At 46.6% G+C, this 288,358-nt stretch overlaps 2 protein-coding genes across 2 annotated transcripts in view; both read right to left on the minus strand.

The window, feature by feature from the left end:
- Window positions 1-31,463: 31,463 nt before the first annotated feature.
- On the minus strand, window positions 31,464-197,556 carry sned1 (sushi, nidogen and EGF-like domains 1). Its single transcript, XM_070883295.1, has 29 exons — window positions 197,347-197,556; window positions 115,621-115,908; window positions 111,964-112,104; window positions 105,626-105,788; window positions 103,523-103,648; window positions 102,529-102,642; window positions 99,240-99,353; window positions 97,743-97,856; window positions 91,811-91,924; window positions 89,800-89,925; window positions 87,510-87,620; window positions 84,142-84,258; window positions 79,891-80,007; window positions 79,017-79,133; window positions 75,578-75,751; window positions 73,498-73,611; window positions 72,485-72,598; window positions 67,999-68,292; window positions 63,588-63,771; window positions 60,968-61,080; window positions 52,549-52,827; window positions 47,948-48,116; window positions 45,068-45,150; window positions 44,303-44,401; window positions 43,166-43,282; window positions 42,196-42,283; window positions 40,754-40,830; window positions 38,721-38,756; window positions 31,464-37,450 (listed from the first exon to the last, which is right to left on the minus strand). Exons 1-28 carry the CDS (start codon window positions 197,554-197,556, stop codon window positions 38,731-38,733), a joined length of 3,903 nt encoding a protein of 1,300 aa, XP_070739396.1. The 3' UTR covers window positions 31,464-37,450; window positions 38,721-38,730.
- Window positions 197,557-238,226: 40,670 nt separating this feature from the next.
- The window catches only part of crocc2 (ciliary rootlet coiled-coil, rootletin family member 2), a 367,498-nt gene continuing 317,366 nt past the window's right edge, over window positions 238,227-288,358 (minus strand). The window contains exons 35-37 of the mRNA XM_070882196.1: window positions 248,620-248,751; window positions 239,857-240,036; window positions 238,227-238,652 (exon numbers count right to left, since the gene is read on the minus strand). Of these exons, the coding sequence (XP_070738297.1) occupies window positions 238,569-238,652; window positions 239,857-240,036; window positions 248,620-248,751 (396 nt within the window). The 3' untranslated portion in view covers window positions 238,227-238,568. The remainder of the gene's footprint in view (window positions 238,653-239,856; window positions 240,037-248,619; window positions 248,752-288,358) is intronic.

Below are 288,358 nucleotides of genomic sequence, written 5' to 3' on the forward strand. Positions count from 1 at the left end.
CTTCAAAGTGCTTTGGGGTGTTTATCTACGTTAAGGAACTTATAAATGCAAGCTACAACAGCAAAATACTGCGGATGCTGGAATCTGCAATAAAAACAGAAAGTGCTGGAAATCTCAGCGGGTCAGGCAGCATCTGTGGAGAGAGAAATAGAGTTAACGTTTCAGGTCGATGACCCTTCGTCAGAACTGGCAATAGTTCGAAATGTAACAGATTGCTAAGGAAGTGCTGGGGCGCTGAAACGGGGGGGGGGGAGGGGGCGGGCAGTGGGGGTCGTGGGTGGTAGTGGTAAGAACAAAAAGGAAGGTCTGTGATGGGGTGGAAGGCAGAAGAGATTTGAGATACAAAGGGGATGATGGGCCGAATTGAAATGGTAATAGCACAGGTTAGGAAACAAAAGATGAGTCTCGATAGGGTGTGAATAGTAGAATAATTACCGTCTGCCGGTAAATGCAAGCTGTTGTACATTATTACAAATGATATCTGCTGTCATCTATCCATTTAAAAGAACTATGTCAACCGTGTCTATGTAAATATTAATTGTGCCCACATCTGGTATCCTGTGTCCTGTCATATTTTAATGTGAAAGCCTATGACGCTGTTGTTCCTTCTATGGCCACCGTGTGGTGTTATGAAACATGTTTCTCAACATTCATCAGAATATCTTGATCCATCACGTTACTAACATTTTTATTTTCAAAACTTTGAACAAAATTTCAAAAACCAAATATGTTACATATTTCACAATAACATGATTTAATTGAACCACTGAATTGTCTTTTGGGTCTTTCAATACCTTCGTTATGTTTTCTTTAACTTGGTCTTCAGTTGGTCTCAAATCCCTGGACTTCAAGGAGATATTTTTAGCTAGCGGCAGTTAATGAGACCTTTCAATGACATTGACGTGTTGTGAGCATGTGCAGTATTTGCAGCAAGCGATCTGTGCATTAGTAGGAGTGGGACAGTAGAAGGGTGAGTCCCCTCATCCTGTGACCACTTGAAAGTCTCCTCACTTCTTCCAGAAAGAAACTGGAGAATGAAGTTGTTAATGCAGAAACATGATGAATTTAGATATATGTATATTGCAATTGCGCTTTCTTATAAATGATGAACTCCCCACAAAGAAACAGAAGCAAGACCTGAACAACTGCAGCTGTTACCGTGTGAAAGACAGCAGTGGGAATGATAACAAGTGACGGTGGAATTCTGTGCAAGGCTTGAGATTGTTTATAGGGGATGGAATTTTTAGTCAATCCTCTTTGTACATAGTCAGCATTTTATGAACTAAATTTTGTTGTTTATGCTTATTAACGACTACCTCGCCATCTCATGCCTAATGTCTTGATAATGAGGAAGTGCCATCTCTGACCACATCCTTGAATCCCTCACTGCCCACATCCCCTTACCCCTTTGCAACACCACTTCCTTCTGTTAAACATTTTATTCAGTTAAACATTGTGTTATGTATACTTTATGCATTAACTATGTAAACAGGCATGGTGTACCACCAGAAGGCGCTACTGTTGGAGGCCCCAGGGGTCACCTGCCCAGGTGTGCAGGGCCGTATAAAAGGGTGCCCACCAGGCTGCGGCCTCACTCTGGAGTTGAAATAAATGAGCTAAGGCCACACCAGTTTAAGCAAGTAAAGAGCCTTGTGGAGTCTTTATATACGTATTAACGACATAACAATTGGCGACGAGCAACAGATCTAGAACTTTCATGCAATCATGGTTGCTGTTGGTACATAGAAACATAGAAACATAGAAAATAGGTGCAGGAGTAGGCCATTCGGCCCTTCTAGCCTGCACAGCCATTCAATGAGTTCATGGCTGAACATTCAACTTCAGTACCCCATTCCTGCTTTCTCGCCATACCCCTTGATCCCCCTAGTAGTAAGGACTTCATCTAACTCCTTTTTGAATATATTTAGTGAATTGGCCTCAACAACTTGCTGTGGTAGAGAATTCCACAGGTTCACCACTCTCTGGGTGAAGAAGCTCCTCCGCATCTCGGTCCTAAATGGCTTACCCCTTATCCTTAGACTGTGACCTCTGGTTCTGGACTTCCCCAACATTGGGAACATTCTTCCTGCATCTAACCTGTCTAACCCCGTCAGAATTTTAAATGTTTCTATGAGGTCCCCTCTCATTCTTCTGAACTCCAGTGAATACAAGCCCAGTTGATCCAGTCTTTCTTGATAGGTCAGTCCCGCCATCCCGGGAATCAGTCTGGTGAACCTTCACTGCACTCCCTCAATAGCAAGAATGTCCTTCCTCAGGTTAGGAGACCAAAACTGTACACAATACTCCAGGTGTGGCCTCACCAATGCCCTGTACAACTGTAGCAACACCTCCCTGCCCCTGTACTCAAATCCCCTTGCTATGAAGGCCAACATGCCATTTGCTTTCTTAACCGCCTGCTGCACCTGCATGCCAACCTTCAATGACTGATGTACCACGACACCCAGGTCTCTTTGCACCTCCCCTTTTCCTAATCTGTCACCATTCAGATAATAGTCTGTCTCTCTGTTTTTACCACCAAAGTGGATAACCTCACATTTATCCACATTATATTTCATCTGCCATGCATTTGCCCACTCACCTAACCTATCCAAGCCGCTCTGCAGCCTCACAGCATCCTCCTCGCAGCTCACACTGTCACCCAACTTAGTGTCATCCGCAAATTTGGAGATACTACATTTGATCCCCTCATCTAAATCATTAATGTACAATGTAAACAGCTGGGGCCCCAGCACAGAACCTTGCGGTACCCCACTAGTCACTGCCTGCCATTCTGAAAAGTACCCATTTACTCCTACTCTTTGCTTCCTGTCTGACAACCAGTTCTCAATCCATGTCAGCACACTACCCCCAATCCCATGTGCTCTAACTTTGCACATCAATCTCTTGTGTGGGACCTTGTCGAACGCCTTCTGAAAGTCCAAATATACCACATCAACTGGTTCTCCCTTGTCCACTCTACTGGAAACATCCTCAAAAAATTCCAGAAGATTTGTCAAGCATGATTTCCCTTTCACAAATCCATGCTGACTTGGACCTATCATGTCACCTCTTTCCAAATGCACTGCTATGACATCCTTAATAGTTGATTCCATCATTTTATCCACTACCGATGTCAGGCTGACCGGTCTATAATTCCCTGTTTTCTCTCTCCCTCCTTTTTTAAAAAGTGGGGTTACATTGGCTACCTTCCACTCTATAGGAACTGATCCAGAATCAATGGAATTTTGGAAAATGACTGTCAATGCATCCACTATTTCCAAGGCCACCTCCTTAAGTACTCTGGGATGCAGTCCATCAGGCCCTGGGGATTTATCGGCCTTCAATCCCATCAATTTCCCCAACACAATTTCCCGGCTAATAAGGATTTCCCTCAGTTCCTCCTCCTTACTAGACCCCCCGACCCCTTTTGTAACCGGAAGGTTATTTGTGTCCTCCTTCGTGAATACCGAACCAAAGTACTTGTTCAATGGTCCACCATTTCTTTGTTCCCCGTTATGACTTCCCCTGATTCTGACTGCAGGGGACCTACGTTTGTCTTTACTAACCTTTTTCTCTTTACATATCCATAGAAACTTTTGCAATCCGTCTTAATGTTCCCTGCAAGCTTCTTCTCATACTCCATTTTCCCTGCCCTAATCAAACCCTTTGTCCTCCTCTGCTGAGTTCTAAATTTCTCCCAGTCCCCAGGTTCGCTGCTATTTCTGGCCAATTTGTATGCCACTTCCTTGGCTTTAATACTATCCCTGATTTCCCTTGATAGCCACGGTTGAGCCACCTTCCCTTTTTTATTTTTATGCCAGACAGGAATGTACAATTGTTGTACTTCATCCATGCGGTCTCTAAATGTCTGCCATTGCCCATCCACAGTCAACCCCTTAAGTATCATTCGCCAATCCATCCCAGCCAATTCACGCCTCATACCTTCAAAGTTAGCCTTCTTTAAGTTCTGGACCATGGTCTCTGAATTAACTGTTTCATTCTCCATCCTAATGCAGAATTCCACCATATTATGGTCACTCTTCCCCAAGGGGCCTCGCACAACGAGATTGCTAATTAATCCTCTCTCATTACATAACATCCAGTCTAAGATGGCCTCCCCCCTAGTTGGTTCCTCGACATATTGGTCTAGAAAACCTTATGCACTCCAGGAAATCCTCCTCCACCGTATTGCTTCCAGTTTGGCTAGCCCAATCTATGTGCATATTAAAGTCACCCATTATAACAGCTGCACCTTTATTGCATGCACCCCTAATTTCCTGTTTGATGCCCTCCTGAACATCACTACTACTGTTTGGAGGCCTGTACACAACTCCCACTAACGTTTTTTGCCCTTTGGTGTTCTGTAGCTCTACCCATATAGATTCCACATCATCCAAGCTAATGTCCTTCCTAACTATTGCCTTAATCTCCTCCTTAACCAGCAATGCTACCCCACCTCCTTTTCCTTTTATTCTATCCTTCCTGAATGTTGAATACCCCTGGATGTTGAGTTCCCAGCCCTGATCATCCTGGAGCCACGTCTCCGTAATCCCAATCACATCATATTTGTTAACATCTATTTGCACAGTTAATTCATCCACCTTATTGCGGATACTCCTTGCATTAAGACACAAAGCCTTTAGGCTTGTTTTTTTAACACCCTCTGTCCTTTTAGAATTTTGCTGTACAATGGTCCTTTTTGTTCTTTGCCTTGGGTTCCTCATCTCCTTTCTGTCTTTTGCTTTTGCCTCCTTTTTGTTTCCCTCTATCTCCCTGCATTGGTTCCCATCCTCCTGCCATATTAGTTTAACTCCTCCCCAACAGCACTAGCAAACACTCCCCTGAGGACATTGGTTCCGATTCTGCCCAGGTGCAGACCGTCCGGATTGTACTGGTCCCACCTCCCCCAGAACCGGTTCCAATGCCCCAGGAATTTGAATCCCTCCCTGCTGCACCATTGCTCAAGCCACGTATTCATCTGAGCTATCCTGCGATTCCTACTCTGACTAGCACGTGGCACTGGTAGCAATCCCGAGATTACTACTTTTGAGGTCCTACTTTTTAATTTAGCTCCTAGCTCCTTAAATTCATTTCGTAGGACCTCATCCCTTTTTTTACCTATGTCGTTGGTACCAACATGCACCACGACAACTGGCTGTTCTCCCTCCCTTTTTAGAATGTCCTGCACCCGCTCCGAGACATCCTTGACCCTTGCACCAGGGAGGCAACATACCATCCTGGAGTCTCGGTTATGGCCGCAGAAACGCCTATCTATTCCCCTTACAATTGAATCCCCTATCACTATCGCTCCCCCACTCTTTTTCCTGCCCTCCTGTGCAACAGAGCCAGCCATGGTGCCATGAACTTGGCTGCTGCTGCCCTCTCCTGATGAGTCATCCCCCTCAACAGTACTCAAACCTTAGAGGAGTTTGCAGAGGGTGAAGATTGGGAAGCCTTTATCGAGTGGCTAGACCAGTACTTTATGGCCAACGGTCTGGACGATGAGAAGCTGGAGGGAAAGAGCAGGGCGAATCTCTTGACCAGCTGCGAGTCCACAGTCTATGGCCTCATCAGGGATCTGCTTGCAGCAGTGAAACCAACGGAGAAGTCATACGCAGTGCTGCACACGCTGATTCGGGAACACCTCAAACCAAAGGAGAGCATCCTAACGGTCAGGTATATACACCGCTGCCCGGGGGGCCAGGATGTAGCGAAGTACGTCGCCGACCTAAGACGACTTGCAGGACCGTGCAAATTTGCCGAGTTCCTGAACAACGCTTTGCAGAGCGTTTTTGTGATTGGTATGGGCCACGAGGCTACCCTTCGCAAGCTACTGGTTACCGAAACCATTGTTGACCTGAAGAGGGACATCACCATAGGCCAGGCGTTCATGTCCTCAAGTTGCGATGCCAAACAGATGATCGATTCCCGGAACCAAAGCTTACCGGAAAGTACCGTGCATAAAATAACGCCGTTTGTAGGCAGAACTGTTGAACAAACAAGGACTGTACATGGCAGAACTTACATACCAAGAGGTATAAATGCGAATCCATTAACACAATGCTGGTGTTGCGGAGGTAATCATAGGGGCCATCAATATCGATTTAAATGCTGTGAGTACAAAAGCTGCAGAACAATGGGCCACCTCCAGCGAATGTGCAAATGCACTGCGACTCACCACGTGGCAGAGGAGTCAGCAGAAGAGTTTCAGTCTGGTGAGGACTACGGAGAATTAGCGAGAGAGGCAACTCAGCCCGAGGAAGCAGTGTATAGAATACACATCTTCACTACAGAAAGTCCTCCCAGGTTGATGAAAGTCGAGTTAAACAGCATTTCAGTCTCCATGGAGTTGGACATGGGGGCGAGTCAGTCAATTATGAGCCAGAAGGCATTCAAGAGGCTGTGTGGTGACAGAGCACAATGACCCAAGCTGATCCCAATTCAGGCAAAGCTGCGCACCTATACCAAGGAACTGATACCAGTTATTAGTAGTGCAGACATAAGAGTATCCCATGAGGGAGTGGTGCACGATTTACCACTGTGGTTTGTTTCAGGTGATGGGCCAACACTGCTTGGTTGAAGGTGGATGGGGAAGATTCGATGGAACTGGGAAGACCTCTGTGTACCTTCTCTGGTGAACGATGTCTCCCGTGCTCAAAGGCTGAGCAAGCCCCCACCTTCAGCTGAACCAGGCATCGAAGTGCAGATCCATTTGCCTGAGGCACAGGCCGTTCATCACGACCACGAGGAGGTAAAGGTCAACTGAGCAGCGGTACAGGCGCGGTACCCACCACCTGAAGCTGACGACCTCTTCGCGATGATGGAAGAGGCTCCAGATTGACCAAGCAGAGTAGGACTCCAGCCGAAACGATCCAAATGCGTCTTCCCGATGCCAGAGGCAGAATCCCTGGAGAGGAAGATCGCAGCAGTCGGCATCACGGACACGGACGAGAGTGCGTCCAGACCACGGAATGAAAGTGCATCCAGACCACGGGACGAAAGTGCATCAGATCACGGGATGTCGCTGCAACAAAACAGAGGCATGTGTTGCCCAGCAAGGAAGACCACTGGGCTTGGGGCAAAGGTAAAGGGGCGGCCGCTGAGAAGGCCAGGAACCCACTATGTTCCAATAAGTTATTTGCACTGTGTAACCCATGTGAGTGCCCTTGCGCAGCAAATGACGTATTATCATATAGGGTCGGGGACACCTTACAACAAGTCAAAGTAGCGGGCGAAAACCAACTGGTTGTATACGTATCTAACAAAGTACTTGTAGCAAGTGATGTGTTATCACACAGGGTTGGCCATGTTGTACAGCAAGCCAAAATAGCGGGCGAAACCCAACCGGTTGTACATATATCCAATAAGTTACCCAAAGCAGCAGCCTGCGTTCACGGGTCAAAAGAGACATACCAAAGTGTGTCCCAATATTTGCTTGAGTCACACAAGCTGCCAATCTCACAGTTTTTGGAGAGCAGAGGCACCAATATCAATGCTTTATTTCGAATATGTCTAACACTGTCTGTGCACTGTAACATGATCCGCCATGGGCCAGGCACTGAGAACAGTGCTGATGCCCTCAGTTGGCTACCGTTGCCCATCACCGGGGTGGAAACGGCGCAGCCTGCAGACCTGCTCATTGTTATGGAAGTGCTAGACAGTCAGGGGTCAACTGTAACGGCTCACCAGTTTAGGACCTGGACCAGCCAGGATCCCATGTTACTGCCTGCTAACGGTGAACCGCTAGACGGGGTGTTGCAGCTTATCCGTCGCAAAGACGAAATGCTCATCCAATCAGATTGCCCCATATCGCAACATTGCAACGAAAGGCAGGGAGGCTACACACAGTCGATGGTCCTGGGCCTCCATACCATGGCCCAGGATCCACGGAGACCATGCGGCCTCCTGCCACTACTGAAAGTCTCAAGTCCATATCGGCCATCCTTGGCATGCCAGATCTTAGGGTCAGTGACAATAGTCTGGAGCGGGCAGCCCAAATGATAAAGCCAAGCACCACACGTGTCACGGTAGACTCCCCACAGACCTGGGTGTAAAGTCCTTACTCTACAGAATGAAACCACACGAGGCACATTCTGGGAACAAGGTCACGCTGTGACCTTAACTCTTTCTTCACAGGACTCCAAGTGATGACCCTGCATGGGACCTTCCTTTTTATACCTGTGTGATCAGGTAAGGAGTGTCTCCCACAAGTTCACCCCTTGTGGTCAAGGTGTGCATCTAGGTTGAGTGTACACAGTAATACAGTGATGTTACATTGAGGTTACATACATGACATCACCTTCCCCCCCAAAGTCTTATTGGGATCATAGGTTTAGTCTTTCAGGTGGTCTATGCTCCCTCGTGGAGCGCCGCAGTTGGGGCTCTATTTGTAGGACACTGGCATGAGTGTCTGTCACCTGTGGTGATTCTGGCCTGTCCAGGCTGACCGCAGGGACTGTGCATTCTTCTGAATGCTCTTGTTGCTCTTTCACTGGTGGTGTTGTGAGCTCCATCTCATGGTCTTCTTCAGGTGCCTCAGTGTCGATGCTGAACCTTTTTTTTACTTCATCCAGATGCTTACGGCATATCTGAACATTGTTGAGTTTTACCACGATGACCCTATTCCTCTCTTTGTCAATTCGAGTACCAACGAGCCATTTGGGCCCCATGGCGTGATTGAGGACGAATACAGGATCATTTATTTCTATACATCTCCCCCTCGCATTACGGTCATGGTACTCGTTTTGTGACTTGCGCTTGCCATCAACTATGTCGGTCAGGTGAATGGGTGAATGAGAGAAAACCGAGTTTTGAGTGTCCGTTTCATTAGTAGCTCTGCGAGCGGGGCCCTCCTGAGCGAGTGCAGTTGGGATCTATAGGCCAGCAGGAGGCGCGATAGGCAGCATTGTAGGGAGGGTCCTTGAATCCTGAGCATATCTTGCTTAATGATTTGGACCGCACGTTCCACCTGGCCATTGGAGGCTGGCTTGAACGGCGCAGTCCTGACGTGGTTGATGCCATTGCCCGACATAAACTCTCGGAATTTGTAGCTTGTGAAACATGGACTATTATCACTAACCAGGATGTCCGGCAAGCCATGGAGGCTTTCCACGGTGGTGGATGACGTGCATGAATTTAGAATGATGCACTTGATCCATTTCGAGTACGCATCTACCACAATAAGGAACATCTTACCCATGAATGGGCCCACGTAGTCAACATGAATGCGGGACCATGGCCTGGTGGGCCAGGGCCAAGGGCTGAGCGGGACCTCCCTGGGGGCATTGCTCAGCTGGGCACACGTCGTGCACCTGCGAACACAGTGTTCCAGATCTGAATCAATTCCAGGCCACCAAACGTGTGACCGGGCAATGGCCTTCACCAGCACAATGCCTGGGTGCTCGCTGCTCTCTACCTGATCATGCAGGTTGGGGTGAAACAGTGAGGGTCTGGTTTTAAGTGTCCTTTTCATGAGTAGCTCAGCCGGGGGCACCCCTGTGAGTGAGTGAGGTCTCGTGTAGTAGCTGAGCAGTACTTGGGACAGGCGGGTTTGGAGTGAGCCTTCTGTGACTCGTTTAAGGCTCTGTTTGATTGTTTGGACTGCCCGCTCTGCCTGCCCATTGGAGGCTGGTTTGAACGGGGCAGAGGTGACATGTTTGATCCCATTGTGGGTCATGAATTCTTTAAATTCTGCACTGATGAAACATGGCCCGCTGTCACTGACCAGTATGTCAGGCAGACCGTGGGTGGCAAACATGGCCCTTGGACTTTCAATGGTGGCGATGGCAGTGCTTCCCGACATTATTTCACCTTCAATTCATTTTGAAAAAGCATCCACCACCACCAGGAACATTTTACCGAGAAACAGGCCCGCATAGTCGACATGGATCCTTGACCATGATCTGGAGGTCCAGGACTACAAACTTAGTGGTGACTCTCTGGGCGCATTGCGCAACTGAGCACATACGCTGCATTGCCGTACACAGGACTCTAAGGCAGAGTCGATACTGGGCCACCACATGTGGGATCTGGCTATCGCTTTCATCATTACTATACCTGGGTGTGTGCTGTGGAGATCCGAGATGAACGTCTCCCTGCCCTTTTTTGGTAGCACTACGCGGTTACCCCACAACAGGCAGTCTGCCTGAATGGACATCTCATCCTTTCGCCACTGGAACGGCTTGATTAGCTCTTGCATTTCAATGGGGATGCTGGCCCAGCTCCTATGCAGTACACAGTTTTTTACTAGGGACAGCAGAGGATCTTGGCTGGTCCAAGTCCGAATCTGGCGGAACGTGACAGGTGATTTATCATTTTCAAATGCTTCCATGACCATCAACAAGTCTGCGGGCTGCGCCACCATCAACAAGTTTGCAGGCTGCGGCATTTCCACCCCCGTGGTGGGCAATGGTAGCTGACTGAGAGCATCCGCATAGTTCTCGATGACTGGCCTGTGGCAGATGGTATAGTTATAAGCTGATAGCGCGAGTGCCCACTTTTGTATGCGGGCTGAGGCATTAGTATTTATCCCCTTGTTTTCAGCGAACAGGGATATGAGGGGCTTGTGATCGGTTTCCAGCTCAAATTTGAAGCCAAACAGGTACTGATTCATTTTCTTTACCCCGAACACACACGCTAATGCCTCTTTCTCAATCATGCTGTCGGCCCTCTCGGCCTTAGACAAGCTCCTGGAGGCATAGGCGACAGATTGCAACTTCCCCGCAACGTTAGCTTGTTGTAATACACACCCGACTCCGTACGGCGACACATCACATGTTAGCACACGTCTTTTACACGAGTTATACAATACAAGCAGCTTGTTGGAGCATAAAATGTTTCTGGCTTTCCCAAAAGCAATTACTTGGCTTTTTTCCCATACCCAGTTCTCACCTTTACGCAATAACACATGTAGGGGCTCTAAGAGGTCACTTAACCCTGGTAGGAAGTTACCAAAATAGTTGAGGAGTCCCAGGAACGACCACAGCTCCGTGACGTTCTGTGGCTTGGGCGCGTTCCTGCTAGCCTCTGTCTTGGCGTCTGTGGGCCGAATGCCGTCCGCCGCGATCTTTCTCTCCAAAAACTCCACTTCTGTTGCCATGAAGACGCATTTGGACCTCTTCAGCCGCAGCCCTACACGATCCAGTCGCTGGAGGACTTCCTCCAGGTTTTATAGATGCTCGATGGTGTCCTGACCCGTGACCAATACGTCCTCCTGAAAAACCACCTTGTGTGGTACTGACTTGAATAGGCTCTCCATGTTTCTCTGGAAGATCGCTGCAGCTGACCGAATTCCAAACAGGCATCCATTGTAGATGAACAGTCCCTTGTGCGTGTTGATGCAGGTGAGGCCCTTCGAAGACTCCTCCAGCTCCTGCGTCATGTAGTCCGAAGTCAGGTCGAGCTTGGTGAATGGCTTGCCTCCTGCCAGCATTGCAAATAGGTTGTCTGCCTTAGGTAGTGGGTATTTGTCCTGTAGCGAGAAATGATTAATAGTTACTTTATAGTCGCCGCAAATCCTGACCGTGCCATCACTTTTGAGGACTGGAACAATCGGGCTGGCCCACTTGCTGAATTCCACTGGGGAGATGATGCCCTCGCATTGCAGCCTGCCCAGCTCGATTTCCACTCTCTCCCTCATCTTGTGAGGTACCGCTCGCACCTTGTGGTGAATGGGTCGTGCCTCTGAGACCAAGTGGATCCGCACCTTTGCCCCGGAAATGTTTCCAATGCCAGGCTTAAAAAGGGAAGAAAATTTATTAAGAACCTGGATACATGAGGCCTCATCGACATGTGATAGCGCTCGGATGTCATCCTAGTTCCAGCGTATTTTGCCCAGCCAGCTCCTTCCAAGCAGTGTGGGGCCATCGCCCGGGACAATCCAGAGTAGCAGTTGGTGCACCGTGCCCTCGTAGTTGACCTTGACCATAGTGCTGCCCAGGACAGTGATAAGCTCTTTGGTGTACGTTCTCAGTTTCGTGTAGATGGGGCTCAGGGCTGGTCTGAGTGCCTTGTTGCACCACAGTCTCTCAAACATCTTTTTACTCTTGATGGATTGGCTAGCGCCAGTGTCCAGTTCCATGGCTACAGGTAAGCCATTCAATTTTATATTTAGCATTATAGGTGGACATTTCGGCGAAAATGTGTGCACCCCGTGTACTTCAGCATCTGCCTCCTCTCTCTGAGGCTTGAAATTGCTTTGATCCACCATGGACTGATCTTCCTCTGCCACGTGGTGGTTAGCAGGTTTTGCAGAGCTTGCAGCTCGTCTGCAAGCTTGTTGGAGGTGCCCCATTGTTCCGCAGCTCTTGTAAACATACCCTTTGAAGTGGCATGAATGGGCTGAATGGAAGCCTCCACAACGCCAACAAGGTGTGAATTGCCTTGCATTCATCCTTTGTTGCGGACTCTGAGTCATCTGGGTCACCTGAGGCCTGCTGACAGTTGCAGACTCGTGCTTTCTGCCCTGTACATTTCTACTAGCAAACACAGTTCCAGTTAATTTATGAACATTGCTTGCACTTGTGTGCTGAGAGATTTGTTTGGTGTTATCACTGGTGGACATAAACGCCTGTACTTTCGCAATGGCCTTACTGAGGGTCAGTGTCTCTACAGTCTAAAGTTTTCGTAGGATGGTCTCGTGGCCAATGCCCAGTACAAAAAAGTCTCTGAGCATTTGCTCCAGGTAGCCATCAAACTCACATTGTCCTGCAAGTCGCCTTAGCTCAGCGACGTAGCTCACCACTTACTGAACTTCAGATCGCTGGCACGTGTAGAACTGATACCTCGCCATCAGCACGCTCTCCCTCGGGTTAAGATGCTCCCGAACCAGTGTACACAGCTCCTCATACGACTTATCTGTGGGTGTCACCGGAGCCAGAAGGTTCTTCATGAAGCTGTAGGTTGGTGCCCGGCAGACCGTGAGGAGGACCGCTCTCCTTTTTGCAGTGCTTCTTTCTCCGTCCAGCTCGTTGGCTACAAAGTACTGGTCTAGCGGTTCGACATAGGCTTCCCAGTCCTCACCCTCCGAGAACTTCTCCAGGATGCCCACAGTTTTCTGCATCTTTGCGTTGGATTCGTATACTCGTCGCCAGTTATTGTGTTCCTAACACAGATGAGACTGCATACAAGGAGGTTAAAGTAACAGTGACCTCAGTCTTTATTAAGACACTCCAGAGTGAGGAACAGGCCTTAGGGGCCAGTTTATATACAGTGCTCCCAAGGGATGCTGAGATCTCTTGGGACTTCAGGTGATGCACTCCCTGGTGGGGGAACATGGGAGTGCATGCTTTACAGATGCACAACACTTATGATTTCAGACCAATGTTGGTATAACATTTTTGTTATTGAACATAACCATGTTGCGCATTGTCTCAGATAGCTGCATCATTACACACTGGCGATTCCTTAACATGAAAATGTTAAATACAACTTAACATCAATCAACGTAAACTTTAACTAGCACCAAGGTGATGGGCACCATTGATGTCTGAGCTGCACACACACAGCAGTGTGTCAGCGTTGTCATTCACATCAACACTCTTTCAGGCAAATTGTTCAGATCTCAGCTCCTCACGTAAGAGTCTTGCAGCTATGTAGCCACCACGGGCCCTTTCCTGCGATCTTGAGAGGGTCGTGAGTATGGTTGCATACCCAACCTGATTGTCTGGCCCTAGGTTAGCGTCCAGTCCCTCATCGTCCTCTTCCTCTCTCTCCTGAGGTGGAGCATCAGTGCCTTCTGGCAATTCGTGTCCCCTCATGATAGCCAGGTTGTGCAGCATGGAGCACACGACCATGAATTTACCTAGTTGCTCAGGGTTGTATTGTAGCTCCCCTCCTGAGTGGTCAAGACATCTGAAACGCTAAGCACAGTTATTGTTTGGTGGCCCGATTGCATTGAAAGTATAATAGCGATTGATCAGAAGCAATAATTTCCTCACTAAAATACACCTAGAGTAAAGCCCCAATAGTCCAGAGTCTGAAAATATGTCTGTTGAGATGTTCACTTCACCTGAGAAGAACTCCAGAGTCAATGCAAACTCCCTCGAAGTTGAAGCAGCCTTTTGAATGATGCGACCTGCGATTTAAAAAATGCCAGCACACCGCTGGCGTTTGTTCAGAACAGTTGCACTTTTTGTGGGTGGTTTTTTGGGCGAGCGATATTGTGGGCGATATGTGAGCGAGGTGGGGAAAGTGACGGTGGGCGATCTCCTGGGCGTTAGTTTTGCCAAATGTGCACTTTATGACAAAAAAAGTGGACGGGCGGTATTATTGAATCTCAGCGTTAATTCTGTGCGGAAAGTAACGCTGGCCGATATTATGGGCGTGGATTTCGCTCATTCTGAAGATTCCGCCCAAAAAAAGTGGGCGGGTGGTAATATTTTTTCCGGCATTAAGCACATGGCGAAAGTAACGCTTGCCGATCAGTTTCCTAAAAATGCCTGTCAATTTACATTTTGTGCCAAAATGGGCAATATATGGGCATTATACGTCATTTCAGCGGTAAAATGGGCGTTAAGTGGGCGTTAAGCATGCAAAAAAAGTGGAGGTTCTAGCCCCATATCTTGATCACTGGACATGGTGAAACACTTAAAGAGGCCAATCACGATCATGACCCAAACTTACACAAATTCATGCAGAGATGCAGAAAGCGAAACATCAAACTAAACTTCGATAGCTGACCAAGGGCCGTGCGGCTCTTTGTCGGCCAGCATGGACACAATGGGCCGGAATGGCCTCCTCCTGGACTGTTAATTTCTATGTTTCTATGTTTCTATAAGTTCGAATACAAGAGCTCCCAAGTGAAATACATGGGACACATACTGTCTAGTGATGGACTCAAAGTCGACCCAAGCAAAGTGGTCGCAATCAACGAAATGCAGAAACCGCAGGATATCACAGGTGTACAACGGTTTGCCGGCATGACAAAGTACCTCGCAAAATTCTTGCCAGATCTTTCAGCAAGCCTCTGTGGCGGCTTACTTATAAAGACACGATCTGGAAATGGACTGAAGAACAAGACAAAGCGTTTGAAGCTATCAAACAACGCGTGACAGATTCTCCGGTGCTTAGGCACTTTGACCACAAATTTGCGACCGAAGGTCAAGGAGTTGCTTTGAGCAAGGGTCTTGGGTTCGTCCTTCTGCAACAGGGACAACCAATCACATATGTGAGCCGATCGCTCACTCCAGCAGAAATGCGATACTCTCAAATCGAAAAGGAACTGCTCGCTCATATCTTCGGAATGGAACAAAACCATCAATATGTATACAGTCGCAAGATCACGCTATGGACAGACCATAAGCCTTTGGTTGCTATACAACGCAAGCCGTTATCTGTCATCATCATAGGCAGTCCCTCGAATCGAGGATGACTTACTTCCACGTCAAAACGTTCACAGGTGTTTCAATGATGGACCTAAAATTCCAGGTCCCAACTAAATCGTGAAGGGTGGAAGATGCCTGTGCTTGGATTTTTTTTAACATGTGGTGACCGTTGCACACCAGCCACCACATGGGCTTGACAGAGCTAGGTCTTGGTCCAGTAGTAAGGATTAACCAAGACGACTGGAGACCAGCTCTGCTGCATGGACCTAGCGCGCTCACATATCGCAGTGTGGGCTGGCCCGTGCTACCCCTGGGCCCGTGCTGCCCCTGGGCCTTCACCTCTTCTGGGCCCCGAACTCACGGCTCTCCTGGGCTCTGGTCACGTCCCTCTATAGTCTCTCGCCGCTCCTTTGCCACGATCTCGCCGCTCCTGATGTACCTGCCCATGTTCCAATCACCGACCTGCACCTTGGTGATGTCCCTTTTCACTGCCGTTGCTCTCCTGCTCCAGCACGTGCTGCTCCCTGGAGTGGTACGCTGCCACACTGCTCCTTCCGCTCCCCGGCCTGCTTCGTTGGTGCTCGCAGGCCGGGGGGCGCTATCTGTAGCACCGAAGTGACTACAACTTCTGCTCATTCGGCTCAACCAATATGATGTCGAAATAAAGTATCAACCAGGAAAATAAATTTACCTAGCAGACAACATTTTGTACACATTCCTTGAAAATGTGGAGAGATCACCAACTGAAATTGCAGTGGAATGCATCCACATGTTGGATTAACTCCCGCTCTCTTAACAAGGACTGACTAACATACAACGCACAACTGCAAGTGACTCCACACTACAACTGGTCATACAACAAATCACAACTGGATGGCTGGAAACAACACATAAGTGCCCACCTGTTCAAAGTTCGTGACATGCAACACTTAGATAAAGAAACAATACGACAGTTTTTGTTGTTGTTTGTTAAACTTTTATAAGTTAATTACCAGTTTATATTGAAGCTCACTTTAATTCAATTTGTTTTTTATGAAAGGAAAGGTGTAACGATATAATATATTGCACCCTCTTGATAGGAGGTATCGCTATAATGTAGAGTGCCCTCTAGCTAGGAGTTATAGCACCCTGGATCTGTATTAAGAAGCTGTTTGTATTTGGATTGCCATTTTCACTGCACATTGCTGACTGATCTCCACAATAAATAGAGTTAAATTGAACTGAAGAGTGTTCAAGAGACTATAAAATACAGCCATGGTCATGTACAGTAGTATAAATGGGCCTGTTTGGGTGTTACATCAGTCTTGTAGCAGTATAAAATGTTACTCAATCTTCAGCAGTGTGCGCCCAGCATTCCCTTTTTGCTTTGTCAAATCTTCCATTCCCTACACTACAATAAACCTCCTGTTGATCTCCCTCCAACTGTCTTCATGATGTGTGTGTATAAGCTGCCCCTTTTCAATGACTTACCAGGGTCTGTTACTCTGAAATCTTTACTGTCCAAAGTTATAGAAAATGTTGCTAACTCTCAAATTAGATCTCATCTTGAAAGTTTTGGCCAAATCCATGATAACAAGTGATTTTTTTAACAGAGTGACTATTTGCACTAGTTTTTTGTATGTCTTTCTGCACATGCGCGCATTGGACTCTGCCCCCTTTTTGAGCATGGGCCCTTGATTCGGTCACGCATGCGCAGTGCGACGTATGAGGAAGCCGGAAGTAGAGCCAAACCACGAGTCGTGTGGAGCTGGAGCTGCTTCTATCTTTTGGATTATTTGAAACATTTTCGCGGCCTTCTGTGGGAGAGAAAACATTGGAGGTGGGAGAGAGAGAGAGAGACTGGAGAGCGAGAGAGAGAGAGAGACTGGGGAGGGAGAGAGAGAGAGAGAGAGATTGACTGGGGAGCGAGAGAGAGAGCGAGGTTGGGGAGAGAGAGAGAGACTGGGGAGGGAGAGAGAGAGAGGCTGGGGAGAGAGAGAGAGAGAGACTGGGGAGGGAGAGAAAGAGGGGCAGATTGGGGAGGGAGAGAGAGAGACTGGGGAGGGAGAGAGAGAGACTGGGGAGGTTGAGAGAGAGAGACTGGGGTGGTAGAAAGAGAAACTGGGGAGGGAGAGAGAGACTGGGGAAGGAGAGAGAGAGGGGGCTGGGGAGAAAGAGACACAGGGGGCGGGGGGAGAGAGAGATGGGGGGGTGGGTGGGAAAGAGATGGATGGGAGAGAGCGAGCTGAGGTAAGAGAGAGACAAGGGGGGTGGGGGGGGAGAGAAAGGATGAGGGGGGCGGGGAAGGAGAGAGAGAGAGAGAGAGAGAGACGGGGGGGGTGGAAGACAGAGACTCAGGAAGGAGAGAAAGAGAAATACTGGGGAGGGAGAGAAATAGAGAGAGACTGGGGAAGGGGAGAGAGAGAGAAACTGGGGAAGGGGAGAGAAAGAGACTGGGGAAGGGGAGAGAGAGACGGGGAGGCAGAGAGAGAGACTGTGTGGGAGGAGGAATGAGAGAGACTGAAGAGAGAGAGAGAGAGACTGGGGAGAGAGAGAGAGCGACTAGGGAGAGAGAGGGAGAAACTGGAGGGGGGGGCGCGAAAGAGAGAGACTGGGGGAGAGAGACAGAGACTGGGGAGAGAAAGGAGAAGCAGGAGAGGGGATCGTAGTGGAGAGAGGGATCACGTTCTTCCAATCCCCTTTACACCCACACCCGATTGTGACAAAGGACATCATTGGTATGGATGAAATGTGGAAATCATGACACTGTCACTATTCACTTCATACCCAATAAACCTGTTAACAATCCGTAACCAACACACAATGTCCCATCTATTGCGGGGCAGGGGAAGTAAGGTCAGGAACTTGGGCTGGGATGATGTCAGGAACTTGTGCTGGGTGAATGGGTGAATGGGTGGATGGGTGGATGGGTGGGTGGGTAAGGAACTTCGAATGGGGGGGCCAGGAACTTGTGCTGGGATGGGGGAGCTCTATCCTGTCTGGGGTCTGAAGTCCAAATGGCTCAAATTATACTTTGCAAAGTCATTCAGAACTTGGGCTGGGCGGTTCCAATTGCTCATTTCAGAGAAACTTCTGGGCGTGGCTTATCCTCCAAGGGGACCAATCAGCAATCGGGTCAGGTGATCATGTGAGCCTATCAGTGACAATCAGAGCTTTTTGCTCGTGCAAATAGCTGCATTCTTTTTTTAATAAGGTCATTTCACTCACAATCTCCTTCCCTGTGATGTGTACCTCGGGAACTCTGCTCTTCAATATCTTGGTGCTTCATAACAGAAACAAAAGACTTGCATTTGTCTTTCATGACCACCAGACGTTTCAAAGTGTGTTACAGCCAATTAAATACTTTTTGAAGCGTAGTCACTGTTGTAATGTGAAAAAATACATAGGATAATACAGCACAGAAAGAGGACGCTCGTCCGAGCTGGGGAGAGTTTGTTGGGATAGTGTAGAAGGAGCTTTACCACGTGTCTAACCAATATTGTACCTGCCCTGGAAGTGTTTGAAGGGAAACTGCGGGAGCTTTACTCTGTATCTAACCCGTGCTGCACCTGCCCTGGGAGTGTTTGATGGGACAGTGTAGAGGGAGCTTTACTCTGTATCTAACCCGTGCTGTACCTGCCCTGGGAATGTTTTGATGGAACAGTGTAGAGGGAGCTTTACTCTGTATCTAACCCGTGCTATACCTGCCCTGAGAGTATTTGATGGGACAGTGTAGAGGGAGCTTTACTCTGTATCTAACCTGTGCTGTACCTGCCCTGGGAGTGTTTGATGGGACAGTGTAGAGGAAGCTTTACTCTGTATCTAACCCGTGCTATACCTGCCTTGGGAGTGTTTGATGGAGCAGTGAGGGAGCTTTACTCTGTATCTAACCCGTGCTGTACCTGCCCTGGGAGTGTTTGATGGAACAGTGAGGGAGCTTTACTCTGTATCTAACCCGTGCTGTACCTGCCCTGGGAGTGTTTGATGGGACAGTGTAGAGGGAGCTTTACTCTGTATCTAACCTGTGCTGTACCTGCCCCGGGAGTATTTGATGGAACAGTGTATCTAACCAATATTGGGCCGAAAGTTCCGGACTCACCGGGTGCGTACGAAGTGCCCACTGACCTGCCAAAACTTCACAAAAGCCGGTTTTCAGGGCACGATGCGCCAAAAAATGGCGTTTCCGATTTTTCAAGATTTCTCTAGGCAGATCCTCCACATCCCTGGGAGACGGGCATTCATTCGGGAGACATTGGGCTATTTGCCCAACTCATGCCCAGCGAATGTCCTTCAAACTTTTATGCCTAGTAAAAGCAGGCGCATAGCTTACTTTTACCAGCATAAGAGCTATAAAACTTATAAAAATGTAATTTAAGCACTCATTTTTATATTAAAAATCCCATCCATTAAGGTAACTATTAAAACACATTTAAAAAATTCCCCCAATTTTTTTTTCTAAAACATTTAATCACATTTAATTTCAATTAATTTTAAATATGTGAGGTGTTTTATTTATTTACTATGCTGTGTTTCAGTGTTTTAGGATCTTTTCGCATTGATATTAATGGGAACTCGTGCAAACGGAGTTCCTATTTTTATCAATGAGCATACTGCATCGTGATTGATGGCCCAGGCACACATGACTACAGCATGTACGTACGTACCTGAAAGGCATCTTCCCTTACGCTGCGCACTGAATCTCGGCCTCCGACCGGGATTCTACATTCCTACGGGACCACCAGGTACTTTCGTAGATTTTTTTCGGTTCAGAGGCGTTCGTATGAAGGAAGCTCCGACCACAATTTTCCCACTATTATGTTAGATAGGACAGTGTGGAGGGAGCTTTAATTTACTTTGTATCTCACCCGTGCTGTACCTGCCCTGAGAATGTTTGATGGGACAATATAGAGGGAGCTGTACTCTGTATCTAACCCCGTGCTGTACCTGTCCTGGAAGTGTTTGATGGGACAGTGTAGAAGGAGCTTTACTCTGTATCTAACTCAAGCTATACCTGTCCTGGGAGTGTTTGATGAGACAATGTAGAGGGAGCTTTACTCTGTATCTAACCAGTGCTGTACCTGTCCTGGGACTGTTTGATGGGACAGTATAGAGGGAGCTCTACTCTGTATCTAACCCGTGCTGCAACTGCCCTGGGAATGTTTTGATGGAACAGTGGAGAGGGAACTTTACTCTGTATCTAACCCATGCTGTACCTGCCCTGGGAATGTTTTGATGGAGCAGTGTAGAGGTAGCTTTACTCTGTATCTAACCCGTGCTGTACCTGCCCTGGGAGTATTTGATGGGTCAGTGTAGAGGGAGATTTACTCTGTATCTAACCCATGCTGTACCTGCCTTGGGAGTATTTGATGGAACAGTGTAGAGGGAGCTTTACTCTGTATCTAACCCGTGCTGTACCTGTCCTGGGAGTGTTTGATGGAACAGTGAGGGCGCTTTACTCTGTATCTAACCCGTGCTGTACCTGCCCTGGGAGTGTTTGATGGAATAGTGTAGAGGGAGCTTTACTCTGTATTGAACCCGTGCTGTACCTGCCCTGGGAGTGTTTGATGGAGCAGTGTCGAGGGAGCTTTACTCTGTATCTAACCTGTGCTGTACCTGCCCTGGGAGTGTTTGATGGAGCAGTGTCGAGGGAGTTTTACTCTGTATCTAACCCATGCTGTACCTGCCCTGGGAGTGTTTGATGGAGCAGTGTCGAGGGAGTTTTACTCTGTATCTAACCCGTGCTGTACCTGCCCTGGGAGTGTTTGATGGAGCAGTGTCGAGGGAGCTTTACTCTGTATCTAACCTGTGCTGTACCTGCCCCGGGAGTGTTTGATGGAACAGTGTCGAGGGAGCTTTACTCTGTATCTAACCTGTGCTGTACCTGCCCTGGGAGTGTTTGATGGGACAGTGTAGAGGGAGTTTTACTCTGTATCTAACCTGTGCTGTACCTGCCCCGGGAGTGTTTGATGGAACAGTGTAGAGGGAGTTTTACTCTGTATCTAACCTGTGCTGTACCTGCCCTGGGAGTGTTTGATGGGACAGTGTAGAGGGAGTTTTACTCTGTATCTAACCTGTGCTGTACCTGCCCTGGGAGTGTTTGATGGGACAGTGTAGAGGGAGTTTTACTCTGTATCTAACCTGTGCTGTACCTGCCCCGGGAGTGTTTGATGGAACAGTGTAGAGGGAGCTTTACTCTGTATCTAACCTGTGCTGTACCTGCCCCGGGAGTGTTTGATGGAACAGTGTAGAGGGAGCTTTACTCTGTATCTAACCTGTGCTGTACCTGCCCTGGGAGTGTTTGATGGAACAGTGTATCTAACCAATATTGGGCCGAAAGTTCCGGACTCACCGGGTGCGTCCGAAGTGCCCACTGACCCGCCAAAACTTCACAAAAGCCGGTTTTCAGGGCACGATACGCCAAAAATGGCATTTCCGATTTTTCAAGATTTCTCTAGGCAGATCCTCCGCATCCCTGGGAGACGGGCATTCATTCGGGAGACATTGGGCTATTTGCCCAACTCATGCCCAGCGAATGTCCTTCAAACTTTTACGCCTGGTAAAAGCAGGCGCATAGCTTACTTTTACCAGCATAAGAACTTTAAACATATAAAAATGTAATTTAAGCACTATTTTTTTATATTAAAAATCCCATCCATTAAGGTAAGTTTATATTAACACTATTAAAACACATTAAAAAAATTCCCCCAATTTTTTTTCTAAAACATTTAATTACTTTTAATTTCAATTAATTTTAAATATGTGAGGTGTTTTATTTATTTACTATGCTGTGTTTCAGTGTTTTAAGATCTTTTCTCATTGCTATTAATGGGAACTCGTGCAAACGGAGTTCCCATTTTTATCAATGAGCATACTGCATCGTGATTGATGGCCCAGGCACACGTGGCTCCAGCATGTACGTACCTACGTACCTGAAAGGCATCTTCCCTTACGCTGCACAGTGAATCTCGGCCTCCGACCGGGATCCTACATTCCTACGGGACCACCAGGTACTTTCGTAGATTTTCTTTCGGTTCAGAGGCGTTCATATGAAGAAAGCTCCGACCGCAATTTTCCCCCTATTATATTTGATGGGACAGTGTGGAGGGAGCTTTAATTTACTCTGTATCTAACCCGTGCTGTACCTGACCTGAGAATGTTTGATGGGACAGTATAGAGGGAGCTGTTCTCTGTATCTAACCCGTGCTGTACCTGTCCTGGGAGTGTTTGATGGGACAGTATAGAAGGAGCTTTACTCTGTATCTAACCCGTGCTGTACCTGTCCTGGGACTGTTTGATGGGACAGCTTAGAGGGAGCTCTACTCTGTATCTAACCCGTGCTGCACCTGTCCTGGGAGTGTTTGATGGGACAGTGTAGAGGGAGCTTTACTCTGTATCTAACCAGTACTGTATTCGCCCTGGGAATGTTTGAATGGACAGTGTAGAGGGAGCTTTACTCTGTATCTAACCCGTGCTGTATCTACCCTGGGGGTGTGTGATGGGACAGTGTAGAGGGAGCTTTATTCTGTATCTAACCCGTGCTGTATCTACCCTGGGGGTGTGTGATGGGACAGTGTAGAGGGAGCTTTATTCTGTATCTAACCCGTGCTGTACCTGCCCTGGGACTGTTTGATGGGACAGTGTAGAGGGAGCTCTACTAATTACAATGTTGCCGACTCAGTAAGCTGACACTTAAGCAGGTTAAGTACTTGGGAAAGTTGCTGGATGGCTGATTGTGTCCCAGGTCAGGGGGGGAGCAGAGAAAAGGGAAGAAATTGGCAAAGATTAAAGCAGTGCCAACTTTCCATTCGAAATAATGGATGCAGTTAATTACAAGTGTCCGCCGTGGCTCAATGGTATCACTGTCGTCATTGACTCTGAATGTCATGGGTTCACGTCCCATTCCAGAGATATAAACAAAAGATCTAGGCTGACACTCTATTGTAGTAATGAGGAAGTGTTGCACTGTCGGACACGTTGTCTTTTGGATGCGATGTTAAATCAAGTCTGCTCTCTCAGGTGGATGTAAAAGATCCTATGACACTATTTCGAAGAAAAGCAGTGGAGTTCTGCTTAGTCTCCTGGCCAATATTTATACCTCAATCAACTTCACTAAGACAGACTATCACATTGCTGTTTGTGGGACCTTGCTGTGTGCAAATTGGTTGCCACGATTCCTACGTTACAACTGTGACTACGCTCCAAAAGTACTTCATTTGCTGTAAAGCACTTTGGGACGTCCTGAGATTGTGAAAGTTGCTATACAAATGCAAGTTCTTTCTTTTATTAATTCTTTTTCTTTGCTTTACTCATATGTTCCCGAAGAGGGCACCATGTGACCACACTGATCCAGTGTGTTATGTGTGGTACTCGATATTCTGGGACTCATTTTCCTGACTGATGGATGTAAGAACATTGTTGATGTTAATGGGACTTTAACCAGCACCTCAGGAATGCGACTTCTAATGCTTCTCACAAGCAGTAAGTAACACAATCCAACAGGAAGTCTGTTGGAATCATTCAGCTACCCTGTACGCCCTCAGCACTGAGCCGCCTGCCCGATGCATATGTGCCTGGCCTATCATACGCTTCTCAAAAATTATCCCTAAATGCGAGTTCCGACACGCACCAGGTTATATTTTGTGCAAGAGGTAGGAATAATTAAAATGTGCATTTTTGTCACCCATGTAAAGTGTCTGAACAGAATTCCTGGAATTTTGCCGTCAACGAAATCAACAAAGCTTCAAAATCATTGCATGATGCCGATGATCGCAGGCAGAGAATAAATGATCTGATTAATATGGTTGTATTAAAATTAGCATCACATTAAAAAGTGCACCCTGGGAAGGCGGTAGGAGTGTTGCATTTGGTCTCAGTGCCATGGGCCAGGGAGAGTAAAAAATATCAGCCTGGGTGAGAAAAGGTTTCTGGGCTTCGATGTGATGCCCTCTGTAGTCAAATAGTATGCTGGTTCTCACCGCTATTTTGGCAAAGTATTTGTGCATTCCAGGTGCAGATGGAACTATTCTACAGCTAAGCCAGCACCATTCCATCTCCCTCCGCCTCCCACTGTCTCTGCACCACCACCCAACCCCCTCCACCCCCACCCTCCACTCCACCTTTTAAAAAAGGCCTGATATGGGTTGAAGAAAAGAATTGCAATGATGTGCAGTGTGCATGGCCAGGGAACTAACATCACTGCTGACATTTTATCCAGGCTCGTGGAGGTAACCTCAAGCTGAGCACAATCCATTGTCAACTCCATTGATGCCAGCAATAATCCCACCAACACATCGACGGCAAGCTGATTTAAGCAGGCAGCAATGCTAACAGCATGGGTGAGCGGAAAATGGTGCCCCTGAATAAAAAATCAAGAAAACCCACATTTTCTGAAGAAGAGGTAGACCTGCTGGGGTAAAAGGTCATGGTCATGAGCGCTACCAAATTTATCACCCCAGTTAAAATCCTTCCATCCCACCCCCACATCAAGGCCAAGGAAGGAAGTCTACAAGGTCACACTGACCGGTGGCTCTCACTCTCCCTCGGTTAGATATGTGCACACTGACTGCTGTCTCTCAGCCTCTCTCCCTCTGTTAGATATGAGTACACTGACTGGTGGCTCTCAGTTTTAGGAGCCCAGTCAGTGTGCCAGCAGCTTAGAACATAAGAACATAAGAAATAGGAGCAGGAGTAGGCCATACGGCTCCGCCATTTAATACGATCATGGCTGATCTGATCATGGACTCAGGTCCACTTCCCTGCCCACTCCCCATAACCCCTTATTCCCTTATCGGTTAAGAAACTGTCTATCTCTGTCAAATTTATTCAATGTCCCAGCTTCCACAGCTCTCTGAGGCAGCAAATTCCACAGATTTACAACCCTCTGAGAGAAGAAATTCCTCCTCATCTCGGTTTTAAATGGGTGGCCCCTTATTCTAAGATTATGCCCCCTAGTTCTAGTCTCCCCTATCAATGGAAATATCCTCTCTGCATCCACCTTGTCAAGCCCCCTCATAATCTTATATGTTTCGATAAGATCACCTCTCATTCTTCTGAACTACAATGAGTAGAGGCCCAACCTACTCAACCTTTCCTCATAAGTCAACCCCCTCATCTCCGGAATCAACCTAGTGAACCTTCTTTGAACTGCCTCCAAAGCAAGTACCATGAAAAACTGTAGCAAGACTTTCCTGCTTTTATACTCCATTCCCTTTGCAATAAAGGCCAAGATTCCATTGGCCTTCCTGATCACTTGCTATACCTGCATACTATCCCTTTGTGTTTCATGCACCAGGACCCCCAGGTCCCGCTGTACTGCAGCACTTTGCAATTTTTCTCCATTTAAATAATAACTTGCTCTTTGATTTTTTTCTGCCAAAGTGCATAACCTCACACTTTCCAACATTATATTCCATCTGCCAAATTTTTGCCCACTCACTTAGCCTGTCTATGTCCTTTTGCAGATTTTTTGTGTCCTCCTCACACATTGCTTTTCCTCCCATCTTTGTATTATCAGCAAACTCGGCTACGTTACACTGAGTCCCTTCATCCAAGTCGTTAATATAGATTGTAAATAGTTGGGGTCCCAGCACTGATCCCTGCGGCACCCTACTAGTTACTGATTGCCAACCCTGGAATGAACCATTTATCCTGACTCTCTGTTTTCTGTTTGTTAGCCAATCCTCTATCCATGCTTAGTGGCATCTTGGCTTTGTGGTAGCAATCTCCACATTGTGGCATGAATCAAGAACTCTCTTGCCCCAAAAGGCTGTGGATGCCGGTTGAAATGAAGTTTTTTAAGACTGAGATGAGTAGAGGGACAGCCAAACTATTGTAGTGGGTCTCATGGCAGAAATGGGCTAATAGAGGGCAGGGCCAGATTGAGGGAAATTGCAGGGATGGATGATGGGATGTGAGGTTAGTTGGCAAGTGAGAGAAGATAGAGGTAGAGGCATAGGCAGCTATATAGTTTTAGAGATGATCTCCTTATACTTAGTATTGGAGGTGAGGGTGAAAGGGACAGGGGAAAAGGACTTGGGGAAATGGGTCACGAAGGAAATAAGGAGCGCTAGGTTGTCTTAGCTTTCCAGGATGATCCTGAAGGAGACTTTTTGTGTCTACGGAGAGTGAAGCACGGTGGTGCTTGGCCTAGCTCACTAGGTCTGGCAATGAATGACTAAAGCATTAAGCGTCAGGTGCACTTGCGTTTGCTGCCCTCGGACTTGAGGAGGCAACGAAGGGGAACGGGCAGGGGTGGGATTTAGTGGGAACGAGAGCATCGAAGACAGTGAGGGGGCAGTTGAGAAGATCAACAGCAACAACAATACTGGGATAAGTAAAAGGAGGAGAGGGTTGACCCTGAACAGCTGACAGACCAGAGAGTGTACCCAACAGCAACAGAGTGGATGGCGTTAACAGATGGCAGATTATACAATACACAACCGATGTCTCAAGGCACAAAACATACAACCCTAAACAATCAAACCATCAGAGTCAGAGAGAGAATGCAAGACCCTAACAATCAAACCATCAGGCAATAAAGAACACATAAATCTAAACAGTAGGACACAAAATCACTCAATTTGCTCCCTCATGGCGATAACTACACTGACTATGCGTTCCAGCCATTCCTTCAGGCAGAATTGTGTCACACTGACTGGTGGTTCTCAGTCTCTCTCCTTCGTTTAGATATGTGTACATTGACTGCTCTCTCTCTGTCTCTCTCCCTTGGTTAGTTATGTGTACACTGACTGCTGTCTCTCAATCTCTCTCCCTCGGTTAGTTATGTGTACACTGACTGCTGTCTCTCGGTCTCCCTCCCTCGGTTAGTTATGCGTACACTGATTGCTGTCTCTCAGTCTCTCAGTTAGATATGTGTACACTGACTGCTGTCTCTCAGTCTCTCTCCCTCAGTTAGATATGTGTACACTGACTGCTGTCTCTCGGTCTCCCTCCCTCGGTTAGTTATGCGTACACTGATTGATGTCTCTCTGTCTCTCTCCCTTGGTTAGTTATGTGTACACTGACTGCTGTCTCTCAGTCTCTCTCCCTCAGTTAGATATGTGTACACTGACTGCTGTCTCTCGGTCTCCCTCCCTCGGTTAGTTATGCGTACACTGATTGCTGTCTCTCAGTCTCTCAGTTAGATATGTGTACACTGACTGGTGGCTCTCAGTTAGGAGCCCAGTCAGTGTTCCAGCAGCTTAGTTTCATCTTGGCATTGTGGTAACATCTGAGGCAGAAGATTGTGGATTCAAGTTCCACTGCAGGACCTGAGAAAATAATCCAGGCTGACTCTTCAGTGCAGGACAGATGGAGTGCTGCACTGTCAGAAGTCCTGTAATTCAGATGAGACGTTAAACCAAGGTCCCATCTGCCTATTCAGGTGGATGATAAAGATCCCATGGCACTATTCAAAGAAGAGTAATGGAGTTCTCATGGTGTCTTTTCCAACATTTATCCTTCACCAACACCACCAAAACAGATTAACTGGTCATTTATCTCATTTGCTGTTTGTAGGGCCTTGCTCTGTATAAAATAGTTATTGATCCATATATGGCACGAAAGTAACTCATTGGCTGTGAAACACTTGAAAGGTGTGAAAGGAGCTGTATAAATGCAAGTTCTTTCTTTGCAGACGGTGTCAGCTGTTTTGAAGCTGTTGGTCAGCTTTTGATTCTAGGTTGGCTTTTATGATTCCTCAGGGAGATGCTTACACACTGATTGGTCCTCAGTCCCTCACCCTCAGGAAGCTATCTGTATACTGACTGGTGCCTCTCAGTCCTTCCCATTGTCCTGTGCTTTATGTAAATTTCCTCCCTTTGCTGGCTATAAGGGTCCTGCATAAACTGAGATTGAGCAGGTTCAATCCAATTCCTGATGGGCAATGACCCTTAACCCAAAACTATTCTGAATCTGCATTAATTCAAAGCATCATTCAGAGAGGCTGCAGGTAGTGGGAAAATGTCACTTTTCAAGAATGGGGCAAAGGCATATTGCCAAACCATTGCAGGGACAGCTTTACTCTGTATCTGATGTGTGCTGTACCTGACTTAGGAGTGCCTGATACGACCGTTTCGAGAGGAGTTTTACTTTGTATATAGTTTGTGCTATAAAAGATATGCTCAATAGGCAGTGTAGAGGGAGCTTTACTCTGTATTTAACCCGTGCTGTACCTGTCCTGGGAGTGTTTGATGGGGCAGTGTAGAGGGAGCTTTACTCTGTATCTAACCCGTGCTATACCTGCCCTGGGAGTGTTTGATGGGACAGTGCAGAGGGAGCTTTACTCTGTATCTAACCCGTGCTGTACCTGCCCAGCGAGTGTTTGATGGGACAGTGTAGAGGGAGCTTTACTCTGTATCTAACCCGTGCTGTACCTGCCCTGGGAGTGTTTGATGCTAAAACAGGGCACCCAACATGACAAGTGTTCTATTCACTAGTGTTCACACCCATCAGCTCGATAAGCATAAATTTTACAGAACAACATTATCAATGAAAACAAAGACCATGTTCCTGGTTGGATATTCACACATAGGTTTTATTTCCATTAAAACTAGTCGATACAGCTGGACTACAATGCAACACTCACAACATGTAATATAGAACAGGGAAAGGATAGTCACAGATAGAAGAGAATGTGCAGCAACAGGAAATAATAATCCACACTGTCCACATACCGACAACGGACACTGTCCACATACCGACAACAGGGTGAGGAGCGAGTGTCAGAACAGATCTCCGAAGGGAAAGGCGAACTTTAACAAGAGCATGAAATAAGATGGATTAAAATTGTAAACACAAACTAGTAGCAAATCACAAGTAGCAGAGGGCCAGTACAGTGCGTCTCCAACCCACAGCCCAAATCAGTCAAGCTGAGATGTATTTGGTCTTCTGGGAGGACGTCAGTGCATGGGAAGTGTACACATTATTTCAAAGAGGAACTACATGATTGAGCTTGGGTTCCAGTGAAAGGTGGCGAAGTACGGGGAACCCAAGGACGATAGGTTACAGGCTCTCTGCATGCTTACCATCCAGGACCTACTTGGCTACCTGCTTTCTGTCACGTAATAACTAAACCATTTCCGGGTCTGACCATTCACGGGTCTGACCATTCACAGGTCCGGCCATTCATGGGTCCGGCCATTCATGGGTCTGACCATTCACGGGTCTAACCATTCACAGGTCTGACCATTCATGGGTCTAATCATTCACGGCACTGGCCATTCACGGGTTTGACTATTCATGGGTCTGGCCATTCATGGGTCTGGTCATTCACATGTCTGGTCATTCATGTGTCCGGCCATTCATGTGTCCGGCCATTTATGGGCCTGACCATTCACGGGCCTGACCATTCACAGGTCTGGCCATTCACGGGTCTGACCATTCACGGGTCTGACCATTCACGGGCCTGACCATTCATGGGTCTGGCCATTCACGGGTCTGGCCATTCGCGGGTCTGACCATTCATGTGTCTGGCCATTCACGTGTCTGATCATTCATGGTTCTGACCATTCACGGGTCTGACCATTCATGTGTCTGACTATTCAGGGGTCTGGTTATTCATGGGTCTGACCATTCACAGGTCTGACCATTCACGAGTCTGACCATTCACGGGTCTGACCATTCACAGGTCTGGCCATTCATGGATCTGGCCATTCACAGGTCTGGCCATTCATGGGTCTGATCATTCAAGGTTCTGGCCATTCACGGGTCTGACCATTCACGGTTCTGGCCATTCACGGGTCTGACCATTCACGGGTCTGACCATTCACAGGTCTGACCATTCACATGCTCAGGAAGAGGCAAAGGTTGAAGCCAACCTTATCTAAACAGGTTTAGAGTTTGTAGATGTGGGTATTGGATCACACTGCTCTGTTGGTATATAGAGTAACAAAATAAGCTGGAAGAGCGTAAATCAAACGATGTTTTCAATCAGAAACGATTATGCTGTAACCTCAAATATGCTCCCTCGTATTTCTAGAGAGCTCTTCTATGTAGTGACAGGAAGACTCGTATGGAGATCAAATGAACTCAGTTTTCCGACACCGATTCAACTTACAGACATACTTGCAGCACAGCACAAAGCCTCACGCTCACGCACTCACACCTCTCAGACCCTGCTTGATTGAGGAAACATCAGATATGTCAATGATGACGCATACCAAAAACTAGACACACATGGTCCTAGAATTGGGGCGAGGGGAGTGGAGAAAATCTGCCCAATCGCCAGCCAGTGATTCATTGTGAAAAATGTTCGTGCAAATGCTTAATGAGGACAGGATTCGGCTCAGCTGCATTGCTCCTGATAGATGAATAGCTCAACAACATAACCTAGATGTACACAAAAATGGCCATTTCGGCAAGGTAGCAGAGGGCTGGAACTGTACCCCAGGAAGCGTAATTCACCAGCAAACGAGCAGGGAAGCAAATGACAGAACATAAACAAACTCCTATGTCAGGCATGGCAGATTATCAGTAAACATGAGCTGGACTGGGGTCTCCAAGCAGTCAAGCACAAGATCAGAGATTGAGCCAGTCCACAGTCACCTGGAACAGCACCACCAGCACTGGAATAATAAAGTGCTTGCAAGCAATTTGAGTAATTTGAGACATGACATGTGGTGAGTGTAGCGTGCTTGGGAAGAACAGGTGACTTTGGACCTAAGAGGGCGGATTTTCAGCTCCTCTGCGCTCCGTTTTCCACCCCGAAGCAGTGGCAATGGCGGTGGTGAGGTGTTCTGGGCGGGCAGTCAGCCTCCATCGCCCCGCAGCGATCCTTGGGTACGGTTTTGCGACGGTGCGGAGCAGCACTGCCCGGAAGAGCTGCACCGGTGTGCAATGCCCCTGGTTGCGACACCGGTGTGAATTCTGACTCATGCCCGACCCGTCCGCCCCGAAGCGCGCCCCACAATGACCACCTGGGAAATCGGGCGGTCCAACGATACCAACTGCGGAGAGGTAAGTAATGGACTCCTAAGGTAAGTGTCATTGATTTTACTTGTAATTTTTTTTTGCGATTTGTATTGTGGTGGCGTGGTCAATGTTTTGGGAATGTTTTTGTAGCTTTTTCTTTTAGATAGACCCCCCCCTCCCCCCAGGCATCTCTCAGAGTGCTCCCGGCCCAGCTCTTTAACTCGGGAGTTTCCCATCCTAACCCCCTAAGAGAGGTGTGCAACGTCTCCCTTAGTGCTGCACCCCCTGACTCAGGGACCAGCTGCTCAATGTTACTTACTGAGGCGCAAACTGTTCCCGGGTGCAAACTTTAGCGCCCCACTGTCATTACCGCCTCAAAAACATCAAAGCCAAAAATCCAGCCCCATGGTTTTCAAAGCTCTCCATCACTGGGTTTTCCTCACCTCATGTCTGGATCTGTTGTAGACTAATAGACAGTGATTGTTTGCTATGATTGGTCAACAACTCCATTAGCATCATATCACGCGACTACTAGGATGATAGAAGGCAAACTAGAAGGAACTTGCTCAAATTCCATTTGAAATTCCTATGTTCAATTTACCAATCAAGACAAGCTGTGATGTTTTGCCATTTCTCCGTGCTGCACCATAGATTGTCAAGGCAAAGGAACACCGGTAATTCCTCAGAGACCAAACCAAAACGCGTTAACAGAGAAAGGCGTTACCTTCTCGACCGAGGAGTTTTGGGGAGGGAGTTTACTGGAGCAACCACACTCATGCAATAAGTGGACTCTCACATTGATTATTCTCCATTTACACTCTCACTCCTTACAATGATCATGGTCTTGTGGATCTTCAGTCAGTGCGAGGAAGGCAAAGAAGAAAAGTGAGAATATGTCAAAGGCTGTCATGTCCTGTAGCATGTGATCATTTTCATAAAAGTCAAACAAAAGAATTGAGCCTACAAATGTTGCCAGATTTGCGCCAGTGTCTTTTACAAGGGAAGAGATGGGCTGCTAAGTCATTGAGGGACATATTGGTCTCCTTTGCACCTCCCTTAGCGCTTCCACGACACGATAACGGAGCGCTAACGGCGTACCGAAAGTACCGACGCCCGCGAACTTGCATGGCGGGTTAGTGCTGGTGGTACACCTTGCCGTCCGATCTCCTGCACCCCGGAGATCATGACGTCATTTGGTGCACAGCGCCCCGTTATCGCCCCGGATCATAAATTCGCTCCCGCCCCCTGCAGCATCTCCGGGCATCAACAACGGCAGCTGCAGGAGGCCTTGTCACATCGGCTGACTTCTTGGGGAGTGCTAATTAAAGGCATTGGTGGTCAGCTAGGCCAAAAAAAAATGTCACCCCACTGTGCCGCTTTTTGAATTTTCCCAGTGCCGCGATGGATCTGCTGTGCACTCTCTTAGAGCGCTTGGGGTTGATCTTCGCGGTTTGCAGGTGCCATTGCAGACCAGTCAAAGCCTTACCTTGAAACGCCCTCAGCAACGGCCCTTCCCTTTAAGGGAGGGCAAGGAGCCTGTGAATACGGCAGCGCTGCACAGGACATTGTACAGTGCTCTGCCACTACCCTCCCCCTCCTCCCTTGCTCCGTTTAGTGCTCCAAAAAAAGTGATAGTGCTGGATTTAGCTCTCACTTCCCTCCCAGAGTGCTAAGCCGGAAGTTCGCATCCACTGAAACTGTGTTGTGCCCAGCAGGTACTCTGCGCTCCCGTAAAAGTTATCACCCCAAACAGTGTGCAACGCAATTTCTAGCCCATTGATATTAAATACTTGGGCCCAGAAATTCCATGTCCTTTTAACCATGATTTCAGTGTATAAGCGGGGCTAGTACCAAAATTTGCCATTCATCCAAAATCAATCCCCCTGAATTCCTTCACACTTGTTGGCCCTCTCTCCCTCAAAAAGTGGTTGTGACTAAGTCAATTGAAAAATTCAAAACCGAGAGATAGGTTAGGAAAGGGTATCTAGAGATAATGAGCAAAGGCAAGGTTGAGCTACAGACCAGCCATGGTCTAATTGAATTGGGTTAGAGGGGCTGAATGGCCGACTCCAGTTCCTACGTTCTGGCAGTCCGCAGAGTGACAACTGAACTCTTTTACATACATTATAACGAGGGCCAGCAGCACTGCAAGCTCAGAGGTTCCTGCTTTTACACTTGCAACCCGCTCCGGGTAAGTTAGGCTGAGAATTTACATGGTGCCGTTATTGCCAGGATTAACTGAGACAGGCAGAAGTGAGGAGTTTAAGAGGCTGAAGTGTATGGAGACTTTCGGTAGCGATTTCTGCAACTGGCAACGATGTTTTGCGGTAATTTATTCGGCATTAGCCTAGGCAGACCTGGACTTGCCTCTCGCAGTTTCTGACAGTGTGAGACCACCTGGAGATTTACAATTCCACTCCATCAGCCCTATTTTCCCCTAAATGACTGCGCCAATCAGCATCACCAGATTGAACAGGTCAGCAGCAAATAAGCGTACCTTTTCTTCTGTGACTCCAACTGTCAAGAATAGCAAAGCATGACATAAGTGCATGCTCCAGTTTATTCCAACTAAAGTCTAAAATGAACACAAGCCAACCTATTCCTTCCGATCATCGTGCCTTTCCTTCGCCTGTTCTGAGATCCAAGTCAGGATCATGGGAGACGGTTGGTTGCTCATGTTCTACAAAAGGGTCACGGAACTGAGGTGGCTCTCCTCCCAGAATAGCAGGCCCCTGGCAGCGAACTATTGCTGGCTGCGTCTCTGGAGCTTGTTCCTGGCAGCCTGACGTCGCCTCCTACATTCCACTGGTGTGATACTCCTAGGGGAAAGGCTTGATCTTGACACCTGCTGCTGTCCCGAGAGGTGGAGAAACCACTGGTCCCTCGCTGCTTCTTTAGGTGGGGGGGCTGCTGCAGGGGCCAATGAAACAACTGGACATTCCAATGATATCTTCAATGAAGGAACAGCTTCCTTGATGTTGCTATAAATGATGGCTGTAGACTCAAGAGACACAGTTGTCGAGAGTGCATTGTGAATGGTTAGCTGTTACTTTTAGAGGGTGAAGAGTGTGCTGGTGCCCAAGGAAGGGGAGACCAACAGGTGTGTTACCTTGCCTTCCCTGGTCATGGCGTTGAAATTGTGCATTACTGATCCGCGATCCTGGGAGTGAGAGCACTGGCACTCGGTGCCAATGCCATCTCCCTCCATATGGCATGAGTGATCCTTTTGATAAGTGTCCTGCCAAGGACATCGAGCACTGTCCTCTGCTCTATTTCATGCAGGTGGTTTTACAGGTTGGACTCTGTGAAATTGTGGCATCTTCTTCTTGGTTGCTGTGCCATCCATTGGTCCCCGTGCCACCCCTCGATCCCCGTGCCATCCCTCGGTCCCCGTGCCATCCCTCGCTCCCTGCATTGACTGCATCTGGCAGGTTCGCCTGTGTTGCCAAGTGGCGCAAAAACAAGTCATGAGACATCCAATCAAGGCAGCTGAGTGAGCTCAGTATCAACCCTGCCGCTTCCCCAGCCACATGCTGCAATCTTCAGCCAATCATCAACTGGCTTGTTTAAAGGCTGCACTCTAATTTCCATGTACACCAGCAGATTACTCCCATTTTCCATGGGTTTTACACCAATCACTGCTCCAATGGATATGCAACTAGACTGACCCATGAAATTCTGGTGGAAATACCACTCCAGACTAGTGGAGGCCCAATACAGTTTTCATTAGTGTAAAATCGGTGCCACTCACCATATGGAATGTTTGAAACCCCTGTTGGAAGAATCAGTCATAAAAAATGAAAGATTCCAGGGAATATTAACAAATGCTTGAACAGAGGTAAGATTCATCACTGGTCCCACTGAGAAGCTTGTGAATAGCATGGATGTGTGAAGTGCAGGGCGAGTGAAGATAAATGTCAAGCCATAAGATGCCGGGATGGTGATTCAATGCACTGCATCACATGACAACACAAGCCTAATTTAAATTGTTCAAGGGAGCCAATCTCTCCCCAGTACAACATGAAGGATATTCGGCCATTAATCCAGACCAATTCTGGCTCATTTTGCAATGGAATGCTGGACACAGGTCTTCTGCATATTGGGCGGGGGTCCACTGTGGGCGAAGGGAGTTGAAAAAGGATGGTCCCTCCCAAAGCAGCAGCCACATCATCGCATTAAGGGACTCCAGACCCTGACACAGAAATCAATTTGTTATCTTTACATTAAATGGGGAAGGAAGATTTGTAACTGTGGTACAGCGGCAATGCTTAAGTAATAATGGTATGGAATTTGAGAGCTTATAATATGCCACTCCAGATTGGCGAGAAGGGAGAGGGAGAGAAAAGCACCAGTGCCAATAGATTACCATGCCAACACATGTCAAAATACAGCAAAAGATAGTCCCTTGAAATCAATGGGAATGAAAAATGGGTGGGTTCTATAATGGGCGACCCATCTGCAATGCTAGTTTTACACCCGGGCTGCAAGTCGAAAATCTATCACCTTGTTTCCACAAACTGTGCTATTTACACCGGATCACACAGGCTATGCAGACTCAGGAACTGTAGTCGGGTGTCAAGAGTTTTCCAGTTGAATTGTGACAACCGAATCATCATAAAATTCCACTGCAATTAAACGGAATCCTAGGGGATTATACAATCTGCATCCAGCCACACAATTACCAACAATCAATGCACTGCACAGCGTCAGTCACTCATCTCTGCAACCTAATGACAAGTGATGTAAGAAACTACAGTTGTAATAAAGTGTTGCTACGTCAACGATTGAGCAGGCTGGCCGAGGAGGGGACTGACATCACAAAAAAACCCATCTTCAATAGTGCAGCCCAGGGATCAAGAAGGCCTCCCCTCTTTAATAGGGGCCTGGACAAATTAGAAACGGCCCTTTCAACTGTGGACTGTGTCCAAATCCAGCTCATATGGGTAGGACCTGAGACTATTGGCACTGGAGCTGGAAAGGCTAAGAGGAGATTTAATTGAGGTTTTTACAATAATGAAAGGTTTTGACAGTGAATAGTGAAACAGTTTTCTCTGTGTCAAGGGGTCATCAATTTAAAATTGTCACTAGGTGAGTGGGGAGAGAGATTAGGAGAAACTTCTATATGCAGAGAGTTGTTAAGAGTATGGAATGTATTGCCACAGGGAAAGACCATTGCATCTTCTAAAGGAAGTGGAGATAAACAGTTGAAGCAGAGGAAGATACAGGGTTATGTGAAGAGAGGTGGGCGGTGGAAGTAGTTTTAGATTGCTGTAGCAAAGAGCCGGCATCGGTACAATGGACTAAATGGCCACCTTCTGTGCCGTAAACCTCTATGGTTCAACGGTAAGGCCTTTCTCTAACGGAGACTGGGAAGTGTATTTGGTTAGGTACTGTACTGTTAACTCTGGACTTATGGAACCAATCCAGCTAACACTGATGGGATGCAGATCTTCCCTCTCTGATGAGGACTGGGTGGTTAGCATCATCTATCTAAGGGAGAGGGGTCTAAAGGTTCCTTTTCCCCCTACCAGATTCCATAGACCTTAAATGAAGTCAGTTGGGCAATCTCAACCTAGGTCCCGGCGAATAAGTGATGAGTGCATGTCGCAGAACTGTTGTAATATTTTAATTTCTAACTAGCACAAGCTTAACATGAATGGAAATACCGCATTGGTACAGCAAGGGAGGTAGGGATTTTAAGCACGCTGTCAGGCAGTCTAGGGGGCTCTGTACTATACACAATATATTGGAGCCACACTTATCTGATTGAAGTCTTCACAATGCTATCACTACGACAACGCAATTCAAATTCCCAGCAGTCTCGTCTCTCAGCTTGAAGAATTTAGACAAAGCAGACACACAGAAATGAATACACAGGTACATACGCACTCGAGTGCACCCATGCACTACAAGCATTCACTCACTCACTCACTCGCTCACCTCTCTCTGCTTGAACACAAAGACAAGTAAGAGTGCGTGCACCTGCTCTCCCCTCCCTTTCTTCCACACACGCATTCTTCTTCAGTTAGTTATGTGTTGATCAGATTTCAACTGTCCTGGTTTTTTGGACTTTGACATCCCCAAATTGAACACAGCAACACTGAGGTGTCGTGGCTGACTCTTCAATGGGTAGCCTCGTCTTTACAATGCGTTAACTTGTGGTGGATTTGATTAACTAGCACCCATTCTTCTGATGTCTTCGGATTTGTGATCTCCTTGTTCACATCGGCTAGAAGGCCCTAAAACATAAAAACATCTCATGTGAATGAGATTCTGGGTGGTACAGGGCAGTAGGGGGGATTCTGAGCAGAAAATGGAATCCTGGAGGAAGCTACTCTGAGGCTGGAGTGGGGTCTAGGGAGGGGGGAATGCACAAAAAAAAATGTTCACAAAATAAAAAGCAAAAAAATCACAAAACCTTCAGAGGACCCTTTAACATAAAATCGACACAAAAGAAGCAAAAAAAAAATCTCACTTCCCTTTTCTTGCTGGTCTTCATATCGACTGTCCAGGTAAGACCGGCTCCCAAGTGCCGGTCTTTGCTCCTGCAGGGGCGGAGGACCGCTCAGGTGAATCTCGGGCGGGAGGACTTTTTTCGGCGTTGCATGCCGGCGCACACCGGCGGACGCTCCCCAGCGGTCCTTCCAAACCGCCGGTGTGAGGGCCTCACCAATCTCCCACGGCGAGGAGAGCCGAAAAAACGGGGAAAGCGCTGAGAAAACTCGGCGGAAGCTGGCGGTAGGACCATGAATTTCGGCCCCATAGATACAAACAACTGGCAGGTGACAAGTACCTTATTGTGTCTTGTCCAAAAGTTGGAGGAGTCTCCCCATGCTCAGATAAGTTGTATCAAGTTCAGAGCGAAATAACAATGCTTTGGCAGAAAAGAGAGCTTCTTGCAGGCAGGGATCACAATGCAGACATGTGGGCATGCCACTTAAGATCAGAAAAGATAATGAGACCAAGAGATTTAAAAGATGAAGGAGGAATAAGAGAGAGTTGGCTAGAGTTGGGAGCCTTTGGCCTGACTTGTTAGGGACATTAAGAACCCGTTTCTGTGAATAAATTGAAGGGAAGGAAGGGAGGGAGCGGGAGGGGAGGGGAGGGGAGGGGAAGGGAAGGGAAGAAGGAAGGAAGGAAGGAAGGAAGGAAGGAAGGAAGGAAGGAAGGAAGGAAGGAAGGAAGGAACTGTTTCAACTGACTGTTTTTGCTGGGTTTTGATAAGGCTAGGGATCAGATTACCATTTGATAGAGTCCCCACATAAAAACACAAGAAATAGGAGCAGGAGTAAGCCATACGGCCCCTCGAGCCTGCTCCGCCATTTAATAAGATCATGGCTGATCCGATTATGGACTCAGGTCCATTTCCCCGTCCACTCTCCATAACCTCTTATTCCCTTATAGTTTAAGAAACTGTCTATTTCTGTCTTAAATTTATTCAATGTCTGAGGCAGCGAATTCCACAGATCCACAACCCTTTGAGAGAAGAAATTCATGAAACAAACTTACCAGTAATTAGTTAATGTCTGAACAACCTTCTGTTTCCTGGAGAAGAGAAAAATTTTATTTTAATAAGAATTTGAATGATAATGAACTCCCTGCTACTCTTAGACAGCTCTCAAACCTCATCAGGGCTGAATATCTATCCAGTGTCTCTCAAACTATAACACGTTTGACCTCTGAATCCCCAGGACCTGGCCGTGATCATATCCGACAGCTTATTTTGTTGTGACAATGGAACAGCAGGTGAGTGTGGAGGTGTGTGCACTGGGCACCGTTGCCTGGCTTTCCGTTGCCTGGCATTCCATCTCCATGTCACTGAGTTGACAGGCCTGGTTTGAAATGAGTAGCGAGAAAGCCATGAGCTTGCTGCCGTGCAGCAGCCACGGCACAGGTTGTGGGAGAGGTCATCTGCCTATTCCCATGCCCTGAGCAAGTTGGGGGCAAACGTGAGAGGGGGTGAAATTCGACATGGGTGGGGGGCGCAAAACAGGCGGTATTGCATCGATCGCTTGACATATGCTCCGCCCGATATTTACTTCCATTGACGTCAATGGAACTGCATCTCGTGCGTGTCCGACAACGGACAGCGAATGTGATTCCATTTAATTTGCACCCCACCCATGTCCAATTGCACCCCGCCAAGAGTTCTGACGCATGTTGTGGATTATAATGGGCACAGGTCCTGGACGTTCATGCAGCTTATGGATGTTACAAAAGGATGCAAGTTTTTTACTGGTGTGTATGAATGTTGCAGGAGCGTGTGAGGGCTGGAATGGGTGGTGTCTGGATGTTAAACAACAACTTGCATTTATAGTGTCTCAATTCAGAAAAAACATCCCCAAACTCTTCAGAAAGGCATAATCAAAAAATTGAATGTTGAGCCAAACAAGGAGAGTGAGCAAAAGCTTTGTCAAAGAGGTGCATTTTAGGGAGGATCTTAAAGAAAGAGAGTGAGGTTTTGGTTCTGACTTGTTACCCTTTTTGAACATTGCCACCACATGGGCCTACCTCCAGTCTATAGGAACAATCCTAGATGCTACCAAATATATGAGCAAGGGGCTCGCTGAGCACAGCTCCCATTTCTTTGAACACACTCGGCCGGCAAAAGCCCAATCTGACTTGAGACCCATTATTTAATCCAGAGCTATCTCCGCATCCACTTTGACGCTTACAACTTTCGTGCAGTACTAGTAACTGAGCATCATCTATTGGAGTGAAGGCTGATGCAAAGTGGTCATTTAAAACCTCCGACATATCGTGGGAGCCCACCTGAACCTGTCCAGAGGAAGTGGCCAGCAGCCCTATGCAGTCCTTAACGGCCCTCTGTCTCCTAACGTGGATGGAATAGTTTTATTATTGTTACCACAGTTATCCACTATCTACTTCTCATGTATTTTTGGCTGCTCTGATGTCAACTTTTTTTGTCTTTAGCCAAGCTCGATACCTACCCTGTACTCCTGAGAACTATTTTCTTCTAGTCTGTAAAACTATTTTGGTTTAAGTCCAATCTGGCCTTGTTCATGACCACTTAGCCACTTTGGCTCTGTTTTACCAGCTGCCCTTCTTTTGAGCCTAGAGACCATACCTGGGTTTGTTTTGCATTAAGATGGTTTTACTATGTGCTCATACTATCCCTGCCTAATCAACTTGATTCAAGTCTACTGCCCTCTTTGCAAGTCTAACCCACCAGAAATCCGGATCTAGCATTAAGTTTTCAGCAACTTTGGTTTGGCTGATCAAGTTAAATCTCATATTACGTGGTCAGTTTTACCCAGCTGTTCCCTCACACAGAAGCTTGATACTGCATCAAAACCACACCCTGCACCTGATTATCTTTAGTTTCCTCACTGACATGTTGTGTAAGAAAACAATTGTTTATAATATCTACAATTCTTTCAGCCGTCCTTCCCGCTTTACCAGATGGCTCCCCAATACCAGATGGCTCACCATTGGACTGAATGCCTGGGTAATTAAAATCCTCCCATTGCTGCAGACTTTACCGGGTGTGGGGGTGGGTTACTCTGGGTGTGAATACTCACTGGGTGTTCTGTGTACAACAGGCTCACAAACTTCTTTGTAGCAGGTATCCTGGTGAACTTTATAAATTCTTTTATACCTTAAAAATAAAAGTGAAATATAAGAACATTGGTACCCCCACTAAGAAGTTACACAGTGAAAGCCAAATCTCTGACCCACTCCTCCGAGCTCTCTGTATTCCCGCAATCTCCTGCTTTCTTCCTCATTCTTTCCCGTTCCTCTAATTTACTTTCAATACCATCCACCTTGTGTCCATATCCAAAATCATTTATTGGCATGAAAGTCAAGGATCCCAGTATGTAGCGTTAGGCCATGCCATTCCCTTTCTCCCTCTGGCCACAGGAACTCTTTACGAACACATAAGAACATAAGATATAGGAGCAGGAATAGGCCATATGGACCCTTGAGCCTGCTCCGCCATTTAATAAGATCATAGTTGATCCGATCATGGATTCAGCTCCACTTCCCTGCCCTCTTCCCATAACCCTTTACTCCCTTATCATTCAAAAATCTGTCTATCTCCACCTTAAATATAATCAATGACCCAGCCTCTGCAGCTTTCTGTGGCAGAGAATTCCACAGATTTATGACTCTCTGAGAGAAGAAATTGCTCCTCATCTCAGTTCTAAATATGCGACCCATTATTCTGAAACTATGCCCCCTAGTTCTAGATTCCCCCACGAGTGGAAACATCCTCTCTGCATCTACCTTGTCGAGCCCCCTCTGTATCTTATATATTTCAATAAGATCACCTCTCATTCTTCTAAACTCCAACGAGTATAGGCCCAACCTGCTCAACCTTTCTTCATAAGTCAACCCCTTTATCTCAGGAATCAGTCTCTGAACTGCATCCAATGCAAGTATACGGAGACCAAAACTGTATGCAGTGCTCCAAGTGTGGTCTCAGTTGGAGCAGGAATTCTCTGCTTTTATACTCCATCCCCCTTGCAATAAAGGCCAACATTCCATTTGCCTTCCTGATTACTTGCTGTACCTGCATACTAAATCTTTGTGTTTCATGCACAAGGACCCCCAGGTCTCTCTGTATTGCAACATTTTGTAATCTCTCTCCATTTAAATGATAATTTGCTTTATTATTTTTCCTGCCAAAGTGGATAACCTCACATTTTCCCACATTATACCCCATCTGCCAAATGTTTGCCCACTCACTTAGATTGTCTATATCCCTTTGCAGATTATTTGTGTCCTCCTCACAACTTGCTTTCCCACCCATCTTTGTATCATCAGAAAATTTGGCTGTATTACACTCGGTCCCTTCATCCAAGTCATTAATATAGATTGTTAGCAGTTAGAAGTAAGCACTTCATTTTCTCAAATTGACCTTGAGATGATGCTAATGTTCTTCTACAACTTTTAGGTTTTGATGGTTGAACAAACTGACTCCCAGAATGATGTCTGGATGAAGCGAGAGCAGGGAACTTACTTAAACTGGAAGATGCTGTCCTCCCACACTGGAATGGACTTAGTTTCAGAGTACAGGCGTGTGCAGGGGTGAGGCAGCTTCTTACAAACTGAAGGCAAGATAAAAGAAGCTTTAATAATACAACCCAGTGTCAAACACATCATTCTATTTAGCTTATATTAACCCCAGACTAAAAAGCTCTGTGTTATACCCCACCCTCACTACGTTAAACACTCCATCCATTACACCCCACCCTCACTGCAAGTTATAACACTCCATCCATTACACCCCACCCTCACTGCAAGTTATAACACTCCATCCATTACACCCCACCCTCACTGCAAGTTATAACACTCCATCCATTACACCCCACCCTCACTGCAAGTTATAACACTCCATCCATTACATCCCACCCTCACTGCAAGTTATAACCCTCTCTTTGTTACACCCCACCCTCACTGCAAGTTATAACACTCCATCCATTACACCCCACCCTCACTACGTTATAACCCTCTCTCTACAAACCCCCACCCTCACTCTATTATAACACTCCCTCTATTACATCCCACCCTCACTACAAGTTATAATGCTCCCTCTATTACACCCACCTTCACTACAAGTTTTAACACTCCCTCTGTTAAAACCCACCCTCACTACAAGGTTTAACACTCCTTCCGTTACACCATATCCCCAAAGTAGGTTATTACACTCACAATGTCATACTCTACCTTCATTGTGAGTTATAATATTGTCATACTTGGTCATACTCACCCTTATTGTAAATTGTAATTGTGTCATAGCCCATCCTCATTGGGAGTTACAATATGCTCTGTGTTACACATCACCCTAATTGTAAGGCTCTCAGTTATTAGACTCTTGTTGTACACCAGACTCTTGTAAGTTAGAACACTCTCAGTTGTACTTTACTCTCACTATAAAACTCTCAACTATGACACACATTCTCTCTTATTAGATGGTAATCTTTTCTTACATAATTCACAGTTTTTTCCCTTGAATCCCGTTTCACAGTCACACATGTACGAGTCCATCCCCTTCACACAGGTGCCTCCGTTTTTACAGGGGTTTGAGGAACATTCCGACTGATCATCTGCAAATAAAGAAACAGCAATTGGAGATGGAAATACAAACAGAGAGCTCGCAAACAATAAGGCAAACAACCAATTACACAATGCACACCACATACTACAGTCAGAAAATCACACACATTGCAGTTGGCTACTAGTCGATCAAACATAGGCCTATCGCACTCTCAGATACCAACTCCTTCCTCACCCACATATAGCCTGTTGCACTCTCAGATACCAGCTTCCTCATCACACACACACAGCCTATCCCATTCCCAGATACCAGTTCCTCCATCACCCACACACGGCTTATCCCATTCCCAGATACCAGTTCCTCCATCACCCACACACAGCCTATCCCATTCCCAGATACCAGCTCTTCCATCACACACACAGCCTGTTCCACTCTCAGATACCAGCTCCTCCATCACCCACACACAGCCCATCCCATTCCCAGATACCAGCTCCTCCATCACCCATATGCAACCCATTTTTCTAAGTTCTCTTCCTGTACTTTTCACATCCCAAACCCTCAGGCTGGAGTGAATGCACAGACAGAATTCTCCCAGGTGCTCCATTATTATATTCACTTATCCAAAGGAACAGTGTTAGCATTCTTGACATGCCTGAAAATACTCAAGACCTTTTAAAATTATTCTTTGGAGTTGAGGTCCCAGCAGCCTTGGTTAAGGTAATGCCCCCAGCACACAGATCTGTAACTCTCTGAATGAAAATCCACAGTTGCAAGTCTACAGAAACCCTGGCTAGCTGTTTCTCTTCCTCACCCAGGGGCATTTGAAGCCATTTGCGGCCCCTATCACTGCAAGGCTGAGTTCAGCTAACTTAGAGACCACAAATCGAACCTGGGACTTTCCTGGTTTGTGTGGCTCAGTTGTACATTGGCCAGCAGTAACTCATAAGATTACTCTCTGACTATTTTAACACTTAGTTATGTTATCCTTTATATTAAAATAGCCCTCACTGCTACCCCTCTCTGCACACCAAGCTAAGAGATGTCTACAGACACAGCACCGGGATCCTACCTGGCTTAGTGTTGGTCTCAGACTCTTGCATCTCCAAGGCCAGACTGATACGATTGGTAGATTCCTCCAAGTTTTCCAGTTTGATTGGAGGCTCTGGGCCTGGTTAGGAAAACAAAAATACGCACAAGCATCCCTTAGTTTAAGATGAAGGATAAAACTCTGCAGCATTGTGTTAATGTAACGGCATCCTGTTGTAGGGGAATATGGTTTGCCACAGGCAGTTTTCACGCTCCAGTAGGTAAGTGACTGAAGGACAGTTTGATGCATCAAGGAGCCACTCAGTTCATGATCAGTTGAGTGAGCAGTTAGCTTTAATTTTTTAACGATGAAACATTGAGCCACAAGTTAAAAGATGGAACAGCATGTTGCCTCCTCAGTCAGAGTGGATGTGTCAACACCCAAAATGACTGATTTGAAGTCCTTCTAACTCACAGCAGGTGCATTCTCTCTTTCAGGCTTTGATGCTGACGTTAAACCAACTCCATTCTTCAATAAAATTGGGATTACCAAGACATGCAGTGAAGGTGAACTGGAATGAATACTAAAAAACCCAAGCTTTTGGTCACTCCTTCCTAACATATCCCCTTGATTGGCTTGGCATCTATTTTTTTGATTACCCCTCTGTGACAGACCTTGACATGGTTTTCCGTGCTAAAGGCGCTATATAAATGAAAATTGCTGCTGCTATTGCACCTTTAAGGATCAAGACTTCTGTAATTTTAAAATGAACCACACATTGCAAGCCTATTGCGTTCTGGTACCTACGTGCTCGGTGAGTTATGGGTTTGGGCTGTAGACTGGCAAATGTGGCACTGATTCTCCCTCTCCCATCCAGCATCTCGGAGTATCTGAAAAGCAAGTTAAAACAGATGTACTTTTTTCATTTTTACTGATTTTCAAATTCTAACAGAAGCATCAGAACTGAAAGCAGCACTGACAGTATTAGACAAATGTCCCACCAAACAGGCCCAGAGTGGGTACAGCACAGGTTAGATGCAGAGTACAGCTCCCTCTACACTGCCCCATCAAACACTCTAAGGACAGGTATAGCATAGGTTAGATACAGAGTAAAGCTCCCTCTACACTGTGCCATCAAACACTCCCAGGGCAGGTATAGCACGGGTTAGATACAGAGTAAAGCTCCCTCTACGCTGCTCCATCAAACACCCCTAGGGCAGGTACAGCACGGGTTAGATACAGAGTGAAGCTCCCTCTACACTGTCTCATCAAACACTCCCAGGGCAGGTACAGCACGGGTTAGATACAGAGTAAAGCTCCCTCTACGCTGCTCCATCAAACACCCCTAGGGCAGGTACAGCACGGGTTAGATACAGAGTGAAGCTCCCTCTACACTGTCTCATCAAACACTCCCAGGGCAGGTACAGCACGGGTTAGATACAGAGTAAAGCTCCCTCTACGCTGCTCCATCAAACACTCCCAGGGCAGGTACAGCACGGGTTAGTTACAGAGTGAAGCTCCCTCTACACTGTCTCATCAAACACTCCCAGGGCAGGTACAGCACGGGTTAGATACAGAGTAAAGCTCCCTCTACGCTGCTCCATCAAACACTCCCAGGGCAGGTACAGCACGGGTTAGTTACAGAGTGAAGCTCCCTCTACACTGTCTCATCAAACACTCCCAGGGCAGGTACAGCACGGGTTAGATACAGAGTAAAGCTCCCTCTACACTGCTCCATCAAACACTCCCAGGGCAGGTACAGCATGGGTTCAATACAGTGTCAGCTTAGGCTTAGTGGGTAGCACTCTTGCCTACCAATCAGAAGGTTGTGGGTTCAAGACCTACTCCAGGGACTTAAGCACAAAAAAATCTAGGCTGATACTCCAGTGCAGTATTGAGGGAGTGCTGCACTGTCAGAGGTGCCGTCTTTTGGATGACATGTTAAACCGAGGCCCTGTCTGCTTTCTCAGCTGGATGTAAAAGACCCCATGGCGCTATTTTGAAGAAGAGCAAGGGAGTTATCTCCGGTATCCTTGACAATATTTATCCCTCAATCAACTTAACAAAAACAGATTATCTGCACATTGTCTCATTGGTGTTTGTTGGAGCTTGTTTGTGCACAAATTGACTGCCGCGTTTCCTACATTACAATAGTGACTACACTTCAAAAGTACTTCATTGGCTTCAGGTACAGCATTGTTAGATACAGAGTAAAGCTCCCTCTACACTGTCCCATCAAACACTCCCAGGGCAGGTACAGTTCAGTTCAAAGCAGAATAAATACCTCTCTACACTACTCCATCAAGTACTCCCAGGTTGGATCAGAATAAAGCTCCATCTACATTTGTACAATTCTAATTCACATTGTGATAGGTCAAAGATCACCAAGTAACTCTATGTATTAGTTATTGTTTATCAGGATTTCTAACCTACAAGTATTATCTCAATTTTGAAGTTATTTTCTGAGATTGTTTTCTAGGACACATGTTGATGCTGAAGTATGGTTGGGGCTCAGTTTGGCTTTTGTTTATACCTGTGAACAGTATCTCATCAGGTCCTGTTTCTTTGGCTTGTACTATAATATATGTCATTCTGCTTCTCCACAGCGGGAAATGGCGGACAATTGTTTTGCGGACCGTTGTGCCTTTGTCACAGCCTAGTTGCCCTGTTGCTACAACCTTGGCTCTACTCTGTTCAGTCTGCAACCACTTGTCAACGAGGGGCCATAACTCGCCCAGCCGTGGATAGCTATATACCTGGAACTGTCACTGGGTATCTGTGAACTCCATGTGACCTCACATACACTAATGACCCATATTCATCTCACCGTCTCCTAATCTAACGCAGTCTTTTCCTTGGTGTCAAAACTGCAGTACTCCTCACCTCCCTCAGTTTTCCCTGCCTCCACCAAATGACTTGCCATGTCTTTTCTCCTGCTCTTCTTGACCTTGGTGGTGTCCTGCACTTCAGGAGTCATTTTCAGACTTTGCACCACTGGGAAGCCTGGGATTGGAAGTGTCAGAGGAGGCAAGGGCTGGATTTTCCGGTCTTCTGCGCTCCGGGTTTCGCCCCGGAGCGGCGGCAATGGCAGCGGTGAGGGCCTCTGGGCGGGCGCTCACCCTCCAGTGCCCCGCAGCGATCCTTGGGTACGGTTTTGCAGCGGTGCGCCGATGTGCAATGCCCCTGGTTGTGACACTGGCACGAATTTGAGTTCCTGTCCGACCCGTCCGCCTGGAAGCGCGCCCCGCACTGACCGCGTGGGAAGTCAGGGCAGTCCAACCATCCCGTTAGTGAAGAGGCGAGTAATGGATTCCGAAGGTAAGTGTGATTGCTTTTTCTTTTAATTTTTTTTGCGATTTGTGTTGTGGTGGCATGGCCAATGTTTTTGTGTTTTTTAGGTCCCCCCCCCCACCCCGCTCCCCCAGGCCTCTCTTGGACACTCCCGGCCCTGTTCTTTAGCTCGGGAGTTTCCCATCCTAGCGTCACGAGAGATAGTTGTACAACGCCCCCTTTCGCGCTGCGCCCCTGACGCAGGGCCCAGATGCCTAAACTTAACTACTAAAGCGCAAACTATTCCCGGCCGCTAACTTTCCTGCCCCGCCACCATTATCGCCCCAAAAACATAAAAACCTAAAATCCAGAGATTTAAAGAAGTTCCATTTTAAAACAGTTAAGCGTTCCACCCACTTTATGATTTGGGAATTGTCCTCATAGCTTCCGTTGCTGATTTCCACCTCATCATCAGGCTGCAGTGCGATATGCAGTTGGTTGTTGTACACGCCCAGATCCACAGGCTCCGGCTTGGCCTTTGAATTGCCTTGTGTTTCCCCTCGTCTTGTGCTACTCTGGATTTCCACTAACAAAAGGCACAAAGTAATTGGTGTCATTATCTTTCATTGATCCTTATGGTCCATCACTGTCCAACAGGAGCTGTGACATCCTATCCACTGATGAAACTCACTGCAGCTAAGATGTCTTCAAGATGCAACATGCAATTGAATCATAGAATCATTACAGCACAGAAGGAGCCATTTGGCCCACCAACCCTGTGCTGGCTCTCTGCAAGAGCACCTCAGCTAGTGCCACTCGCTCACTCTTTCCCTGTAACCCTGCAAAAAATTTCTCTCGGGTACTTATCCGACTCCCTTTTGAAAGATATTGAGTCTGCCTCCAACACCTTTTCAGGCAGTGCATTCCAGATCCTAACCACCCGCTGTGTAAAACAGTTTTTCCTCATGTCGCCTTTGGTTCTTTTGCCAATCACCTTAAATCTGTGTCCTCTGGTTCTTGACCCTTCTGCCAATGCAAACAGTTTCTCTCTATCTACTCTGTCCAGACCCCTCATGATTTTGAACACCTCTAACAAATCTTCTTTCAAACTTCTATGCACTACGCAGAACAACCCCAGTTTCTCCAGTCTATCCACGTAATTGAAGTCTCTCATTTCTGGAACCATTCTTGTAAATCTTTTCTGCACCCTTTCTAAAGCGCAGTGCCCGGAATTGTACACAATACTCCAGTTGAGGCTGAACCAGTATTTTATACAGGTTCATCATAAATTCCACGCTTTTGTACTCTATCCCTCTATTCATGAAGCCCAGGATCCCGTAAGTTTTTAATCACGTTCTCAACCTGCCCTGCCACCTTCAACGATTTGTGCACATATACCCCTAGGTCTCTCTGTTCATGCACCCCCTTTAGGAGTGTACCCTTTAGGTTATATTTCTTGCTACACTCATATCTTCCAAGGGCCTAATGTCTTAGGTCAGTGGTTCTCAAATCGTTTTGATTGAAGGTCCCCTTTTCAAATAGATTAGCAATCATGGACCTCCCTCATCTAAATGTTAATACTATATAATGCTCATAATGTGAAAGTGCAGCATATAAAGAGTGTTTTAATAATGCTTTTAAGCAAACGGGTATTTACTTATAGATATCGGTGAGATGGGTATGCCTGTTTCTCACTGCAGGGTCTGTCTATCCTCGACCTATCATTGATCAATTTTTTGGCACGCACCACTAGCCTTGGTAACTGCGGTAACCTGGCGATCTTCGTGCTGCTCTCTGTGCTCCTCCATACACTCCCCGCCTCGGTGAGACAGCCAGCTGCACATGTGGCAGCTGGAGGCAGGCTTGGTGCGAGCTGGAAGGCGGGAGTGGAATGAGGCCACCTCATGTCCCAGAAGGCTGGCCCTGCTTGGCGCTCCCATTGATTCACAGATCCCCTGGAAAGTCTCTGCAGACCCCAGGTTGAGAACTGTTACCTAAGGTCCCTGTGAAAAAATCCCCAGCTGAACTGACCTATTTCCCTTAGCAGAGGGTCAACAACCAGGGGGCATAGATTTAAAGTAATTGGTAGAAGGTTTAGAGAGGATTTGAGGGGAAATTTCTTGATGGGGGTCTGGAACTCACTGCCTGAAAGGGTGCTGGAGGCAGAAACCCTCACCACATTTAAAAAGTGCTTGGATGTGCATTTGAAGTATTGTAGCCTACAGGACTATGGACCAAGAGCTGGAAAGTGGGATTAAGCTGGATAGCTCTTTGTTGGCTGGCCCGGACACAATGGGCCGAAATGGCCTCCTTCCGTGCTGTAAATTCCCATGATTCTATGATTCTATGAAAGATTACAGTCATTAAACTTATATCCGGTTTACTGGTTGTGCACAGGTCCGTCATTGTGTTGGTGCTCCTTCAACTGCGTGCAATGACTTTGACATAGTAAAACATCCCAAAGTGTTTCACAGGAGCATTATCAGAAAAAATTGACACCAAGCCAATGATGGAGATATCAGAATAGATGACCAAACACTTGGTCAAAGAGGTAGATTTTAAGCAGCAACATAAGGAGAGAAAGGTGCAGAGATCATGAGGCTTGGGGAGAGAATTCCAGAGCTTAGGGCCTAGGCAGCTAAAGGTTCGGCCGCCAATGGTGGGGCAAAGAAAGTGAGGGAGGCATAAGAATTGGAGGAATGCAGAGTTCCCGGAGGGTTGGCGGGCTGAAGGAAGTTACAAGGATCGGGAAGGGGCGCGGCCGTGGAGGGATTTGAACACGAGGATAAGAATTTAAAAAGATGTCACTTCAAGGATACCATCCTAACCTGCAATGGCCTCTATCGACAGGCATAAACAGCAAAGCCAGATCTCCCTGACATGCCCAAATACCTCTAACAACGTCTGTGGAGAGACATACTGGGTTAATGAGGATATGCCTCGCCAGACATCCTTCTGAAATTCCTCTACAAATCCTCCTTGTCCTTCAGCCTCGACCCCCTCCCCACCCTGCACTGGATCTTCTCTTTATCCCCTCCTCTTCCCAGGTCTATATCCACTCTCTATCCCCCGCCCTCCCAGGTCTATATCCGCTCTCTATCCCCCGCCCTCCCAGGTCCATATCCGCTTTCTATCCCCCACACTCCCAGGTCCATATCCACTCTCTATCCCCCGCCCTCCCAGGTCTATATCTGCTCCCTATCCCACGCCCTCCCAGGTCGATATCCACTCTCTATTACCCGCCCTCCCAGGTCCATATCCGTTCTCTATCCCCCACACTCCCAGGTCCATATCCACTCTCTATCCCTCGCTGTCCCAGGTCTATATCCGCTCTCTATCTCCCATCCTCCAAGGTCTATATCCACTCTCTATCCCCCGCCCTCCCAGATCTATATCCGCTCTCTATCCCCCGCTGTCCCAGGTCCATATCCACTCTCTATCCCCCGCACTCCCAGGTCTATATCCGCTCCCTATCCCACGCCCTCCCAGGTCGATATCCACTCTCTATTACCCGCCCTCCCAGGTCCATATCCGTTCTCTATCCCCCACACTCCCAGGTCCATATCCACTCTCTATCCCCCGCTGTCCCAGGTCCATATCCACTCTCTATCCCTCGCTGTCCCAGGTCCATATCCGCTCTCTATCTCCCATCCTCCCAGGTCTATATCCGCTCTCTATCCCCCGCCCTCCCAGGTCTATATCCGCTCTCTATCCCCCGCCCTCCCAGGTCTATATCCGTTCTCTATCTCCCATCCTCCCAGGTCTATATCCGCTCTCTATCCCCCGCTGTCCCAGGTCCATATCCGCTCTCTATCCCCCGCTGTCCCAAGTCCATATCCGCTCTCTATCCCCCGCCCTCCCAGGTCTATATCCGTTCTCTATCCCCCGCTGTCCCAGGTCCATATCCGCTCTCTATCCCCCGCTGTCCCAAGTCCATATCCGCTCTCTATCCCCCGCTGTCCCAGGTCCATATCCGCTCTCTATCCCCCGCCCTCCCAGGTCCATATCTGCTCTCTATCCCCCGCCCTCCCAGATCTATATCCGCTCTCTATCCCCCGCCCTCCCAGATCTATATCCGCTCTCTATCCCCCGCCCTCCCAGGTCCATATCTGCTCTCTATCCCCCGCCCTCCCAAGTCTATATCCGTTCTCTATCCCCCGCCCTCCCAAGTCTATATCCGCTCTCTATCCCCCGCCCTCCCAGGTCTATATCCGTTCTCTATCCCCCGCCCTCCCAGGTCTATATCCGCTCTCTATCCCCTGCCCTCCCAGGTCTATATCCGCTCTCTATCCCCTGCCCTCCCAGGTCTATATCCACTCTCTATCCCCTGCCCTCCCAGGTCTATATCCGCTCTCTATCCCCCGCCCTCCCAGGTCTATATCCACTCTCTATCCCCTGCCCTCCCAGGTCTATATCCGCTCTCTATCCCCCGCCCTCCCAGGTCTATATCCGCTCTCTATCCCCTGCCCTCCCAGGTCTATATCCACTCTCTATCCCCTGCCCTCCCAGGTCTATATCCGCTCTCTATCCCCCGCCCTCCCAGGTCTATATCCGCTCTCTATCCCCCGCCTTCCCAGGTCTATATCCACTCTCTATCCCCTCCTTTCCCCAGTCTACATCCATTTGTTCCCCCGCCCTCATTTCTCCAGTCCATATTCACTAATTTCCCTTTCCTCCTTTCCCTACTGCATATCCTCTCTCTATCTACCTCCCTCCCTGATCTATACCCTCCCTCTGTCCCTTGCCCAGTGTGTACCCGCTCTCAATCCCCACTGTAATACAGAGCTCCCACTGGTGTTCCACTAGTGGACTACTGTGGTAATGCAACTAATGATGTATATAATAAAAGGATCATGTGACAAGGTCACATGACAAGTTCCTGTAGCGCCATTTTGTGTATATGTGTGTTTGTGATATTGTAAAGAAGATATCACACCTGCCTCCCGTACCAGTATCCTTATATGTACATGCTCAGTTTAATTACTGAATGCTCCCGTATTCTGGGTCCTTGTACTTACATGTGCTGATGGTCAGATGGGCGGGATCACTAACCAGCTTTCCTCTCTCCGTGTCCTGCACCGCCATTAGCGCCAACTTGTATCTGCGTCCCGCATCCAGGTCACGGAGTGTGTACACGGTTAACTTTCCATTGGGAATGTAACGGCTTTTCATGTCCCGGCTGGTTGTGATATTGATGATGTAACCATCACCGAAGCCAGTCAGGGTTTTGTTCCAGCGAATCCTTGCTGTAGTTGTTGTGACACCAGCCAGCAGAAGGTTCTGAGGAGGCAGTGGTCCTGTGGCAGAAACACGTAGTGAGCTTTCATTAGTCACTTAATTTCCAGTGCTGTCCCTTCTACACCACAGCAGTCACAGCCAGGCATGGGAAGCTGTGTTGCTGCCACCGACAACCAGAAGTTGCGACTCCATTGCTAATCATAACAGGGCTATCTTCAGACACCTGACTTTACACCTTTACAAGCTTGGGGGAGGAATCGATGGGGCCCAGGACTCAAACACTTCTCTGGGGGCATCTCAGAGGGAACAAGGAGGACTGAATGAGAGTGAGGGAGCAAGAGTGAGAGAGAAAGACAGAGAGAGAGAAATGCACAGAGAGAGACAGAGGGAAAAACAAATGAACAGAGATAGAATGAGAAGTAGAGAAAGAACGAAAAAGGAAAACGAGGGTGGCAAGGAAGAGAAGAAAGGAATAAAATGAAGAAAAGAAAGACAGAAGACGCATTATGAAATAAGCAAAAGAACGATTTCCATTTATACATTGCCTGATTGGGTCAAACAAATTTACAACATTTATAAGTTTAATTAATTGCTGTTATGGCAAATGCTGCATCCATTTTGCACCACAATAAGAAGCAAGATGAATGCCCAATTAAGGTGTTTTTGGTGCGTTTGGTTGAGAAAGGTTGGCCAGAATGCCCTGCACTTCTTCACGTCATGGCATGGGATCTTCAGCATCCACTTGAACAAGTGGACGGGGGCTTGGTTTAAAATCTCACCCAAAGGCAATTCAGCACTCTCTCAATAATACACTGATGAGTCAGCTTAAATTAGGTGCTCAAGTCTTGAAGTGGGGCTTGAACCTTCAACCTTCTGTGATCCAACTGTAACTATTGCTTTAAACTTCAGGACACAATATACAATATGGAATTAACCCCTACACATCGGAGACAGCCAACAATACGGCTAGTTATCATGCTATGCCTGCATGTCACCATCTGCATATAAGCTTTCTATTGGGTGGGTGCTGTGCTCTGGAACGTTAATATCTGGAGCATAAGGTTGGTCATACAGCACAGAAAGAGGCCATTCATCCGAAAGTGCCTGTGTTGGCTATCCAATTAGTCCCATTCCCTTGCTCTTTCCCAGTAGCCCTACAAATTTTTCCTGTTCAAATATATATCCAATTCCCTTTAAAATATACTATTGAATCTGCTTTCACCATCCTTTCACACAGTCCATTCCAGATCATAACCACATACTGCATGCATCTTTTTAATCTTCATCTCCCCCACTGGTTCTTTTGCTCATTATCATAACTCTGTGTCCTCTGGGTACTGATCCTCCTGCCAGTGAAAATAGTCCTTAAATACTCGATCAAAACCCTTCAAAATTTTGAACACCGATTAAATTTTCCCTTAACTTTCCCTGCTCTAGTAGAGAACAGTCCCAGCTTCTCCAGTTTTTCCACATAACTAAAGTCCCTCATCCTGGTATAATTCCAGTAAACCTCATCTGCACCCTCTCCAAGGGCCTTCCCATCCTTCCTGATGTGTGGTATCTGTCATGTATGTAACCTTCATGTAACTGTAACCTTCATGTAACAACACTGCATACTGTATACACCAAAGAAATGCACACCTTGACCACAGGGGGTGAACTTGTGGGAGACACTCCTCACCTGGTCATCCAGATATATAAGGGGAGGTCCCACGCAGGGTCATCACTTCTTGGTCCTGTGAATAAAGGTTCAGGCCACAGAGTGACCTTGTCTGCAGAATGTGCCTCGTGTCAATTTAGCGACGAGAAACGGGAATCAATGACTCACGAGAATGGCCACCGGTAGCATAGAGGAACGGTACTGTGTTGGTGAGGACTGGGACGATTTCGTTGAGAGGCTCCAGCAGAGCTTTGTCACGAAGGACTGGCTGGGAGATGCAGCGGCTGACAAGCGAAGGGCGCATCTACTGACCAGCTGTGGGCCTAAGACGTACGCGCTGATGAAAGACCTGCTCGCACCCGAGAAGCCGGCAGACAAAACCTTTGAAGAGCTCAGCAAACTGATCTGTGAGCACCTCAAACCGGTGAGCAGTATATACATGGCCTGACACCGATTCTATACACATCGACGTCGGGAAGGGCAGAGCATACCGGACTTCTTTGCGGACCTTCGGCGCTTGGCCAGCCTCTAAGTTCACAGATGCCTGCAGGGGGAGATGTTAAGGGATTTCTTTATTGAGGGCTTTGGTCATGCCGGAATTTTCAGAAAGCTAATTGAGACCAAGGACTTGACCTTGGAAGCGGTGGCGGTTGATGGCTCAGACCTTCATGGCGGGGAAGGAGGAAACCAAGACAATACATGCGCGCAACTCTGCTTCCAACGTGGCGATGGATTAGGGAGTTAACATTGTAAACACGACTCAGAACCCCACAGGCAGGCAAGGGCAATTCGACATCACTCAGGCAGCAACAGACTCTAGAGTGGGTCCTCAACAGAGAATATGGCAGGTTGAACGGACATTTACGCCATCATGGTGGACAATGCATCCCGGGATGAGGCCATTAACAGAGTGCTCAAGAGTAATCAAAGAGACAATCAGTGAGGAATGCCTGGTAACAGCCCTTTTGTTCACAACAATCTCAGCTCATGCTGGAGGTGCGGGGGCAGACATGCTGCAAAAACCTGTAAGTTTCAACAATTTATCTGAAGAAATTGTAACTTCAGCCGACATTTAGCCGGAATGTGCAGGAAGCCCGCAGCGAGGCTAATTTACGAGGCAGATGAACGAGAAGATGGTTCTGCAAGGCAGGTTGATGCTTGGGACAAAGCAATGGACGCTGAAGTTCAGCGGGTTCATGTGGCAAACATCCACAGCTCATATACCAAAACGCCACCTATGATGATGAAAGTCCAATTAAACGGCATCCCGGTACGCATGGAGCTGGACACAAAGGCCAGTCAGTCACTTATGAGTGTCCAACAATTCAAGAAACTATGGCCACTCAGAGCTAGCAGACCCAAACTAGAATGCATTGACACGTAATTACGAACGTACACCAAAGAGATCATCCCAGTGCTAGGCAGTGCAACATTGGTGGTCACACAAAATGGATCAGAGAACCGGCTGCCACTCTGGATTGTCCCGGGAAATGGTCCCGTGCTTTTGGGGAGAAGCTGGCTAGCCGAGATGAACTGGAAATGGGGGGATGTGCATGCCATTTCATTTGTGGAGCGAAGTTCATGCTCACAGGTCCTACAGAAATTTGAGTCACGTTTTCAACCTGGGACTTTCAAGGGCACCAAAGTAGTGATACGCATCACCCCAGATGCCAGACCAGTGCACCACAAAGCCAGAGCTGTGCCATATGTGAGGCGGAAGAAAATTGAGAGTGAGTTGGACAGGTTGCTAAGAGGGGACATAATTTTGCCCGTTGAATTCAGCGACTGGGCAAGCCCCATCGTCTCTGTTCTAAAAACGGATGGCTCGGTCAGGATCTGTGGCGACTACAAGGCCACTATCAACCGAGTGTCACTACAAGACCAATACCCACTTCCGAGAGCGGAGGATCTTTTTGCCATGCTGGCAGGCGGCAAGCTGTTCACCAAGTTGGACCTCACTTCAGCCTACATGACCCAAGAACTGGCCGAAGAATCCAAGCTACTGACCACCATCACCACGCACAAAGGTCTGTTTGTCTGCAACAGGTGTCCATTTGGCATTCGATCAGCGGCTGCTATCTTTCAAAGGAACATGGAAAGCCTGCTCAAATCCATCCCTGGAACAATCGTATTCCAGGACGACATCCTTATCACGGGTCGAGACACCGAGGAACACCGCCACAACCTGGAGGAGGTGCTACGCCGACTGGACCGGGTAGGCCTGCGACTAAAGAAGTCCAAGTGTGTGTTTTTGGCCCCAGAGGTCGAGATTTTGGGCAGGAGGGTTGCCGCAGACGGGATCCGGCCTACCGAATCCAAAACGGAGTCGATTCGTCGTGCGCCCAGGCCCGGCAACACGTCGGAGTTGCGTTCATTCCTGGGACTCTTGAACTATTTCGGGAACTTTCTGCCAAACTTAAGCACATTGTTAGAGCCGCTACACGTGCTCCTACGTAAAGGTTGCGATTGGTGTTGGAGGGACTGTCAGGAACGGGGTTTCAATCAGGCGTGGAACCTGCTTTGTTCTAATAAGCTGTTGACCCTATACAACCCCTGTAAGAAATTGGTTTTGATATGTGATGCATCATCCTATGGGGTTGGGTGCGTGTTGCAGCAGAGTAATGATGAGGGCCAACTCCAACCTGTGGCTTATGCCTTCAGGTCGCTCTCCCAAGCAGAACGGGGATATGGGATGGTTGAAAAGGAAGCACTCACATGTGTCTACGGGGTGAAAAAGATGCACCAGTACCTTTTTAGCAGAAGGTTCGAGTTAGAAACGGACCACAAGCCGTTAACAGACAGCAAAGCTGTCAATGCCAATGCGTCAGTTCGCATACAGCGATGGGCTCTCACGCTGGCTGTGTATGACTACACCATACGGCACCGGCCAGGCACTGAAAATTGCGCTGATGCGCTCAGCAGGCTTCCACTGGCCACCACTGAGGGGGCAGCGGAGCAAAGCGCTGAGATGGTCATGGCCATTGATGCCTTTGACAGCGCAGGCTCCCCCATCACAGCCCGCCAGATCAACAGAGATCCCCTTCTATCCTTGATTAAGAAATGTGTCCTGACTGGGGATTGGGCGCCCGCACACTGAGCATGCCTCGAGGAGGTCAGACCGTTTCACAGACGGATGGATGAGCTCTCCATCCAAGCCGACTGCCTACTATGGGGCAGCCGGGTAGTCATGCCCCAGAGGGGTAGGGAAGCATTCATCAAGGAACTCCACAGCGAGCACCCAGGCATCGTGCTAATGAAGGCCATTGTCCGGTCACATGTATGGTGGCTGGGAATTGACTCAGACCTGGAACACTGTGTTCGCAGGTGTACGACCTGTGCCCAGCTGCGTAATGCCCCCAGAGAGGCCCCACTCAGCCTGTGGCCCTGGCCCACCAGGCCATGGTCACGTATTCACGTAGACTGCGCGGGCCCGTTCATGGGAAAAATTTTCCTCATTGTTGTTGATGCATACTTGAAATGTATTGAGTGCATCATATTGAATTGATGCACGACATCCACCACTGTGGAGAGTCTGCGTGCGGTCTTTGTGACCCACGGCTTGCCGGACATCCTGGTTAGCGACAATGGCTCGTGCTTCACTAGCTATGAATTCCAGGAATTCATGTCGGGTAATGGCATCAAACATGACAGGATGGCACCGTTCAAGCCGGCTTCCAATGGCCAGGCAGAACATGCGGTCCAAATCATGCTCCGGATTCAAGGACCCTCCCTTCAATGCCACCTATCGCGCCTCCTGCGGGCCTATAGGTCCCGACCGCATTCGCTCACGGGAGTCCCGCCCGCGGAACTACTCATGAAACATACACTTAAAACTCGGCTGTCCCTCATTCATCCAGGCCTGTGAGACATTGTTGAGGGCAAGCGCCAGTCCCAAAATGAGTGCCATGACCGTAACTCAAAGGGGAGATGTATAGAAATCGATGACCCTGTATTTGTTCTTTATCATGCTTTGGGGCCCAAGTGGCTTGGGGGTACTGTAATTGGCAAAGAGGGGAATAGGGTCATAGTGATCAGACTTAACAATGGACAGATATGCCGCAAGCATCTGGACCAAGTAAAAAAAAGGTTCAGCATGGACACTGAGGAACCTGGGGAAGATCATGAGATGTTGCCCACAGCACCACCAGTGAACGAGCAACAAAAACATTCAGCAGCATGCACAGTCCCTGCGGCCAGCCCGGACGAGCCGGAATCACCACAGGTGACAGACACATGCCAAGGCTCAACAATCAGAGCCCAACTGCGGCGCTCCACGAGAGAGCGTTGACCGCCTGAAAGACTTAATCTTTGACCTCATAAGAAGTTGGGGGTGGGGGCGGAGGTGATGTCATGTATGTAACCTTCATGTAACTGTAACCTTCATGTAACAACACTGCATTTTTGCAGATGACACAAAGATTAGTGGGAAAGCGGGTTGTGTAGAGGACACAGAGAGGCTGCAAAGAGATTTAGATAGGTTAAGCGAATGGGCTAAGGTTTGGCAGATGGAATACAATGTCGGAAAATGTGAGGTCATCCACCTTGGAAAAAAAACAGTAAAAGGGAATATTATTTGAATGGGGAGAAATTACAACATGCTGCGGTGCAGAGGGACCTGGGGGTCCTTGTGCATGAATCCCAAAAAGTTAGTTTGCAGGTGCAGCAGGTAATCAGGAAGGCGTATGGAATGTTGGCCTTCATTGCGAGAGTGATGGAGTACAAAAGCATGGAGGTCCTGCTGCAACTGTACATGGTATTGGTGAGGCCGCACCTGGAGTACTGCGTGCAGTTTTGGTCACCTTACTTAAGGAAGGATATACTAACTTTGGAAGGGGTACAGAGACGATTCACTAGGCTGATTCCAGAGATGAGGGGGTTACCTTATGATGATAGATTGAGTAGACTGGGTCTTTACTCGTTGGAGTTCAGAAGGATGAGTGGTGATCTTATGGAAACATTTAAAATAATGAAAGGGATAGACAAGATAAAGGCAGAGAGGTTGTTTCCACTGGTCGGGGAGACTAGAACTAGGGGGCACAGCCTCAAAATACAGGGGAGCCAATTTAAAACCGAGTTGAGAAGGAATTTCTTCTCCCAGAGGGTTGTGAATCTGGAATTCTCTGCCCAAGGAAGCAGTTGAGGCTAGCTCATTGAATGTATTCAAATCACAGATAGATAGATTTTTAACCAATAAGGGAATTAAGGGTTACAGGGAGCAGGCGGGTAAGTGGAGCTGAGTCCACGGCCATATCAGCCATGATCTTGTTGAATGGTGGAGCAGGCTCGAGGGGCTAGGTGGCCTACTCCTGTTCCTAATTCTTATGTTCTTATGTATACTGTATACACCTAAGAAATGCACACCTTGACCACAGCGGGTGAACTTGTGAGAGACACTCCTCACCTGGTCATCCAGGTATATAAGGGAAGGTCCCACGCAGGGTCATCACTTCTTGGTCCTGTGAATAAAGGTTCAGGTCACAGAGTGACCTTGTCTGCAGAATGTGCCCCGTGTGAATTGATAGTAGTGTGTAAGGACATTACAGTATAGAACAAGGGAGTCTCACTCATGAACCTAAGTTGTTATGATCTGTAATGCACTGCCTGATATGATGATAAGTACTGCAGGGAATAGAATACGGCCAGGGTGATCTCCTGGACTAGTTTTGATCGCCTGGATGGGTCGGAGAGGAATTTTCCCAGATTTTTTTTTTTCTCAATTTGTCTGGGTTTTTATCTGTTTTTTGCCTCTCCCAGGAGATCACATGGCTCCGGTTGGGGTGGAGTGTAGAATGTTTCACTGTAAGGGGTGTCGCAGTTGTGTGGAACGGACTGGTTGGGCTGGGTGCTCTTTACCTTTCCGCCACTGTTCAATGTTCGTAGGTTTATATGTAACCTTCAGGGCTGCTGACCGAGGGCCATGTGGCTATTTGTTGGCCGGCACGGACACGAAATGGCCTCCTTCTGCCCTGTAAATTTCTATGTTTCTATGTTTTTATGAAAGGATGGTGGAAGCAGATTCAATAGTATATTTTAAAAGGAATTGGATATATACGCAATCCCTGATCTCAGCTACATGCCAGTGGGAGCTGCTAGCAGAGGGCATAGAGAAAGAAGGCAGCCAGGTGTAGAATCAGCACTGGATGCTCTCAAGCCTCTCAGCATGGGGAACTGATGGTCCTCTTGGCCAAAAGGTTTCCTGATGCAGAAAGACAAAGAAAATCTTACCAGTTTTCCCTTACATGGGCACACACCATCATAGGCAGTACCAATCCCTAAGCCTGAAGGGTCAACCCTTGAACCATAGAAGCTCAGCCATAATCTTATTAATTGGCGGAGCAGGTTCGAGGGGCCATATGGCCTACTCCTGCTCCTATTTTCTATGTTCTTAAATAGGGGGGGCGCCATGAAGGCTCCAGCTACCTGACGTATGATTTCCCGCTTATCCTGCTCTCAACCATAACCGTCGTGACCTTTAGATCCTTTCAGCTGTCATGAAATATGAACCCACACAAAATGTTTCAGAGGTGATCAAAACCTACGTGTCCACACGACCAGGGACCGAGTTCCGAGACTCTCCAAAGAGTCCTCCTGAGCTTCGAGACCAATCTGTGGCACGATTTCCACTGTATAAAGCTCTGCTGGAGAAAGGTCACTGCAGATGGACAAGAAGGAAAAACAAATAGCCCATTACTTTAAAATACTTTAGTTTGTTCACCACTCCCAGCCCCACCTCAGCCCTCTCTATAAGAGTGCTAACTAATGTTGGGATACTGTCGCATGGGCACAGCAGTCATTGGATACCATACTCAAATGGCCTCTTTGCAGACTTGGCCCCAGGCAGTGCTACTCATTCGTGGTCGCATCACTGTTGAAATCCAATCATGTCCTCACATGATGTCCCCATGTACACATCCCAGCAAAGGTTGCTGGATAATAATCAGCGATTAGAACTTGGCTGATTCTACCTCCCCCTCCCATCCACCATTGCTCTGGGGTCAACAGCAGAATCCAAATGCTGCCCTAGCTGAGATTGACTAGGAAAGGTGAGTCCCCATTGGTCAGTAAGTTTGGCCAATGCCTCGCCACCATCATCCAGCTGGATGGGACTGCACTCGCCTGGTTTCATTCCTATCTGTCCGGCCATTACCATAGAATCACCTGCAATGGCTAATCTTCCCGATCCCACACTGTCACTTCTGGTGTCCCCCAAGGATCTATCCTTGGCTCCCTCCTATTTCTCATCTACGTGCTGCCCCTTGGTGACATCATCCGGCAACACAAGGTGAGTTTTCACATGTACGCTGATGGTACCCAGCTCTACCCCTCCTCCACCTCTCTCGAACCGTACACCGTCTCCATACAATCAGACTGCCTGTTCCAACATTCAGCACTGGATGAGTAGAAATTTCCTCCTATGAAATATCAGGAAGACCGAAGCCATTGTCTTTGGTTCACGCCACAACCTCCGTTCCCATTCCAGTGATTCGATCTCTCTCCCCGGCAACCGTCTAAAACTGACCAAGTCTGTTCGCAACCATGATGTCATATTTGATCATGGATTGAGCTTCCTACCTCATATCCATCCTATCACTAAGACCATCTTCGGAATATTGCCTCTCTCCGCCCTTACCTCAACGTATCTGCTGCTGAAACACTGATCCATGCCTTTATCACCTGTAGACTTGACTATTCCACTGCAATCCTGGCCGGCCTCCCTAGTTCTACCCTCCATAAACTTGTTATCCAAAACTCTGCCGCTCATGTGCTCACTCACACCAAGTCCCGCTCATCCATCTCCCCTGTGCTTGATGACCTATGTTGGCTCCCAATTAAGCAACGCCTTGATTTTAAAATTCTCATCCTTGTTTTCAAATCACTCCATGACCTCGACCCTCCCTATCTGTAATCTCCTCCAGATCTATAAGCCCCCAGATCTCTGCACTCTGCCTATTCTTGCCTTTTGAACATCCAAATTTTAAATGCTCCATCATTGGCGGCTGTGTCTTCAGCTGCCTAAGTCCTGCTCTGGAACTCCTCCATCTAAACCTCTCTGCCTCTCCACTTCTCTCTCCTCCTTTAAGATGCTTCTTAAAACCTACCTCTTTGACCAAGCTTTTGGTCATCTGCCCTAACATCTCCTTATATGGCTCAGTGAAAATATTTGTGTTTTTTTGATAACACTCCTGTTATCAATAATAATGTTTTATTACATTAACGGCGCTGTCTAAATATAAGTTGTTGTTGCCTGTTAATTAGTGAAAATATATCTTACTGTAAACTCAAACTGGGGGAATATTTTACCAGTGAATACTCCCCTCAGCCTGATTGAGGTGGTGGGGGGAGGAGCAGGGGGTTTATGGGATGGGGTGGGGGGTTGATGGGATGGGGAGGGGGGTTGATGGGATGGGGAGGGGGTGGGGTTGATGGGATGGGGAGGGGGTGGGGTTGATGGAATGGAGAGGGGTTGATGGGATGGGGAGGGGGGGTTGATGGGATGGGGAGGGGGGCTGTTGATGGGGAGGGAGGAGGGTTGATGGGATGGGGATGGGGAGGGGGTGGGGTTGATGGGACGGGGAGGGGGTGGGGGACGGGGAGGGGCGGGGTTGATGGGATGGGGAGGGGGAGGCGTTGATGGAAGGGGGGGATGGGGTTGGGACGGGGAAGGGGGTGGGGTTGATGGGATGGGAGGGGGGGGTGGGGTTGATGGGATGGGTTGGGGAGGGGAGGTGGGGTTGATGGGGGGGGGGGGGAGTTGTTGGAATGGGGAGGGGGGAGTTGATGGGATGGGGGGTGGGGTTGATGGGATGGGGAGGGAGAGGGTTGATGGGCTGGGGGGGTGTTGATGGGATGTGGAGGGGGTGGGTTGATGGGGGGGGTTGTTGATGGGATGGGGAGGGGGGGGTTGATGGGATGGGGGGGTTGATGGGATGGGGAGGGGGGTGATGGGATGGGGAGGGGGCGGTTGATGGGATGGGATGGGGAGGGAGAGGGTTGATGGGATGGGGGAGGGTTGATGGGGTGGGGAGGGAGAGGGTTAATGGGATGGGGAGGGAGGGTTTGATGGGACGGGGACGGTGGGTGATGGGATGGGGAGGGGGGTGGTTGATGGGATGGGATGGGGAGGGCGTGGTGGTGATGGGACAGGGTGTCATTACTTACCCAAAGGTGTAGTGCGAGAGATTAGATCCCAGCAGAACAGTTGTGTCTTTAGCCGAGTAGGAAGACTTCAGGGAGAGCTGGATAGTGCTAATGGCCGCCTGCTTCGGGCTCTGCAGCGACCAGGTGATGGAGATGCTGGAGGCAGTGACATTTGATGCTGAGAAGTTGCCAATGGGCCCAGGTTCTAGAGGGGAGAAGAGAAACCTCCATCACTTGGAGCCTTACAGTACAAGCAGCTCCCAATCCCAGTTTGGGCTACCTGCTGAGATCGAACAAGTCTTCTTCTTGTGGGTGGGGTGGAGGTCGGAGTGAATCGCAGTGAAATAAAAACAGATAAAAACAGAAATGTCCAGCAAGGTCAGTCAGCACCTGAAAGAGAAAGACTGGTTATCGCTTCAGGTGGGCACCGTTCATCAGAATTGGTCTCAGAGGAAGAATCCCAAATCACGAGGAAAAAGGGGAGCAACAGCCGGAGGGAGTTTAAAGTTTTGGTTTGGCCTTTTTCCTCAAGACTGGCGACCCACATTATTGTGACCCAGCACAGGTGGGATGCCCACCACTTTCTCCCATCAATTTTGACGGTGTAAAATAGCCAGACACAATGCATACAGGTTAAAACCTTTGGTCAGATTTATCTGTAGGTGAATATAAGTAGCAAAAAGGCACAGACTGAGGGAGTGCTGCACTGTTGGAGGTGCAGTCTTTCGGATGAGCCGTTAAACCGAGGCCCCGTCTGCTCTCTCAGGTGGACATAAAAGATCCCACGGCACTATTTCGAAGAGGAGCAAGGGAGTTATCCCCTGTGTCCTGGCCAATATTTATCCCTCAATCAACATCACAAAAACAGATTATCTGATCATTATCACATTGTTGTTTGTGGGAGCTTGCTGTGAGCAAATTGGCGACCATGTTTCTCACATCACAACAGTGACTACACTCCAAAAAAGAACTTAATTGGCTGTAAAGTGCTTTTGAGACGTCCGGTGGTCGTGACAGTTGCAAGTCTTTTTTTCATTATCTTTTGAGCGAGCCATTTAAAGTAAAGGTCAGTTCTCACAGGGCACCTATTAATATCCTTCAGTTTACAGGCTCACAAACGTAGACAGCCAAGGACTCCCAAGAAGATATCTTGACTTTAAATGAGCATTTCCTTTGGCGTAAAAACAGACCCTTCGAAGATTACCCGTAGCAAACACACACACCTCGCAAAGCGCAAGTTAACGACCCAGCGAAAAAGTACCGTCCCAGTGACAGTCACTGGTTCTCAGTATCACAATCCTCAACACCCAATAAAAGACATCATTACATTTGGAGGAATTTACATAGAATACCAACACAGAGGAGCACCATGTTTCACTCCGCATTAAGACAGGAGTGAAAATTAATTTCAGACAGATATTTGCCACTAAATATGAGGCTTAATTAGTTTGGACAGCGCTCTAAGGACTGATTTGAACTTCCTTTCAATTGACACAGTGCTACAATTACACACATGCATTAGTGAATCTCACACGGTGCTGCTCACGATTAGTTGGATCATATGCCTGTTAATAAGAACAGTTTATATTATGTAATGCACAATATATTATTCTGTTAAGGTGAAGTTGCATCTATTAAAGGCCATAAAAAACCCTTGTTGTTAAGTAAACAGAGTTTAATTCTTTGGTAAGGGTATTGTTTGGTCAGGATATTGGAAAATACTTGTATAAGTTCAGGCTTCAGGTCAGAACTTTGTAGCATTAAATGACTGGCTTTCTTTGTCTTTTAAAACTGATTTGCAATCTTTAATAAAGTGTGCCCTCTGGAATGTGATGAACCAAACATGTGGAAGATGTATTGTTTCAGTACATATACTGGGCAGATCACCCATGCCATGCTATGTCAAATAGCACATTGTTTTATAAGAACAGGAGTGCGAGATCATGTACTAAACAAAGGGGGCAAAATTGCCCCTTGCCCCAATTGGCGGCGGTAATCTTCCAGGCCCTGGACTTCCCGCGACCAGCACTGAAGTTCTGCCCCCGACGCGGAATTGGGCCGTGCGCCCCTCAAAGGAAGCGGATTGCTGTCTCCGGCGCTACGCTTCCTTTGAGGAGCAATCCTGGGGCGGTAGCGCGGCGCTGAGTCCAGTGCTATGCGGAGCAGGCCAGCATTACGTGGATGTTCCGGGTAGCGTACAATGCCCCTGCGCTGCGCCATCTGCAAGGCCCTTTGGCGACCCGGCATTTGAAACGGCGTGCCGGGCTGCACGATGGCGGCTCGGTTGATGCAAGGGCTGCCATTGTAAGATTGACCTGAGAATCGGGCAACCAATAAAAATAGCGGCCCAGGGCGCTAAAGGCCTCCCCTTTAAATAACACGCCAGCAGAGGATGTCCGCCAGCTTCGCGTACCGCGAATCTGGTGTTGGCTTCCGCCCACCCCAGTCTCATAGCCCATGGCGCAATTTCCCCCACCAGATGGAAAGGGGTCAGCGGGTGCACTAACGGGACTATAAAAAGGGACAGTTTCGCCCCCAATGTATCTTTAAGGCCAGAAGGTCGAATTGTTAGGTTCAGGTCAGTATCAAAGTTGCTTGGTTCGGGAACTTTACGGATTGAACCTTGCTTGTCGCGGCTCTGTGGGTAGCACGCTTGCCTGAGTCAGATGGTCATGGGTTCAAGTTCCACTCCAGAGACTTGAGCACTTAATCCAAGCTGAGAACCAAAGGAGTGCTGCACTGTCGGAGGTGCTGTATTTTCGATGAGACATTAAAGCAATGCCCAGTCTTCACTCACATGTGGTTGAAAAAGATCCCATGCAATTATTTGAAAGAAGAGCAGGGGAGTTCTCCCCGGTGTCCTGAGCAATATTTATCCCTCGTCCAACATCACTAAAACAGATTACCTGGTCATTATCACGTAGCAGTTTGTGGGACCTTGCTGTGCGTCACTTGCCTGCTACAGTTCCCTACGTTAGAACAGTGATTACAATTCAAAAGTACTGACACATCCTGAGGTCATGAAAGGCACTGTATAAATGCAAGTTCTTTCTTTAATGAAAGATACCAATTCCAGTCAGTACCTGAAGCCTATGAAAGAGGCTGGTGTGCATTACAAGATGGTGCCACACACAAACAGAGTTTGTACGCAGCAAAGCATCCCACTGGGGCTTCTGCCTGTTTGCTTTAGGACAGAGCTAGTTACACTAGAAAATGCTCTGACTGGCTCTCCACGATCACATGACCTGATTGTTGATTGGTCCCCTTGGAGGATAAGCCACAATCAGATGCTTCCCTGGAATTGTGAAATTGGAACCGCCCAATTTCTGAGTGACTTTGCGAAGTGTAATTTGAGCCATTCTGACTTCAGACGCCAGACAGGATAGACCTCCCCCATCCCAGCACAAGTTCCTGATCCCCCCCCAGCCCAAGTTAATGCCCCCCATCCCAAGTTCCTTAACCCCTCCAGCCCAAGTTCATGCCCCCCATCCCAAGTTCCTTAACGCCCCCAGCCCAAGTTTATGATACCCCAGCTCAAGTTCATGCACCCCAAGCCCAAGTTCATGCACTCCAAGCCCAAGTTCCATATCCCCCTCTCAGCCCAAGTTCCTGACCTCATCCCAGCCCAAGTTCCTGACCTTACGCTGCACTCGCCCCCCCGCCCCACCATAGATGGGACATTGTTTGTGGGTCACGGACTGTTAACAGATTTATTGGGTATGAAGTGAATAGTGATAGTGTCGTGACTTCCGGATTTAACCCTCTCCAATGATGTCCCTTGTAATACACACACCGAGCTGTCCGAGAAATCGGGTGTGGTTGCAAAGGGGGTTGGAAGAACATGATCTGTCTTCCCTACGTTCCTTCTCTCTCCTCTAATCCCCACTCCTGCTTGTCCCTCTCTCCCCCAGTCTCTCTCTCTCTCCTTCCCCCCAATCTCTCTCTCTCTCTCTCCTCCCCCCAGTCTCTGTCTCCCCCTGCCGTCTCTCTCTCTCTCTCTCTCTCTCTCTCCATACCTCATACCCCACACCCCTATCTCTCTCTCTCTCTCTCCCACTACCTCCAATGTTATCTCTCCCACAGAAGACCACGAAAATGTTCCAAATAATGCAAAAGCATCCAGCGGTAGCGGACTCCATGTGACTTGTGGCCCCACTTCCGACTTCCTCGTACGTCGCACTGCGTATGCACGATCGAATCGAGGGCCTTACTCAAAAGGGGGCGGAGTCCAACGCGTGCAAGCGCAGAAGGACACACAAAAAACTAGTGCAAATAATAATTCTGTTTTCTTTAAGTGACAGGCCCAAGGGAAGACAAACTTGGAGTTTGTCTGAATCTGTCTGAAGTTTCCGAATGGGCGCAAATGGTACTGTTCGGATCTGGACGGGAGAGGGAGGAATGTGTACACGCATCATGGAATCAACGTACTTACTTGTCCACACAAGGAGCACAGCAGGCTTGCTGATGTCATTCTGATTAACGTTGCGCTTGACTGAGAAAATGGAGATGTTGTAAAGTCTTCCTGGGGACAGCGACCTCAGCCGGTGTCGCGATCTGCTTTTGTCGACAAAATCGGTCTTGCGCACTTCCCCGTCGTAGGATGTGTACGTTACCGCAAAGCCATCGATCAGCTCGCGGGCGCCGTCAGCCCCTGGGGCGTGCCATGAGATCTCGATCTCCGTACCCTCTGCTTTCTCAACCTTCAGTGCCGCTGGTGGATCGAGTTCTGGGAAAGGATATGGAACAGGAATGAGCAGAACACCAGTGCTTGCTGAGCACCGAGCCAACAGCAGGCCCTCATTGACAGTTTCTCTCCATCCTGCCTGTGGCCTCCACCCTATTGCCACTTCCATCAAGAGGGGAGCAAGATACTGAATGAGTAAAGGTGATTTGGTGTATCAGGCCCACTCAATCCACAACCCATATACACTCTACCCTATCACAGACTTTAACCACCCATTTAATCTCCTTCCATAGCCCATGTACACTCTACCCTATCATAGAAAAAACACCACCTATTTAATCTTCCACAGCTCATGTACAATCTACTTTACCATGGACTCTACTCACCCATTTAATCTCTTGGTATAACATTCATAGAATCATAATGCACAGAAGAGGATCATTCAGCTCAGCATGCCTGTGCTCTTGAAAGGGCTAGCCAATTAGTCCTACACCCCCGCTCTTTCCCCATAACCCTGAAATGTTTTTATTTTCAAGTATATATCCAATTCGCTTTTGGAAGTTACAATTGAATCTGCTCCCACCACTCTTTTGGGACGTGCATTCTATATCATAACTGCTGCATTAAAAAATTCTCCTCATCTCCCCTCTGATTCTTGATGATCTTAAATCTGTGTCCTCTGGTTACCGACCCTCCTGCCAGTGGAGACTGTTTATCCCTATTTACTTTAACAAAACCCTTCATAATTTTGAACACCTATTAAATCTCCTCTTAAGCTTCTCTGCTCTAGGCTTCCCGAGTGTCTCCACATAACTAAAGTCCCTCATTCCTGGCATCAATCTGGTAAATGGAATCTGGAATGCAAAATAACCCCCGGCTTCTTTTCTCTACTGCAAAGTGTCTTCTTAAAGCCCTCTCCCCTGTCTCCTTCACACTCACCTCCAACAACAAGTGTGAGCAGCTCATGGACTGCTTTATCTCTAATACTGAGACCATCCAATTAGTTGCCTCTGCCAGTTCCCACTGGGACAAACTTTCTCCAAGGATTCCACCCCTGCCCTAGCCCTGAACTTGCATTTTTCTCCGGTTTCTCTCCGATCTCCCCTTATGACCTCTCTGTGCTCATCTTGTCCATGAGACCCACTTCCTGCTCCCTTGAACCGATTCCCACCAAACTGCTGACCACCCAACTTCCTTTTCTGGCTCCCATGTTACCTGACATTGCTAACGGTTCTCTCTCCTCAGTTACTGTCCCCCTCTCCTTCAAATCTGCGGTCATCACCCCCTCCGTCTTTGCAAACTACCACACCATCTCCAATCTTGCTTTCCTCTCCAAAGTCCTTGAATGTGATATCACCTCCTAAATCCATGCCCATCTTTCCCAGAACTCCATGTTTGAATCCCTCCAATCAGGTTTCCACCCCTGTCACAGTATCGAAACGGCTCTCATCAAAGTCACCCTCCCTAAAACTCTCCACCACTCTCTCCTCCTTTAAGACCGTAAAATCTACTTCTTTGACCAAGCTTTTGGTCACCTGCCCTAATTTCTCCTTCTGTGGCTCGGTATCAAATTTTGTTTTATGACACTCCTGTGAAGCATCTTGGGACCTTGTCCTGCGTTAAAGGAACTATATAAATACAAGTTGTTGTTGTAATCTCCTCTGCACTCTCTCCAAGGCCTTGAAATCCTTCCTAAAGGGTGGTGTCCAGAGTTGGATACAGTACTCCAGCTGAAGCCTAACCAGTGGTTTATATCCGCTCATCATAACTTGTTTGTTTTGTATTCCATGCCTCTATTTATAAAGCCAAGGAACCCACATTTTATTTATCAGCTTTATCAACTCGACCTGACACCTTCAAAGATTTTTATATATGTGAACCCCAGGTCTCTCTGTTCCTGCACCCCCTTTAAAATTGTGCCATTTCGTTAACATTGCCTCTCCTTGTTCTTACTTCCAAAATTCTTCACTTTGCACATGTCCTGTATAAATTCTCCCTGGTTCCCAAAGTATTTAAGCAAAACTCTTAGGGGGAGGAATTTGATTGGATAGCAGCTCTCGCGAGGGGCGCTACAGGAGTGCAAAAGGATTTGCAGCCGTGAGTGCAGGCATTAGCGCCGCTTGGCAAATTTGGTATGCCCCTGGTAATTTGGTTTGCGCTGCACCTGTAGTGACACCGCGCAGAGCTGTCCTGGGTCACTAAGGGAAGGAATGACTGCATGAGGTAAGTTTGATTGATATATATTTTTTTTGCGATTTACCTTTATTTGGGGTGAGTAGTGTAAAGGGAATGTTTTTGGTGTTTTTTGTTCCGATTATTTTTTTTGAAGGGAGGCCTCTGTTAAGACACTACGAACCCGGCTCTTGAGCACGGGATATTCGATTGCTCACCCGGCTTAGTGCCCTAAGAGAAGTGGGGTACGCTTCCCTTAGCGTAGAAAATGCATCACATACACTCCACAATACAAGTACTTTACTTGACATGTGGATATTTGCTTAACAAACATCTACCACAATTCAGTAGCAAAGCAAGCAATGCAATCACAATGATTAAAAAACACTCCCACATTTTGCATTTTGCCACACCAATTTATCAACAGATGCACAGAAAGGTTAAAGTTCACATACATACACCATGTGAATATGAGTCGCAACCATTGAATTTTGTGGCTCCCACCGCTAACCATTTTCCAGTGCTAAATTTAGCGACCGCCTGAAATTAATGCCTCAAAAAACCTCCAACCGAATTTCCAGCCCTTAATATTCATCCATCCTCATATCTCTACTATTCAACTCTGGTTTGTTGCAGTTCCCTCTCTCCTCACTCTTACCTCCAACCACAAGGCAGTCTATCCCAGTGTTGTCCAATATGTTAGCCACGGGCCACATGTGCTTAATTGTGCTTTTGATTCATGAAAACATTAAGTAATAGTCACCGTTGCTGGGCATGTGATCTCAATCCTCATTTCAGGATCAAATACATGTACTTGTATTGTGTGAGTGTAGGTGATGCATTTTCTACAAAAATTGGTGCACGTGGCTAAAATGGTGTCACCGTAGCCTCACCTGTGGCTCATCAGCAATTTCTACTGAACAACACTAGTCTACTCCTGTAACCTGCAATCCTGTCCCAACCAGAATTATATCCAGCTCCTTTTTGAAAGAGTTAGTAGAGACGATTTCCCTAGCTCTGCGGACAGGCGTACTGGATCATCCAAGTGCAGCAACTTTCAGGAGAAAGTCGGGCAGGCCTTTTACAGGCTCAAGGTTCAGCCTGCTTGACTTTCCAATGTTCCCTTCCCAAGGCAGTCTAGTGTACCTGGGAGCAGACCCAGGAAATTTACCCTAATGCCTATGCGCTTTTGCTGCAAGTCTGATCCACGTTCCCTGCTCTGTGAGGAGGAAAAAAAACACTTCTAACCCATTTCTTAAAGTCTTTCCTGAGGCTTGTTCATTCAATTACTTGCCATCCACAAGGATTAGTGTGTGACGTTGGAGAATGGAGGTACGGAGCGTCCATTCATTGCGAGCATGGAAATATTTAATTTTAGAACATCAATCTTGCTCCTACATCATTTCCAGCTGCTCCCACTTCACTTACAACCACTCCCACATCGTTCCCAGCCCCGCCTTTTCTCCTTCTTCCAGTGGTGCTGATGTTCCATCACACCGTGCTCCACTCACACCTGACCTGATGGTCTATCACACCCACTTCGCTTGCACCTGTTTAAACACAAGAACATAAGGAATAGGAGCAGGACTAGGCCATTTGGCCCATCGATCATGGCTGATCTGATCTTAGCCTCAACTCCGTTTCCCTGCCCGCTCCCCATAACCCTTCACTCCCTTATTGTTCAAAAATCTGTCTCAGTCCACCTTAAATATATTCAATGACTCAGCCTCCACAGCTCTCTGAGGTACAGAATTCCAAAGATTCACGACCCACTGAGAGAAGAAATTCCTCCTCATTTCCATTTTAAATGGGCGACCCCTTATTCTGAAACTATGCCCCCTAGCTCTAGATTCCCCCACGAGGGGAAACATCCTCTGTGCATCTACCCTGTCCAGCCCCATCAGAATCTTATACGTTTCAATAAGATCACCTCTCATTCTTCTGAAACTCCAATGAGTATAGGCCCAACCTGCTCAACATTTCTTCATAAGGCAACCCCTTCATGTCAGGAATGAATGGAGTGAACCAGTTCTGTGGTGAGTGAGTGCCGCCGCCTCCTTACCTGTGTCACAGTGTTTGCCCGAGTAGCCAACTTTACAGGTGCAGATGTACGACTCGTTCACACTGCGGCAGAAACCACGCACACCACAGGGGCTGAGACGGCAGGGATTCACAACTGGCAGAGCAACACAAAGCAACGTCACATTACTGAACGGTGACCAGGACCGACACACTGGGGAAATGGGTAAAGTGCAAATACTAACCACAGAGGGGGAGGCAGACTGCAAACCCAATAATACAAATGAAGCTGTGCTTTTTTAAAATTATGACATTAATCAATAGGTTACATTTTAGGATGTAATTGGGTCAGATAAGGTCACTTAATCGGTGTAACTGACTGGGAAAATGAGCATAGATCAGTTATGCCAGATTTCTACTCATTCAGATCCCCACCTGATTTTCCAGTTGGGATTGAACTGGCATCAAAGGTTCCTCCCAATTTGCAGTATATTAGAGTAAAACTAACCTCCCATGGCTGCCCCGCAATTGCCTAATATTTACACCAGCTTAAAGCTCAGTCACACACCAACTGGGACTGCTAGAGATTGCTGTTTATGAAAGTGTGGAGGGAGCTTTACTCTGTATATAAGCTGTGCTGTACCTGCCCTGGGAGTGTTTGATGGGACTGAGTAGAGGGAGCTTCACTCTGTATCTAACCCGTGCTGTACCTGTCCTGGGAGTGTTTGATGGGACTGAGTAGAGGGAGCTTCACTCTGTATCTAACCCGTGCTGTACTTGACCTGGGAGCGTTTGATGGGACAGTGTAGACGGAGCTTTACTCTGTATCTAACCCCTGCTGTACCTGCCCTGGGAGTGTTTGATGGGACAGTGATTCACCCAGGAATGTTTGATGAAGCAATGTAGAGGTGGCTTTACTCTGTACCTCATTTACGTCATCATTATACAGTGTCATAAAATATTACAAATGGTTAGAAAAATATTATAATAGATGCATTTTGTTTACCTATAAGATGACGGATTTCTTGGTTCTGGGATTGCAGCTTTACCTCTTACCTGACTCACATGTTGATCCAGTGTACATTTTCTGACACTCGCACACAAAGGTGTCGACCCCATCCTCACACGTCCCACCATTCAAACAGGGCTGTGAGGAACATTCATCGATATCTGAGGAAAGAGACTTTAACATGTTAACAGCATTTATGGTTTCCAATCTTCTCCCTTCTTTGGTAAACCCTGACTACTTGCTGACATTCCATTCCACGATGCTGGCTGCCCTTCAGCACCTCACCCAAGTGTCCTAAACATTGAGTGCCGACTGGCTATTGGACTGCTTGGGGCAGCACTGCTGTGTCCAATCTTTTCCTCGCACAATGTGCACCTCACACAACCCAATAAACGAATTGGCCCTCCCCCCCACCACACAAAGCAATAAACTTGTACATACACCACACAACCCAATAAACTCGTGTGAGCCCTGCAGAATCCAATAAACCCATGGACACCACACTCAACCCCAAAAATTAATTTTTTTGTAATAGGAGCAGGAGTAGGCCATTTGACCTCTCGAGCCTGCTTCACCATTCAATAAGATTATGGCTGATCTGATCTTGGCCTCAACTCCATTTCCCTGCCCGCTCCCCATAACCCTTCACTCCATCATTCAAAAATCTATCTATCTCCACCTTAAATATATTCAATGACCCAGCCTCCACAGCTCTCTGGGGTAGAGAATTCCACAGATTCACGACCCTCTGAGAGAAGAAATTCCTCCTCATCTCCATTTTAAATGGGCGATCCCTTATTCTGAAACTATGCCCCCTAGTTCTAGATTCCCCCACGAGGGGAATCATCCTCTCTGCATCTAGCCCCCTCAGAATCTTATACGTTTCAATAAGCTCACCTCTCATTCTTCTAAAACCCCAATGAGTATAGGCCCAACCTGCTCAACTTTCTTCATATGACAACCTCTAATGAGCAACCCAGACAACCCAATAAACCCATGGACACCCCAGACAACCCAGTGAACCCATGGACATCCCAGACAACCCAATGAACCCATGGACATCCTAGACAACCCAATGAGCTCATGGACATCCCACACAACCCAATAAACCCATGGACATCCCACACAACCCAATAAACCCATGGAAAAGTCACACAACTCAATAAACCCATGGACATCCCACACAACCCAATAACACCATGGACATCCCACACAACCCAATAAACCCATGGAAAAGTCACACAACTCAATAACCCCATGGACACCCAGACAACCCAATAAACTCATGGACACCCCAGACAACCCAATAAACCCATGGACACCCCAGACAACCCAATAATCTCTTGGATGCCCTGCAGTACCCAATCAACCCATGGGAGCCCACGAGTATTAGAAAAAGTAATAGGACATTAGAAAGGGTAACAGGGGAAGTAAAAGATTAAATCTAAACAGTATCAAGAGGTCTTGATAATTAATTCATCATCAGTGTAAATTGTACGCAAAATCAGATGGCTGCTTTCATAGATGAATAGGCAAAATATATAATGTCAGAGTTTATGGATGAATTCTTCACATCTGCTCCAGGAATTAAAGTTACTGACAAATGCCGGTCCACTAAGTTTAGGAATTGATTACTTGGAGGTGGGGAAATCAGGTGTTCAGAAAAATAATGACTTTAATGTGTCCTGGTCAATATTTAGCCCTCAATCAACATCACAAAAACAGGTTATCTGGTCATTATCACATTGCTGTTTGTGGGAGCTTGCTGTGCGTAAATTGGCGGCTGTGTTTCCCATATTACAACAGTGACCACACTCCAAAAGTACTTCATTGGCTGTAAAGTGCTTTGAGATGTCTGGTGGATGTGAAAGGTGCTATATAAATGCAAGTCTTTCTTTCGCAGAGAGCTTAACATTCCCAAGGAATCAGGATGGAGAGAGCAAAACCCCTTAATTAGACTCACTCCCAGGTATCCATTATTCTGTATATAAACCACTTGAACCTCTCTGTTAGATTCCAGCCTGTAACTCACTTCCGGGCATCCGTTACTCTGTCTACTTTTCCGACATGTGAATGTATTTTCAGTGAGGATACCCATGGTGGCTGTGGTGTGACTGCGTCACTCACCCTCGCAGGTTGGTGCTTCGCTCCACCTTCCATCCAATCGACAAGTACTCTCTCCTGTACTCGGCTGCACCGTGTATCCAGCCTCACAAATGTATTGAGCGACTGAGCCATACTTAGTGGAAGAGATGAGGAGCTCAGCGTGCTTCACCTCGCTGGGGATTCTACAGTCCACCTCTGCAGAAACAAGGTGCATCGGTCTTGAAGCAGAAAGGTTGGCGAAATGGGCATGGCCTTCAAACACTGCGCTTCTGATAAAAGCAGCTTCATGCAAATACAAATACTTGTTCAGTTTAGGATAGCAGCTGCAAGCAGGGTACAAAGTGAGAGAGGGCCATGGATGAATTTGAACACAAGATGAGAATTTACAATTTGAGCTGTTATGAGAGCAAGAGTCAATATCAGGAGCAAGAGCCAATATAGGACAGTGCGGTGAGGGGTGAGAGGTGAGTGGGACTTGGTATGATTTGGGCAGCAGAGTTTTGGATGAGATGAAGTTGATGGAGGGTGGAAGATTGGGGCCACCCTGTAGGGGACAAGGGCACGGATGAGGGTTTCAGTTGCAAATGGGCTGAGATAGGGATGGAGGCAGGAGATGCTATGGGAGTGGAAGTAGGCAGTTTTTGTGATGGAGAGGGTATGGGGTCAGAAACTCAGTTCCGGGTCAAATAGGTCACTAAGGTCACAACCTGAGACATTGGCCAAGGAAGGTAATAGAATTGTTGACAATTATATAGAGTTTATGTCGGACGGAAGAAGATGGCTTTGACCTTCCCAATGTTTAGCTGGAGGAAATTGTGGCTCATTAAAGGCTGGGGTTGGGGAAATTATAATTTAACCCTGCCCCCCCCCCATGACCCTGACGGAGGGAACCCATTTTACACTCCGCCTGATCCTATCCTATCAGTTTCCCGTCGGGTGGGTTTGGTTAAAATGATCTCTTTGGATGAGCACTCTGAGAGCACAAAGGCACTGGAGGAGTCAGGAGAGGGGTTGGAGAAGTGAACATGTTGTCAGTGTACATGTGGAGACTGGCCCCATATCTGAGCATGTTGTCACCAAGGGCAGCATGTAGTTCAGAGTGAGGGCGCCAAAGATCGATAGTTGAGGGACTCCAGAGGTAACAGTGTGAGCACCGGAAGAGAAGCCATATCACAGAATCGTAGAATGGTTACAGCACAGAAGGAGGCCAGTCGGCCCGTCGAGCCCGTGCCAGCTCTCTGCAAGAGCATTTCAGCTAGTCCCACTCCCATCCCCTTTTCCCGTAGCCCTGCAACTTTTTTTTTCTTCAGGTACTTATCCAATTTCCTTTTGAAAGCCACGATTGAATCTGCCTCCACCACCATTTCAGGCAGTGCATTCCAGATCCTAACCACTCGTGTCACCTTTGGTTCTTCTGCCAATCATCTTAAATTTGTTTCCTCCGGTTCTCGACCGTTCCGCCAATGGGAACAGTTTCTCTCTATCTACTCTGTCCAGACCCCTCATGATTTTGAACACCTCTATCAAATCTCCTCTCAACCTTCTCTGCTCTAACCCCAGCTTCTCCAGTCTATTCACATAACTGAAGTCCCTCATCCCTGGAACCATTCTTGTAAATCTTTTCTGTACCCTCGCCAAGGCCTTCACATCCTCCCTATAGTGCAGAATTGGACACAATAATCCAGTTGGGGCCGAACCTGTGTTTCATACAGGTTCATCATAACTTCCTTGTTTTTGTACTCTATGCCTCTATTTATGAAGCCTAGGATTCCGTATGCGTTTTTAATCACTTTCTCAACCTGCCCCGCCATCTTCAACGATTGGTGCACATATACCCCCAGGTCTCTCTGTTCATGCACCTCCTTTGGAATTGTACATTTAGTCTACATTGCCTCTCCTTGTTCTTCCTACCAAAATGTATCACTTCACATTTTTCTGTGTTTAATTCCATGTGTCATGTGTCCATCCAATCCACCAGCCTGTCTATGTCTTCTTGAAGTCTATCACTACCCTCCTCACTATTCACTATATTTCTAAGTTTTGTGTCATCTGTAAACTTTGAAATTGTGCCCTGAACACCCAAGTGTAGTCATTAATATATATCAAGATAGGCAGTGATCCCAGAGCCGACCCCTGGGGAACACCACTGTGTACCTTCCTCCAGTCTGAAAAACAACCGTTCACCACTACTCTCTGTTTCCTGTCACTCAGCCAATTTCGGATCCATGTTGCCACTATCCCTTGTACTCCATGGGCTTCAACTTTGCTGCCAAGCCTATTACATGGCACGTTATCAAATGCCTTTTGGAAGTCCATGAACACCACATCAACCGCATTGCGCTCATCAACCCTCTCTGTTGCCTCATTAAAAAACTCAATCAAGTTATGTATCTCGAGATGTTCCAACTACAGTCAAATAGGTAAGAATGGAACCAAGCGAGGACAGCCCCACTGAGCTGGACAATGGAGAAGAGACATTTGAGGAGGACAGTGCGTATGGCTGTGTCAAAAACAGCAGAGAAGTTGAGGAGGACAGGGATAGATAAGACACCATCACCGCAGTGATAGACAAAGTTTTGTGTGACTGATTTAAGGCTGTTTTGATGCAATGGGAGGTTTGGAAACCTGATTGGAGAGATGGACATGGATTTGGAAGGTGACAATAATGTTCAAGAACTGAAAGATGAGGGTGCTTGGTGATGGGATGGTATTATGTAAGGACATAGAGTTCATTTTTTGAGAAGGGAGTTGATTATGGCGGTTTTGAAAGGGAGGGACAGTGCCTGAGAAGAGGGAACCATTTATAATACCAGGTAGCATGGGGATCAGGAAAGGAGGCTGGGTGGAGGCAGTTTCATGGGAATGGGGTCAAGTTGGATCTCATAGACAAGATGAGCACGAAAGATTGGGAAAATGGGAGCGAAACTAGAGAGAGAGCGAAAGATATGGGTGCTCACGGGTAGGGCATGGGAGCCTTTGGTTTATTGGCAAGTGGAAGGAAGGAATAGCCTCAAGTGTCACTTTAACCAAATTCATGTTTCAGCACTATATTCCTGACAGACTCCTAAAAGAATGGAAAGGCACTGGGATTCAACACAATGGGAGTAAGTGGGAAAGGTTCTACTCCATTGGGATTCTATAGAATGGGAGTGAGTGGGAAGGGTTTGGTCCATTGAGACTCCATAAAATTGGAGGGAATAAAAAGTGGTTGGTCCATTGGGATTCTATAGAATGGGAGTGAGTGGGAAGGGCTTGGTCCAGTGAGACACTGTACAATGGGAGTGAATAAAAAGTGGTTGGTCCATTGGGATTCTATACAAAAATAATCAATGGGAAGGGATTTGGTCTCGTGGAATTCTATCAACCAAGAATCAATGGGAAGAAGTTTGGCCTGTTGGGATTCTGTACAATGGGAAATGTTAAATCACAGGACATCTTGTTGCTGTCATTTTGCACTGACCTATCTCGCAATGCCGTCCGGTGAATCCTCTCGGGCATTCACACTTGTATTTACCAATGTAATGGAAGCAGGTGCCACCGTTCTGGCAAGGGCTGGATGAACAAGGGTCCGGCTTACCTACACAGAGAGGAACAGGATAAAGCTCTGTTACAAATGAACAGATGAGAGGGAGGCAGAGTCAGGGTCAGACAGAAATAAACACACTGTAACCATCAAGGAGTAAGACCCTCTTTGTACCATTGTTGTTACTGATGAAATGATTTCAGATGGAGAAACCCCGGCATATTTAAGTGGTACTGCTGTAATTATCTTGGTCGAGAGACCCCCTTTAAACTTGTATCATTGGTTGCCATTCCTGTGTTAAGATGTTACTCCATACCATTGACCAGTGGGATCCCCTATCAGAGAATCATTGAATTACAGACATTTATGGCACAGAAGGAGGCCATTCAGCCTATCGAGTCTGTGCCGACCGTATCCAGCCTAATCCCACGTTCCATAGCCCATAACCCTGTAGGTTGCAGCTCTTCAAGTGCATATCCAAGTACTTTTTAAATGCGATGAGGATTTCTGCCTCTATCACCCTTTTATGCAGTGAGTTCCAGACCCTCACCAGCCTCTGGGTGGAAACATTTCTCTTCACCTCCCCTTTAATCCTTCTACCAATTACTTTAAATCTATACCCACTGGTTATTGACCCCTCTGCTAAGGGAAATAGGTCCTTCCTATCCACTCTAACTAAGCCTCTCATAATTTTATACACTATATACCCATGTCACTGCATACCCATTTCCCAGTGGGACCCCCTTTATGCCCATGTCACTGCATACCCATCTGATGCCGCGGCCCTCTTTACATTGCCTTCCGGACGTACCAGTCTCGCAGTTCTTGCCAGTGAAACGGTATAGACAGACACATTGGTAACTTCCATGGGCTTCCTTACAGGTTCCACCATTCCGACATGGATTGGACGCACAGGCGCGAAGTCTTTCTGAGGGAATGGAGAAAAGATTATTTGATTTGAAGATGACTGTGTTCTCATTTCGAACATGTCACTGTGTGGGTGGGTCAGCCCCGGTTTCTCCACGTGTCGAGGGAACGTACCGACTTTTTCTGTAGCAGGACTGTTTCTTTTCGTTCATGTTTTGGGAGAGATACCGTGCCTGTCAAGTGAGTTATTATTGTGGATCCCCTCATACTGCAACCAGTGTCAGCCCCAAACACTCCCAGAGCAAGTACAGCATGGGTTAGATACACAGTAAAGTTCCCTCTACACTGTCCCATCAAACACTCCCAGGGCAGGTACAGCACAGGTTAGATACAGAGTAAAGCTCCCTCTACACTGTCCCATCAAACACTCCCAGGACAGGTACAGCATTGATTAGATACAGAGTAAAGCTTTCTCTACACTGTCCCATCAAACACTCCCAGGGCAGGTACAGCATGGGTTAGATACAGAGTAAAGCTCCCTCTACACTATCCCATCAAACACTCCCAGGGCAGGTATAGCACAGGTTAGATACAGAGTAAAGCTTCCTCTACACTGTCCCATCAAACACTCCCAGTAAAGGTGCAGCACAGGTTAGATACAGAGTAAAGCTCCCTCTACACTGTCCCATAAAAACACTCCCAGGGCAGGTATAGCATGGGTTAAATACAGAGAAACGCTCCATCTACACTATCCCATCACACACTCCCAGCGCAAGTACAGCATGGGTTAGATACAGAATAAAGCTCCCTCTACACTGTCCCATCAAATACTCCCAGGTCTGGTACAGCACGGGTTAGGTACATAGTAAAGCTTTCTACATTGTCCCATCAAACACTCTCAGGGCAGGTACAGCATGAATTAGATGCAGAGTAAAGCTTCATCTACATTGTCCCATCAAACACTCCCAGGTCAGATATAGTATCCATAAGAACATAAGAAATTGGAGCAGGAGTAGGCCATTTTGCCCCTTGAGCCTGCTCCGCCATTCAATATCATGGCTGATCTGATCCTGGCCTCAAATCCACTTCCCTGCCTGCTCCCCATAACCCTTCACACCCTTATCATTCAAAAACCTGTCTATCTCCACCTTAAATATATTCAGTGACCCAGCCTCAACTGCTCTCTGGGATAGAGACTTCCAAAGATTCACGACTCTCTGAGAGAAGAAATTCCTCCTCATTTCTGACTCAAATAGGTGATGCATTATTCTGAAACTAGGCCCCCTAGTTCTAGATTTCCCCCACGAGGGGAAACATCCTCTCAGCATCTACCCTGTCACGTATCCTCATAATCTTATATGTTTCAATAAGATCATTTCTCAGTCTTCTAAACTGCAATGAGTATAGGCCCAACCTGCTCAACCTTTCTTCATAAGACAACCCCGTCATCTCAGGAATGAACAGAGTGATCCTTCTCTGAACTGCCTCCAATGCAAGTACAGATTGTACCTCTCCAGTCCGTGACTCCTTAGCCCGGAAACATCCCTGGTCTGGCATCAGTCCCGGCGTGGGTAGTATTCATTGAAAAACAAAAATTGTGGCTCCACGTGATAAACGTACGTGTGATTTATTTGGATGACAAATCTTGACAGCCTTGCCTTGGCCAGTTGGAGGTTTTACACACTGGCTGGTGCTGTGGTTTGACACGTGCTCCTTGCTGCCGAGGCCGCCTCTCCTTGTCTGATTGGCGATGGGCGCGCATGCTCTGAAGGCTGCAGCTGCAGTGCCGGGCTGAGCCGACATATTCCCTTCCCCCCAGTCTCAGGGTAGGAGAGGGTTGTTGTGTGTGTGTGTATCTCGGTGCGAGGAGGCTGCCGTATCAACCAGTCAGGCTCTGCTCGCGGCTTACACTGGTGCCGGGAGTAGGATCGTGGGTAAGGGTCGGCATCTCTCCCTGATTTTATCCTCCACTTTATCTCCGAACTTTAGTTTGTTTTGTGTGTACATATGTGTTTATTTGAGGTGTTGGTGTTGTTGTTCATTGAGGTAAGCGGGCCGGGCATGGAAAGGGAAGGGAAGGGCAGGGGCTGACTGAGGCGCCAAAGCTGGGCCTGAGGATTAAAAAAAACCAGAGTGATTCTGGATGACTAAATGCTGCGCAGTAGGTGCCTGCATAGCGCATGCACAGAATACGTCCGGGTCGTTGTCAGCAGCGTTGTCATCAGTTAACCTCCCGTGGTTCGGGAAATTCTCTGGTCCGGCACTGGTCAGGTCCCAAGGGTGCCAACTGTATATCCTTCCTTAAATACGGAGACCAAAACTGTACGCAGTAATCCAAGTGTGGCCTTACCAATACCCTATGCAGTTGTAGCAGGACTACCCTACTTTTATACTCTATCCCCCTTGCAATAAAGGCCAAAATTCCATTTGCCTTCCTAATTACTTGCTGTACCTGCATACTCACTTATTGTGTTTCATGTACGAAGACCCCCAGGTCCTTCTGTACCGCAGCATTTTGTAATCTCTCCCCATTTATATAATAATGTGCTTTTTTATTTTTCCTACCAAAGTGGATAACCTCACATTTTCTCACATTATACACCATTTTCCAATGTTGCCTTTATGCTGCCCCATCAAGCATTCCCAGGTCATGTACTGCATGGGTTAAATATAGAGTAACATTCCTCTGCACTATCCCATAAAACCTCTCCTAATTTAGGTGCAGAATGAATTAGATACAGGGTAAAAATCTCTCAAGAGCTCTCATGGCAAACTAAGCACAGTCCCCTTTGTGTTGACCCATCTGCTAAAGGAAATAGGTCGTTCCTATCCACTCTATCTAGGCCCCTCATAATTTTATACACCTCAATAAGATCTCCCCTCAGCCTCCTCTGTTCCAAAGAAAACAACCCTAGCTTAGCCAATCTTTCCTCATAGCTAACATTCTCCACTCCTGGCAACATCCTCGTAAATCTCCTCTGTACTCTCTCTAGTGCAATCACATCTTTCCTGTAATGTGGTAAACAGAACTGCACGCAGTATTCTAGCTGTGATCTAACTAGTGTTTTATACAGTTCAAGCATAATCTCCCTGCTCCTGTATTCTAGGCCTCGGCTAATAAAGGCAAGTATTCCGTATGCCTTCTTAACCTTATCTACCTGTCTTGCTATATTCAGGGATCTGTGGACATGCACTCTAAGGTCCATCTCTTCCTCTAAACTTCACAGTGTCGTACTATTATTTGTGTATTCCCTTGCCTCGTTAGCCCTCCCCAAATGCATTACCTCACATTCTCTGGATTAAATTCCATTTGCCACTGTTCTGCCCACCTGACCAGTTCATTGATATCTTCCTGTAGTCTACAGCTTTCTTCTTCATTATCAACCACATGGCCAAGATTTGTATTATCTGCAAACTTCTTAATCATACCACCTACATTCAAGTCTAAGTCATTGATATACAGCAGTAGGAGCCCTGCGGAACCCCACTGGAAACAGCCTTCCAGTCACAAAAACACCCATTGACCATTACTCTTTGCTTCCTGCCTCTGAGCCAATTTTGGATCCAACTTGCCACTTTGCCTTGGATCCCATGGGCTGGGATCTTATCAAAAACCCTGCTAAAATCCATATACACTACATCAAACGCACTACCCTCATCGACCCTCGTTACCTTCTCAAAAAATTCAATCACATTAGTCAGACATGACCTTCCCTTAATAAATCCATGCAGATCGTCCTTGATTAATCCATGTCTTTCTAAATGATGATTTATCCTATCTCAACATTTTTTCCAATAATTTTCCCACCACTGAGGTTATGCTGACTGGCCTATAATTACTTAGTCTAGCCCTTTCTCCCTTTTTAAACAACAGTGCAACATTAGCAGTCCTCCGGCACCACACCTGTAGCCAGAGATGATTGGAAAATGATGGTCAAAACCTCTGCTATTTCCTCTCTTGCTTCTCTTAACTGCTTGGGATACACTTCATCCGGGCCTAGGGATTTATCCAATTTCAGAGATGGTAAACCCCTTAACACTTCCTCTCTCACTATGTTTATTTCATCTAATATCCACTCCTCCCTGTGGACCACAGTCTGTACAGGGCTGAGTGTGACTGACTGGCTGGTCGATACAGGTCCGCGGTTTGCTCTGTAGCTCCTGGAAGAGAATGAAGAGGTGGGTAAAAACAGACCTTTTTCACAGTGCTGCCCGCTGAATCCCGGTGGGCACTGGCAGGTATAGGCGCCATCCTGCTCATTGCAAGTCCCTCCTCTCTGGCAGGGGTCCGAGTCACAGGGCGATGGGATCACTGTAAGCAAGAAAGAGACCCTTAGTGACTCTGCTGTGCACCGAACGCCGAGATCAAGATTAAGATTTATTTTGCGCATGTCCCGGTTCGAATGGGATGTGACAGTGGTTTCCTTGGTGAGCATGTGCTACTGCCACAAAGAGGTTCAAACGTCACATCTCAGTCCCACAATAATAGGCACACACACATTACAATACACAACATAAGAACATAAGAAATAGGAACAGGAGAAGGCCATTTGGCCCCTTGAGCCTGCTCCGCCATTTAATAAGACTATGGCTGATCTGATCTTGGCCTCAGTTCCACTTGCCCGCCCGCTCCCCATAACCCTTGACTCCCTTATCTTTCAAATCTGTCTATCTCCACCTTAAATATATTCAATGACTCAGCCTCCAAGCTCTTTGGGGTAGAGAATTCCATAGATTTACAACCTCTGAGAGAAGAAATTCCTCCTCATCTCCGTTTTAAATGTGCGACCCTGTATTCTGAAACTATGCCACCTATTTCTAGATTCCCCCACGAGGGGAAACATCCTCTCAGCATCTCCCCTGTCGAGCCCCCTCATAATCTTATATGTTTCAATAAGATCATCTCTCAAGAAAAACACTTGTCAGCCGTGGCTCAGTCGCACTCTCACCTCCAGGTTAGAAGGTTGTGGGTTCAAGTCCCACTACAGGCACTGGAGTACAGAATCCAGGCTGACACTTCAGTGCTATACTGTCAGAGGTGCTGTCTTTTCGAGGAAATGTTAAACCAAGGCCCCCATCTGCCCACTCGAGTGGATTTCAGCCGATTCAACCTACTCAGTCTCTGCAAGACGTTGGAACTTACAAGTATTTTCAGTATTTAGGCTATGTTAAAATCAACTTAATGTTCCTAATTAACACTTCAAAATCAGAGCAATAATTTCTCTGTGGGGGTTTCCCAAATTCCCACTGTAACTTTGGGGGTCTTTTCCTGAGTTTCCACTGATGTAATGGTGGAAGATCGAGGGATTTCCAGGTGAATGCTTCTCTCGATATATAAAACATGCATAAATAACCCAACCTATGGGTGTTAATTCAAAGAAAAGCAAGGGGAATTCTCCCCGGTGTCCTGGCTAATATTTACCCCTCCCTAAAACAGATGATCTGATCATTATTACATTGCTGTCAGTGAGAGCTTGCTGTGCACAAATTGGCCACCTCGTTTCCTACATTAGAACAGTGACAACCGTCAAAAGTACTTAATTGGCTGTAAAACTACTTTGGGATGTCCAGAGATCATGAATGGCATTATACAAATGCAAGGCTTTCTTACAAATCAAGAAGTTACATGGTACAAAATGCAATTGTTTTCATTCAGGGAAGCAGAACCATTAGTTACCAGTTGGCCACACTACTGACGGCAATAATTTCTGAAGCTCGGCATCGCCATCAGGACGATATTAGTAGTAGTGCAGCTTTGTGGATTCCTTTTATTGAATTTTCAGGAGTCTCCAAACACATCATCTATTATAATAATTAAAATTGTTGAGACTTTCTGCTGTCACGACTATTTTCTGTTGGCATGCTTTTGTAACATTAGTGAGGTTTGACTCAATCACATGCAATGTTTTTTTAATGGTGAGAATGCTTAATACGGTGATGGGTAATGCCTGCAATACACACTTTCTTCCTAGGTGGCACTGACACATCACTCCTACTGTCTTAACGACAACCCCTCAACCTATTCAGTCTCTGCACAATGTTGAAACTTACAAGTATTTTCATTACTAAGTCAACTTAATGTTCTTAATTAACACTTCAAAATCAGAGCGATAGATTTTCCGTGGGGGTTTCCCAAATTCCCACTGTAACTTTTCCGGGGTTTCTGCCGAGTTTCCACTGAAGTAATGGCAGGAGATCAGGAGGTTTCTAGGTGAATGCTTCCCTCGACGTGTAAAACATGCATAAATAACCCAGCCTATGGGTGGGTACCTGTGATGCTCAAATAAATAAATAAATCAATAAAAGTCCACATTGCTTCTGCTCCAGTTGCAGCTTGGACAGAAAAGTGCTGCATGTATAAGAGAGATTAAAGACAGATTACTGATTACATGCCTGTAGTTTTTATTCTGTGTTCTATAAATGTTAGAAAGTGCTTCAAGCTGAGAGTGATGGTGTCTTTCCTCGTTGCAACTGAGTTTATTTTCAAAAAAATTACCATTTTAAGCAAACAACCTCTAGCTATCATTCTAAAGATATCTGGAATACTGCGTACAGTTTTGGTTTCCATATTTAAGAAAGGATATACTTGCTTTGGAGGCAGTTCAGAGAAGGTTCACTAGGTTGATTCCGGGGATGAGGGGGTTGACTTATGAAGAAAGGTTGAGTGGGTTGGGCCTCTATTCATTGGGATTCAGAAGAATGAGATCTTATCAAAACATATAAGATTATGAGGGGGCTTGACAAGTTGGATGCAGAGAGAATGTTTCTACTGATGGGGGAGACTAGAACTAGGGAGCATAATCTTAGTATAAGAGGCTGCCCATTTAAAACTGAGATGAGAAGGAATTTCTTCTCTCAGAGGTTGTAAATCTGTGGAATTCGATGCCTCAGAGAGCTGTGGTGGCTGGGACATTGAATAAATTTAAGAGAGAAATAGACAGTTTCTTAACTGATAAGGGAATAAGGGTTTATGGGGAGCGGGTGGGGAAGTGGAGCTGAGTCCATGATCGGATCAGCCATGATCGTATTAAATGGCGGAGCAGGTTCGAGGGGCCGTATGGCCTACTCCTGTTCCTATTTCTTATGTTCTTATGTAAGGAAAGGTCATCGACCTGAAATATTAATTGTTTCTCTTTCCACAGATGCTGCCTGACCTGCTGAGTATTTCCAGCACATTTTATTTGTATTTCAGATTTCCAGCATCCGCAGTACCTTGCCTTTGCCGTAACTATCTTATTTGATTATCACTCGTGTTGTGCTCGGAGTTACAGGATGTGAGTATTCTAATTGCTAACTGCTGCCAGACACAGAGAAATAGAGAGAGAATGAGACATACAGTCTTTCCTCATTTAATGTCTTTTCAAATTAAAAAATGAGTTTAATTTTAAAACATAATTAAATGGTACTTTATTTTTGATAGTATTGAGACAGAGAGAGTGAGAAAGATGTATGTCTAAGAACCAATCATGAAACACCAATACAGATTAACAGTGCAAATCCTCACTGATATTCGTGTGCATTTCCCTATTCTCTCGGGTGTGTAGTAGGTCATTCACGACTCACAATCTTTCCCGGTGGGTCCCTGCGGGCAGATGCAGCGATACGTCCCTCCGTATTCAGTGCAGGAGGCCCCGTGTGGGCACTGATGGTGAGCGTTACAGGGCTGGAGCACCTCTGTCGGCAAAGAAATACAAAACATTTGAATCACCTTCAGAGACCGGGATAAACAGGAGTGGGATCTACACAGGGAGCAGAGTGTGCAGTGGGACATATAGGGAACGGAGTGTGCAGTGGGATATATAGGAGATAGAGTGTGAAGTGGGATATATAGGGAATGGAGTGTGGAGTGGGATATATAGGGAATGGAGTGTGCAGTGGGATATATAGGGAATGGAGTGTGCAGTGGGATATATAGGGAAGAGTGTGGATTGGGATATATTGGGAATGGAGTGTGCAGTGGGATATATAGGGAATGGAGTAAGGAGTGGGATATATAGGGAACAGAGTGTGCAGTGGGATATATAGGGAACAGAGTGTGGATTGGAATATATAGGGAATGGAGTGTGGATTGGAATATATAGGGAATGGAGTGTGCAGTGGGATATATAGGGAATGGAGTATGGAATGGGATATATAGGGAATGGAGTGCGGAGTGGGATATATAGGGAATGGAGTGTGGAGTGGGATATACAGGAGTGGGATATACAGGAGTGGGATATGTAGGGAACAGAGGAAGGAGGGGAATACACACTGGGAAGAGAAAAGTAGTGGGACGCACATCAAAAATATCGGGATAAACACTTGGAACAGAGGTAGTTATGCAATGGGAACAAAGGGATATGCACCGGAAACAGAAGGAGGAATGGATTCACACTAGCAATAGTGGACATGGACCTAAACCAGAGGTGTGTGCATTGGGAAGAGAAAGAGGAATGGGCTATGTACTGGAATAGAGGGATGTGTATCAGGAATACAGGGGTATGTGCTGGGGACAAAAGGATAGGAACCGGGATTAGAGGAATGCACACTGGGAACAGAAAAAAGACACACATCGGGAACAATATTAATATTTGGGAAGAGAGGGAGGTGTGGAAGGCACATCCGGAATAGAGGGGAATTGGGATCGGCACTTGAACTGAGGGATACACACATGAACTGAAGGATACAGACCAGGAGCGGGAGGAGTGGGATAGGGAAAAGGAACAGGGATACAATGGGAACAAAAGTGCAATAAGCACTGAGAACAGAGGGATGAGTGGGAAATGCACTGGGAACTGAGGATTTGAGCTTGAAACAAAGGGATCTACACAGGGGACAGAGTGATATGGACAAAGACCAATGGAAGGAATGGGATATTCAGCAGGAAAGAGGGATACACATCAGAAATATAGAGATACACACATGGAATACACAAAGGAGTGGTATATTCACAGGAAACAGTTTTGGTCTACTGTGCACAGTTTTGGTCTCCTTACCTAAGGAATGATATACTTGCCATAGAGGGAGTGCAACGAAGGTTCAACAGACTGATTCCTGGGATGGGGGGATTATCCTATGAAGAGAGATTGAGTAGACTTGGCCTATATTCTCTCGGGTTTAGAAGAATGAGAGGTGATCTCATTGAAACATGTGAAATTAGTAAGGGGCTTGACACGGTAGATGCAGGGAGGAAGTTTCCCCTGGTTGTGGAGTCTAGAACTAAGAGGAATAGTCTCAAGATAAGGGGTCGGCCATTTAGGACTGAGATAAGGAGAAATTTATTTGAAAGAATCTTTGGAATTCTCTACCCCGGAGGGCTGTGGAGATTCAGTCACTGAGTATATTCAAGACAGAGAGCGATAGATTTTTGAATATTAAGGGAATCAAGGGATATGGGAACATTGCGGGAACGTGAAGATGAGGGCGAAGATCAGCCGTGATCTCATTGAATGGTGGAGCAGGCTCGAGGGGCCGAATGGCCTGCTTCTGCTCCTAATTCATATGAAAAGTGGATATGCAGCATGGACAGAGGGATGCACAGTGGGGCAAGTGGTATACACACTGGAAGAGAGGGATGCCGAGCAGGAACAGAAAGGGAAATGAGAAACAATATGGGAGCAGAGGGATATGGAGCAAAGCACATTGAGAACAAATGGGAACAAAGGAAGGCAGAGACTCACACCAGGAACAGCAGATGCACACCGGGAATTGCAGTAACATTGGGAATAAGGGGATACTCAATGTGAATCCATTGGGAACAGCTGAAATTTCAAGATGTACACCATGAACAGTATAAACAGCTAGACATACAATCCCATTGAAGCCCACCCCAGACTGCTCACACCACATGTGTGTATAGCAAAGGTTCACGCACCATTCTCACAGTCACGGCCTGTAAATCCTTCAGGACAGTCACAGAGGTAACCATCGTCAGTCTCCTTGCACTTTCCCCCATTCTGACATGGACCTGGCTGACAGGCGCTCGGGATTGTGGGGCCACCTTTGGAGAGAGCATGAAACAACGTCACGGAACAGGATCCTCCAATTAGAACCAAATCCGACTCTATTATTCCACGTGGTTTTGATAAGTAGACATGGAAAGAGACTGCGAAACCAGGCCCGAGAATCAGGCCATAAACCAACTTCATTGGTACCACAACAGAAGGGACAGCCTTAAAGGCACAGTAACACATTCTACATCTGTCACACTCATAGGGGCTGCAATTTTGCATCATACACACAGGAGCTGCTACTGTTGGCAATGTGTACACAAACTGCTATTCTCTATAATATACACCGGGCTGTTATTCTTTATAATATACATAGTGGCAGTTATTCTCCATATTATACACAGGGGCTGTTATTCTCCATAATATACACATGGGCTGTTATTCTCTATAATATACACAAGGCTGTTATTCTTTATAATGTACATAGTGGCTGTTATTCTCCATAATATACACAGGGGCTGTTATTCTCCATAATATACACAGGGGCTGTTATTCTCTATAATATACACAAGGCTGTTATTCTTTATAATATACACAGGGGCTGTTATTCTCCAGAATATACACATGGGCTGTTATTCTCTATAATATACATAGAGGCTGTTATTCTCCATAATATACACAAGGCTGTTATTCTTTATAATATACATAGTGGCTGTTATTCTCTAGAATATACATAGAGGCTGTTATTCTCTATAATATACATAGAGGCTGTTATTCTCCATAATATACACAGGGGGCTGTTATTCTCTATACAGATGCAGCGTTGAGAATCCAGAACCCTCGGGACTGAGGCCGTTCCGGATTCCGGGCTTTTCCGGACATTCAATCGTCTTTCTGACATCACGAATCCGGAAACACCCAAGCCCAGTTTCGGGTATTTCCGGATTTCGGAATGTCAGAAGGGTGGGGGGGTCCCGCCAAGAAGCTGTTCGGGCAGGGCCCCATTGCAGAGGAGGTGTTTGGGCGGGCCAGTGAGGAGGCCCCGAGGTAAGGGCAGCGGTGGCGGGCGAGGCGAGCGGTGGTGAGGCGAGACCCAAGGTCGGGCAGTGGCGGTACCCTGAGGTCGGCATGGTCGGCGGGTCCAGATTCCGGAACATTTTACGGATTACGGACGACCCTGCCACTGATCGGTCCGGAGTCCGGATTCCGGAACATTCCGTATTCCGAAACTCCGGATTTTCGACGCTGCACCTGTATTGCATTAGTTAGAACTTCCTTTATGGTAATCATTATTGAATTCACTTGTACTTTCACAATCAGACAAGTTATGATGGTCCTCCATTTCCATTCAAGAAAGTGTCGAGAATCAACATGTCACAAGGAAATGCAAACATCGATCATCCTGCTCCCTCACCCACCCCCAAAGCATTCCTGCATTCAAGCAACGACAAACCCTTTCGACAATCCTCCATTGGTCCCCATCAATTCATCCTCACATTCATCATCAAACAACTTCGAAGGCCACTTACTACCCAGCACCCAAGAATGGGCTGGTGACACCCAAGGGGTATGACGAGAAAGCGGGAATGGGGTACTGAAGTTGCATGTTCAGCCATGAACTCATTGAATGGCGGTGCAGGCTCGAAGGGCCGAATGGCCTACTCCTGCACCTATTTTCTATGTTTCTATGACGGCACAATCTATTCTACCGACTATCCAATCACTAAACTGTGGAAATAAAACCATCTTAAAAGAGGCAGTGATTGGGGACTGCACTTGGCTGCAGCGTAGTCTGCTTCTGATCACCCTAAAGGACCACGTACTTATAGATATTGGATTGGGCTCAGCCTTTGACATCCTTCCACAGTTGACTACCCTAACACACCTCACTGCCTCGGCTCACCGATGTTGAATGGAGATGAGGCTTTCTCTTACCTGTCTCACAGTATTCTCCTGTGAACGACTGGGGGCACAGACATGTGTAATTATTGACCAGGTTGATACACTCTCCTCCATTCAGGCATGGGCTGGAGTCACACTCGTTAGTTTCTAGTGGAGAGGAAACAGCAACGTAACGACCTAAATGTCAACAGTGGGATCACTGTGCGCTAAAACCACTTTACGAGTCTCATCAACAATACATGTTTGCCACAACCGTCTCTGTGCTGTGCACCAGCAGGATTCACTTTCCAGATGATATTAAACTGTCTAGTTGAAAGAGAAAGTTCAGACTGCCCCACGGGATAACTGGAATTAACTTTTAGAGTTTCACTGGTCTATCGCACGGTCAGTGAAACTTCTTGTCCCAAGGACGAGGGAGGGATGGCAGTCCCAGGAAGGAGTAGGCTTCCATAAAGCAGTACTTCCCCATCAATCATCCCAGGGCAGTACAGCACAGGGTTAGATACAGAGTAAAGTTCCATCAAAACAAATTTTGAAAGCAGTGCAAATCGGTCCAAGTCAGCATGGATTTATGAAAGGGAAATCAGGCTTGACAAATCTTCGAGAATTTTTTGAGGATGTAACTGGTAGAGTGGACAAGGGACAACCAGTGGATGAGGTGTATTTGGACTGTCAAAAGGCTTTTGACAAGGCCCCACACAAGAGATTGGTTTGCAAAATTAAAGCACATGGTATTGGGGGTAATGTACTGACGTGGATAGAGAACTGGTTGGCAGATAGGAAGCAGAGAGTCGGTATAAATGGGTCCTTTTCAGAATGGCACGCAGTGACTAGTGGGGTGCCGCAGGGCTCAGTGCTGGGACCCCAGCTATTTACAGTATACATTAATGATTTAGATGAAGGAATTGAGTGTAACATCTCCAAGTTTGCAGATGACACTGAGCTGGGTGGCGGTGTGAGCTGTGAGGAGGACGCTAAGAGGCTGCAGGGTGACTTGGACAGGTTAGGTCAGTGGGCAAACGCATGGCAGATGCAGTATAATGTGGATAAATGTGAGATTATTCACTTTGGTGGAAAAAGCACAAAGGCAGAATATTATCTGAATGGCGGCAGGTTAGGAAAAGGGGAGGTGCAACAAGACCTGGGTGTCATGGTGCATCAGTCATTGAAATTTGGCATGCAGGTACAGCAGGCAGTGAAGAAGGCAAATGGTATGTTGGCCTTCATAGCTAGGGGATTTGAGTATAGGAGCACAGAGGTCTTACTGCAGTTGTAAAAGGCCTTAGTGAGGCCTCACCTGGAATATTGTGTTCAGTTTTGGTCTCCTAACCTGAGGAAGGACGTTCTTGCTATTGAGGGAGTGCAGCGAAGGTTCACCAGACTGATTCCCAGGATGGCAGGACTGATATATGAGGAGAGACTGGTTCGACTGGGCCTGTATTCACTGGAGTTTAGAAGGATGAGAGGGGATCTCATAGAAACATATAAAATTTTGATGGGAATGGACAGGTTAGATGCAGGAAGAATGTTCCCAATGTGGGGGAAGTCCAGAACCAGGGGACATTGTCTAAGGATAAGGGATAAGCCATTTAGGACTGAGATGAGGAGAAACCTCTTCACTCAGAGAGTTGTTAACCTGTGGAATTCCCTACTGCAGAGAGTTGTTGATGCCAGTTCATTGGATATGTTCAAGAGGGAGTTAGATATGGCCCTTACAGCTAAAGGGATCAAGGGGTATGGAGAGAAAGCCGGAAAGGAGTACTGAGGTGAATGATCAGCCATGATCTTATTGAATGGTGGTGCAGGCTCGAAGGGCCGAATGGCCTACTCCTGCACCTATTTTCTATGTTTCTATGTTTCTACACTGTCCCATCACACACTCCCAGGGCAGGTACAGCACGGGGTTAGATACAGAGTAAAGCTCCATCTACACTGTCCCATCAAACACTTTCAGGTCAGGTACAGCATGGGTTAGATACAGAATAAAGCTCCGTCTGCACTATCCCATCAAACACTCCCAGGTCAAGTACAGCACGGGTTAGATACAAAGTAAAGCTACCTCTAAACTGCCCCCTCAATCATCCCAGGGCAGGTACAGCACGGGTTAAATGCAGAGTAAAGCTCCCTCTACACTGTCCCATCAAACACTACCAGGGCAGGTACAGCATGGGTTAGATACAGAGTAAAGCTCCCTCTACACTGTCCCATCAAACACTTTCAGGGCAGGTACAGCATGGTTTAGATACAGAGTAACGCTCCCTCTACTTGCAGGAAGAATGTTCCCGATGTTGGGGAAGTCCAGAACCAGCGGACATAGTCTTAGGATAAGGGGTGAGCCATTTAGGACTGAGATGAGGAGGAACTTCTTCACTCAGAGAGTTGTTAACCTGTGGAATTCCCCACCGCAGCGAGATGTTGATGCCAGTTCATTGAATGTATTCAAGAGGGAGTTAGATATGGCCCTTGCAGCTAAAGAGATCAAGGTGTATGGAGAGAAAGCAGGAACGGGGTACTGAAGGAATGATCAGCCATGATCTTATTGAATGGTGGTGCAGGCTCGAAGAGCCAGGTGGCCTACTCCTGCACCTATTTTCTATGTTTCTATGTTTCTACACTGTCCCATCAAACACTCTCAGGGCAGGTACAGCACGGGTTACATACAGAGTAAAGCTCCCTCTACATTGTCCCATCAAACACACGCAGGGTAGGTACAACACAGGTTAGATACAGAGTAAAGCTCCCTCTACACTGCCCCATCAAACACTCCTAGAGCAGGTACAGCACAGGTTAGATGCAGAGTAAAGCTCCCTCTACACTGTCCCATCAAACACTCGCAGGGCAGGTACAGCATGGGTTAGATACAGAGTAAAGTCCCATTTACACTATACTCTCAGTTCTCTCCCAAGGTTAAATTCAGACCTTGATTTGGCAGAAAATAGAACTGACTGATTTACATCCTGTTGATTTCAATGGAAGGAAAGTGTGGCAGGTTCCACAACGAGTAGGAGATCTGTTCCTCCAGGTTATCGCCCGGGCAGTGAAGTTGAGAATTACTCCCAATTTGAAAGAAGAAAGACATAGATTTATATAGCTCCTTTCATGACCACTGGACGTCTCAAAGCACTTTAGAGCCAATGAAAGACTTTTGAAGTGTAGTCACTGTTGTAATGTGGGAAACGTGGCAGCTAACTTGTGCACAGAAAGCGCCCACAAACAGCAATGTAATAAAACATATAATCTGTATTTTTGATTGGGGGATAGATATTGACCAGGGCACCAGGAATAACTCTCCTGCTCTTCTTTGAAATAGTGCCATATGATATTTTATGTCCACCTTTGAGGGCAGACAGTGCCTTGATTTAATGTCTCATCTGAAAGATGGCACCTCCAACAGCATAGCACTCCCTCAGCACTGCACTGGAATATCAGCCTAGATTTTTGTGTTCAAGTCTCTGGAGTGGGGCTTGAACCCACAACCTTATGACTCAGAAGCGAGAGAGTGCTACCCACTGAGCCACAGCTGGCACTTATGACAAAGAAGCACAGAGACACACAAATGCACACAGAGCAAAAAAAAAGTGAAAGGTAGAAATGTAGAGCATGAGACACAGAGATACAATGAGTGAGAGATAAAGACAGTGCCAGAAAGAAAAGGAGAGGGAGATCAAACAGTAAAGTGCCAGCCCTGGCTCAGTGGTAGCATTCTCGCCTCTGAGTCAGAAGGTTATGGGGTCAAGTCCCACTCCAGAGACTCCTGTGCAGTACCGAGGGAGTACTGCCATTTATCAGATGAGAGGTTAACGCAAGACCACATCTGCCCTCTCAGCTGAACGTAAAAAATCCCAACGGTATTTGAAGAAGAGCAGGGAAATTCTCCCCGATGACCTGGCCAACATTTATCAATCATACAATGTGATCTGTCATTATCACATTGCTGTTTATGGGAGCTTGCTGTGCGCAAATTGGCTGCTACGTTTCCCACATTAAACAGTGGCTACATGGCAAAAGTACTTCATCAGTCAGAATCAGGGGAAGTCATAATGGGGAACAAAGAAATGGCGGACCAATTGAACAAGTACTTTGGTTCGGTATTCACTAAGGAGGACACAAACAACATTCCGGATATAAGAAGGGTCAGAGGGTCTAGTAAGGAGGAGGGACTGAGGGAAATCCTTATTAGTCGGGAAATTGTGTTGGGGAAATTGATGGGATTGAAGGCCGATAAATCTCCAGGGCCTGATGGACTGTATCCCAGAGTACTTAAGGAGGTGGCCTTGGAAATAGCAGATGCATTGACAGTCATTTTCCAACATTCCATTGACTCTGGATCAGTTCCTATCGAGTGGAGGGTGGCCAATGTAACCCCACTTTTTAAAAAAGGAGGGAGAGAGAAAACAGGGAATTATAGACCGGTCAGCCTGACATCGGTAGTGGGTAAGATGATGGAATCAATTATTAAGGATGTCATAGCAGCGCATTTGGAAAGAGGTGACATGATAGGTCCAAGTCAGCATGGATTTGTGAAAGGGAAATCATGCTTGACAAATCTTCTGGAATTTTTTGAGGATGTTTCCAGTAGAGTGGACAAGGGAGAACCATTTGATGTGGTATATTTGGACTTTCAGAAGGCTTTCGACAAGGTTCCACACAAGAGATTAATGTGAAAAGTTAAAGCACATGGGATTGGGGGTAGTGTGCTGACATGGATTGAGAAATGGTTGTCAGACAGGAAGCAAAGAGTAGGAGTAAATGGGTACTTTTCAGAATGGCAGGCGGTGACTAGTGGGGTACCGCAAGGTTCTGTGCTGGGGCCCCAGCTGTTTACACTGTATATTCATGATTTAGACGAGGGGATTAAATGTAGTATCTCCAAATTTGCGGATGACACTAAGTTAGGTGGCAGTGTGAGCTGCGAGGAGGATGCTATGAGGCAGCAGAGCGACTTGGAGAGGTTAGGTGAGTGGGCAAATGCATGGCAGATGAAGTATAATGTGGATAAATGTGAGGTTGTCCACTTTGGTGGTAAAAAGAGAGACAGACTATTATCTGAATGGTGACAGATTAGGAAAAGGGGAGGTGCAACGAGACCTGGGTATCATGGTACATCAGTCATTGAAGGTTGGCATGCAGGTACAGCAGGCGGTTAAGAAAGCAAATGGCATGTTGGCCTTCATAGCGAGGGGATTTGAGTACAGGGACAGGGAGGTGTTATTACAGTTGTACAGGGCCTTGGTGAGGCCACACCTGGAGTATTGTGTACAGTTTTGGTCTCCTAACCTGAGGAAGGACATCCTTGTTATTGAGGGAGTGCAGCGAAGGTTCATCAGACTGATTCCCGGGATGGCGGGACTGACCTATCAAGAAAGACTGAATCAACTGGGCTTGTATTCACTGGAGTTCAGAAGAATGAGAGGGGAACTCATAGAAACGTTTAAAATTCTGATGGGTTTAGACAGGTTAGATGCAGGAAGAATGTTCACAATGTTGGGGAAGTCCAGAACCAGGGGTCACAGTCTAAGGATAAGGGGTAAGCCATTTAGGACCGAGATGAGGAGAAACTTCTTCACCCAGATAGTGGTGAACCTGTGGAATTCTCTACCACAGAAAGTTGTTGAGGCCAATTCTCTAAATATATTCAAAAAGGAGTTAGATGTAGTCCTTACTACTAAGGGGATCAAGGGGTATGGCAAGAAAGCAGGAATGGGGTACTGAAGTTGCATGTTCAGCCATGAACTCATTGAATGGCGATGCAGGCTAGAAGGGCCGAATGGCCTACTCCTGCACTTATTTTCTATGTTTCTATCAGCAGTATAGCGTGTTGGGATGTCCTGAGATTGTGAAAGGCACGGTATGTGTAAGCTCTTCGTTTCTTTCTAAATCTAGAGTGACTGCAAGAGAAACCAAAACGGTAACAGAAAAACGGCAACGGAGAAAGGAGGCCGACAGAGGCGAAGAGAGAGCTCACCATTTTCACAGTTGTCCCCAGTGTAGCCCTTCAGACAGATACACACTGCAGTTCCATTGTCGGTGTCACAAACACCACCGTTTTGACATTCTACGGTTTTACACAATGAGTCAGCTGTAATTGCAAGCCACAACAGCAGTTAAATTAATAGCCTCTCACTGACATAAAGCCACTCGTACAGCCTCAGTTTTACTGTCATACACTTCCGCATCTCAGTGTTAACTGTAACACTCTGATCCATTTCAGTGTTGCTGTTTCACACTCTGACCCATCTCAATATTACTCTGTGATCAAACTCAGCATTACTCTTATCAATTGGATCCATCTGAGCATTACTCGATGATACTGTGATCCATCTAAATGTTATTCTGATCCCTGTTTGACTTCCACAACATTAATCTATAATATTCTTAGCCCCTGCTTAGCGTTATTCTGTAACACTCTGCACCCCCAGCTCTGACCGTGCCCCCAGCTCAGGTTTACTTTGTAATACTCTGATCACTGTTACTCTGTGACCACCACGCTAACTGTAACTCTGACTCCCCCATGCTTATTGTTACTCTTTGACCTCCATGCTCACTGTTATTCTGTGATCCCCACGCTCACTGTAACTCTGTGACCCCCACGCTCATTGGTACTCTGTGACTCACCCAAGCTTATTGTTACTCTGTGACCTCCACGCTCACTGTTACTCTGTGATCCCCACGCTCACTGTAACTCTGTGACCCCCACTCTCACTGTTATTCTGTGACCCCCCATGCTCATTGTTACTCTGTGACCCCCATTCTCACTGTTACTCTGTGACACCATGACTCATTGTTACTCTGTGACCCCCACGCTCACTGTTACTCTGTGACCCCATGACTAACTGTTACTCTGTGACCCCCATGCTTATTGTTACTCTGTGACCCCACGACTCACTGTTACTCTTTGACCCCCATTCTTACTGTTACTCTGTGATCCCCCGCTCATTGGTACTCTGTGACCCAAACTCTCTGTTACTCTGTGACCTCCACGCTCACTGTTACTCTGTGACCCACATTCTCTGTTACTCTGTGACCTCATGCTCACTTTTATTCTGTGACCCCCCATGTTCACTGTTACTCTGTGACCCCTATTCTCACTGTTACTCTGTGACCCCCACGCTCACTGTTGCTCTCTGACCCCCATTCTCACTGTTAATCTGTGACCACCTTCTCACTGTTACTCTGTGACCCCACACACTGTTACTCTCTGACCCCCCATTCTCACTGTTACTCTGTGATCCCCATGCTCACTGTTACTCTGTGACTCCCCATGCTCACTGTTACTCTGTGACCTCCATTCTCACTGTTACTCTGTGACCCCCACACTCACTGTTACTCTGTGACCCCCATTCTCACTGTTACTCTGTGACCCCCATGCTCACTGTTACTCTGTGACCCCCATTCTCACTGTTACTCTGTGACCCCCCACACTCACTGTTACTCTGTGACCACCATGCTCACTGTTACTCACCAATCTCGCAGTGCATCCCAATAAATCCAAGTTTGCACTGACAACTGTACACGTTAATCCCATCGATACAAGTGCCTCCATTCTGACAATCACTCGACGCACAGTCATCAATATCTGAACAAGAGAGGAAACAGGTGAAAACAAAAATGTGAGATGGACAGTTTTGGTCTCCTTATTTCAGGAGGGATATACTTGCATTGGAGGCAGTTCTGAGAAGGTTCACTAGGTTGATTCCTGAAATGAAGGGGTTGTCTTATGAAGAAAAGTTGAGCAGGTTGGGCCTAGACTCATTGGAGTTTAGAAGAATGAGAGGTGATCTTATTGAAACATTCTGAGGGGGCTTGACAGGGTAGATGCAGAGAGGATGTTTCCCTGCGTGGGGGAATCTAGAACTAGGGGACATAGTTTCAGAGTGATGGGTCTCCCAATTAAACGGAGATGAGGAGGAATTTCTTCTCTCAGAGGGTCGTGAATCTTTGGAATTCTCTGTCCCAGAGAGATGTGGAGGCTGGGTCATTGAATATATTTAAGGTGGAGATAGACAGATTTTTGAACAATAAAGGAGTCAAGGGTTATGGGGAGCGGGCGGGGAAGTGGAGTTGAGACCAGGATCAGATTGACCATGATCTTATTGAATGGCGGAGCAGGCTCGAGGGGCCAAATGTCCTATTGCTGCTCCTATTTCTTATGTTCTTATGGACACGAGGCCTTTGAACACTATTCCCTCTGGGGGGCTCAAACTTTTGTTTTTCTACTGCACAATTAAAATAAAACAATGAATTTATTTGTGGCAAATGGGATGCCTAGTGCTGTAAGTCCACTCCACAACCATCCAGAGGCCGAGTTCCAAGTCACAGCCCTGTCACCAGCATTTGTGGCAGAGGGAAGGAGGACATTGGAGGCAACATCTCCGTTGGCAACCTTTATAAACAACCTCGCAGCACGTTCATTAAAGCATTATGCATAAACGTGATGGCGGAGGGGAAGGACACGAGAAAGACTGGAGAAAATTCACAAGAGAATAAGCAACAACTTGAACATGTCCTCTACTTTCTCTCGGTTTCCCTTTCTTCCACAGCCTCCGGTGAGCTGGAGGGCAGAAAAACAAGCTTCAGCATTGTTGTGACCACCACTAGCAACTTGCATTTATATAGCGCCTTTAACATGGAAAAATGTCCCAAGGCCCTTCCCAAAGGCACTATCGACAGATTGACACCGAGCCAAAGAAAGAGATATAAATGATGGATGACCAAAATCTTGTTCAAAGAGGTAGGTTTGAAGGTAGGTTTTAAAGGAGAGGGAGGAGGAGAGGCAGCTCCAGAGTGAGGGGCCAAGACGGCTGAAGGCACGACCATCAATGATGGCGTGAAGGGGGGAGAGACGCACAAGTAGTCTGAGTCGAGCATCAGAGAGTGCGGGGTGGGGGGGGAGCAATGGTTGGAGGAGGTTACAGAGATAGGGAGGGGCGAAGCCATGAAAGGATTTAAACACGAGGATGAGAATTTTGAGTTTGATGCGCAGGGGGACTGCGAGCCAATGTAGGACAGTGAACACAAGGGTGATGGGTGAGCGTGATTGGTGCAGGATATGATACGGTCAGCAGAGCTGTGTTTTACAGAAGATGAGGCCAGGGGACCATTGGAATAGTTGAGTCTTGGAGGTGACAAATGCATGGATGAGGGTTTCAGTCACAGATGGGCTGATGGGGTTGGAAGCAGGCGATGGTACAGAGGCGGATGCAGGCGATCTTTGTGATGTAGAAGATATTGGGAGAGAAATTGGGGTAGTTTGCACCTGCCTTTAGTGCCCCCGGCTTTTCGCCCCTAATGACTCCCGTTAAATTCCGCGTGAGTTTAGCGGTGGCGGTAACCAGTAGCGCCCGGCTCCGCTGCACTGGCGATGACATCACCGCGCACAGCGACCCGTTTTCGCCCAGGAGCAAAAATTTAGTATTGCCCCCGAAGCTGCACTGACAGCGATAGCTTCAGGGAACGCGTACATGCCGACCGGCCGCTAGCGGGGTGATAGTTAAAGGGGAGGTGACGTGCGTCTAAATAAAAAATTGCCCGACAACCTGTCGTGTCCCATTGTTTCCTTGAATGCGGGGTCTGTGCCGTGATCTGGCAGCCCGGCACACCGCTCGAGTGCCAGGCTGATGGCACGGCACCCCGCTTACCGGTGGTCCAGGTAGGGCCCCTCAGATGCTGCAGCTTGGCCCTCCCCTTTAATGAAGGGGAGGGCTCCTTCTACCCGGCAGTGCTAACCAGCCCAGTGCCAATCGCTGCGCCCTGCTCGCTCTGCTTCCGCCCCCTTGATGCTCCAAAGACAAAGTGGAGCGCGTTTTATTGTGCTCCACTTCCTCTCAGAGGCCGGTAACTCCTGCCTCGCAGATATTAACGCTCCAAATGGGGCGCTACGGAATTTCCCGGCCATAGGATTGGAAGCCCAGGGTTGAACAGGTTGCTGAGGTTGCGAACAGTCTAGTTCAGCCTGAGACAGAGGCTTGGGAGTGGGATGGAGTCATTGGCAAGGGTACTGGGTTTGTGGAGGGGACAAAGAAGATGGCTTTGGCCTTTCCAATATTTAGTTGGAGAAAAGTGCAGCTCATCAAATTTGGGATATTGGACAAGCAGTCTGACAAAATAGAGGCAGTGGAGTGGTCGAGAGAGGTAAGTCTGGTTTGCTTCCTGCAGCTTTGTTGAGATGGAGTGATTGGAGGGTGGAGTGATGAACATTTTACCATGTCGGGGATTGAGGACATTGCCTCACATCCTATCACTACGTGGTGCTGTGACACCTGAGGCTCGACACCAAGGGCTATCCTTCCCACCCCTTTCAGCTGGGACAAGGCAATCCCTGGACACAGCTCAATAATTTAATGGTTTTTGGATATTTGCTGCATGCACGCCTGGCACCGGCTGAAAAGTAGGCACTCTCCCAGTGCCAGTGTCGAGGGCCTGACTCTGGAATCTCGCACCTCTTAGGACCACCAGCTCCTTTGTAGCCATTAAAACAGCAAAATCTATCCTTTCAAAGTGGGTGCCAACGAAAGAGAGACACTATTGCTGCAAGGGGTGCCCCAATCACTCTTACACCTTGGGATGTTAATCAACTGATACTCAATGGGATGATGGCCTCTTTAAGTGTGAGCTCAGCATATAGGTCTCACTGTAACCGTGCCGCAGAACCCCCGCACTTTTAAACAGGGCCGTGTGCGACCTTTACTCCGACACCAGGCACAGCGCAGCCGGGCTTCGGCAGACTGCAGGAAGGTAAAGCCAGTCCGAACCTGTTTCGCAGAGCACTCCTGTAAACCCAGCAGGGCACTGGCAGGTGAAGACATTTTGCCCTTCAATGCATGTTCCTCCGTTGCGACAAGGGTACGAGGTGCACTCGTCAACATCTGGAAAACAAGACGAGAGGTTAGAGAACCTCTGACGGCTGAGCTGCCCATTCACCTGCATCCGATAGGTGCTTCTCAGTAAGTGGCCGCTGGCTCGGAGCATCAATACTGCTGTCAAGGGGAGTGCTAGCCCAGGGTTTGCTGCAGGTCAGGTAGCTTCCCAGGAACCACAATCAGCACAGCTTCCCTCCATAAAAAGATGCTAAACTCAGTGCCTAACCTGCCCCCATCTCATTCCCTCATCTACCCCCATCTCACTCTCTCACCTGGCCCCATCTCATTCCCTCACCTGCCCCCATCTCATTCCCTCACCTGTCCCCATCTCATTCTCTCACCTGTCCCCATTTCATTCCCTCACCTGCCCCCATCTCATTCCCTCACCTGGCCCCAACTCATTCCCTCACCTGCCCCCATCTCATTCCCTCACCTGGCCTCATCCCGTTCTCTCACCTGGCCCGATCTCATTCCCTCACCTACCCCTATCTCATTCCCTCACCTGCCCCCATCCCGTTCTCTCACCTGCCCCCATCTCATTCTTTCATCTGCCCCCATCTCATTCTCTCGCCTACCCCCATCCCGTTCGCTCACCTGCCCCCATCTCATTCTCTCACCTGCCCCTATTTTGCTACATCACCTGCCCCATCATCTGACCCCCATACATCCCAGCCCCATCTCCGTCCACCGGCCACCCCATCTTGTCCCATTCTCCCGCCTCACCTCATTATCTTAACGTTCCATTCATGGTCTCCTCTTTATCCCCCACGACATACATTCCATTTTCTCTGCCCCGCATCACGCTTCTTGGCCCACACTCCCACATGCCCTGTCCCAAGTCCCTTCCTAAAGAGGGAATCCTATTCACTCCAACAAAATATATTACCTATCTGACACCTCCGGCCTGTGAATCCTGCCCGACATGAACACGTATAAGACGGGTTTCCAGTGATGCAATCATCAATGCACCTTCCATCATTCAGACATGGCCGCAAGTTCAAGCACACCGAGGCTGTGGAAAGCAAAGGTTTGAGGTGAAATGACAGCGGCCATTTTTAACAACTCGGATCATTCCTCTGATAAACTCATGTTATAATTCTGGCTCTCTCCTAACTCTCCTTATTCAAATTCCATAAGTGGACCCGTGCTCCCAGTGATCCATAACTTACAAACTTAGGCATGCTGTAAATGGGGCAAGTGCCACAGGACTAACGGTTATTCTTTAACCAAAATATTTGATGCTGGTAGTTGCACAGGTTACCCAGCATAAAATTGTGTCATTTCATTACACTGTGTCTGTTCAGGCTAAAACTACAAGTGAATTTATTGTAAGAATTAGAATCACACAGAAGTAAATGAAAACAGTAAGGGGGAGAAATTGACCCACTTTGCGCCTCCCATTACCACCTCCAGGGGGCGGACGGGGGGCGATAACGGGGCGCTAAGGGCTTACCAACCAGACACGGTGAAATCACTGATGCCCGTGAACTTCCATGGCGGGTTAGCACTGGCACTAAAACTTACCGCCTGATCTCTTGCGTCCCGGAGATCGTGACGTCATCCAGTGCGCAGCGCCCCGTTAGCACCCCGTTGGCGACCCGGATGTAAAATTGGCTTCTGCCCCCTGCAGCACCTCCAGGCATCAAGAACAGCAGCTACAGATAGTGTTATCACCTTGGCTGGCTGCTTGGGGAGCGCTAATCAAAGGCAGTGGTGGTCAGGAAGGGCAAAATTTAATAATGTCCCCAGTATGCTGTATTATGATTTTTTTCTCACCCTGTGCTCTCTCAGAGCGCTTGGGGCGCGTATCGCAGGTGCCATCGATGACCATACACAGCCTTAGGCTTCAATGACCGCAGCATTGATCCTTCTCTTTAAGAGAGGGAAGGAGCGTGTAAAACCGCACAGAACATTCTTATTCCCTTTAGCGCTCTAAAGGAAGTGGTAGCGCTTGATTTAGTGCCCCACTACCTTCTTGGAGCGCTAAACGGGAGGTTCTCATCAGAATCAATTGTGTAGCGCCCGGCAATACTTTTGTGCTCCTGCCAAAGTTATCGCCCCACCTGGGGCACTATGCAATTTCTAGCCCTAAGAACCTAACAGTGCAGATACTTCGAAAATAATGAAGATTTGCAACCAGGCCGCAAGATCTTGAAGTTATCCAACTGCAACATCCAATGAATTGCAGAACTTCCTGATACAATACTTGTATGTGGGATCAGCATTCCTGTCTTCATCAAGGAGCTCAACAGAACTTTAACAGCCTGCAAAATCCCATGTGGAAGGGAGTTGAGATAGAGTATCAGCCAGGGTTCACTATCCAGTGACGTCTCTTGCGTGTGAGACTCAGGTGAAAGCACTGTGAGGCTCAGCTCATATATCCTCCAAAGTCTTTAAGTCTGATGACACCCAAGATCCACACACGAAGAATGGCCATGCAAGTGAGGACAGTCAGCGCCCATGGAACTGTACTCTAGCATGAGTCAGTACTTTCAGGAGGCTGGAAGAGAGAAAACTGGGGCGCACAGTGGGAAAAACAGTAAAAAACAGACTTGCATTTATATAGCATCTTTCACCACTTCAGGATGTCCCAAAGCACTTTACAACCAACGAAGTACTTTTGAAGTGTTGTAATGTAGGAAACGCTATGGCCAATTTGCGCACATCAAGCTCTTACAAACTGCAATGAGATAAATGGCCAGATAATCTGTTTTCACTGATGTTGGTTGTGGGGTAAATATTGACCAGGACACCGGTGAGAACTCCCCTGCTCTTCTTTGAAATAGTGCTCCGACAGTGCAACATGCCCTCTGTACCACACTGCAATGTCAGCTTAGATTCTATGCTCAAGTAACAGGGGTGGGACTTCAACCCACAACCTTCTGATTCAGAGGTAACAGTGCTACCCACTGAGCCATGATTGGAGATTATTGTCCCATTGCTGCCTTCACAGGTACAGTGATGCTGGGTCTGATTGCCGCGGCCCTACCTGTGTCATTGCAGCCGCCAACCTCAACTTGTGCATCATGGATTCGGAATACCCAGCGTCCAGGAAACCCAACATTGGTCATCATCTCGACATCCACGATGTCGTCTGTGCGTGATCCAGGAATATTGAAGTAACGTTTACCATCTCCAGCATTGAAACCTGCCTGAGGGCATGGGACGCACACAAGGGGGTATTCAGTGCAAGGAACCACATGTGACGCACACAGGGGAATTCAGAGGAAGGAACCATATGTGACACACACAGGGGTATTCAGAGGAAGGAACCACATGTGACACACACAGGGATATTCAGAGGATGGAACCATATGTGACACACACAGGGGTATTCAGAGGAAGGAACCATATTGACATACACAAGACTGGGACCAATATCCTTGCAGTGCAGGGAGGCTTGCTAGTGCTGTTGGGGAGGGTTTAAACTAGCTTGGTAGGGGGATGGGAACCTGAGAGTCGATTCAGAAGGGAGAGAAGCAAAACTGGAAATGGAAACAGAACATTATTCAGCAAGTTTGGAAGGCAGAGGAAACAAAGGCTAGAAAATAGACAACAAGAGCGTTTGGCAATGCTAAATGGTATATTCTGCAATGCAAGGACTCTAGGGAACAAGACAGATGAGCTGAGATATGTGGGATTATGATATTATAGCCATTACTGAGACATGGCTAAAAGAAGGGCAGGAATGGCAGCTCAACATTCCTGGTTACAGGGTTTTCAGGCAGGATAAAGAGGTGGGTAAAAAAAGAGTGGGTGGGGGAAATCGCAGTATTGATTAAAGAAACAATTAAAACTGTGAGGAGAGATGATATGTTAGAAGGATTATCAAATGAGGCCATATAGGTTGAACTGAAGAACAAAAAAGGGGCAATCACACTGCTGGGAGTGTACTATAGACCCCCAAACAGTCAGAGGTAGATGGAAGAGCAAATATGTAGAAATATTTCTGAGAAGTGCAAAAATAATAGGGCAGTAATAGTAGGGGATTTCAACCATCCTAACATTAACTGGGATAGAATTAGTGTGAAAGGCGCAGAGGGAGCAGAATTCTTAAAACGCACTCAGGAGAACTTCTTTAGCCAGTACGTAACAAGCCCAACAAGGGAGGGGGCAGTTCTGGACTTAGTTTTAAGAAAGAAGCTGGGCAGGTGGAAGGGGTATCAATGGAAGAGCATTTTGGTGGTAGTGATCATAATTCAGTTAGATTTAGGGTAGCTATAGAAAAGCACAAAGATAGACCAGGAATAAAAGTTCTCAATTGGGGGAAAAGCCAATTTTGTTAAGCTGAGATGTGATATAGCCAAAGTGGAATGGAAACAGCTACTTGATGGTAAATCAGTGTCAGAGCAGTGGGAGGCATTCAAGGAGGAGATAGTGAGGGGTCAGAGCAAGTACGTTCTCTTAAAAAAAAAGGGTGGGACTAATAAATCTAGAGTCCTCTAGATGTTTAGGGGCATACAAGGTAGGATAAAGAAGAAAAGGGAAGCTAACGACAGATATCGAGGGCTCAATACTGCAGAAAGAGGAGTATAGAAAGTGCAGGGGTGAAATTAAAAAGGAAATTAGGAAAGCAAAGAGAGGGCATGAAAAAATATTGGCAAGTAACATCAAGGAAAACCCAAAGATGTTTTATAGAATCATAGAAGTTTATAGCACGGAAGGAGGCCATTTCGGCCCATCGTGTCTATGCCGGCCAACAAGAGACTATCCAGCCTAATCCCACTCTCCAGCTCTTGGTCCGTAACTCTGAGGTTACGGCACTTCAGGTGCACATCCAAGCACTTTTAAATGTGGTGAGGGTTTCTGCCTCTACCACCCTTTCAGGCAGTGAGTTCCAGACCCCCAACACACTCTGGGTGAAGCAATTTCCCCTCAAATCCCTCTAAACCTTCTACCAATTACTTTAAATTTATGCCCCCTGGTTGTTGACCCCTCCGCTAAGGGAAATAGGCCCTTTCTATCCACTATATCTAGGCCCCTCATAATTTTATACAGCTCAATGAAGTCTCCTCTCAGCCTCCTGTGGTCCAAGGAAAACAAATCCAGCCTATCCAATCTTTCCTCATAGCTAAGATTCTCCACTCCCGGCAACATCCTCGTAAATCTACTCTGTACCCTCTCCACTGGAATCACGTCCAATCACGTCCTTCTTGCAATGCGGTGACCAGAACTGCATGCAGTACTCCAGCTGTGGCCTAACCAGTTTTATACAGTTCGAGCATAACCCCCCTGCTCTTGTATTCTAAGCCTCGGTTAATAAAGGCAAGCATTCCGTATGCCTTCTTAACCACCTTATCTACCTGGTCTGCTACTTTCGGGGATCTGTGGATATGCACTCCAAGGTCCCTTTGTTCCTCTACACATCTCAGTATCCTACCATTTAATGTGTATTCCCTTTCCTTGTTAGCCCTCCCCAAATGCATTACCTCACACTTCTCTGGATTGAATTGCATTTGCCACTGTTCTGTCCACCTGACCAGTACATTGATATCTTCCTACAGAATGCAGCTTTCTTCTTCATTATCAACTACACGGCCAATCTTAGTGACATCTGCAAACTTCTTAATCAAGTCTAGATCATTGATGTATATCACAAAAAGCAAAGGACCCAGTACTGAGTCCTGCGGAACCCCACTGGACACATCCTTCCAGTCACAAAAACACCCATCAACCATTACCCTTTGCTTTCTGACTCTGAGCAAATTTTGGATCCAACTTGTCACTTTGCCCTGGATCCCATGGGCTTTTACTTTTGTGACAAGTCTGTCATGTGGGACCTTATCAAAAGCTTTGCTAAGATCGATATACACTACATTATATGCTTTGCCCTTATTGACCCTCCTGATTACTTCCTTGAAAATTCAATCAAGTTAGTCAGACACGACCTTCCCTTAACAAATCCGTGCTGACTATCCTTAATTAATCGGTGTCTTTCTAAGTGAAGATTTATCCTGTCCTTCAGGATTTTTCCAATAATTTTCCCACAACTGAGGTTAGGCTGATTGGCCTGTAATTACTTGGTCTGTTCCTTTCTCCCTTCTTAAACAAAGGTACCACATTAACAGTCTTCCAGTCCTCTGGCACCACACCTGAAGCCAGAGAGGATTGGAAGATGATGGTCAAAGCCTCTGCTGTTTCCTCTTTTGTTTCGCTTAACAGCCTGGGATACATTTCATCCGGGCCTGGGGAATTATCCACTTTCAAAGCTGCTAAACCCCTTAATACCTCCACTCTCACCATGTTTATTTTATCTAATGTTTCACACACCTCCTCCTCGATAGTAGTGTCTGCATCGCCCCTCTCTTTTGTGAAAATAGACACAAAGTATTCATTAAGAACCATGCCCACATTTTCCACTTCCATGCACATTACACTCATGGTCTCTAATAGGCCCTACCATTTCTTTATTTATCCTCTTGCTCTTAATATATTTACAAAACATCTTTGGGTTGTCATTGATTTTACTTGCAAGAATTTGGCATGCTCTCTCTTTGCTTTCCTAATATTCCTTTTTGATTTCATCCCTGGACTTTCTATACTCCTCTAGAGATTCTGCAGTATTTAGCCCTCAGTATCTGTCATAAGCCTCCCTTTTTTTCTTTATCCTACCCTGTATGTCCCTCAAAATCCAATGGGTCTGGATTTGTTGGTCCCACCCTTTTTCTTCAAGGGCACAAGGGCATATACATACATTAAGAGCAAGAGGATAACTGAAGATAGAATGGGGCCTATTAGAGACCATAAAGGCAACCTCCGTGTGGAGGCGGAAGATTCTTAATGAATACTTTGCAGCTGTTTCCACAAAATAGAGGGGCGATGCAGACATTGCAATCAGGGAGGAAGAGTGTGAAATATTAGATGAAATAAACAAAGAGAGAGATGAAGTATTAAGGGTTTAGCATCTTTAAAGTGGATAAATCCCCAGGCCCAGATGAAATATATCCCACGCTGTTAATAGAAGCAAGAGAGGAAATAGCAGGGGCTCTCGTCATCATTTTCCAGTCCTCTCTGGCTACAAGTGTGGTGCCAGAGGACTGGAGGACTGCTAATATTGTACCTTTGTTTAAGAAGGGAGAAAGGGACAGACTGAATAATTACAGGCCAGTCAGCCTAACCTCGGTGGTGGGAAAATTATTGGTAAAAATTCTGGGAGACAGGATAAATCTTTATTTAGAAAGACACAGTTTAATCAGGGACAGTCATGGATTTGTTCAGGGAAGGTAGTATCTGACAAATTTGATAGAATTTTTGGAGCAGGTAACAAGAAAGGTCGATGAGGGTAGTGTGTTGGATGTAGTGTATATGGATTTTAGCAAGGCTTTTGATAAGGTTCCACATGGCAGACTGGTCACGAAAGTAAAAGCCCATGGGATCCAAGGCAAAGTGGCAAGTTGGATCCAAAATTGGTTCAGAGGCAGGAAGAAAAGGGTAATGGTTGATGAGTGCTTTTGCGACTGGAAGGATATTTCCAGTGGGGTTCTGCATGGCTCAGTACTAGATCCCTTGCTTTTTGTGATATACATCAATGATCTAAACTTAAATATAGGGGGTATGATTAAGAAGTTTGCAGATGATACAAAAATTGGCTGTGTGGTTGATAATGAAGAAGAAAGCTGCAGACTGCAGGAAGATATCAATGGACTGGTCAGGTGGGCAGAACAGTGACAAATGGAATTCAATCCGGAGAAGTGTGAGATAATGCATTTGTGGAGGGCTAACAAGGCAAGGGAATACATAATAAATAGTAATACATTGAGAAGTGTAGAGGAACAGAGGGACCTTGGACTGCATGTCCACCGATCCCTGAAGGTAGCAGGACAGATGGATAACGTGGTTAAGAAGGCATACGGAATACTTGCCTTTATTAGCCGAGGCATGGAATACAAGAGCAGGGAGGTTATGCTTGAACTGTATAAAACACTAGTTAGACCACAGTTAGAGTACTGCAGCAGTTCTGGTCACCACATTGCAGGAAAGATGTGATTGTACAAGAGAGGTTAGAGAGAAGATTTACGAGGATGTTGCCTGGACTGGAGAATTTTAGCTATAAGGAAAGATTGGACAGACTGGGGTTGTTTTCTTTGGAACAGAGGAGGCTGAGGGGAGACCTAATTCAGGTGTATAAAATTATGAGCCTAGATAGAGTGGACAGGAAGAACCTATGTCCTTTAGCAGAGGAGTCAATAACCAGGGGGTGTAGATTTAAAGTAATTGGTAGCAGGTTTAGAGGGCATTTGAGGAGAAATTCTTTCACCCAGAAGGTGGTAAGGGGTCTGGAACTCGCTGTCGGAAAAGGTTGTAGAGGCAGAAACCCCCATAGCATTTTAAAAGTACTTATATATGCACTTGACATGCCGTAACCAACAAGGCTACTGACCAAGAGCTGGAAAGTGGGATTATCTGAATAGCTCTTTGTCAGCCGGCATGGACACAATGGGCCAAAATGGCCTCCTTCCATGCTGTAAATTTCTATGAAACTATGATTCTTTATACAATGGGAGGAACTAAATGGGACACACACAGGGGCATTCAGTGGGAGGAACCACTTGGGACAGACACAGGGGTGTTCAGTGGAAGGAACCACATGAGACATAGAGGTAATCAAAGGAGGGTCAGCAGACTACTTGACTGTTCAAGGCACCATAGTTGAGCTCAATCCTGTTTACATGCAGCCTTCACAGGCATGCTGCAGGGAAAAGTTAGCAGATAGGAGCTGCCTTTCCTTCCCTAGGTTGAGGTGCACTGAAGCCATTTGTAGCCCCGCACCAGTTCCCTGGATGAGACCAGCTAACTCAGCACAAACCTGGGATTAAACCTGGGATCATCTTCTTCCCCATGGCTCAGTGACACATCACTTGCTTCATTTACTCAGTCGGCCACTCAGGAAGCTACAAGTGTGGCCTTCTCCTTGGTTTTCTTATGATGGTTGTCCATTATTGGACTCAGGCCTTTAATTGTACAATGTTTGTGGGATTAGGCTGGATAGCTCTTTGTCGGCCAGCACGGACACGATGGGCCGAATGGCATTCTGTGCTGTAAATTTCTATGATTCTTTATTCAGTGGGAGGAACCACCTGGGACACACACAGGGGTATTCAGTGGGAGGAACCACCTGGGACACACACAAGGGTATTCAGTGGGAGGAACCACTTGGGACACACACAGGGGTATCCAGTGGGAGGAACCACCTGAGACACACACAAGGGTATTCAGTGGGAGGAACCACCTGGGACACACAGTTGAGGGCAAGGACCCTCTTCTCACACTCACCGCAAACCTTTGACAATTAACTAACGGCACATGTGCGCGCTCAGATTGTTCTACCTGTGCTGCGATGCCACCCAGGCCGGCAAAATCCCCTCCACTGCTGGCGTGCATACCAGTGGTCCAGGTGATATTTTCGTAGTTGAAGATGGTGAAGGAGGACTCTCCATCCGTGACCAGGACAATCTGGAAGGTGTTGACCTGGAAAGTAGCAGACACCCCACGGACGTCAAAACAGCCAACTGTGGCATGGTGCACCCCACCCCCCCCCCCACCCCCTCCGCCCCTCCACCAACGGTGCCCCTCCCAAGGTCAGTGGCACTGCTCATTGTGGGAGGGGCAAAGTCCATCCATCAACAGGATGTACCCTGCATCCATACATAGGCATTGTGGGATGAATACGACGCACTCCCCAGCCTTCCACCTGTAGCGATGTAGCCCAGTGCTGCAATTGTATCACACATAGGAACACAGGAGCAGGAGTAGGCCATTCAGCCCCTCGAGCCTGTTCTGCCATTCAATCAGATCATGGCTGATCTGTATCTTAATGTCATTTATCCACCTTTGCACTATATCCCGATACCCATTATCTACCGATCTCAGTCCTGTAAGCTCCAATTGTCCCCCGGAATCCACAGTCTCTTGTGGGTGAGGGTTCCGGATTTCGACTACCCTTTGTGTGAAGAAGAGCTTCCTAATTACACCCCCTTATTTTTGATTCCCCCACCAGAGGAAATAATTTAAATGTATGTACCCTAGCCAATCCTTTTAACATTTTAAACATCTCAATCAGGTCACACCTCAATCTTCAATCTTCTATACTCAAGGGAAGACAAGCCAATCTTAGGCATTCTGACCTCATAATTTAACCCTCCAAGCCCCTGGTATCATTCCGCAAAGCCCCGATATCATATTACACAGCCTGCGATTCACCCCATGTCCCACGCAGTCCAATCTCTCCACCCCATGAAACTGATCTGCAATGATTAATTGCACTGATATAAAGAGTGATCAATGGCAGATCAATCCCGTGCCAGGGTCCAGGTCTACTGAGGTGCCTGAACTGTTTATACACTCAGAGCTCTGCCGTCCTGCACTGCTGGCGTGTCACATAAGCAGCATAGCGACTGGTAGCAGTTACATCGAGAGAACAAAGTGGGACAAAATGTTCAAATGGACAATTTATGGAAATTTGAGCATTCACAATTTGTAGGGAGGTGGAGGGTGGGAAGTGGATGAGAGGTTACTGGTTGCCTAACAGTCACACAAAGTTCCAAAGCAGGCAGATTTTTTCCATTTGGCCTAAGTACTCAGGGAGCTACACCAGAAGCCTGCAGTACACAGGGACCCACTACACACAGCACTGGACATACTGATATACCACAGGGACCCACACTGAACACTGATATCCCACAGGGACCCACTCCACACACTGATATCCCACAGGGACCCACGCTACACACTGATATCTCACAGTGTCCCACACTGAATGCTGATATCCCACAGGGACCCACACTGAATGCTGATATCCCACAGAGACCCACTCCACAAACTGATATCCCACAGGGACCCACTCCACACACTGATATCCCACAGGGACCTAAACCACACACTGATATCCCACAGGGTCCCACACTGAATGCTGATATCCCACAGGGACCCACACTGAACACTGATATCCCACAGGGAACCACACTGAATGCTGATATCCCACAGGGACCCACTCCACACACTGATATCCCACAGGGACCCACACTGAATGCTGATATCCCACAGGGACCCACACTGAACGATGATATCCCACAGGGACCCACACTGAATGATGATATCCCACAGGGACCCACACTGAATGCTGATATCCCACAGGGACCCACTCCACACATTGATATCCCACAGGAACCCACACTGAATACTGATACCCCCCAGGGTCCCACAATGAACGATGATATCCCACAGGAAACCACACTGAATGATGATATCCCACAGGGACCCACCCATCATCATAGACAGTCTCTCGGAATTGAGGAAGACTTGCTTCCACTCTTAGCATGAGTTCTTAGATGGCTGTACAGTCCAATACAAGAACCACAGTTTCTGTCACAGGTGAGACAGATAGTCGTTGAGGGAAAGGGTGGGCAGGGAACCTGGTTTGCCGCACGCTCCTTCCGCTGCCTGCGCTTGATTTCTGCATGCTCTCGGCAACGATACTCGAGGAGCTCAGCGACTTCCAGAATGCACTTCCTCCACTTAGGCCGCCACTATGGCCAGGGACTCCCAGGTGTCAATGGGGATGTCGCACTTTATCAGGGAGGTTTTGAGGGTGTCCTTGTAATTCCTCTGCCCGCCTTTGGCTCATTTGCCGTGGACGAGTTCCGAGTAGAGCTTTGGCAATCTCGTGTCTGGTATGTGAACTATGTGGCCTGCCCAGCAGAGCTGATCAAGTGTGGTCAGTGCTTCAATGCTGGGGATGTTGGCCTGGACGAGGACGTTAATGTTTGTGCGTCTGTCCTCCCAGGGGATTTGCAGGATCTTGCGGAGACATTGCTGGTGGTATTTCTCCAGCGACTTGAGATGTCTACTGTACATGGTCCACGTCTCTGAACCATACAGGAGGGCGGGAATTACTACAGCCCTGTAGACCATGAGCATGGTGACAGTCAACCACTGGGAAAGTCGTCGCTAGAGACATCCCCAACCATCTTCTCCCCATGGCCGAGGAGCTCCTCCCGGAGTCGCAATGCGGATTTCGTCCCCTCCGGAGCACAATGGACATGATTTTTGCAGCACAACAGCTGCAGGAAAAATGCAGGAAACAGCGCCAGCCCTTATACATGGCCTTCTTCGACCTTACAAAGGCCTTTGACACTGTCAACTGCGAGGGTCTATGGAGCGTCCTTCTCCGTTTCGGATGCCCCTTAAAGTACGTCACCATCCTCCGCCTGCTCCATAACGACATGCAAGCCGTGATCCTTACCAACGGATCCATCACAGACCCAATTGACGTCTGGACCGGGGTCAAGCAGGGCTGCGTCATCGCCCCAACCCTCTTCTCAGGGACCCATACCACACACTGATATTCCACAGGGACCCACTCCACACACTGATATCCCACAGGGTTCCACTCCACACACTGATATCCCACAGGGACCCACACTGAACGATGATATCCCACAGGGACCCACTCCACACACTGATATCCCACAGGGTTCTATTCCACACACTGATATCCCACAGGGACCCACACTGAACGATGATATCCCACAGGGACCCACTCCACACACTGATATCTCACAGGGTTCTATTCCACACACTGATATCCCACAGGGACCCACACTGAATGATGATATCCCACAGGGACCCACTCCACACACTGATATTCCACAGGGACCCACTCCACACATGGATATCCCACAGGTTTCCACATTGCTAAAAAGTGCTTGGTTGTGAATGCCAGGCGCTCCCACACATAGACAGAGTGCTGGCACTTGGTGATGCATGGTGCCTCAGATAAGGTTAGCCAGGATCTGTAGAACCTGTACCCGAGCACGAGTCAGTGTGCTCAGGAGAAGGTGGGAGGTAAGTGAACAAGATGTTGAGACAGGTAACCCAACCAAGCTGTTGGTCTGACGCAGACTGCTTGGCCGACCTGACACCACAGCTAATGAACGGAAAAATCAAAGCGTGCATGCTATCAAAGGATCGACAGATCAGCCCTACCGGTGAAAACGAGCTCCCTCCAAAGAACGTCACTCTGTACCAAGTGGCCACGAGTGCCCACTGGGTGGAGAATTCCTCAAATTCCGGGAAGTACCTCCTGATGTCGTCGGTAGCACTCTGGAGAATGGCAGGGTCCTTGGTCTCTCTGTAGAAGACGTCGCCAGCCCGTCGGTTGTCTACATCCGCCCAGAACGCCGCCACCACTCGCCGGTCATTAGAGATCGGAAATGCTACTGGGGTGAACTGGGAAACTTCCTTCAGGAATGATATGATCCCGTTATTATTCACCTGGTGGGAAGAAAAATCATAATTTAGCTTCTTGGACAAAGGGAGATGTAATGTATGCACCTGTGAGGATGCTCACAGGTTGGCTGAGCTGTTGAGTTGGGAGCGGCTTAGCCAGTCATGTGATGTTCACAAGACTCAATAAAACCCCAGCCAGTTGGGTTCGGGGGATCCACAGTGAGGCAGATGGTTGTGAGCCTGGTGGAAGAACTGGTAATGTGTAGTGCGATTGTTAAACCTTTTGCTATTAAACTAACTAGTTCTTAATAGCAATGTGTTGCTATGAATTCTTTAGCAAAGAACCCAAGAAGCAAATACATTACAGGGGAGGTCAGCAGTAAACCGCAGCGTATCTTCACAGGCTGTTAATTATCAACTTTATTGATAACATCCTCCAAGGTGGAGGCCCATCATTGCATAAACTCTAATTGCTTCTTCTTAAGCTGTCTCACTGCAAGTACCCCTTCGAAATACTCCTTGGTACAAATTATTACTGCAGCAAATTCACCGCAAAATATCCTCACTGGATTCCTTCAGCGCCCAAGGCAAATGTCGCTTGGCCCAGGGGATTTCATAAGTGATCAAGCCCCTCATCCTTACTGATGTCAAATTCCTCCAGGATATTTCTTGAATTAAATAACTGGATAGTGACCAGAAGAATCGCACTGCTCTCCCTCTTGGTCTTGCAAATTGACGGAGAAGTTAATAAACTGGGAGGATCCGCCAGTGTCTAAAGCAATAATGACAATGGCGAGCTGCTACCTGTCAAATGTGACAAAGGTCATCGGAGGCTGCCTGGAAAGATCCAGTGGCAAAGAAAAGTCAAGGCACTGATCTCTTTCATTGCAACAGAAGAGGACAACAGGACTTCAGCCAACAGCTGGCATAACCTCCCATCAGTCACCAGGAGGAACCACAGCCTTCTTAGACACTGATCGGCAGAAATACCTACACTAAGGCCTTAGAGATTTCTAAAACTTGTGGACAGAGTATTCATAGAGTGAAAACAGATGTCTTTAATGATGCCTTACTACAAGAGCCTCCAATCTCGATTCCAATATATCTTCATCCTCCTCCCCTTCTTAGCACAGTCCCCTCCGTTTATAACGGTGTTGGTGTTGACGCGATTTGCCCGCTGGACAGTAAAACCAAAAAGTGAAGTACCCAACATATTAAAAAAAAAAGGAAATCAACGGGGGCGAAATTTCCCTGCTCCCCAATTGGGGGCGGTAACCTCCTTCAATTAAAGGGGAGAGCCTCTGATGGTCTATCCTGGGCCACCAGGGCAGTGTGTGACCGGGCCTGCAGCCCGGCGCCCAAGACAGAGTGCAGGGCTGCAAAATGGCAGCCCGGACCACGCAGGGGCCGCAATTGTAGAGCCGCCCTGAGAGTCGACAGGCAAAAAAGATGGTGGTCCGGGGCGCTGTCGCCCTCCCAATAAGGAGCGTCCCGAGGGTGGATGTGGGCCAGCTTCATGACCCACAAAGCTGCCGTTGACATCCACTCGCACCAGCCTCGTGGTCCATGGGGCAATTTCCCCCACGGGGCGTTAAGGGGTCGGTGTGGTACGGTGCAGGATTTCCGCACACGGCGATGATGTAATCGGTGGTCCGGGGAGCTAACTGCTATGGTAGCACCTCCGCACACTCCCGGTCAACTTTCCGGAGGCGCTAACGGTGATATAAAAAGGGGGAATTTCATCCCCAACATTTCGTAACCACCTCTCCCAATTGTTAGCAGTTGCACCCAGGATCTCATCACTAAGAAAAGCACCATGAGACATTTTACTACTTTAAAGGCGCAATATAAATGCAAGTTGTTGTTTTAATAATCATACTTTAACCAGGTGTGAACAGTTAATTCAATCTGCTTGAAGACCCAACTTGGTCTGAAATCAGCAGAGCTTTTTCAATGGGTAGAGTACTGTCCGAAACAGGTGCATTTGCAATTGACTCCTCTGGTGATGGTGAGGGTCGAAGTAGCTCAGTTGGGAGAGCGTTCGACTGAAGATATAAAGTTCCCTGGATCAATCCCATGTTTCGGCAATGTCTAATGAATGGCGCGGCGCCTAAATTCGGCCGACGTCCGCCGCGCGACCGATGCCATCGAGTCGCTAAAAACAGCTTTGGGCCCTGACTCCGTTAGGTGTGTCGAGGAGGCTCAAGCACGTGGGGAGATCCCGTCCGAACTGACCCCCGTCCGGATGGAATTCCTCATCGGCGCCAAACCCCGGAACCTCCCTCGGGAGCCGGCGCCTCACAACTTGAGCCGCCTCGAGGAAATCCCCTCCGTGCCTTTCAGTTCCGCGCGGAGGGGTTTCCTGTACGGGCTGCTCCTGCACACTCTCAACTTTGCCATCCTCACCATCTTGCCGTCCGGAGGAGGTGGGGGTCCCTGATGGAGGGCACTCTACGCGGGAGTCCTCCCACTATTTATAGGGGACTTGGCCTGGAGGGTGGTGCAATAAATTTTTAAGCCGGTTCACGGGCTCCCAGTACGCATGCAATTTCTGCGGTCTGGAAGAGTCCGCGTTCCATGTTTTTATCGAATGCATGAGGTTGCAGCCCCTGATTTATTATTTAAAGGGGCTGCTCCTGAAATTCTGGCTGCACTTCAGTCCCACACTCCTGATCTTTGGGCACCCTGTGCAGAGGGGAGCGGGTAGGTCCGAGGGCCTCCTCGTAGGACTGCTTCTGGGCACGGCCAAGGGTGCCATCAGCCGGTCCAGGCAGCGGACGGTCGAGGGGGTCGTTCAACCTGACTGCCTGCCTCTCTTCCGCGCGTACATCCGCGCCAGGGTGTCCTTGAAGATGGAGCACGCGGTGTCCACCGGTACACTCGCGGCCTTCCGCGAGAGGTGGGTACTGGAGGGACTGGAGTGCATCATCACGCCCGGCAACCAAATTTTAATTTGATTTTATGTTTTAAAGTTTAATTTGTTTTAATTGCTGGTGTTTTTAGTGTCCCCCTCCTCTTTTATAGGGGGCACTTGGAGAAAAAAAAATATGATTTTAGTGCCCAAAAAAACTTAAAAAAAAACAAAAACACAAAATAAAAACAAAAAAAACACAAAAAAGGGCCTTGTAAATGTTTGGTGTGCCCCCCCCCCAGATCGGGGGGACACGATTTAAGGATTAATGTTTTAGTTTCCTCCCAAAAGAGTTCTGGTGATGGTGAATGGTTAGCACCATTTATCCGATATAGGCAGCTGCCTGTGTTAAGCGGAAATGGTTCAAGTGGTCGGAACTGTACAGCAGTAGAGGCATTGCCATTTCAAAATCCACTGCCCCAGTTTACAAATGTGCTCTCTCAATAGCTCACAAAACTTGTCAGGAAAAGTCGTCATAGATGTTCCTGACCAACTAATGATTACTGTATGGGCCAAATATTGTGAAACTGCAGTCAGGAAACCAAGATGGCCTCCTCACTGCGGTATCTGCCCCAGGAAAGTCGCTGAGCCGCTCATACCGCCACTTATTTGGAGTGGGGTTTGGGGCGGTAATTGGAAACACAGAAGGGAGCCATTGGCCAAGCCCACCGACCCACGTTAACATGTGAAAGGGCAGGTCCAGGTGGGCAGTACAGCAGATTGGCAGGTTCTCAGAAGGAGAATCTTCATACCACTTTTTGTGGCAGTTTCGCGATGGTAAGCCATACAGCACCATTTTACTGGTTTCAGCATCCCAAATCTTAACCAAACACAGGCAATAAGAAGTAACACCAGTCCTGTATCTCAATGTGAGTGTTGAAGGAGACAGTACATCTCGGGGTTAGAGTTTTCTTTTATTTGTTCCTGGGATGTGGGCGTCGCTGGCAAGGCCAGCATTTATTGCCCATCCCCAATCGCTAGTGTCAGCCGTGGCTCAGTGGGTAGCACACTCGTCTCTGAGTCAGAAGGTTGCGGGTTCAAATCTCACTCCAGGGACTTGAGCACATAAATCTAGGTTGACATTGTAGTGCTGAGGGAGTGCTGCACTGTTGGAGGTAGTGTTTTTCGGATCAGATGTTAAACCGAGGCCCAGTCTTCCCTCTCAGGTGGATGCAAAAGATTCCATAGCACTATTTCGAAGAAGAGCAGGGGAGTTTTGCCTGGTGTCCTGGCCAATATTTATCCCTCAATCAACATAACAAAAACAGATTATCTGGTCATTGTCACGTTGCTGTTTGTGGGAGCTGGCTGTGCACAAATTGGTTGCTGCACTTCCTACATTACAACAGTGACTACACTTCATACTTCATTGCCCGTAAAGTGCTTTGAGACGTTCGGTGGTCGTGAAAGACGCTATATAAATGCAAGTCTTTCTTTCTAATTGCCCTTGAGAAGATGGTGGTGAGCCGCCTTCTTGAACCGCTGCAGACCGCGCGATGAAGGTTCTCCCACAGTGCCGTTAGAGAGGGAGTTCCAGGATTTTGACCCAGCGACGATGAAGGAACATCAATATATTTCCAAGTCAGGATGGTGTGTGACTCGGAGAGAACTTGCAGTTGGTGGTGCTCCCACGCGCCTGCCTTTCTTCTTCTACGTGGTGTGATGTTAAAGGAGATAGTGGCCTGGATATTAGAGGGGCGGAGTGCGGGTTGTTTTGGATGGGAAACCTGGAAATCCAGGTATCCTGCATGCTGTGGAGTTTTAACCAGAAGTTAGACTGACAGGCTTGCAGTCAGGCAGGGAGGCCTCTGGAGCAGGACTCAAGACCAAGTAGGGCCAATCCCCGAATCTTTTTATGCATGGTGGGGGAGAGGTGGGGAAGGTTGAGTGGCCTGATGCGGGGGGGGGCGGGGGGAGGTGGAGATTGGGGAGGGACGAGAGGAAGAATCTTAAGGATCTTTTTGAAGCAAATAGGTTTCTGAGGGGGCTTGACAGGGTAGATGCTGAGAGGAAGTTTCCCCTCATGGGGGAATCTAGAAAAAGGGGGCATAGTTTCAGAATAAGGGGTCGCCACTTAAAACGGAAATGAGGATGAATTTCTTCTCTGAGAGGGTCGTGAATCTGTAGAATTCTCTACCCCAGAGAGCTAAGGAGGCTGGGTCTTTGAATATATTTAAGGTGGAGATCGACAGATTTTTGAACGATGGGGGAAGTCAAGGGTTATGGGGAGTGGGCGGGAAGTGGAGCTGAGTGCATGACCGGATCAGCCATGATCTTATTGAATGGCGGAGCAGGTTCGAGGGGCCGTATGGCCGACTCCTGCTCCTATTTCTTATGTTCTTACAAAGCACTGCTGCTCCTCCTGGCCCACAAGCAGTGCTGTTAAGGTGCTTTCCTTCTCTCTGGGACTGTCCTCGCCTCCCTTCAGCTGCTGGGTTTTCCAAGGCCTGGCTGTTAAATCTGCAAAGCAGGTTATATCAGAGGGTGCAAGCCTCATTAAAATATTGAAATTGCCAACCCACTTTCTAGGAGTGGGTTGGCTACCTGCCACTTGTCCTGCTTCTGTTAAACCCGGAAGTAGGTGGGTTGGGGTGGGGGTTTGAGATTTAAAACATTTTAACGTCTGACCCACCCGTTTTGGGGGTTAAAATTCACCCCAGCAACTCTAGAGGGGTCAGTGTGTAATGTTAAAGGAGACAGTAACTCTGGGGATCAGTCCAAACCAGAATTAAATTGTTCAATAAAATTTAATTTCAGAAAGTTTGGGGAGAATTGCATCTTCATTTAATGTGTGAGCCTTTCAGTCCTTCCCACCAATAACACGGTCTCATCGACGTGACTGAACAGAAACTGCCCGGGCCCCAAAGCTGAGCTTCCATTCTGACAGAACGATTTCCTATGTGGGTGGTCTCTGTGGTGTTTTTTTTTTAAGTGTTCTGGAATAAAGCCAATGCAAGAGGTACAGAGGTCAGACTTCTCCTCAATAGCGACGAGGGAGGGAGGGGGTAAAGAAATTCAGAAAAACATCTGCAATCTGTCACATTCGCTTATCAACAGTCGTTTCTTTAGTTACAGCCTCTTCAGTTCACCACGGGCGGCTGGCTCGGAGCAGCTCACGTGGTAAGCAATAGTCAAGCTAAAGTGAAGTTCCTGGTGAGAGGTGACTCATGTACCTGGGGTGTATCTATGGTGATGGTTACCATGTGATGTTAGGAAAGACACCGCTTCTGAGATCTGTTTTGATGCTCTTGGAAGGAAAGTATGGGACTGTCTTCCTTGTCGGAGTTTAGCCTGCGTGGTGAGGTCAGGAGGCTCATGTGGGGAAGGGTGGCTTCCACTCATAGAGATACTGCGGCCTCTAAATTGTTCTGGTGTAGATTCCTTCATTAATTTAGCAGATCCGTCAGTGTGAATGGGCGCAGCACTGAAGCTTATTACAGCTGTGTCACTGTACACATATCACTGGTCACAAAGATCTCGTTTGGGAAGGTCGTCTTTCACTGATCTGGATTTGCGACTATTCTGTACGGGAGGGGAGAGCTTGATGAGTTCTTGAGGGGAGAAATTGGCCTGGTTTGTGCCTCCCATTAACGCCTACTTGGGGCAGTATGCTAAGGAGTTACCGATGGGTGGGTGGAATCACCGATGGCCACAAACCTCCCTGGTGGTTTTGCACTGGCGCCAACACTTACCGCCTTGACCTCTTGCGCCCAGGAAATCGTGACGTCATCCGGTGTGCAGCGCCCCGTTACTGCCCCGGATGTAATATTCGCTTCCGGCCTCTACAGCATCGCCGGGCGTCAACAACGGCAGCTGCAGGAGGTGTCATCACCTTGGCTGGCTACTTGGGGAGCGATATTTAAAGACAATGGTGGCCAGGTAGGGCAAAATGTATTTATTTCCCTAGTCTGGTGCCTCCTGATTTCTTTTGTCCCCGTGATTGCTCAGCCCTGCACTCTCTTAGAGTGCTTGGGGCTGCTATGCACGAATCGCAGGTGCCATTACCCAACAGACACAGCATGAAGATTCATTCAACGCGGCATTGGCCCTTCCTTTTAAGAGAGGGAAGGAGACTGTAAAGACACTGTGCAGCAATCTGCAGAAACAATCCCTCTCACTCCACTTAGCGCTCTAAGGGAAGTGGTTAGCGCTTGATTTAGTACTCCACTTCCCTCTTGGAACGTTAAAGCGGAAGTTCGCTGCAGAATCAAATCTTTACCATCCCTGAAAAGTTCTCAACGCAAACGGGACGCCACGCAATCTCTAGCCCTTGGTCTCTGGTCTGTCTGCATCTGGTCATCACAGCATAAACAATCATTCAGATGAAAGACTTGTATTTATATAATGCCTTACACGACATCAGGACGTCCCAAAACGCTTTGCAGCCAATTAAATACCTTTGAAATGTAGACACTGCTGTAATGTAGTGAAGGCAGCAGCCAATTTGCACACAGCAAGCTTCCACAAACAGCAATGTAATCCTGACAATGTCCTTTCTTTCTGATACTGGGAATTCATCTCCCACCACAAGATGGCACTGCAACACCAGGGCTGCCTATTGTACATCACGTCACCAATCTGGAGTTGGTGTGGCGTCAAACTGGCCAAACCAGCAACTGGTACCAAATACGGAGGGACAGTCGACTCAGAAGAGACAGCTCAGAAACTCCAAATAAGTTGGCAAAATATTTAAGTGAACAAACTGCATGAATGATGTTGAAACTCTAAGAGTGAAACTGAAATAGATTGAAGGGTTTTAGTAGATTCGACAGGTCCAATTGAAGTTGTACAGCAATCAACAATGCCGAAAACCGGGAGAACAGAACATACAGGAGGTCAGGACCACATTGCCCAGTGCGGTGGCCAGACAGTACCTTGAGGACTGCACCCAGTGCTGGTCACTGAGATATAAAGGGAGACCTTCAAGGGCTGGGGGCGGTGCAGAGAAGAGGCATGAGGCTGATCCCACAGCGTCCAGGGTCTGAGTTAAAGGGGAAAAGTGGGAGAAACTCGGGGCTTTCAACCTGGAAAGGAGGTGTCGGGAAAAGGAGTTTTCAGAGATCGTGAAAGGTAAATCCAGAACGACTTCAAATTAAACTGTGGCATTAGGGCAAGAGGACAGAGGGTTAAACTAATACAGGGGCACACAGGGTTAAACTAATACAGGGGCACACAGGGTTAAACTAATACAGGGGTGGGGGGACACAAGGGTTAAACTAATACGGGGGGACACAAGGGTTAAACTAATACGGGGGCACAGGGTTAAACTAATACAGGGGCACACAGGGTTAAACTAATACAGGGGACACAGGGTTAAACTAATATGGGGGGGGACACAGGGTTAAACTAATACAGGGAGACACAGGGTTAAACTAATACAGGGGGACACAGGGTTAAACTAATACAGGGGGACACAGGGTTAAACTAATACGGTTGGGGGGGGACGGGGGACACAGGGTTAAACTAATACAGGGAGACACAGGGTTAAACTAATACAGGGGGACACAGGGTTAAACTAATACGGGGGGGGGGACACAGGGTTAAACTAATACAGGGGGACACAGGGTTAAACTAATATAAAGGAACATTTTGTTTGGACTTCCGGATAGGAAAGTGCGATTATTTTGGGAACAGCTGGATGCCATGATGATGGTGGTGAGGGAGGTCAATGGGGGCTGTGGAGGATTCTGGATACAGGATCTAAAATTGGCCAAGTCTATCCTGTGATCTGACAAAAGTCACCAGAATATTTGTGGTTACTTTTGTTTTGGAATCAAAATCAAAAGAAAGAAAGATTTCTAACTACGAAGTTCCTCATGTTAAAGGGACACCGTCTGACCAGGATCATGGTTAGATTTCTGTATCCTGAGATCGCCACTTCTCTCCTGAAGGCGCAAACTGTCATTGGACTATGGTCATCAGGGGCAATCAGCCTTCCCGTGCATTGTCAAAGTGATCATTTCATCATGTGTGAGCTGGTCGATCATGGTATCACATCAACTTTGTATTCATTAGATCTACACACGCACTCTGTCGCACAGGTGCACACACGTTCTCAGCAGCGGTCAGTGGATAGTGATCAGGACTGAGAAGCCTGGCTGATTCTCCCCACACTGCCCACCCCCCACGACCAAGAGTACTGGGGTAAACTGCCATGTCATTGCTGCTTGGATCATGGAAGCGCTTTTCAATAAATTATCAAAATGTCTGGAAGAAAAGAGATGCAGCACAGGATGTAAAAAGAGTGAAAGATGCTACTGTCCAGTTAGCAACAACCAGTTGTATTTATACAGCAATGTTAACATTGTAAAACATCCCAATGCACTTCATAGCAGCATTATAAAACAACATTTTTCACTGAGCCACATATGGAGCTATGAGGTTAGATGAGGTCAAAGAGGGAGGTTGTAATGACCATCTTAAAGGAGGAAAGAGAGGTAGAGAGGCACAGACGTTTTGTAAAGGAATTCCAGAGTTTAGGGCCCAGGCAACAGAAGGCCTGGCCACCAATGGTTATGATGATTATAATCAGAGATGCTCAAGTGACCAGAATTAGAGTGCAGATATCTCGGAGGGTTGTGGGACTGGAGTAGACTACAGAGATAGGGAAGGGTGAGGCCATGGAGGTATTTGAAAACAAGGATGAGAACTTTAAGATCGAGGCATTCCTTAACTGGGAGCCAATGTAGGTCAGCGAGCACAGGGGTGATGGGTGAATGGGACTTGGTGCGAGTTAGGACACGGGTCAACGCGCACAGAAGTGATGGGTGAACAGGACTTGGTGTGAGTTAGGACACGGGCAGCTGGATGACCTCAAGTTTACGGGGTGTAGAACGTGGGAGGCCGGCCAGGAGTGCATTGGAATAGTCAAATCTACAGATAACAAAGGCATTGATGAGGGTTTCAGCAGCGGATGAACTGAGGCAGTGGCAGAGTCGGGCGAGGTTCCGGAGGTGGAAATAGGAGGTAGCAATGGTGCAGATATGTGGTCGGAAGTTTATTTTGAGGTCAAATATGACGCCAAGGAGGCAAACAGTCTGGATCAGCCTCAAACAGTTGCTAGGGAGAGGGATGAAATCGGTGGCTAGAGAACGGAGTTTGTGGCAGGGACCAAAGACAATGGCTTCAGTCTTCCCAATATTTAGTTGGAGGAAATTTCTGCTCATCCAGTACTTCTGTCCAGTACCGTGAATTGAGCCTTGATAAAGGCATGGAAGCAGAGGCTGGATATATTTGGAAGACAATGTTGAAGGTGATTGGTGGGCATTAGATGGGAGGATATTGCAACACACAATGAAATAATGTGAAGCAATACCACAGTGAGAAGACTGTGTCTGCCACCTGGCTGGAGATCCAGGAGGAGGAGGAGAAATGGAGCCCAGATGCGGAACGAGCACCTGGAAGGCTAAAGCTGAGATGGTGCAACTGTTTATGAGAAGAATGACAACAGCTGACTCAGCTGGCAACGGGAAGAATGAGCTTGACTGTGATGGCTTCTGGTTAACCTGCGTGTAACAGCTGACTGAAGTGCGCAGAGGTGTGACTGGGATTGCAACCAGAACACAAATCATGTCCAACGCTAATATTTTGTTACCACTATGAGATTGTGCTCAATAGAGATATTATTCACATCCCCTAGGAATTAAACACAGCCCAATTCACCATTAGCCTGTGCCAACAGCACTTAGAAGAAGCCCTGAGGGTAGCAAGAGAACAGAATGTACTCTGGGTGGGGGACTTCCAATGTCCATCACCAAGAGTGGCTTGGTAGCACCACCACTGACCGAGCTGGCCGAGTCCTGAAGGATATAGTTACCAGACTGGGCCTGTGGCAGCTGGTGAGAAAACCAATATGAGGGAATAACTTTCTTCACCCCGTCCTCACCAATCTGTCGCAGATGCATCTGATCATGACAACATTGGTAGCAGTGACCACTGTACAATCCTTTTCACACTAAAGACACATTGGGGTTGAAATTGCAGTCGGAGGCTTCCTGCGGGCAATTGCCTCCGACCTGAAACATTTCTACGAAAGTACCTGGTGCTCCGGGAGGAGCCTGCGATTCCGTTGGGGAGGCCTTCTCTTCCCGCACTGTGCAGCATGCTCCCGTCCTCCAGGTTCCCATGCAGAAGGTGCAGTCATGTGTGACTGCTCAGCCAATCAGGTACAGTATTCCACAGCTTTCTCATTAATAGCAATGGGAACTCCGTATCTATGAGTTCTCATTGCTATTAATGAGGGGAAAAAAAACCAAAACACTAAACACATATAATAAAAAATAAAAAATACACCTCACATAATTAAAATTAAAGTTAATAAATAGCTTAGGGAAAAAAAATTCTGAGTTTTTTAAAATTTTTTAAATTATGGTTAAAAATAAATGTACGCAGTAGGCAGGGTTTTAAAATATAATATGTTTTTTTAATTTAATTTAATTATACTTTTGTATGTTTTTAAACTCTTATGCCTGTAAAAGTAGGCTCAACGCCTGCTTTTATCAGGCACAAGAATTTTGAGGACATTTGCTGGGCAAGATATGGGTAAATACCACAATCTTGCCCTTGCAAATGTCCTCGCTCCCAATAAACGGATGATCTGTCAAGCTCCAGAACTCGGGAGCTTACTGTCAACATCATCATCATGGGCAGTCCCTCGGAATCGAGGAAGACTTGCTTCCATTCCTGAAGTGAGTTCTTTGGTGGCTGAACAGTCCAATACGAGAGCCACAGTCACAGGTGGGACAGATAGTCGTTGAGGGAAGGGGTGGGTGAGACTGGTTTGCCGCACGCCCTTTCTACTGTCTGCGCTTGATTTCTGCATGCTCTCGGCGTTGAGACTTGAGGTGCTCAGCGCCCTCCCGGATGCACTTCCTCCACTTAGGGTGGTCTTGAGCCAGGGACTCCCAGGTGTCAGTGGGGATGCCGTACTTTATCAGGGAGACTTGAGGGTGTCCTTGCAGCATTTCCGCTGCCCACCTTTGGTTCGTTTGCTGTGAAGAAGCTCCGAGTGGAGCACTTGCTTTGGGAGTCTCATGTCTGGCATGCAAACTACGTGGCCTGCCCAGCAGAGCTGATCGAGTGTGGTCAGTGCTTCAATGCTGGGGATGCTAGCCTGGACAAGGATGCTAATGTTGATGCGCCTGTCCTCCCAGGGGATTTGTAGGATCTTGCTGAAACATCGTTAGTGATATTTCTCCAGCATCGTGAGGTTTCTGCTGTACATGGTCCATGCCTCTGAGCCATACAGGAGGGCAGGTATTAATTACTACAGCCCTGTAGACCATGAGCTTGGTGACAGTTTTGAGGGCCTGGTCTTCAAACATTCTTTTCCTCAGGCGGCCGAAGGCTGCACTGCCGCACTGGAGACGGTGTTGGATCTCGTCGTCGATGCCTGCTCTTGTTGAATGGAGGCTCCTGATATGGGAAGTGGTCCACGGTGTCCAGGGTCATGCCGTGGATCTTGATGGCTGGGGGGCAGTGCTGTGCGGTGAGGACAGGCTGGTGGAGGACCTTTGTCTTACGGAGGTTTAGCATAAGGCCCATGCTTTCGTATGCCTCAATAAATACGTCGACTATGTCAACAAGGTAAGACGTCGATGATGAAGTCTAACACCGCCTTCAGTGTGCCAGTGCTGCCTTTGGTCGCCAGAGGGAGAAGGTGTTTGAAAACCAGGACCTCAAACCCGGCACCAAGCTCATGGTCTACAGAGGAGTAGTGATACCCGCCTGCCTATATGCTTCGGAGACATGGACTATGAACAGCAGGCACCTCAAAGCACTGGAGAAGTACCACCAATGCTGCCTCCACAAAATCCTGCAAATTCATTGGCAGGATAGACGCACCAACGTCAGTGTTCTCGTTCAAGCCAACATCCCCAACATCGGAGCAATGACCAGGCTCGATCAGCTCCGATGGGCAGGCCACATTGTCCGCATGCCCGATGGTAGACTCCCAAAATAAGCGCTCTACTCAGAGCTTCGACATGGCCAGCGAGCCCCAGGTGGGGAGAGGAAATGCTTCAAGGACACCCTCAAAGTCTCCTTGAAAAAGTGCAACATCCTTACCGACACCTGGGAATCCCTGGCCCACTGAAAGCGGAGGAAGGTGCCAAACACCTCGAGTCTCTTTGCTGGGAGCACGCGGAAGCCAAGCGCTAACAGCGGAAAGAGCACACGACAACCCACCCACCTGTCTGCCCAATCTGTGACAGAGACTGTAGGTCCCACATTGAACTCAGCAGTCATCTGAGAACTCATATTAGTGTGGAAGCAAGTCATCCTAGACTCCGAGGGACTGCGTAAGAAGAAGAGTCTACTCTCAACGATCAACAAAGTGATGGAAGGTGTCGTCAACAGTGCTATCAAGCGGCACTTACTCACCAATAACATGCTCACCGATGCTCAGTTTGGGTTCCAAAATAGAAAAAATTCAAAGCAAACGGCACTCTATTTGAATGCGTGAGGCATTCGCAACAAAATAGATGAATTAATCGTGCAAATAGAAATTAATAGGTTTGATCTAATAATCATTATGGAGACGTGATTGCAAAGTAACCAAGGTTAGGAACAAAATATTCCAGGATACTTAACTTTTAGGAATGAAAAAGGTGGACGGGTAGCCCTGATAATAAAGGATGTGATAAAGACAGTGGGGAAAAAGGATCTTAGCTCCAAAAATCAAGAAGTAGAATCAGTTTGGGTGGAGCTAAGGAACAGCAAGGGGCAGAACACATTGGTGGGAGTTGTTTGTAGGCCCCCAAACAGTAGTCGTGAAGTAGGGCAGAGTATAAATCAGGAAATTAGAGACACATGTAACAAGGGTAATACGGTAATCATAGGGGAGTTTAATCTACATATAGACTGGGCAAACCAAATTTGCAGTAACAGTGTGGAGGATGAGTTCATGGAATGTATACAAGATGGTTTTCTAGATCAGTATGTTGAAGAACCAACTAGGGAACAGGCTATTTTAGATCTAGTATTGTGCAATGAGAAAGGGTTAATAAATAACCTTGTTGTAAAGGGACCCTTAGGGAAGAGTGACCATAATATGATAGAATTTCATATTGGCCCTGAAATTCCAATGTCCAGGGTCCGTACGAAGTTTCTACGGACCTGGGAAGGCATCGGAAAAGCCGGGTTTCAGTGCGCAGTGCGCATGCGCTGAAAACCGGCTTTCCCGATCTGTCAGGTTTCTGGCTTGGCAGATCTCGTGCATATCGGGAGCGAGGATACTTGCAGGGCGAGATTTACGATATTTATGAATATCTCGCCCTGCAAATGTCCTTTAAAATCTTGTGCCTGAAAAAGCAGGAATATCGCTACTTTTACAGGCGCAAGTGTTTAAAAATACATAAAAATATTAAAATTAAATTAAATAAACACATATGAAAACATATTTTATTGTTAAAAACCTTCCTCACTCCGGTAACTTTATTTTAAGGCATCTTTTAAAAAAGTCGGGAAAATATTATTTTTTATAAGAACTTTAATTTAAATGATTCGTAAATATGTTGTGTATTTTTCTATTTTTTATTGATTTTTTTGTGTGTTTGAGGGGGGTTTCTCATTCATAATAATGGGAACTCCAACTTACAGAGTTCCCATTATTATGAATGAGAAAATACTGTACCCTGATTGGCTGCCCAGAGCCATGTAACTATAGCTCCAGCCCTGCGCACATCCCAACATGTATGCGCTCCGATGCGTAGGAGTGAAGGCCTCAGGCTCGGAAGTTCGAGCGGGCGTAGCAGCAACACTTGGTGATCAGTTTTTTACCTTTTTTCTTTAGTTTGCCCATGGGAAGACCGCTAGCGGAATTTCAGGCCCATTGGGTTTGAAAGCGATTTAGTAAAGTACGAAACTAGGGTCTTACACCAAAGCTAAGCAGCATTTAAAGAATACATAATTTACAACAAATATACAGTTCTTTAAGGCACAAAAATCCCAATGGGAAAAGTGGTCTAACTGTGGCGTACAAGTAATTTAAAGACAATATTAGATCAAAGGAAGAGGATTAAAATGTTGCCAAAACCAACAGTAAGCCTGAGGATTGGGAGGATTTTAGAATTCAGCAAAGGAAGACCAAGAAATTGATAAAGAGACAAAAAAAGATGAAAGTTAATTAGCAAGAGACATAAAAACAGATTGTAAATGTTTCTACAGGTAAATAGGAAAAGATTAGTGAAAGTAAATGTCGGCCCATTAGAGGCGGAGAAATTATAATTGGCAATAAGGAAATGGCAGAGACATATTGTATCTGTCTTCACGGTAGAAGACACAAAAAAATTCCAAAAATAATGGGGACCCAAGGGTCTATAGCGAATGAGGAACCGATAGAAATCAGCACAAGTAAAGACACAGGGGGTGAAATTCCCCTGTTGTGTGCCTCCCGTTAGTGCCTCCGGGGGCGCTAACGGGACACAAATCTGTTTTCGCCTGAGGGGCCGGAACCAGTTCCTGCAAAATTCCACTGGAGTTAGCGGAGGCGCGAACATGGTAGCACCGCGCCCCGCTGGTAGCGTGCCGGGCTGCTGTGCAATCGGCAGTGATGTCATTGCAGTGCGTGGCGATGCCTTACCACCCATCGGTGGAAATTGCCTCTCGTGAGGCTGCCGCAAACAGTGTCAGTGCCAGCCACGTGGGTCGTGAAACGGGTTGTCCTCCGCTTCTGGGGCGGAAGTTAAAGGGGAGGTGCGCTGCTCTGCACATTGCCATTTTGTCGTTTTGGCCGACTTACCGGATGGCCCGTTTTGGTGCTCCGTTGCATGGCTGCTGCCATGGCACCATGGCAGACCGGTGGCCCAGTGGAGGCCATCAGGGGCCATGCAGAGTTCAGTGGCCCTCCCCGTTACGCGGAGAAGCCCCAGATACCGTCCCAACAGGAAGTGGAGCACGCGACGTTGTGCTCCACCTCCTTTGAGTGGTGGTAACCCCAATTCACGGCCGGGACGGGGCTTCCACACTAGGTGCAGAAAGTCCCTCCCCAACTGGGTTACTGCCCCCAAACGGGGCGCTGGAGAATTTCTCCCCCATCGTTCTGGAGAAATTAATGGGATTTAGTATTCAGCAAAGGAGCACCAAGAAATTGATAAAGAAAGGGAAAATTGAATATGAGGGTAAACTAGCAAGACATAAAAATTGATGGTAAAAGCTTCTATAGGTATGTAAAAAGGAAAAGATTAGCAAAAGTAAACGTGGGTCCCTTACAGGCTGAGACAGTAGAAATTATAATGGGGAATAAGGAAATGGCAGGGAAATTAAACAAGTACTTTGTGTTCGTCTTCATGGAAGGCACAAAAAACCTCCCGGAAATTATGGAGAACCAAGGGGTGAATGAGGAACTGAAACAAATTAATATTAGTAAAAAAATAGTACTGGAGAAATTAATGGGACGGAAAGCAGATAAATCCCTTGGACCTAATGGCCTACGTCCTAGGATTTTGGAAGAAGTGACTATAGAGACAGTGGATGCATTGGTTGTCATCTTCCAAAATTCCATAGATTCGAGAATGATTCTCGCAAATTGAAAGGTAACCCCGCTATTTAAGAAAGGTGAGAGAGATTAAACGGGAAACTACAGACCAGTTAGCCTGACATCAGTCATAGGGAAAATGCTAGAATCTGTTATTAAGGGCATGGTAACAGGACACTTGGAAAAGAATAATAGGATTGGGCTGGGTCAACACGGATTTACGAAAGAGAAATCCTGTTTAACAAATCTGTTGGAGTTTTTTGAGGTTGGAACTAGTGGAATAGATAAGGGGGAACCAGTGGATGTGGTGTATTTGGATTTTTAGAAGACATTTGATAAGGTGCCTCACAAGAGGTCATTAAATAAAATTAATGTTCATGGGATTGAGGGTAGTATACTAGTATGGATTGAGGATTGGTTAATGGACGGAAAACAGAGAGTAGGAATAAATGGCACATTTTCGGGTTATCAGGCTGTAATTAGTGGGGTGCTGCAAGGATCGGTGCTTGGGCCTCAGCTATTCACAATCTATATCAATGATTTAGATGAGCGGACCAAATGTAATCTATCCAAGTTAGCTGATGATACCAACGCTCCCAAGGTCATCATCATCATCATAGGCAGTCCCTCAGAGTCGAGGAAGACTTGCGTCCACTCTAAAAATGAGTTCTTAGGTGACTGAACAGTCCAGTACGAGAACCACAGTCCCTGCCACAGGTGGGACAGTAATTGAAAAAAAGGGAGGGTGGGACAGGTTTGCCACACGCTCTTTCCGCTGCCTGCGCTTGCTTTCTGCATGCTCTCGGCGATGAGACTCGAGGTGCTCAGCGCCCTCCCGGATGCACTTCCTCCACTTAGGACAGTCTTTGGCCAGGGGCTCCCAGTTGTCGGTGGGGATGTTGCACTTCATCAAGGAGGCCCTCAAATCTGCCACCAAACTCCTGAGGTAAGGAAGATCTGTCAAGCTGGCACCGGGATTTCCAGGCCATAATGTGGAGAAATGTGAAGTTATCCACTTTGGTAGGAAAAATAGAAAAGCAGAGTATTTTTTAAATGGTGACAGATTGGGAAATGTTGGTGTTCAGAGGGACCTGGATGTCGTTGTACACGAATCACTGAATGTTAACATACAGGTACAGAAGACAATTAAGAAAGCAAATGGTATATTGGCCTTTATTACAAGAGGATTGAGTATAAGAGTAAAGACATCTTATTGCAATTATATAGGGCCCTGGTGAGACCGCACCTGGAGTAATGTGTACTGTTTTGGTCTCCTTACCTATGGAAGGAAATACTTGCCATTGAGGGAGTGCAACAAAGGTTCACCAGACTGATTCCTGTGACGGGGGGATTGTCCTATGAGGAGAGATTGAGTAGACTAGGCCTATATTCTCTGGAGTTTAGAAGAATGAGAGGTGATCTCATTGAAACATACAAAATTCTTACAGGGCTTGACAATGTAGGTGCAGGGAAGATGTTTCCTCTGGCTGGGGAGTCTCAGACTAAGGGGGCCACCACTGAGATGAGGATAAATGTCTTCACTCAGAGAGTGGTGAATCTTTGGAATTCTCTACCCCAGATGGCTGTGGAGGCTCAGTCTTTGAGTATATTCAAGACAGAGATCGATAGATTTGTGAATATTAAGGGAATCAAGGGATATGGGGACAATACAGGAAGGTGGAGTTGAGGTAGAAGATCAACCATGATCTTACTGAATCAGGAGCAAGCTCGAGAGGCCGAATGGCCTACTCCTGCTCCTAATTCTTATGTTCTTAAGTGGCAACAAATCCCCTGGACCTGATGACCCGCATCCTAGGATTTTAAAAGAGGTAGCTGCAGATATAGTGAATGCATTGGTATTAATCTTCTAAATTTCCCTAGATTCTAGAACAGTCCCCAAGGATTTGAAGATAGCAAACATAACCCCGCTATTTATAAAGGAGGAAGAGAACAAACGGGGAAATATCGACCAGTTAGCCCGACATCAGTAGTAGGCAAAATGCTAGAAGCTATTATTAGGGACTTGGTAACAGGGCACTAGAAAATCGTAATATGATTAGACAGAGTCAACATGGTTTTATGAAAGAGAAATTGTGTTTGAGAAATCTGTTAGAGTTTTTTTAAGATGTAACTAGGAGGATGGATAAGGGGGAACCAGTGGATGTAGTGTATGTGGAGTTTCAAAAAGCATTCAATAAGCTGCCACACAAGAGGATATTACACAAAATTAGGACCCATGGGATTGGGTTTAATATATTGGCATGGATTTAGGATTGGTTAATAGACAGAAAACAGAGACTTTTTCGGGTTGGCAGGCTGTAACTAGTGGGGCCTCGCAAGTCAGTGCTTGGGCCTCAGCTATTTACAATCTATATTAACGACTTAGATGAAAGGGCTGAGTGTAAGGTATCTAAGTTTGCTGATGATACAGTTAGGTGGGAAGGTAAACTGTAAGGAGGACGCCAAGAGGCTGCAGAGAGATATAGACAGGTTGACTGAGTGGGCAAGTACATGGCAAATGGAATACAATGTGGGGAAGTGGCCTGGGTTTTTTATTTGTTTTTTTGCCTCTCCCAGGAGATCACATGGTTTCGGGTGGGGGTGGAGTGTATATGTTGTGATACACAAGGTATCACAATTGTGTGGGACAGGCTCGATGGACCAGAGGGTCTTTATCTGTCTGTCATTTTTCGTATGTTCGTAAGTGTTAAGTTATCCACTTTGGTAGGAAAAACAAAAAAGCAGAATATTTTCAAATGGCGAGGGAATGTTTGCATTCAGAAGGACCTAGGTGTCCTTGTATATGAATCACAGAAAGTTAACATGCAGGTACAGCAAGCAATTAGGTAAGCAAATGGTACGTTAGCTTTGTTACAAAGGGATTAGAGTATAAGAGTAAAGGAGGGCGAAATTGTCCCTTTTTATAGCCCCGTTAGCACCTCGGGGGGTGCTAATGGGGCACAATGGCGCTTTTGCCCAGGGAGGGAGGGGTGAGCACCTCCTGGGAAATTGCCCTGGAGATTTGAGGGGTGCTGTCCCGTCAGCGGCGCGCCTCGCAGATAGGACCATGGACTAGCACGTAACTGCCGATGACATCATCGGCATGCGCGCCGACCCCTCACCACTCCACACTGACCCCTTTCTGCTCTGTGGGAGAAACTGTGCCACGGGCCGTGAGGCTGGAGGAAATCCGCCACCGGGGCACCCCTTAAAGGGGAGGCCTTTAGTGTCCCGGGCCGCCATTTTTATTTGTCATCCGACTCTTTGGTCGGCCCGATAATGGTTGTCCTAGCGTCGTCCGGGCAGCCATCGTGCAGCCCGGCACTTCATTTTGGGTGCCAGGTTGCTGGCCTGGTTGAATGTGTCCCTGGTGGCCCAGTGGTGGCCACTAAAGGGTTGTGCAGAGTGTGCAGCGGCCCTCCCTTTTACTGGAAGGGGAGGTTACTGCAGAAGATAAAGGTACGCGGAGTCAGAGGAAATGTATTAGCATGGATAGAGAATTGGCTGGCGAACAGAAAGCAGAGAGTCGGGATAAATGGGTCCTTTTCCGGTTGGAAATCATTGGTTAGTGGTGTGCCACAGGGATCAGTGCTGGGACCACAACTGTTTACAATATACATAGATGACCTAGAGGAGGGGACAGAGTGTAGTGCAACAAAATTTGCAAATTACACTAAGATTGGTGGGAAAGCGGGTTGTGTAGAGGACTCAGAGAGGCTACAAGGAGATTTGGATAGGTTAAGCGAATGGGCTAAGGTTTGGCAGATGGAATACAATGTCAGAAAGTGTGAGGTCATCCACCTTGGGAAAAAAAACAGTAAAAGGGAACATTATTTGAATGGGGAGAAATTACAACATGCTGTGGTGCAGAGGGACCTGGGGGTCCTTGTGCATGAATCCCAAAAGGTTAGTTTGCAGGTGCAGCAGGTAATCAGGAAGGCAAATGAAATGTTGGCATTCATTGCGAAAGGGATGGAGTACAAAAGCAGGGAGGTGTTGCTGCAACTGTATAAGGTATTGGTATTGCCGCACCTGGAGTACTGCGTGCAGTTTTGGTCACCTTACTTAAGGAAGGATATATTAGCTTTGGAAGGGGTACAGAGACGATTCACTCGGCTGATTCGAGAAATGAGGGGGTTACCTTATGATGATAGATTGAGTAGACTGGGTCTTTACTCGTTGGAGTTCAGAAGGATGAGGGGTGATCTTATAGAAACATTTAAAATCATGAAAGGGATAGACAAGATAGAGGCAGAGAGGTTATTTCCATTGGTAGGGGAGACTAGAACTAGGGGGCACAGCCTCAAAACATGGAGGAGCCAATTTAAAACCGAGTTGAGAAAGAATTTCTTCTCCCAGAGGGTTGTGAATCTGTGGAATTCTCTGCCCAAGGAAGCAGTTGAGGCTAGCTCATTGAATGTTTTCAAGTCAAAGATAGATAGATTTTTAACCAATAAGGGAATTAAGGGTTACAGGGAGAGAGCGGGTAAGTGGAGCTGAGTCCACGACCAGATCAGCCATGATCTTATTGAATGGCGGAGCAGGCTCGAGGGGCTAGATGGCCTACTCCTGTTCCTAATTCCTATGTTCCTATGTTCCTATGTAGCGCAGCGCTGACTTGCTCTGCTTAGTGCTGGACCCAGCGCCGTGCTACCACCTCGGGAGCGCCTCCCAAAGGAAGCAGAGCGCCGGAGATAGAGCTCCGCTTCCTTTGGGTGGCGGATGAACCAATTCCACGTTTTGGGCGGGAATTCCGGGCAGGGTGGTAAAAGTCCCAGTCCCAAAAGGCTACCGGCCCCAATCAGGGTGAGGGGCAATTTCAGCCCTAAGAAGTCTTACTACAATTATACAGGGCATTGGTGAGGCTATTTTCTATGTTTCTATCGAGATGAGGAGAAACTTCTTCACCCAGAGAGTGGTGAACCTGTGGAATTCTCTACCACAGAAAGTAGTTGAGGCCAATTCACTAAATATATTCAAAAGGGAGTTAGATGAAGTCCTTACTACTCGGGGGATCAAGGGTTATGGCGAGAAAGCAGGAAGGGGGTACTGAAGTTTCATGTTCAGCCATGAACTCATTGAATGGCGGTGCAGGCTAGAAGGGCTGAATGGCCTGCTCCTGCACCTATTTTCTATGTTTCTATGTTTCTACACCTGGAGCACTGTGTACAGTTCTGGTTTCCTTACCTAAGGAAAGACATACTTGCCTTAGAGGGAGGGCAATAAAGATTCACTAGACTGATTTCTGGGATGAGGGGATTGCCCTATGAGGAGAGATGGAGTAGACTCGGCCTATATCCCCCAGAATTTAGAAGAATGAGAGGTGATCCAATATAAAATTCTTAAGGGGCTTGACAGGATTAATGCTGAGAAGATGTTTCCCTTGGCTGGGGAATCTAGAACATGGGGTCACAGTCTCAAAATAAAGGTTTGGCCATTTAGGACTGAGATGAGGAGAAATTTCTTCACTCAAAGGTTTGTGAATCTTTGGAATTCTCTACACCAGAGAGCTGTGTATGCTCAGTCGTTGAGTATAGAATGAAAGAAATAAAGAAAGACTTGGATTTATATAGTATCTTTCATGACCACCGTACATCTCAAAGTGCTTTGCAGCCAATGAAGTACTTTTAGAGTGTAGTCACTGTTGTAATGTAGGTAACGCGGCAGCCAATTTGTGCACAGCAAGCTTCCATAAACAGCAATGACCAGATAATCTGTTTTTATTATGTTGATTAAGGGATAAATATTGGCCAGGACACCGGAGATAACTCCCCTGCTCTTCAAAATAGTGCCATGGGATCTTTTACATCCACCTGAGAGAGCAGATGGGACCTTGGTTTAACATGTTTAGCACTCCCTCAGTACTGCACTGCAGTGTCAGCCTCGATTTATTTGTGCTCAAGTCCCTGGAGTTGGGCTTGAACCCACACCCTTCTGACTCAGAGGTTAGAGTGCTGCCCAGCTGACATGTAACCTACATATTCTAGATAGAGTTTGATAAATTTTTGGGAACAAAGGGAATTAAGGGATATGGGGTAATATGGGAAGGTGGAGTTGAGGTAAAAAGTCAACCATGATTTTATTGAATGACGGAGCAGGCTCAGAGGGCCAAATAGGCCTACTCCTGCTCCTATTCCTTATGTTCTTATGTTCTCCTGCTGCCTTTTCCCACATCTCCTGCTGCCATTGACAAGCTACCCTGCCATCATTGGCCATATCCCTTGCCTACTTTGACTGGACAGGAACATAGTAACAGGAGTCGGCCATTTAACCCCTCGAGCCTATTCAACCATTCAATTAGATCATATGAACATAAGAACATAAGGACATAAGAAATAGGAGAAGGAGTAAGCCATACGGCCCCTCGAGCCTGCTCCACCATTCAATACAATCATGGCTGATCTGATCATGGACTCAGGTCCACCCCCCTGCCCTCTCCCCATAACCCCTTATTCCCTTATCATTTAAGAAACTGTCTATTTCTGTCTTAAATGTATTCAATGTCCCAGCCCCCACAGCTCTCTGAGGCAGTGAATTCCACAGATCCACAACCCTCTGAGAGAAGAAATTTCTCCTCATCTCAGTTTTAAATGTGCGGCCCCTTATTCTAAGATTTTGCCCTCTAGTTCTAGTCTACTCACCAGTGGAAACATCCTCTCTGCATCTACCTTGTCAAGCCCCCTCATAATTTTATTCATTTTGATAAGATCACCTCTCATTCTTCTGAATTCCAACCGACTCAACCTTTCCTCATAAGACAACCCCCTCATCTCCAGAATCACCCTTGTGAACCTTCTCTGAACTGCCTCCAAAGCAAGTATATCCTTTCGTAAATATGGAAACCAAAACTGTATGCAGTATTCCAGGTGTGGCCTCACCAATACCCTGTATAACTGTAGTAAGACTTCCCTGCTTTTGTACTCCATCCCCTTTGCGATAAAGGCCAAGATTCCATTGGCCTTCCTGATCACTTGCTATACCTGCATACTAACCTTTTGTGTTTCATGCACCAGGACCCCCAGGCCCCGCTGTTCTGCAGCACTTTGCAATCTCTCTCCATTTAAACAATAACCTGCTCTTTGATTTTTTTTCTGCCAAAGTGCATGACCTCACATTTTCCAATATTATACTCCATCTGCCAAATTTTTGCCCCTCACTTAGCATGTCTATGTCCTTTGATGTCCTGGCTGATCTGTGACCTAAGTCCCTATATCCATATATCTGTGACCTAACTCCATAAATCCCATGCGTACTTTGACCAGACCTCCTGCCATCACTGACCAGATCCTCTACCAGCAATGACCAGCATCCCCTTCATAAACATCAAAATGAATTAGTTAAACAGTCGGGTAAAGATCGGTCATTTTGAGAGCGGCTGTTACAGTGGAGACTCTGCAGATAAATTAAAGAGCTCAGTGAATGGTTAACACCATTGAACTGAGCTTGAGATTTAGTAACTCCAATCGCCTGCTGCAGCCAAGAAAAGCTTCCCTTATAGATGTTAATTCCTTGCTTGTAAAAACACATCTCGAAAACACTTCAAACATGTGCAGGAAGGAGAACGAGGGAAGGACTGGGCTTGGGCCAAGGCACACCGAGCACAGCAGGACATTGTGAATAAGGAGGGGCAGTCATAGAACCCCTTTATAGTCAGGCAACAGCTCCCATACCCCAGGCCAGAAAACAACCACTTCCTTCCATCAGCATGCTTTTAATTTCCACCCATTTTTACCCCTTGCTCATCCTGGAACCCGGCCTAACCTATGCTTCAACACAATGCAGCAACTCTGCTGGTCAAGCAGTACCTGAGGGAATGGCTACCACAAGCATCCTAGTGTCAGCCGTGGCTCAGTGGGAGCACTCTCACCTCTGAGTCAGAAAGCTGCAGGTTCAAGTCCCACTCCAGAAACTGAAGCATGAAAATCTAGGCTGAAACTCCAATGCAGTATTGAATGAGCACTGCACTGTCGGAGTTGCTGTCTTTCAGATCAGATGGTAAACCAAGGCCCTGCCTTCTACCGTAGGTGGATGTAAAAGATCACATGGCACTATTTTGAAGAAGAGCTTAGTGGAGTTATACCTGGTGTCAATTACAACAGTTTTACATTCATCATCATAGGCAGTCCCTCGGAATCGAGAAAGACTTGCTTCCACTCCTGAAGTGAGTTCTTTGGTGGCTGAACAGTCCAATACGAGAGCCACAGACTCTGTCACAGGTGGGACTGGTTTTGCCGCTTGCTTTTTCTGCTGCCTGCGCTTGATTTCTGCACGCTCTCGGTGTTGAGACTCGAAGTGCTTAGGACCCTCCCGGATGCACTTTCTCCACTTAAGGCGGTCTTTGGCCAGGGACTCCCAGGTGTCAGTGGGGATGTTGCACTTTATCAGGGAGGCTTTGAGGGTGTTCTTGTAATGTTTCCGCTGCCAACCTTTGGCTTGTTTGCCGTGAAGAAGCTCCGCATAAAGCACTTACTTTGGGATTCTCGTGTCTGGCATGTGAACTATGTGACCTGCCCAGCGAAGCTGATTGAGTGTGGTCAGTGCTTCGATGCTGGGGATGTTAGCGTGGACGAGGACACTGATGTTGGTGCACCTGTCCTCCCAATGGATTTGTAGGATCTTGCAGAGATATCGTTGGTGATCTATCTCCAGCGACTTGAGGTGTCTACTGTACATGGTCCATGCCTCTGAGTCATACAGGAGGGCAGGTATTACTATAGCCCTGTAGACCATGAGCTTGGTGGTAGATTTGAGGGCCTGGTTTTCAAACACTCTTTTCCTCAGGCAGCCAAAGGCTGCACTGGCGCACTGGAGGCGGTGTTGGATCTCCTCATCAATGTTTGCTTTTGTTGATATGAGGCTCCTGAGGTATGGGAAATGGTCCACATTGTCGAGAGCTGTGCCGTGGATCTTGATGACTGGGGGGCAGTGCTGTGCGGCGAGGACAGGCTGGTGGAGGACCTTTATCTTACGGATGTTTAGCGTAAGGCCCATGCTTTCATATGCCTCAGTAAATACGTTGACTACATTCTGGAGTTCAACCTCAAAATGTGCGCAGATGCAGGTGTCGTCCGCGTACTTTAGCTCAACGACAGAGGTTGGAGTGATCTTGGACCTGGCCTGGAGGCGGTGAAGGAGAAATAGCTTCCCACTGGTTCTGTCGTTTAGTTCCACTCCAGCGGGGAGCTTGTTGACTGTGAGGTGGAGCATGGCAGCGAGGAAGATTGAGAAGAGGGTTGGAGCGATGACGCAGCCCTGTTTGACCCCGGTCCGGACATGGATTGGGTCTGTAATGGATCCGTTGGTAAGGATCACGGCCTGCATGTTGTCATGGAGCAGGCGAAGGATGTTGACAAACATTTGGGGGCATCCGAAACGGAGGAGGACGCTCCATAGACCCTCGTGGTTGACAGTGTCAAAGGCCTTTGTAAGGTCGAAAAAGACCATGTATAAGGGCTGGCGCTGCTCCCTGCAATTTTCCTGCAGCTGTCGCACTGCAAAGATCATGTCTGTTGTGCCCCGTAGGGGACGAAATCCGCACTGTGACTCCAGGAGGAGCTCCTTGGTCACAGGGAGAAGACAGTTGAGGAGGAGTCTAGCGACAACTTTCCCTGTTTCTGAAAGCAGGGAGATTCCCCTGGAATTGCTGCAGTTGGACTTGTTCCCTTTTTTAAAGATGGTCACGATCACTGCATCTCTGAGATCTCCCGGCATGCTCTTCTCCCTCCAGATGAGAGAGATGTGGTCATGTATCCACGCCAACAGTGCCTCTCCGCCATACTTTAGTGCCATGCATGAATTCCATCTGCTCCCGTAGCCTTGTTGTTCTTGAGCTGTCTTATGGCTTTTCCTACCTCGTGCAACATTGGGGTTTCACTGAGGTGGTGGCGGGTCACATGCTGCGGGATGGAGTCGAGAACACTCGAGTCAAAGGCAGAGTCTCGGTTGAGAAGATCTTTGAAGTGCTCCTTCAAGTGGATCCTGACTGCCTCGGTGTCCTTGAGTGTTTCCCCATTCTTGGCCAGCAGTGGGGTGGAGCCTTGGGAGTTTGGACCGTAGGTGGCCTTGACTGCGATGAAGAATCCTCTCACATCATGGCTGTTGGCCAGTTGTTGTATCTCCTATGCTTTCTCCATCCACCACCAGGCGTTCGGCCCCCTTTGGAGATGACTGGGCCTCTAGTTCCCCGCAGTGCTCCAGGTGTGGTCTAGCCAGGGCTTTGTGCAGTTGCAGAGGGCTGGCAGCACCCATGGAACAGTACCAAGGGAGGTAATTTATACTGCCTTTCATTTAATTTTAAACTTTTAAACAACTTGGGAAAACTTTTAAAACTTCGGGAGAAACTTTTAAACAACTTGGAGAAACTTTTAAAACCTCTGGAGAAACTTTTAAATAACTATGGAAAACATTTTTAAAACTTCGGGAGAAACTTATACGCAGCGTGGAGGAACTTTCAAGAATTATTTTCTTAAACATTTTTTTATTAATGAATTGAATACTGTACCCCAAACCAACTAGAAAATAGTTTGGTGTGTTTTATTAGCATCATTTTCAGTCATTTGAAACCGGGTTACTCACGATGACGCCCGGCAAACAGGTGTGCCTCCGACCAGGCGACCGGGATATCACCCACCCCCTCCTGCAGCGGGCCTACATCCCTCCAGCGTCGGGCTCTCATCCCACCAGCAACGGGCCTTCATCTCTCTCCTCCTCGATGGCTGGACCTCTCCTTCCCCACTGGTGACCTGGCCTCTTCTACTGATGAGCATCACGGCTATGACTCTTCCACCCTCCCACACCTTGCTGACCTCCCACTTGGAACTCCAGCGGACAACTGACCTTCCGAATGCCTGCCCCCAACCAAGCCTCGGGCCACCTACCATCAAGGGTGCTACTTGGCAGCGAGCTTGAGGCCAACATCTCGCCGTAGGCAATTAGGCTTATACAGCAGTGCCTGGTCTCCAGTCGTCTTGGGCTCCCTTGTCACTGGACCAAGTCCTTGCTCAGTCAAGCCCATGTGGTTGCCGGTGTGCAACTGCCACCCCATGTTAAAAAAACTCACGCACAGGCATTTTCCACTCTCTTAACATGAAGTTCGGGACCTGGAATGTCAGGACCCTCATGGACAACCCCAACAGCGACAGGCTGGAACGCTGCACCACCATAGTTGCCCGCTTTGATATCGACATCGCCGCCCTAAGCAAGACCCGGCGTAGGGGAAGGCCAGCTCAAGGAACAAGGTGGAGGTTACACTTTTTCTGGAAAGGAAAACCAGAGGAAGAACGGCGCCTTCGCGGAATCGACTTCGCCATCAAAAATGAGCTGGTCGACCGCCTCAAAGACTCCCCTTACAGGGTTAACGAACGCCTCTTGACTCTTCGACTCACCCTATCCTGGAACCAATGTGCCACAACATCAGTGCGTATGCCCCAACACTCGATGCAATAGATGAGACCAAAGAGGGTTTTTATTCCAACCTCGAAACATCCCTGTCCCGCGTCCCCGCGGGTGACAAACTGATCCTCCGAGATGACTTCAACGCCAGGGTCGGCAAAGACAGCCTTCTGGGGAGGCGTGATTGGCAGAGAGTGTGGTAGGGAAAGCCAACTCCAGTGGTACCCTACTCCTGACAAAATGTCTAGAACATGATCCTCACATCACCAACACCCTGTTCCGCCAGAGGGACAAATACAAGCCATCGTGGCAACATCCTCGCTCCAAACACTGGCACCTGCTCGACTATATCATCGTCCAAGCCAGGGATCACAAGGATGTGCGCGTCACCCGCGCCATGACAGGAGCTGATGATTGTTGGATGGACCACCGCTTAATCCGATCCATCATCGACATTAACATAGCCCCAAAGCGGAGGGGACAGCAGAAGCAGTGCTGCTAAAAAGTCAATGCCGGGGCAATTAAAGACCCAGCTAAGAGAGCACTATACAGCCAGCGCCTCAGAGCTAACCTGGTGTGCCTTGATGACCCTGAGATGCAGAATGCCCACAGCGCTCGGTCTGCCCTCCAGGCCTCCATAACCAGTGCCTGCGAAGAGACACTTGGTCACTCAACTAGAAAACACTAGGACTGGTTTGATGAGAATGATCAGAAAATCCAAGAACTAATAGATCGCAAGCACAGAGCATTTCTGAGCCTCAAGCAACAACCCAACTCGGGAGCAGCAAAGCAACATTACAGGCGGCTCAAGGCTGATATCCAACAAAAAACCCGGGATCTAAAGAACAGGTGACTGCACTTCAAAAGTACTTCATTGGCTGTAAAGCACTTTGGGACGACCTTTGTTTGTGAAAGGCGCTATATAAATGCAAGTCTTTCTTGTCACTGCCTCGTGTCAGTCGTAACTCCCTGACTACAGCACATGACGAATTAAAAAATGGTACAAGGTGCATTCTAACAGGAAGGAAAGCTACTGAATTCAACAGGTGACTGGGGGAAGGGTTACTGAGTGACAGTGTGAGGGAGCTGGAGTAACATTAGTACTGATACTAACCCATGAACCCCAGCCAAAATACCTGGGCATCACCCTGGACAGGACTCGCACCTATTGGTCTCATCTCACCAACACCAGCCAAAATGTAAAAACCAAAGTGAACCTGCTTCGTAAACTCACTGGAACGTCATAGGAAGCACAGCCAGAACACTTTGCACCATAACACTGGCCCTAGTCTACTCTGCTGGAGAATACTGCTCTACCTCACGGTCCTGCAGCTGCCAGACAAAGATCGTAGACGGGATGCAAAACGGCACCATGAGGTCGGTGTCAGGGAAACCTAAATCGACTCAAAGTGAATGGCTCCCAGTGCTGCCCCACACTGCCATTCACCGCGACACCACCGTGTTCAATGAGATGTCGACCTTCCCATTCACGAAGGCTTGAAAAACTCACCACCAAAGTGCTTAAAATGGCGCCGGCCATTCTGGGAAACAGCAGCCAATATTCTTGCAGCTGGTATTGACTCACTATCCAGATGGACGGAATCATGGGCTGCATTCAACATAAAGAACCATCTCCTCATCATGGAACCAACAGTAGACGTCTCTGTCTTCGACCTCCCTCAGTGACAGTGGACAGCGCTTGACCCAATCCGCACAAGGCATGGAAGCTAAGGCCATCTGCTCCACATGTGCAAGGTGAGGGACGACCCAAAGTGTGACTGTAGCCGTGAGTCCCAGACCATGGAACACATCACATCAATCTGTCCACTGAGCTCTCTTGCAGGAGACACCCCATTTCTCCACTCGGTAACTCAGGCCATTGAATGGATAACCAAACTAGACATCCCATTATTAGCTTTTTCTGTCATATGAAAGTAGTAGGACTGATATGGAAACCTACATCTTTATCTTACTGTTATTCAGGACTTAGCACAGTGACCGAATATTGGTGGGAGAGTTATCTTCCGCTCGTTTACAAAAAATTCTCAGTGTTGACTCTGAGCAGATTAGTGCAGACCAGCCAATGAAAAGGACACATGCCTAGTCAACTTATTCAGCTGGGAATTGCATGAAGCATGTAAACACCTGTAAAAGCACTAAGAATGCAATACTACGTTATGCATTTAAGGGCAAGCTAGATAAGCACACCAGGGAGAAAGGAATAGAAGGATATGCTAAGAGGGTTAGATGAAGTGGGGTGGAAAGAGTCTCGTGCGAAGCATGAACACTGGCATGGACCAGTTGGGCTGAATGGCCTGTCTCTGTGCTAAACACTCGATGTAACACTTGCCGTTTACTTAGAAAAACCTCCATAGGATTCAGCCCTTCAGCCAATTTTCTCACTGTATAACCAGGATAGCTGACAGGTCACAGTGTGATACACTGGAACTTCTCACAATGTAACAACAACAACTTGTATTTATATAGTGCCTTTAGCATAGTGAAACATCCCAAGGAGCTTGATAGGAGTATTATGAGTCAAAAAAATTAGACATTGAACCACATAAGGAGAAATTAGGGTGGGTGATCAAAAGCTTGGTCAAAGAGGTAGCTTTCAAGGAGCGTCTTGAAAGAAGAAAAAGAGTTAGAGAGGCGGAGAGGTTTAAGCAGGGCGTTCCAGAGCTTGGGGCCTAAAACAGAAGGCACGGCCACCAATGGTTGAGCGATTATAATCAGGGAATCTCAAGAGGGCAGAATTAGAGGAACGCAGACATCTCAGGGGGTTGTGGGGCTGGAGGAGATTACAGAGATAGGGAGGGGTGAGGCTGTAATGTCTGTAAGCTTGTAATGTTTGTAAGCTCCACACTGTGGATGTGGACGCATCATCTACTGCAATTGCAGAGTTAATCATTAAACAGAACCAGGCAATTCCGGAGACTTCCGAGAGAGCTGCCTGCCATGTTAGGAAGCTGTGTGTGCTGTGCTCTGTGAAGATATCACAGTTGGCGACGGAGGATGGGATTTTTCGGATGATTTAAAGCTTAAATTTTGTTGGTGAAGTATTCAGCTGGTGCAGAATTCAGCCAGCCGACAGGGACTTTGGAAGTTTCTGTCTTTGAAAAAAGCTACAAAAATCCGATGTAAAATACAGCACACAGTGTGAACAGCTAGAGATTAAAATGGCAGGTGTATTGGGATATTTGGATAAATATAGACACGACCAGGAATGTTTTAAAGCAAATGTGAATCGGCTAGATTTGTATTTCATTGCAAATAACATAATCGAAGTTCCAGACAATGTAGTCCAGAACTGGGCTGTGTTGGAACATAAGAAAGCGATCTTCTTATCGGAGGCAGATCCAGCATTATATGACACTCTTGTAAATCTGCTTGTGCCTGACAAGCCAAAGGACACAACGCTTAAAGAGATTTTAACGAAGCTGGAGCAGCACTATAACCCCAAACCATTAGAAATTGCTGAAAGCTATCGTTTCGGGATTCGGAATCAAAAGGCTGATGAGGGTATCAGTGATTACATCGTTGCATTAAAAAAGCTATCGATGCACTGTAAGTTTGGAAATTTTTAAAACGAGCATTACGGGATTGTTTTGTTCGTGGGGTGAAAAATGATGTGATCAGAAGGAAGTTATTGATGATGGATGACTTGACTTTTGAGATTGCTTGTCAGACAGTGATCAATGGGCATGGCCGAACAATATTCCTGAGAATTAAATAATAATTACGGTCGTCAGTCAACTGAGGTAAATCACTTGCAGGTTCAAAGTAAAAGACGGGCATAGCCGAAAGTCTCAGAAACTGGAAATTCTAACAGAGCGTCGAAGTCGTGCTATAGGTGGCTGGGACAACACATGGCTCAAAGTTGTCCATACGTGAAGGCAGAGTGTTTCTTCTGCAGGAAGACTGGGCATCTTGCGAAGGCATGCCGACTGAAGGGTAAACCAGTTTTTAAAGCTATGAGTCCAGCGTTCAAAGCTATGAGTAGAAATCCCCAGAGACTACATAACATGGAAGAACAACAGGACGAGGAGATGTTAGAGTTACACATCATCAGGAGCATGAGGATAACGTATAGCGATTCGGAAAGCATCAAAATCCACATAGATGTTGCGGGATTCAAGATACCAATGGAAATTGACACGGGTGCATCCGTAAGTGTAGTACCGGAGTCACGAAACCACGACAAATTGCGTGATTTTCAACTGGAGAAATCCAAGATAGAGCTGTGAGGCTACTCGGGAGAGAAAATTCCTGTGCTAGACCGTATCATCATACTGGTGAAATATAAAGATCAATTTCAGAACTTGCCACTAATAGTAGTGAAAGGAGACAAGTCTGCCTTACTAGGAAGAAATTGGTTGAGCTCACTGAAGCTGGATTGGAGTAAGATTTTCTGTGTGGAAGCGAGATTTTCATCAACGGATGAGGTTATCAAGAAGTATCTGAAGGTGTTCTGCGAAACGGGCAGTCTGATCCAAGGCTTCAAGGCGAATGTCAGGGTACAGAAGGATGCTAGATCGGTTTACTACAAGCCACGTTCCGTACCAATTGCACTCAAGGAGAAAGTTGAGCAAGAACTCAAAAGACTAGAGACTGAGAACATTATTTGTATGATAAATCGATGTAATTGGGCTACACCCATTGTTGTTGTACCTAAGTCCGATGGTAAGGTAAGATTGTGTGGTGATTATAAAGTAACCGTAAACCAGGTTCGAGAGGGTAATGTGCCCTATACATTGCTGAACATAGAAGATTTGTTCACAACACTGATAGGTGGTCAGATCTTCTCAAAACTGGATCTTACGAATGTCTACTTACAGCTTGAACTAGATGAGGAGTCCAAGTCATGTTTGACTATGAATACTCATCTAGGCCTGTATCAATTTAATACGCTAACGTTTGGAGTGTCTTCCGCCCCTGCCATATTCCAAGGGGTGATGAACCAGATTTTGCAAGGTATTGAAGGGGTAGTATGTTATTTGGATGACATACTAATTTCAGCACCAGATAGGCAAATTCATAATAACGTATTGAATGAAGTCCTCAAATGGCTAGAGAAGCACAGAGTACGAGTGTCTGCTTGGAAGTGTGAGTTATTTAAAAACTCAGTGGAGTACTTAGGGTACAGAGTAGACAAAGATGGTTTACATTCAACCATGGAAAAATTGGATGCGATCAGAAATGCACCCACTCCCAGGAATGTCACTGAACTTCGTTCATTGTTGGGTCTTTTGAACTATTATGGGAAGTTCCTACCAAATTTGGCTACAGTATTACATCCACTGAATGAACTTTTGAAAAAACAGGTCCATTGGAAGTGGTCAAAAGAATGCGATACAGCATTCAAGGAGTGTAAAAACAAATTGGTAAAGAGCACCATGTTAGTTCACTATGACATATCTAAGGAGATTAAGCTAGCATGTGATGCCTCTCCATATAGAGTTGGGGCAGTGATCTCTCATGTATTAAGTAACGGGGAGGAGAGACCAATTGCTTTTGCTTCACGCACTCTCAGTGCCAGTGAGAGTAATTATGCGCAAATTGAAAGGGAAGCTTTGGCATTAATTTTTGGGGTCAAGAAGTTTCACAAATACTTGTATGGTCATAAGATTACCATCGTTACGAACCATAAGCCCCTAACAGCAATCCTCCATCCAAAGTCCCCAGTTCCAACATTAGCTGCAGCCCGAATGCAGAGATGAGCTTTGATTTTGTCAGCATATATATATGATATTGAATACAGGCGATCAGCTGATCACAGTAATGCTGATGCAATGTCGAGATTGCCTTCCCCATCAAAAGTCACACCCGATAGGGAAGAAGTGTTTTATTTTTCATACATTGATGAACTGCCAGTCACAGCTGAAGAGATTGATAGAGCAACCAAACGTGACCCAGTGATGTCAAAGGTGTATGAGTATATTGCAAATGGATGGCCAAACCAGGTAACAGACAAATATACACATCCATTCTTCATTCGTAGGAATGAATTATCAGTCGATAAAGATTGTATCATGTGGGGTGCAAGCGTGGTTATACCAAATAAATTCAGGTCCAAATTATTGGGAAACCTCCATGACCAGCACCTGGGAATGTGCTTGACCAAGAGTTTTGCACACAGTTATTTATGGTGGCCAGGTCTTGATAAAGATATAGAGTACATCGTGAGTCAGTGTACGACATGTCAATTGGTAAGCAAGCAACCACCACCAGTACCATTACAGCCATGGAAATGGCCTCCCAGGGTGTAGCAAAGGCTACATATTGATTTTGCTGAGTTAGAAGGACAACAATTGTTCATTGTGATTGATAGTCATTCGAAGTGGGTTGAGGTGTTTCCAATGTGGAAAATAAAAGCAAGTAAAACATTGGACATTTTACAAAAATTATTTTCTTCATTTGGCTTCCCTGAAGAAATTGTTTTGGATAATGGACCACAATTTCATTCAGAAGAATTTGCACAATTCACGAGCAAAAATGGTGTGAAACATACCATGGTTCCACCATACCATCCTGCTTCAAATGGTGCAGCAGAGCGCACTGTACAAATTGTAAAACGTGCCCTCATAAAACAAATGTTAGATCCAAATCCAAGGAAGCGACAGTTGTCATTGGATCACAAATTGGCAAATTATTTGATTACATATCAAAATACTCCTCATACAACTACTGGTAGAACACTTGCAGAGTTGTTTCTCAAACAACAGCCTTGAACCAGATTCTCGTTGTTAAAGCCAAATTTGGCACAGTCCGTAGAAGAGACACAATTAAGACAGAAAGAGAATCATGATAGAGGTAGAGTAAAAGAGAGAAGTGTGAAATTAAACCAGAAGGTGAGAGTGAAGAACCATCATCATAAATGGTTAAAGTGGTTACCAGGAAGAGTAGTGAAGATATGTGGTCCTTGCACATACTTGGTAAAGATGTTTGATAATGGACAGGTTAGGTTTGTTCATATTGATCATATTTTACCTACAGACATGGAAGGAGTTGAAGGTGGGAATGATTCAATTATTTCTGACTCATCAGATAGTTTTGATATACTAGTAGCAAATCCTAAATCCAATGTACTGGAAACAAATCCAGGAGAGAATCAGAATGAAAGTCTGAGTCCGAGTCAGGAAAACAAAGAGCCTGAAGTTAGAGTGAGTTCAAAAGAAAATCAAGGAAATTCCATGGAGGAAAAGGTTCCTCAGGATGAGCCTCGAATGAGTGTGAAATCGACACCAGGTTTGGAAGGTTCTGTTTGAGAGCGAAGGTATCCTCTTCGAAACAGAAAACAAGTGGTAAAGTTAAATTTATAAATAAAGAAAAAAAACTAAGTTTATATCCTGTGTTATATATAAACATGAAAGTTATGTATGATGTTTGATATAATAACTTCTTCATTAAGGAGGGAGAAGTGTAATGTGTGTAAGCTTGTAATGTTTGTAGCTCCACACTGCGGATGTGGACGTATTGTGTACTGCAAGTGCAGGGTTAATAATTAAACAGAACCAGGCAATTCCGGAGACTTCCAAGAGAGCTGCCTGCCATGTTAGGAAGCTGTGTGTGCTGTGCTCTGTGAAGATATCACAGTCCATGGAGGGATTTGAAAACCAGGATGAGAATTTTGAAATTGAGGCGTTGCTTAACCGGGATCAATGTAGGTCAGCGAACACAGGGGCGATGGGTGAGGGGGACTTGGTGCAAGTTCGGACACTGGATGAAGACATTACCTGACAGGAACAGTGGGGAACAGTGACACTTATTGCATTGTCTAAATAGAATAGCTGAGTGGTACCAGTGTGAAACACTGTTTCAATAGGATAGCAGTCTGCCAGTCTGTCGAACATGGACTGACACCACTCATAGTTCCCACTATGTGTACTATCTCTCAGTGGGCATTACCGAGATGGTAACCAGCTTAGACATTGTTTGTGCCTACCTAAGCTGAACAAACTCGCGTAAGTCTACCCGCCACCTCCCCCCGCCCACACCCCACCCCCCACAGGGTACTGCCTGTGACTCATTAGCTGACCTCACTGTCGTCTAGCCCTTCTCCAGATGATTCAGCTTCACCTTCTGGATTCTTCCAGTAACACATCTCCTGTGGCTTTGGAGAATGCCTCAGCTGGCTGACCCATCCCCCAGAGAGCGGATCTCTGTAACCACTAATTGCAAGCAAATTATCATCTTTCAGCTATCAGCTGGTGGGAAGTATTGAGATATACAGTGCTGAACATCATTGTTCCAACAGTAAAATAACCTGATTTGTTCTTGCAACACTTAACGAACTTGTGAACTGTCAGAGATGTGACCCACCCAAGTTCACAACTCTGCTGTTGACCTTTGACTCCTACCCGCATGATACAAAACTGTCGGGGGCAGGCTGGATGGATATCCCACGCAGTGATTAGAAAACAGCATTAATAGTGACACTCAGCAAGTAATTGCTTCAGACAATGAGAAACTGAGGAGAGCCAGGAGTTCAGTCCAGGTGAGTTCAGAACTGCCTGTTTTGTCATGGCCACCGCAGTATTCTCACGGTGATAGTCACAGTAGAGCTAACATAGCCACGTGTGTGAGGGAGCAGGCACACATGTCCAAGTGGATGGGTTGCTTTTAGCAATGGCAAAGGAGCAGGACTGAACTCACAGTGGGCGCAATCATGTAGACTACAGAGTGAGAGAGAGTGTGAGCAAGACAGAAAGAGAGAGAGAAAGACAGAGAGACAGCGAAGCAGACAAGTGTGCGAGACAGAGAAAGATAAAAAGAGAGACAGAGAGTGAGACAGACAGAGAAACAGAGACAGAGAGAGACAAAGACAGAGAGTGTGAGAGTCTGAAAGAGAGGGAGAGAGTGAGAGAGCACGAGTGCGCATACATAAGAGGGACTTTACACAGTTCTGCTCCCACTGATTTCTAAACAGTCACAGATGTATTGTGCTAATCTGTTTAAAATAGACTATATCAACCCCTCCATCCATCCCTCCCTTCCTCCTTCCAACCATCCATCGAGCACCACAGTTCCCCGATGGCTCAGTGGGTAACTGAACTGCGGCTGCAGGTTCGATTTGAGGACTGTGCTATGATGCCAGCATCCGCATTGCCTCACCTCCCCAACCGCCTATAGTGTGGGTTCACACTTTGAAAGCAGACTCTTAGCCGTGGGCTAAGCTGATGATCACCGAGCTAGAGGGAGCACCATCAGGAGAGGCATAGATAAAACCTGGAGAGGGAAAAATAATTCTTGCAGGATGTTGTGATAGAGCACCCCCTAGTGGTCTACTGCTTCACCTAGTGGACTACTGTGGTAATGCAACCGCTGGTATATTTAATAAAAGGATCATGTGACAACGTCACATGACAAGTTCCTGAGAGCAATCTTGTGTATGTGTGCTCAGTGATGTCGTAGAGTACATATCACAGGTGTCCCAGACACACAAATGGTTAACGACACACAAATTAAACTTCTTTCACTTTTAGCAGACAGATTAACTTTGGTCGGTTGAACTTCCCCATAACCTAGCAACCGAGACCACGTTCTAAAGGTGCTCAATAACACGCAGAGATGACCCGGTGTCTCCCGCGAGCCACATCACCACAGCACAAACCCCAGCTTTGCTCGCCTCGACCCAATGCAGGTAGAAATCTGTCGGTACGAACAGCGCTAGTCAGCACCGGCCGGCAGGCAGGAAACACAACTCTTCCTCCGCTTCCCAACCACAAGAACCACACCAAAGGCAAAGCCGGAACGGGCAAATCCATTGACAGCTCGATGCAAAACAAATGCACATCTGTTCTGAGCAAATTGGACATGGACTCTTGGCCGAAGATCTGCTCCGCAAGCTGCAACAGCTGGGAGATTGCACAGTACATGTCAGCGAGCTGCCCCTTAATGTTTTCTTTCCAAACTTTTTGCATTTTTCTCCGCTGCAGAAGATTTTTCTGTTTACATTTTGCTGAAACCGTAGGTCAGGAGAAATAAAGCATCGTTCGGTGTTATTTTTCCAGAGAGAACACAGGCTGCAGGCCCGTGCGGCTAGGCAACATTTCAGCATCAGCAAGTTGCCTTGCTCTTAGAGTGGGCGCTCCTGCCCACCACAGTCTCTAGCCTTCAAACATTGTGCTTTCTCCGTGAGCTGGCAGGATGCTGTGGCCTAGGCACTGGTCTTCTTCAAAAGGAAAGAACGAACTTGCATTTCCATAGCGCCTTTCACAACCTCAGGACATCTCAGAGCGTTTTACAGCCAGTGAAGCACTTTTGCAGTGTCGTCACTGTGGTAATGTAGGAAATACAGCAGCCCATTTATGCACAGCAAGCTCCCACAAACAGCAATGTGATAAATAACCAGACAGGTTTTAGTGATGTGGCGTGAGGGATAAACCAAAGTACATTTCCTATATTACAAAGTTCTTGACTGGCTGATTGGGATGCCCTGAGGTTATAAAAGGCGCTATATAAATGCAAGCTATTTTTTTTTCTTTTCACACATATATTTATTAATATATTATATATTAGTGCATTAGTTTACAAGAACATAAGAACATAAGAAATAGGAACAGGCGTAGGCCATACGGCCCCTCGAGCCTGCTCCACCATTCAATAAGATCATAAACATAAGAACATAAGAACATAAGGATTAGGAACAGGAGTAGGCCATCTAGCCCCTCGAGCCTGCTCCGCCATTCAAAAAGATCATGGCTGTTCTGGCCGTGGACTCAGCTCCACTTACCCGCCTGCTCCCCATAACCCTTAATTCCCTTATTGGTTAAAAATCTATCTATCTGTGATTTGAATTAATTCAATGAGCTAGCCTAAGCTGCATCCTTGCGCAGAGAATTCCACAGATTCACAACCCTCTGGGAGAAGAAATTCCTTCTCAACTCGGTTTTAAATTGGCTCCCCTGTATTTTGAGGCTGTGCCCCCTAGTTCTAGTCTCCCCGACCAGTGGTAACAACCTCTCTGCCTCTATCTTGTCTATCCCTTTCATTATTTTAAATGTTTCAATAAGATCACCCCTCATCCTTCTGAACTCCAACGAGTAAAGACCCAGTCTACTCAATTTATCATCATAAGGTAACCCCCTCATCTCTGGAATCAGCCTAGTGAATCGTCTCTGTACCCCCTCCAAGGCTAGTATGTCCTTCCTTAAGTAAGGTGATCAAAACTGCACGCAGTACTCCAGGTGCGGCCTCACCAATACCCTGAACAGTTGCAGCAGGACCTCCCTGCTTTTGTACTCCATCCCTCTCGCAATGAAGGCCAACATTCCATTTGCCTTCCTGATTACCTGCTGCACCTGCAAACTAACTTTTTGGGATTCAAGTACAAGGACCCCAGGTCCCTCTGCACCTCAGCATGTTGTAATTTCTCCCCATTCAAATAATATTCCCTTTTACTGTTTTTTTTCCCCAAGGTGGATGACCTCACATTTTCCGACATTGTATTCCATTTGCCAAACCTTAGCCCATTCGCTTAACCTATCTAAATCTCTTTGCAGCCTCTCTGTGTCCTCTACAAACCCACTTTCCCACTAATCTTTGTGTCATCTGCAAATTGTGTTACACTACACTCTGTCCACTCTTCCAGATCATCTATGTATATTGTAAACAGTTGTGGTCCCAGCACCGATCCCTGTGGCACACCACTAACCACCAATTTCCAACCCGAAAAAGACCCATTTATCCCGACTCTCTGCTTTCTGTTAGTCAGCCAATTTTTGATCCATACTAATACATTTCCTCTGACTCCGCGTACCTTTATCTTCTGCAGTAACCTTTTGTGTGGCACCTTATCGAATGCCTTTTGGAAATCTAATTACACCACATCCATCGGTACACCTCTATCCACTATGCTCGTTATATCCTCAAAGAATTCCAGTAAATTAGTTAAACATGATTTCCCCTTCATGAATCCATGTTGCGTCTGCTTGATTGCACTATTCCTATCCAGATGTCCCGCTATTTCTTCCTTAATGATAGCTTCAAGCATTTTCCCCACTACAGATGTTAAACTAACCGGCCTATAGTTACCTGCCTTTTGTCTGCCCCCTTTTTTAAACAGAGGTGTTACATTAGCTGCTTTCCAATCCACTGGTACCTCCCCAGAGTCCAGAGAATTTTGGTAGATTATAACGAATGCATCTGCTATAATTTCCGCCATCTCTTTTAATACCCTGGGATGCATTTCATCAGGACCAGGGGACTTGTCTACCTTGAGTCCCATTAGCCTGTCCAGCACTACCTCCCTAGTGATAGTGATTGTCTCAAGGTCCTCCCTTCCCACATTCCCGTGACCAGCAATTTTTGGCATGATTTTTGTGTCTTCCACTGTGAAGACCGAAGCAAAATAATTGTTTAAGGTCTCAGCCATTTCCACATTTCCCATTATTAAATCCCCCTTCTCATCTTCTAAGGGACCAACATTTACTTTAGTCACTCTCTTCCGTTTTATATATCGGTAAAAGCTTTTACTATCTGTTTTTATGTTTTGCACAAGTTTACTTTTGTAATCTATCTTTCCTTTCTTTATTGCTTTCTTAGTCATTCTTTTCTGTCGTTTAAAATTTTCCCAATCTTCTAGTTTCCTACTAACCTTGGCCACCTTATACGCATTGGTTTTTAATTTGATACTCTCCTTTATTTCCTTGGTAATCCACGGCTGGTTATCCCTTCTCTTACCGCCCTTCTTTTTCACTGGAATATATTTTTATTGAGCACTATGAAAGAGCTCCTTAAAAGTCCTCCACTGTTCCTCAATTCTGCCACCCTTTAGTCTGTGTTCCCAGTCTACTTTAGCTAACTCTGCCCTCATCGCACTTTAGTCCCCTTTGTTTAAGCATAGTACGCTCGTTTGAGACACTACTTCCTCACCCTCAATCTGTATTACAAATTCAACCATACTGTGATCACTCATTCCGAGAGGATCTTTTACTTGGAGATCGTTTATTATTCCTGTCTCATTACACAGGACCAGATCTAAGATAGCTTGCTCCCTTGTAGGTTCTGTAACATACTGTTCTAAGAAACAATCCCGTATGCGAATTCCTCCTCCAGGCTACCCCGTGCGATTTGATTTGACCAATCGATATGTAGGTTAAAATCCCCCATGATTACTGCCGTTCCTTTTTCACATGCCTCCATTATTCCCTTGATTATTGTCTGCCCCACCATGAAGTTATTGTTTGGGGGCCTATAAACTACGCCGACCAGTGACTTTTTCCCCTTACTATCTCTAATCTCCACCCACAATGATTCAACATTTTGTTCATTAGAGCCAATATCGTCTCTCACAACTGCCCTGATATCATCCTTTATTAACAGAGCTACCCCACCTCCTTTCCCTTCTTGTCTATCCTTCCGAATTGTCAGATACCCCTGTCTGTTTAATTCCCAGTCTTGGCCACCCTGCAACCACGTTTCTGTAATGGCCACCAAATCATACCCATTTGTAATGATTTGTGCCGTCAACTCATTTACTTTATTTCGAATGCTGCATGCGGTTAGGTAGAGTGTTTAATACTAGTTTTTAAACCATGATTTTTAGTTTTGACCCCTCTAGCAGCCCCTTTATATTCATACATATTGTCCCTTTCTATCATCTTGTTGTTTACACTTACCCCAGTGCTACTCTGCTCTGTTGTCTCCTGCCTTTTGCATTTTTTCTTGGGGTCCTGTTCATCTGCGCTCTCACCCATGGCTGATCTGATCATGGACTCATGCTCGACTTCCCCACCTGTTCCCCATAACCCCTTATCCCCTTATCGTTTAAGAAACTGTCTATTTCTGTCTTAAATTTATTCAATGTCCCAGCTCTCTGAGGCAACAAATTCCACAGATTTACAACCCTCTGAGAGAAGAAATTTCTCCTCATCTTTGTTTTAAATGGGTGGCCCCTTATTCTAAGATCATGCCCTCTCGTTCTAGTCTCCCCCATCAGTGGAAACATCCTCTCTGCATCCACCCTGTCAAGCCCCCACAGAATCATATACGTTTCGATAAGATCACCTCTCATTCTTCTGAACTCCAATGAGTAGAGGCCCAACCTACTCAACCTTTCCTCATAAGTCAACCCCCTCTTCCCCGGAATCAACCGAGTAAACCTTCTCTGAACTGCCTCCAAAGCAAGTATATCCTTTCGTAAATATGGAAACCAAAACTGCACGCAGTATTCCAGGTGTGGCCTCACCAATAACTTGTATAGCTGCAGCAAGACTTCCCTGCTTTTGTACTCCATTCCCTTTGCAATAAAGGCCAAGATTCCATTGGCCTTCCTGATCACTTGCTGCACCTGCATACTACCCTTTTGAGTTTCATGCACAAGTACCCCCAGGTCCTGCTGTACTGCAGCACTTTGCAATCTTTCTCCATTTAAATAATAACTTGCTCTTTGATTTTTTCTGCCAATGTGCATGACCTCACACTCTCCAACATTATACTCCATCTGCCAAATTTTTGCCCACTCACTTAGCCTGTCTATGTCCTTTTGCAGATTTTTTGTGTTCTCCTCACACATTACTTTTCCTCCCATCTTTGTATCGTAAGCAAACTTGGCTACGTTATACTCAGTCCCTTCTTCCAAGTCATTAATATAGATTTTAAATAGTTGAGGTCCCAGCACTGATCCCTGCGGCACCCCACTAGTTACTGGTTGCCAACCAGAGAATGACCCATTTATCCCAATTCTCTGTTCTCTGTTAGTTAGCCAATCCTCTATCCATGCTAATATATTACCCCCAACCCCGTGAACTTTTATCTTGTACAGTAACCTTTTATGTGGCACCTTGTCAAATGCCTTCTAGAAGTCCAAATACACCACATCCATTGATTCCTGTTTATCCACCCTGTTCGTTACATCCTCAAAGAATACCAGCAAATTTGTCAAACATGACTTCCCCTTCATAAATCCATGCTGACTCTGCCTGACCGAATTTTGCTTATCCAAATGTCCTGCTACTGCTTCTTTAATAGTGGACTCCCAACATTTTCCCAACCACAGATGTCAGGATTACTGGTCTATCGTTTCCTGTTTTTTGTCAGCCTCTTTTTTTAAATAGGGGCGTTACATTTGCAGTTTTCCAATCTGCTGGAACCTCCCCAGAATCCAGGGAACTTTGGTAAATTACAATCAATGCATCCACGATCCCTGCCACTATTTCTCTTAAGACCCTAGGATGCAAGCCATCAGGTCCAGGGGATTTATCTGCCTTTAGTCCCATTATCTCACTGAGTACCATCTCCTTAGCGATTGTGATTGTGTTAAGTTCCTCCCCCACGATAGCCCCTTGACTATCCACTGTTGGAATATTGTTAGTGTCCTCTACTGTAAAGGCTGATACAAAATATTTGTTCAGAGTTTCTGCCATCTCCATGTTCCCCATTGCTAATTCCCTGGTCTCATCCTCTAAGGGACCAACATTTACTTTAGCCACTCGTTTCCTTTTGATGTACCTGTCGAAACTCTTTGCTGTTTTTATATGTTATGCTAGTTTAATTTCATAGTCTATCTTCCCTTTCTTAATCATTTTAATTGATATATAGGATTTGTTTACATTTGTAGGAATTTTTACAGAGATGGTGCAGCTGACACAAGACATCTGGCCAAAGATATATTAACACAAGCTTGGAGCCAGGCATCAAAGATTAGCACATGTGACACGAGGTTCCAGAGAGTGAACTCTTCGTGTTCCCACATCGAAACCTGACCTGATATGATTTAGTGCTGATTATGACTGGTCTTGTAAACAATTAATAGATAGTATTGATAAAAATATAATTAAATATTGCTTTTCTTTGAATAGTGCCGTGGGATGTTTTACATCTACCTGAGAGTTCAGATGGGGCCTCAGTTAAACAACTCATTGAAAGACGGCACTTCCAACAACACAGCACTCCCTCGGTACTGCACTGGAGCATCAGCCTGGACCATGTGTTCAAATCTCTGGAGTAGAACTTGAGCCCACGACTTTCTGACTCAGGGGCGAGAGTGCAGCCCATTGAGTTATGGCTGACACACATGTTACAGAGGTTAGGCAAAGGCGTGAAAAGCACTGGATATACCTTACTCAGAACAGTGCGTTCCATTTTAGTCAACTCACTGAAGAGGGCGCGGGGAAGACAGTAAAGCTGATTCCAAGTGTAAAGTGAATGAGCTTTAAGAAAAGGGTAGACAAACTTAGGGTGAGAAATTTGGTGGGACAGCGCCCCTGGTGAGGGCCGGAACGTGGGCATTAAAGGGTTTGCAGTCACGAGAGCCGGCATTCGCGCCGCTCGGCAAATTCAGTGTGCCGATACCAGCGGCGCTGAGGAGTATCGCCCGGGAGCATCGCGCCAGTGTGCAACGCTCCCGGTATCCATATGCTTTCTAAATTTGTTTTGCGCTACACCCGTAGCGCCCCATAGTGACACCGCCAGAGAAAGCTGGTGTCCAGAGTTGTCCCGGAGGTGGGGGAAGGAATGAGGTAAGTGTCATTGATTTTATTTTTGCAATTTAACTTTATTTGGGGTGAGGAATGTCTGGGAAATATTTTTTGTTTTCTGTTCCGATTCTTTTTTTTTTGCAGGAAAGCCTCTCTTAGGGCACTACGAATCTGGCTCTTTAGCTCGAGATAATCAGTTGCTCACCCGGCCTAGTGCCCCAAGTTAAATGTGGAACGCTTTCCTTAGCGTTCCACTCCATTGTCAGGGTGCAACCACTGAATTTGTTGGCTGCCGACGCAAACCGTTTCCCGGCGCTAAATTTATCCATCACCCAACATGAACGCCTAAAAAAACCTGCAACCGAATATCCAGCCCTAAAACTCTACAGTATAGAAGGAATTTGCAGCACTCCTGTTAATTCAAAGTCATTACTTTACTTTTCTGATAATTCAAAGTCATTTTTTGCACTTAAAAAATGAATGGCTCAATAATTTGAATTGAGCAATTTTGAATTCAGAGAAGTAGGCTGTGCATTTAAAATATCAAATAGGACCAATGTAGAACTTAGGATACAGTTAATTTAAAACAGATATCAGGAAAACTTACTTTATTCAAATAATGAGAAATAATTGGAACAATGTACCATTGCGATTGTCCAAAATGCAGTTGGATACTATGAGGGGCAAGTCAGGGTATGGCAGGATAAGCTTTTATCACTTGTTTCATGATCTTGTGCACCTTGGGCTGGCATGTCATCAACCAGTCAATAGAAGCTGATGCCACCTGGACTTGCACCAAATATTTATCGCCGCACATCCACCACATCCCATCCGACCAACCAAACACTGGCACTGGGTCACCGTGCTGCTTAAATGGAAGGTGTGCCAGAAAGTGAGTGGTTTTGGGAAAGATTCAATGCCCAACCCCAATGTGAACACAATCCAATCAATATTTCCAACACCCAGGATTGACCTCAAAGACGTCCTTGTACCTGATGGCTGGAAACTCACTGCTAAAGCCAGATTTGGAATATGGTATGGTGTTTTGCTCAACGACATTGATGTGTTGGCAGAGCTTCTGAGAAGGTCAATAAGGATGTCTTCAGCAATGAAAACTCAAAGACTGAGGAAAAGAGAACTGAAAAATGAAATGATCTACATCTTTCAAATGCTGAAAGATATGGAATATGGAGAATCTAATAATTATTTCATGTAGACTGTGGTTGGACTGGAGGAGACAAATACCAAAGTTGCAGATTTCTAACCAGGCTAGAGTTTAACTCTACCTACATAGAGCAGTTGAAAATTGGGCAGATTTTAGCATAATCACGGTGCTGTTTGGATGAACTACTTCAGCAAGGAACATAGATATAATTGATCTGGTAACGGATAGTACACAGTGGTTCCTGTGTTGCTGGGATACTATGGGACACAGTGATTCCTGTGCTGGGATACTATGGGACACAGTGATTCCTGTGCTGGGATACTATGGGACACAGTGATTACTGTGCTGGGATACTATGGGACACAGTGATTCCTGTGCTGGGATACTATGGGACACAGTGATTCCTGTGCTGGGATACTATGGGACACAGTGATTCCTGTGCTGGGATACTATGGGACACAGTGGTTCCTGTGCTGCTGGGATACTATGGGACACAGTGGTTCCTGTGCAGCTGGGATACTATGGAACACAGTAGTTCCTGTGCTGCTGGGATACTATGGGACACAGTGGTTCCTGTGCTGCTGGGATACTATGGGACACAGTGGTTCCTGTGCAGCTGGGATACTATGGGACACAGTGGTTCCTGTGCAGCTGGGATACTATGGGACACAGTGGTTCCTGTGCTGCTGGGATACTATGGGTCACAGTGATGCCTCTGCTGGGATACTATGGGTTAAGTTTGTTCCAACAATTAAATTATAGAAGCCAATCAGCTCACTACAATGGTGAGAGACACACTCCTCCCTCGAATCTACCTCCAACCATCCCATCGCAACCAATGAATGGTGCTGCCACCTGGTGATGCTCCCAATATGCTGCACGACTGCACAATTCAACAGGCCTAATAACACTGGATATTCCGTCAGGGAACCTGCAAGTTTTAAATCAATTACAGTATAATTCTCTCCATTTTAAAATACAACTATAATCGCTGCTCATAGAATGTTCCCAATGTTGGGGAAGTCCAGAACCAGGGGTCACAGTCTAAGGATATGGGGTAAGCCATTTAGGACCGAGATGAGGAGAAACTTCTTCACCCAGAGAGTGGTGAACCTGTGGAATTCTCTACCACAGAAAGTTGTTGAGGCCAATTCACTAAATATATTCAAAAAGGAGTTAGATGTAGTCCTTTCTACTCGGGAGATCAAGGGGTATGGCGAGAAAGCAGGAATGGGGTACTGAAGTTGCATGTTCAGCCATGAACTCATTGAATGGCGGTGCAGGCTTGAAGGGCCGAATGGCCTACTCCTGCACCTATTTTCTATGTTTCTAATGCTGGGGATCCAATGTTAATCTGACTTTTCGCTTTACAAATGCTTTCCCAGCATTTTGTTTTGAGAATCAGTGTTCTGATCTTTCCTCCTGTTTCTCTTGCCCCCAGCTATACCATCCTATGCACTCTTTCTCCTCTCTGCATCTTCACTGTTACTAGTTGATTCCCCCCTCCCCACCCCCCTACCCCAAGCCAGGGATCAGGCTTCAGAGGCCCCCTAGTTTACTGGAAGTAATCATTCCAATGAAGATCCTGTGAGTTGGTTGTAGTTGTTTGTGAATGTTCTGAGTCTTTGGCAGCAAATTTCACAATCAGCAAGGGATCGATGGGGTAGTCGTGGAGATGATTGGACTGAACTAGACTGGGGAATAAGGAATACAATGAGAAACACGGGTGGTTTGAGTTAAGCGAAACTTTAGGAGCAACGAGTAACATAGACTGAACTGAAACTAAAGCAGTGAATGCAAACTTAGCTGAAACATTCAAGAAAGAAAGTCTTGGATTTATATAGCGCATTTCACAACCACCAGACATCTCAAAATGCTTTACACCAATGAAGTACTTTTGAAGTGTAGTCACTGTTGTAATGTGGGAAATGTGGCAGTGAACTTGCACACATGAAGCTCCCACAAACAGCAATGCAATTATGACCAGATAATGTGCTTTTGATTGAGGGATAAATATTGGCCCAGGACACCTCCCCTGCTCTTCTTTGAAATAGTGCCATGAGATCTGTTCCGTCCACCTGAGAGAGCAGATGGGGCCTCGGCTTAACTTCACATCTGAAAGACTGCACCTCCGACAGTGCAGCACTCCCTCAGCACTGCACTGGAGTGTCAGCCCAGATTTTTTGCTCAAGTCCCTGGAGTGGGACTTGAACCCATAAACTTCTGACTCAGAGTCAAGTGTGCTGCTCACTGAGCCACAGCTGACACACGTGGACTGATTCAATCAGGTGGGGATGAGTGTGGGTTGATGCATTGAGAGAGGTGGAAGTAAAACAGTCTGAAGAGATTATGTACATAGATATATAGGTTGGTGCAAGCTGAAAGGGATGTGAAAAGGCCATTCAGCCCAATGTAGCAACCACCACAAAACAAAACTTGCCCACCTATTTTGCAATACTATTGTGGCAAAGGGTCTTTGCTGTCTTTTACACCGAGCAACCCAAACATTGCCACTGGATTGCATTTTAGAGTCCTGAATTTTCAACTCAATGGTCCCACACTGCACCCTCCCCCACCGCCCCCCCCCACCCAACTCCCTGCACCTCCAATAAACAAATGAGAACAGACAGCATCAATGTGATAATGTTGTATACTGTTCTATTCTCGGGTCCCTTCACGTCATGCACTAACTACACACTGGCACTAGATAACTTGCTCTGATTTGCCCACCAGCCACCTGCAGCGTCATAGGGGCAACTCAGGGTCCTCTACTGCCCTGCTCACTGCCTGCCCCACCATCACACAGTGGACTGGGGGCGAGGGGAGTGGGGGGGGAGGCAATTCAAACCTGCACTGCAAATTGGTGCTCCAAAACACCATTCCAACTGCACCATTCCAAAGGGCCGAACAACATTGGGACGTTCCGTCAGAACACCAACAAGTTTTAAATAAATGCTTTACATTTCACACTGATAAACGAGGCACATAAATATAAAGGGATGTTTAAAAAGCACTAACTTAGCTTGCCAGCACTTTATTTCTTCAATGATTGTTTTCAATGGAAAGCAAATGGTTTCATTGGCCTCAATCCAGCGATCAGTGTCTCAGGCTTAGTGTAATACAGCGCCTGGTTAATCCTGTCCCATTTGGCTGAACTGTTTGCAATTCGTTATTCTGTTCCCCGGTTTATCTATCCCTGACTTCTGAAGGTGACAGGGCTCCTGGGTACCAGGGCCCCCACCAATTTGGGGGGGGGGGGGCATTGTGTTTGTAACTCAGATTGGACACTGTGCCCTCAGGCGAACTGGTCAGTGAACATCTGACACTCCAATTGCTTTATTTCATTTCCCACGACAGTTGTCTCCCTTCCTCTGATGGCACTGATTCATACTGAGGTATGGTTCCACAGGAGCCAGGGTAGCTTCTGTTGTTGCAGCGATCCCACTATGATCAGCCAATGTAGTGAGGGCCAGTGTTCAAACCTGGAACAGTCTGTGTTGCTCTGGCCTTTCCCCGAAGGGCCAGCGGAGAGTGGAGAACATAAAGAGCTGTAGACCCTTGGGGAGACCTGCCAGTGAACAGCTCAAACCTCGATTCTCTCCAGCATCTGCCAAATCGTGCGCTACTATAAATAGCTTACCAGAAATTTAGTTAGAAAGACCAATAGCAAAACAAAATGAAAAATGGCAAAAAAGCAAGCCACTTTCAATCTGCACAGGCCGAGGGGACAGTAGCAGAGGACAGCGTGGTTACGAGGCATTTACAGTGTATGTATACCAACACCCTTTGGAAAAGTTGCAACTGAAGTCAACACATTTTACTGTAATATATTCTTGTATGACACTCTTAATTCACCACCTCAAACTGATCCTGTTGCTACCAATGGCAAGACAGATCTGGAACCGTCACAGTACTTCACTCAAATGTTATTTAGCCCAGAATGCTCAATTTAGATGCACATATTGTATGTGCAACCTCGATATCACCCATGAGCACCTTAGACTGCCTGTCCGATAGCAAGTCTTGGATAATCACAGCTTCCTCCAACAAAAGAGTGGGGAGGTCAAAGCCTCCCATTATAAGCTCCTCTCTCCATATCCCAGTTCTTTCCCCAGATCCCATCGCTTTCCCCAGTCATTCGCTGAGACTGACCCAGGCTATTTGAAATCTTTCAACCAGGGCTGAGCTTCAGGCCTGCATCCTAACCATCAATATGGCCATCTATCTGTAGCCCTGCAGCATTTTCTACCGTTGGCACTATCTCATCCTCTCTGCTGCTGAAAACCTTATCTCCGCTTTTGCCACCTCTAAACTTCTTTGGGGTGGGGAGGGGAGTAGGGGAATTTTAACCCTGAGGATGGGTGGGACAGTGGTGGGGGAGGGGGTAAATTGTAAAAAATAGGAAACCCAACCCCAACAAGTTGGACAAGTAACCCATTCTCTAGAGGTCAGTCAGTAATTATACTATGTTAATGAGGCTGCGTGCCTCAGATTATAGCAGCCATTTGGATTCATGGGCTGGAGCCGGGTTTCCCAGGGGTCCGGAAATCCGGCAGCGAAAGGGAGGAGTGAATGGCCAGATCCATCAGGAAAGTGTTTTTCTACACTGGTTATGGGTCAGGAAGAGCAGAACTGCTTCACCACGCACCGCCCCCCACCTCCCACCCAAGGATCTCACCCTCCACAATCTCTTCCCTCATCGTGATTTCCTCCCCCCCCCGGATCTCTGCCCTGTAATTGAACCCTCTGCGCAATCTCCTCCCTCCACCCGATCTCCTCCCTCCCTGCAACCTCTCCCCTCTGTGATCTCTTCCTCCTTGCACTCTGCTCCCCGACAGCGTATACAGGCTTTCTTACATGGCAGTGACCAGTCTCTCAATCTGGCTGCTGCCAGGCGGAAAGGGAGTACAACAATTTTAATGCTGTCCTGCTGTCAATTTTGACAGAACTTCTGCATTTCTCATATTTCCAGGTTTCCCAGCCACTGACAGTTGCCCCTGCTCCCTCCTCACCTCCCTGTAAATGTTGGGGCCAATTATTCCAATCTCCTCCTGGGTGCTCTCCCATCCTCCACAACTTGTCCAAAACACATGCACTCATATCCTTTCCCACACCAAGTTCTCCTTGCCCCCTCGGCCCTGTCCTTACTGACTTACTTTAATTCCATAACCCACGTATTAAATTTTAACTTCTCATCCTTGATGTCAAATCCCTCCACTGCCTTGCCGTAACCTATCTTTGCAATCTCCTCCAGTCCTCACCTCTCCAAAATCCCCACCTCTCCAAAATCCTTCAGTCCTTTGAGACTCTCTCTCTCTCTCCCCCTTTCAAAACATGGTGTCTCTTTGTCACTTACTCCATGCCCCCCCCCCGCCCCCCCACCACCCCGCACCCACCCAACACGCCCAAAGGTTCCTCTATCTCCACAAAGGTCTCTTACCTCCGTATCCCCACCCGCCTACCCTTACTTAATGTGGTCGCTATCTTCTCCCTACTCACACCCTCTTTCCCCTTTTCTCTGGTGAAGGAAAGAACACCCTTGTTTGGGAAAGGCAGGAGGTAATCGAGTTCTCTTCGGGCTTGAGTTGGCTCCAGGATCACATCAGCTGGAGCCATTCCAAGCATATGTGGCAGAATCTGTAACGTGATAGCTTGACCGGCAAAGCTGATCGAATATTAATGAACCTTGGACAGGTAGACCTGTGACTGGTGGCTGGGATTCCTCCCACTCGATTTCAGATAATTTTCCAGCCCAATTCCCATAATAAGTTGAGTGAACCAGCAGTGAGAAGCTTGGAAGCCCTGAGCCAGGAAGTTGTGTGGTTTTAGCTGGTTAAACTCCAGCAGTATCCCCGCACACACTCGGGGTCTCGAAACCTTGGCTCTGACAACCTACAGTTTTAAATAACTTTCTGTTTTTAAGCTTGTCTGGCAATCAGAATCAGGGCTTTGTGTGTGCTGCAGTTCTTATACAAAGACACCTGTTCCATTACCTACCCTTCCTTGTAGATATAACCCAATTTACACTGTCCTTCCCCAATTATAAAACCTTACTAATATTATCTGTGGCAAAATGGATGCATGCTGAACTGTTTAGCTTTATTGCTAGATTCAGCATGTAAGTGGTTACAACAACATTTCTGAGAAGAAACCAGTTCCAGACAAACTGGCTGTGGCATTCTTCTAAGTGCAACTTGATAAACTGAGGACAATAGTAAGTTCCAGATGTTAGGCCATTATCAGAGATGCCTTCACTCAATATGCCAAACCTCGTGGGGGTCTCCCGGAATGTAGTATGAACCACCTCTGCTGATTGCGGCCCAGGAGAACTTGGCCATTTAAATTCCTCACTGCAGCAGCGGCACGCCCCTCCCCGGACCACCCTCACCACCCCCCAGCCCCCGCCGCACTATATTCTGTGACGTCACTGGCTGCCACCACAAAGAAGCCTCTGACTCAATGACGTGAACGCCCACAGCCACCCCCCACTTTCGCCTCCACCCTCCACAGACACCCTTCCCGTCCCCACCTTCCACAGAACCCCCCTCCTACCCCTACCCTCCACAGACCCTTCTGCCCCAACCCTTTCTGCCCCCACCCGCCAGAGCAATGCCCGACCCACCACAGCTCCCCCCTCCCGCCACAGCCCACCCCACCTTCACCCGCCACAGCCCCCGCTCCGACCCCCACCCACCACAGCCCCCTCTTCCCGCCCCCACCCGCCACAGTACCCCCTCCCGCCCCACCCACCACAGCCCCACCCTCCCCAGCCCCACTCGCCATAGCCATCCCCGCCCCGCTCCCACCCACCACAGTCCACCTGCCCTTCCACCCCCGCCAGAGAGACCCAACCCCTGCTTTGGAGTGACCAGCCGATGGAGAAGCAGCTGGAAGTGTCTCGGCCGTGGGAAGTGTGGGGCGGGGAGGAGGAGGGTGGTGGGGCGCGGTTAGTGGAAGAGTGAGAGAGAGAGAGAGACAAAGTGAGAGAGACAGAGCGGGGAAGAAGTGCAAGGCTGGGTTGGAAGAGGGTGTACAGGGACTAGGTTACAGAGGATTGGGGCTCGGGAGGGGGGGGGGGTAGGGGGAAAGAGCGGGGGAAAGAGTGGGTAACAGGGGACTGGGATGGATGGGACGGACTGGGTGTTGGGGGATTAGAGACTGGTGAATGGGATCGGGAGATTGAGGCTTGTTGTGGGGTGGGAGTTGGGAAGAGACGGAGATTGGGATCTGGAGATTGAGGCTGGGGGCGGGGAGGGAAAGAGAGGGAGACTGGGGAATAGGACTGGGAGATTGAGGCCAGAGGGAAGAGAGGGAGACTGGGGAATGGGATCAGGAGATTGAGGCGAGGGGGGGAAGAGAGGGAGACTGGGGAATGGGATCAGGAGATTGAGGCCAACGGGCAGAGAGGGAAACTGGGGAATGGGATCGGGAGATTAACATAAGAACATAGCATAAGAATTAGGAACAGGAGTAGGCCATCTAGCCCCTTGAGCCTGCTCCGCCATTCAATAAGATCATGGCTGATCTGGCCGTGGACTCAGCTCCACTTACCCGCCCGCTCCCCGTAACCCTTAATTCCCTTATTGGTTAAAAATCTATCTATCTGTGACTTGAATACATTCATGAGCTAGCCTCAACTGCTTCCTTGGACAGAGAATTCCACAAATTCACAACCCTCTGGGAGAAGAAATTCCTTCTCAACTCGGTTTTAAATTGGCTCCCCCGTATTTTGAGGCTGTGCCCCCTAGTTCTAGTCTCCCCGGCCAGTGGAAACAACCTCTCTGCCTCTATCTTGTCTATCCCTTTCATTATTTTAAATGTTTCTATAAGATCACCCCTCATCCTTCTGATCTCCAACGAGTAAAGACCCAGTCTACTCAATCTATCATCATAAGGTAACCCCCTCATCTCCGGAATCAGCCCAGTGAATCGTCTCTGTACCCCTTCCAAAGCCAGTATATCTTTCCTTAAGTAAGGAGACCAAAACTACTCGCAGTACTCCAGGTGTGGCCTTACCAATACCCTATTGAGTTGCAGCAGGACCTCCCTGCTTTTGTACTCCATCCCTCTCGCAATGAAGGCCAACATTCCATTTGCCTTCCTGATTACCCGCTGCACCTGCAAACTAACTTTTTGGGATTCAAGTACAAGGACCCCAGGTCCCTCTGCACCTCAGCATGTTGTAATTTCTCCCCATTCAAATAATATTCCCTTTTACTGTTTTTTTTCCCAAGGTGGATGACCTCACACTTTCCGACATTGTATTCCATCTGTCAAACCTTAGCCCATTCGCTTAACCTATCTAAATCTCTTTGCAGCCTCTCTGTGTCCTCTACACAACCCGCTTTCCCACTAATCTTTGTGTTATCTGGGCCATAGGGAAGAGAGGGAGACTAGAGAATGGGATCGGGAGATTGAGGCCAGCGGGCAGAGAGGGAGACTGGGGAATGGGATCAGGAGATTGAGGCCAGAGGGAAGAAAGGGAGACTAGGGAATGGGATCGGGAGATTGAGGCCAGGGCGGGCGGGGGGGGGGAAGAGAGGGAGACTGGGGAATGGGATTGGGAGATTGAGGCCAGGCGGGGAAGAGAGGGAGACTGGGGAATGGGATCGGGAGATTGAGGCCGTGGTGTGGGGGGAAGAGAGGGAGACTGGGGAATGGAATTGGGAGATTGAGGCTTGGTGGGTGTGGGGGGGAAGAGAGGGAGACTGGGGAATGGGATCGGGAGATTAAAGTTCCTGGAGCAGGGTGGGGAGATGGAGACTGGGGAATGGGGCTCAAGGATTTTAAAACGTTAAAAGGATTCGATACGGTAGATACAGAGAAACTATTTTCTCTGGTGGGCAAATCCAGAACAAGGGGATATTAGAGCGAGGTCATTAGGCGTGAAATCAGGGAGCAGTGTTTCACAGAAAGGGGAGTGGAAATCTTTAACTCTCTCCCCAAAAAGGCTGTGGATGCTGGGACAATTGGAGCTTTCAAGAATGAGATCGATTGATTTTGTTCGGTAAGGTAGCAAAGGCTGTGTGAGAAATTCATTTGTGTCTCTTTATGATCAATATAGGAAGTGCAGGGAATGTTTCCTTTAAACAGTTACTATGCACATCATTGCAACCATTAAGTAACTGGAACATGCAGACCTGCTATTTCACTAAATTACTTTCTGAAGCTCCACTCTGAATCTAATGAAAAAACCGTTCCAATGATGTTGATGGTGGACTCCTACCGCTGTAAAGGCAAGCTCCACCAGGGATAGAACATGTAATGGTGTAAGCTTCATGCATAGTGCAGAAAGGTAGGGAGAGCTGTGCTAATGATGTTATAGTCAGGATTAATGGGGCTGAAATTGGATCTGGGCAGTCGCGTAACATGGCGATAGCGAATCAGCAGCCCCGCTTACATTCAAATGGAAAAGGTCGGGCGGCGTGTCAAAAGAGACAGGATTAATAATGATCTCCTAGTAAAGGATCCTCTAGGAAAGAGCATGGCTAAATTTCAAATTAGATGGAGGGTGAGAGAGTTGGATCTCAAACCAGTGACCTAAGCTTAAATAAAGGAGACTACAAAGGTTATGAGGGCAGAGTTGGCCAAAGTGGACTGGGAAAATAGATTAAAGTGTAAGACGGTTGATGATCAGTGGCAGACATTTAAGGAGATATTTGATAACTCTCAACAAAAATATATTCTAATTAGCAGGAAAGATTTTAAGAAAAGGGATAACCATCCGCGGCTAAGGAAATAAAGTATAGTATCACATTGAAATAAATGGCATACAAAGTAGCCAAGACTAGTGAGAGTCCAGAGGATTGGGAAATTTTTAAAAACCAGCAAAGAAATGACTAAAAAAAAATAAAGAGAGGGAAGATAGATTATGAAAGTAAACTAGCAAGAAATATAAAAACAGATAGTAAGAGTTTCTACAGGAAGAGAATGGCTAAAAAAATGCTGGTCACATCGAGGGTGAGACTGGGGGATTAATAATGGGGAACAGAGAAATGGTAGAGACTTGAAACAAATATTTTGAAACGGTCTTCACGGTAGAAGACAATAAAAACATTCCAATAGTGGATAATCAAGGGGTTAATGGGAGGGAGAAACTTAAAAACAATCCCCTGGACCTGATGTCTTGCAGTGGCTGCAGAGATAGTGGATGCATTGATTGTAATCTACCAAAATTTCCTGGATTCTGGGGAGGTCCCAGCGGATTGGAAAACCGCAAATGCAATGCCCCTATTTAAAAAGGAGGAAGACAAACAGCAGGAAATTATAGACCAGTTAGCCTAACATCTGTCGTTGGGAAAATGCTGGAGTACATTATTAAGAAAGCAGCAGCAGGACATTTGGAAAAGCATAATTTAGTCAAGCAGAGTCAACATGGTTTTATGAAGAGGAAATTCTGTTTGATAAATTTTCTGGAGTTCTTTGAGGATGTAACGAGAAGGGTGGATAATGGGTGGATGTGGTGTATTTAGATTTCCAGAAGGCATTCGATAAGGTGCCACATTAAAAGGTTACTACACAAGATGAAAGTTCATTGAGTTGGGGGTAATATATTAGCATGGATAGAGGATTGGCTAATTAACAGAAAACAGAGAGTCGGGATAAATGGGCCATTTTCCGGTTGGCAAACAGTAACTAGTGGGGTGCCGCAGGGATCACTGGTGGGGCCTCAACTATTTAAAATCTATATTAATTATTTGGATGAAGGGACCGAGTGTAATGTAGCCAAGTTTGCTGATGATACAAAGATGGGTGGGAAAGCAAATTGTGAGGACACAAAAAATTTGCAAAGGGATATTGACAGGCTAAGTGAGTGGCCAAAAATTTGGCAGATGGAGTATAATGTGGGATTATCTACTTTGGCAGAAATAATAGAAAAGAAAATTATATAATTTAAATGGAGAAAAATTGCAAAGTGCTGCAGAACAGAGGGACCTGGGGGTCCTTGTGCATGAAACACAAAAAGTTAGAATGCAGATACAGCAATGAATCAGGAAGGCAAATGGAATTTTGGCCTTTATTGCAAGGGGGATAGAGTATAAAAGCAGAGAAGTCCTGCTACAACTGTATAGGGTATTGGTGAGGCCCCACCTAGAGTACTGCATACAGTTTTGGTCTCCTTATTTAAGGAGGGATATATTTGCATTGGAGGCTGTTCAGAGAAGGTTCACGCAGTTGATTCCTGAGATGAAGGGGTTGACTTATGAAGAAAGGTTGAGCAGGTTGGGCCTATACTCATTGGAGTTCAGAAGAATTAGAGGTGATTTTATTGAGACATATAAGATAATGAGAGGGCTCAACAAGATAGATGCAGAGAGGATGTTTCCACTCATGCAGGAATCTCAAACTTAGGGGCATGGTTTCAAAATAAGGGGCCGCTCATTTAAAACTGAGAGGAGGAGGAATTTTTTCTCTCAGAGGGTCATGAATCTGTGGAATTCTCTGCCCCAAAGAGCTGTGCAGGCTGGGTCATTGCATATATTTAAGGCCGACAGATTTTTGAGTGATAAGAGAATAAAGAGTTATGGGGAGCGGGCAGGGAAGTAGAGTTGAGGCCAAGATCAGGTCAGCCATGATCTTATTGAATGGTGGAGCAGGCTTGAGGGGCCAAATGGCCTACTCCTGCTCCTATTTCTTATGTTCTTATGTAAGAGTGGCTGATTTCTCCATCGTCCATTTTGCACAACTGCCAAGACCAATTTCACCCCCAGTTTGCTCAGCGTTTCAGATGGGTGCACAACATTGTCACTCTGCTTAATTATACAATAGATATGAGCATATGCAAGCTAATTTAAACATGTGCTGATATTCTTCTTGCGAGATATTCTCCATTTATCACCTCAAACACTCTCAACACTGCCATCACCAGTGACAGACCTGTAACCCCCAGTAACACAGTCAAGTTTTCTACAGTTCAAAGTGCTCTATCTAGACACAAGTGAACTTTGTGCAAATATATCACACACATCTATCATTAATTACATCTATATTGAAATCCTTGTTGCCGTAGCCGTATAAAATGTCCGTACAACTGGCATGTGTCTCCTGTATAAATAGCATTCAGGTTCTGTACAGAAAGCATGATGGCATTTACATGAAGTCCTCCTTGTTGTTGAAAAGTTAGCCCATAAAAAAACAAATAGGGAGAGTCTCCTTGAGGCAGTCATCTGCAACAGCAAGCGGAGAGCTTGTACCGGGACACAGAACCTGTATAAATACAGCTACGTGCAAATATCCAGGGAATTTTTTTTCTGCATGAACTTTGAGTTGATTATACAGACAAAATAACTGAAGAGTAGGTTCATGGTTACAATTCACCACACAGAGAGCTCTCAGTCCTGGTACAGAGTCACAGAGGGCTGGAAGCAATGTTGCTGCTCATATTGGCTGGCAAACACTGGGACAAAAGATGAAACATTCTCCTTTTACCATTCCGTCCTTTCATTACCATCATCCCCCTTTCATTCCCCCCCCCTTTCATCCCCCTCTGCTTTCATCCCCTCCCCTAGCTCACCCTCCTCCCCTTCCCCTTCCCCTCCCCTCCCTTTCCCCTCCCCTTCCTCAACCCTCCCTTCCTTCCTCACCCTTCCCCCTCCTCACCCCTCCCACTCCTTTTCCTTCCCCCCCTCCCCTCCCCTTCCTCACCCTTTCCCCTTCCCCTCCTCACCCTTCCCCTCCCCTGGTTCACCCTTCCCCCTCCCCTTCCTCCCCCTCCCCATTCCCCCTCCACTCCCTCAATACTTCCCCTGCCCCCCTCCCCTTCCCCTACTCCTCCCCTTTTTCCCCCTCCCCCCTCCCCTACAAACAAAATAATGCACCATGGCTATGAGTACTACCAACCTAAGCATCCCCATGCCATCCAATTAGTCCCCAATCACACACATTTAACGGGCTGCATCTCGCACAGCGCTGAGACGCGCATCACTAGTGATTCGCGCAGCCACCAGATAGTTCTCTCCTCTCAAACCTGAGCAGCTAATATTAACCTCCCTCCCACTCATAATGAGATTGTTAAATGAAAATGAAAACATTTTACACAATCAATGATAATAGGAGCAGGATCCTCAATGCAAAGGGAATATGATATGATTTTGTGAATTTGGGCTTCCCTTAAAGCAGTTTGGCTGTGCTCTGCAAACACTCCAGTTCTCGTGGGGGCTCAGAAGACAGCAAAGTGTGACAGTGTCAGGCTCGACAAAGTGATCCCACAACAGTAGATGCACATGGTGGGAGATATTTCCTCCAGTCACTCATCAATACCCACAGCATGGAAAGCCATTCTCCAGTAATAGTCAGGAACCATTATACACGCAAAAGTAGAAAGTATTTCTCTATGACTGGCACATATTCATAACAGATCCATATTTATATCAGCAAATATATTCTCAAGCCTGATACAGAGCTACCTGTGACACATTTGAAAAATGCACATGTTGCAATGCCCCCTTCTATTTTTCATATCGATGCTGCCCCTCAGCGACATCATCAAAGCCTCATTGGGGCCGAAATTCAGCCTCCTGAAAATGCCTCTTACTGCCGAAAAGCGACGGCCACACGGCGGAGTCGAATGGTCACCGATTTGGAGTCGAATCACCACCGTGCGCAAATTTCTCCGAGGTGACGTTTCCGGCAGTTCCCACTTCCGCCTCACTGCTGCCGACCCCTCCTAAGTGTGTCATCAAAACGCGCACCGCCGATCTCCTGCACCTCAACCTAAATTCAGGGGAAGAAATCTTCGGGCCGCCGCAACAGTTTTTTCTGTTGGTGCACTGTGTTGGCTGTGTGTGCAACATGGCTGTGCAGCGGCCATTCAAGTGGAGGGCGTACTACCGCAGCAGCCATTTCCTTTTTTTAAAATCGGAAAACGACCAGGTCAGTCCGTCAATTATGCCCCCGGTTCGGCCAGGCCGCCATCAGGCAGCCTGGCACTTCCTCTTGGGTGCTGGCCCAGCCGAAACCCTCCCTGGTGACCCAGTGGGCCTAACTAAAATAATCGCAGAGCTCGCAGTGGCTCTCCCCTTTAAGTGATGACTGACAGCGGCGGAGACTCCATCCCGCCTCCACTTCCGCTCCTCTAGTGTGCTCACCGCTGCACTAGGTGTGGCTCATTTCGGGCAGATTAGCAGTGTCCAATTTTCACCAATTAGATTACCCAGTGTATAATAATTGTCAATTGGATTATTCAGTGTCCAATAATGGTCAAGTAGATTACCCAGTGGTGAATATTGATCAAGTTGTTTACCCATTGTCCAATAATGGTCAAGTAGATTGCCATTGATCAATAATCACCAATCAGATTACTTAGTGACCAATATTATTCAGGTAAATTACCCAGTGTCCAAAAATGTTCAATTAGATTACTCGGTGTATAATATGGACAACTTGATTACGCAGTGACCAATAATGGTCAAGTAGGTTACGCAGTGTATAATATCCAGTCCATAATACTGGTCAGGTAGATGACCTAGAGTCCAGTAATGGTCAAGTATATTACCAGTGATCAATAATGGTCAAGAAGATCAACAGTGACAAAAAACAACCAAGTACATTATCCAGTGTGCAATAATGGCCAAGTAGATTACCAGTGATCAAAAATCATCAAGTAGATTAGACAGTGTCTAATAATGTTCAGGTACTTACCCAGTGCCAAAAATGTTCACGAAAATTACCAGTGTATAATACTGGTCAAGTAGACTACTGGTGTCCAATAATTATCAAGTACATTACCCAGTGTCTGATAATGGTCAAGTAGATTACCCATTGTATAATATTGGTCAAGTATATTACCCAGTGACCAATACTGGCCAAGTAAATTACCAGTGTATAATACTGGTCAAGCAGATTACCAGTGTCCAATAATTATCAAGTACATTACCCAGTGTCTTATACTGGTCAAGTAGATTACCCAGTATATAGTACTCTTCAACTTCGTTCCCCAATGTCCAATAATGGTCAAGAAGATTGCCAGTGAGCCAATAATCACCAACCGGATTACTTAGTGTCCAATAATAATAAAGTAGATAATCCAGTGTCCAATAATGGTCAAGCAGATTACGCAGTGTCCAATAATGCGCATGTAGATCCCCAGTGTCCAATAATGTTCAAGTTCATTACCTAGTGTCCAATAATTGTTCAGTAGATTACCCAGTGTATAGTACTGGTCAAGTAGGTTATCAGTATCCAATAATGCTCAAGTAGATTAGCAGTGTCCAATAATCGACAATGAGATTATCTAGTGTATAATAATTGTCAATCAGATTATCTAGTGTCCAATAATGGTCAAATAGATTACCCAGTGTCCAATTAGGGTAAAGTAGATTACCTAGTGGCTAATTAGATTACTCAGTGTATAATAGTTGTCAAGTAGATTACCCAGTGTCCTATATTGGTCAAGTAGATTACCCAGTGTATAATATTGGTCAAGTAGATTACCCAGTAACCAATAATAGTCAAGTAGTTTACTCAGTGTATAATACTGGTCAAGTACATTAACGGTTTCCAATAATGGTCAAGTATAATACCCAATGTCCAATTCTTATCAAGTAGATTACCCACTGTATAAAATTGATCAAGTAGGTTGCCAGTGTCCTATATTGGACAAATAGATTACCCAGTATCCAATTCTGATCAAGTAGATTACCCACTGTATAAAATTGATCAAGTAGGTTGCCATAATATCGCCCAGCGTTACTTTCCACACTGATTTAATGCTGAGATTCAATATTAACGCCCACCCACTTTTTTTTGTCGTAAAGATCACATTTGCGGAAACTAGCGGCCATGAGATCGCCCAGCGTAAATTTCACCACCTCGCACACATATCGCCCACAATATCGCTCGCCCAAAGAATTGCCCAGAAAAAGTGGAACTAACCGGAACTAATCACATCGTTATGGACGCCATGTTTTGATCACATGTGGCATCCTTTAAAAGGCTGCTGTAATTCAACATCGGCGGAGTTCGGATGTACTCTGCAGGTCATTGGAGTTGATGTGAACATCTCTAAAAACATCTTGACCATACAGTGACCGATTGGAATTGAATAGGTGTCTTCATCAGGACATTCCTTGACCAATCGCTGGAAAACAGAGAGCTACTGCAATGGGGCCTGTCCTTTCTCACCCTCTCTTGGTGACCAATTACATGCAGCAGACTCTACATCACTGAAGGAACACTCCACTGCATTATGTGCCCAATGTAAGACGTGCCAGACTGACGAGGAGAACCAGACGTTACACTCCCCGCAAATACAAGGAGAAGCATTCTTACCTCGACTTGCCCGACACCACCTGCCTTCGGAGACTGCGCTCCCACAAAGAGGTTATCACTGAGGTATGCCAGCTGATAAGGGCAGACCTGCAGCCTGCCAGCACCATCAGTACTGCACTGTCCCATCAAGGTCAAAGTCACCGCGGCACTGTCGTTCTACACCTCGGGTTCTTTTCAGGCCACAGCTGGAGACATTTGCAGACATTCTCAGCATGCCACACATTGCTGCATTAGACAGGTCACTGAAGCCCTGTATGCATGCAGGAGGGACTTGCTCAACTTCCCTTTGAGCAGGGAGGCACAGAGGGCTCTAGGGTTCTCCAGAATTGCAAACTTCCCCAAGGTGCAGGGAGCAATAGACTGTACGCACATCACGATGCAGGCACCTTTTCAGGATGCAGAAGTTTTCAGGAACCGCAAGGGATTCCACTACCTGAATGTCCAACTGGTTGTCAACCACCAGTAAATTATACTGGCAGTGAATGCTCAATTACTGGGCAGCATCCATAATGCTCACATCCTGTGTGAGAGCACTGCATCTAACTTGTTTAACAATCAGCCACAAGGTCAATGCTGAATGCTTGGTGACAAAGGATATGGCCCCCCTGCGTGACACCCACACTGAAGCCGAGAGCCACAGAGCAACTCGCAATATCGTGGAGAAAACCCTTGGAGTGCCAAAGCAGCGCTTTAGATGCCTGGACCACTCAGGAGGGGAGCTCCAATACCACCCTGAGCAGGTAGCTCAATCCATGGTGGTGTGCTCCATGCTGCACAACCTGGCTATCAGAAGGGGATAAAAATTGCCTGATGAGTCTGACAGTCCACCTCACCAGAGTTGGAAGAGGAAGACGAGGAGGTGGACGCTGACATCGGCCCAGACAATCAGGCTGACGCTGAAGCCATGCCCCCGCCCCCCTGTAGACAGCATGAAAGGGCCCGTGGTGACATGATAGCTGCAAGAGTCTTATGTCAGGAGCTCATCAATGATCGCTTTGCCTAAAAGAACGTTGGTGTTATTTACAAGGCTGACACACTGCTGTGTGTACAGGTCATACATCAATGGTGGGCATCACCTTGGTGACAGTTAAAGTTTAAGTAGATTGAAGTTAAGTGTCATTATACCCTTTGATGTTAAGGAATCACCAGCGTGTAACGGTGCAGCTATCTGAGCCAATGTGCAACAAAGTTTTGTTAAATAAAAAAACATTTAAACTGAACATTAGTCTGAAATCATCAGTATTCCTGTACAAACCAACCCTTCCCTCCCCTGCCACCACTTCTCCTCCCCACCTCTACCCCTTCCCCTTCCCCTCCTGACTCCTGACTCCAAGCCGCCTGGCCGAGGAGCTCCTCAGGCGATGCTTTATTGGGGGGAGGGGGGTATGACGGTTGAAACGCTGCTTGGATGGATACGGGAGAGGACGGTCCCAAGGGAACGTGCTCCGAGCCAGAAGCAAAATGTTACTGCTGGCTCTCGTGTGGTTGGCAATGGGAGTGCAGCACCTTGGGGTGCAGTGCGGCGCTCCGGGACCACTGGGAGCCCTCTGCCACCAGTGTTCCTGGCTACCAGCTGCAGGGCCTTCTCCATCCCTTCCATGTTATAACTTATTTGTTGGACAAAAACTCGGTTCTAACTATGCTCTTGGTGATTAGTAGGCTTTTTGCTACTGGTGAATCTCCCTCGTGCCTCCCAAAACAGCCAGACAAGCACCCACCACAGCCACACATGCTTTCAGCCCCTCTGAGCTCCCGCTCTCTCTGTCTCCTCTTCTGCACATGTCATGATGACCCTTGACGTCCTGAATCGCGGGAATTGAGAGTTGCCATGTCGTTGCTAAGGATGGCCACACTTTACGGCAGAAGGTCAAAAAAATTTAACGCTACTGTCCATTTCATATCACTCGCGGTGACGCCCATTTTCAAAAATGGAGACCAGGTACTTTGAAAATGGGCAAGAAGTTGGCGATCTGAAAACCATTTTTTACCGCCCATGCCGGAAATAACGCCCATGTTGGGACGATAAGCACAAACGTGGAGGTTCTAGCCCTATGCCCTTTTGCAGGTTTTTTGTGTCCTCCTCACACATTGCTTTTCCTCCTATCTTTGTATCGTCAGCAAACTTGTCTATGTTACACTCGGTACCTTCATCCAAGTCATTAATATAGATTGTAAATAGTTTGGGTCCAGCACTGATCCCTGCGACATCCCACTAATTATTGCCAAACCGAGAATGAACCATTTATCCTGACTCTCTGTTTTCTGTTAGTTGGCCAATCTTCTATCCATGCTAATATATTACCCCCAACCCTGTGAACTTTTATTTTGTGCAGTAACCTTTTATGTGGCACCTTGTCAAATGCCTTCTGGATGTCCAAATACACCACATCCATTGGTTCCCCTTTATCCACCCTGTTCGTTATATCCTCAAAGAATTCTAGCAAATTTGTCAAACATGACTTCCCCTTCATAAATCCATGCTGACTCTGCCTGACTAAATTTTGCTTTTCCAGATGTTCTGCTACTGCTTCTTGGATTACTCGGTCTATAACAATGGACAAGTTGATTACCTAGTGGCCAATAATGGTCAAGTAGATTACCAGTAGATCAATGGTGGCCAAAAACCATCAAGTACAGTGACCAATACTGGTCACACAGATTACACAGTGGCCAACAATGGTCAAGTATATTGCCCAGTGTTCAATAATGCCCAAGTAGATTATCAGTTACTACAAATCATCAAGTCGATTACCCATTGTCCAATAATGGTCAATTAGATTAGTCAGTGTCCATTACTGGTCAAGTGGATTACCCAGTGTCCAATAATGGTAAATTAGATTATTCAGTGTATAATAATAGTCAAATAGATTACTCAACTCTCAATATTGGTCAAGTAGATTTCCCAATGTCCAATATTGGTCAAGTAGATTCCCCTGCATCTAATAGTGGTAAAGCAGATTACCCTCGGTTCAATAATGGTCAGATAGATTACTGAGCATATTAGAATGATCAATACAGTGTCGAGTAATAGTCAAGTAGATTACCCAGTGTATAATAATGGTCAAGTAGAATACTTGTTGTATAATAATAGTAATTTTTTTTCAGTGTGCAGATTCCCCAGTGCACAATAATGAACGATCAGATTACTGAGCATCCAATAATGGTCAAGTAGATTACCCAGTTGATGGTACTGGTCAAGTAGATTACCCAGTGCCTAATATTGATTAAGTAGATTATCAGTGTGCAATCACCAAGTAGATTACCTATTATTCATTAGTGATCGAGTAGATTAACCAGTGTTAAATAATGGTCAAGTATATTGGCCAGGTCAAGTGGATTGCCCCATGTTCAATAATGGTCACATAGATTAACAGTGCCCAATAATGGTCAAGTTGATTACACAATGTCCAATAATGGTCAATTAGATTACCAAGTGTATAATGATGATTAAGTAGATTACCCAGTGTCCAATAATAGTCAAGTAGATTACCCAGTGTCCAATAATAGTCCAGTAAATTAACATGCATCTAATAATGGTCAAGGAAATTTCCCATTGCACAATAATGGTCAGATTGATTATCCAGTATATTATAATGCTCAAATAGATTCATCAGTGTCAAACAATGGTCAGGTAGATTATCCACGGTCCATTAATAGTCAAGTAGATTGCCAGTGTCCAATAATTATCAAATAGATTAATCAGTGTATAATACTGGTCAAGTAGTTTGCCCAATGTCCAATAATGTTCAAGTAGATAACCTATTGTCCAATAGTGGCCATGTAGATTACCCAATGTCCAACAGTGGTCAAGTAAATCATCCAGTGTCTAATATTGGTCAGGTAGATTATCCAGTATATTATAATTGTCAAATTAATTGCTCAGTGTCAAACAATGGTCAGGTAGATTACACAGTGTGCATTAATAGACAATTAGATTACCCAGTGTATAATAATGGTCAAGTAGATTAACCATTGTCCAATAGTGGCCAAGTAGATTACCCAGTGTCCTATAATTATCAAGTAGATTACCCAGTGTATAAAAATGACCAAGTAGATTAGCCAACATCTAATAGTGTATCAAGTAAATTAATGAATATCCAATATTGGTCAACTTGATTACCCTGTGTCCAATAATAGTCCACTAAATTACCCTGCACCTAATAATGATCAAGTGGATTACCCATTGCACAATAATGATCAGATAAATTACCCAGTATATTATAATGCTGAAATAGATTAATCAGTGTCAAATAATGGTCAGGCAGATTGCCCAGCGTATAGTAATGGTTAAGTAGATTACCCAGTGTATAATAATAGTCCAGTAGCATGTGTGTCCAATAATGGTCACGTAGATTACTCAGAGTCCAATAATAGTCCCACAAATTACCAGTGTCCAATATTGGTCAAGTAGCTTACTCAGTGTCAGGTAGATTACTCTGTTTATTATAATGGTCAAGTGGATTATCCAGTATCAGATAATATTGATGTTGATTACCCTATGTTGAATAATGGTCAAGTGGTTTAACCAATGTCCGTTAATGGTCAGGTATATTGCCCAGTGTCCAATAATAGTAAAGTAGATTAGCCAGGGCTAGATTTTACACTTTTGTGCTTATCGCCCCAAAATGGGCGTTATTTCCGGCGTGGGCGGTAAAAATGGGTTTTCACATCGCCGGCTTCTCGCCCATTCTCAAAGCACCTTGTCTCCATTTTTTAAATTGGCCGTTACCGCGAGCGATATGAAATGAGCGGTAGTGTTAAATTTCACTGACCATAAAATGTTACCGTCCTTAGCAACGGCATGGCAACGCTTGATTCCTGCAATTCAGGCGGTCAAGAGTCATCATGACATGTGCAGAAGAGAAAACAGAGACAGAGGGAGCTGAGAGGGACTGAAGGCGTGTGTGGGTGCGATGTGGCTGCTTTGCGAGGAAGGAGGAAGAATTTAAAGCTTTAGAGCAAATAGGGAAAAAATTAGCTGTTATCAGCCATATATTTGCACATCTTTAGGCAAAGAATGATAATTATCATAATAATCATGATTACATCTGTCGGTTATGTATTGTATCAGTCTCTGTGACAGTACCTAGCAATGATATCATGCAATGATCTCATGGCATGTCGTCCTGTCACCTTTTACAGAAAAAGCTATCGATGATGAGGTCCGTGCAGAGGCAAACGGGTGAGGGGGCCACCAGTCCCCAGCAACATCACTGAGATGGAGGAGCAGGTGCTCGCACTCGTGGGGAAGCACACCCGGACATCCACGGAAGCATCTGCAGACCCTGAAGTGATGCCACGTGAGTAAAGTTTACACCATTGTGTCACATAACGTCAATAGATGCCACACCCACTCATATCCGAACAATCATATATAATAGATGATTTCTAAAATTGTCCTAGAAATAATGCTGGCCTAATGAAAATCATTGCAATGCAAATGTGTTGATGGTCATGAAATGTGATGTCTGTGCTGATTTTGATAGCAGTGGTGCTTTTGTCGTGCATATGCTGTGTGTAGCCCTGGACTCACCTTGTGACCTTAGCACCCCCTTCTCCTCTAATAGCTTCATTCGTGTCTTGCAGCTCAGCCAGCAGCGCGGCCCAAGGTAAGACCACAGAGGCCAGAAGGTGGGGGCACGGGGCCCGACTCTCCGGACGATCCTACATCTGGTGCTGAGGAGCTCCAATTCTCGCCCGTCAATCCGCTGGGTCTGTTCTCTATGGATGAGAGCACGGACTTCGAGGAACCTGATCGCCACGCTCCAGAAACTATTCCACCCCAAGGCCATGTAGTGGTCCTCTGATCATTCCCGCCTCCACTCTGGAGGTACTGGCCCCAAGCAGCTCGCCACAGGGCACCCCATTTGTCCACAGGACGGCGCCAACCCCGCGGACACCTTGTGGACGCTGCAGGTCTGGTCCACGAGCGCCATATGAGAGCGGAGAGATGGTGCAGTTGTCCAGGAGGACTGTAGACATTGGTGACCAGCTCATCGAAGCAATGGGGGGCTTATCACGACAGCTGGCCACCATGACTGAGTATATTCCATGGATGGCGGCGGCCCTGGATGCGATAGCCAGGAACACTGCTGCCACAGGCATCCCAGTGGTTCCCGAGCGCGTCATTCCAACCCTAGGATCCACACCACCACTGCGAATGACAGATGAAAGCAAGGACTATGATCCTGCTTCTGCATCAGAGAATGTTGCCCCTCTGCACCCTCCTTTCCCGTACCCGTGCAACCACCGCCTCTGCCTTCATCCGCCCCAATGAGGCACTGCCTGAGGAGCTCCTCGGCCAGGCACCGTGCAGCAAGGAGGGGAAGGGGTAGAGGTGGGGAGCAGAAGGAGAGGGGGGAAGGAAAGTGAGGTGCATGTCCGCAGGTGATGGCTGTGTTATATCTCCATCTGGGTGCATGCAATTTGTTGTAATGTATGGGAGGAGGGGACCACCCTTCTGCTTTGCCTTTGTATTCTGTGTTGCTGGACATGTTGAACATTTGATTGATGTCAATCGTGGAAAAAGTGGGGTCTGGGCGGGGTTTGGGTGTTTTTGCCGGTGATACTTATGATTTCAGACCAATGTTGGTATAAAAAATTTTTTATTGAACAGAACTTTGTTGTGCATTGCCTCAGATAGCTGGAGTGTTACACACTGGTGATTCCTTAACATGAAAGGGTTAAATAAAACTTAACTTCAATCAACGTAAACTTTAACTGGCACCAATGTGATGGGCACCATTGATGTCTGAGCTGCACACGCACAGCAGTGTGTCAGCGTTGTCACTCACAGCAACGCTCTTTCAGGCAAATTGTTCAGATATCAGCTCTTCACATAAGAGTCTTGCAGCTCTGTAGCCACCACAGGCCCTTTCCTGTGGTCTGGAGGGGGTCGTGGGCATGGGTGCATAGCCAGCCTGATTGTCTGGCCCTCGTTCAGCGTCCAGCCCCTCGTTGTCCTCTTCCTCTTTGTCCTGAGGTGGAGCATCTGTCCCTTCTGGCAATTCTTGGCCCCTCCTAATAACCACATTGTGCAGCATGGAGCACACGGCCACGAATTTAGCTACTTGCTCAGGGTTGTTTGTAGCTCCCCTCCTGAGTGGTCCAGACATCTGAAGCGCTGCTTAAGCAGTTATTGTTTTCTGGACCACATTGCGTGTGCCTCTGTGGCTCTGGTTGTATCGCTTCTCGGCCTCGGTGTGGGTGTCACGCAGGGGGGGAGGTCATCAGCGAGGTGGCTAGGCCATATCGGTCATCACCAAGCATCCAGCATTGTCCTTGTGGCTGACTCTTATAGATGTCAGAGACAGCGCTCTCCCGCAGGATGTGAGCCTCATCGAAGGGGCCCGGACATTTGGCATTCACTGCCATGATGATCTGGTTGTGGTCGACAACTAGTTGGACCTTCAGGGTGTAAAGTCCTGTCCCCTCAGTACAGATTCACACGAGGCATGTAGTGAAGTCAAGGTCACTCTGGACCTGCACCTTTATTTCACAGCTCTGGAATGCTGCACTTGCCTGAGACCTGTCCTTATATACCTGTCTCTTGCAAGTGCACCCCTGGTGGTAAGGTATGCTGGTGGTTTCAGGTCATATCTTATTACTGTCATGTATAGCATGTTAGGATACAGTTATATATAATAATGTAAGATACATGACATCACCCTCCCCCAAGGTCTTATTGTCTTGATACGTTCACTCTCTCAGGTGGTCTGCGCTCTCGCGTGGAGCGTCTGAGTTGTGGTTCAGTTGTTTGCCTTGGTGTCTGTTTTTCTTTGGGTGTGGTTGCTGGTACCTCGCCTGGGCTGTCTGTTTTGATTGGTGTGATTGTTGTTGACTCACCTGGGCTGTTTGTTGGGATTGCCCTTTCCTCAGGTTGTTCCCGCTGTCTGTCCACCAGGTGTGGTGCGAGTTCCACATTGTAGTCTGCCTCTGGTTCCGCAGTGTTGTTGGTAAATCTGCTTTTGACTTGGTCTACATGCCTCCGGCAGGTTTTGTCATTGTCCATTTGTACTACCAGTAACCTGTTTCCTTCCTTGCCCGTTACTGTCCCTGCAAGCCATTTGGGACCCCTGCCATAGTTTAGTACAAACACTTTGTCCCCAATCTCATTCCATCTCCCCCTCGAATTTCTGTCATGGTACTCAGTCAGCTTACGGTGCTTTGCCTCATTGATTTCGTGCATGTCTGGGAGGATTAATGAGAGGCTTGTTTTTAAAGTCCTTTTCATCAACAGTTGCACGGGGGGGATCCCAGTCAATGAGTGCGGACGAGATCTGTATGCCAGTAGCAGTCGCGACAGGCGACCCTGCAGCATAGGACCTTGGATTTTAAGCATACCTTGTTTAATGATTTGCACTGTTCTCTCCACCTGGCCGTTGGAGGCTGGCTTGAACGGTGCTGTCTTGACGTGATTTATGCCGTGGTCATTTATAAAGTCTTGGAATTCTGCGCTGGTGAAGCACGGACCATTGTCACTGACCAATATGTCAGGGATTCCGTACATTGCAAACATGGTTGCGAGGCGCTCCACAGTGGTGGAGGTTGTGCTCGAGTTTAAAATGGTGCATTCGATCCACTTTGAAAATGCATCTACAACTACGAGGAACATTTTGCCCATGAATGGGCCCGCATAGTCTACGTGCACCCGCGACCACGGTTTGGTAGGCCAGGGCCAGGGGCTCACTGGAGCCTCCCTGGGGGCATTGCTGAGTTGGGCACAAATGGTGCACCTTCGGACGCAGAACTCCAGGTCCGCATCAATACCAGGCCACCAGACGTGGGATCTGGCTATGGCCTTCATGAGAACGATCCCCGGGTGCTCGCGGTGGAGCTCCCGGCCAAATGCCTCTCTGCCTCGCAGAGGCATGACTACTCGGCTGCCCCACATCAGGCAGTTTGCTTTTAGTGATAGCTCATGCATGCGCCTATGAAAGGGTTTTAATTCCTTGAGGTAGGCATCACGAGCCTCTGCCCAGTCACCGGGTAGGACACATCTTTTTACGAAGGATAACATGGGGTCGCTGGCCATCCAGGCTCTGATTTGGCGAGCCGTCATGGGCGAACCTGTGGACTCAAAGGCATTGATTGCCATGACTATCTCACAGTCCTGTTTGTCAGACCCTTCCGTGGTCGCCAGGGGTAGCCTGCTGAGCACGTCAGCACAGTTATCTGTGCCTGGTCTGTGCCTTATGGTATAGTCGTAGGACGCCAGCATGAGTGCCCACCGTTGAATTCGCGCCGAGGCGTTGGCGTTTATTGCCTTGCTCTCGGATAGGAGGAACGTGAGGGGCTTGTGGTCGGTTTCTAATGCGAACTTGGCCCCGAAAGGATATTGGTGCATCTTTTTTACACCGTACATGCACGCGAGCGCCTCCTTCTCTACCATTCCGTACCCACGCTCCGCCCGCGAAAGTGACCTGGAGGCATAAGCTATGGGTTGTAATTTGCCCGCACTATTGACATGTTGCAAAACGCACCCGACCCCATACGCTGACGCATCGCATGTGAGAACTAGCTTTTTACCTGAATCGAAGAAAGTCAAAACACTTTTGGAACACAGAAGGTTGCGTGCCTTATTGAAGGCACGTTCCTGGGCATCCCCCCAAAACCAATCGCACCCCTTCCTGAGTAGCACGTGGAGAGGCTCCAGCAGCATGCTTAAGTTCTGCATAAAGTTCCCAAAGTAATTGAGTAGCCCGAGAAAGGCGTGCAGTTCTGAGACATTCCGGGGCCTGGGTGCCAGGCGAATTGCTTCTGTTTTGGACTCTGTTGGGCGGATTCCATCAGCGGCAATCCTTCTGCCCAAAAATTCAACCTTGGGTGCAAGAAACAGGCACTTGGATTTCTTGACTCGTGGGCCTACCCGATCCAACCGCTTTAGTACTTCCTCCAAATTACGGAGATGGGAGTCGGTGTCCCTGCCCGTGATAACTATGTCATCTTGAAATACAACCGTCCCCGGGATGGACTTGAGCAGACTCTCCATGTTGCGCTGGAATATGGCAGCTGCCGACCTGATGCCGAATGGGCATCGATTCTACATAAAAAGGCCTCGATGTGTGTTGATGGTGGTGAGTAGCTTGGATTCCTCGGTCAATTCTTGCGTCATATACGCAGATGTGAGGTCTAATTCTCAGAAAAGTTTACCTCCAGCCAATGTGGCAAATAAGTCCTCCGCTCTGGCAGCGGGTACTGGTCCTGTAGGGAGACTCTGTTATTGATAAATTTGTAGTCCCCACAGATTTGTACGGATCCATCAGGTTTCATGACTGGGACGATGGGACTTGCCCAGTCGCTAAATTCCACAGGTGATATAATGCCTTCCCGCAGAAGCCTGTCTAGTTCGTGGTCCAGTATGACCTTGACTTCACTACATGCCTCGTGTGAATCTGTACTGAGGGGACAGGACTTTACAGTGGCGACGAGTTACGGGATTACAGAATCCACAGAATGGCGAACAACAGATCAGATGAAAAGTACAATACGGGAGACAATTGGGAGGACTTTATCGAAAGGCTCCAGCAAAGCTTTGTAACCAAAGACTGGTTAGGCGACGATAAGGCAGACAAGAGAAGAGCCCATCTCTTGACCAGCTGTGGCTCGAAAACATACGCTTTAATGAAGGATCTGTTGGCACCCGAGAAACCAGCAAGCAAGTCGTTTGAAGAATTGAGCACACTGGTAAGAGACCACCTGAAGCCAGCGAGCAGCCTACACATGGCCAGACACAGGTTCTTCAACTACAGACGCTGTGTGGGCCAGAGCATACCCGACTTCGTGGCAGAACTTCGGAGGTTGGCTAGTTTATGTGAGTTCTCCGATGAACTGAGGAGAGAAATGCTGAGAGACTTTTTTATTGAAGGAATAGGCCACGCAGGCATATTCCAAAAGCTCATAGAGACCAAGAACCTGACCTTAGAGGCAGCAGCACCGGTTGCACAGACATTCTTGGTAGGGGAAGAAGAAACGAGGTTGATTTACAATGCAGGTACGACAACTAACGAAATATCAGAACAAGAAGTTCACAGCACCAAACAAGCTGCTACCCCCACACACAGACAAAACCGGGAAAACAGGCTCTCGACAGCAGGCAGAAGCCATCAAGTGCCACAGGAACGGCCGTTCACACCTCATCAACCCACAATGTGAGCAATCAACGACAAACTGAGAGAAGCTCAAGAGAGATCAGCCAAACGCAGCTCATTCTTTGGGAACACTTTGAACAATGGAACAGGTCTGTGCTGGAGGTGTGGGGGTGGGCACTCGTCAAGGGGATGTCGATTTCAGCAGGCTGTTTGTAGAAATTGTGAACATATAGGGCATTTGGCCCGCATGTGCAAAAAAACGGCAGCTCGGCTGGTATACGAATCAGATGGGTCGGAAAGCGGACCAGAAGATGGTGGGGACTGTACCCAGGACACCGATGTACAGCGGGTCAACACGATCAATGCTCCTACAAAAGGACGCCTCCTATAATGATGAGGGTCCTACTCAACGGGATATCTGTCAACATGGAGCTGGATACGGGAGCGAGTCAATCTCTCATGGGCGCTCAACAATTTGAACAACTGTGGCCGCATAAAAGAGACAGACCAAAACTCACAAGGCTCGACACCAAACTAAGGACCTATACCAAAGAAATTGTACCAGTCCTCGGCAACGCCATGCTCTCTGTCACACACAAAGGGACAGTGAACCGACTTCCCCTGTGGATTATCCCCGGAGACCCCCCAGCACTGCTGGGGAGAAGCTGGCTGGCAAAACTAAACTGGAAATGGGATGATGTCCATGCCATGTCATTAGAGGAACAGACCTCCTGCTCAACAGTTATAAAGTGATTTGAACATCTCTTTCAGCCAGATGTGGGCACTTTCAAAGGGGCCAAAGTCAAAATCTACATCACACAGGATGCTAGACCGGTCCATCACAAGGCCAGAGCTGTACCCTATGTGATGAGGGAAAAGATTCACACGAGGCAGGTAGTGAAGTCAAGGTCACTCTGGACCTGCACCTTTATTTCACAGCTCTGGAATGCTGCACTTGCCTGAGACCTGTCCTTATATACCTGTCTCTTGCAAGTGCACCCCTGGTGGTAAGGTATGCTGGTGGTTACAGGTCATATCTTATGACAGTCATGTATAGCATGTTAGGATACAGTTATATATAATAATGTAAGATACATGATACAGGGAGCGAAATTCTTTTCTGTTACGGAAACACTCCGGGTGCAGAGAAGGTGGTCGCATGGCGATGTGAATGCACTTTATAGCTCCCTGCACCCTGGGGAACTTAGCAATGCGGTAGAATGCTCCAGCCCTGTCAATCTGAGCCTTTGTGGTCATGGGGAAGCTGATAAAGTCCATCCTTCTCGCAGACAGGGCCCCCATGACCTGTCTAATGCAGCGATGGGTTGCATGATGAAACAGAGGGCAAATCTCAACCGCGGAGGCCCAAAAGGAACCGGACGCGTAGAAAGATAGTGCCGCAGTGACCTTGACCTCGACCGACAGTGATGTCCTGATGGCAGGCTGCATATGTGGCCTGATGAGCTCACATATTTCATTGATCACCACCTTTTGAAAACGTAGCCTTCGAAGGCAGGTATGGTTGGACACGTCGAGATAAGACCTCTTTTTCCTGTACTTGCGGGGTATGGTCTGGCCCGTCTTAAATTGGGGACATAATGATGTGCATCACACATTGAGCCATCTGCACTCTGCAGCATCTGCGTATTAATCAAGCAGGTTGAAAAATGGCTGGCCCAATTGCAATGAAAGTATGATAGCGATTGATCAGAAGCAATAATTTCCTTACTAAAATACACCTAGAGTAAACTCCCAATAGTCCAGAGTCTGAAAATATGTCTGTTGAGATGTTCACTTCACCTGCGAAGAACTCCAGAGTCAATTTAAACTTCCCCTAAGTTGAAGCAGCCTTTTGAATGAAGCGAACTGCGATTTTATAAATGGCAGCCACACCGCTTTAGTTCAGAACAGTTCCACTTTTTCTGTGCAGTTTTTTGGGCGAGCGATATTGTGGGCGATATGTATGCGAGGTGGTGAAAGTGATGCTGGGCGGTCTCCTGGGCGTTAGTTTCGCCAAATGTGCTTTTTGCGGTCGGTATTATTGAATCTCGCCGTTAATTCCGTGCGGAAAGTAACGCTGGGCGATATTATGGCCGTTGATTTCGCCCATTCTGATGATTCCACCCAAAAAAAGTGGGCGGGCGGTATTATTTTTCCCAGCATTACGCGCATGGGGAAAGTAACGCTCAGCAATAAATTTCCGAAAAATGCCCGTCGTGGCTAAATGGGCGTTATACATGATTTCAGCGGTAAAATGGACGTTAAGCATGCAAAAAATGAGGAAACTCTAGCCCCGTGTTCAATATTGATCATGCTGATTACGCAGTGTCCAATAATAGTGCAGTAAATTACCCTGCATTTAATAATGGTCAAGTATGTTTCCCAGTGTGTAATACCAGTCAAGTAGATCATCCAGTGTCCAATAATGGACAAGTAGAGTACCTAGTAGATTACCCAGTATCCAAAATAGTCACATAGATTACCCAGGGTCCAATAATGAGAAAGTTGATTACCCTGTGTCCAGTATTGGTTGTGCAGATTTCCCAGTGTGCACTAATGGTCAAGTAGATTAACCAGTATATAATACCGGTCAAGTAGTTTACTCAGTGTCAAATAATAGTCAGGTAGTTTACGTTTTATATTATAATGGTCAAGTGGATTATCCAGTGTCAGATAAAGTTCATGTAGATTATGAAGTGTCCAATAATGGTAAAGTAGTTTACCCAATGTCCAATAATGGCCAGGTAGATTTTCACCAAGTAGATTAACTAGAGTCCGCTAAATTGCAAATAGATTACACAGTGTCCACCAAAGGTCAAGTAGATTGCCAATGTCCAATAATTATCAAGTTGATTAATCCGTGCATAATACTGGTCAAGTAGATTACTCTTTCCAATAATCACCAATTAAGATGACCAAGTGTATAATAATTGTCACATATGTTAACCAGTGTCCAATAATGGTCAAGTAGATACCCAGTGTCCAATTTTCAACACGTAAATTACCCTGTGTCCACTAATGTTCAAATAGATTACACAGAGTCCACTAATGTTCAAGTAGATTACCCGGTGTAGCAATGATGGTCAAGTAGATTACCCAGTGTCCAATATTAGTCAGGTCGATTAGCCAATGTATAATACTTGTCAAATCGATCATCCAGCATCCAATACTGTTCAAGTAGATTAAATAGTAACCAATAATCAGGAAGAAGATTACCCAGTGTCCAATAATCACCAATTAGATTACCCAGTGTCAAAGAATAGTGCAGTATATTAACCAGTGTCTAACAATAGTCAAGTAGATTACCTAGTGTCAAATAAAGGTAAACAAGATTAGTCAGTGTCAGATAATAGTCAAGTAGATTACCAATTGTATAATAATGACCATGTTGATTAATCAGTGTGTAATACTGATCAAGTAGATTACTCAGTGTCCAATAATGGTCAAGTAGATTAACAGTGTCCGATATTCACCAATTAGATTACCCAACATCCAATAATGGTCAAGTCGATTACAATGTGTTCAATAATGGTCAAGTAGATTTTCAGTTTCAAATAATGATCAAATAGATTATCCAGTGTTCATTAATATGCAATTAGATTACCCAGTGTATAATAATGGTCAAGTAGATTAACCAGTATTATACACTGAGTAATCTACTTGACTAATAAACTCAGGGCCCAGGAGAGGCATGAGTTCGGGGCCCAGGGGCAGCACGGGCCAGCCCACACAGTGATATGTGTGCGCACTAGGTCCGTGCAGCAGAGCAGGTCTCCAGTCATCTTGGATAACCCTTGCCACTGGACCAAGACCTAGCTCTGTCAAGCCCGTGTGGAAGCTGGTGTGCAACGGCCCCCACATGTTAAAAAAAATCCATGCACAGGCATCTTCCACCCTTTAGGATGTATTTCAGGACCTGGAATATTAAATCCTGCATTGAAACACCTGTGAACTCATTCTTTTTTGGAGTGGAAGCAAGTTATCCTCGTTTCGAGGGACTGCCTATGAATGAATGAATATAACACAGGTCAGGTAGATCACCCAGTGTCCAATAATCTTCAAGTAGATTACAGAGTGTCCAAAAATCAACAAGTAGCTAACCCAGTGTCCAATAATGTCTAGGTAGATTACCCTGTATATTATAATGGTCAAGTGGATTACCCAGCATCAAATAATGATCCTGTACATTACCCAAAATCCACTAATCGTCAAGTAGATTACCCAGTGCCCAATACTGGTCAAGTCGATTATGCAGTGATCAATAATGGTAAGTAGATTATTCGTGTCCAGTAATGATCAAGTAGATTGCCCAATGTCAAATAATGGTCAGATAGATTACCCAGTACATTATAACAGTCAAATAGTTTATCCAATGTCAAATAATAGTCAGGTTGATTACTCAATGTCGATTAATAGTCAATTAGATTATATAGTGTATAATAATGGTCAAGTAGATTAACCAGTGTCCAAGAATAGTGCAGTACATTAACCAATAATGTTCAAGTAGATTACACAGTGTCTAATATTGGTCAAGTAGATTACTCAGTGCTCAATATCGGTCAAGTAGATTACACAGTATCCACTAATGATCAAGACAATTAACCAGTGTCTAATAATGGGAACGTTGGTTACCCACTGTCCGATAATAGTCAGGTAGATTACCCAGTGTTTAATAATTGTCAAGTAGATTACCCTGTGTACACTAATGGTTAAGTAGATTAACCAGTATATAATACTGAACAAGTAGATTATCCAGTGTCCAATAATGTTCAACTAGATTACCCAGTGTACAATAATAGTCAGGTAGATTACCCTGTGTTTCATAATTGTCAAGTAGATTACTCTGTGTCCACTAATGGTCAAGTAGATTAAACAGTGTCCAAAAATTGGCACGTTGATTACCCAGTGTCCAATAATAGGCAGGTAGATTACCAAGTGTCCTGTAATGGTCAAGCTGTTTATAATACTGGTCAACTGGATTACCCAGATTGCAATGATGTTCAAGTAGATTACACACTGTCCAATATTTGTCAAATCAATTACAGTGTCGAATAATGGTCAGATAGATTACCTAGTATATTATAATGATCCGAGTAGATTACCCAGTGTCAGATAATAGTCAGGTGGGTTACTCAGTGTTGATTAATAGTCAATTAGATTACCCAGTGTATAATAATGGTCAAGTAGATTCACCAGTGTCTAATATTGGTCAAGTAGATTTCTCATTGTTCAATATCAGTCAATTAGATTACACAATATCCATTAATGATCAAATTGATTCACCAGTGTCCAATAATGGGTATGTTTTTTTACCCAGTGTCCAATAATAGTCAGGTAGATTACCTGTGTCCACTAATGGTTATGCAGATTAACCAGTGTATAATACTGGTCAAGTAGATTACCCAGTGTCCAATAATGTTCAATTAGATTACAAAGTGTCCACTAATGGTCAAATTGATTACCCAGTGCATAATAATTGTCAAGTGGATTACCCAATGTCCAGTAACAGTCAAGTAGATTACCCAGTGTCCACTTATGTTCAAATAGATTACCCAGTGTCCACTAATGGTCAAGTAAATTAACCAGTGTCCAAACATTGGCAAGTTGATTATCAGTGTCCAATAATAGTCAGGTCGATTACCCTGTGCCCACTAATGGTTAAATAGATTAACCAGTGAATAATGCAGGTCAGGTAGATCACCCAGTGACCAATAATGTTCAAGTAGCTTACCAGTGTCTAATAATGGTCAGACAGATTACCCTGTATATTATAATGGTCAAATGGATTACCCAGCATCAAATAATCATCATATACACGCAATGTCCAATAATGGTCAAGTAAATTACCAGTGTCCCATATTAGTCACGCTGATTACCCAGTGTATAATACAGGTCAGGTAGATCACCCAATGGTCAAGTAGATTGACCAGTGTATAATACTGGTCAAGTGGATTAACAAGTGTCCACTAATGGTCAATTAGATTACCCAGTGTCAAATATTAGTCCAGTAGATTACCAGTGTCCAATAATGGTCAGGTAGTTTACTAAGTGTCCAATAATGGTCAAATATATGACCCTGCATATTATAATTGTCAATGGATTACCCAGTGTCAGATAATGATCATGTAGATTACCCAATGCCCATAATGGTCAAGTAGTTTACCCAGTGTCCAATAATGATCAAATGGATTATCCAGGGTCCAATATTAATCAAGTAGATTACACAATATCCACCACTGCTCAAGTAGATTACCCAATGTCCAGTAATGGTCAAATAGATTAATCAGTGTATAATAATGGTCAAATAGATGACCGATTGTTCACTTATGGCCAACTAGATTACCCAGTGTCCAATATTGTCCATGTAGCACAAAGGAAGATGGTTGTGGTTGTTGGAGGCCAATCATCTCTGTCCTGGGACATCGCTGCAGGAGTTCCTCAAAGCAGTGTCCTCGGTCCAACCATCTTAGCTGATTCATTAATGACCTTCCCTCCATAATAAGGTCAGAAGTGGGGATGTTCACTAATGATTGCATAGTGTCAAGTTCCATTCTCAGCTCTTCAGATAATGGAGCAGTCCATGCCCACATGCATCAAGATCTGGACGACATTCAGGCTTGGGCTGATAAGTGGCAAGTAACATTCGTGCCACACAAGTGCCAGGCAATGATTATCTCCAACAAGACAGCATCTAACCACCTCCCCTTGATATTTAACAGCATTACTATTGCCGAATCCCTCAACACTAACATCTTGGTGGTCACCATTGACCAGAAACTTAACTGAACCAGCCATGTAAATAGTGTGGCCACAAGAGCGGGTCAGAGGCTGGGTATTCTGCGGCGAGTGTCTCACCACCTGATTCCCCAAAACATTTCCATCATCTACAAGGCATACATCAGGAGGTGATGGAATACTCTCCACTTGCCTGGATGAGTGCAGCTCCAACAACACTCAAGGAGCTCAACACCATCCAGGACAAAGCAGTCCACTTGATTGATACCCCGTCCACCACCTTCAACATTCACTCCCTCCACCACTGGTGCACAGTGGCTGCAGTATGTACTATCTACAAAATGCCCTGCAGCAACTTGCCAAGGTTTCTTCAACAGCACCTCCCAAATCCATGACCTCTACCACCTAGAAACACAAGGGCAGCATGCGCATGGTAACATCATCACCTCCAAGTTCTCCTCCAAGCTACAAACCATCATGCCTTGAAAGTATAGCGCCGTTCCTTCATCGTCGCTGGGTCGAAATCCTGGAACTCCTTCTCTAGCAGTACTATGGAAATAGCTTCAGCGCACAGACTGCAGCGGTTCAAGAAGGCGGTTCAGCACCACTTTCTCAAGGGCAATTAGGGATTTGCCCTCATCCCAGGAATGAATAAAAAAGTAGATTTCCCAGCATCCACTAATGGTCAAGTAGATTACCCAGTGTCCAATAATGGTCAAGTTGATTACCCAGTGTCCAATAGTGGTCAAGTTGATTACCCAGTGTCCCATAATGGTCAAGTAGATTACCCAGTATCCAATAATGGTCAGGTAGATTACTCAGTGTATAATAATATGCAGGGGTGGAAGTAGTGTATAATAATGGGCAGCAGAACACCCAATGTATAATACTGGGAGGTCACAGTTTATAATAATAAGCAAGCAAGATAATAATTAGCAGAATGTCCTGTGTATAATAATGGGTCATGTATATTAATGTCAAGGTTATGTGCCTTGTGTATAATAATGGACAGGCAGAATGTGCAGTGTGAATAATAGTGGGCAGAGAAGTGCCCAGTGTACATTCATTGGCAGATTGCCCAATGTATAATAATGGGCTGGTGGAGTACTTCGTGCATTATAATTGGCAGGTAGAGTGCACATTGTATAATGATGGGCAGGTGGAGGGTGCAATGTATAATAATGGGCAGAGAACCCAGTGTATAATAACGAGCAGGCAGAGCACCAGGTGTATAAAGGTGAATAGGCAGAGCAGCAAGTTGATAATAATGGGCAAAGTTCCCGGTGTATAATACTGGGCGGTGGAGGACGCAATTTATAATAATAAGCAGGCAAGTACCTGGTGGATCAGAATTGGTAGCATGTCAGGGGATAATAATGAGCAAATAGAATAACCTTTCTATAATAATGGCCAGGTAGATTGCCGTGTGTAAAATGATGAGCTGACAGAGCTCTCAGTGTATAATAACGAGCAGGCAGAGCACGCATCATATAATCATTGGCAGAGAACCCAGTGTGTAATAATGATTAGGCAGAATGCCCAGTGTATAATACCGGGCAGGTAAATTGACCAGTCTATAATAATGGACGGATGGAGCACCCAGTTTATGCTCGGGAGTATATGCAGTGCCCGACACATAGCGAGGGGAAGATTGACTGGTCAGCTTACAGCAAGTGGAATTGCCAGTAAATAGCAAGAGGCAGGTTGAAGACCCAATGAATGACAAACGACAGGCACAGTGGACTGGTGTACGAAGGGGCAGGCACAGTGCTTGGGGTTACACATGGGGAGTAGCGCGGGGCGGGTGCAGCTACTGGGATGTGGTGGGGTCCATGGGAGAGGGGTTGGTGGGGTTGCTGGCCATCTACCCAGATGCAAGGGTTGGGTTGACAGCTCAGATGGTTGCCGGTGGGGGTGAGGGACATGTCGGGACTGCCAGTAGCTGCCCGTGTTGGGGTGAGTAGAGAAGGTAAGAGTGAGAAAGAGCTGAGAAGCTCAGAGTGAAACATGCATCGCTTGTGACTCACGTAAAGCCCGGAGTGCCTCTCCCCGAAGAAGGGGAACCCGAGCGAGATCTCCAGCAGCCCCGAGCCTCCATCGTCCACTTTGGCATTGACCGAGTCCCCGTGCTCCAGCCCGAAGGGGTAAAAATCGCTCAGCGGGACCGAGCCAGCGATCGCCTGCAGTAGCCCCAGCACAACCCCGGCAGCCAGCAGCGCCCGGACCCGCAGCTCCATCTGCCGCAATCGCACAGATCCCCCAGCCTCTGCGGCAGCCCGAGTCACCTGGAGGGTTTGTGTGTGCTGCACCAGGGGGTCCCGGCATCCACAATGCGGCCGGGGGGCGGAGGGAGCGATTTCATCCAATCACACCCCTTGCAACTGACACCCAGTCGGACAGGCAGCCCCAACATCCAATCGACATGGAGAGGCTGGCACTCAGGTGTCCAATCAACGCCAGCGTAGCCTGAACTTCACCAACTCTGTTCCCCCAAAAGAAACTTTCTTAAAGCTGAACTTTCCAAACTTGAGAATCTGCAAGCGGTCATTGTTGGAGCCCCCCTCACTCAGCTCAGCTATAACATTACACTGCATGTAGGCACCTGTACTCATTAAATCAGCCCAGAGCGAGAGATACAATATACACCAGAGCACATTCACACACTGGAAAGATAGCAGCTTACACATTTCAGTAAGATTAATAGTTCCCCAATAGTCCCACTCCAGGAACTTGAGCACGTAAAAAAATCTAGGCTGACACTCCATTGCAGTGCTGAGAGAGTGCTGCACTGTCGGAGGTGCCCTCTTTCAGACGATACATAAACCGAGGCCCCTTGTGCTCTCTCAGGTGGACATAAAAGATCCCATGACACTATTTTCAAGAAGAGCACGGGAGTTATTATCAGAGTCCTGACCAATATTTATCTCTCAATCAACATAACAAAACAAAACAATTATCTAATCATTATCACATTGTTGTTTGTGGGAGCTTGCTGTGCGCAAGTTGGCTGCCGCATTTCCCACATTACAACAGTGACTGCACTTCAAAAGTACTTCATTGGCTGTAAAGCGCTTTGAGACATCCGGTGATCGTGAAAGGAGCTATATAAATGCAAGTCTTTCTTTTTTTAAATAAAGCGCCTTCTACATTGTTTGATCAGCCACTCCCAGATCAGGTACAGCACAGGTTATATACCGTCCCACCAAGTGCTAATAAGTCAGGTGCTGCATGTGTTATATATACAGCAAAGCTTCCTCTACACTGTCCTGTGATGTACTCCCAAGTCAGGTGTCAGCACAGGTTAGTTACCGAGTAAAGGCCCAGACATTTTCATAAATACTGACTGCATTAGGATATCCATTACTGTTCCAGTATAACATTAATTTTCCATCACCTGAAATAGACAACTGAAGGACTGGAGAGGGAGGGATGGACATATAGAAGTTTGGGATTGGGAGGGATCGACACATTGAAGTATTGGATTGGGAGGGATAGATATATTGAAGGATTGAGTTGGGAGGGATAGATACACTGAAGGATTGAGTTGGGGGGGGGGGATAGATACACTGAAGGATTGTTAGGGGGATAGATACATTGAAGGATTGGAGAGGAACAGATTTACACTCTGAAGTGTGGAGATGGAGTTAGATAAATGCACCAGTGTCAGTGAGCTGTTTTTCATCTCAGCAAAGCTGGAGCATATCTCACCCCAGACTAGTCAGGACTCCATACCTTGTCCTGTACTAACCCTCCTGCAGCAGAAGTGTTTGGCCTTTTTGTCTTTGTGAGCCACAGATAATATTGCAATTCCTATTCCCATTGATCTGTATATATCTCATCATCATCATCATCATCATCATCATCATAGGCAGTCCCTCGGAATCGAGGAAGACTTGCTCCCACTCAAAAAATGAGTTCTTAGGTGGCTGAACAGTCCAATATGAGAACCACAGTCCCTGTCACAGGTGGGACAGATAGTCGTTGAGAGAAAGGGAGGATGGAACTGGTTTGCCGCATGCTCTTTCCGCTGCCTGCGCTTGATTTCTGTACACTCTCGGCGATGAGACTCGAGGTGCTCAGCGCCTTCCCGGATGCACTTCTTCCACTTAGGGCGGTCTTTGGCCAGGGACTCCGAGGTGTCAGTGGGGATGTTGCACTTTATCTTGATAAAGTGTATATATCTCAAACTGCTGATAATAGCAGATGTTGGTGTTTTGATTTGGAATTTATTCACCTATGAAGTAACAGTACTAAAAACAGATTTTCTCAATGTCTACGCTCACAAAATTCAAACAGATACAGGGCAGTGAGTAAGAAATATAAACACAATAACTGACTGGCTAGGACTTCGGAGAGTGGGGCACGATCAAGGTTTGGACAACCTTGCCGACAGAATCCAGGCCCAGGAAAAGAAGATATATGTATAAATTATGGAAAATTTCTTTTTAAGATCTGAAATTGCTTCAGAACACATACCCTCAGAACTCACACCCTCCAATTCTCGCAGGGCAATGCCTCAATCAATACATCTTGATCACCTCCATTCTCCTTCAAAGAAAATCTTGCTTCAGCTGTTCAAAGAGATGCATTTGTTTTTTTATTCATTCTCAGGATGTGGGCATCGCTGACAAGGCCAACATTTATTGCCCATCCCCAGGTGCCCTTGAGGTGTGGTGGTGAGTTGCTTTCTTGAACCACTGGTGAGAGTGCTCCCACAATACTGTTAGGTAGGGAGTTTTCTTCCCATCCCTTCTAAAAAGGAAGAAAGACTTGAATTTATATAGCACCTTTCACAACCACTGCACGTCTAGAAACATAGAAACATAGAAAATAGGTGCAGGAGTAGGCCATTCGGCCCTTCTAGCCTGCACCGCCATTCAATGAGTTCATGGCTGAACATGCAACTTCAGTACCCCATTCCTGCTTTCTCAAAATATCCCTTGATTCCCCTAGTAGTAAGGACTTCATCTAACTCCTTTTTGAATATATTTAGCGAATTGGCCTCAACAACTTTCTGTGGTAGAGAATTCCACAGGTTCACCACTCTCTGGGTGAAGAAATTCCTCCTCATCTCGGTCCTAAATGGCTTCCCCCTTATCCTTAGACCGTGTCCCCTGGTTCTGGACTTCCCCAACATTGGGAACATTCTTCCTGCATCTAACCTGTCTAACCCCGTCAGAATTTTAAACGTTTCTATGAGGTCCCCTCATTCTTCTGAACTCCAGTGAATACAAGCCCAGTTGATCCAGTCTTTCTTGATAGGTCAGTCCCGCCATCCCGGGAATCAGTCTGGTGAACCTTCGCTGCACTCCCTCAATAGCAAGAATGTCCTTCCTCAGGTTAGGAGACCAAAACTGTACACAATACTCCAGGTGTGGCCTCACCAAGGCCCTGTACAATTGTAGCAACACCTCCCTGCCCCTGTACTCAAATCCCCTCGCTATGAAGGCCAACATGCCATTTGCTTTCTTAACCGCCTGCTGTACCTGCATGCCAATCTTCAATGACTGATGTACCATGACACCCAGGTCTCTTTGCACCTCCCCTTTTCCTAATCTGTCACCATTCAGATAATAGTCTGTCTCTCTGTTTTTACCACCAAAGTGGATAACCTCACATTTATCCACATTATACTTCATCTGCCATGCATTTGCCCACTCACCTAACCTATCCAAGTCGCTCTGCAGCCTCATAGCATCCTCCTCGCAGCTCACACTGCCACCCAACTTAGTGTCATCCGCAAATTTGGTGATACTACATTTAATCTCCTCGTCTAAATCATTAATGTACAGTGTAAACAGCTGGAGCCCCAGCACAGAACCTTGCGGTACCCCACTAGTCACTGCCTGCCATTCTGAAAAGTCCCCATTTACTCCTACTCTTTGCTTCCTGTCTGACAACCAGTTCTCAATCCATGTCAGCACACTACCCCCAATCCCATGTGCTTTAACTTTGCACATTAATCTCTTGTGTGGGACCTTGTCGAAAGCCTTCTGAAAGTCCAAATATACCACATCAACTGGTTCTCCCTTGTCCACTCTACTGGAAACATCCTCAAAAAATTCCAGAAGATTTGTCAAGCATGATTTCCCTTTCACAAATCCATGCTGACTTAGACCTATCATATTACCTCTTTCCAAATGCACTGCTATGACATCCTTAATAATTGATTCCATCATTTTACCCACTACCAATGTCAGGCTGACCGGTCTATAATTCCCTGTTTTCTCTCTCCCTCCTTTTTTAAAAAGTGGGGTTACATTGGCTACCCTCCACTCCATAGGAACTGATCCAGAGTCAATGGAATGTTGGAAAATGACTGTCAATGCATCCACTATTTCGAAGGCCACCTCCTTAAGTACTCTGGGATGCAGTCCATCAGGCCCTGGGGATTTATCGGCCTTCAATCCCATCAATTTCCCCAACACAATTTCCCGACTAATAAGGATTTCCCTCAGTTCCTCCTCCTTACTAGACCCTCCGACCCCTTTTATATCCGGAAGGTTGTTTGTGTCCTCCTCAGTGAATACCGAACCAAAGTACTTGTTCAATTGGTCCGCCATTTCTTTGTTCCCCGCTATGACTTCCCCTGATTCTGACTGCAGGGGACATACGTTTGTCTTTACTAACCTTTTTCTCTTTACATATCTATAGAAACTTTTGCAATCCGGCTTAATGTTCCCTGCAAGCTTCTTCTCGTACTCCATTTTCCCTGCCCTAATCAAACCCTTTGTCCTCCTCTGCTGAGGTCTAAATTTCTCCCAGTCCCCGGGTTCGCTGCTATTTCTGGCCAATTTGTATGCCATTTCCTTAGCTTTAATGCTATCCCTGATTTCCCTTGATAGCCACGGTTGAGCCACCTTCCCTTTTTTATTTTTACGCCAGACAGGAATGTACAATTGTTGTAGTTCATCCATACGATCTCTAAATGTCTGCCATTGCCCATCCACAGTCAACCCCTTAAGTATCATTCGCCAATCTATCCTAGTCAATTCACGCCTCATACCTTCAAAGTTACCCTTCTTTAAGTTCTGGACCATGGTCTCTAAATTAACTGTTTCATTCTTCATCCTAATGCAGAATTTCACCATATTATGGTCACTCTTCCCCAAGGGGCCTCGCACAACGAGATTGCTAATTAATCCTCTCTCATTACACAACATCCAGTCTAAGATGGCCTCCCCCCTAGTTGGTTCCTCGACATATTGGTCTAAAAAACCATCCCTTATGCACTCCAGGAAATCCTCCTCCACCGTATTGCTTTCAGTTTGGTTAACCCAATCTATGTGCATATTAAAGTCACCCATTATAACTGCTGCACCTTTATTGCACGCACCCCTAATTTCATGTTTGATGCCCTCCCCAACATCACTACTACTGTTTGGAGGTCTGTACACAACTCCCACTAACGTTTTTTGCCCTTTGGTATTCTGCAGCTCTACCCATATAGATTCCACATCATCCAAGCTAATGTCCTTCCGAACTATTGCCTTAATTTGCTCCTTAACCAGCAATGCTACCCCACCTCCTTTTCCTTTTATTCTATCTTTCTTGAATGTTGAATACCCCTGGATGTTGAGTTCCCAGCCCTGATCATCCTGGAGCCACGTCTCCGTAATCCCAATCACATCATATTTGTTTACATCTATTTGCACAGTTAATTCATCCACCTTATTGCGGATACTCCTTGCATTAAGACACAAAGCCTTCAGGCTTGTTTTTTTAACACCCTTTGTCCTTTTAGAATGTTGCTGTACAGTGGCCCTTTTTGTTCTTTGCCTTGGGTTTCTCTGCCCTCCACTTTTCCTCATCTCTTTTCTGTCTTTTGCTTTTGCCTCCTTTTTGTTTCCCTCTGTCTCCCTGCATTGGTTCCCATCCCCCTGCCATATTAGTTTAAATCCTCCCCAACAGCACTAGCAAACACTCCCCCTAGGACATTGGTTCCGGTGCTGCCCAGGTGCAGACCATCCGGTTTGTACTGGTCCCACCTCCCCCAGAACCGGTTCCAATGCCCCAGGAATTTGAATCCCTCCCTGCTGCACCACTGCTCAAGCCACGTATTCATCTGCGCTATCCTGCGATTCCTACTCTGACTATCACGTGGCACTGGTAGCAATCCCGAGATTACTACTTTTGAGGTCCTACTTTTTAATTTAGCTCCTAGCTCCTTAAATTCGTTTCGTAGGACCTCATCCCTTTTTTTACCTATGTCGTTGGTACCAATGTGCACCACGACAACTGGCTGTTCTCCCTCCCTTTTCAGAATGTCCGGCACCCGCTCCGAGACATCCTTGACCCTTGCACCAGGGAGGCAACATACCATCCTGGAGTCTTGGTTGCGGTCGCAGAAACGCCTATCTATTCCCCTCACCATTGAATCCCCAATCACTATTGCTCTCCCACTCTTTTTCCTGCCCTCCTGTGCAGCAGAGCCAGCCATGGTGCCATGAACTTGGCTGCTGCTGCCCTCCCCTGATGAGTCATCCCCCTCAACAGTACCCAAAGCAGTGTATCTGTTTTGCAGGGGGATGACCACATGGGACTCCTGCACTACCTTCCTTGCACTGCTCTTCCTGTTGGTCTTCCATTCCCTATCTGGCTGTGGACCCTTTCCCTGCGGTACGACCAACTCGCTACATGTGATACTCACGTCATTTTCAGCATCGTGGATGCTCCAGAGTGAATCCAGCCTCAGCTCCAACTCCGCAACGCGGACCGTCAGGAGCTTGAGGTGGATACACTCCCTGCAGATATAGTCGTCAGGGACACTGGTGTCGTCCCTGAGTTCCCACATGGTACAGGAGGAGCATAACACCCGACCGAGCTCTCCTGCCATGACTTAACCCTTATATACACTTAAATTGGCAACAACAATGTTAAAAGTTACTCACTGATATAGAAGAGAAAAAAGAAAAACTACTCACCAATCACCAGCCAATCACTTACCCTCTTGGCTGTGACGTCACCTTTTGATTTCTTTCTACTTCTTTTTTGCCTTCTCCCTGTAGCTGCACAAGTCACGCATTTTATAGGCCTCTCCACGCACCTCCTCGACGCTGCTCCCGACTGCCGCCGACGCTGGGCCCCGGACTCCCTGCTGTGCCTTTTATAGGCCTCACCACGCACCTCCTCGACGTTTCTCCCGACTGCCGCCGACGCTGGGCCCCTGACTCCCTGCTGTGCCTTTTATAGGCCTCACCACGCTCCTCCTCGACGCTGCTCCCGACTGCCGCCGACGCTGGGCCCCGGACTCCCTGCTGTGCCTTTTATAGGCCTCTCCACGCACCTCCTCGACGCTGCTCCCGACTGCCGCCGACGCTGGGCCCCGTACTCCCTGCTGTGCCTTTTATAGGCCTCACCACGCACCTCCTCGACGTTTCTCCCGACTGCCGCCGACGCTGGGCCCCTGACTCCCTGCTGTGCCTTTTATAGGCCTCTCCACGCACCTCCTCAACGCTGCTCCCGACTGCCGCCGACGCTGGGCCCCGGACTCCCTGCTGTGCCTTTTATAGGCCTCTCCACGCACCTCCTCGACGCTGCTCCCGACTGCCGCCGACGCTGGGCCCCGGACTCCCTGCTGTGCCTTTTATAGGCCTCTCCACGCACCTCCTCGACGCTGCTCCCGACTGCCGCCGACTAAAAACACTTTACAGCCAATGAAGTATTTTGGAAGTGTAGTCACTGTTGCAATGTGGGAACATGGCAGCTAATTTATGCACAAGCAAGCTTCCACAAACAGCAATGTGATAATGACCAAGTAGTCTTTTTTTTGTCATGTTGATTGAGGGATAAATATTGGCCAGGACACCAGGGATAACTCCCTTGCTCTTCTTTGAAATAGTGCCTTGGGATCTTTTACATGCACCTGAGAGAGCAGACATTTAACAGTTTAATATCCCATCCAAAAAATGGGACTGTAGTGTCAGCCTGAATTTTTTTGTACTCAAGTCCCTGGAGTGAGACATGAACCCACAAACTTCTGAATCAAAAGCAAGAGTGCTACCCACTGAGCCACAGTTGACACATTAAATTATCATCAACAGATAGTACCTAGCCTGGCTCCATCATCTGGTTACATGATTTCATCTGACCTCAGGTAAAATCCTGACATCTTCATTGATAAAGTCTCTTAGAAGCGTGACTTTCTCATTCATGCCAATTACAGGATTTTTCCATAGCCTATACCCTGTACATGACTGTAAAATCTGAAACACCAGCAGCAAATTACATACATTCTGCAGCTTTAACATATTGAAACAAAATTGCCCAAGGCACTTCACAATGGAGATAGAGAGGGGAATGGACGCTGAGTCATGGTGGGATTAGGAAAGGTGGCAGAAGAGCTTGGTTGGTATTATAGGTTTGGAGTAGGTTTTTAAATGTGGAGAGAAAAGAGAAGAGGTGAGGGGTTTGATGATGGTGTACCAGAGAGTAGATCTGAGGTGGTTGAAGGAACAGCAGAGAAAAGTTCAGAGGAGCACATACCACAGTAGTATTTCTAAACTCCAACTTGTCCACAATACAATTGCCCATATCATGCCCTGCTTTAAATTCCATTCATCAATCACTCCATCCTCACAAATAAACATTGGCTCCCTGACCCAATGCATTCTTCATCCTTTTCTTCAAATCACTGCATGGTCTCATTTCACTCAACCTCTAATATCCCCAGCTGCACCCACAGATGCTCTGACTTAGGGTCTTGTGCCTTCAGCCATTGTTTTTCCCTGCCATTGGTGGCAGAGTATTTCATCTTACCACCCTTCTTTCACCTCTCACCTCCAAATTCTCTTACTTTTTCGCTATTCCGTCCTTTCCTCCTCTCTTCATTTTATCAATATGGCTGTGGCCTGTGCTCCTCTGAACTTCCCTCTGCTGTTCCTCCTAAGCTGCAAATTTGCAACTGACCGATTCTTCCTCATTCCTGCAGCCTCGCTGTTTTGAGTCCTCTCTCCCTCCAACACCCCAAGCTCACGGTCATCTAATCAATGCTTTTTGATTGATCTCTCCTTCCCCTGCCTCTCCTCTTCTTCACAGAATCATACAGCATAGAAGCAGGCCATTCTGTGCCTGACCTTGATGGTGTCCTATATTGTGGGCCTCGGCCCTTCACCCGGGCTTCTCAAAAGATAATTGCGAATCAGAAATGGTAGCAGATGGAGCAACAGTCTTTCCAAGGTTATCAGTTTTGCTAAAATTAACTTTGCCATTCAAAATGATTCCATTATATATAAAAGCTATTCAGTTCTGTAGCTGCAATCTGGACACTTCACTGTTATGTTAAAATCTGAATTTTTATTCCTAATTTCCACACTTTTATACAAACTGTAAGCATGTACACACCTTCATACTGCGGATATCATGTGCTGACTCTCACAAATTCCTGTATTACTCTTGAAAATAAATATAAAGGAACAAAGCAGCCATTGGGAATCTGTAGAGAAACTCCTCAGGAACAGAAGATACTATAGCTGTAACGTCTGCACCTTCACAATCAACCCCCCCCACAAATAAAGCCAGGGTTCTGATCTTTAGTGTGAATAGCAATTAATCTTTGAGTCAACTCAGCCAATGTTTACTTTACAACAGTTAGGTTGTGCGACTTTGAAAATGCACCGCCAGGAATGGACGTAAACTTGGCAAGGCCAAAGGCTTAGGTCTGGGATTCTGCAGTGGCCTAGTAGGTATTTCCAGCATAGTTGACAGGGTGACTTTAAACTCAATTGCATTAGAATGCCAGGTTCAGTGCCAGTGCAAGTCGGGCAGTGCAAGATCAAGGCAAAATGGGAGCATGGCTCTGCAACCATTTTTCTTCAAAACTGCACCCAAAAATATGGCAAATTAAGAAGAATATAGATGTCATTGGTTTCATAGAATCATACAGCACAGAAAGAGGCCATTTGGCCCACCCTGCCTGTGCCGGCTCTGTGAAAGATCTGTGCAATTAGCCCCACTCCCCCGCTCTTTCTCCAGTGCCCTTCAAATTTTAATTTGTCAAGTGTATGTACAATTCTCTTTTGAAAGTTATATTAAATCTGCTTCCTCCACCCTTTCAGGCCATGACATTCCAGGTCATAACAACTTGCTGCGTCAAAATATTTTTCCTCATTTCTCGTTTGATTCTTTTGTCAATTATGTTACACAAGGTTTAATTCATGCCAATAGTGCCTCTCCACCATACTTTAGTGCCTCAGCGGGGATTCAATCCACTCCCATTGCCTTACTGTTCTTGAGCTGGTGGATGGCCTTTTCTACCTCGTGCAGGGCTGGAGTTTTGCTGAGATGGTGGCGGGTCGCATGCTGCGGGATGGAGTCAAGGACACTGAGTCAAAGGCAGAGTCTCGGTTAAGGAGATCTTCGAAGTGCTCCTTTCAGCAGGTCCTGACTGCCTCGGTATCCTTGATGAGTGTCTCCCCATTCTTGGACAGCAGTGGGGTGGGGCCTTGGGTGCTTGGGCCATAGGTGGCCTTGACTGTGGTGAAAAATCCTCGCACATTATGGCTGTCGGCCAGCTGCTGAATCTCCTGTGCTTTCTTCACCCACCATCTATTCTTTAGGTCACAGGTTTTTTATTGGACCTCGGCCATAAGCCGTCTGTAATGTTGCTTTACTGCTCCCGAGTTGGGGTGTTGTTTTAGGTTCAGAATCTCAGGCCCTCCTGTATGGCTCAGCGATGTGGACCATATGTAGTGAGTTGGTCTTACCGCAGGAGAAGGGTCCACAGCCAGATAGGGAATGGAAGACCAGCAGGAAGAGCAGTGCAAGGAAGGTAGTGCAGGGGTCCCCTGTGGTCATCCCCCTGCAAAACAGATACACCGTTTTGAGTACTGTTGGGGGGGATGACTCATCGGGGGAGGGCAGCAGCAGGCAAGTTCATGGCACCGTGGCTGGCGCTGCTGCACAGGAGGGCAAGAAAAAGAGTGGGAGCGTGATAGTGATAGGGGATTCAATTGTGATGGGAATAGATAGGCGTTTCTGCGGCCGCAACCAAGACTCCAGGATGGTATGTTGCCTCCCTGGTGCAAGGGTCAAGGATGTCTCGGAGCGGGTGCAGGATATTCTGAAATGGGAGGGAGAACAGCCAGTTGTCGTGGTGCACATTGGTACCAACGACATAGGTAAAAAAAGGGATGAGATCCTACGAAACGAATTTAAGGAGCTAGGAGCTAAATTAAAAAGTAGGACCTCAAAAGTAGTAATCTCGGGATTGCTACCAGTGCCACGTGATAGTCAGAGTAGGAATCGCAGGATAGCGCAGATGAATACATGGCTTGAGCAGTGGTGCAGCAGGGAGGGATTCAAATTCCTGGGGCATTGGAACCGGTTCTGGGGGAGGTGGGACCAGTACAAACCGGATGGTCTGCACCTGGGCAGGACCGGAACCAATGTCCCAGGGGGAGTGTTTGCTAGTGCTGTTGGGGAGGAGTTAAACTAATATGGCAGGGGGATGGGAACCAATGCAGGGAGACAGGGAGACAAAAGGGAGGCAGAGGCAGGAGACGGAGGGGAGATGGGGGGGGGGGGTGGGGGGCGGAGAGGCCCGGGGCGGGGAACAGGAAGGGCCACTGTGCGGCAGAATTCTAAAAGGACAAAGGGTGTTAAAAAAACAAGCCTGAAGGCTTTGTGTCTTAATGCAAGGAGTATCCGCAATAATGTGGATGAATTAACTGTGCAAATAGATGTTAACAAATATGATGTGATTGGGATTACGGAGACGTGGCTCCAGGATGATCAGGGCTGGGAACTCAACATCAAGGGGTATTCAACATTCAGGAAGGATAGAATAAAAGGAAAAGGAGGTGGGTTAGCATTGCTGGTTAAAGAGGAGATTAATGCAATAGTTAGGAAAGACATTAGCTTGGATGATGTGGAATCTATATGGGTAGAGCTGCAGAACACCAAAGGGCAAAAAACGTTAGTGGGAGTTGTGTACAGACCTCCAAACAGCAGTAGTGATGTTGGGGAGGGCATCAAACAGGAAATTAGGGGTGCATGCAATAAAGGTGCAGCAGTTATAATGGGTGACTTTAATATGCACATAGATTGGGCTAGCCAAACTGGAAGCAATACGGTGGAGGAGGATTTCCTGGAGTGCATAAGGGATGGTTTTCTAGACCAATATGTCGAGGAACCAACTAGGGGGGAGGCCATCTTAGACTGGGTGTTGTGTAATGAGAGAGGACTAATTAGCAATCTCATTGTGCGAGGCCCCTTGGGGAAGAGTGACCATAATATGGTGGAATTCTGCATTAGGATGGAGAATGAAACAGTTAATTCAGAGACCATGGTCCAGAACTTAAAGAAGGGTAACTTTGAAGGTATGAGGCGTGAATTGACTAGGATAGATTGGCGAATGATACTTAAGGGGTTGACTGTGGATGGGCAATGGCAGACATTTAGAGATCGCATGGATGAATTACAACAATTGTACATTCCTGTCTGGCGTAAAAATAAAAAAGGGAAGGTGGCTCAACCGTGGCTATCATGGAAAATCAGGTATAGTATTAAAGCCAAGGAAGTGGCATACAAATTGGCCAGAAATAGCAGCGAAGCTGGGGACTGGGAGAAATTTAGAACTCAGCAGTGGAGGACAAAGGGTTTGATTAGGGCAGGGAAAATGGAGTACGAGAAGAAGCTTGCAGGGAACATTAAGGCGGATTGCAAAAGTTTCTATAGGTATGTAAAGAGAAAAAGGTTAGTAAAGACAAACGTAGGTCCCCTGCAGTCAGAATCAGGGGAAGTCATAACGGGGAACAAAGAAATGGCAGACCAATTGAACAAGTACTTTGGTTCAGTATTCACTAAGGAGGACACAAACAACCTTCCAGATATAAAAGGGGTCAGAGGGTCTAGTAGGGAGGAGGAACTGAGGGAAATCTTTATTAGTCGGGAAATTGTGTTGGGGAAATTGATGGGATTGAAGGCCGATAAATCCCCAAGGCCTGATGGACTGCATCCCAGAGTACTTAAGGAGGTGGCCTTGGAAATAGCGGATACATTGACAGTCATTTTCCAACATTCCATTGATTCTGGATTAGTTCCTATCGAGTGGAGGGTAGCCAATGTAACCCCACTTTTTAAAAAAGGAGGGAGAGAGAAAACAGGGAATTATAGACCGGTCAGCCTGACCTCAGTGGTGGGTAAAATGATGGAATCAATTATTAAGGATGTCATAGCAGCGCATTTGGAAAATGGTGACATGAGAGGTCCAAGTCAGCATGGATTTGTGAAGGGGAAATCATGTTTGACAAATCTTCTGGAATTTTTTGAGGATGTTTCCAGTAAAGTGGACAAAGGAGAACCAGTTGATGTGGTATATTTGGACTTTCAGAAGGCTTTCGACAAGGTCCCACACAAGAGATTAATGTGCAAAGTTAAAGCACATGGGATTGGGGGTAGTGTGTTGACGTGGATTGAGAACTGGTTGTCAGACAGGAAGCAAAGAGTAGGAGTAAATGGGGACTTTTCAGAATGGCAGGCAGTGACTAGTGGAGTGCCGCAAGGTTCTGTGCTGGGGCCCCAGCTGTTTACATTGTACATTAATGATTTGGACGAGGGGATTAAATGTAGTATCTCCAAATTTGCGGATGACACTAAGTTGGGTGGCAGTGTGAGCTGCGAGGAGGATGCTATGAGGCTGCAGAGTGACTTGGATAGGTTAGGTGAGTGGGCAAATGCATGGCAGATGAAGTATAATGTGGATAAATGTGAGGTTATCCACTTTGGTGGTAAAAACAGAGAGACAAACTATTATCTGAATGGTGACAGATTAGGAAAAGGGAAGGTGCAACGAGACCTGGGTGTCATGGTACATCAGTCATTGAAGGTTGGCATGCAGGTACAGCAGGCGGTTAAGAAAGCAAATGGCATGTTGGCCTTCATAGCGAGGGGATTTGAGTACAGGGGCAGGGAGGTGTTGCTACAATTGTACAGGGCCTTGGTGAGGCCACACCTGGAGTATTGTGTACAGTTTTGGTCTCCTAACTTGAGGAAGGACATTCTTGCTATTGAGGGAGTGCAGCGAAGATTCACCAGACTGATTCCCGGGATGGTGGGACTGACCTATCAAGAAAGACTGGATCAACTGGGCTTGTATTCACTGGAGTTCAGAAGAATGAGAGGGGACCTCATAGAAACGTTTAAAATCCTGACGGGTTTAGACAGGTTAGATGCAGGAAGAATGTTCCCAATGTTGGGGAAGTCCAGAACCAGGGGTCACAGTCTAAGGATAAGGGGTAAGCCATTTAGGACCGAGATGAGGAGAGACTTCTTCACCCAGAGAGTGGTGAACCTGTGGAATTCTCTGCCACAGAAAGTGGTTGGGGCCAATTCACTAAATATATTCAAAAGGGAGTTAGATGAAGTCCTTACTACTCGGGGGATCAAGGGGTATGGCGAGAAAGCAGGAAGGGGGTACTGAAGTTGAATGTTCAGCCATGAACTCATTGAATGGTGGTGCAGGCTAGAAGGGCTGAATGGCCTGCTCCTGCACCTATTTTCTATGATTCTATGTTTCTATACAGTTGACACCTCAAATCATTGGAGAAATATCACCAACGATGTCTCCGCAAGATCCTGCAAATCCCCTGGGAGAACAGACGCACCAACGTTCGTGTCCTTGATCAGGCCAACATCCCCAGCATCAATGCACTGACCACACTTGGCCAGCTCTGTTGGACGGGCAACATAGTTCGCATGCCTGACACAAGACTCCCAAAGCAAGCGCTCTACTCAGAACTCCTACACAGCAAGCGAGCACCAGGTGGGCAGAGGAAATGTTTCAAGTACACCCTCAAAGCCTCCATGATAAAATTCAACATCCCCACCGCCACCTGAGAATCCCTGGCCAAAGATCACCCTAAGTGGAGAAAGTGCATCCAGGTGGGCGCTGAGCACCTCGAGTCTTGTTTTCGCATGCAGACTGTAATTCCCATATTGGACTGTTCAGTCACCTAAGAACTCAGTTTTAGAGTGGAAGCCGGTCTTCTCAAGGGACTGCCTATGATGATGACATGGTTTAATAATCCCGGCCTTATAAAATAACGCACCTTCCGTTCGTCTGTAATATATGCAAAGTGCCTATTAATCAATGTTCCTGCTTTTTTTGGGGGGTGCGCGGCCTCTTTAACAGGCTGTGCGGCCTATTAAAACTTCCGTGCATGCAGTTTTTCCCTTTAAGAGCCGCTGAGCGGCCTGCGCGGAACCTGCAGACTGCTGCGTGGCCGCACATCTTAACAGGAACTTTGCTTATAATCCCCCATCTTTTTCCCAGTTTTTGCCTAGCTTTTCCTGTAGGCGCTGACTGTCACTATGATACAGTTCCAATTTGTCTCTGCGGTTAAAACTCTTCCCTCTGAACCAGAAGGACGTGGGTTCAAAGCCTGCTCCAGAGACTTGAACACATAATCTAGAATGACACTCCAGTGCAGTACTGAGGGAGTGCTGCACGGTCAGAGATGCTGTCTTTCGGATCGGATGTTAAACCAAAGCCGCACCTGCCCTTGCAGGTGGATGCGAAAGGTTCCATGACACTATTCGAAGAAGAGCAGTGGAATTCTCCCCGAGTCACGTCCAATATTTTTCCATTGACCAACATGAGTAAAACAGATGATCGAGTCATTTATCTCAGTTCTGTTTGTGGGACCTTGCTATGCAGAAATTGGCTGCTGCATTTCCCTACGTTAAACCAGTGACTACACTTCAAAAGTACAGGCTACTTCATTGGCTGTGAAATGCTTTGGTATGTCCTGAGACTGTATAAATGCAAGTTCTTTCTTTAACATCTTCCCCGCGATACCTTATTCAAGCGGCCAGTATTCATGTGTGGGCCAGGAAGTGTCAGTAAAGTATTCAGCACTATATAGAGTGTCACACCCTACCATCACCTGACACTCAATCTCTCCAACAGTGGTTAGTAGATAGTGATCAGAAGCAGAAATGTTGGCTGCATTTCTCTCCCTTTCTCATCCAAGGTGCACTAAGGCCAGTCATGTCATCCCTGCACCTGCCACGGTTGAGATAGTCTAATTCAGCACAGTCGTGGACCCATGCCAGGGACCTGATCTGCATCGCCCAGGGTCACACCAGGTGGTGCATTTATCTACAACATCAACAACTTGCATTCATAGAGTTCCTTCAAAATAGTAAAATGTCCCAAGGTGCTTCACAGGAGCATTATCAAATAAAATTTGACACCAAGCCACATAAGAAGATGTTAGGGCAGGTGAGAGGTAGGTTTTAGGGAGTGTCTTAAAGGAGGAGAGAGAGGTAGAAAGACGGAGAGGTTTAGGGAGGGAATTTCCAAGCTTATGGTCTCAGCAGCTGGAGGCACCGCCACCAATGGTGGGGCAATGAAAATTGGAGGTGTGCAAGAGGTCAGAATTGGAGGCATTCCTGAGCCTTAGGGGCATCAGTGATCTGTATTTTACTATGATTTCACAATCTCTGGCAAAAGAACGAACAACGTGCTTAAACTAGACACAAAAAACAGTGGAATGAAAAGTGCGAGCATCGATCGCAAAGCTCTCAAACATCAGAAGCCTCTCAATTAAACCTTACAGCCCAACGGTTCCTCCCACAGCCATATCTCTGATCAGTTTAACACTATCACTTCCTTCTCCATGTATTACTTCATTAGTTAACCCATGCTTTATGTTAAGCTCCTGCCAGGTTATCTTGTCTTCAAACAAGGTTGACAGAAATACAGCTTTTTTTTCGTAACTTGTGTTAACCATGACTCTGAACAGACATGCCATAATGTAAATAAAGCTTCACAACAGCTGAGATAGCTCAGAAACTTTGAACTGCAGGCAGTCTGCAAAATTACTACCCAGCAGAAAGTTAACCTCACAGTTAGTGCTGATGAGGAGGGGTTACTGAGTGACAGTGTGAGGGAGCTGGATTAACATCAGTAGCGATACAGTCAGTAAAACAGGGTGCTGGGGGAGAGGGGTTACTGAGTGACAGTGTGAGGGAGCGGGATTAACATCAGAAGTGATACAGTCAGTAACACAGTGTGTGGGGGGGGTGGTTACTGAGTGACAGTGTGAGGGAGCGGGATTAACATCAGTAGAGAGACAGAGGTAAGTGTGAAAAGTGGGATGATTGCGCTGCACCCATTGAATCAGCGATCTATTGTGGATGGAGTTGACAGGTTCAAGTATAGTTAGAAAGGGTAATCAGACATTAATTTTTTGCGGGGTTCTTCTGTTTCCATATTCACTCTTACAGAATTTTCTGGCCGGAATTTTCTGTACCTGAGCAGGTTGGGTGTGGGCGGTGTCTGTGGAGGGTCACAACTCCGCTCTTCGTTTCATTCTGCTCCTCAATCGACTTTCCCGTAATGGCGCCTATTAAAATCCACCCTGCGTGTTACCCGACCCTATTAAATAGTGCGGGTCAGATGACATAATCGACAATACATTTTCAGCCGGGATATTTAAAGGAGCCATGGCCACATCACATTTGAAGGTTCATCTAAGATAGTGCAGACACCGTACTGGAGCATTGGAGTGTTGCAAAGACTTGGAAACATGACTGCACAGAGGCAGAGGGCTGCACCCAGGTGCTCAGATGATTCCCTCCATGTGCTTGTGGAGAGAGTGAGTGCACGCAGAGAGGTCCTCTTCCCTTCGGATGGGCAGAAGAGACCACCCCAGCAGACCAAAGGAGCCTGGTTGGAGATTGCAGAGGAGGTCAACAGGAGGATGTTGTCAGAAGGAGCTGGGTGCAGTACCGGAAATGTTTCAATGATCTCAGTGGATCAGGAAAGGTGAGTGCAAAGCCACACTCACCTTCATCCTGCTGTGCCTCTCACCACATCTCCATCACTCTACCTTCCCAAGCCTGCTCCTGCACATGATTACTCACACCAACATACCTTGCATCTCTACCCATCCCTCTCTCTCTATCTACATTATCACATCCCCATCTGACTGACCACCCATCACACTCACCCTCATCCTAATGCATTTGAAGGAACAAGATGCAAGGAGGCCATTTGGCATTAGCACCCCACTCCCTCATAGTCACCCTCGAAGATGTAACCCAGCTATTCCTTACACCCATTCCATCACTCTCACTCAGCCTTCTCTTCTTTGTCTCCTTGCAGGAAAAGAGAAACCCACAATAAGAGGGAGAGGGGGAGAACTGGAGGTGGCCCTCCATCCTTGGCCATCTTCACTGCAGCAAAAGTGGTCACACTGGCGGTCTCTGGAGTTACAGAGCAGCTGGCAGTAGGAGACAGAGAAAGGGGGACATCTCAGCAAACTGGTGACAGAATTACATCTCATATAGCCATATGGCATAGAGCATTCACTCATATGAGGACAAATATAAGCAGCCAGTGAATGTTCATCGTGTGCATAATGGTATCATTACCCAATCTTGATGATATGACATTTCAAATCATCTCTTTACTCTCCCACAGGTCCATAAAGAGCCCTCCACCCCCGCCCCCCCCCCCGCAACGCCCCCCCCCCACTCCCCCCCCCCCCCCACTGTCCAAGAGGTAGAGGAAGACAACTCCCCAGAGGAGTCTTCAGCCTCTGAGGGCATAGTGAAGATACTTACACCTTAGTACGAGATAGTGTTGTCGTGTTACAAGTCACAAGTGAGCAAGAGGAGATGGTGACAACAAAGACAGCATGAAGACTCCTTGCCGGAGGGCGCAGGACATAGAAACATAGAAAATAAGAGCTGTAGTAGGCCATTCCACCCTTCAAGTCTGCACCGCCATTCAATATGAGCATGGCTGATCCTCTATCTCAACACCATATTCCTGCTTTTGCCCCATACCCCTTGATGCCTTTTGTTTCTACAAATCTATCTATCTCCCTCTTAAATATATTCAGTGACTTGGTCTCCACAGCCTTCTGTGGTAGAAAATTACATAGGTTCACCACCCTCTGAGTGAAAAAATTTCTCTTCATCTCGGTCCTAAATTTCCTACCCCGTATCCTGAGACTGTAACCCCTTATTCTAGACTTCCCAGCCAGGAGAAACATCCTTCCTGCATCCAGTCTATCCAACCCAGTCAGAATTTTACACGTTTCAATGAGATCCCCTTTCATCTTCTAAACTCTTGTGAATACAGGCCTAGTTGACCCAATCTCTCCTCATACGATGGTCCTGCCATCCCAGGAATCAGTCTGGTGAACTTTCGCTGCACTCCCTCTATGTCAAGTATATCCTTTCTTCGGTAAGGAGACCAAAACTGCACCCAATACTCCAGGTGCAGTCTCACCAAGGCCCTGTATAACTGTAGTAAGACATCCTTGCTTCTGTACTCAAATGCTCTTGCAATGAAGGCCAACATACCATTTGCCTTCCTAATTGCTTGCTGCACCTGCATGTTTGCTTTCAATGACTAGTGTACAAGGACACCCAGGTCTATATGTACATCGACATTTCCCAAGCCATCACCATTTAAATAATACTTTGTCCTTATGTTTGTCCTACCAAAGTGGATAAGTTCACATTTATCCATGTTATACTGCATCTGCTCATCTGCACTGACCCTCGGGGGCCATCCAGAAAGAGGGCATTGCTGGAGGTGCAGCAAGAAGTGCAGGCGGCTTTGACAGGTTTTGTGTCAGCGAGGTCTGAATTCAGAGAATGGAGGAGTCCATCTCCAACATGAGCACCACCGTGTCGCAGGCGATGGTGACTGTAGGCTCTTCCCTGGATAGGATGGCCACCTGCATGGAGCAGCTAATGCACCACTCACATGAGCACATGGTCTCTATGGAGAAGAGACGGCTATTAATGGATAATAGATGGTTATCTATGGAGAATAGATGGTAGAGGCTCATAGATCTCCTGTCTAGGAGCGATGTCAATATAGACTTGGGTGCTCAAGGCCCCATTGCTGTGCAGTAACCTTCTCTCCAGCTCCTTGCTAGCAGGGAAGTGCAGATGGCCCATGAGAGGGATGTCGGTGAGAGGGACCTGGAAATGGTGGCTCCTCTCAAAGTGCTCACACATCTCCCCCATTGACCCCGCCCCGTCCTCAGTCAGAGCCCTAGATGGCTCCTGGGATCGCGATGGCCGAGTCTGCCCCTGCACAGTCGCAGGAGGAGCAGACTTTGGTGGGGCCATCACAGGCTTCAAGACCCAGAGGATGCCTACCAAAAGTGTCTAAGCAGTCGCAGTGAAGAGAGCAGGCTGCCTCTACCTCTGCTGAAGACACAGGGGTAGCACCTCATAGATGCAGAGGTAAGAGAAAGATGACACACAAGTAGACTCACTTATTTTAGTAGCTGTTTGTGTGAAGTTTCCGTTAATCTGATGTCACTGATAAAAGTTATTATTTTCACCACTTTCCATGGCCAATTCTGGCTGCAACTTTGGAATTGGCTTAGTGAGTTTATGATGAGTCATAACGTTACCTCCAGCAATGATGGTCAGTGTGAAAGGAATGGCCTGGTCACTGAAAAATGCTTTATGGTGTTGCTATGGGGTGTTGGGAGCCTGGCACAGAATTTTTGCAGCCATATGGGTGTAATGCCTGAAGTTAAGTAAATCTGGCCATGATGAGCCCATCTTGGCCTTCCCGGGCAGCAATGTGCTCGGGTGCTGGTGGGATCTGGACCATAGGTTCCTCCTGCTCCTCCTCCTCCTCTTTCAGCTGATGCTCCTCCTCCTCCTCTAAAGAGGCTGTGCGCTCAATGATTTGCTCATCTTGCAGCGTTAATCATTGCTGCTGTAAATATCTGCAGCAGATCCATGGAAGGAGCCTGAGGCAAAGAAGTTGAGGGTGCTGGTGACTTTGACAGCCACTGTTAAGTCATGTCCACCCGCTCCTCTGGGCTGCAGATCTTGCTCCAGCAATCTACAAATGTCTGCGATGACCTTGCTCGCGCGATAGCCTGACCCTCCTTTGGCACTGCTGTTCAGTCATGTGGAGGCAACTCATCCTCTGCCTGTATACCCTGTGTTGGGGCTATCTGCGCTCTGTCCTGTGCAGCATCAGGTGGTTGAGGAGAAGGTTGATGGTGTTGTTGTTGGTGCTGCTGGTGTACCTGGTGCTGCTGGTGTTGGGGATGATCGTGTTCCGATTCTGAGGACCAAGGTGAGAGAGTATAAACAGCACCCATGCCTATGTAATAGATGGCAGGTCAAGTAGAGATGAGAGAAGCAATCTGTCAGTGGTGTTAAAGGTTCTACCAATGAGGTGACGGTGGATCCTGACTTTGCTGAAAACACTTGCAACCTCTAGAAAGCTAAATCTGTGCTGACAATGCCCTCAGCAACAGCATTTCCCTGAGAAAAGTAGCCAGATTTATTGTGCTTTCCATACTTTGCACTAACGAGCTCCATCAATGGCCACTGAACTTCCGCCTCAGGTTCACAGACGTGGTTCCCAAGCTGCGTGATTCCTGTATTCATCCAATGAAATTGAAAATGTACAGTTAAAAACACACGCTTAAGGGTCTGACAAGTACCTAATAATCATTTAAATTAGCTCTGCCGCCTCTGCCGTGCGGGATGCTGCCGTGCTGGCAAAGGTGCCTGAGGGAAAGTGGTGTGGAGATGGGACAGTGGGTTCCTGACCCGCTCCAAGTTATTTGAACTTTCACTCCCGATTCGCCTCCAATCCCGCCCGCACGGACCCCAGAAAATTCCGGCCAGACAGTTTTGTTCTTAAAAATTTCATCGTGGAGACAGATAGCTGGAGTGAGCCAAGTTTCATAAGCAACGTGGGATTCTAGCAACTCGCAGCAGAGAGGCACCAAGAGAGACCTGGATCATTGCAAAAACATTTCCAACAAATTCCATTCTAACCAGTGCTCAGGAGTTCACCCCACAACCCCCCTTCCCTCTCTATCTGGAGACAGCGGGAGACAAGAGCTGAAGTGCTCAGCATCACAAGGCATGGAATGCATCAGTAATGCTGAACTGTCAGCTTCAAACCAGCTACAACACAACATTGCTGAATCAGGGAAAGCAGGTGTTCTTGGTGTAGGAGCCTTGGTCCTGGCTGGCACTGTGGCAAAACCTCTACATTGTTCTAGAACCGGTCACTCTTGCCTGCATGGTTCAGGGGCTTTTGGCACTCCAACAAGCCTTCAAAGGATGAATCGTGGGACTGGGGATGAAATCTGGAACTCTCTCCCCCCCAAAAAAGCTGTTGAGGCTCAGTCATTTGAACGTTTTAAACTGACATTGATATATTTTTGTTGGGTAAGGGTATTAAGGCATATGGAACAACGGGTAAATGGAGTTGAGGTACAGATCAACATTGATCTAATTGAATGGCAGAACAGGCTCGAGGGGCTGAATGGCCACTCCTGTTCCTATGACAGCCTGGAGTGCCAATACTGGCTGAAGCACTTCGATGGTTTTAATATGTCACTTGACAGCGATAAATAAAATGATGTTAAACCTTGCCTTGTCATAACCAGAAGCAGATCCGTCACTGGTATCTACCCAGTGTCCTCGGTACACACAGGATGATAAAGGGATCCACTATTTAAAAAGCTTCCTGCGTCAGTAGGTACAGCTCCAGTGTGACAGGCTCCTACACCAAGAACACCTGCTTTCCCTGATTCAGCAATGTTGTGTTGTAGCCAGGGGAGGTGTGAGTTCAGGGCCAGGGGCCCAGAGGCAGTATGGGCCAGTCCACACTGTGATATGTGCGCACTGGGTTCGTGCAGCAGAGCTGGTCTCCAGTTGTCTTGGGTAATCCTTGCCACTGGACCAAGACCTAGCTGTGTCAAGCCCATGTGGTGGCTGGTGTGCAACGGCCACCACACGTTAATAAAATCCACGCACAGGCATCTTCCAGTGAACGCATCCTTTTTTTCGGCATGGAAGCAAGTCATCCTCATTTTGAGGGACCGCCTATGACTGACTGAATCACCAAGGCGGTCCCTGATTTGATCAGCAGGCTGTGTTGAGTTAGCTGATCTTGACCGAATCACCTCAGCAGCCCTGGGCTAAGAACGGGATAAACCAACCAGCGGTTCCTGCTCCTGATTGCTATCCAGTTAGCCCAGCTTGTGTCAAACTTAGTTATGATACCCTGAATCGCCGCTTCCCACTGCCCCCCTCACTGCCACCCCACAACACAAGGTTGAATTGCCTCCTATTCCCCAGCCTCGGTCAGTGCTTTCAGGAGAGGATTAAAGAAAAGCTTTCTGCTGCCATTTGAAGTTGCGGATTTGTTTTTGAATGCCTCAGTGGGTTTGCACAGATATCACGCATTGAGTAGATTCCCAGTATATTTGGCTGAAGTTGAGCTGGAAGTGACAAGTCCCTCAGGCTAACTAATTTGATGCAGACCCTGTTGGAATTTGTTTCTGAATACAAGAATTACCAAGTGATTTGTTAGGGGACTTTCTCCACCGTCTCGGGTTTCTCCTGGTGATTGTGTGTGAAGTGATAGAACTGCACTTTGAACCTTTTGCAGTTTATCACTTTCCCCCACATGTCTGTCAACAATGAAAAGTGGTCGTTTGGGGTCTCTTGTGCTCTGGTTATTTTTAACTAGTGCTGGTGTGAGTGACCAGAATTAAGATAGAGGTGGGGGGGTCGGGGAAGGTGGGGGGTGGGGATGTCAAAGAGAATTACCACCAGCATTCTTACTAAGGGATGCCCTGACCACAGGGGTAATTTGCTGGGACCACGAGTTTCACAAACCAAAGAGCCAGCACTAGTGACTCAGATATTAACAATGCCAATTTGCAGAAGGTTAAACCGTATTGTCTTTGCAAACCAACTGCTGTTAACCCCCTGATTGCTGAGCCATTTTTGTTCATTCTCCCATACCCCGTTTCCTCCACCCCCCTCCCACAATGAAAATGCTAATTTGGGCCAGTACCGTCCCACAAGGCCTGGTTATTTCACGGTGTCAGGGAGTGTCGGCAGCTTGTTTGACCATGGGGTGGTTGTCACAGTGGTGCCCAATCACGTTCGTGCACATTCCACCAGGAGTTACTGGACAGTGATAACAAGAACTTAAGTCAGTACTTCCCTTTTCCAGCTCAGGGGTGCTAAGATTTATTGCAGTGCCTCCAAAGCTGTCCATTAACTTACCAACTAACTCAGCACAGACCCATCTCCTCATTTATCTCATGTTGTCAACCCCATATTCTCATTTTGAAAAATTGTAGTATATGCTTTAAACTAATTTATGTTGTCTATGTTTTGGAGTTGAGACCTTGCAAGTCTAAAGCTGGACAGATAAGAGTTAGCAGGCTATTCAAGCAGTAGATGGCATTATAGTTGACTCTGAATTATTTTGACCCAATGTTCACATATCCAGCAATGTTCACGAGATTATGACTGGGAACGGAAAACCCTGGATAATGGTCAGGAGCAGGAACGCTGGGTAGTGAATGGGAACAGGAACTGTGAATAGTAACTAAGTGCAGGAACCATGAATAGAGATCAGGAGCAGAAATCATGGATAGAGATCAAGATCAGGAACCAAAGATAGTCACCAAGAAATCCAATAGGGAATTCAGAAGAAACTTCTTTACCCAAAGAATGTTGAGAATGTGGAACTTGCTACCACAGGGAGTGGTTGAAGCGAATAGTATAGATACATTGAAGGGGAGGCTAGACAAGTATATGAGGGACAAGGGAATTGAGAGTTACGCTGATAGATTTAGATGGGGAAAGACGAGAGGAGGCTCAAATGGAGCACAAACGCCAGCAAGGACTGGTTAGGTCGAATGGCCTGTTTCTGTGCCATATATCCTATAGCGATAGAGATTAGGAGCAGAAACCATGGATAGAAATCAGGAGCAGAAACCATTCGAAGAGATTAGGATTAGGAAGCATGGATAGAGATTAGGAGCAGGGACACTGGATGCTAACCAAATGCAGGGACCCTGGATAGTGACTGGGAGTAAGAACACTGGCTAGAGACCAGGAGCAGGAGCCGTGGATAGTGACTTGGAGCAGGAACTCGGGATAGAAACTGAGAGCTTGAAAGAAAGGAGAACAGGAGATGGAGAGGGAAGATGGGAGAGAGGAGTGAAGCTAGAAAGGAAGGAGAAAAGTGAATGGAGTTGGAGATGTAGGAGAGTGTTGTTGTTGCAACTGGAAAGGGAAAGAGAGGGGGAGAGTGGACCAGGATGGAGAGGAGATAGGGGCGATTTGAGCTGGAGAGGGAAAAGGGGAGAAGAAAGTAGTGCTGAAAAGGATGAAGAGGTGACACAAACTAGAGAGCGAGGTGAGTGGAGCTGGAGAGAGGAAGGGAGAGGAGTGAAGCGGAGAGAGAGGAGAGGTGAGTGAAGTGGCGAGAGAGAAGAGAGGGGAGTGGAGCTGGAGAGAGAAGAGAGGGGAGTGGAGCGGAGAGAGGGAGTGCAGCCGAGAGTGAAGAGAGGGGAGTGAAGCTGGAGAGAGAAGAGAGGGGAGTGGAGCTGGAGAGAGAAGAGAGGGGAGTGCAACCGAGAGTGAAGAAAGGGGAGTGCAGCCGAGAGTGAAGAGAGGGGAGTGAAGCTGAGGACAGGAAGAGAGGGGAGTGGAGCGGATAGAGGGGAGTGGAGCTGGAGATAAAAGGTGGGGGCGGGGGGGTGCTGAAATGGGATGAAAAAAAGTAGAGTGTAGTCGGACAGTGAAAGTTAGGGGGTGGAACTAGAGAAAGAAGAGGAGATGGAGGACTCGGTTTGAGCAAGAAAAGGATTGAGAGTGGGAGTGGAGCTGGAGAGGAAAGAAGTGAGGGTGAATGGATTTTGAGAGGTAGCGAGGGGAGAACAGAATGTGGATTAAAAAGCAGAAGAACAATGATGATCAAGGTCCTGGTCATAAACTACAAAAGAAAACGATCTATCTCTCAAAAGGCAAATCATTGTTGAAAGAGATTGCATCAAACTTCATCCTGGATCAACTAGTTGCCATCCACTGGGGCAGGAATATAGATGAGATGTGAGAGCGATACTCAACTGCTGTTCACAGAGTACTTAATGTGCACTGGGATGTTTGGACTGTTGGTGCTTGTACCAGATATGACAAGCTGTGAAAGAAAGACTTGGATTTATATAGTGCCTTTCACGACCACCAGGTCTCAAAGCGCTTTTAGAACTTTTGACGTGCAGTGACTGTTGTAATGTAGGAAATGCAGCAGCCAATTTGCGCACAAGCAAGCTCCCAAAAACACCAATATGATAATGACCAGATAATCTGTTTTTCTTATGTTGATTGAGAGATAAATATTGGCCAGGACACTGGAGATAACTCCCCTGCTCTTCTTTGAAATAGTGCCATTGGATATTTAACATCCAGTTGAGAGGGCAGACGGGCGTCAGTTTAACATCTCATCCGAAAGACGGCATCTCCAACAGTGCAGCACGCCCTCAGCACTGGAGTGTCAGCTTAGATTTATATGCTCAGGTCCCTGTGAGTGTGCTACCCATTGAGCCACGGCTGAAGTGATACAAGTGCTGGAATATCATTTTTAGGAAAACTCAAAAAAAGAGGAAGACATGTGGGAATGTCTTGTAATACAGGTAAGATGGCAATATATTGTCTAGCATGCTGCAAATTGTGCGTCCGCGTTACTGAGAAACGATGAGACTAATAAACAGAAGACAATAGCTGTGCAGTGGCACCATTCCTCCAAGCTCTTCCTCCTGCAGACCCCTGTCCCAAGATGCCCGGTGCCAACTCCTTGAAGCATGAGAGCTGTTTGAAATTCACAGGTCCACCTCCAATGCCACTACACACCTGATGGTTATGTGTGATCTTCTCCTGAAAGCAAATGAAAGACATCCAAATGTTATAAATAGAGAACACCAATAGAAGGACCCTTGTGAATCCATTACAATGTAGTATGCATGTAGTTTCTGTTGGACGTGTTCTTCATGAGCCCACCTTTCAAAATTTATAGGCCGATTTTTATTTTAGTAGTGCGACAGATTTGTCCCCCAAGGCCCATCTGATGTGATTTTCGAGCCAGCCTCAATTTAGGCAGCCAGCACTCCCACCCGAAACCGATGGGGGCCTCTTAAATATACTTGAATGGCTGTGTATTTCAAGATTCTTTTGGCTTTCTTGATTGCTGCTCTGCAATGATTGAACATGTTGTGCATTAAGTCTACTAACTCTCCTCAGTCTCTTTCATACTTTATCCAGAGCTATTTCAACACCATTCAAGTAGCTCTTTTCGATTAGGACTCAAAGATAGAAGTAAATCACACCCTATCAATAACACAGATTTATTGCAACTGCCTAAGTATAAAATAAATATTATGCCAGTGGTGACACAGTCCTTGGCAACTGCTAAGAGAAACTGAAACTCACAAAATTTGTATTTTTTATTTTGAGACTTATGGTATAAATATTCTGTCAATAACTATGAAATTACACTCTTGAGAAAGATGTTTATATCTCATTTGTGATTCCACCGGTGGTGTATGTTTTCTAATTTTACTCGCAGAATAAAATGGTATTCTTTAGCTAACCATTTAGCATCCACGTAATTGGTATAATTTCATAAATAGCTTTCTGCCTCAATTAAGTGATTAAATTACCATGTACCTGTACTACGTTAGCAACATCAGTGATCCATTCTTTAATTAACTTGACTTACCAATTTCAACTAGTAAGCCGTGCGCCAAAAGAAGTGAGTCCATTTACACATTCCATTGTTCCTTTAGAACATAAGAAATAGGAGCAGGCGAAGGCCATATGGCCCCTCAAGCCTGCTCCGCCATTTAATATGATCATGGCTGATCCGATCATGTACTCAGGTCCACTTCCATGCCCTCTCCATAACCCCTTATTCCATTATCATTTAAGAAACTGTCTATTTCTGTCTTAAATTTATTCAATGTCCCAACTTCCACAGCGAATTCCACAGATTTACAACCCCCTGAGAGAAGAAATTTCTCCTCATCTCAGTTTTAAGTGGGCGGCCCCTTATTCTAAGATTATGCCCCCTAGTTCTAGATGCCCCCATCTGCGGAAACATCCTCTCTGCATCCACCTTGTCAAGCCCCCTCATAATCTTATATGTTTCGATAAGATCCCCTCTCATTCTTCTGAATTCCAATGAGTAGAGGCCCAACCTACTCAACCTTTCCTCATAAGACAGCCCCCTCATCTCCGGAACCAACCTAGTGAACCTTCTCTGAACTGCCTCCAAAGCAAGTATATCCTTTCGTAAATATGGAAACCAAAACTGGACGCAGTATTCCAGGTGTGGCCTCACCAATACCCTGTACAACTGTAGCAAGACTTCCCTGCTTTTATTCTCCATCCCCTTTGTAATAAAGGCCAAGATTCTATTGGCCTTCCTGATCACTTGCTGTACCTGCATACTAACCTTTTGTGTTTCATGCACAAGTACCCCCTGGTCCCACTGTACCGCAGCACTTTGCAATCTCTCTCCATTTAAATAATAACCTGCTCTTTGATTTTTTACTGCCAAAGTGTATGACCAATATTATACTCCATCTGCCAAATTTTTGCCCACTCACTTAGCCTGTCTAGGTCTTTTTGCAGATTTTAAGTGTCCTCCTCACACATTGCTTTTCTCTCCCATCTTTGTATCATCAGCAAACTTGGCTACATTACACTCAGTTCCTTCCTCCAAGTCATTAATATAAATTGTAAATAGTTGGGGTCCCAGCACTGATCCCTGCGGCACCCCACTGGTTACTGATTACCAACCAGAGAATGACCCATTTATCCTGACTCTCTATTTTCTGTTTGTTAGCCAATCCTCTATCCATGCTAATATATTACCCCCATTATCACCTTGCATATTAATAATTCCTAGGTGTTATTCCCCGGTGAGATTCTGTGTGTTTCTGGGTTGTGGGTAAAACACATCAAAGGCTACAGCAATAATTGTGTTTGCAGGGAGCTTTTTCATTTTGAATCATATCGTTTAATGTGACTTCACTTAACTGTTGAAGTTTCAGTTAATCACTGGCATTCAGACGAAGAGATTTTCCACAGTAGTATGGAAAGATATAATGCTGAGAATGCCATTTCTCATTGTGCTGGATAGGACTTCATACTCCTTTCAAATTTTTCTTCATTCCATTAAAGTAGCATTTAAATCCCCGCATAGTTTATTCTATATTTTGTGCCACTAATACTAAATTTGCGTTGCTGGTTTGCTGTCGATGAAAAATCAGCAATGTAAGCAAGGCACTCTCGTACTGACACCCCAGGCCAGGTGCACCATTCAGTGAAGTGACTCTCACATCTTCCTCCTGTGACAGCAATGCCCCCGGCAGCAGCATACTCAGATTTAAGTTTCCTGTTGGAGGCGACCTGTCAATGTCCCATAAGGATCACCGATGTTACGTGGGCGGCCATAAATCCAGCACCTCAGTGGGGCCATTTCTGCTCCCATATTTTTGGACCGGCCTGCAAGGGTCCCTTAAAGACCATATGTTAGGCCGCTGTATGCCCAGCGCCACCGGGCAGAGAGGACGCAGAATGTGCTCCACCCATTGGTATGTGGAAAGTGCACCGGGGTCCCAACTATTTCACAGGACCCAGAAGAGCCGAGGGCCCAGGAGCAGCACGGGCCTGCCCACACTGCGATATGTGTGCGCACTAGGTCCATGCAGCAGAGCAGGTCTCCAGTTGTCCTGGTTCAACCCTTGACACTGGATAAAGGCCTAGCTCTATCGAGCCCGTGTGGTGGCTGATGTGCAACGGTCACCACAGGTTAAAAAAATCCACGCACAGGCATCTTCCACCCCCTCAACTGGAGTTCAGGACAGGAACATCGGATCCTTCATTGAAACATCAGTGAACTCTTGTGGAAGCAAGTCATCCTCGTTCGAGGGACTGCCTAGGATGATGATGGGAGGACCCCAATTGACATCATCTAATGAGGCCCCTACCAGTTTGTGGCAGAGCGCTGGCTGCCCAAATCAAAGCCTGCTCGAAAATCGCATCAGGTGGGCCTCAGAGGAGGGAAGTCAGCGGTGAGTTGCTTTGTCAATTCTCTTTTCACTACCGCTCTGTTCCCACTGGAAAACAGAGCAGTCGGAAGAAAGACTTGGATTTATATAGCGCCTTTCACGACCACCGGACAATTTACAGCCAATGTTGTACATTTTGCAGTGTAATCACTGTTGTAATGTAGGAAACACGGCAGCGAACTTGTACACAGCAAGCTCCCACAAACATCAATGTGATAATGACCAGATAATCTAATGGGCTTTTCCTGCATCTAAAATGTTTTATTTACTTACCAACAGTATCAAAACAGGATCCTTGTGCCAGAGTTTTGTTACACAGACTCTGCCAATCAGTCTGTCATGCTCATTGCGGAATAATAACGAGTTCAGCCAATCTTTAATGTTACTTGCTCCAGGCGTTCATGCCCGATTACCTGATTAACCAGCCTTTACCAGTATTACTAGTTCCAGCTGTTCGAACCCAGTTTCTCTGTCGTTTCAGGCTTCTAGAGCATCGAGGAGTGAGAACAACCCAACATCCAGTAATTCTACTTGAAATGGTGACCCAGAAACCCTGGGATACATTGCCTCTGCACATCGACCAACTGTAGCGTGAATCAGACTCAATCTCTGTGTATAATCAAACTGTGCTTACCATCAATGTACTTTCTTGCAGAGTGCAAATGATAGGGTCTAATAAAAAAAAAATCAATGTTTTCAGCACATAGCAACAGGGGGTAGGTATTCATTAATGATATAGACTCCTCTCCTTGCCTATGCTGCAGGCTACAGTTATAATTGTATGGTTGGATGGAGGGTTAACTGGTTAGGCTGAGGTCAGTGTAGAAAGTTGATTGGTTACTCATTTCCCTGGATGACAGTCCACAACCAGTTGTTGTATCAACAGCAAGGACCTTAGGAGCAGCAAGGGTTTGGCAACAGGAATTCCTGGCTTCAAACACAAGCTTCCCAAAAAACAAGGAGCCTTTCATTCTCGGAATTCTCGCAGTGAATCGAGCCAATGTTGTAATCGTGCCTTCCCTTGGGCACACAGGATTGACAGCTGTGGCAGGAGCTAGCTGTGTGCAATTGAAATTTCGTCTTGTACAACAGCACTCTGTGTTCACCATTCTCACAACGGCTGTGGAAGAACCCAACAACAACAAAACAAGGAACTTGTTGGATCTGGGATTTCGCCTTTAACTTCACTTGTGGAGGCTTTTCCAGGTCACGAAACCTAAGTTGTGACGGTGCCCCCCAGCTATGTATTTCCCGTATCATTTAGAAGCACACAGTGTAGGTTCCCTCCGTGGCTTAGTGGGTTGAGTGTGTACCACAAAGATCAGAAGGCCTCGGGTTACACCCCTGGGCTGTGCTGAGTTAGTTTAGCTAGGGCATTAGCAAGTGCTGGGCTAAAATAAGTCTCCGAACTACTGGGGTGATGCTCCTGATTGCTATGCAGTGACTCTTGCTAAAAAAGTGTCAGGTGAGGAGAGGATCGCGCTCATTTGTGATTGGTTGAATCAACTGCTGACACGCACCAGGCTGGCAAATGCCGTGTGCTGTGAATAAATTGGAAAAAAAAAAGACACGTTGATATTTTCTATTGTGTACTTGATTGTGCCATAAACTTTAACCCAACATCGTGGGCTGCCCCGACCTGTGTGAGAACACCACCGCAGGTTGGGGCTATAAATAGAGCTGGAGCGCCAGGCCCTGCAACATCGTAGGTGAAAGTGTGGCGAATGAGGATACGGGGCCAAGACGAGCCGAGGGCCCAGGGGCAGCACGGGCTAGCCCACACTGCGATATGTGTGCGCACTAGGTCTGTACAACAGAGCAGGTCTCCAGTTGTCCTGGTTCAACCCTTGCCACTGGATAAAGGCCTAGCTCTGTCAAGCCCGTGTGGTGGCTGATGTGCAACGGTCATCACACGTTAAAAAAAATCCACGCACAGGCATCTTCAATTGGAGTTCAGGACTGGAACATCGGGTCCTTCATTGAAACATCTGTGAACTCTTGTGGAAGCAAGTCATCCTCGTTCGATGATGAAACTTTAAGGGGGAGAAATTCGGACCGTTGGCACTAACGGGGCGCAAACGACTTCGCCCAGGGTGCTGGGCCGCTACTGCCCGCTGCAAAATTCCGTGGGAGTTAGCGGAGGTGCTAACCAGTAGCGCCCTACCTGTTTTCGTACCAGAGCGAAAATTCAGTAGCACCCCGCGGGGCGATGGTCTGCACCAGCTTCGTGGGTCACGAATCGGGTTTCAGTGTGCTCGCGGAGAGAAAATTAAAGAGGGAGATGCGGCCCTGACATCATCTGACTTACCGGTCGCGGCTTTGCCCTCTTGAAATGACGGAATTTGCAGGATTATAGGGATTTAGGACAACAAAATTGGAAAAAAAACTTTAGCCTTCAATATCTTTCTAAATTGGGAGAGTTTAGTGACAACTGTTGCTGCCAATGGATTTTTTTTGCAGCCAATGCAGAGGTAACTGCACAGATGTTTCCCCTGGCAGGAGGGCACAGATTTAAGATAATTGGCAAACGAACCAGGGGAAATGAGGAGAATTTATTTGCGCAGCGAGTTGTTATGATCAGGAATGCACTGCCTGAAAGGGTGGTGGGAGCAGATTCAATATGAAATTTACAAAGGGAATTAGATAAATACTTGATTTACTTCAAAACCATGACCAATCAATGTGTAGTTAGCTACGGTCAGCCAGTAGTTAAACACAGGCTAGTTATCGGGTTTAACTGATTATGACAGCCTGACTACTGAGAAGGTAATACTCTGAAAATCTGAGACACATCTGATTAAATCCACATTATTATTAGTAAAAAAAACATACTGAATTATAATCATATTACAAAACTATGCAAAGATTTCACATTAACTCCTATTAATGTTGGTTTATTTACTAGGATTACATTAGGTTATGGGTAGGTACAGGCCCTAAGCCACACTCATTCTAACATTTGAAAATGATACTGGGTCAGGCCATCAAACATACAACCTAACAAGTAGCTACTCAGTAAATTAAATGTACCACACCAATACAACCAGTTAATGGGTGTTTAAGACAATGCCGGTAAAAGAGAATGAAAATACACAAAGCTTTACCAGTTAAAAACTTCTCTCAGTGGAGGAGTTGATTTTACAACATTGACAAGTTTTTGTGGGGAGGTGTCTGTCAGTCCACCGATTGTATCAATTCTTAATAATAGGCATTTTCCAGTCAGCCCCATTTTCAAGGTCCCATTTTGTTGAATATAGCTGGAGGTTTTTGGGGAGTTTATGCATCATACACAAGTCAAAGTTAAAAGCTGACCGAATCTGACCACATATTCTGCTCTAATTGGACTCTTGGTTCAATAAGAAATGACTCCAGTTCTTCCAGAGGGCAGCCTCATAGGGCCTTGATGGAGATCCTGCATCACTAGTCATGAGCAGTAAGTTTCCACTAGGAATGATTCCATCTCGACACCTTGTTCAAGGAGAAAGGTAGGACAACTAAAGTCAGAGCTCCCTGGATGACAAAAGAAATAGACAGTAAGATGAAGCAAAAAAAGTGTATGACAGATGTCAGGTCGAGAATATATCTGAGAATCCGGCTGAATATAGAAAGTTCAGAGAAGTGAAAAAGAAAATAAGAGGGGCAAAGAGAGGGTATGAGAATAGAATTCAGCTAACATTAAAGGTAATCCAAAAACCTTCTATTGGCTTATAAATAGCAAACGGGTTGTAAGAGGAGAGGTGGGGCCGATTAGGGACCAAAAAGGAGAGTTACACATAGAGGCAGAGAGTATGGTTGAGGTAAATGAGTACTTTGCATCTGCCTTCACCACGTTAGAAAATGCTGCCATAGACACAGTAAAGGAGGAGGTAGTGGAGATCCTGGATGGGATAAGAATTGATAAAGACAAGGTACTCGAAAGGCTGGCTGTACTTAAAGTAGATAAGTTACCAGGACCTGATAGGACATTGAGGGAAGTGAAGGTGAAAATCACGGAGGTACTGGCCATAATCTTCCAATCCTCCTTTGAAATGGGGGTGGCGGCAGAAGACTGGAGAATTTCAAATGTTACACCCATGTTCCAAAAGGACAGTTAAGATAAACCCAGCAATGACAGGCTGGTCAGTTTAACATCGGTAATGGGAAAGCTTTTGGAAACAATAATCAAGGACAAAATTAACAGTCACTTGGACAAGTGTGGATTCGTTAAGGAAAGCCAGCATGGATTTGTTAAAGTCAAATCGTATTTAACCAACTCTATTGAGTTTTTGATGAGGTAACTGCGGTTGACGTGGTGTACAAGGACTTCCAAAAGATGTTTGACAAAGTGCCACATAATAGGCTTGCCAGCAAAGTTGAAGCCCATGGAATATAAGGGACAGTGGCAGCATGGATAAGAAATTGGCTGAGTGACAGGAAACAGAGACTAGTGGTGAACGGTTGTTTTTCGGACTGGAGGAAGGTACACAGTGATGTTCCCCAGGGGTCGGTACTAGGACCACTGCTATTCTTGATATATATTAAGGACTTGGCTGTGGGTGTACAGGGCACAATTTCAAAATTTGCGGGAGTGGAGGACGGCCCAGTTCGCGACCCACGAGGCTGGCGTTAACACCACTTGAGGGGCGCTGGCCAATTTCCGTCACGAGAAGGAAAGGGGTCGCCGCAGGATGCTAAGGGGTCGTCATTGCTGGTGGCCCGGAGCGGTACCAGCGATGGTACCGTGCCAGCAACTCCACTAACGCCTGTGCAATTTATCGGGAGCCGGTAGTGACCCCGCCTCCCCCCACCCCGGGGGAAAACAGACCCCTGGGTGCGCTATCGGGAGGCACAGATCAGGGAAAATCGTCCACTGTGACTTTTGAAAGCCTGCATTGCGAAGGAGGAAAGAAAGATGAAGCAAAGTGCAGAAGGCCTGGAAAATATGGGATTAGAATGGGTTTAATTGAAAGACAGTGGGGATACAGGGAGGAGGAAGAAGACCTTGTGACATCAACAATTCGGCGAGAGGCGGGAGTTCCGGGGATCGGAGAGGCCTACAAAAGGCCAGTGAGACCGGGAGCAGCGCGAGTTCGGCGAGAGGCAGGAGTTCCGGGGATCGGAGAGGCCTACAAAAGGCCAGTGAGACCGGGAGCAGCGCGGGTTCGGCGAGAGGCTTGTGCAGCTACAGGGAGAAGGCAAAAAAGAAGTAGAAAGAAACAGAAAGGTGACATCACAGCCAATGGGGTAAGTGATTGGCTGGTGATTGGTGAGTAGTTTTTCTATTTTCTCTTCTATAACAGTGAGTAAACTTTAGCATTGTTGTTGCCAATTTAAGTGTATCTAAGTCATGGCAGGAGAGCTCAGACACGTGATATGCTCCTCCTGTACCATGTGGGAACTCAGGGACAGACTACGTGTGCGCGAAGTGTATCCGCCTCCAGCTCCTGACGGTCCGCGTTGCGGAATTGTAGCTGAGGGTGGATTTACACTGGAGCATCCACGATGCCGAGAATGACGTGAGTAGCACGTGTACCGAGTTGGTCTTACCACAGGTGAAGGGTCCACAGCCAGATAGGGAATGGAAGACCAGCAGGAAGAGCAGTGCAAGGAAGCTTGTGCAGGGGTCTCCTGCGGTCATCCCCCTGCAAAACAGATACACTGCTTTGAGTACTGTTGAGGGAGATGACTCATCAGGGGAGGGCAGCAGCAGCCAAGTTCATGGCACCGTGGCTGGCTCTGCTGCACAGGAGGGCAGGAAAAAGAGTGGGAGAGCGAGAGTGATAGGGGATTCAATTGTAAGGGGAATAGATAGGCGTTTCTGCGGCCGCAGTATATTGCCTCCCTGGTGCAAGGGTCAAGGATATCTTGAAGCGGGTACAGGACATTCTGAAAAGGGAGGGTGAACAGCAAGTTGTCGTGGTGCACATTGGTACCAACGATATAGGTAAAAAAAGGGATGAGGTCCTATGAGACGAATTTAAGGAGCGAGGAGCTAAATTAAAAGGTAGGACCTCAAAAGTAGTAATCTCGGGATTGCTACAGTGCCACGTGCTCGTCAGAGTAGGAATCGCAGGATAGCGCAGATGAATATGTGGCTTGAGCAATGGTGCAGCAGGGAGGGATTCAAATTCCTGGGGCATTGGAACCGGTTCTGGGGGAGGTGGGACCAGTACAAACCGGACGGTCTGCACCTGGGCAGGACCAGAACCAATGTCCTAGGGGGAATGTTTGCTAGTGCTGTTGGGGAGGAGTTAAACTAATATGGCAGGGGAATGGGAACCAATGCAGGGAGACAGAGGGAAACAAAATGGAGACAAAAGCAAAAGACAAAAAGGAGATGAGTAAAAGTGGAGGGCAGAAAAACCCAAAGCAAAAAACAAAAAGGGCCACTGTACAGCAAAATTCTAAAGGTCAAAGTGTAATAAAAAGGCAAGCACGAAAGCCTCAATGCAAGGAGTATTCGGAACACAGGAGAGGGCTCTGAGCTAGTTAGAATGCGTGAGAGCTCAGATGAACAGGACCCCAAGAAAGAATGCAAAAGGCAGGAGGCAACAGAGCAGAGTAGCACTGGGGTAAGTGTAAATCACAAGGTGATAGGAAGGGACAATATGTATGAATATAAAGGGGCTGCAGGAGGGGTCAAAGCTAAAAACCATGGTTTAAAAACTAGTATTAAACACTCTACCTAAACGCACGCAGCATTCAAAATAAAGTAAATGAGTTGACGGCACAAATCATTACAAATGGATATGATTTGGTGGCCATTTCAGAAACGTGGTTGCAGGGTGGCCAAGACTGGGAATTAAACATACAGGAGTATCTGACAATTCGGAAAGATAGACAAGAAGGGAAAGGAGGTGGGGTAGCTCTGTTAATAAAGGAAGATATCAGGGCAGTTGTGAGAGACGATATTGGCTCTAATGAACAAAATGTTGAATCATTGTGGGTGGAGATTAGAGATAGTAAGGGGAAAAAGTCACTGATGGGCGTAGTTTATAGGCCCCCAAATAATAACTTCACGGTGGGGCGGGCAATAATCAAGGGAATAATGGAGGCATGTGAATAAATAACGGCAGTAATCATGGGGGATTTTATCCTACATTTCAATTGGTCAAATCAAATTGCACGGGGTAGCCTGGAGGAGGAATTCATAGAATGCATGCGGGATTGTTTCTTAGAACAGTATGTTACAGAACCTACAAGGAAGCAAGCTATCTTAGATCTGGTCCTGTGTAATGAGACAGGAATAATAAACGATCTCCTAGTAAAAGATCCACTCGGAATGAGTGATCACAGTATGGTTGAATTTGTAATACAGATTGAGGGAGAGGAAGTAGTGTCTCAAGCGAGCGTACTATGCTTAAATAAAGGGGACTACAGTGGGATGAGGGCAGAGTTGGCTAAAGTAGACTGGGAACACAGACTAAACGGTGGCACAATTGAGGAACAGTGGAGGACTTTTAAGGAGCTCTTTCATAGTGTTCACAAAAATATATTCCAGTGAAAAAGGGCGGTAAGAGAAGGGATAACCAGCCGTGGATAACCAAGGAAATAAAGGAGAGTATCAAATTAAAAACCAATGCGTATAAGGTGGCCAAGGTTAGTGGGAAAGTAGAAGATTGGGAAAATTTTAAACGATAGCAAAGAATGACTAAGAAAGTAATAAAGAAAGGAAAGATAGATTACGAAAGTAAACTTATGGAAAACATAAAAACAGATAGTAAAAGCTTTTACAGATATATAAAACGGAAAAGAGTGACTAAAATAAATGTTGGTCCCTTAGAAGATGAGAAGGGGGATTTAATCATGGGAAATGTGGAAATGGCTGAGACCTTAAACAATTATTTTGCTTCTGTCTTCACAGTGGAAGACACAAAAACCATGCCAAAAATTGCTGGTCACGGAATGTGGGAAGGGAGGACCTTGAGATAATCACTATCACTAGGGGGGTAGTGCTGGACAGGCTAATGGGACTCAAGGTAGACAAGTCCCCTGGTGTTGATGGAATGCATTCCAGGAGTATTAAAAGAGATGGCGGAAGTTATAGCAGATGCATTTGTTATTATCTACCAAAATTCTCTGGACTCTGGGGAGGTACCAGCGGATTGGAAAGCAGCTAATGTAACGCCTCTGTTTAAAAAAGGGGCAGACAAAAGGCAGGTAACTATAGACCGGTTAGTTTGACATCTGTAGTGGGGAAAATGCTTGAAGCTATCATTAAGGAAGAAATAGCGGGACATCGAGAGAGGAATAGTGCAATCAAGCAGATGCAACATGGATTCATGAAGGGGAAATCATGTCTAACTAATTTACTGGAATTCTTTGAGGATATAACAAGCATGGTGGATAGAGGTGTTCCAATGGATGTGGTGTATTTAGATTTCCAAAAGGCATTCGATAAGGTGCCACACAAAAGGTTACTGCAGAAGATAAAGGTACGCGGAGTCAGAGGAAATGTATTAGCATGGATAGAGAATTGGCTGGCTAACAGAAAGCAGAGAGTCGGGATAAATGGGTCCTTTTCGGGTTGGAAATCGGTGATTAGTGGTGTGCCACAGGGATCGGTGCTGGGACCATAACTGTTTACAATATACATAGATGACCTGGAAGAGGGGACAGAGTGTAGTGTAACAAAATTTGCAGATGACACAAAGATTAGTGGGAAAGCGGGTTGTGTGGAGGACACAGAGAGGCTGCAAAGAGATTTAGATAGGTTAAGCGAATGGGCTAAGGTTTGGCAGATGGAATACAATGTCGGAAAATGTGAGGTCATCCACCTTGGGGGGGAAAAAAAAGAAAAAGGGAATATTATTTGAATAGGGAGAAATTACAACATGTTACGGTAAAGAGAGACCTGGGGGTCCTTGTGCATGAATCCCAAAAAGTTAGTTTGCAGGTGCAGCAGGTAATCAGGAAGTCGAATGGAATGTTGGCCTTCATTGCGAGAGGGATGGAGTACAAAAGCAGGGAGGTCCTGCTGAAACTGTATAGGGTATTGGTGAGGCCGCACCAGGAGTACTGCGTGCAGTTTTGGTCACCTTACTTAATAAAGGATATACTCGCTTTGGTGGGGGTACAGAGATGATTCACTAGGCTGATTCCGGAGATGAGGGGGTTACCGTATGATGATAGATTGAGTAGACTGGGTCTTTACTCGTTGGAGTTCAGAAGGATGAGGGGTGATCTTATAGAAACATTTAAAATAATGAAAGGGATAGACAAGATAGAGGCAGAGAGGTTGTTTCCACTGGTCGGGAGACTAGAACTAGGGGGCACAGCCTCAAAATACGGGGGAGCCAATTTAAAACCGAGTTGAGAAGGAATTTCTTTTCCCAGAGGGTTGTGAATCTGTGGAATTCTCTGCTCAAGGAAGCAGTTGAGGCTAGCTCATTGAATGTATTCAAATCACAGATAGATAGATTTTTAACCAATAAGGGAATTAAGGGTTACGGGGAGCGGGCGGGTAAGTGGAGCTGAGTCCACGGCCAGATCAGCCATGATCTTGTTCAATGGCGGAGCAGGCTCGAGGGGCTAGATGGCCTACTCCTGTTCCTAATTCTTATGTAACAATGGGGCAGGGGACTAATCAGGTCAGTGGAAGAATGAGAACATTATGATCGGATGACAAACGTGGGTCTGTTTTAAACTCCTTCGAGTGAGCGAGTAATTGATGAGGCTCATTGCTTAACTCCTCAGAGAAGGCTTCAGTCCTGGCCTACCTGTCACTCCAACCTGACTGCCTGAGTTGACACTATTTAAGCAGTTCTCTGGCAAAAGCTATGTGTAGGTTTCAGCTTCTCTCGGGTTTCGGGAAGAAAAACATCGACTTTCAGCTGAATCACAGCCACTGGTGAAGAGTATTGGGGATATCTTTGCTCTGAATAATACAAATCTAAACCAAACAAAGACACTGTGGCTTGTAGTGTGGTGCATATTTTTGCATGATTAGTGAAGTGAGCGATGTCAGAGCTCCCTGAGATTAAACCCAATGAGAACAGAGACACATTCGACCTGCAGTCACCCAGGTAGCATTTTATTGGACGTGGTCATCACTGGCAAAGTGGGCATTTATTGCTAATCCCTAGTTGCCTGGACAGTGATTGTTACCGGGTTATTTGACAGATGGGGCAGGGTGGGAGGGGTGCTTTGCCTGATCCAGCCGTCACGAGAGTTCCAAAGGAATATGCTTTGTGGAGCAGGGGTTAGGGTTAGTGATGAGCTGTGGGAGCTCACTGTAACCTAAGGTATTGAGGATAATTATGCTGCTGTTGCCACCCAAGCTGAGATCAGCTACCTAGCACAAATCACAGATCAAGCCTGAGATCCTCCGGTGAGCGTGGCTCAGCTACACACTCATTCGCTGCTAGGCTGCCCCAGTAAGAAGGAACGGGAACATTTGTAGTCACTGCTGGCTCTGATGTGTGCCTCTTGGAGTGGCTCTGTGACAAGGGGCTGTGATTTTAGACTGGCCTAAGCATTTTCTCCTGAGCTGTGAGGTTCTAGGGGTCACCCTGACGACAGATGCTGCACAGCCAGCTGTCACCACGGTTTCAATGGACCCCGTGACTCTCGGCCTGATCCAAAGTGCCAGCTCAGGAACTTCCAACGGAGCTGTTCTGGGACACATAGGGAAGCTCTCAATAATGACGCCAACAGAGCAGGCTTGCAAAGATCCAAATTGAGTGTCTTGTATAAAATTTAAGAATGTTACAATTCTGTTGAGTATATTATTACGTACTCCCCTGAGCCCTCCCTTCCCCTTTAAATGCCATTGGATTTCAAGAGTTCACCCATGGTTAGTAAAGTGAACGAATGGGACAACAGAATAAAGTTGCCACCTGGAAAATGCCGTGTTAAGAACGTAAAGAGTCTCTGGCCTGACAGAGGCAGAGGTTGACATTTACTGGGGAGGTTTCAGATGGTTCCCAAGTGGGAGTTTCAAGATATCAGTCTTTTCACAGTATTGAAGTTATATGTAAGAAGGAGCAGGAATGTTTGCAGTTGCTGTGGGGTTCGGTGTACCCGCTGGTACTCACACAGGGTGAGCTGGAACAAATCGAGGACATCAGCGAGACCTTATGACCAACGCCTGCATTTCAATGTAAGGACTACTCCTTTACACATTGGTGCACGTTTAGTGTTGGTTGGAGAAGAGGAGGGTGAGTTTTCTGAAAGGTCAATCATTTTGCATTATGCAGTGCAAACAAAAGGTTTCACAGACCATCGTGTTGTGGAGAATGGTCACAAAACGCTCATTCAGTTAGAAGCTTTGTTGTGAGTATTCATATTCTGACTTGCAGTAACTCCCTCATGTCCACTGGATGCAAGCTGGAACCATCTGTGCAGCACAAAGGCGTGTGGTCTGGCCCCGGTCGCTACTTGCCTGACCTGAGCATTTGAGCAATGTAGGCCTGTCTTCTCCTCATCTCCTGATCCAACTGCTCCTGCAGGGTGGCCACCTAAACAAGCAAAGCACACGGGTCACCCGATGAGTTGGTTTAGTGTGGCACCCCAACAAAATCTGCTGAATAGACACTCTTTGTGAATTCATCTTGACTCTTGCCTCTTGGCTAAATCAAAACACCTTTTGATGGGTTAAGACTCGCCTTCAATCTGAACCCCCTGGCAGCTGGGGTCCTGTCGCTATGGCAACTCCTAGACCTGACTGCTCTAAATTGAATTTCAAGACTCAAGGAAACTTTGCTAAAACTTTCAGCATTAAATTCTATTTCTTTGCATATTCCTGCATGGTCTCATAGATTTTTTTGCTGCCAATACTATCCCTTGTTGAGGGCTAGGCCCCTGAATGCATGCTGCCATCTTTTACTTTCCCCAAATGCCCATTCATGTCGGCCTTGATCGTGAGGCAGGGCAGGCACTACAGTTGAGCCTGATCCTGTCCTCATTTGGAATCTACAGCACAGTGACGCTGAACAGTGATCAGGGAATGCTGGATAATTCCCGCACCCGCTTTCCTAACCCAGGAATGTTGACTCCAATTGTCGTGTTCCTTACTGCTGCAGATACACCACACAGTCAACCAACTCAAGTGGAGGCAAAAGGCTTCCTCAAATAGCAGCAGATTTCAGTATGAAAACAGCTGATTCCTGCCAATAGTAAACAAATGTTTAAATACATGGGTTTTGCGAGAGAGCAGGAAATAAGGCAGCAGACTTATTTTTAGAAACCTAGATACATCGAAAGTTTAGCTCAGGAGGCCACTCGGCTCGTCTTCTCTGCACTGAATTTAGGCCCCTTTTAGGGGCTGATGTCACACAGTTCCACTTATTTTCTTGCCACCACTCTCCAAACTAATACCATTTTCCTATAGTCCCCATTTTTCTTTTATGTTCTTGTTCAGTAATTATCCAATACTTCTCTGAATGCTGGAATTGTTCACCACTTGTGGCTAAACATTTCACATTCCAATAACTCTTTGTGTGAATAAACACCCTCTAATCTCACCGCTTTGCTTACCCTGTTCTTATCTGGAGATCTCGGCCTCTTGTCTTCAATATGTCTGTCAATGGAAATGATGTGTCTGTGTTTACCTCGCCTATTCTTTCCATAATTTTAAACCCCTACCAAACCCTGCTATGTCTCAGCGATCAGGTCTTGTGCCCACAGAGGAGGATAAAGTGCCAGAGCAAACCAGGCATCTACCTGTTCCTCCAGTCCTTTCACACGCTGCTGATTGGTCCGTTCCCTGGCCTCCATGGTCCTCTCGGCCTGCTGGTGAGCACTCCGCAGGCGCTCTGTTTCCATCTCTAGCTCCTGATGGTGTCGGGTCGTCAGCTCAATCAGTCTCTGGCCGTGGCTCCGCTCCATCTCGGTTGTCAGACCCTGTCAAAAAAAGGAGGCCAACCCAATCAACCACGGCCAAAGCATTCCGTGATATGTCCTGAAACCCAGACTGGGATACAGGGATGGGCTTCCTGCTCTCGGCTGCTGGGGCTGCTGCACTGCGGGTCCACGAGAAGATAGGGATGTAGAGAAAAGAAAGCAAGACTTATACCTGTATTTATATAGCACCTTTCACAACCTCAGGACCTCTCAAAGCACTTTACAGCCAATTAAGTACTTTTGAAGTGTAGTCACTGAAGTAATGTATGAAAGAATAAGAAAGAACAAGCCCGAGCTCATTCTTTGCAACATATAAGTTAGAAGCTGGCAGTGAGAACACGTGAGAGGGCATTTCATGAGGTTCCACTGTTAGGTGAGCACGGATTCTGGTGAAGCTCCATGCTAATAGCAAGATCACCCCTTCAATGCACTCGAGCCAAATTCCTTTTCCCATAAGTTAAATTAAGCATTAAAGTGAAATCGGCTTGCGCTCCCCTTAAAATAACGTAGAGATTTAGAATGATCACATGAAGCTTTCGTACATGTAAATGTTGGCCTTCATTGCGAGAGGGATGGAGTACAAAAGCAGAGAGGTCCTGCTGCAACTGTATAGGGTATTGGTGAGGCCGCACCTGGAGTACTGCGTGCAGTTTTGGTCACCTTACTTAAGGAAGGATATACTGGCTTTGGAGGGGGTACAGAGATGATTCACTCGGCTGATTCCGGAGATGACGGGGTTACCTTATGATGATAGATTGAGTAGACTGGGTCTTTACTCGTTGGAGTTCAGAAGAATGAGGGGTGATCTTATAGAACCATTTAAAATAATGAAAGGGATAGACAAGATAGAGGCAGAGAGGTTGTTTCCACTGGTCGGGGAGACTAGAACCAGGGGGCACAGCCTCAAAATATGGGGTAGCCAATTTAAAACCGAGTTGAGAAGGAATTTCTTCTCCCAGAGGGTTGTGAATCTGTGGAATTCTCTGCCTAAGGAAGCAGTTGAGGCTAGCTCATTGAATGTATTCAAATCACAGATAGATAGATTTTTAACCAATAAGGGAATTAAGGGTTACGGGGAGCGGGCGGGTAAGTGGAGCTGAGTCCACGGCCAGGTCAGCCATGATCTTGTTCAATGGCGGAGCAGGCTCGAGGGGCTAGATGGCCTACTCCTGTTCCTAATTCTTATGTTCTTATGAGAAGAGCAACAATGGGAGTTTCAACTCACAGCAACTTGGGCACCCCTCTGAGGAAGGCAAGCCACCTCCCCCCACCCCCAAGGACATTGAAACATCTCCCTGGTACTGATGGTAGTCCAGCAGAGCTCGCTGACATTATAATCTACTTTATTCAGCCTCACATTTAATGACGAAAGACTTGAATTTATATAGCAGCTTTCACGATCTCAAGACGTCCCAAAGTGCTAATGTTCCTGCTCTTTCAAGAGCACAAGAATCCTAATATTGCATAGCGTGTTTGACCATCCATTCATAATTATTCCTGTAACCTTGAATCACGGCAAAACCAGATTTTTATTTAAAACAGTTTAATAAAGCTTTGCATAACATTGTTGGATGTCCGTTCTGCATATCTGCTCCTGCCACCGCCCCCCCGCCCCCCCCAAAATTCCATCTGAATCTAGGCTGCAGTTCCATCAAAGACAGGGCAGCAGCAGAAAGTCCGAGGAAATTCACAGCTAGAATGTCAAGCCCTCACCGTTTACTCTGTTACTTGAATCCACCCACTAAACTGGCAAGGTGCTTCTCTTGCCGAGTCTACCCCTGATTGGAGAGTCAAAACGGGAGGAGATCTGGATTAACTGATTCTCATCCAATTTTCCAACTGGAAATGGACATTCCCGATCAGAAAATCTTAGGCTCTCAAATTGGCAGGCAGAGCGAGAATACATCAGGCATCCTTTCAATCCAGCAGAGTCAGAAACCAGGGAAAGGGACAGGCACAGGAGGTGGCCAGAAGTTGCCTTAAGTTCTTCAGTCAGGTCCGTTGAAAGAGTAAAGCATAGTTTAATTTAAGAGGCCAACAAATCAACTCCAGGCTCTCATTCGTCACAAGAGCCTTTTACTTAACAATGCAGAAGGAATTTGATCTCATGCCCAGCTTAGTTGAATTGATCAGGTGTAGTCTTCGAAAGGAGGAATCTTTGTAGCTGCCGCTATATCCACCCGGTTCTTGTATCCACCTATTAGGAGTAAACCAACGTAATATAGGTGGGCTGGGCTGGAGAATTGGGTGGGAAGCTATTAAATGGGATCCCTGCCACTACTTGTGATTCCTCACTGGAAGTGAGGATGAGCAAGTGTATTATAGTACACGGCAGATGATGAAATGACATCATGTGATGTGCTACCTGTCATCTATGCCCTTCCAACGCTGGGCACCAGGAACATCCATTGTCAGCTTAGCAATCAGCGTCACTCTGGGCTGCAGTGCTCTTTTTGAGATTTTAAAGGGCTGCTCTGATTGAGGGAAAGCGGCAAAGCATCTTCGGCTTATCTCTCATATAATACGCTTGTCCATATTTGGGCAAACATAGTGGGCCAGACTTTGCTGCAGCAGGGCATATAACGACATCGGCCGTTAGCTAGACTTGCTCTTACACGTTTAGGTTTTAACATGTTTTGCGTGGCAATTTGCTGACAGTGCGAGCTGATAACATCGCAGCGAGAGAAACACAGCATCTGGGACCTGAGTGAACAGGAAAAGCAACGGTGTATCTCCTTAACCAATCAGCGCAAGGACTGAGAAGGAAGTGTAAATTAGAGTGGGTGAATTCAATGTCAAATTAGGTACAGAAAGAGAAATAAAGAGAGGGAAAGAAAGCTTGGATTAAGAGAGAACGCAAAAGAGACAGAAAGGAAAAGTTTAAAAAAAAATTTAATTTAAAATTAAACATTTTAAAAATCTCCAACAACAATTAATATCGGAAAGAATGAGATGCCACAATTGTAATAGTTAATTTTTAGTGTCAGTGAGGTTGGTTGACAGTAATTACCACTTTTTACATTGTTAAAAGGGTACTTACACTTGAAATGACCTGACTTAACTTTCTGTGGTGAGTACAGTTCATATCTATCGCGCAAATACAGCAACTTCACATCATTTGGTTTATTTCAATGGTGAGGCAGGCATTGAAAATGCCATATTCACAAAACTAATGTTGGGGAATGGCTCAACTCAGGCACCAACCTTTAGATACCCGTCTTTAACCACGCATCTGCCCCACGCCTGAAGTTGCTGTACCATATGTGCATAAATAATGGCAGCGCCATTAGACTCACTGTTATTTTAAAAGTTCACGGGGTTGGGGGTAATATATTAGCATGGACAGAGGATTGGCTAACTAACAGAAAACAGAGAGTCGGGATAAATGGGTCATTTTCCGGTTGTCAAACAGTAACTAGTGGGGTGTCGCAGGGTTCGGTGCTGGGTCCTCAACTATTTACAATCTATATTAATGAAATGGAGGAAGGGACCGAGTGTAATGTAGCCAAGTTTACTGATGGTGCAAAGATGGGTGGGAAAGAAAATTGTGTGAACACAAAAAATCTGCAAATGGATATAGACAGGCTAAGTGAGTGAGCAAAAATCTGGCAGATGGAGTATTGTGGGAAAATGTGAGGTTATCCACTTTGGCAGAAAAATTAGAAAAGCAAATTACAATTTAAATGGAGAAAAATTGCAAAGTGTTGCAGTACAGAGGGACCTGGGAGTCCTTGTGCATGAAACACAAAAAGTTAGTATGTAGGTACAGCAAGTAATCAGGAAGGCAAATGGAATGTTGGCCTTTATTGCAAGGGGGATAGAGTATAAAAGCAGAAAAGTCCTGCTACAACTGTACAGGGTACTGGTGAGGCCACACCTAGAGTAATGGGTACAGTTTTGGTTTCCGTATTTACGAAAGGATATACTTGTATTGGAGGCTGTTCAGAGAAGGTTCACTCGGTTGATTCTGGAGATGAGGGGGTTGACTTATGAAGATAGGTTGAGTAGGTTGGGCCTGTATACATTGGAGTTCAGAAGAATGAGAGATGAACTTATCAAAACATATAAGATTATGAGGGGGCTCAACAAGGTGGATGCAGAGAGGATATTTCCACTCATAGGGGAAACTAAAACTAGTGGACATAGTCTCAGAATAAGGGGTCACACATTTAAAACTGAGATGAGGAGGAATTTCTTCTCTCAGAGGGTTGTAAATCTATGAAATTCTCTGCCCCAGAAAGCTGTGGAGGCTGGGTCATTGAATATACTTAAGGCGGAGATAAACAGATTTTTGAGCGATAAGGGAGTAAAGGGATATGGGGAGCGGGCAGGGAAATGGAAGAGTCCATGATCAGATCAGCCATGATCTTATTGAATGGCAGAGAGGATCGATGGGCCTAATGGCCTAATTCTGCTTCTATTTCTTATGTTCTTATTTTGACAGCAAAATCTGGCCCTATATGATACCTCTGATGCCACACGCGGCATTTACTGATGTAACCACACAGGAGACTCAGGACTACTCGCTGTACCATGGATGAAACCAGAACAGAGCTCACCATTAAATGTAAACATTGGCAGAGATGAGCTTGATGAAGGAATCCCGTTCAGGGAATAGAACGTTACATAAAGGAAAATATACGCTAACTATAAGGATTGAGGCTGAGTTCCAAACCAGCGACTGCACTAGAAAGGGAGATGGAAAAAAAAACTAACTAGCTTTCATGACCGCAGGGCCTCCCCATAAAGGGGAATCATACAGAGCTCTTTGTGTCCCATTTAAACACAGCTAAACAACGGTGCGGGCAGAAAGCAATCTGAAGTACGAAGCACTGACAGAGCCACAGTCAATCATTCAAAGAGAAAGCAGGCCTTTAAAATAATCGCCCTGAGATAGTTGAAGAGAAGACAGGGTTCTCTCAGAATAGGTTGCTGTCCCTAACCTCTTAAAGCAAAGAGTAGAGGGGGGAAATGGGTGAGGAGGAGCCCAGAGCTAGTGGAGGGAGCGAGGAGACCAGTGATAGAGGAGTGGGGGGAGCGAGGAGACCAGTGATAGAGGAGTGGGGGGAGAGTGGGAGTGAGGAGACCAGTGATAGAGGAGTGGGACGAGAGAGGGAGTGAGGAGACCAGTGATAGAGGAGTGGGGCGAGAGAGGGAGTGAGGGGACCAGTGATAGAGGAGTGGGGGGAGCGAGGGAGCGAGGAGACCAGTGATAGAGGAGTGGGGAGAGCGAAGGAGTGAGGAGACCAGTGATAGAGGAGTTAGGGGAGTGAGAGAGCGAGGAGACCAGTGATAGAGGATTGGAGGGAGCGAGGGAGCGAGGAGACCAGTGCTAGAGGAGTGAGGGGAGCGAGGGAGTGAGGAGACCAGTGATAGAGGAGTGAGGGGAGCGAGGGAGTGAGGAGACCAGTGATAGAAGAGTGGAGGGAGCGAGGGAGTGAGGAGACCAGTGATAGAGGAGTGGGGGGAGCGAGGGAGCGAGGAGACCAGTGATAGAGGAGTGGAGGGAGCGAGGGAGGAGACCAATGATAGAGGAGTGGAGGGAGCGAGGGAGTGAGGAGACCAGTGATAGAGGAGTGGAGGGAGCGAGGGAGCAAGGAGACCAGTGATAGAGGAGTGGAGGGAGCGAGGGAGGAGACCAATGATAGAGGAGTGGGGGGAGCAAGGGAGCGAGGAGACCAGTGATAGAGGAGGGCGAGCGAGGAGACCAGTGATAGAGGAGTGGGGAGAGCGAGGGAGCGAGGAGACCAGTGATAGAGGAGTGGGGAGAGCGAGGGAGCGAGGAGACCAATGATAGAGGAGTGGGGGGAGCAAGGGAGCGAGGAGACCAGTGATAGAGGAGTGGAGGGAGCGAGGGAGCAAGGAGACCAGTGATAGAGGAGTGGAGGGAGCGAGGGAGGGAGGAGACCAATGATAGAGGAGTGGGGGGAGCAAGGGAGCGAGGAGACCAGTGATAGAGGAGTGGAGGGAGCGAGGGAGGGAGGAGACCAATGATAGAGGAGTGGGGGGAGCAAGGGAGCGAGGAGACCAGTGATAGAGGAGTGGAGGGAGCGAGGGAGGGAGGAGACCAATGATAGAGGAGTGGGGGGAGCGAGGGAGCGAGGAGACCAGTGATAGAGGAGTGGAGGGAGCGAGGGAGGGAGGAGACCAGTGATAGAGGAGTGGAGGGAGCGAGGGAGGGAGGAGACCAGTGATAGAGGAGTGGAGGGAGCGAGGGAGGGAGGAGACCAATGATAGAGGAGTGGAGGGAGCGAGGGAGCGAGGAGACCAGTGATAGAGGAGTGGAGGGAGCGAGGGAGCGAGGAGACCAGTGATAGAGGAGTGGGGGGAGCGAGGGAGCGAGGAGACCAGTGATAGAGGAGTGGAGGGAGCGAGGGAGGGAGGAGACCAATGATAGAGGAGTGGGGGGAGCGAGGGAGCGAGGAGACCAGTGATAGAGGAGTGGAGGGAGCGAGGGAGGGAGGAGACCAATGATAGAGGAGGGCGAGCGAGGGAGCGAGGAGACCAGTGATAGAGGAGTGGGGAGAGCGAGGGAGCGAGGAGACCAGTGATAGAGGAGTGGGGGGAGCGAGGGAGCGAGGAGACCAGTGATAGAGGAGTGGGGGGAGCGAGGGAGCGAGGAGACCAGTGATAGAGGAGTGGGGGGAGCGAGGGAGCGAGGAGACCAATGATAGAGGAGTGGGGGGAGCGAGGGAGCGAGGAGACCAGTGATAGAGGAGTGAAGGGAGCGAGGGAGGGAGGAGACCAATGATAGAGGAGTGGGGGGAGCAAGGGAGCGAGGAGACCAGTGATAGAGGAGTGGAGGGAGCGAGGGAGGGAGGAGACCAATGATAGAGGAGTGGGGGGAGCGAGGGAGCGAGGAGACCAGTGATAGAGGAGTGGAGGGAGCGAGGGAGGGAGGAGACCAGTGATAGAGGAGTGGAGGGAGCGAGGGAGGGAGGAGACCAGTGATAGAGGAGTGGAGGGAGCGAGGGAGGGAGGAGACCAATGATAGAGGAGTGGAGGGAGCGAGGGAGCGAGGAGACCAGTGATAGAGGAGTGGAGGGAGCGAGGGAGCGAGGAGACCAGTGATAGAGGAGTGGGGGGAGCGAGGGAGCGAGGAGACCAGTGATAGAGGAGTGGAGGGAGCGAGGGAGGGAGGAGACCAATGATAGAGGAGTGGGGGGAGCGAGGGAGCGAGGAGACCAGTGATAGAGGAGTGGAGGGAGCGAGGGAGGGAGGAGACCAATGATAGAGGAGGGCGAGCGAGGGAGCGAGGAGACCAGTGATAGAGGAGTGGGGAGAGCGAGGGAGCGAGGAGACCAGTGATAGAGGAGTGGGGGGAGCGAGGGAGCGAGGAGACCAGTGATAGAGGAGTGGGGGGAGCGAGGGAGCGAGGAGACCAGTGATAGAGGAGTGGGGGGAGCGAGGAGACCAATGATAGAGGAGTGGGGGGAGCGAGGGAGCGAGGAGACCAGTGATAGAGGAGTGGAGGGAGCGAGGGAGGGAGGAGACCAATGATAGAGGAGTGGGGGGAGCGAGGGAGCGAGGAGACCAGTGATAGAGGAGTGAAGGGAGCGAGGGAGGGAGGAGACCAATGATAGAGGAGTGGAGGGAGCGAGGGAGGGAGGAGACCAGTGATAGAGGAGTGGAGGGAGCGAGGGAGGGAGGAGACCAATGATAGAGGAGTGGGGGGAGCGAGGGAGCGAGGAGACCAGTGATAGAGGAGTGGGGAGAGCGAGGGAGCGAGGAGACCAGTGATAGAGGAGTGGGGGGAGCGAGGGAGGGAGGAGACCAGTGATAGAGGAGTGGGGGGAGCGAGGGAGCGAGGAGACCAGTGATAGAGGAGGGCGAGCGAGGAGAAGACCATCCACGTCAGGAACGACATATTGTCCTTGGAACGGATGCAGCACAGATTCACCGGAATACATAAACCTGGTTTATATTCCCTTGAGTTACAAGGTTGAGGGGTGATTGTGTTGAGGGGTTTAAAATGATAAAATGTAGATAGAGAGTAACTATTTCCTCTGGTGGGTGAGTCCAGAACAAGGGACATAGCCTTAATATAAGAGCCAGGCCATTCAGGGGTGATGCCAGGAAGCACTTCTTCACACAAAGGGCAATGGGAATATTGAGCTCCCTCCCCCAAAAGGCTGTGGATGCTGGGACAATTGAACAGTTCAAGACTGAGATTGGTTGTTTTTCCTTAGACAAGGGTATTAGGGATATAGAACCAAGGTGGGTAAATGGAGTTAAGATACAAATCAGCCATGATCGAATTGAATAGTGGAACAGGCTCAAGGGGTTGAATGGACTACGCACATTCCTATGTTCCAGTGTTCCAGAGGACAAGATGGGGCAAGGGAGCGAGAAGAAGACCAGTGTTAGAGGAGTAAAGTGGGGCAAAGAGACAGGAGGGAGAAGCGTTGCTTTGATATTTGTTTTTGTGCTGAGATACCTGGCCCTGATTTCGTGCCATCTCAACCTGATTGCAGTTGCTCACAAATTAAATGAGTACGGATGGCAAACAATTTGCAAGAGAATGCATGGACTGCTTCCATTCAGGTTATTAAATACCTGTGGCCGGTTTAAACTAGTGCTGACCTGCAGCTCCTGAATCTGCCTTTGTGTTTCCACGAGATCCATTTCTGCACCGCTGAGAGACTGGTCCAGCTGTCCCTTCTGAGCCGAGAGCCGCAGGGCGTTGTCTTCAGATTTCAACTTGTCCCGTTCAACCTGGAATAACAAATGTTTATCACAGAGAGAGTCCATCATAGTGAGCGTACATCACAGTGAGTGTACATCACAGTGAGTGTACATCAGAGTGAGTGTACATCACAGTGAGTGTACATCACAGTGAGTGTACATCCCACAGTGAGAGTACATCACAGTGAGGGGATATCACAGTGAGAGTACATCAGAGTGAGTGTACATCACAGCGAGAGTACATCACCGTGAGAGTAAATCATAGTGAAAGTACATCACAGTGAGTGTACATCACAGTGACTGTACATCCCACAGTGAGAGTACATCACAGTGAGTGTACATCAGAGTGAGTGTACATCAGAGTGAGTGTACATCACAGTGAGTCTACATCACAGCAAGAGTACATCACAGTGAGGATATATCACAGTGAGAGTACATCAGAGTGAATGTACATCAGAGTGTACATCACAGCGAGAGTACATCACAGTGAGAGTACATCATAGTGAGAGTACATCACAGTGAGTGTACATCACAGCGAGAGTACATCACAGTAAGAGTACATCATAGTGAGAGTACATCACAGTGAGTGTACATCACAGTGAGAGTACATCACAGTGAGGGTGTGTCACAGTGAGAGTACATCACAGTGAGAGTACAGCACAGTGAGAGTACACCATAGTGAGAGTACATCATAGTGAGCGTACATCACAGTGAGTGTACATCACAGTGAGGGTGTGTCACAGTGAGAGTACATCAGAGTGAGAGTACATCAGAGTGAGAGTACATCACAGTGAGAGTACATCACAGTGAGAGTACACCACAGTGAGAGTACATCACAGTGAGGGTACCATCACAGTGAGAGTAGATCACAGTGAGGGTATATCACAGTGAGAGTACACCACAGTGAGAGTACATCACAGCGAGAGTACATCACAGTGAGGGTATATCACAGCGAGAGTAGAGTACATCACAGTGAGGGTACATCACAGTGAGGGTATATCACAGCGAGAGTAGAATACATCACAGTGAGGGTATATCACAGCGAAAGTAGAGTACATCACAGTGAGGGTACATCACAGTGAGGGTATATCACAGCGAGAGTAAAGTACATCACAGTGAGGGTACATCACAGTGCGTGTATATCACAGTGAGAGTACATCACAGTGAGAGTACATCACAGTGAGGGTATATCGCAGCGAGAGTAGAGTACATCACAGTGAGGGTACATCACAGTGAGAGTACATCACAGTGCGTGTATATCACAGTGAGGGTACATCACAGTGCGTGTATATCACAGTGAGGGTACATCACAGTGCGTGTATATCACAGTGAGAGTACATCACAGTGAGTGTACATCACAGTGCGTGTATATCACAGTGAGGGTACATCACAGTGCGTGTATATCACAGTGAGAGTACATCACAGTGAGTGTACATCACAGTGCGTGTATATCACAGTGAGATTATATCACAGTGAGGGTATACCACAGTGAGGGTATATGTATTGTATAGGGTTAATCACATAGGGTTAATTATGATATTCCGACATTTACAGTGTGTTTTCTGCTTCATGCCTCGTGGAATGTTGTTGATGCAGAGAGAGAGAGACCTTGAATGTGCACACCATCTTGTTTATGGGACGGTCGGCACCTCGAGGTCTCATGCTTTGTGGAAGAACAGTTGGGGCCTTACAGATGAGGAGTTGGCCATAAGCCACATGCACCCATGTTTGTTCAACAGTATAAAGGAACAAAACTGTCCAGTAGCTCTTTGAACTTCACCTTGGACCATGATTCGCGAGCGGTGCCGGGACCCCCAAGGCTCCTGACCAGCCGTCGTTGCGGAGTTCCCAAAGGGCCGAAGGCTGTGAGCTTTGTTGCATCTTATCATACTTTTCTTCTCTTCGTAAACTGGATTATGTTTCTTTTCTCTCAGTAAATGGTGTTTTATCTTCACTTCACTTGTCTTGTCTCTTATTTAACATCCCGAACCTGAGTCTATTATTATCAATCCAAAACATTTTGGCGTGGTCGGCAGGATCTGGTAAAATGTTTAAGAGAAAAGACAAGAAGCAGTCTCCTCCTGCGGGAGAGAAGTATAGAATACCAGGGTGGAGCACGAGGGATGAGGGTTTTGGCTCTCTTGCCAATGTGCTAGCTTGGTTTGGACCCCCGCAACATTGGGATATGCAGTTATTGGAACAGAGCAAAGATGGAATCGTACCCCACGCGGTACTGTCTCTCCTGGAGGAAGCAGGCTTCCCACAGGAGAAATGTAGTCCCCCACAAATGGGATGGATTTTATTGACAGCATTAAGGGCGATGTGTAAACAACTTAAGGAAAGTGAGGCAGAAAACCTACAGTTAAAAACAGCTGTTAAGGTTTTGGAAAGTCAAAACTCGACTCTGACTGAAGCGGTCTGCAGTGCACAAGAACGGGTGGATAAAGTCAATGAACAATCAGAAACTTTAATATGCCGTCTGGCAACAGTACAAAATAAAATGAAATTACAGATAGATCGGTCAAAGGTACGTGCATTGGTAGTTGGACCCACTTGGGATCCGACTCGTTGGGACGGAGACATCTGGTACTTCTCTGACTCAGAATATGAGTGGACAGATGGAGGGGGGGGGAAAACAGGAGGAAACTAAAGATCCTCCCTCATACGCTCCGAGTACGGAAGCTAGACCCCTTATGACAAATAAGACGAAACAGCAAGATGGGGAACAGCCGGTAACCACTAGAGGGGTGCGTGACTTCACCACACTAGTGAGTTACAACAAATAGGGTCTCGATTTTGCCAAAAACCCGGGGAATCATTGTCAGAATGGCTAACCCGGATTTGGGATCAGGGAGCATCAGGCATAATACTTAACAAAAATAGGGACTATGACTACAGACCACCATATCACAGCAGTGCTACGAAATGTCCAGGGCACAGGTTCGCTATGGGACATGGTCACTATCGGGGTCCAGCAAAAATATCCCTCTGCCGTTGATTGGGAAGGGGAGGTAAAACCTTGGAATACTATGGTGGAGGATGCGATACAGTTGCGCAACATGGCAACACAGAGTGGATTATATCACCAACCATATGGGGGGCCAGATCAGGAGCTCTTTACGGCAGGAATGCGAAGCAGGCTGATGAAGAGTGGCCCTCCTATGATGATGGGTGTGCTACTCGCATTATTGGGACCAGCACAAGGGCAGCGGGTGGGGCACGCTTGCCTATTGTTAGGACAGTTAGAGGATGTAGAAGATAGTGTGTGAGAGTTGAGAACGGCTAATGTAGAGGGGGATCGGGACTAGCGACAAGGTTCGACCTCTGGGAAAGATACAGCGTCAGGAAAGACAAAAAAAAGAATTACGTGGAGGGACATGTTCACGGCTTTACTGAAGACAGGGGTCCACATGGAAAAAATTGATGGAATCCCAACAGGAGCGATGTATTCTATGCGGAAGCAACACTGCGTCCCGAGAACAGGGAAGGGTGAAATGAGGGAGGTAAGGGAGACTAAGTCGGATAGCGATAAGTCTGCGGATGCGGAGAAACCACCTCCCACTATTCTATACCCCAACGTAGAAGAGCTGTGGAAGGCTAGTAATCCCCTCGACTAGGGATGTGGCCAGGAACCGGGAGTACTCCCCGTTAGAACCACATCAGCCCAAGCTCCCGGGGACCTGAGGCCACACATTCCGATTACGATACATTGGCGGGGGGAGAACATACAAAGAGATGTTGCTTTACTAGACACAGGGGCAGAAGTTACTAATTGTGGGTACCCGAGTTCAAGGGTGGATGGATTGATACTAGCAATAGAACTCACCAAGCTCAAGATGCTCCTTACAGCATACAGCGGGAACATGTATTTGGACACTTGTGCCGTACAATGATAAACTTTTATATGAAATCGGACAGAATCATGTTTGTATTACTAGTGTCTATCCCATTTATCTTGACGGCGCCCGTAAAGATCCTCCTCTAAATGCTTGCTTTAAAGATATGTATACCATATATGACCTTCATTCTAAAAGATCATATCGATTAGGACGATGGAAAAATGTTGTGCGCCATCGCACCGTCCTAGGCATTGCTAACCTTCCTCCCACTGTAGACCTAACTCGTTTAGCTCAATTTCTAAAAGATAACCAAAAGGTCACTGACGAATTGAGCAAATGAGGGCATACTCTTCATACTCTGCAAGTTGCTATGAGTTACAGTGAAGGTGCCTTGGTCAGAGTTGCGACAACGGTCACTGAACTTACGGTACACCATCCGCCGCTTTGAAGCTGTTAATACATCCTATCGTTGTTTTACTCGTCGTGTTATTACTGATATTACTGTTTATATGTATTCTTTGGTGTAGATTGCGGGCATTGCTTGCACATACTCAACGTGTAACTGATGCATTACGCCTTCAACTCGATTATATTACTTAGAATGTCTAAATCTCAAGGGTGGATTGTATTGTATAAGGTTAATCACATAGGGTTAATTATGATATTCCGACATTTACCGTGTGTTTTCTGCTTCATGCCTCGTGGAATGATGTTGATGCAGAGAGAGAAAGAGAGAGAGACCTTGATGCGCACACCATATTGTTTATGGGACGGTCGGTGTCTCGAGGTCTCATGCTTTGTGGAAGAACAGCTGGGGCCTTACTGATTAGGAATTGGCCACAAGCCACATGCACCCATGTTTGTTCAATAGTATAAAGGAACGGAACTGTCCAGTAGCTCTTTGAACTTCACCTTGGACCGTGATTCGCGAGTGGTGCCGGGACCCCCCAAGGCTCCTGACCAGCTGTCGTTGTGGAGTTCCCGACGGGCCGAAGGCTGTGTTGCATCTTATCATACTTCTCTTTTCTTCATAAACTGTATTATGTTTCTTTTCTCTCAGTAAACGGTGTTTTATCTTTACTTCATTTGTCTTGTCTCTTATTTAACATTCATCCAGATGCCGAACCTGGGTCTATTATTATCGATCCAAAACAGTATATCACAGCGAGAGTACATCACATCACAGTGAGGGTATAGCACAGTTAGGGTATATGACAGTGAGAGTACATCACAGCGAGGGTACATCACAGCGAGAGTACATCTATGAGAGTATATCACAGTGAGAGTACATCACAGTGAGGGTATATCACAGTGAGGGTACATCACAGTGAGGATACATCACAGTGAGAGTACATCCCATGAGAGTATATCACAGTGAGGGTACATCACAGTGAGGGTATATCACAGTGAGAGTGCATCACAGTGAGAGTATATCACAGTGAGAATACATCACAGTGAGGGTATATAACAGTGAGGGTATATCACAGTGAGAGTACATCCCATGAGAGTATATCACAGTGAGGGTATATCACAGTGAGAGTACATCACAGTGAGAGTACATCACAGTGAGGGTAAGAACATAAGAACATAAGAATTAGGAACAGGAGTAGGCCATCTAGCCCCTCGAGCCTGCTCCGCCATTCAACAAGATCATGGCTGAGGGTATATCACAGTGAGAGTATATCACAGTGAGGGTATATCACAGTGAGAGTACATCCCATTAGAGTACATCACAGTGAGGGTATTTCACAGCGAGGGTATATCACAGTGAAAGTACATCACAGTGAGGGTATATCACAGTGAGAGTACATCACAGTGAGAATACATCACAGTGACGGTATATTACAGTGAGAGTATATCACAGTGAGAATACATCACAGTGAGGGTATATCACAGTGAGAGTACATCACCGTGAGGGTATATCACAGTGAGAGTACATCACAGTGAGAGTACATCCCATGAGAATACATCACAGTGAGGGTGTGTCACAGTGAGGGTAATAATAATCAAAATAATGTTTATTTATATAGCGCCTTTAACGTAGTAAAATGTCCCACGGCGCTTCACAACAATTTTACAGCACATTAGATATTGACTATTGAGGGAAAGAGAGAAAAGAGATTAAAGGCTTGCATCCGAAGCGGCCTCCAAAATGCGCACGCAGATAGACACAGGCGAAAAAAACTGAGAAAAAAAATTCAAATAACATTGTAAATAATACAATAAGGAGTATACAATAATAAAATCAGTATAATAAAGATTAATTATAATTAAACAAAATTAAATAATATAGACCATAATTATAAATTAAGTTAAAATTAGAAAATCAGCAATAGAAGCAATTTAAATCAGTTATTAGCTGTCCAGTGATTCTATTAATCTGGAAGAACCAATCACTGTCCTCCACCCTTGTGAAGTCATAATTTTGATGCTGATCGTCAGGGTACATCACAGTGAGGGTGGGGGCGGTGGGGAGGGGGAGGGAGGAGAGTATGGAGGGGGAGGGAGAGTGTCATGGGGGAATGGGGCAGGGGGAGAGTGTGGGGGGGAGGAGAGTGATGGGGAGGAGAGTGAGGGAGAAGGAGAGTGTGAGGGGGGAGAGTGTGTGGGGGAGGAGGGGGAGGGGGAGGAGAGTAAGGGGGAGGAGAGTGAGGGGGAGGAGAGTGCGAGGGGGAGGAGAGTGAGGAGGAGGAGAGTAAGGGGTAAGCGAGTCTGAGGGGGGAAGAGTGTGAGGAGGAGGAAAGTGAGGTGGGGAAGTGTATGGGGGGAGAGAGTGTGGGGGGAAGAGTGCAGGAGGAAAGTGGGGGGGAGAGTGTGAGGAGCAGAGTGTGAGGGGTCAGTGAGGCAGAGAGAGAGGGGGTCAGTGAGGGGGGAGAGTGTGAGGGGGAGGAGAGTGAGGGGGAGGAGAGTGTGATGGGGTGGAGAGTGAGGGGGAGGAGAGTAAGGGGGCGGAGAAGAAGGGGGGGAAGAGTGTGGGTGGTGGAGAGAGTGTGGGGGGAAGAGTGCCGGGGGACAGTGGGGCGGGGGGGAGATTATGAGATGGAGAGTTTGGGGGTCAATGAGGCAAAGAGTGAGGAGGTCAGTGAGGGTGGAGAGTGAAGGGGAGAGTGAGAGGGGAGATTGAGGGACAGTGAGGGGGGTCAGTGAGGGAGAGAGTGAGGGGAAGAGTGAGGGGGGAGAATGAGAAGGGAAAGTGATGGGGAGATTGAGGGGGAAAATGAGGGGGAGAGTGAATGGGGAGAGTGAGGGGAGAGAGTGAGGGAGGAGAGTGAGGGGGAGAGTGAGGGGGAGAGTGATGGACAGTGAGGGGGAGAGTGAGGGGGAGAGTGAGGGGGAAAGTAAGGGGTAAGAGTGAGGGGGAGAGTGAGGGATAGGGAGGGGGAGAGTGAGGGGGAGAGTGAGGGGGGAGAGTGAGGGGGAGAGTGAGGGACAGTGAAGAGGGAGAGTGAGGGACAGTGAGCGGGGTCAGTGAAGGGGAGAGTGAAGGGGAGAGTGAGGGGGATAGTGAGAGGAGAAGAGTTGTAATATATATCGCTCCACCCAGTGGACTACTGTGGCATTGCAGCCATTGCTGTTTACAAAAACAAACAGGGAACGAGTCATGTGACTGGCTCCTGAAGTTTTCAGCCTGTGTGTTTGTGAGGTCGTACCGAAAATGTAACATTGCCGACGAAGGAAACGACAATCGGATAACGTAGCTGAAATTTTTGTTGGTGGATGGTTCAGCCATCTGACAGAGAGACTTTGCGAGCTTCGCTGTTTTGATTAACAGCTACAAATCCATGATAAATTACAAGCACATTTGGCTGAACTGCCAGAGTCCAAAGTGCCTATGGGAAAATAGGGTACTTGGGGGAGTTTCAACATGATCGTGAAAGTTTCAGAGCATATATGGAGCGGCAAATATTATCATCGAAGTCCCCGATGATGAAAACCATAACCGGTGGTGTGGCAAAGGAAACGGGCTATTTTCTTACTGAAGCAGGGCCTGAGGTGTATGAAACACTGAAAAATTTGCTTGTTCCTGTCAAGCCAAAGGACACATTACTTAAGCAGATTCTAACTAAGTTAGAATGGCACTACAGTCCTGAGCTCCTGGAAATTGCTGAAAGTTATCATTTCAGAATACAAGATTAGTTAACCGATGGAAGTATCAGTGAGTACATTTTAGCATTAAAAAAGCTATTCACTGTAATATCGCAAACTTTCAGGACCGAGAATTGCGTGACCGCTTTGTTTGTAGGATGAAAAATGATGCAATCAGAAGAAAGTTATTGACAACTCCTAACTTGACTTTTGATTCAGCGGGTCAGACAGCTATGTCAATGGACATGGGTGACCAATATTCCCGAGAATTTCGTACCATTTCCAGTCGTCAGACAACCGAGGTGAATTGCCTGCAGGTTAAAAGTAAAAGGCAGTTGGGACCCAAGGTCTCAGCAACTGGCCAAGGTAACAGAGCATTGAAGTCATGCTATCGGTGCCTGGGACAACATATTGCTCAAAGTTGTCCATATGTGAAGGCAGAGTGTTTCTTCTGCAGGAAAACTGGGCACCTTGTGAAGGTATGCCAACTGATGGGTAAACCAGCTTTTTCAAAGCTGTAAGTAGAAATCCCCAGAGACTACATAGCATGGAAGCAAAACAACAGGACGAGGAGGTTTTTAGCTACACATTATAGAAACATAGAAACATAGAAAATAGGTGCAGGAGTAGGCCATTCAGCCCTTCTAGCCTGCACCGCCATTCAATGAGTTCATGGCTGAACATTCACTTCAGTACCCCCTTCCTGCTTTCTCGCCATACCCCTTGATCCCCCGAGTAGTAAGGACTTCATCTAACTCCCTTTTGAATATATTTAGTGAATTGGCCTCAACTACTTTCTGTGGCAGAGAATTCCACAGGTTCACCACTCTCTGGGTGAAGAAGTTTCTCCTCATCTCGGTCCTAAATGGCTTACCCCTTATCCTTAGACTGTGACCCCTGGTTCTGGACTTCCCCAACATTGAGAACATTCTTCCTGCATCTAACCTATCTAAACCCGTCAGAATTTTAAACGTTTCTATGAGGTCCCCTCTCATTCTTCTGAACTCCAGTGAATACAAGCCCAGTTGATTCAGTCTTTCTTGATAGGTCAGTCCCACCATCCCGGGAATCAGTCTGGTGAATCTTCGCTGCACTCCCTCAATAGCAAGAATGTCCTTCCTCAAGTTAGGAGACCAAAACTGTACACTCTTAGTCGTGGCAGGAGACAAGCCTGCTTTATCTTATCAGGAGCACGAGGGTAACTAAAGTATCATCATCCACGTAGATGTTGCAGGAACCAAGATACCCATGGAAATCGGCACTGGTACATCCATGAGTGTAGTACCGGAATCGCTATACCTCGACAAATTGTGTGATTTCAAGATAGAGCTGTGAGGCTACTCGGGAGAGAACATTCCTGTGGTAGGTCGTATCACCGTACCGGATCAATTTCAGAGCTTGCCTCTCTTAGTCGTGGCAGGAGACAAGCCTGCTTTACTAGGAAGAAATTGGTTGGGATCACTGAAGCTGGATTGGAGTGAGATTTTTCATGTTGTCATGAGATTTGCATCAAAGGATGATGTCATCAAGAAGTATTCGAAGGTGTTCTGCGAAACAGGCAGTCCGATCCAAGGCTTCAAGGCGAGTGTCAAGGTGCTGAAGGACGCTAGATCGGTTTATGGCAAGCCACGTCCTGTACCATATGCACTCAAAGAGAAAGTTGAATAAGAACTCAAAAGACTAGAGACTGAGAACATTATCTCTAAGATAGATCGATGTAATTGTTGTTGTACCTAAGTTTGATGGTAAGGTAAGATTGTGTGGTGATTATAAAGTAACCGTCAACCAGATTCTAGAGGGTAATGTCCCCAATACATTGCCAAATGTAGAAGATTTGTTCACAACACTGACAGGTGGTCAGATCTTCTCAAAGTTGGATCTTACGAATGCCTACTTATAACTTGAACTAGATGAGGAGTCCAAGTCATGTTTGATTATAAATACTCATCTAGGCCTATATCAATTTAATAGGCTACCATTTGGAGTGTCTTCCACCCCCGCCATATTCCAAGGGGTGATGAACCAGATTTTGTAAGGTATTGAAGGGGTAGTATGTATTTTAGGTAACATACTAATTTCAGCACCAAATAGGCACATTCATAATAACATATTGAATGAAGTCTGCAAATGGCTAGAGAAGCACAGAGTACGAGTGTCTGCTCGTAAGTGTGAGTTATTTAAAAACTCAGTGGAGTACTTAGGGCACAGAGTAGACACAGATGGTTTACATCCAACCAAGGGAAAACTGGATGCAATCAGAAATGCACCCATTCCCAAGAAGGTCACTGAACTTCGATCATTTTTGGGTCTTTTGAACTATTATGGGACGTTCCTACCAAATTTGGCTATAGTATTACATCCACTGAATGAGCTATTGAAAAAACAGGTCCATTGGAAGTGATCAGAAGAATGCGACACGGCATTCAAGGAATGTAAAAGCCAATTGATAGAGAGCACCATGTTAGAACATAAGAACATAAGAATTAGGAACAGGAGTAGGCCATCTAGCCCCTCGAGCCTGCTCCGCCATTCAACAAGATCATGGCTGATCTGGCCGTGGACTCAGCTCCACTTACCCGCCCGCTCCCCATAACCCTTAATTCCCTTATTAGTTAAAAATCTATCTATCTGTGACTTGAATACATTCAATGAGCTAGCCTCAACTGCTTCCTTGGGCAGAGAATTCCACAGATTCACAACCCTCTGGGAGAAGAAATTCCTTTTCAATTCGGTTTTAAATTGGCTCCCCCGTATTTTGAGGCTGTGCCCCCTAGTTCTAGTCTCCCCGAGTTAGTTCACTATGATGTATCTAAGGAGATTAAGCTAGCATATGACGCCTCTCCGTATGGAGTTGGGGCAGTGATCTCTCATGTACTACATAGTGGAGAGGAGAGACCAATTGCTTTTGCTTCACGCACTCTCAGTGCCAGTGAGCATAATTATCTGCAAATCGAAAGGGAAGCTTTGGTATTAATTTTTGGGATCAAGAAGTTCCACAAATACTTGTATGGTTGTAGGTTTACCATTGTTACGGACCATAAGCCTGGGAATGTACTTGAATGTGCTTGACCAAGAGTTTTACATGCAGTTACTTATGGTGGCCAGGTCTAGATAAAGAAATAGAGTCATCATCATCATCATAGGCAGTCCCTCGGAATCGAGGAAGGCTTGCTTCCACTCCTGAAGTGAGTTCTTTGGTGGCTGAACAGTCCAATACGAGAGCCACAGACTCTGTCACATGTTGGACAGATAGTCGTTGAGGGAAGGGTGGGATTGGTTTGCCGCACGCTCTTTCCGCTGCCTGCGCTTGATTTCTGCATGCTCTTGGCATTGAGACTCGAGGTCCTCAGCGCCCTCTCGGCTGCACTTCCTCCACTTAGGGTGGTCTTGGGCCAGGGACTCCCAGGTATCAATGGGGATGTCGCACTTTATCAGGGAGGCTTTGAGGGTGTTCTTTAACATTTCCACTGCCCACCTTTGGCTCGTTTGCCGTGAAAGAGCTCCGTGTAGAGCACTTGCTTTAGGATTCTCGTGTCTGGCATGAAAACTATGTGGCCTGCCAAGCGGAGCAGAGTACATCGTCAGTCAGTGTAAGACATGTCAATCGGTAAGCAAGAAACCACCATCAGTACCATTACAGCCATGGAAATTGCCACCCAGGGCATGGCAAAGGTTACATATCGATTTTGCTGAGCTAGAAGGACAACAATTGTTCATTGATTGATAACCATTCGAAGTGGGTTGAGTTGTTTCCAATGCGGAAAATAACAACAAATAACAAATTAGACATTTTACGAAGATTATTTTCTTCATTTGGCCTCCCAGAAGACATTGTTTCTGATAATGGACAACAATTTTGTTCAGAAGAATTTGCACAGTTCATGAGCAAAATGGTGTGAAACATATCAAGGTTCCAATGATGCAGCAGAGCGCACAATACAAATTGTAAAACATGCCCTCATCAAATAGATGTTGGATCCAAATCCAAATAAACGACAGTTGTCATTGGACCACAAATTGGCAAATTTTCTAAATACGTATCGTAATGCTCCTCAAACAACTACTGGTAGAACACCAGCAGAGTTGTTTCACAAACAACAGCCACGTACCAGATTCTCTTTGTTAAAACCAAACTTGGCACAGTCTGTAGAAGAGAAACAATTAAGACAGAAAAGGAATCATGATAGAGGTAGAGTAAAAGAGAGGTGTGAAATTAAATCAGAAGGTGAGTGTGATGAACCATCACCATGAATGGTTAAAGTGGCTATCAGGAAGATTGGTGAAGATATGTGGTCCTCGCACATATTTGGTCAAGATGTTTGATCATGGACAGGTTAGATTTGTTCACATTGATTAAAATTTACCGACCGATATGGAAGGAGTTGAAAGTTGGAATGATTCGATTATTTCTGATTAATCAGATAGCCTTATTACAAGTACAGTACCAGTCACATATCCTACATCAAATGTACTAGAAACAACTCTAAGAGAAAGTCAGAATTTAAGTCTGAGTCCGAGTCAGGCAGACAAACAATCTTAAGTTGTATAGAGTTCCAATGTAAATAAAGGGCATCCCTTGGAGGAAAACTTTCCTCAGGATCAGCCTAGAATGAGTCTAAGTTCGACACCATGTTTGGAAGGTTCTGTTCAAGAGCGAAGGCATCCTCTTTGAAACAGAAAACAAGTGGTTAAGCTTGATTTGTAAATATGGCAAAATAAGTCCATATCTTTTGTTATGTATAACCATGCAAGTTATGTATGATGATTATTTTGATATAATTACTTCTTCATTAAGGAGGGAGAAGTGTAATATATATATATATATAGCTCCAACTAGTGGACTACTGTGGCATTGCAGCCATTGCTGTTTAAAACAATAAAGAGGGAACAAGTCACGTGACTGGCTCCTGAAGTTATCAGCCATCTTAAAGCCTGTGTGCTTGTGAGGTCGTATCAAAAACATAACATTCTCAGTGAGGGGGGAGAGTGAGGGGGAGAGAGTGAGGGGGGAGTGTGAGGGGGCGAGTGAGGGGAAGAGTGAGGGGGAGAGTGAGGAGGGAGAGTGAGAGGGGAGAGTGAGGGGGAGAGTGAGGGGGAGAATGAGAGGGGACAGTGAGGGGGGAGTGAGAGGACAGAGTGAGGGGGAGAGTGAGAGGAGACAGAATGAGGAGGGACAGTGAGAAGGGACAGTGAGAAGGGACAGTGAGGGGGATCAGTGAGCGGGGAGAGTGAGGGGGGACAGTGAGGGGAGACAGTGAGGGGGCAGAATGAGGAGGGACAGTGAAGGGGAGAGTGAGGAGGGACAGTGAGAAGGGATAGTGAGTGTGTGTCACAGTGAGCGTGCAGAGTGAACGAACAGAGCGAGAGAGCTCACATCACTTACTGTGCCTAACTCTAGAGAGTGGCAGGCAGAAGTCCAAGCCACATCACTGCATGGTGTAACCTATTGGGAGCATATGCCCTTAAGCAAGATGCTGTCTGGGACTGTAGCTCTCAGCAAAGGATTACAGATGAAGACGGCAGTGAAAGCTGTATACCTTCTCAGATGTGTGGGGAGCTGAAGGATGGTGCTGTCGCCAGCTGGAACACACACACATGCACCACCTGATGAAGTAAGCATAGCTCTGTCCTGGTGCCAAATGCAGTAGGGTGGATCAATCGCCAAAGTATGTCGTTGACTGCCTTGGTGAGTTGGGAAACAGCCAAGAAGAGGGCAATTATCTTCAGCAGTAATTTGAGAGGTTGTTGTTTTCCTTGGAGTGTGAAGTAGTGGGAGGATTCTCAGTCTGATTAACAGTCTGACAGGCCGCGACGTGAATGCTCCTGCCATGACCATAACCATCTTTACACCAGCCGACAGGGAGGTTAGCCCTGTACAGCAAGAGGGTTTTATGGGCGCCACAACCCATACAAAGGGGCTGGGGGTCACCCACACCCACCAGATATGAGTATCCCGCTGGATGTCAACATAGAATTTATAGCCGGAGCTTAAGTCTCCACTCACCGGGACTGCCTGGAGTGGGTTCGAACCTTGAACCTTCTGACTCAGAGGAGGGCATTCAACCACTAAGACAAAGCCTCACTCCAGTGATTTGAGATGTGTGCTAACAACAGACATGAAGAGCAAGTAGAGCAGTTTGTGCATCATCAGATTGAGGTTGAGTGGCTCTGAAGAGAGGCCACTTTCATACGCTGAGGAATCATGGAAAGCTTGCCCATCTAAAGTATGCAAAAGGCAGAAATATATGCCTGGCTTAATCAACAGAACTGGTCTTTATCGAGTTAAAGATTTGGACTATGCTGTGTACAGTCAGGTTTATGGGCCAGTCTTCAAACACAGTGAAAACTCTTTCATTTCTGTATGATTCACGAAAGGTGAAAATTCGATCAATGACTTGGGGGAGGGAGTACCCTGGGGAGTGAGGAACATCTGGGTTTCTCTCAATAGTAACAGACTGGGCACCCCTTTCCAGGGCAGGATGTCAGACTGTGGTTTTCTCACAGATTTTATAGCACGTGTGTTATTCTGACCCTTCTGCTCCTGTTTTTTTTAAATCATGTTGGAAATTTGTGGAAATGGTGAGTTGTCAGACAGGAGCTGTAGGTAGAAAAGCCTGGCCATGCTGGGTGCACTTGGTTGCCATGTTTTATATGAGAATAGCCTCAATTGCCGCTTCCTTCTTCACAAATATGTCAATCACCCATCAACCTCATCTTCTTTAATTACCCAATTGGGCTTTGTGGTGTCTTGAAAGCACCGACTCACGATGGGTTTTAGATTTATAGGTGTCAGCTGCTCTATGGTATCCAAGTGACCTTCTCATGTGTGGAAGCCAAGAAAATGAGTGTCATCATACTATTCTGATGTCCAATCACATTTACTTCCCAAGGACAGTCAACTGGATAGTGACCAACGCTGGTCGGTCCGTCTGGCCCAGAACGCTGCAGCTAATGTAGCAGTCCCTGTTAACATTGGAGAGTTGACTCCAGAGCAATGGATAATTATTAGTGTACAATCTTGCTGTTTACATGTCAGGAAGCATGATTTTCATTCCTGGTTGGAGGTTTTTTTTCTGATGGCCTACTCAGTAATGTGAATACCACAGTGTTGTTGCATACGGCCAGCATCCGCCAGCAGTGGCAGCTGCTTGTGTAGTTGCTCCAACTCTGCTGCAACCAACAGTGGTTCAGCAGCCCAGTGCCTCATTCACTTTAGAGTGTCCCCCCCTCAAATTGCATCTGGTGTTATCACAGTGCAACAATGGCAGCTGTGGGTAGCACTTTCACCTCTGAGTCAGAAAGTTGTGGGTTTGAGTCCCACTCTAGGGACTTGAGCACAAAAAAAATCCAGGCTGACACTCAGTGCAGTGCTGAGGGAGTGCTGCACTGTCGGAGGTGCCGTCTTTTGGATGAGACGTTAAACGAGGGCCAGTCTGCTCTCACATGGGTGTAAAAGATCCCATGGCTCTATTTCAAAGAAGAGCAGGGGAGTTATCCCCGGTGTCATGGCTAATGTGCCGAAAATCCCGGCCTTGCCGGGTCCGTACGAAGTGCGCACACATACGGCGAGGCTTTGGAAAAGCCGGTTCTCGGTGTGCAATGTGCATACGCCAAAACCAGCTTTCCCAATCTGTCAAGATTAAAAGCAGGCATATAGCTTACTTTTACTAGCGTTAGAATTTTAAAAGATATAAAAATTAAAATTAATCACACATTCTTATGTTAAAAACTGTCCATTCAGGTACGTTTATTTTAAACCCTATTAAAACACATTAAAAAAAAATCCAAAAAATATATTTTTTTCTAAAACATTTAATTAACTTCAAATTCAATTCATTTTAAATATGTGAGGTGTTTTTTAAATTTATTATGTTGTGTTCCTTGTTTTAGGGGGATTTTCTCATTGATAGTAATGGGAACTTGGACAAATGGAGTTCCCGTTATTATCAATGAGAATACTATCTACTGATTGGTGGTCCAGGCCCACGTGACTCCAATGTTTCTGTACGTACAGGGAAGTCATCTCCCTGTACACTGCGCATCGAATGAAGGCAATCGAACGCGCTTCCGTGACCACCAGGTATTTCCGCAAAAATTTTTCAGGTCGGAGGCGTTCGTCCGAAGGATGCTTCCAACCGGAATTTTCCCTCCATTATTTATCCCTCAATCAACATAACAAAAAAAACCCAGATTATCTGGTCATTATCACATTGCTGTTTGTGAGAGCTTGCTGCGCACAAATTGGCTGCCGTGTTTTCCTCATTACAACAGTGATTACACTCCAAAAGTAATTCATTGGCTGTAAAACGCTTTGAGACGTCCGGCGGTCGTGAAAGGGGCTATATAAATCCAAGTCTGTCTGTCTTTCTTTCTTTCTTTCTTTCATTCTTTCATTCTCTCTCTCTCTTTCTTTCTTTTTTTCTTTCTCTCTTTCGCGTCACTGATAAGGCTAGCATTTATTGCTTACCCCGTGTAGCCCTGAGTTTGATGTGAATGCATGGCTTGCGAGGCTACTTCAGAGAGCAGTTAAGAGTTAACCATTTTAGTGTGGAACTAGAGCAGCATATAGGCCAGAGTCAGTAAGAATGGCAGATTTCCTTCCCTAAAGGACATTAGGGAACCAGTTGGGTTTCTGCAATCACGTTTTACTGATGCCAGCTTTTTATTTCCAGCTTTTGATTTAAACTGAATTCAAACTCTCAAACTGCCATGTTGGGATTGCATTTACATTCACTGGATTATTAGTCCAGTAACATAACCACTATACTACCATGCCCACAAGTACCAGACATGAGCGAGAGATGCTTGAGTTTGATGCTAAAGTTGGTGTGTAAACAGGGATTCTCATTTGCACTCTGACTGCAGGTCGCACTCTGGCACTAGAAGTGTAAACCTCAGCAGCGGGCGGCTTCACATTTGAGTTGTAGTGAAAGCGCAGCCTTTGGAAATCCGAGTTCAACAATGGGCAGTCCCGGGGCATCCCATAATATGGCATGATGTGTGAACGCTAACAGGGCCGAGTTCAAGATCAATGCATACGCTAGACTTTTCAGACCCAGAGTGAAGTAGCGAGCTAGTTACTCTCAGTTTGCTTTGGGGAAGTGTTACCTTTGCTCAGTGGCCTCTGAGTCAGCAGGTTGTGGCTTCGAATCCCACTCTGGGACTTGAACACATCATTCATAGATTCATAGAAACTTACAGCACAGAAGGAGGCCTTTCGGCCTGTCCATTTGTGCTGGCTCTTTGAAAGAGCAGTGCTGCTTAGTCCCACATCCTCGCTTTTTGTTCGTAACCCTGTAAGTTCCTCATCCTCAAGTATCTGTCCAACTCCCTTTTAAAATTAGTTTTGCAATCAGTTTCTGCCATCTTTTCAAGTGGAGCGTTTCAGCTGGAAGAATGAGAAGTGATCTTATTGAGACATATAAGATAATGAGGGGGCTTGACAGGGTAGATGCAGAGAGGATGTTTCCACTGATAGGGGAATCTAGAACTAGGGGGTATAGTTTTAGAATAAGGGCCTGCCTTTATTTTCTCAGAGGGTCGTAAATCTGTGGAATTCTCTGCCCCAGAGAGCTGTGGAGGCTGGCTCTTTGAGTATATTTAAGGTGGAGATAGACAGATTTTTGAGCGATAAGGGAGTATAGGATTAGGCAGGGAAGTGGAGCTGAGCCCAGGATCAGATCAACCATGATCTTATTAAATGGCGGAGCAGGCTCGAGGGACCAAATGGCCTACTCCTGCTCCTATTTCTTATGTTCTTACATTCTTATCCCGACAATCGTTCTCTGAGTGAAAACATTTCTCCTTATCTTCCTTCTCGATCATTTTCCAATGTTTTGAATCTATGACCTGTAGTTATTGACCCATTCACTATAGGGATTATTTTCTCCCTATTTACTCTATCAATAATCTAGGCTAACATAATCTAGGTTGATACTTCAGTGCAGTACTGAGGGAGTGCCTCATTGTTTAGATGAGATGTTAAACTGAGGCCCTATCCCCCATGTTCAGGTAGACATAAAAGATCTTATGTCACCATATTACCCCTCAACCAACATCACTAAAAGCAGATCAATTAGTAGTTTGTCTGTTTGTTGCTTGTGTGATCTTCATGTGTGTCACATTTGCCTCTGTAACAGTGACTACATCTCAAAAGTAGCTTTGGAACATCCTGGGGATGTGAAGGGTGCTAAATAAATGCAAGTACATTTATTCATTCAGCAACTAAAAGTAATTGAGAATCTACGCCTGTGAACAATGCAATGTTCAAAAACAACAGCAGCCGTTGAGTGGAATCGTACCCACCAGGTTTATGTTGTGCTGGATTCCAAACATTGTGCGTGCTCAGTGTAGACAACTCAGGTGACTCAGGACAAGCACAGACCTGATCCAAGAACTGCATCTCAATTCACCAAAACACATTGCAGTCATATTTTAGAAAACTGATGAGTTTTTCTATGAAACATGGCCTAGTTCAGTGAGTGCCTGTTGAGTAAATCGTTGACTGATGTCCACTTCTGTCACAGCCTTGCCTTGAAGAGGAGCTCTCTGGTGGATATGACACATGGCTGCTGATGGCACCTCCTTCCGTGAGGTCTACCATTCCGCTCTGGCCACCAGTATAAGCTGATAGTGGGTTTGATGGCCTGTACAGGCGCTCCCCTAAATGAAAAGGAAAGTCAGGGACTCAACTCTGCAGTACCCTGTGGCATAAATAGGGAGGGTTTGGCATAAGAGGAGCCAGATGTCGCAGAACCGATTATATAAGTAGGGTACAAGCGAATAAACAGGACACTGATCAGCACAACACTTCTCATCATTTGCTGTAGGTACAATTCGTAATCCCAACTGGTTTCTTGGCAAATTTATACATGGCTTTCATGATAGTCCAAGTTCACACTATGCCCTGCACTAACCTTTGGAGAATGGTGGAGATTGCAACGCAACTTCTGGGACTGAGAGGGCAGCTAAACAGCTGCTCTGGGTCTCCACAAAGGCCAATTGACCCAGCTGCGTATTTTTCCAGTTTTCACCCTCTTCCCTCTGAAGGCTCTGACCTCATGTGGGAGTAAGGTTCCACGGGCACCAGCCTCCCTCACCCAAGTGACAATTGTGCAGGTGTGAGCCCAGACACTGCTGACACAGTACATGACATCCGGGACATCACAGCCAAGTTCTCACCCAACGTCCACATATACATACTTTCCACCAGAGGGACTTGAAGGCCCGGATGATTCTGCACCATCTCCCCCCGTCCCACCCCACCCCAACCCACTCCTTTCCTGGCCCAAGGGTTCCATGCTTGCTATGGTCAGCTGAGCATAGGTCGAGATCAAAACAATTGGCTCAGTACCACAATAGGCAGTAAGTCATTGGGCATATCACCAGCAGACGTTATGAGTAAGCATTAGACGTTGACTTGAGCTTTCTTGTGGAGGGACAGAATCACATTTCTGCTCATTGTGCTGCCTCAGTGACTGAGGACTCGGCTGATTTTTAAACACTGGTTCAAAAGCTGCCCTCGATGGCTCCCTGGCACTCAAGTTAGCAGCACGGCCCATCCAGACACTTAGAAAGATCATCATCATAGGCAGTCCCTTGAAACGAGGATGACTTGCTTCCACGCCGAAAAGGGATGAGTTCACAGGTGCTTCAATGAAGGACCTAATATTTCGGATCCCGAACTACATCTTGAAGGGTGGAAGATACCTGTGCGTGGATTTTTTTAACGTGTGATGGCCATTGCACCCCAGCCACCACACGGGCCTGCCAGAGCTAGGTCTTGGTCCAGTGGCAAGGATTAACCAAGACAACTGGAGATCAGCTCTGCTGCACAGACCTAGTGCGCACACATATTGCAGTGTGGGCTGGCCATTAGAGGGAGCAGCGTGAGGTGGCATACCGCTTCAGGGAGCAGCGTGTGCTGCTGCAGGAGGGCGACGGCTGACTGCAGTGCGGGCAGGTACAGCAGAAGCGGCGAGGTCGGGGCGAAGGAGCGGCAAGAGTTCTTGGGGGATGTGATCGGGGCCCAGGAGAGGCGAGAGTTCGAGGCCCAGAAGAGCTGAGGGCCCAGAAAAAGAAGACTCAATAAGGTAACAGTGGATATCAGTCTACCCTTTATTTGGGCACACATTATCTTTGGAAGACGTAATGCTGCTTTGACTCACCGCAGCTCAAGTTCCTGAGATAAAAGATCTCACTGACAGGTGCTTTTAAAGAATCTCCTGACTCAACTCCAAGACACTAAATAAACAGAGCTGTGTGTCACTCTGACTGAGCACTGCAAAAACAAAGAATTCAACTCCTCACATTTCTTAATCATCTTAAGAAAACATACATCAACTTTATTAGTGTACAGTCCTTTCATCACTGCGACCTGAAGTTCGAATCGAGGAGATTAAGATCTCCTAACTCTGATGAAGAGTGGGTGGTGGAATGGGTGAGCTACTTTGGGAACTGGGTTGAAATATAGTAATCTGTCTGAGGCGAGGCTGACTGGATGGCATTTGGTAGGTGGGGCAAATCGGTTGTGCAGATGGTTGGGAAGCGGGTAAGAGGGTAGAATATCAATACAAGAAGGCCTGTCTCCTTTAGAGTCATATTTTGATCTGTTTAAGATGTTGGTCCCTATTTCCATTTCCAAACAGCTGGGAGTGTGTCAAGAATCGTTTCATTAGTTGGACCCGAAAGACAAGTAACCTAACAGCCCAGGCTGGTGTTACTTGAATGCTACTTAAATGTCAAACTAACTGAGGTGTTGAAGATGATTTAAGGATCTGATAGGGTAAATAGGGAGAAACTATTTCTGCTGGTGGGGGAGTCCAGAACAAGGGGGCTTAAGCTTAACATTAGAGCGAGGCTGTTCAGCGGTGATGTCAGGAAGCACTTCTTAAAACAATCTGGAACTTTCTCTCCCAAAAATTGTTGAGGCTGGGGGCCAATTGAAAATTTCAAACTGAGGTAGCTAAGATTTTTGTTGGGTAAGGGTATTAAAAGTTATGGAACAAAGGCAGGTAGATGGAGTTGAGGTACAGATCAGCTATTATCTAATTGAATGGCGGATCAGGCTCAAGGGGCTGAATGGCTGACTATTTTTAAACTTAAGAGTCCCAATCGACTCTTGTGGTTTCTAGGAGAGATATTTAGTCTAATCTCAGTTTTAATGTTGAAATGTATTATCTTCTCTTAGACTGTGCACGAAGTAACTACTCAACTTCGGTGGTTTTAACTGACAGCTCAACTCTTCTAGTCTCCTCTCCTCCAATGTTACTGCTCGCCTGTCCTTCCTCAACCTCACCTTTTATACAAACACCCTCCATTCCTACAACCTCATCACTTCTTGTGGCTTCTCTGTTTGCTTGGTATCCTGAACTGACATTTAATCTATCGAATGCAAAGATCGCTTCTTTCTAGTTCTACAACATTGCGCAACTTCAGTCCCTCAACCACTGAAACCCTTATGCATATTTTTATCACCTCCATACTCGATCACTCCAAGGCTCTCCTTGCTGGTGTTCCAATCTCCACTCTCCATGAAGCTCCAACTTGTCCAAAACTCCAATGCCCATATCCTATCCCCCACTACGTTCTGCTTGTTCAATACCCTGGCGCTCCTTGTCCCTCAATGAATTACATTGAGAATTCTTGTCCTCATCTACGAGTCCTCCCCTGACCTTTCCCCACCTTTTTTTTATTCATTCACGGGATGTGGGTGTCGCTGGCAAGGCCAGCATTTATTTCCCATCTCTAATTGCCCTTGAGAAGGAAGTGGTGAGCCATTTTCTTGAACCGCTGCAGTGTGGTGAAGGTGCACCCACAGTGCTGTTAGGGAGGGAGTTCCAGGATTTTGACCCAGTGGTGATGAAGTCAGGATGGTGTGTGACTTGCAGGTGATGGTGTTCCCATGCAGCTGCTGCCTTTGTCCTTCTAGGTGGAGGGGTCACGGGTTTAGGAGGTGGTGTTGAAGAAACCTTGGTTGTTGCAGTGCACCTTGTAGATGGTACACAATGCAGACACGGTGCGCTGGTGGTTGAGGGAGTGAATATTTAAGGTTATGGTTCTGCAATCTCCTTCAGCCCTATAGAGTGCTAGCATCCTTCCTCAAACTCTGGAGTCTGTCTCCGTTCAACCCACCAATAGTGCCAGATCCTTCAGCTGCCTCTGTATTCCATCCTTAAATCCCTCCACGTCTGCACCGTTAAACCTTCTAAAAACTCGTCTATTTGAATAAACTTTCCATCAACTTTCTTAATCTCTCCCTTTCTGGATGGTGTACTTTTCTAAGATTTGTGAAGTGCCTTGGGACATTTTCAGCAATAAAGATATTGTACAAAAAGGTGTGTTGCTGTTGATTAATGTCCATACGCTAAGCTGGGCTAATGGATTACAGCCAGAAACACCTGTACGAAGAACGAATATCTGATGACTTGGCCCTTATGTTTGTTGGGAGCACTTACAGAATCACTGGGGACCAGGACATCAGATTCCGCTCAGCCGATGCCCACAATTTGATGCTAGATGACCATAAGTAATAAGTATAGTGGATGCATTGGTAGTAATTTACCAAAATTCCCTGGATTCTGGGGAGGTCCCAGCAAATTGGAAAACTGCAAACGTAACACCCCTATTTAAAAAAGGAGGCAGACAAAAAGCAGGAAACTATAGACCAGTTAGCCTAACATCTGTGGTTGGGAAAATGTTGGAGTCCATTATTAAAGAAGCAGTAGCAGGACATTTGGAAAAGCATAATTCAGTCAGCATGGATTTATGTAGGGGAAGTCATGTTTGACAAATTTGCTGGAATTCTTTGAGGATATAATGAACAGAGTGGATCAAAAGGAACCAGTGGATATGGTGTATTTGGACATCCAGAAGGCATTTGACAAGGTGCCATATAAAGGGTTACTGCACAAGATAAAAGTTCATGGGGTTGGGGGTAACATATTAGCATGGATAAAGGATTGACAAGCTAACAGAAAACAGACTGTCGGGATAAATGGTTCATTCTTGGATTGGTAATCGGTAACTAGTGGGGTGCTGCAGGGATCAGTGTTGGGACCCCAACTATTTACAATCTATATTAACGACTCGGATGAAGGGACTGAGTGTAACGTAGCCAAGTTTGCTGATGATACAAAGATGGGAGGAAAAGCAATGTGTGAGGAGGACACAAAAAACCTGCAAAAGGACATAGACAGGCTAAGTGAGTGGGCAAACATTTGGTAGATGGAGTATAATATTGGAAAGTGTGAGGTTATGCACTTCGGCAGAAAATAAATCGAAGGACAAGTTATTATTTAAATAGAGAAAAATTGCAAAGTGCTGCAGTACAGCAGGACCTGGGGTCCTGGTGCATGAAACACAAAAGGTTAGTGTTGTGTATGGAGAAAGAGACAGACTGAATACTGTGAGCTCAAAGTAAAGTGTGACCTTAGCCTTTTATTGCAGGTCTCCAGAGTGCCTCTCCAACCTGTGAAGCCTCCTTAAATATCTGTGCTCCCAAGGGATTATGGGATCCCTTGGGACTCCAGGGGATGAGCCCTCTGGTGGCTGCACAGTGTAAATACAAGTTTACATATATAACAACACTCCACCCAAAAGTCAATAGTGTAACTATTTACAATGTGAGTCGATCTGGGGCCCTTCTTGCCCTGGTTGATCGTCTCGGTGTGAAAGCTGGTGTTGTTGAATCACTTGTTGGGCCATCGCTGGCCTGCTGTGCAGCTGCCGTTGCTGGGCTGCCTGGTGTGTTGGGCCCTGCTGGGCTGCTGTGGATGATGGGTTCTGCTTCGTGGTCAACCATGATGCCGGTTGCCACTGGTGTGCATGTTGGGGGATCAAAAAAGGTAGGGTCCAAGGTGGGTTGCTCAGGATAGTCCGTGAATCTGAGTTTGATTTGGTCCAAGTGTTTCTGGTGAATGAGTCCATTTGAAAGTTTGACCCGAAACATCCTGCTCCCCTCTTTGGCCACGATAGTGCCGGGAAGCCACTTGGGACCTTGTCCATAATTTAATACAAATACAGGATCATTGATTTCAATCTCGCGTGACACATTTGCGCTATCATGGTATGCGCTTTGTTGAAGCCGCCTGCTCTCTACCTGTTAATGTCGATCAGGGTGAACTAACGAGAGCCTTGTCTTAAGTGCTCTTTTCATGAGCAGTTCAGCAGGTCGGATCTCAGTGAGTGAGTGTGGTCTCACGCAGTAGCTAAGCAGGACTCGGGATAGGAGAGTCTGCAGTGAGCCTTCAGTTACCCTCTTCAATTGGAACTGGTTCTGGGGTAGGTGGGACCAGTACAAACCGGACGGTCTGCACCTGGGCAGCACCGGAACCAATGTCCTAGGGGGAGTGTTTGCTACTGCTGTTGGGGAGGTGTTAAACTAATATGGCAGGGGATGGGAACCGATGCAGGGAGGTAGAGGGAAATAAAAGGGAGACAGAGGCAAAAGATAGAAAGGATAATAGTAAAAGTGGAGGGCAGAGAAACCAAAGGGAAAAATTAAAAAGGGCCACATTACAGCAAAATTCTAAAGGGACAAAGTGTGTTAAAAAGACAAGCCTGAAGGCTCTGTGCCTCAATGCGAGGAGTACTTGGAATAAGGTGGATGAATTAACTGCACAGATAGCAGTTAATGGCTATGATGTAATTGGCATCACAGAGACATGGCTCCAGGATGACCAAGGCTGGGAACTCAACATCCAGGGATATTCAACATTTAGGAAGGATAGACAGAAAGGAAAAGGAGGCAGGGTGGCATTAATGGTTAAAGAGGAAATTAATGCAATAGTAAGGAAGGACATTGGCTTGGATGATGTGGAATCGGTATGGGTAGAGCTACCAAAGGGCAGAAAACGCTGGTGGGAGTTGTGTATAGACCACCAAACAGTAGTAGTGAGGTTGGTGACAGCATCAAACAAGAAATAGGGATGTGTGCAATAAAGGTACAGCAGTTATCATGGGCGACTTTAATTTACAAATAGATTGGGCTAACCAAACTGGTAGCAATGCAGTGGAGGAGGATTTCCTGGAGTGTGTTAGGGATGGTTTTCTTGACCAATATGTCAAGGAACCAACTAGAGAGCTGGCCATCCTAGACTGGGTGATGTGTAATGAGAAGGGACTAATTAGCAATCTTGTTGTGCGAGGCCCCTTGGGGAAGAGTGACCATAATATGGTAGAATTCTTTATTGAGATGGAGAGTGACACAGTTAATTCAGAAACTAGGGTCCTGAACTTAAGGAAAGCTAACTTCGATGGCATGAGGCGTGAATTGGCTAGAATAGACGGGCAAATGATACTTAAAGGGTTGACAGTGGATAGGCAACGGCAAACATTTATAGATCATATGGATGAACTTCAACAATTGTACATCCCTGTCTGGAGTAAAAATAAAACAGGGAAGGTGGCTCAACTGTGGCTAACAAGAGAAATTAAGGATAGTGTTCATATAAATTGTCCAAAAAAGGCAGCATTCCTGAGTACTGGGAGAAATTTAGAATTCGGCAGATGAGGACAAAGGGTTTGATTAGGTGGGGAAAATAGATTACGAGAGGAAGCTTGCCGGGAACATAAAAACTGACTGCAAAAGCTTCTATAGATATGTGAAGAGAAAAAGATTAGTGAAGACAAACGTAGGTCCCTTGCAGTCGGACTCAGGTGAATTTATAATGGGGAATAAAGAAATGGCAGACCAATTGAACAAATACTTTGGTTCTGTCTTCACGAAGGAAGACACAAATAACCTTCCGGATGTACTAGGGGACAGTGGGTCTAGAGAGAAGGAGGAACTGAAGGATATCCTTATTAGGCGGGAAATTGTGTTGGGGAAATTGATGGGATTGAAGGCCGATAAATCCCCAGGGCTTGATTGTCTGAATCCCAGAGTACTTAAGGAATAGTGGACCTAGAAATAGTGGATGCATTGGTGATCATTTTCCAACAGTCTATCAAATCTGGATCAGTTCCGATGGACTGGAGTGTAGCTAATGTAACACCACTTTTCAAAAAGGAGGGAGAGAGAAAACGCGTAATTATAGATGGTTAGCCTGACATCAGTAGTGGGGAAAATGTTGGAATCAATTATTAAGGATGAAATAGCAGCGCATTTGGAAAGCAGTGACAGGATCGGTCCAAGTCAGCATGGATTTCTGAAGGGGAAATCATGCTTGACAAATTTTCTGGAATTTTTTGAGGATGCAACTAGTAGAGTGGACAAGGAGAGCCAGTGGATGTGGTGTATTTGGACTTTCAAAAGACCTTTGACAAGGTCCCACATAAGAGATTGGTGTGCAAAATCAAAGCACATTGTATTGGGGGTAATGTACTGGCATGGATAGAGAATTGGTTGGCAGACAGCAAGCAGAGAGTCGGGATAAAAGGGTGCTTTTCGGAATAGGAGGCAGTGACTAGTGGAGTACTGCAGGGCTCAGTGCTGGGACCCCAGCTCTTTACAATATACATTAATGATTTGGATGAAAGAATTGAATGTAATATTTCCAAGTTTACAGATGACACTAAACTGGGTGGCGGTATGAACTGTGAGGAGGATGCTAAGAGGCTGCAGGGTGATTTGGACAGGTTAGGTGAGTGGGAAAGTGCATGGCAGATGCAGTATAATGTGGATAAATGTGAGGTTATCCACTTTGGAGGTAATAACACGAAGGCAGAATATTATCTGAATGGCGGCAGATTCGGAAAAGGGGAGGTGCAACGAGACCTGGGTGTCATGGTTCATCAGTCATTGAAAGTTGACATGCAGGTACAGCAGGCAGTGAAGAAGGCAAATGGCATGTTGGCCTTCATAGCTAGGGGATTTGAGTATAGGAGCAGGGAGGTCTTACTGCAATTGTACAGGGCCTTGGTGAGGCCTTTACGGCGAAAGGGATCAGGGGTATGGAGAGAAAGCAGGAAAGAGGTACTGAGGTGAATGATCAGCCATGATCTTATTGAATGGTGGAGCAGGTTCAAGGGGCCGAATGGCCTACTCCTGCACATATTTTCTATGTTTCTATGTTTCTATGTTTCAAGCCTTGCTTGATGGTTTGCACTGCTCTCTCTGCCTGACCATTGGATGCTGGTTTAAACGGGGCAGATGTGACATGTTTGATCCCGTTACGGGTAATGAATTCTTTGAACTCAGCACTGGTAAAACATGGCCCGTTGTCGCACACCAGGACATCGGGTAGGCCTTGTGTGGCAAACATGACCCGCAGGCTTTCAGTAGTGGCAGCGGACATATTAATCGACATTACCTCACATTCAATCCACTTGGAGTATGCATCTACAACCACAAGGAACATTTTACCCAAGAACGGGCTGCATAATCAACATGTACCCTAGACCACAGTTTGGAGGGCCAAGTCCATAAACTTAGCGCCGCCTCCCCTGGGTACATTGCTTAACTGAGAGCATGTATTATATCTGTGAACGCAGGACTTTAAGTCCGCATCAATACCGGGTCACCACACGTAGGATCTGTCTATCGCTTTTATCATTACGATGCCTGGGTGGGTACAATGGCGGTCATTGATGAAGGTGTCTCTGCCCTTTTTGGGGACCACTACTCGATTGCCCCAGAGAAGGCAGTCTGCCTGTATAGACATTTCATCTTTGCATCGCTGGAACGGCTTTATCTCTTCCTGCATTTCCACTGGGACACTGGACCAGCTCCCGTGAAGCACACAGCTTTTGACTAGAGATAATAGGGGACCTGGTTTGTCCAGGTTTTGATCTGCCAGGCAGTGACAGGTGATTGCTCACTCTCAAATGCTTCTGTAACCATGGCTAGATCTGTGGGCTGCGCCATTTCCACCCCCGTGGTGGGAAATGGCAGCCTACTGAGAGAATCCGCGCAGTTTTCTGTGCCTGGCCTGTGGCGGATGGCGTAGCTGTATGCGGACAGCGTGAGCGCCCATCTCTGGATGTGGGCCGATGCGTTGGTATTTATCCCTTTATTCTCGGAGATCAGGGATATAAGTGGCTTATGGTCAGTTTCCAATTCGAATTTTAGCGCAAATAGGCATTGATGCATTTTCTTTACCCCATAAACAGACGCTAACGCTTCTTTCTCAATCATGCTGTAGGCTCTCTCAGCCTTAGACAGACTCCTGGATGCATAGGCAACAGGTTGCAGTTTCCCGAAATCATTAGCTTATTGCAATACACAGCTGATGCCATATGACGACGCATCACATGCTAGTACCAAACGCTTACATGGATAGAAACATAGAAACATAGAAAATAGGTGCAGGAGTAGGCCATTCGGCCCTTCGAGCCTGCACCGCCATTCAATGAGTTCATGGCTGAACATGCAACTTCAGTACCCCATTCCTGCTTTCTCGCCATATCCCTTGATCCCCCTAGTCGTAAGGACTACATCTAACTCCTTTTTGAATATATTTAGTGAATTGGCCTCAACAACTTTCTGTGGTAGAGAATTCCACAGATTCACCACTCTCTGGGTGAAGAAGTTTCTCCTCATCTCGGTCCTAAATGGCTTATCCCTTGTCCTTAGACTGTGATCCCTGGTTCTGGACTTCCCCAACATTGGGACATTCTTCCTGCATCTAACCTGTCTCAACCCGTCAGAATTTTAAACATTTCTATGAGATCCCCTCTCATTCTTCTGAACTCCAATGAATACAAGCCCAGTTGATCCAGTCTTGATATGTCAGTCCCGCCATCCCGGGAATCAGTCTGGTGAACCTTGGTTGCACTCCCTCAATAGCAAGGATCATACAATACATGCAATTTGTTTGAGCATAACAAAGTTCTCGCTTTTACAAAGGCATTTTTTTGGCTTTTGCCCCCAACCCATTAGTCCCCTTTTCATAGTAATACATGCAGTGGTTCTAACTGTGTGCTGAGGCCCGGTAAGAAGTTACCAAAGTAATTCAGGAATCCCAGAAATGATCGCAGCTCCGTCACGTTCTGTGGTCTTGGTGCATTCTTGATTGCCTCTGTCTTTGCGTTAGTGGGCCTGATGCCATCCGCGGCAATCCTCCTTCCCAGGAACTCCACTTCAGGCACCAGGAAAACGCACTTTGAGCATTTAACCTGAGCCCCACGTGGTTGAGTCAACTAAGAACCTCCTCCAGTTTCTGCAGATGCTCGACTGTGTTCTGACCTGTGACCAAGATGTTGTCCTGGAAGACCATGGTGTGCGGGACTGACTTCAGTAAGCTTTCCATGTTTCTCTGGAATATCGCTGCCGCCGATCGGATTCCAAATGGGCATCGGTTATAAACAAAAAGACCTTTGAGCGTGTTGATGCAGGTGAGGGCTTTCGATGATTCCTCCAGTTCCTGCATCATGTAGGCTGAAGTCAGATCCAGCTTCGTGAACGTCTTTGCAGCGTTGCAAAGAGGTCGTCGTCCTTTGGTAGTGGGTATTGGTCCTGCAGGGAGAAACGATTGATAGTTACTTAATAATCGCCACAGATTCTGACGGTGGCGTCTCCCTTCAGGATTGGGACGATAGGACTGGCCCACTCGTTGAACTCGATCGGGGAAATGATGCCGTCTCTTTGCAGCCGATCTAACTCGATCTCTAACCTTTCTCTCATCATGTATGGTACTGCTCTTGACCTTAATGGTAGCATTGCCGATTACAGGTATCAGTTCTTTCGTGTAAGTTCTTAATTTCAAGCGAACTAGAGTTAAGACTGGCCTTGAGGCCTTGTTGCACCACAACCTTTCGAAAGTCTTTTTGCCCATGATGGACTGGCTCGTGCTCGTGTCCAGCTCCATTAACACCGGGAGTCCATTTAGTTCAACATTCAGCATTATCGGGGGACAATTTGTGTTGAATGTGTGCACCCCATGTACCTCTGCCTCCTCGATCTGAGGCTCTGGTTCATCGTGATCCTCCGTGAATCTGTCCTCCTCTGCAACATGGTGGTTTGCAGATTTAACAGGGTTTGCAGCTCGCCTGCACACTCGTTGGAGGTGTCCCATTGTTCCACAGCCCTTGCAAACGTACTCTTTGAATCAGCATGAATGGAAATGATGATCACCCCCGCAGCGCCAACAAGGTGTTATGGCCTTTCATTCATCACCCTTGATGGTGGACTCTGAGACATCTGCCAACGGGTAGCTGCAGGTATGTGTGACCTGCCCTGTACATTACGATTCGAAAACAACATCACTTTGTTCACAGTACTTGCAGCAGCACTTGTGTGCTGAGAGATTTGCTTCATATTGTCACTGCTGGCAATGAATGCCTCAGCTATCGCTATGGCCTTAATCAAGGTTGGGGTCTCTATAGTCAAAAGTTTGCAAAGTATGGTTTCGTGGCCAATGCCAAGTCCAAGAAAAAGTCTCTGAGCATGTGCTCCAAATGTCCTTCAAATTCGCAATGTCCTGCAAAGCATCTTAGCTTGGCAACATAACTCACCACTTCCTGGCCTTCAGACCTTTTGTAGGTGTGGAACCAGTACTTCGCCATCAGAACGCTTTCCTTCGGGTTCAAATGCTCTCGGACCAGTGTGCACAAATTGTCGCACGATTTCTCCGTGGGTTTCGCTGGAGTGAGCAGATTCTTCATGAGGCCATATGTTGGTGCCCCACAAACGGTGAGGAGGATCGCCCTTCGTTTGGCAGCGCTCTCTTCCCCATCTAGCTCGTTGGCCATGAAGTATTGGTCGAGTTGCTCCACAACAGTTTCCCAATCTTCTCCCTCTGAGAATTTCTCCAGGATGCCCACTGTTCTCTGCATCTTTGGTTTCGCTATCTGTATCTCGTCGCCAGTTGTTGTGTATGGAGTAAGAGTCAGTCTGAACATTGTGAGCTCAAAGTAAAGTGTGACCGTAGTCTTTTATTGCAGGTCTCCAACCTGTGAAGCCTTCTTAATACCTGTGCTCCCAAGGAATTGTGGGATCCCTTGGGACTCCAGGGGATGAGCCCTCTGGTGGCTGTACAGAGTAAATACAAGCTTACATATATAACAGTTAGTATGCATGTACAGCAAGTGATCAGGAAGGCCAATGGAATCTTGGCCTTTATCGCAAAGGGGATGGAATATAATAGCAAGGAAGTCTTGCTACAGTTATACAGGGTATTGGTGAGGCCACACCTGGTATACTGCATACAATTTTGGTTTCCATATTTAAGAAACGATATACTTGCTTTGGAGGCAGTTCAGAGAAGGTTCACTCGGTTGATTCCGGAGATGAGGAGGTTGACTTATGAGGAAAGGTTGAGTAGGTTGGGCCTCTACTCGTTGGAATTCAGAAGAATGAGAGGTGACCTTATCGAAACGTATTATGAGGGGGCTTGATATGGTGGATGCAGAGAGGATGTTTCCACTGATAGAGAAGATTCGAACTAGGGAGCATAATCTTAGAATAAAGGGCCGCACATTTAAAACTGAAATGAGGAGGAATTTCTTCTCTCAGAGGGTTGTAAATCTATGAAATTCACTGCCTCAGAGCACTGTGGAAACTGGGTCATTGAATAAATTTAAGACAGAGATAGACAGTTTCTTAACTGATAAGGGAATAAGAGGTTATGGGGATCCGGCAGGGAAGTGGACCTGAGTCCATGATCGGATCAGCCATGATCGTATTAAATGGTGGAGCAGGCTCGAGTGGCTGTATGGCCTACTCCTGCTCCTACTTCTTATGTTCATATGTAAACAACTGTGTACAAGATGCAGGCTAAGTGAAAACAGCTCTGTCTGGGAAAGAGATTCTACAAGCAGGAGAAGCGGTATAAAACTTCACCAGTGGAAATGAATGCAGACTTTCTGGATTTGTCTGATCTTCAGTTATTTTCCACTATCACTAACTCCAACATAGCATAGGAAGCATAAAGCACACATCATCAATGGGGTGGAGAGGCAAGAAATAGGGGTCCTGTACTTTTAAGAGATTCTTAGGTGTCCATTCATTGTTCATCTTGACATTAACTGCAAATAATCAGCCCAGAGTGAGATGAGCAGTCACATTGAAGCAGTTTCTCCACACCTATCAGATAAAGATTCATGCTGAGGGACTGAATGGTGACAAAATGCACTTTCAACTTAGCTCAACAGCTGCTGCAGTCACATGCAAATGGGCAATTTCTCCAAAATCCACTCCATAAACAAAAACTGTTTCAATAGCCAATCACAATCCAATTGTGGGTACTTTACACCCAACACTTTGAGGATTAAATTGGATATCCCCTGAAAATGGACACAGGGATTGGGATGTGTGAGTAACCCACGCCCATTGATTGCACTGCAGGCAGGAAGCCAACTTTGTGCTGCTTGCTCATTTCCATGATTTCTGCATGCAGCCAGCATGCTGCTCACTGGCTGCCGCATCAGCAGGGGACCCAAAGTCATTCGTGCTGTCACTATTTAAAGCTAGCCTGCACTTCTTAAAGGGGAGGTGCATTGTGGCTGCTGCAGGTGCTGAGATCATTCTGAATATTGTTCTGTGGATGAATTAACAAAGGCTGACCATTGTGTGCACCAAACTTCTCGTATGCTGTACTGGAGATCTTGGTGGAAGAGGTGGAAAGAAGAAAGGATGTCCTGTACCCTCTGGTACACCAGAGGCCCTCCAGCCACATGTTCAAGAGTGGCAAGAGATAGCAGCAGAAGTCAATGCCAGAAGTGTAAGGACACAGTGCAAGAAGAAGTTTCATGATCTCACATGAGTTGTCAAGGTCAGTGAGTGCATCTTCAAAGGCCATATCCTACCATCTGCACCAATAGCCTCATCCAGTGCTCAATCCCCTACACCCCCATCACTCACCTACCAATAATCTCAATCAATCAAGACTCATATCTAACATTCATATGCTTCACCTCACCCTCACACACTTAGCATTGTTGCAAGCCGCACACCCACATCTCACTGCCAGCTATTCAACTATGACAGCCACATCACTCAAACAGATTGCACTCACTGATACACTTCCCCCTTTCTTGCAGGAGAAGGTGGCGCACACCAGGAGGCAGCAGGAATTAACAAGAGGGGGAGAGGTACACCAGCCTGTTTTAACCTCCATGGAGGAAACAGGGCCAGCCATTATGGGAAGGGCCATTGATGAGTCTGTGGCCACCAGTGGGGCTGAAGCCATTGAAGATGAAGGGAACATTAAGACGGATTGCAAAACTTTCTATAGATATGTAAAGAGAAAAAGGTTAGTAAAGACAAACGTAGGTCCCCTGCAGTCAGAATCAGGGGAAGTCATAACGGGGAACAAAGAAATGGCGGACCAATTGAACAAGTACTTTGGTTCGGTATTCACAAAGGAGGACACAAACAACCTTCCGGTTATAAAAGGGGTCAGGGGGTCTAGTAAGGAGGAGGAACTGAGGGAAATCCTTATTAGCCGGAAAATTGTGTTGGGGAAATTGATGGGATTGAAGGCCGATAAATCCCCAGGGCCTGATGGACTGCATCCCAGAGTACTTAAGGAGGTGGCCTTGGAAATAGTGGATGCATTGACAGTCATTTTCCAACATTCCATTGACTCTGGATCAGTTCCTATAGAGTGGAGGGTAGCCAATGTAACCCCACTTTTTAAAAAAGGAGGGAGAGAGAAAACAGGGAATTATAGACCGGTCAGCCTGACATCGGTAGTGGGTATAGCAGTGCATTTGGAAAGCGGTGACATGATAGGTCCAAGTCAGCATGGATTTGTGAAAGGGAAATCATGCTTGACAAATCTTCTGGAATTTTTTGAGGATGTTTCCAGTAGAGTGGACAAGGGAGAACCAGTTGATGTGGTATATTTGGACTTTCAGAAGGCTTTCGACAAGGTCCCACACAAGAGATTGATGTGCAAAGTTAGAGCACATGGGATTGGGGGTAGTGTGCTGACATGGATTGAGAACTGGTTGTCAGACAAGAAGCAAAGAGTAGGAGTAAATGGGTACTTTTCAGAATGGCAGGCAGTGACTAGTGGGGTACCGCAAGGTTCTCTGCTGGGGCCCCAGCTGTTTACACTGTACATTAATGATTTAGATGAGGGGATTAAATGTAGTATCTCCAAATTTGTGGATGACACTAAGTTGGGTGGCAGTGTGAGCTGCGAGGAGGATGCTGTGAGGCTGCAGAGCGACTTGGATAGGTTAGGTGAGTGGGCAAATGCATGGCAGATGAAGTATAATGTGGATAAATGTGAGGTTATCCACTTTGGTGGTAAAAACAGAGAGACAGACTATTATCTGAATGGTGACAGATTAGGAAAAGGGGAGGTGCAAAGAGACCTGGGTGTCGTGGTACATCAGTCATTGAAGGTTGGCATGCAGGTGCAGCAGGCGGTTAAGAAAGCAAATGGCATGTTGGCCTTCATAGCAAGGGGATTTGAGTACAGGGGCAGGGAGGTGTTGCTACAGTTGTACAGGGCATTGGTGAGGCCACACCTGGAGTATTGTGTATAGTTTTGGTCTCCTAACCTGAGGAAGGACATTCTTGCTATTGAGGGAGTGCAGCGAAGGTTCACCAGACTGATTCCCGGGATGGCGGGACTGACCTATCAAGAAAGACTGGATCAACTGGGCTTGTATTCACTGGAGTTCAGAAGAATGAGAGGGGACCTCATAGAAACGTTTAAAATTCTGACGGGGTTAGACAGGTTAGATGCAGGAAGAATGTTCCCAATGTTGGGGAAGTCCAGAACCAGAGGTCACAGTCTAAGGATAAGGGGTAAGCCATTTAGGACCGAGATGAGGAGGAATTTCTTCACCCAGAGAGTGGTGAACCTGTGGAATTCTCTACCACAGAAAGTTGTTGAGGCCAATTCACTAAATATATTCAAAAAGGAGTTAGATGAGGTCCTTACTACTAGGGGGATCAAGGGGTATGGCGAGAAAGCAGGAATGGGGTACTGAAGTTGAATGTTCAGCCATGAACTCATTGAATGGCGGTGCAGGCTAGAAGGGCCGAATGGCCTACTCCTGCATCTATTTTCTATGTTTCTATGTTTCTATGTATCTGCATACCTAATCCTCCTCCTCTCATTCCACTTCTCTCTATTCTGATTTACAAGCAGCAGATGGTGTAAACACGCACTTCTTATTTTCTCCTCTCCCCTCAGCACAACACAACTCTTGTCCCTTTTTCATTTCAGATACTCAAGTACTGAAACCTGCCCAAGCAGTGGAGGAAGAGGAAGAAGTGAAGATGAAGGGATACCGTCACTCACTTTCACAGTCACAACCATCAGCTCAGATACTGACAATGTGTGCAATTTAGAGGATTACATAGAGGTGGGATCTGCATGTGATGAGACACCAGGCACAAGTGCACTGCAGCCAGGGCTGGGGGAAAGGATAGTGCAGGTGCCAGCTTGCTGAAGGGCACGCAGAAATGCCTCCTCACTCTTCTAGCAGCTTGTCCTCCTCTGCTCATTTCCCCAATCATATTCAATGCCAAGAAGAAGCACTACTGGACCACCCATGTCTCGAAGCAACTGGTTTGTGCACAAGCCTTTTAGTCACCAAAAAAAGCATTTCAGCACCAGCCAGACCACTCCCTGTAGAATGTTGAAACTTTTAACAGCAGCAACAGCCAGAAAAAATAATCCAGCAATGAACCTGTAAGTAGCTCATGATCCCATTAAATAGCACTGGTGAGGCTCCTTCATGCCATTTAACATGTGTTCAGCTATATGAGGTTAAGAGAGGGCATGGCTGGAACATGGAGCGCAAAAACAGCAGTGCTGGTGTTAAATCAGTGTTGGATGCTGACTGACTTAGTGTCAGCGGTGGCTCAGTGGGTAGCAACACTTAGCCTGTGAGTCCAAAGGTTGTGGGTTCAAGTCCACTCCAGGGACTGGAGCACAAAGAAATCTAGACTGACACTGCAGTGCTGAGGGAGGGCTGCACTGTCAAAGCTGCCTTCTTTTGAATGAGACATTAAACTGAGGCCCCGTCTGTTCTCTCAAGTGGAAGCAAAAGATTCCATGGCACTATTTCGAAGATTAGGCGAGTGGCAAATATTTATCCCTCAATTAACACAATTAAAAAAAAAAATTATCTGGTCATTATCACAGTGCTGTTTGTGGGAGCTTGCTTGTGTGCAAATTGGCTGTCGCGTTTCCCACATTACAACAGTGATGACACTCCAAATAAGTACTTAATTGGCTATAAAGCGCTTTGAGATGTCTGGTGATCGTGAAAGATGCTATATAAATAAAATCCAAGTCATGATCTGCCTCCTCTGCATGCTGTTGATGGTCGTTAGGTGCAAACCGCTTTACAAATACGTCGGCGCGTATGCCATTTTGGTTGTTTGAGAGGCCTCGTAGCTCCCAAAAAATGGGTGCTGTGGAGCCCAATCTTTCCCCCTTTAACTCTGGATTTTGTGGGGATAGGCAATGTTTCATGATGGACAGGTGTGAATTATCAGAATTGGAGTCGCTCAGATCGATGGGTGATCAGGGATATCCCAGTCACTTCATGGTCGTTCAATGTCATCTTTCACATGGAAATTCTTTCAATGGATGGCACATGATACGACAGATACAATGAACATTCATATTCTGAATGCATTTTCTGGGTTCAAGGAAACAAAATGATGTTTCATTTGTCTTAGAATTACATCACGTATGGGAGGTAAGCAACTCAGTCATGTTTTTCATAGGTGGCAGAAATCTTCATGACCTAAATAAAGCCCAAATTAAATGAATCCATCCAATTAGGATAAGGTGCTGTTTCTGTTCAAATCATCGTAAAGCCTGTGGCTGCATTTGGAGAAGAAAGGGGCATGAAGGTGGTTGGGTTTAGGAGAAGGAAGGGGGTGACTGTGGTCAGGTTTGGGGAGAGAAGAGGGTTGAACATGGTTAGTTTTGGGGAAGGAAGGGGGAGTCAATAGTCAAATTTGGGTAAAGGAATGGATGGAGGGAGTGAAGTTATGGTGGGTTTGTGAGAATGGCCCCTGAACTTGGTATTGTGCCTCTTGAGCAAAGATGAGCAGGTCGAGGATCAGTTGCAGAGAATGGGTGGGGTAACGGAGGATGGTCAGGCCTCGTGGAACTGTTGTGAACAGGATCAAAAACCTGACCAAACTATCAATTTAAAATGTTCATCAAAAACTCACAGAGTGTAAAACAGTAAGGGGGGTTGAAATTTCTTTGTGCGGTGTTATCAAAAAATTGGTTGACACGTCCATGTCAAGTTCTTGTCAGCACTATTATAATAGTAACTGGCCCATTTAAAAATAAACAGCTTAATGACTTCTCTAATGTAGCACACAGGAATTTGACCCAAAGATGTCTGCAATAAAAATAGCGCTTGAAGAATTTCAACACCTGACAGGTAAGGAGTTTGAATAAACAAATAAAATACATTTCTTCCTGAGCACCCAATGTCGCAACTGAATGAAAGAAGAAAAAAAGCCTGCGATACTCTTCCAGAACTAAAGGAAAGAAGAAATTATTTGAATTTATACAGCACTTTTCATGGCCTCAGGATGTCCCAAAGAGATTCATGGCCAATGCAGTACCTTTGAAGTATAGTCACTGTTAATATGTAGGAAAATGCAGCACCAAATTGAGCACAGTGTGGTCCCACAAACAGTAATGAGATAAGTAATGATGTCATCTGTTTTAGTAGTGTTGATTAAAGGATAGATGTTGGATAGGACACTGGAAGAACGTCCCTGCTCTTTTTCAAACAGGACCACAGTCGGAAGCCTCAGTCAAGTCGTGGAGAAAAAGAGTAGTCCAAAACTAGAGGTCAAAGCCAATGACCATGAAAACTAATTAAAGACTTTTAAAAAGACTTTGCAGAAGCATTATGAACAATTCCACAAGGTTTAACTGAGGAACTGATTTGGATGATAGGCAAGAGCTTTTGTACGGGTCCATAGAAATAAAATGAACTCATGCCAATGACAAGAGAAATAGAAAAGAGATGCGTCATCAAATTATGGTTTTACGTGCAGTGGAGTTAAAGATAATCGGCAAAAACTAGGGGGCGGCGATGAGGAGAATTTTTTTATGCAGCGAGTTGTTATGATCTGGAATGCACTGCCTGAGAGGACAGCGGAAGCAGATTCAATAGTAATTTTCAAAACGAATTAGATCAGGCCATAAAAAAAGCAAGCCAAGCACTAGGATTTATTGCTAGAGGGATAGAATTACAAAGTAATTAAGTTATGCTAAACTTGTATGTACAATTCTGCTCACCATATTATAAAAAAGATATAGAGGCACTGGAGATGGTGCAGAGAAGATTTAGAAGGATGATACCAGAAATGCGAGGATATATCGATCAGGAAAGGATGAACAGGCTGGGTGTCTTTTCTCTTGAAAAGCGAAGGCTTTGATAAAAGTAGACACAGAGAAAATGTTTCCACTTGTGGGGAAGAGCATAACTAGAGGCCAACAATATAAGATAGTCACCAAGAAATCAAATAGGGAATTCAGAAGAAACTTCTTTACCGAGAAAGTGGTGAGAATGTGGAACTCGTTCCCACATGGATTGGTTGAAGTGAATAGTATAGATGCATTTAAGTTAGACAAGCATATGAGGGAGAAGGGAAAAGAGGGTTATGCTGATAGATTTAGAGGAAGAAAGACGGGAGGAGGCTCGAATGGAGCATAATCGCCGGCATGGACTGGTTGGGTTGAATGGCCTTTCTGTATATTCTATGTAATCCTTTGTTATATATACTTCCTCTGCCCACCCTCAAAGCCTCCTTGAAAAAGTGCAACATCCCCATCAATACCTGGGAATCCCTGGCTCAAGATCGCTCTAAGTGGAGGAGAAGCATCCAGGAAGGTGCCGAACACCTCGCGTCTCTTCGCCGGGAGCACGCGGAAGCCAAGCGCAAACAGCAGAAGGAGCATACAACAACCCAAGCATCCTACCCACCCGTCCCTCCAACCACTGTCTGCCCCACCTGTGACAGAGACTGTAGATCCTGCATTAGACTTATCAGTCACCTGAGAACCCATTAGTGTGGAAGCAAGTCATCCTCGACTCCGGGAGATTGCCTAAGAAGGATATATACTTCAAATGCAAAGATTTGCAGGTCTATAGGCAAAGAGCAGAGGAGTGGGACTAATTGGACAGCTCTTTCAAAGAGCCGGCATAGGCACAATGGGCCAAATGGCCTCCTTCTGTGCTGTAAGATTCTCTGATTCTAAAATGCCCACATGACTCCTGCATGGTACCAAACATTTAAAGGTATGTGTCCAAACATTTCGCCACATTTGTGTGATGGCTTATGCAAAGAGCTTGAACAAATGAGCAAGGATCTTGTTTTATTATGGGTGCAATCAAATCAGAAGGAACTAGGTGGGTTAAGTATTGGCCTTTCACTTCAAGGATCAAATCCAGCCCAGAATTATAGGATGAAAGTCTCTTTAATCTGCTGAGTTTGGGCAGTTCAATCCACTCCAGTTCATGAGCCTGCAGGAAAAAATGTAGGCCAGTGCCCCTAATTAAAACGAACTTGGCGATCTCACTCAGGGAGGTCACAGGATGATGGACTAGTGGTCAAAGTCTATTTTTTAAAATGCCACACTGATGCAGTCATAGATGCTCGTCTGAACTTGGAACTAAGGGCCATTATTGGGGCAGAGTGGAGGGAGCTTTACTTGACGTCAACTGTACTGTACGTGTAGCCAACACACCCTTAAAGAGCACAGAAAAAAAGGATTAGCAACCAGGGCTGGAACACAGTAATTAGCCTCATCCTCTGTAGCCCTGGGTAAGGGAAGGAAGGGAAAAAAATCAACGAGGTTTCTGCCCCAGATTACTGTCCC

The sequence above is a fragment of the Pristiophorus japonicus genome, chromosome 6, assembly GCF_044704955.1.
Source record: "Pristiophorus japonicus isolate sPriJap1 chromosome 6, sPriJap1.hap1, whole genome shotgun sequence".
In the NCBI taxonomy this organism is placed as follows: domain Eukaryota; kingdom Metazoa; phylum Chordata; class Chondrichthyes; family Pristiophoridae; genus Pristiophorus; species Pristiophorus japonicus.

Excerpts from the sequence above, each read along its gene's own strand:
- sned1 (XM_070883295.1), bottom strand. The coding sequence starts at position 197,556 with ATGGAGCTGCGGGTCCGGGCGCTGCTGGCTGCCGGGGTTGTGCTGGGG. Across the intron at positions 42,284-43,165 it reads GGGAAAAAACTGTGAATTAT|TTTGTAAGAAGCTGCCTCAC; the intron begins GTAAGAAAAGAT and ends TCTTGCCTTCAG. Across the intron at positions 38,757-40,753 it reads TGTTGTACACAGAACACCCA|GAAACAGAAGGTTGTTCAGA; the intron begins GTGAGTATTCAC and ends TCTCTTCTCCAG.